General features: G+C 41.6%; 2 protein-coding genes and 1 long non-coding RNA gene across 6 annotated transcripts; 2 read left to right on the top strand and 1 right to left on the bottom strand.

Annotated features, from left to right (window-relative positions):
• Nucleotides 1-4,477: 4,477 nt before the first annotated feature.
• LOC140202765 (uncharacterized) lies at nt 4,478-131,397 on the bottom strand. Of its 3 annotated transcripts, XM_072268074.1 has the most exons (24): nt 131,073-131,397; nt 130,507-130,624; nt 127,221-127,256; nt 120,320-120,355; nt 104,232-104,267; nt 98,892-98,927; nt 97,932-97,967; nt 96,824-96,930; nt 79,063-79,249; nt 72,448-72,876; nt 70,935-70,990; nt 63,987-64,120; nt 62,578-62,887; nt 61,448-61,472; nt 58,059-58,093; nt 57,274-57,292; nt 49,357-49,463; nt 45,164-45,350; nt 29,600-30,097; nt 26,082-26,131; nt 24,935-25,050; nt 23,027-23,186; nt 19,815-19,839; nt 4,478-11,287 (listed from the first exon to the last, which is right to left on the bottom strand). In XM_072268074.1, exons 2-24 carry the CDS (start codon nt 130,523-130,525, stop codon nt 11,259-11,261), a joined length of 2,673 nt encoding a protein of 890 aa, XP_072124175.1. In that variant the 5' UTR covers nt 130,526-130,624; nt 131,073-131,397; the 3' UTR covers nt 4,478-11,258. The 3 variants fall into 3 exon arrangements, with proteins under 3 accessions (XP_072124175.1, XP_072124176.1, XP_072124177.1); XM_072268075.1 differs by lacking the exon at nt 104,232-104,267; XM_072268076.1 differs by lacking the exons at nt 104,232-104,267; nt 127,221-127,256.
• Nucleotides 131,398-151,903: 20,506 nt separating this feature from the next.
• Nucleotides 151,904-157,458, top strand: LOC140202764 (uncharacterized). Its single transcript, XR_011887182.1, has 3 exons — nt 151,904-154,680; nt 154,787-154,937; nt 156,654-157,458. It is a non-coding gene; the product is annotated as an uncharacterized lncRNA (long non-coding RNA).
• Nucleotides 157,459-166,507: 9,049 nt separating this feature from the next.
• LOC140202763 (WD repeat-containing protein 91-like) lies at nt 166,508-216,946 on the top strand. Of its 2 annotated transcripts, none has more exons than XM_072268071.1 (15): nt 166,508-166,799; nt 170,042-170,221; nt 171,354-171,561; nt 179,273-179,355; nt 180,132-180,238; nt 181,158-181,341; nt 181,449-181,649; nt 183,254-183,444; nt 185,171-185,321; nt 195,176-195,270; nt 200,935-201,094; nt 205,264-205,372; nt 206,318-206,430; nt 207,434-207,631; nt 215,891-216,946. In XM_072268071.1, exons 1-15 carry the CDS (start codon nt 166,677-166,679, stop codon nt 216,053-216,055), a joined length of 2,268 nt encoding a protein of 755 aa, XP_072124172.1. In that variant the 5' UTR covers nt 166,508-166,676; the 3' UTR covers nt 216,056-216,946. The 2 variants fall into 2 exon arrangements, with proteins under 2 accessions (XP_072124172.1, XP_072124173.1); XM_072268072.1 differs by lacking the exon at nt 166,508-166,799 and adding an exon at nt 166,954-167,123.
• Nucleotides 216,947-240,282: the final 23,336 nt, after the last annotated feature.

Raw genomic sequence — 240,282 nt, 5'->3', positions numbered from 1 at the left:
ACTGTTTCATGAAAATGGGCCCTTTTTCTTTTTTTGTTTTCTTTACTAACCATATCGTCAAATTAAGATTTATAAAGCTCAATTGTTTAATCGCATATTGAGTACTGCTTGTTATTTCATGGTACTAATTTCTAACAGGGGACACATCGCACAGCATCCACCCAAACAAGATTTCTTAAGTTTGGCCAGGCCGGGGGCTATCATCCCCTCTATTAAGCTGCTAGCCAAACCGAGAGTTACAATTGAAATACAGTTGCATCAGCATGAACTAATCAGTCTGGTGGAAGAAGCTGTCCCGGAGCCTGCTGATCCTGGCTTTTATCCTGCAGTACCGTTTCCTGCAGTAGCAGTTGGAACAGTTTGTGGTTGGGGTGACTTGGGTCCCCAGTGATCCTTTGGGCCCTTTATACACACCTGTCTTTGTAAATGTCCTGAATAGTGAGAAGTTCACATCTACAGAAGTGCTGGGCTGTCCGCACCACTCTCTGCAAAGTCCTGCGATTAAGGGAGGTACGGTTCCCATACCAGGCAGTGTTGCAGCCAGTCAGGATGCTCTCAATTGTGCCCCTATAGAAAATTCTTAGGATTTGGGGGCCCATACCAAAATTCTTCAAGTGTTTGAGGTGAACGAGGTGCCGTTGTGCCTTTTTCACCACACAGCTGGTATGTACAGACCATGCGAGATCCTTGGTGATGTTTATGCCGAGGAACTTAAAGCTGTTCACCCTCTCAGCCCCAGATCCCTTGATATCAATAGGGGCTAGCCTGTTTCCATTCATCCTGTAGTTCACAACAATCTCCCAGATGTAATAGTGGCTAGAGGACCTAGGGTAACAGAGGAACTGAAGGAAATTCATATTAGGCAGAAAATGGTGTTGGATAGACTGATGGGACTGAAGGCTGATAAGTCACCAGGATGGTCTGCATCCCAGGGTACTTAAGGAGGTGGCTCTAGAAATCGTGGATGCATTGGTAATCATTTTCCAATGTTCTATAGATTCAGGATCAGTTCCTGTGGATTGGAGGGTGGCTAATGTTATCCCACTTTTTAAGAAAGGAGGGAGAGAGAAAACAGAATTATAGACCAGTTAGCCTGACATCAGTGGTGGGGAAGGTGCTGGAGTCAATTATAAAAGATGAAATAGTGGCACATTTGGATAGCAGTAACAGGATCGGTCTGAGTCAGCATGGAATTACAAAGGGGAAATCAACCTTGAATAATCTCCTGGAATTTTTTGAGAATGTAACTATGAAAATGGACAAGGGAGATCCAGTGGATGTAGTGTACCTGGACTTTCAGAAAGCCTTTGATAAGGTCCCACATAGGAGATTAGTGGGCAAAATTGGAGCACATGGTGTTAGGGGTAGGGAACTGACATGGATAGAAAATTGGTTGACAGACAGGAAACAAAGAGTAGGGATTAATGGGTCCCTTTCAGAATGGCAGGCAGTGATTTGTGGGGTACCGCAAGGCTTGGTGCTGGGACCGCAGCTATTTACAATTTACATTAATGATTTAGATGAAGGGATTAAAAGTAACATTAACAAATTTGCAGATGACACAAAGCTGGGTGGCAGTATGAAATGTGAGGAGGATGTTATGAGAATGCAGGGTGACTTGGACAGGTTGGGTGAGTGGGCAGATGCAGTTTAATGTGGATAAATGTGAGGATATCCACTTTGGTGGCAAGAACAGGAAGGCAGATTACTATCTGAATGGTGTCAAGTTAGGAAAAGGGGAAGTACAACGAGATCTAGGTGTCCTTGTTCATCAGTCACTGAAAGTAAGCATGCAGGTACAGCAGGCAGTGAAGAAAGCTAATATCATGTTGGCCTTCATAACAAGGGGAGTTGAGTATAGGAGCAAAGAAGTCCTTCTGCAGTTGTACAGGGCCCTGGTGAGACGACACCTGGAGTACTGTGTGCAGTTTTTGTCTCCAAATTTGAGGAAGAACATTCTTGTTATTGAGGTAGTGCAGCGTAGGTTCACGAGGTTAATTCCCGGAATGGCGGGACTGTCATATGTTGAAAGATTGGAGCGACTGGGGTTGTACACACTGGAATTTAGAAGGATAAGAGAGGATCTGATTGAAACATATAAGATTATTAAGGGATTGGACACGCTAGAGGCAGGAAACATGTTCCCGCTGATGGGTGGGTCCAGAACCAGAGGCTACAGTTTAAGAATAAGGTGTGGGCCATTTAGAACGGAGTTGAGGAAAAACTTTTTCACCCAGAGAGTTGTGGATCTGTGGAATGCTCTGTCTCAGAAGGCAGTGGAGGCCAATTCTCTGGATGCTTTCAAGAAAGAGTTAGATAGAGCTCTTAAAGATAGTGGAGTCAAGGGATATGGGGAGAAGGCAGGAAGGGGGTACTGATTGTGGATGATCAGCCATGATCACAGTGAGTGATGGTGCTGGCTTGAAGGGCTGAATGGCCAACTCCTGCACCTATTGTCTATTGTTTTTGCGATATTGAGGGAGAGGTTGTTTTCTTGACACCACTGTGTCAGGGTGGTGACTTCTTCTCTGTAGGTTGCCTCATTATTACTTGAGATTAAACAATCAGTGTAGTGTTGTCAGCAAATTTAATTAGCAGATTGGAGCTGTGGGTGGCAACACATGCATGAATATACAGAGAGTAAAGGTGGGGACTTAGTACACAGCCCTGAGGGACACCTGTGTTACGGGTCACTGTAGTCCAAGAACAGCATTCTCAAATAAGCATCTTTCTTCTCCAGATGTGAAAGGACAGTGTGTACAGCAGTGGCTATTCTGCCACCTGTTCATCGGTTTTGTCGGTAGGCGAATTGTAGGGGGTCCAGTGTGGATGTAGTCCTTAACCAGTGTCTGCAGATGTAGTCCTTAACCAGTGTCTCAAAGAATTTGCTTATTATTGAGGTGAGCATGACGGGATGCCAGTCATTCAGTAATCCTATCCCTTCAAACAGACTCCAATTTGAAGAGGTGAATAGTCAGCAACCATAAATTTCTCAGCGTTATCAGTTTAGAGGTTCTGTCCTGGGCCCAGCACACAAATGCAATTATGAAGAAAGCACGGCAGCATCTCTACTTCCTTGGGAGTTTGCAAAGACTCAGAATGACATCTAAAACATTGACAAACTTCTAAAGATCTATGGTGGAGAGTGTATTGACTGGCTGCATCCCCTGGTATGGAAACACCAATGCCCCCGAATGGAAAATCCTAATGGCTACAGCCCAGTCCATCACAAATAAAGCCCTCCCCACTATTGGGCACATTTACATGAAGCATTGTCACAGGAAAGCGACATTCATCATTAGGAATCCTCAATACCAAGGTCAAGCTCTCTTCTTGCTGCTGCTATCAGGAAGAAGGTACAGGAGCCTCAGGACTCACACCACCAGGTTCAGGAACTGACTAACTCATCAGGGGTGATTGATAAGTTCGTGGCCTAAGGTAGAAGGAGAAGAGTTATTAACTTCAAACTTTCTGCATAATCACTCAAAGAGTTGAACTGCATGTGCACGAAATGAGAGCTGTATAACTCATCTCCTTCTACCTTAGGCCACGAACTTATCAATCACCCCTTGTATACCTTATTTATTTATTAGTATTATTTCTTTCTTTTGTATTTGCACAGTTTGTGGTCTTTTGCACGCCACTTGAATCCCCAAGTTGGTGTGGTCATTCATTGATTCTATCATGGTTATTATTCTGTCATGAAAACATATCTCAGGGTTGTATATGGTGACAGATATGTACTATGATAAATTTACTTTGAACTTCCAACAAAAACTTGCCTACCACAAAAGTTGATTACTTAGTTTGTCTCCTTTTTAAGCATTAGTGCAACATAGGGAATATTTCAACATCTATAGCCAGGAATGATTAAGAGTGATGGCAGGAGCCTACGGAAATTCCTTCCTTGCTTAATCTGATATCCAGACCTGTCATTTATCAGGTGACCCAAAATTCCTCAATATTTCTTCTATCCCTTCCAATACTTAAGTGCAAAGTCTTTAAATAAATTGTAGAATATTCCTTAATAACCCTGTCCACATCCTCCCTCTCCATACATGGGTCACTCTTTTGTTTCCTCTCCCAGTTTCTGTCCTGATGAAACATCTCTAGTTTTTCTTCAGTTTTAATTGCTAGTACTTTCCATGTTTTTGATTTCCTAATTTGCTTACCCGTTGTATTCCTATATTTTCCATACCCTTACAGCTTTTTCTTTCCTGAACTCGGTGTTATTCAGTATTATCCGATGACCTACATTATCAATAATTGTGATTTCCTTGCAACATATGTTATATTTTATATCAAACTGGGCTCTCCCATTGGTTAAATTAGAGCAAGGTGATACAAATCCATCCTACAAGGTGGACTTCAATAATACTTTTGCTTCTAGCTTAAGGAGCCTTCCAATAATTTTAGAAAGGACCAACATTTGAAAGAAAAGACACTTAAGAAGATTTTTACTCACACCGAGCCACTCATTTAACTTATCAAAGTACTTCATACTCACTCAACTATTTGGTCATTGAAGGTAATGGTTTTAATGGTTTTTGTTTATTAAACAGAGAATTTTCCTCATAAATGTAAATCGTTATCACAGATTTTAATTGCCATTGAAGCATAAATTTTAAATCAGCTGGAATAAAATTTTGATTAGAAATAACACATTTTTTTCAATCATTGGCTTATTATACATTATGTGACATTGATTTAGCTTGTTTAGAATGAAGTAATTTTTGTCCTTTTATGCTCTAACCATATCTGATGAACTAAGTACTGTCAGATACAGTGCCTTGAAAAAGTATTCAGCCCCAACTATTTTTACATTTTACTGTCTTATTTTCTAAATCTGAAATACACTGAAGTAGGATTTTTGAGCTAATCTCAAAACATCATTCAAATCAAAGGAAAAATTCCAAAACCTGTCAACAATTTACTAAAAAACAAAAAAAAATTGTGAAGCTGAAAAGTATTCATGCCCTTTGTAATTACTATACTAACTTTCCTCAGGTGCAATACTGTATATCATTGGTCCCCAACCACCAGGCCACGGACCAGTACTGGGCCGCGAGGAAATGATATGATTTGGCGATATGAAACGATATAAGTCAGCTGCACCTTTCCTCATTCCCTGTCATGCCCACTGTTGGCACTTGAACGCACATGAGGTCCTTACATAAGGAACCCCCTTCGAGTATCGCTGTCTCCCATCACCCCTCGATGGGACCATCTTGTTGCAGGGAAACAAGCCCAGGGCTCCCATTGATTCAGCTATATTGGTGTGTTGCAATGATTTTATACGTTCATACGGGGAAAATATGCGCTGTGTGTTTAATAGCCAAATGTTACTTAAAATGTTATGATGCTATTGACTTACATAAGTGACTTATAATTGACTTATCACTATATTCATGCAAGGAAAAATATGCACTGTGTTTAATATTAAATTCGTTAGATAAACCCTTTCAGAAACAAACTCGAGTGTATTAGCCACTTATAAGTGACTTATAGTTGACTTATCACCTATATTCTGGTCGTGATTAACACCGACGCCCCCCCCCCCCCCAACCCCGGTCAGCCGGTCCGCAAGAATATTGTCAATATTAAACCGGTCTGCGGTGCAAAAAAGTTTGGGGACGCCTGCTGTATTTTACCTTACCAACTTAAACAACTTGTTGATGTAGAAAGTTGGAGGATCACATGTTTTCAATGAATTCATAAGAATAAATACACCATCTCTCTGTAAGGTCTGTAATCCATCTCTGTAAGGGCACGTGGCCAAGTGGTTAAGGCGTTCATCTACTGATCTGAAGGTCGCTAGTTCGAGCCTCAGCTGTGGCAGCATGTTTGTGTCCTTGAGCAAAGCACTTAACCACACATTGCTCTAGTGTCTGTGCGAGGAGTGGCGCCCCACACAGGCTTCCAACCTGCGCCTTGTAAGGCATGAAAATACCAGACGCAGGCCCCTGAGCATGGTCTGAGTTGACGTTCCCCCCCACCCCCCGTAAGGTCCAGCAGTATGGCAGATTTCCAATAGACCAAACCAAAATGAATATAAAAGAGTATTTAAGACAAGTCAGAGAAATGATAACAGAGAAGGTTTCCTGACACAATATTTAGATAAGCCTACAAGAGGAGAGGCTGTACTTGATCTGGTATTGGGAAATGAAGCTGGTCAGGTGTCAGGTCTTTCAGTGGGAGATCATGTTGGAGATAGTGATCACAATTCTATCTCCTTTACCATAGCATTGGAGAGGGATAGGAACAGACAAGTTAGAAAAGCACTTAATTGGAGTAAGGGGAAATATGAAGCTATCAGGCAGGAACTTGGAGGCATAAATTGGGAACAGATGTTCTCAGGGAAATGTACAGCAGAAATGTTGCAAATGTTCAGGGGATGTTTGCGTGATGTTTTGCATAGGTACATTCCAATGAGACAGGGAAAGGGTGGTAGGGTAGAATGGTGTACAAAGGCTGTTGAAAATCTAGTCAAGAAGAAAAGAAAAGCATATAAAAGGTTCAAGAAACTAGGTAAGGATAGAGATCTAGAAAATTATAAGGCTAGCAGGAAGGGGCTTAAGAACGCAATTAGGACAGCCAGAAGGGGCCATGAGAAGGTCTTGACAAGCAGGATTAAGGAAAGCCCAAGGAATCCTACAAGTATGTGAAGAGCAAGGGGATAAGATGTGAGAGAATAAGACCAATCAAGTCTGACAGTGGAAAAGTGTGTATGGAACTGGCAGAGATAGCGAAGGTACTTAATGAATACTTTACTTCAGTATTCCCTATGGAAAAAGACCTTGGTAATTGTGAGGATGACTTACAGCAGACTGAAAAGCTTGAGCATATAGACATTAAGAAAGAGGATATGCTGGAGCTTTTGGAAAGCATCAAGTTGGATAAGTCACTGGGACCAGACAAGATATATCCTAGGCTACTGTTGGAGGTGAGGGAGGAGATTGCTGAGCCTCTGGTGATGATCTTTGCGTCATCAATGGGGACAGGAGAGGTTCCAGAGGATTGGAGGGTTGCGGATGTTGTTCCCTTATTCAAGAAAGGGAGTAAAGATAGCCCAGGAAATTATAGATAAGTGAGTCTTACTTCAGTAGTTGGTAAGTTGATGGAGAAGATCCTGAGGGGCAGGATTTATGAACATTTGGAGAGGCATAATATGATTAGGAATAATCAGCATGGCTTTGTCAAAGGCAGGTAGTGCCTTACGAGCTTGATTGAATTTTTTGAGGATGTGACTAAACACATTGATGAAGATAGAGTCGTAGATATAGTGTATATGGATTTTAACAAGGCATTTGATAAGGTACCCCATGCAAGGCTTATTGAGAAAGTAAGGAGATGGGATCCAAGGGGACATTGCTTTGTGGATCCACTTGCTCCATTGGCTTGCTCACAGAAGGCAAAAAGTGTTTGTAAATGGGTCATATTCTGCATGAAGGTTGGTGACCAGTGGTATGCCTCAGGGATCTGTTCTGGGACCCCTTTTTGTGATTTTTATAAATGACCTGGATGAGGAAGTGGAGTGATGGGTTAGTAAATTTGCTGACGACACAAAGATTGGGGGTGTAGTGGATAGTGTGGAGGGCTGTCAGAGGTTACAGTAGGACATCGAAAGGATGCAAAACTGGGCTGAGAAGTGGCAGACGGAGTTCAACTCAGATAAGTGTGAGGTGGGTCACTTTGGTAGGTCAAATATGATGACAGAATATAGCATTAATGGTAAGACTCTTGGCAGTGTGAAGGATCAGAGGGATCTTGGGGTCTGAGTCCATAGACACTCGAAGCTGCTGTGCAGGTTGACTCTGTGGTTAAGAAGGCATATGGTGTATTGGCCTTCATCAACTGTGGGATTGAGTTCAAGAGCCAAGAGGTAATGTTACAGCTATATAGGACCCTGGTCAGACCCCACTTGGAATACTGTGATCAGTTCTGGTCGCCTCACTACAGGAAGGATGTGGAAACTATAGAAAGGGTGCAGAGGAAATTTACAAGGATATTGCCTGGATTGAGGAACATGCCTTATGAGAATAGGTTTAATGAATTTGGCCTTGGAGCGACGGAGGATTGGAGGTGACCTGATAGAAGTGCATAAGATGATGAGAGGCATTGATCATGTGGATAGTCAGAGGCTTTTTCCCAGGGCTGAAATGGCTAGCATGAGAGGGCACAGATTTAAGGTGCTTGGAAGTAGGTACAGAGGAGATGTCAGGAGTAAGTTTTTTACGCAGAGACTGGTGAATGTGTGGAATGGGCTGCTTGTGACTGTGGTGGAGACGGATGCAATAGGGTCTTTTAAGAGACTCCTGGATAAGTATATGGAGCTTAGAAAAATAGAGAGCTATGGGTAACCCTAGGTAATTTCTAAAGTAAGCACACGTTTGGTGCAGCATTATGGGCCGAAGGGCCTATATTGTGCTGTAGATTTTCTATGTTTCTAAGATTTTGTGGTTGGATGAGGCTAAAGTGGAACTTTTTGGCCTCAATACTGAGTAATACGTGTGGCATAAATTAAATACTGCGCATCAGCTGGGTAACATGTAAAATATAGTGCAAGTAGCATTATGCTATGAGAAGATGTTCAGCAGCAGGGACTGGAAATCTGGTCAGAATTGATGGGAAGATGAATGCTGCTAAACAGAGAGATCCTGGATAAAAACAAGCTAGCCTTTGCCAGAAAGCTTAAACTGAGGAGGAAGTTATTCTTTCAGCAGACAACGACCCAAAGCACACTGCCAGAGCAACCACAGAGTGGCTTCAAATGAAGAAAATTGATGTTCTTGAGTGGCCTGACTGAAAATCTTTGCCAAGACCACAAGATTGCTCTCCACCGCTACTCCCCAACTAACCAGGCACAGCTTGAGCAGTTTTACAAGGAGGGCTGGGCAAAATTTGCTCTATCACTTTGTGCAAAGCTAATAGAGACTTATCCAACACTACTGGCTGTAATAGCTGTGAGAGGTGGTTCAACTAACTACCGAACAAAGGGGGATGAATACTTTTGAACTGCTGATATTTCGGTTCTTAATTTTTAGTTTTTCATTCTTTACAATTTTCTGTATTTTTTGGCCTCTGTTGTGAAAAAGGAGCATGTGATTCACAAATAAAAATTCTCAGTTAAATTGAACAAAATCTCTGGTTGTAGTGTGAACAAAGGGTAAGGGCTGAATACTTTTACAAGGCACAGTACAAGTGCTGCTAATCACACAAAGCTAACCCAACTGACATCCCATTATGAATCCTGGGCACACATGTTGGGTCCACTTATGTTCTCATATTACTTACGTACATAATTACCAATGCCATGTTTTTCCCCTTACATCACCTAATACAGTGATTGCAATATATTAAGTTAAAGAGCTTTTAGTTTCATCTTAGTCACGGTGTAAGTTTTTGCAAATAAAATGAAGTGAGCTGTTTTATGTTTAATGAAACATGTAACACATTTTACTGTATTCCAAAACCCTAAACACAAAAGTTTGTGTTAAAAATCCTTACGTAACATCATCACGTCAGACCAGTCTCTTAAAGCGAAACCCCAACTCAATGCTGGTGGTTGTGAATTATGTAAATCACATTACCCTACACAGCCCACCCCCCGCCCCACAGAATTCACTAAAACCAGCACTGTGAGCCTGTCTGGAGCCCTGATGAGCCGCCTAGTTCGGATCCTGTGTGCCATGGGCGGAGGAACCGCAGGTGCCTCTGGCTCATCCAGAGGTGCATTGACACACTTATGGTCACATTGTGATGCCAGGGGTACGGCAGCAGAACACTCCAAATCTTGGTGGGCCGGTTTAGGATGATCTACCAAAGTACGTTCAGGTTTATCTCTCCTATCTACAATAGAGTCTTTTCTCCCCACTCCAAATTGCGGAATTGCCATCGCAAGGAGGCCTAAAGGAATGTTGGTGTGCGCCATGGTGGATGAAAACAAACAAGGCGGGATGTAGGTCAACAGGAACCCAAGAGTGCTGTACACCATGAAAGGAGGTAGAGTTAGGTGAAAAGGAATCGAATTTACTGGGGGGGGGGGGGGGGGGAACGCTGCTGAGAGGCTGACCAGGTGGTCATGGGATCATGAATGAAATCACCTGGCACTTGTAATGGATGCCTGTATACCAACTCAGCCACGGAAGACCACAGGTCCTTTTTCTGAACAGTTGAGTCCCAGTCAGACCCATGGGAGATGATCATGCCAAAACTCATCAGTCAGGGAAGCCCTCAGAGCAACATTTAAGGAGCAGTAAAACCGCTTGCATAGGCTATTGGATTGCAGGTGATACGCCATTGTGTGATGTATCCTAATGCTGAGGTCCTGAATCATTGCAGTTTGGAGGTCTGAAGTGAATTGGGGTCAGAGGAAATATCATTGATGCTAGAGGGACGGCCTCTGGCCACCTGGTGCTACAGTCCACCATGGTAAGAATGTGCGTGAAATTGCGGGGGGTGGGGAGGACTAACCTGTCATAGTCTATACTGATTACCAACCACCCACCTACAATAATCATATGTTAATCCCATTTTTTATTATTCCCACATACCACAACACACAACATATTCCACCTCTCACCTACACATTAGGAATAATTTACAAGTCACCAATTAACCCACTGACCTGCATGTCTTCAGGATGTAGGAGGAAACTGGAACACCCAGAAGAAACCCACACAATTGGGATTGAACCCAGGTCTCTGGTGCTCTGAGGTAATGGTTCTACCCACTGTATCACTGTGCTGCCCTTGAAAATCAGGTATTCTTTAACTACTTGCTCTGTATGAGTATTGTGTAAAATAAGCTGTAACTAGAATTATAGCTATTGCAAAGGAATTACTACAATAACCAGGTTGGATTCAGATGGACAGTTAGCTACTTTCCTTAACTGCCACCTATTTCCCAGATCTGTTTTCTAACCAGTAAGCATTGGAGCCGAATTAGAACACTTTGATCTGCTTTCTCCCATAACATTTCCTTAATCTCTGTTTTGCATCTCACTGGCTTTTCATATTTCCTACTTTCTTTATTTTCTAAAAATATATTATTCAGTCTAAAATTTTAAAGAGGTTATATCATTGAATTGGAAAGCTTACAGGGGATTGCGGAGGAAGTTCCTTGACTGATGTTGGGTTTGAATGGTTGTCCTTTGCCTTCAACAGAGCCATGCTTGCATGCACAGTAGCAGTAAGATCTAACACCGCCCAGCATCAGTCATTGAACGCCACTCTATTCCTCATGAAGTAGGGTCCTGTTCAGAATTGGTGGCGCTTGATTGTGGCATCTGCAAAAATGAGAGGGTCCCGTAGTTATGCATTTCATTGTGCATATTGCAAAAATAAAATTTACAGTTTAAAAAGCTATTCCCAACACATACTCAGATTACGGTGCCTTAAGGCCATTACAATGGTCAGCCTCTCACAGCAAGTTTATACTAGGTGAGCACTGCCTCCTCAGGATCTCTGTATAACAAAAATCACAGAGTGTGTGGGGAGATGTAGAAGTTGAGGGGTATGGTTTGTGATCAAAGGTTAGAAAATAGATCAAATAAAGAATCCAACTGCGCCTTGTGGTATCTACTAAAATGCAAGGAGAATAATCAGAATCAGGTTTATTATCAATGACATTGCCATGAAATTTGTTATTTTGTGATAGCAGTACAGTGCAAGACATAAATGTACAAGCTACAATAAGAAAATTAAAATTTAAAAAAAATGAATAAATATTGCAATAGTGAGGTAGTGTGCACGAACTGTTCAGAAATCTGATGGTGGAGGGAAGAAGCTGTTCATAAAATGCTGAGTGTGTGTCTCAATGAATAAGGCAGATGAGCCATGATACATTAAATCTCACTTAAAGAGGTAAGAGGCAGCAGCTTCGAAGTGGTAACAGCTTTCAGTGGAGCCAGATAAGGATGGAGGGAATATTTGCTAAACAATTAGATTTGCACAAAGAGAAGGTTTTGGATCAGCAAGTGAGGCTGCATGGCTTGAACCAAAATCAAAAAGGTGCAATCACACTCATGAAAGCACTACAGACCCCCAAAGCAAATCCATAGACAATTTTTTTGGAAAATGAAAATCCCCTGAAGATGTTAACAGTGGAAGATTTCAGTCACCCAAACATTAACTGGGATTAAGTCCGTGCATGGGACATGGAATTCCCCAAAAACCTCTGAAGGCAAATAGACTGGGAATTTCTCCTCTAGAGCGGTCCCAACACCAACCCCTGTGGAACACCACTAGTCACTGGCAGCCAATCAGAAAGGTCTCCTTTTATTCCCACTCTTTACCTCCTGTCAACCAGTCAATGCTTTATCCATGCTAATATCTTTCCTGTAATACCATGGGCTCATATCTTGTTGGACAGCCTCATGTGTGGCACCTTGTCAAAGGCCTTCTGAAAATTCAAGTACACAACATCCACTGATTCTTTTTTGTGTATCCTGCTTGTTATTTCCTCAAAGGATTCCAACAGATTTGTCAGGCCAGATTTCTGTCAAGGAAACCATGCTGCCTTTGGTCTATTTAACCATGCGCTGTCAAGTTTCCCAAAAACCACATCCTTAACAATTGACTCCAACATCTTCCCCACCACTGAGGTCTGGAAAACTGGCCTATAATTTCTTCTTCTGCCTCCCTCCCTTCTTGAAGAGTAGAGTGAAATTTGTAATTTTTCAGTACTCTGGAACTATGCAAAAATCTATCGCTTCCTAAAATATCATTACTGATGCCTGCATAATCTTTTTAGCTACCTCTTTCAGAAGCCTGGGCCATCTGATCCAGGTAACTTATCTACCTTCAAACCTTTCTGATTCCCAAACAACTTCTCCCTACTAACAGAAACTGCATTCACTTCTGCCCCAACACTCTCAAACTTCTGGCATACTACTAGTGCCTACCACAGTGAAGACAGATACAAAATACTTATTCAGTTTGTACACCATTTCCTTGTCTTTCATTTCTACCTCTCCAGCATCATTTTCCAGCTGTTCAATACCTACTCTCACCTCTTTATCAGTCTTGACAGAGCTGAAGAAATATTTTGTATCTCCTTTGATTTTGTTGGCTAGTTAGCATTCATATTTCATCTTTATCTCCTTTGTGGCTTTTTTTTAGTTGCCTTCTGTGGATTTTTAAAAGTTTCCCGGTCCCTGTGAATTTTTGCTCTGTTGTATGCCCCCTCTACTGCTTTTATGTTGCTTTGTCTTTGCTTGTCACCCAAGATTGCATCATTCTGCCTTTAAAATGCTTCTTTTTTGAGATGTATCTATCCAGTGCTTTTGGAATTGCTCCCCAAAACTCCAGCCATTGCTGTTCTGCTGTCATTCCAGCTGATTTCCTCTTTCAATAAACTTTGGCCAGCTCCTCTCTCATGTCTTTTTAATTCCCTTTACTCTGTAATACTAATACATCTGACTTTAGCTTCTCCCTCTCAAATTGCAGGGTGAATTCTATCATATTATGATCACTGTCTCCTGAGGATTCCTTTAACTTAAGCTCCCTAATCAAATCTGGTTCATTACACAACACTCAATCCAGAATAGCTGATCCCCTAGTGGGTTCAACCACAAACTGCTCTAAATTACATCTTGCAGTCATTCTTCAAATTCTCTCTCTTGGGATCCAACACCAACCTGATTTTCCCCAATCTACCTGCATATTGAAATCCCCCATGACTATCGTAACATTGCCCATTTGATATGCCTTTTCTATCTCCCATTGTAATTTGCACTTCTACATCCTGGCTCTGATTTGGAGGCTTGTGTACAACTCCTATCAGGGTCTTTTTACCCTTGCAGTTTCTTAACTCTACCCACAAGGATTCTCACTTTCTAATTCTATGTCACCTCTTTCTAATGATTTGATTTCATTTTTTTTTTACCAACAGAGCTACACCGCCCCCTCTGCCTACCTGCCTGAACTCTCAATACAATGTGTATCCTTGATGTTAAGCTTACAACTATAATTTTCTTTCAGCCATGACTCAGTGATGCCCACAACATTATACCTCCCAATCTCTAAATACACGATAGGATCATCTACATATACTGTGTGCATTCAAGTATAACATCTTCAGTCCTGTGTCTGTTACCCTTTTGCACTGCAACTCACCTCACCAACTGCAATTTTGCCTTATCATCTCCCTGTCCTTCCTGACAGTCTCATTGCACAGTACTTCTGAATTCGCTGTTTGTAGAAACTAAATGCTGGCCCATATAGACTAGAGAAGCTAAGGTCAGATGCATCAGTATTACAGTGGAGCAAAGGGAACTACCGGAGCATAAGAGGGGAGTTGGCCAGAATTGTTTGGATAAGAACACTGGCAGGGATGACAGCAAAGCAGCAATGGCTGGAATTTCAGGAAGCAATTCAGAAGGCACAGGATATATGCATCCCAAAGAGGAAGAAGTATTATAAAGAAAAGATGACGCAACCATGGCTAACAAGAGAAGTCAAAGCCCATATAAAAGCCAAAGAGAGGGCATATAATAAGAGCAAAGATTAGTGGAAAGTTAGAGAAATGGGAAGCCTTTAAAAACCAACAGAAGGCAACTAAAAAAAGTCATTAAGGAAAAGATGGAACATGAAAGTAAGCTAGCCAATAATATTGAAAAAGATACCAAAAGATGCTTCAGATACATGAAGTGTAATAGAGAGGCGAGAGTGTATATCGGACCGCTGGAAAACAATACTGGAGAGATAGTAATAGGGGACAACGTAACAACAGACAAACTGAATAAGTATTTTGCATCAGTCTTCACTGTGGAAGACACTAACAGTATGACGTAAGTTCCAGGGGCATGAAGTGTGTGGAATTACCATAACTAGCGAGGAGGTTCTTTAGAAAGTGAAAGGTCTGAAGGTAGATACTTCACCTGGACCAGATGGTGTGCACCTCAGAATTCCGAAAGACGTGGCTGAAGAGATCATGGAGGCATTAGTAATTACCTTTCAAGAATCACTAGATTCTGGAATGGTTCTAGAAGACTGGAAAATTGCAGATGTCACGCCACTTTCAAGAAGAAAGAGAGGCAGAAGAAAGGAAATTATAGGCCAACTAGTCTACCGTCAGTGGTTGGGACGGTATTGGAGTCGATTATTAAGGATGAGGTCTCAGGGTACTTGGAGGCATATGATAAAGTAAGCTATAGTCAGTATGGTTTCCTCAAGGAAAAACCTTGCCTGACGAATCTGCTGGAATTCTTTGAAGAAGTAACAAGCAGGATAGACAAAGGAGAATTGGTTGATGTTGTGTACTTGGAATTTTAGAAGGCCTTTGACAAGATGCCACACATGAGGCTGCTTAACAAGATACGAGCCTATGATATTACAGAAAAGATTCTAGCATGTATAAAACAGTGGCTGATTGGCAGGAGGCAAAGAGGGAAATAAAGAGAGCCTTTTCTCGCTGGCTGCCAGTGACTAGTGGTGTTCCACCAGGCTCTTTGTTGGGACCGATTTTTTTAATATATGTCAATGATTTGGATGATGGAGTTGATGCCTTCATTGCAAAGTTTGCAGATGATACGAAGAAAGGTGGAGGGGGAGGTAGTTTTGAGGAAGTAGAAAGGCTACAGAAGGACTTAGACAGATTAGGAGAATGGACAAAGAAATGGCAGAAGGAATCCAGTGTTGGGAAGTGTATGGTCATGGAATACGGTATTGGGAAGTGTATGGTCCTGGAATACAGTGTTGGGAAGTGTATGGTCCTGCACTATGGTAGAAGAAATGAAAGGGTTGACTGTTTTCTGAATGGAAAGAAAATACAAAAAACTAAGGTGCAAGGGGACTTGGGAGACCTTGTGCAGGATTCCCTAAAGGTTAATTTGCAGGTTGAGTCTGTGGTGAGTAAGGCAAATGCAATGTTAACATTCTTTTCAAGAGGATTAGAATATAAAAACAAGAATGTAATGTTGAGACTTTATAAAACAACTGGTGAGGCCTCACCTGGAATATTGTGAGCGGGTTTAGGCCCTGTATCTTAGAAAGGATGTGCTGAAACTGGAGAGGGTTTAAAGGAGCTTCACAAAAATGATTTCAGGATTGAATGGCTTGTCATATGAAGAACGTCTGATGGCTCTGGGCCTGTATTTGCTCGACTTAAGAAGAATGAAGGGTAATCTAATTGAAAACTATTGAATGGTGAAAGGCCTTGATAGAGTGGACTTGGAGAGAATGTTTCCTATGTTGGGAAAATCTAAAATCAGATTACACAGCCTCAGAATAGAGGGGTGTTCTTTTAGAACAGAGGTGAGGAGGAATTTCTTTTGCCAGAGAGTGGTAAATCTGTGGAATTCTTTGCCACAGGCCAAGCTTTTACATATATTTAAGGCAGAGGTTGATAGATTCTTGATTGGTCAGCACATGAAGGGATAATGGGGGGGGGGGGCGGTGGTTAGAAGGCAGGAGATTGGGACTGAGCAGAAAATTAGATTATCCATGATGAAATGACCCAATTCTGCTCCTATATCTTATGGTCTTACGGAAAGGAAGGGTGTTGAGAGTCGGGCAAGGTTGGATTACTCTGGGCGACAAGCCGATTTGGAGAGGTCGAGAACAACTCCCTTAGGAGTGAAATCTAGGCCCAGAGCAATCCCCTGGCAGTGGGGCCAGTCCTGGTGAAAGGTTCTGTCAATTTAAACACTGGCCCAAATAGTCTCGGGGCTTCTCTCTCCACGATGCTAAAACTGTGAGACTGCGCTCAGTTGCTGTGCTTTGAGCCTGCGAACTTTGTGGCGATTTTCCTCATTAATGTGATGAACTGAATACTGAGGCTTTTCGCCCACTCCAGGCTGCTCTGGGGATTTGGATCTATGGACTCAGTTTGGTTCAGAATGCTGTTGTTGCTCATTTCTATTGTTTATGTGATTTTTTTTTGTGTTTTTTTTTCCTTTTTCTCTGTGGGCACTGGGGGTTTGGTCTTATTTTTTAAAATTGGGTTATTTCAGGTTCCTTGCTTTGTGACTGCCTGTAAGCAAATAAATCTCAAGGCTGCATACTTTATACATTCTTTAATAATAAATGCACTTTGAAACTCTGCTTGTAAACCAATAGCCCTTTCACTCCAAGTCTCATCCCCCTGCTAAATTAATTTAAATCCTTCTCAACAGCTCTTACAAACCTGCCTGCGAGGATATTGTCTCCCTTGGGTTCAGGTGTAACCCATCCCTTTGTACAGGTCATACCCTTCCCAGCAGTGATCCCAATGATCCGGAAATCTGAAACCGTGCTCCCTATACTAGTTTCTCAGCCACAAATTCATTTGCCAAATCATCCTACTCTTACCTTTCTGGCGTGTGGCACAGGCAGCAATCTAGGGATTGCTACTCTGGAGGTCCTGCTTTTCAGCTTTCTACCTAGCTCTCTAAATTTTCTTGTCAGTACCTCCTCTCTTTTCCTACCAGTGTCATTGGTGTCAATATGTACCTAGACTTCTGGCTGCACATCCTCCCTTGTTAGAATGTCATGGACCTGATTCAGGACGTTCCTGACCGTGGCACCTGGGAGACATCTGTTGTGTCCACAGAATCTTGTGTCTACTCCTCCAACTATGGAATCCCCTATTACTACTGGAGCCCTCTTCTCCCTCTTCCCTTCTGAGCCACAGTGCCAGAGATCTGGTGCATTGGGTTCTTCCCCCACCCTTGGTAGGTCAACCCCCTGAACAGTATTAAAATCAGTATACAGTACTTATTATTGAGGGGAACGGCCATGGGGGTATTCTGCGCTAGCTACTCATTTCCCTTCCCTCTCCTGACATCACCCATATATATACCTGCCTCCTGCAACTCAGGGGTGACTACCTCCCTGTAGTTCCCATCTTTCAAATCCTCAGTTTCTCATGTGAGCCGAAGGTCAATGAGCTGCAGCTCCAGTTCCTTGACACAGTTCTGAGAAGCTGCATTTCGGTGCAAATGTAGTTATCCAGGAAGCTAGAGGTTTCCCAGAATTCCCATATCTCACACAAAGAACACAACTCAGCCCCTGGAGCCATTCTCACTGCTCTATGTACAGTACTAACAGATGAAGAATGAAGAATGAAGAAGGAACTTAGCAGATAAGTACCTTGCCCAAGCCTGTTCTCACTGTAGCCTGATGACCTAAAGCCTCCTCACGCTAACACTGGTCCACTTACCATTTGCTCCATTTGTCCCTGCCTTATTTTTATTTGACTTTGCTAATAAATCACAGTGCCACTGAAAAAGGCCAAAATCCCATGAAAGCTCCTCTTTTAAAAGCTCTTGCTCCCCGACCTGCATGAGGCCTCCTGAATGGTGTCGACTGTGTCACTGGAAAAAGTTGCAGACGAGACAAAAATGAAAAACCCCTGGGATATAATGTGGAGGTTGCTTAGGGAGCACTTACAGGGAATTCTAGACAGATTTATCCTATTGAGGCAGGGAAAGAATGGAAGACTTAAGGAACCAGGGTTGACAAGAGAGTGAAAACAACTAGACAAGAGGAAGAAAGAAGCTGAATTCAGGGTTAGTATGCAATGATCAAACGGGGCTCTAGTGTGTTGCAAGATAGCCAGGAAGGAGCTCAAGAGTGGACTTAGGAGAGCTAGGAGGAAGCAAGAGAAGGCCTTGGTGATAGGTTTACTCCAAGATGTTCTACATGTATGTGAAGGACAGGAGGACGGCCAGACTGAGATCAGGGATATTAAGGAAACACGTGGTTGGAGATGAAGGATGTAGGAAAGGTCCTTAATGAATACTTTGCTTCAGTAGTGACCATTTAGAAGGACTTTGACGTTTGCAAGGACAGCTAAAAGCAGGCTGCTATGCTTGAACATGTCGACACTAAGAAAGGATTTGCTCTAACTTTTGAAAACCATTAGGATAGATAAATTGCCAGGCAAGATAGGACATATTCCAGGTTACTACGGGAAGTGGGGGATGAGACTGCTGCGCCTTTCGTAATAACCTTTTCATCCTCATTGGACAGAGGAGTAGTACTAGATGATTGGTGGGTGGCAAATGTTATTCCTTTGTTCAAGAAAGGGAGTAGAGAAACGTTGACTGCACTTCTTCCTATAGATGCTGCCTGGCCTGCTGCATTCCACCAGCATTTTGTGTGTGAGACTTAGCAGGATGATGGTTTAAAATAATCTCAGTAACGGGTGGAAAAAATGGTGGTTGCTGGGTGCTTTTATGACTGAAACCCAGTTACCACTGTGGTATCTTGGGCCTTACTGTTTGGTCCTGTGCTTAGTGTAATGTTAGTGATTTAGCTCTCAATGTAGGGGGCATAATGAAAGTTTACAGATAATGTAAAAATTATTGGAGTGATTGACAATGAAGAAGGCTGTAGTCACAGGAAGATAAAGCTGGTCTGGTGATTTGGACAGTGGTGGAGTTTAATCCAGAATAATGTGAGGTGATATAATGAAATCTGTGGCGGATTAGACAATGTCAGCATATCTTTAAAGCAGGAACAGTCAATGAAATAGTTAAAAAGGCACATAATTGAAGAGCAGGAACGTGATACTAGAACTGTATACAAAACAAGTTAAGCAGCTTACATAAAAATGTTTGCGCTGGACAGGGTGCAGAAGAACTTTATGCAGATATGCCAGGACCGGAAAACTGTAACTACGAGGAATGGTCAGATAGGGAATGACTGCTTTCTTTAGAACAGGGGAGACTAAGGGAAGATTAAACTGAGGTGCATTTGCTTCACTGGTTTCTGGAGTGCTGATAGCAGGAGGCACAAAAATCACAACCTGGTGCCCCGAGCTGATGGGCTTGGGAGCTATTTCAGAGGTGGTTTGCAGGGGCAAATAGTTTTTTTGTTTGAAGTTCTTACCTGTTATGCCCGTATCTGGTTTCCACTGTTGTAGAAGAAGGAAGGAATAGAGAGGGTCAGTCATAAACACAGAACAATGTACAGAAACACATTAAACAACTATAAGTTAAATTATCTGGCAAATGAATCACTGCTGGATGTCATGGCAGAAGTATCGCCTTATCACTTGTGTGTCACTGCCAGTGCAACAATTACTTCAAAGCATCTGATCTGTTTCTCAGTTGATTAGGACAAAGTTTGATGAACATACTGTAAGTGCAGCTTATGTCTGAGGCATTTGACATACTCCCAGTTCAGATACACAGAGAGCTCTGGGAAAGCATCTGACATACAGGTACACTAATTAGAATATTATTGGAGGAGATATAGAGCTCCCACAATTATAATTTATTAAATTATTCAACCAAATCAAACACACCCTGAGCAGGTGGGCAGCCACAGAAAGGGTGGCACAATGATGCAGCTAGTGATTTTGAGGGATGGGAGAAGGGATAAAGATGATGGAGCAAGGGTGCAGAGGTGAGAAAAAGGATAGGAAGGAAAAGGGCAGTAAAGATGAGAGATAAAGGTTTGTGGAGGGAGCAGGAGGTACAATAGAGGGAAGAGGATAGAGAGGGGGCAGTGGGATGGGAAAGGAGATGGTGAATGTAAGGAGAAGGGTGATCCAGGGAAGGACTGGTGAAAAGGGTTTGGAAGCAGTGTAAGACGGAGAGGGAAAAAGACTGGGTGGGATAGGTGGAGGAGAAGCAGGAGGTTACCCTTTCCCCTGGTTGACCTGAGAGTCCCCTAGATAACAGGAAGCCAGAATCTCCACAATCTTTGGCAGGTCACATGCTTAATAGCAATCTATGGTAGGTATACAAGAATTGGAAGAGAAGTGAAAGATTCCTCCCAGCAGAAAACAAGGTGAAAGCAGCATTGGATGCTTCTTGTCTGACCAACTCAAAGGCCCAGAAAGGATTCCCCAATGAATTTAAGTCATGTTGGGGCTTCTGGACAAGCTGCTGAATCTAGGACAAATGGGCGTAGGCAAAGGAATAGAGTGGAAGCTGCTGTGGAGTTCACAGGCTCTTGTTCCCATGTGATCCAGTGAAGCTGTTGTTGTTGCCCTTCGAAAGTGTCGTCTAACAGTGTTGGTGCAACTGTGACTCATTGTGTGGGTAACTGTTCCTTCAGAGTCTCTTTCTAAATCAGGGCAACATCAATTATAAATCGACAATGTTTAGCTATCATCTTAAAAGTGAAGAAGTTCAATGTGTATGTGTACAGCCAAGACATTATGATTTTGAAGGATTACAAGCCTCCGTGGAGCATTTTTTGGTGAAGGCAGATTGATGCCGCAAATGGCATCAGCCAGAATGTAGAAATAGTTGCTGATGAGCATGCACACAATCAGATCTTTGATACACTGGATTGACAACCAGTTGGTGTCCCTGCATGCGGGACACTAGTGAGTTTGTACACATACACTGTTTCAGTCACATCCCACAGCAAGGTCGAACACTGTCCTCACCTACATACTTGAAGGCATTCTGCATGGACGAAAAGGAGAAAGAAACATATTGTCATCCATAGGAAGCATGGAGTACTACATCAGGGAATCAGACCCTTTGGCCCATCTAGCCTGTACTGGCCAGATCTGTTGCCTAGTCCCACCCACCTACACCCAGACCAGAAGCCCTGCATATTTTTTTCATCCATGTACTCATCTGAACTTCTATAAAATTTTACAACTGGACCTGCATCTACCACTTCCACTGGCAGCTTGTTCCACACTTACATCACCCTTTGCGTGAAGAAGATCCCCCTCAGATTCTCCTTAAATATATTACCTTTCACCCTTAACCTATGAGCTTCAGTTCTAGTCTTGACCAACCAGAGGGGAAAAGCCTGTGTGCATTCAGCCCCTCTATATCCTTAATAATTTTCTATACCTCTACAAGATCTCTCATTCTCTTGCACTCCAGTCCTTCTTTCAGCTGCACTGGGAAGAGCAATGTGTAAGGTGAATATAAGGTGGCTCCTCTACTGTCACAATGAGACCACACTGAGGTTGGAGGAACGACACCTTACATTCCGTCTGGGGAGCCTCCAACCTGATTACATGAACATCGATTTCTCAAAAATCTGGTCATGCCACCTTTTCACTATTCCTGATCCCCCTTTCCCTCTCTCACCTCATCTCCTTGCCTGCCCAGCACCACACTCTGTTGCTTCTCTCCTCTTCTTTTTCCCAAGGTCTTCTGTCCTTTCTGATTAGATTCCCCCTTCTCCAGCCCTGTATCTCTTTTACCAATCAAATTCCCTGCTTTTTACTTCACCCTTCCCTCTTCTGGTTTCTCCTATCACCTTGTGTTTTCCTCTCCCCTCCACCACCTTTTAACTCTACTTCTCATCTCTTTTCTCCAGTCCTGCAAAAGGTCTCAGCCAGCAACGCGTCGATTGTACTCTTTTCCATGGATGCTGCCTGGCCTGCTGAGTTCCTCCAGCATTTTGTGTGTGTTGCTTGAATTTCTAGCATCTACAGATTTTCTCTTGTTTGCCATTGAGACAGAAGTTTTCTATTTCACTCCTGTAATACACCACAGATGACTACAAGGCAAAGCCAAGATCAGCACATATCAGTGAATGCACAAGCGAGTCATTTCAGTATAAACAAACCTGTGTAAACTAGATTCTACCTAAAATAAAATTTCTCTGTGGGGGTAATATTAAGTTTAGCTGTTATTTCTGGTCCCTATCATTTGTGCTTAATGAATGTTTTTATCCAAATTGAAGGGGAAAGTGATGGGACAGCCTTCAGACTCTAGGATTATGGGGAAAAGGCAGGTAAGTGGAGCCAAGTCCACGGCCAGATCAACTGTGATCTTATTAATGCTGGAGCAGACTTGGCAAGCCAGATAGGCTACTCCTGCTCCTGTTTCTTATATTCATATGTGGAAGTATAGTGGCATCAAGACCATTGTTGTACATGAGTGGTCAAAATAAAAACAGCTTTTTTCATGGATTTGCTTGTATTTTCTGCTGAATTATGAATGGTTTTTTGTTACTGAGGACATTGAATGGCGCTGCTTTGTTACAGTGTAAGGATGAAAGTGGAGAGGAGGTAAAGTTTTGGGAGGGGGAAGAAGAGGTGACAGAGGAGGAAGGAGTTATTGAATAAATCAGATTTTTAATGGGAACTTGACTTTCTTGCTCCTATTGGCACTTACCATCCAACATGTTATGTCCTTTGGAGGCAAATGCTCACCATCTTTGGGCTTAACACAAACAATCTTTGTGATGCCTCCAACGTTTTCTATTAACTTCATGCACTTAGGACAGGGGTAGGTGCTGGTATACAGGGTGGCTTCTTGCAGATCCTGTTTATACCTGTCAAACAAACATAGAAAATGTTCTCCCTTCAGGCAGTGTGCATCAACTGCAGGAGAGATACAGGCAGAGACCAAACTGAGTTAAGCACCAGAGCCCTCTGTCAGTCTCGATGTGTAATGCCTCCCTACATGAATAATGAGGTCTCAGCCATTACCCAAATCTCAGGAATCCAATTGTAAAATGAAGAAACAGGCTCTTCTGCCCAACTCACCTATGCTGACCAAGGCGCCTTCCCGAGCAGGTCCCATTTTCTTGCCCTTGACCTTTATCCCCCTAAACCCTTCTGATCAATGAACTTACCCAAATATCTTTTAAATGTAATTGTAGCTGCCTCTACCACTTCCTCTGGCAGCTCATTCATTATATCCACCAATTTCCACGTGAAAAGCTTGCCACTGTGATCTCTTTTAAATCCATCCCTATTCACTTGAAATCTATGCCCTCTAGTTTTAGACCATTGGAAAGAAAGTCTGAGACATCCATCTGCATTGATTATATAAACCTCTATAAGGTCACACCTCAGCCTCCTTCACTCTAGGAAAAGCAGTCTCAGCCTATCCAGTCTCTCCTCATAACTCAAGCCCTCCCATCCACTAAAATCTTAGTGAATCTTGCAAAAGTGCATGCTTTCGATGTTTCTGAGTCACGGGGAGAGTTTCTCCTCCATATTTCTCTCTACCACTTTAGTGAGTTTCTCCATCAGTATGGGGTCCAGCAAGGTCCCTCCTCCACCTTGTTTGGATGTTGCTTTACTGAATCCACTAGGAAGGATGTGGAAATGCAGGGGTGGTGGATGTTGGCAGTTATGATCCCAGGTTACTTGCCCCTCAGTTGAAAGCCTCCTCCGAATGTGCTGTCAGAGCAGGTGGTGGAAGCAGATATGATAGCTACGTTTAATAGGCATTTAGATAGGCACATGAACAAGTTAGGATAGTGAAATATTAACATGTGCAGATAGATGTATGAGTTTACTTTGGCATCATGGTAGATATTGACAATGGGATTGTTTGCAGTACCGTTGAGAAATGATCTGGTAGAGTTCAAAGTTCAATGCTAATTTATTATCAAAGTACATATACACTGAGAGGCCACTTCACACTTCCGTAGGTGAAAATGCCCCGTTAATGAGAGAGGTCAGAGGAGAATGGCTAGATTATTTCAAACAGATGGGAAGGCAATAGTAACTCAAATAACACATTGCAACAGTGGTGTGAAGAAGAACATCTCTGTGGATGGGCTACAGCAGCAGAGGGCCACAAACATACAGTCAGTAGCTATTTCATTAGGTTCAGTAGGTACCTAATAAAGTGGCCCCTTAATATATGTTATCATATATTACTTCGAGATTCATTTTCTTGCATATATTTACAGGGAAAAATACAACAGAATTTTATGAAAAACTATACATAAGCAGACAAAAACCGACAAACAACCAATGTACAAATGAAGACAAGTGGTTCAAGTAAAAGTAATATTGAGTTGTAAAGAGTCCTTGAAAGTGAGTCTGTAGGTCATGGAATCAGTTCAGAACAGGGCCCACATGCCCAAGGACAAATGCTAATGCCAGAGAAATCTTATACCCCTGCACCATTTCTTCCCTTATTTTAGAGGAGCATCTGGAATGGCATTGCAGAGAGGCTAACCGATGAAGTGTTGGGAAAGGGGATAAGTGTGCATGGACACCCAATGACTGGCATAGACACAGTGGGAAAATGTCTGTTCCCCCCCCCCACCTTATGACTCACCTGAAACAAAGAGTGTTAGCCTCTGCGCAGATGAGCAGGCTGGATGTTGAACTTTCGGAACTCAGATAGTCACCACGATGATTTCCTTTTGGAAAACCATTGTAGCCTATTCCCACCTGTAAAACGAACAATGTTTAGAACTGTTATGGGATAAAAGGAGGCCATTTCACTTTCAGTGGACTCATTCAGTTGGTACCATTTGCTACTCCTACTCTGAATCCCTCCAATACTTTCCATGTGGAGGGCCTGATCAACTACACCTCCATCTGTGGTTTGGCTGATGAGACCAAATCCTTTTTGGTAAATAAGTGTAACACCCTAATTAAGATTTTTAGTGCTATACTGTAGGTATTCCATTTTAGCAGTTCTGTAAGAGCAGTCTGATTCAGCTGTCAACATGTTTGGGTTGAGCTAAGATAAGAGGCTTGTTATTCAACAGGAATGTGTTGTCAGTGGAACTGGGAGAAGGTCCTGGAGAATGCTGGGTTGAAAGGCTTTGTGGGTGGGAGCTGGAAGAAGACAGGAGGAAAAGGTGGCTGAGAATGCTGTCCCTGTTGCACAAGGTGCTATGTGCAGATGAATGGATTCAGAAGGAAGAACCAATACTCCTGTGGGAGACCTGTTTGTTTGAGATAGATTTCGAGCGACATTTGTAAGGTGGTGTGTGTTTTCACCCAGACTGAGGGTCCAGCGCGTGAGTAACAGTCAAGTTCAAGATCAGCTCCAACTTAAGAGCACATTGACTGTATATGAGTAAGTGGCCCTTTTTGTTTTTTTCTTTCTTTCATTTAATAACTGTTTGCTTAAATTAACATTCTTGAATATACTTTTGTTTAATTGTATGCGATGTACGATCTGTTATTTCTTGCTGGGGGCAGTAAATCACACAACATTCACACAAACCAGGGTTCGGGTGGGTGAGGCATCCCAACCTCATGGATTTGGCGGGACCAAAGTTGTCAACACCCTATACGTACGAAGCCTTAGTAAGATGGGTTTATCGCCACGGAACCAATGGCTGGTAGTGAGGGGCCACGTTTCCTGAGACGCTCAAGAAGAAAGGGGATTCATAAGGATTTATACCTTGCTCATCAGAGAAAGGAGTAACTTTTCAAATGAGCAAAACTGATTCACATAAAGTACTCACAAAGCAATCCTTCTGGGAGATCAGTGCTCCTGCTCCATTGCCAGGACTATCTGAAACATAGAATTATTGGAGACCATGACTCAAAGCTGTAAAGATGAGTGCCTTTGATGTCACCAGACCACCAGATGCCCAGAAACACAGCTACGCTTGGATCTATAGGAGCCCTGAATTCCCAGGAGGGCTTGCAACCACCAGGGTGCTAGGTAATCCTTTTTACTAGTCAACAAACAACTGGTGCTTACTGGATTCTTGCCTCCAGTTTTCTGCAGGGAGGGCCAGCTTGACAATACAAAAGTCTTTAGTGAGTCACCAATGAGATCATGGATTCCTAGCACAGAGACAGGCCCATCTTCCCACTCTGCCCATGCTGATCCATCTACACCAACTCTAATTCGCCTGCATTTGATCCATAGCCTTCGTTGTCTGGGTAGTGCAAATGCTCGAAGCTCTTAATCTTCCACCTGTGAATCTCTTCCACCACCCACAGGCAGCATGTCAGGCCTTCCAACCTCCCTCTGAATGAAAAGAATCTGATGTTCTGCTGCAAGATGGCGGCGCGATGCAGTGCACAGTGGCCACTCCAGAATGAATATCTGTTATTTGTTAAGTAGGATGCTGTGCACAATCCTGATTTGATGGAGATGGACGTGAGAAGCACGGAGGAACATCTGGTGAAACTTCTGAATGCCTGTTTCACTGCCGCTGCTACTGCGCGATCCAGAATCTCTGGAGGGGAAGGCCCCGAATCCTTGGCTTGATGGCCGGGGCCGGGGTCGAAGCACTCGGCAGAGATGGTGCTCGGTGTTCGGTGTCGGAGGGCTGGTCGGAGGCTCGAAATTTTCGGACGGACTCAGAGTCGGCTGTGGATGGGTGCTTCCAGGTTGCTGCATCGGCAAGTTTGCGGCGCTGGAGGATCATGGCAGCGAGAGTTTTTCTTCCTTCTACCGTCTGCATGAGATGATGGAGCTATCGGGACTTTGAGACTTTTTCTTACCGTGCCCATGGTCTGCTCTTTATCAAATTACAGTATTGCTTTGCACTGTTGTAACTATATGTTATAATTATGTGGTTTTTGTCAGTTTTAGTCTTGGTCTGTCTTGTGTTTCTGTGATATCATACTGGAGGAACATTGTATCATTTCTTAATGCATGCATTACTAAATGACAATAAACGAGGACTGAGTGTCCTCATAATCTAAGACATACTTAGCAGAAATTTCCCAGAGAAAAGGAATAAAAAAAACTGGAGAACATTGGTTTAAGGTAAGAAGGGAAAGATTTAAAATGGACCCGAGGGGCAACTTCTACATGCAGAGGGTGGTGGGGATATGGAATGAGTTGCCAGAGGAAGTGGTTGAGGCAGTACAGTTAAAAAGACATTTGGGCAGTTCCATGGACTGGAAAGGTTTAGAGGAATATGAGTCAAATGCAGGCAAGTGGGATTAGCTCAGGAAGATACTTTGGTCTGCATAGACATGTTCAGCTGAATGGTCTGTTCCTGTACTATATGACTTTTGACTCTATGTCTACCACTGCAGAGCTAGTATTATTGATTATGATCACCATCACTGCATTGTTATGTAACACCAGAGAAAATATACTCAACTAATTATCTCTGTTATTTGGTCAAGCCTTTGGATTGCCATATTATAATATGTATCTGCAGGTACTGAAGAGGAGAAACTGACTTAAAAGATGAGATTTCAAAAAGTCCTGGAAAAGTGGTTAAAAGTCCTCCTATATTAACAAGCATTTGGAAAGATATTAAAAGTCCTTGTAAACAACAAGTTATTTGAGATCTGTTACATCCACATGGAAGTCTTCCATTAAAATCTTCTTCAGTTATTGGGAAGAATTGCATGTACCTCCTCAGCCTGGAAAGTTAATTTTGCAACTAGCGACCAACATAGTTCAGAGCCCTGTTAATCTCAGTGTAGCAACTTCCAGGTTAAACTTCTTTGTATTGAAGTGCCACAACTGCTATAATTTTTAGTGCTATAACAGTAAACACTGTACCAGCAGTTTTTCCATCATCACTACTGCAAGCTTCATACCACTGGTATAGGTAGTTAACAACGTGTGCTGAATTAAATTGGAGAGGAAAGACTTCACTTTTGATTCTTTTATCTTATGGAATTATGAACATTTGTTAGTAGAAATAAGAAAGGACTGAAGATAGATTCAGGCATCCAACTCACTCGGCAACTTCAAAGAAAGTGAACAAGAAAGATCAATATATCACGTGAAATAAAAACAGAAAATGCTGGGGATTCTGAGCAGTTCAAGCAGTATATCTGGATAGAGAAACAGAGTCAACATTTCAGGTCGCTGATCCTTCTTCTCACTGGATGAACTTAAGCCATTAATATACAGTTAAAAGTGGAAGGAGAGGAGAGACCAAAGGACTTGTGAAAGGATATAGTCATAAGGTCAAAGAGTTTTACAGCATGGAAACAGGCCCTTTGGCCCACACATTGGAAGTAGGTACACAGGAGGTGTCAGGGGTAAGTTTTTTTATGCACAGAGTGGTGAGTGCGTGGAATGGGCTGCCAGCGACGGTGATGGAGGCGGATATGATAGGGTCTTTTAAGAGACTCCTGGATAGGTACATAGAGCTTAGAAAAATACAGGGCTATGGGTAACCCTAGGTAATTTCTAAGGCAAGGACATGTTCGGCATGGCTTTGTGGGGCAAAGGGCCTGTATTGTGCTGTAGGTTTTCTATCTTTCTATCCATATCCACTTTTTGCCCATCTACTCTGATCCTACTTGCCCATATTGAGACTGCACCTTTTTGTCTATTGCCTACTTCTGTGTCTTCCTAAATGCTTCTTTAAGATTGTGTTTGTATCTGATTCTACCACTTTTTCTGGTAACAAGTTCCAGACATAATTCACTCCTCATATCCCTTAATTCTAAGCCTTTCTGTTTTTAATTTTCTCTACCATAGAAAAAAGATTTTGGCTGTCTATTTGATCTATATGTCTCATATTCTTATATGCCTCCATCAACCCACCTCTCAGCATCCATGCTCCAGGAAAAATAAGCCTAACCTATCCAATCTGTCCCCATAACTAAAGTCCTTCAATTCATGCAACATCCTTGGGAATACGTCCCGCAGGATAGATGGTAAGAGATGGAGCAAGGTCAATGAGAGTGGTAGGGATACAATAAAGAAACAAAACCAATCTAAGGAAGGTTTAAGTTGGGAGTTAATGGATTTAGTGCCTGAAATTTTGTTTTTTTTTCTCTCTCCCCCTTTACCTTGTCTCTATGCAACAAATTTATCTAAATACTTGACAGAAGGTCATTGAACTGAAACATCAACTCTGTTTTCTCTTCTCCACACCTGCTACCTAACCTGCTGAGAATTTCTGGCAGTTGTTGCTCTTATTGCAGATTTCCAACACATTGGATGTGGACAGCATTTTCAGTCTAAGGACTAGCATCAACCATCCACTCAATAGGCACACACAGAGTTACACAGTCAGGAATGCAGGAGAAGTGAGCTTTTCCTTACCAGTTCTTGCAGCCAGAAGGAAGCACAGCTGCAGGGCGTGTATATGCTTCTCCTTCTCATCTATCTGAAGTTCACCGGGTTGTTCCCTTTCCGCATTATTATCATGTGTCGGTGAAACTTTTGCTTCAAAAGAGCCACAGGAGCTGTTTATAAGTGCTCTATAACAATCATGTGCATTTTTTACCTGGCTCCTGAAGTTAGCTATATAATCTTTGTCTATGAGATGTGATAAACCCAGAGCTTCCATGGTGCCATGTATCATGTCAATCTTGTTGAAAAACGATTCACATATAATGTTGTCTTTTGTTGGTATCACTCTTGCTTTTGGGGAAACCTTTTCCTTAATAGTGCCTAAATGCAGTAATGGAATGTACATATCACAAATTACTCCAGCTTCAGGAAAGAGCTGACTAACACTGGTGTTATCTTTCTGATCTCTTTGATTCTGATTATCCGTTTGTTCCAGTTTGGGCCAATAGCGAATGCGATAAACACCACCTACAGGAAAAGAGATAACTCAGAGTTAAGTGCGAATTCTGGGGCTCAATATGCTTCTGTTGAGAAGTCAATGAACCCAAAAGCCAATAAATACCAATGACCTGATGAGCTGCACCCAATTTTTTGAAACAAGTGCCTTTGGTGACAGTGAATGTATTGGCTGACATATTCCAAAATAAATGACTCCTTTACTTCTTTATGTATTCTTTGTTATGCCTTTTTGGTGGTGGTAATTTTTTTTACTTTGTAAATGGAGCTGCCATCTGGAGACAGGGGTTAAGGGTCAATAGTTTAGCAAGTCATTTGCCTATTGGACGATTTCTGGGCTTTCGGGGGAGGTAGGTGGGTCTAATGGGTTTTTTTTCTGACTGGTCAGTCCTGAGGGGTTTCTCTTTGTCAATCATCTTGCTGCTCTTTCTGATCGAGTCAAGCTTCGACCTTTCTTCCGATTTAGGCTGCGCCTGTGCGTTAGATTACTTTATAGAAATTTAAAATTAAATTTGAAATATGGATCTCAATAAAATCAATATAATATCTTGGAATTTAAACAGTATGAACCAACCTATTAAGGGTAGAAAGATTTTTAAGAAATTAAAAATACTTCATGCAGATATTATTTTTGCGCAGGAGACGCATATTTGTAAACAAGATGAAACTTGCTTTTTTAAATTTTGGAAGAAACCCTTATTCCATTCTTTATCAGTAAATAAAATAAGAGGGGTATCTATTTTTATTAATTCTAAAAACCGTTTTGTTCATTTTAATACTGTTACTGATTTAATTGGAAGATATTTAATTGTTACTGGTTTGCTGTGTGGTCAAAAGGTGGCTTTGGTTTGTGTATATGCACCTAATACGGACAGCCCCGATTTTTTTAAGAAGCTATTTTCTGTATTGCCGAATTTAAATGAATATAAGTTGATTATGGGCAGTGACTCTAACTGTTGTCTTAACCTGTTGATTGACAGATCGTCCACCAATCTGTCACTTCCTAATAAAGCTGCAACTTGTATTAACTCTTTTGTATTAGAATACGGTCTGGTCGATATTTGGAGATTTAAATTTCCTAAAGAAAATGATTTTTCTTTTTTTTCACATGTATATCATAAATATTCAATAATTGATTATTTTTTCTTGGATACGCGATTGGTGCCCTCTGTTGTTGAATGTGCCTATGATGTAATTGTGTTGTCAGATCATGCACCTATGAAACTAACTTTGGAATTTTCTGATAATATTTACAGACCTCAGTCGAGATTTAATATTTCATTGTTCAAAACTTCAACTTTTGTAAATTTTATTAAAGAACAAATTTCTCTATTTTTTGAATTGAATACAACTGAGGGAATATCAAATTTGGTTATTTGGGATATGATGAAATCTTTTCTAGAGGACAGATAATTTCATATTCAGTAGGTTCAAGAAGGAAAACTATGGCGGAACTTTTACTGATTACTAATAGGATTAAAGAAATAGATAAACTCTATTCAGTAATGCCTAGTGAAGATCTCTTTAAGGGTGGAATTCCAAGCACAACATGATTTGCTTTTGACTTTTCCCATTGAACAGCAACTTTTTAAATCCAAAAGCCAATTTTATATACACGGAGACAAATCAGGCAAATTATTAGCTGGTCAGTTAAAAGCAAGTATGGCTAGAAAACAGATCCTGAAAATAAGAAGACCTGATAGAACTACAATGGTAGATCCTTATGAAATTAGTAAGACATTTATGGATTTCTACTCTATGAGACTGAATTTTCAGATAATATTACTTTTATGAATAGTTTTTTGCAAAAAGTGAATATACCTAAAATTTCTATTCAAGATATGAATACATTAGATGCACCTATTAAACAAGTGGAAATAGCAGGGGCTATATCCTCTATTCAATCAGCTAGAGCTCCGGGACCGGCTGGATATACAGTGGAATTTTATAAGACTTTTACTGATATACTTTATTTATGTCAAATTTTCACTGACTCTATATCCTCTGGGACTCTCCTGAAAACTTCCTATGAAGCTTCAATAACTTTAATTCTGAAAAAAGATAAAGATTTATCTGAAAGTGCCTCTTATAGACCAATTTCTCTATTGAATGTGGATTTTAAAATTCTCGGTAAGATTTTGGCTAATAGACTTGAGAATATCTTACCTACAGTTACTTCCAATGACCAAACCGGATTTATTAAAAATAGATATTCACATTTTAATATTTGAAGATTATTAAATATTATCCACTCTTCACCATCTAAAGAATCTGAATGTGTTGTTTCTCTTGATGCAGAGAAAGCTTTTGATAGGGTGGAATGGTCTTACTTATTTGAGGTTTTGGAAAGATTTAATCTTGCCCTGGGATTTATTTCCTGGATCAAATTGATCTATCATGCTCCCATGGCTGCTGTTATCAAACATCTCCCTAGTTTAGATTACATAGGGGTACTCGACAGGGATGTCCTCTCAGCCTTTTATTATTTAATTTGGCCTTAGAACCCCTTGCTATTGCTCTTAGAGATTCTAAAACTGTTCAGGGTATTAAAAGAGGGGACAAAGTACACAAGGTTTTGTTATATGCAGATGACCTGTTAGTTTATATTTCAGATCCTAGGAAATCTATTCCTTCTATGTTATCTATATTTTCTGAATTTAGTAGTTTTTCTGGCTATAAATTAAATTTACATAAAAGTGCGTTACTTCCTATTAGTAATTATTCAGATCCAAATCATCAAATACCTTTTAGTATTGCTAAAAATTACTTTACCTATCTTGGTATTAAAATTACTAAAAAATTTAAGGATCTCTATACATATAATTTTTTTCTATTAATTGGCTACTCCAAACAAATGCTTTCTAAATGGTCACCTATGACATTATCATTAATAGGTCTAATTAATGCTATTAAGATGATAGTTTTACCAAACTTTATCCTAAAAAATTCTTCAACTGAATAGATCCTGTAATTTCATCTTACGTTTGAAACAATAAAAATCCTAGATTGAGTAAACACGTATTGCAGAAATTAAAAAAGGATCGCAGTATGGCTTTGCCTAACTTTAGAATGTACTATTGGGCAATTAATATTCAATATATTACTTTCTGGATTCACTAGTCAGATATACATGAATGTCCTGCATGGTTGGATCTAGAGGTAAACTTGGTGAAAGGTTTCTCTTTGGCCTCTTTACTGGGAGTTCCTCTTCCCTTTTTGTTTTCTAAAATTAGCAGACAAGAGTTTAATCCCGTTATTAAACATACATTAAGAATTTGGTTCCAGTTTCGTAGATTTTTTGAGTTTAATAATTTTATTCTTTCTAGTAATATCTATCTCAATTTTTTTAAGCCATCAATTTTGGATAAGGCCTTTTTAATTTGGAAAACCAAGGGAATAATAACTTTTTCAGATTTGTTTTTAGGGGACTGTTTACTGTCTTTTTCTCAGTTAGCAGATAAATATGATTTATCTAATGTACACTTTTTTAGATATTTACAAATGAGGAATTTTTTACGTGGTTTGTTACCAAATTACCCTTCTGCTTATCCACCTAATATGACAGATGTTCTCTTTCACTTTAAACCATTTCAAAAAGGGTTGATAGCTATAATCTATAAACCGTTATTGAGTTTACGAATGATATCTAATAATAAAATTAAATGCGCTTGGGAATCGGAACTTCAAGAGTGATTTTTAGATATTCAATGGAGTAAAATTTTTTATTCGGTTAACAACTCATCTATTTGTGCCCGTCATTCCTTGATACAGTTCAAGGTAGTGCACCGGTCCATATGTCAAAGGATAAACTAGCGCATATTTTCTCCAGTATTAATCCTATTTGTGGCAGATGTAATACTGAACTGGCCACTTTAACTCATATATATTGGTCTCGTATAAAGCTAGACAACTTTTGGAGAGATGTTTTTAAAACACTATCAAGAGTTTTGGATTTGGATTTACAACCTCATTTGCTTACGGCAATTTTTGGGATTATCCCATCGGAAGCAGGAACTATTCCTGTTTCTGCTCAAAGTATGATAGCCTTTTCGACCTTACTGGCTAGGAGAGCCATTTTATTGAAGTGGAAGGATTCTAATCCACCTACGATCTTTTATTGGCTCTCCTCCATTATGTCCTGTTTAAGTTTAGAGAAAATAAGAAGTCGGACATTTGATACATCCTTTAAATTTGAGCAAATATGGCGACCTTTTATCCAATACTTTCATTTAATTTGATTTATTACTCTTCCAATCTTTTTTTTGGTCGTATCCTCAAATGGACTGTTTTGTTTGTTCTGTTTTTATATATAGTGTAGTGGTTTTTTTTTCCTTTTCATTTAAAACCCAATGTTTTTTTTTCTTTCCTCCTTTTAAACTGGTAAGAGGAGAATTGTTATTTTCTTTTTTTTATTATATATTTTATACTAGTTTAACAATATCTATGATTTTGACAATGTCTATTTTAATCTTGGTTACCAATATATATATATATATATTTGAACTAATTTTCCTTTTGATTGTATTTATGTTTTTTTAAATCAGTAAAAAGATTAATAAATAAAGAAAGAAATGATTCCTGTGGATAGGAGGGGAGTAAATGTGTCCAAAGGATTGAAAAAGAGAGGGAGAGAGGCAACTAGGATCAACTGAGCTGTTAAACTGAAGCAGTGGTGAGGAAGATGTTGGAATTTCAATGAAAGGATGTGTTATTGCTTAGAAAGTAACAGTCTGAGATAAGTGAATTTCTGAAAGGGAAAATCATGTTGATTAATCTGTTAGATATTTTCATGGATGCATCTGGCAGAGTAGATAGTCATAGTCATAGTCATACTTTATTGATCCTGAGGGAAATTGATTTCCGTTACAGTTGCCGCAATCAAGAATAGAGTATAAATATATCAATACAAAACCATAAATAATTAAATAGTAATATGTAAATTATGCCAGGAAATAAGTCCAGGACCAGCCTATTGGCTCAGGGTGTCTGACCCTCCAAGGGAGGAGTTGTAAAGTTTGATGGCCACAGGCAGGAATGACTTCCTATGACGCTCAGTGTTGCATCTTGGTGGAATGAGTCTCTGGCTGAATGTACTCCTGTGCCCAACCAGTACACTATGTAGTGGATGGGAGACATTGTCCAAGATGGCATGCAACTTGGACAGCATCCTTTTTTCAGACACCACCACACTTTTAAGTTCCCGTTGAAGTGGTTTCCACTGTCTTTATTCTAAATCTTTTTCTCTTCCTCGAATACTCTTCCATGCCAAACTGGTGAAGTGCAGAGAGGGAGATGAGGAGAGGCTGGCATTCCTGTTTTGTATACTTGCTTCCTCTTAGTGCTATTGTGTCACACAGAAGCACCAAGACGATATATTTACTCCATCCTTTCCAGTCCTGATGAAGGGTCTCAGCCTAAAAGATGCATCCTTCTGAAAACCTTTAGGGTTTCAGAAAACCTTTGGTAAAGTTTCATGCGTGACATTGGTGAGTAAGATTACAGCATATAGAATTGGGACAGAGAATTGATTCAAAGAAAACAAAGTGTGGGAGTAAAGCTCAGTAAGACAGGCTGTAGCTCATCACGGGAAGGATGTGGAGACTGGGGAGGGTGCAGAAGAGGCTAACTAAGATGTTGCCTGGATTTAAGGGCATGAGCTATAAGGAGAGTTTGGACAAACTTGGGTTGTTCTCCCTAGAGCATTGGAGACTGTGGGGAGACCTGCGTGAGATTTTTTAAATCATAAGAGGTATAGATAGGGTAGACAGAATCTTTTCCCCAGAGCAGAGTTGTAAAACAGCAGGGGTTTGTGGGGGGGGGGGGGAAGAGTTTAATAAAAGAGGCAGTTTTTTAATGCTGAGAGTGGTGGGTACCTGGAATGGGTTACCCGGGTAGTAGTGGAAGCAGGCTTTTTGGTGGATTTTAAGAGGCTTTTAGATAGACGTGAACATGAAGGGAATGAGGGTCTGGATGATTCACAGTTGAACATTTTGTATAAATTATTTCAAGATTGGTGCAACATTATGGCCAAATGGCCTGTCCAGACTACTGTTCTATGCTCAGTGGTTCACCACAGCAATCAGTGTTGGGTCTCAACCATAGTCAATCTTAAGCAATACACACAAAATACTGGAGGAACCCAGCCGGTCAGGCAGCATCTATGGGCAAGAATAAACAGTGGATGTTTTGAGCCAAGACCCTTCTTCAGGACTGAGAAGGAAGGGGGAAGATCCCAGAATAAAAAAGGTGGGAGAGGGGAAACAAGCTATTTGGAAGGTGAGAGGTGAAATCAGGTGGGTGGGAAAGGTCAAGGGCTGGAGAAGAAAGAATCTGATAGGAGGGAACATAAGAAATAGGAGCAGGAGTGGGCCATCTGGTTTGTCAAGCCTGCTCCGCCATTCAATAAGATCATGGCTGATCTGGACATGGACTCATCTCCACCTGCCTGCCTTTCCCCCATAACCCTTAATTCCCCTACTATGCAAAAATCTATCCAACCTGGTTTGAATATATTTACTGAGACAGCCTCCACTGCTTCATTGGGCAAAGAATTCCACAGATTCACCACTCTCTGGGAAAAGCAGTTCCTCCACATCTCCATCTTAAATCTACTCCCCTGAATCTTGAGGCAATGTCCCCTGGTTCTAGTTTCACCTTTCCTACCTCCATCTTATATATCCCTTTCATAATTTTATATGTTTCTACAAGATCTCCTCTCATTCTTCTGAATTCCAGTGTGTACAGTTCCAGGGGACTCAATTTCTCCTCATGGTCTAACCCCATCAAATCTGGAATCAAACTGGTGAGCCTCCTCTGCACTGCTCCAAAGCCAGTATATCCTTCCTCAAGTAAGGAGACCAGAACTGAACACAGTACTCCAGGTGTGGCCTCACCAGTACCCTGTACAGTTGCAGTATAACCTCCCTGCTATTAAATTCAATCCCTCTGCACAAGCACTTCCAAGTCCCTCTGCACAGCAGCATGCTGCAGTTTTTTTTTACTATTTAAATAATAATCTGCTCTTTCACTTTTCCTTCCAAAGTGGATGACCTGGCATTTACCAGCATTGTACTCCATCTGCCAGACTCTTGCCCACTTGCTTAACCTATCTATATCTCTCTGCAGACTCTCTGTATCTTCTGCACAATTTGCCTCTCCACTCAATTTAGTATCATCAGCAAACTTAGATACACTACACTTGGTCCCCTCTTCCAGATCGTTAATGTATATCGTGAACAGTTGCAGGCCCAGCATCGATCCCTGCGGCACTTCTCTCACCACTGATTGCCAATCAGAATAACACCCATGTATCCCAACTTGCTGCTTTCTATTAGTTAACCCAACTTCTATCCATGCTAGTACATCACCCCAAGTCTATGCATCTTTATCTTATGGATAAGTCTTTTATGTGACACCTTATCGAATGTCTTTTAGAAATCCAAGTAAATAACATCCATCTCTTCCCCTCTATCCACTGCGCTCATTATATCCTCAAAGAACTTCAGAAAGTTTGTCAAATGGGACCTGCCTTTGCTGAACCCATGCTGCATCTGCCTGATGGATCCATTTCTTTCCAGGTGCCTCACTACTTCTTCTTAATGATAGTTTCAAGCATTTTCCCAACTACAGATGTTAAACTAACTGGCTTATAGTTACGTGCCTTTTGCCTACATCCTTTATTGAACAGTGGCATGACATTTGCCGTCTTCCAATCTGCCAGAACCTGCCCAGAGTCCAGAGAATTTTGGTAAATTATCACCAAAGTTGCTACTATAACTTCCGCCATTTTTTTAGTGCCCTGGGATGCATTCCATCAGGACCAGGAGACTTATCTATCTTCAGGCTTACAAGTTTGCTCAGTACTACCTCTTTAGTGATAGTTATTGTATCGAGGTCCTCACCTCCCATCGCATTCTTAACATTTCTCTTTGGCATATTAGGCGTGACCTCCACCGTGAAGACCAATACAGAATAGTCATTCAAAGCCTCTGCCATTTCCTCATTACTCGATATCAATTCCCCCTTCTCGTCCTCCAAGTGACCTATGATTACTTTAGCCACTCTTTTCCACTTTACATAACTATAGAAACTTTTACTATCCATTTTTATATTTTGTGCTAGTTTATTTTCATAATCTTGCTTCCCTTTCTTTATTGCCCGCTTAGTGGTTCTTTGTTGCTTTCTAAATTTTTCCCAACCTTCCAGGTTCCCACCACTCTTGGCAACTTTGTATGCACAAGCTTTTAGTTTGGTGCCTTCTTTTATTTCCTTAGTTATGCAAGGCTGGTTCTCTCCACCCTTACTGTCCTTACATTTAACTGGAATAACCTTTTGTTGGGCACCGTGTAAAATCTCTTTGAAAGTCTTCCACTGTTCCTCAACTGTTCCACCATATAGCCAAAAGTGTTCCCAGTCTACACTAGCCAAATCCTCCCTCATCCCGTTGTAGTCTCCATTGTTTAGGCATAATACACTGGTTTTCGATTGAACTATTGCACCCTCCATTTGTATGAGAAACTCAATCATACTTTGATCACTCTTTCCAAGAGGATCCCTAACGACAAGATCACTAATTTTACCTGTCTCATTGCACAGGACCAGATCTAAGGTAGCACATTCCCTTCTAGGTTCAGTGACATGCTGTTCAAGAAAGCCATCACGGATGCATTCTACGAAGTCCTCCTCAAGAGTGCCTCGACAAACTTGATTCACCCAGTCTATGTGCAAGTTAAAGTTCCGCATGATAACTGCTGTTCCAATATTCAGGTATTTCTCTTATTTCCTGTGCCACTGTAATGTTATTATTCGGTGGCCAATAGACAACTCCCACCAGCGATTTTTTTCCCCTTAACTATTCCTAATCTTTACCCAGATGGATTCAACATACTGCTCCTTAGATCTTAGATCGTCTGTCTCTGACTATCGCCCTGATCTCATCTTTAGTAAAGAGCGCTACCCCACCTCCCTTACCTTCCTGCCTATCCTTCTGTATTACCTGATATCCTTGGATATTTAATTCCCAATCCTCTCCACCCTGCAACTACGTCTCTGTAAATCATACCCCTTTGTACTGATTTATGCCACAAGTTCACTGACCTTGTTTTGAATATGACGGGCATTCAAATAAAGTGCCCTTACACTCATTGTGCTTTTAAAATCCTATAATCTTTTGCTCTTTTCCACTTGATTTTTCTACACTCCACTCTTACTTTTCTCTTTTTCTTTATCTTTATCCACACTTCTCTTTTTTACTTTATCCATACTTCTTCAATCTGTTGAAGCCACCTGTCTACTATTTAGTTTAAAGCCCTATCCATAGCCCTAGTTATGCAATTCGCTAGGATCCAGGTCCCACAGGGTTCAGGTGGAGCCCGTCCCATTGGTGCAGCTCCCTCTTTCCCCAATACTGGTGCCAATTTTCCATGAATTCAAACCCACTTCTCCCACACCAATCCTTGAGCCGCACATTTAACTCTCTAATCTTCTTGACCCTATGCCAATTTGTGCGTGGCTCAGGTAGTAATCCAGACATTACCACATTTTTGTTTCTGCTTTTTAATATAGTCCATAGCTGCTTAAATTCCCTCAGCAAAACTTCTTTCCTCATTCTACTTATGTTGTTGGTACACAACAACTGGATCTTTCTCCTCCCCCTGCAAATTTCTCTGCAGGTCAGTTAAGATGTCCCAAACCCAGGCACCAGGCAGGCAACACAGCCTTCAGGACACTCTATCCTCATTACAGAGAACTCTCTCTATTATTCTGATTATACTATCCCTAAATACCACTACATTTCTCTTTCTTCCCCCCTCTTGAAAGGATCCCTGAACTACTGTGCCACAGTAAGGTTGCTTATCCTTCCTAAGTCCCCACTCTAATCCACACAGGGAACAAGAATCTCAGACTTGTTGGACAAGCTCAAGGGCTGAGGCTCCTCCAGTACTGTCTCTTGGATCCCACTACCTGCCTCATTTGCAGTCACACCCTCTTGTCCCTGACCACAGACCGAACTTGAGGAGAGTGAACCACAGGAGAAAGGGACCCAAGGGGAATTCAATCTTGACTGATGGGACCAATGTAACATTATTAGTTTACTAGTAACACAAGTCTCAGTGAGGATGTGGGTTGTGATGTTGATGCAAAGCTTGAAATGAATACATGGATTTCCTGGGTGATGAAGACCTGACTGATGAATATCTGACTTTACACAAATTCTCCCATATACTTAAAGACTTTTCTAAGCTAGTAATGATAGTAGAAAAGTTAAGTGAAAAAGGGTTTTTCCTTTTGGAGCAATGGAGGAGGAGAAACGACGATACAGGTGTATAAGATTATGAGAGGCATAGATAGGGTGAAGAACCTATCTTTTTCGCAGGCCAGCAATGGCTAATAACAGAGGGCATCCATTTACTAGAGGTTTCAGAGGTAGTTTTTTTTTTAAAACATAGAGTGCTAAGTACTTGGAATGCATTAGAACATAGAACATAGAAATTTACAGCACATTACAGGCCCTTCGGCCCACAATGTTGTGCCGACCATGTAAATTTCCCTACCACATAGCCCTCTATTTTTCTAAGCTCCATGTACTTATCTAAGAGTCTCTTAAAAGACCCTATTGTATCTGCTTTTACCACTGTCATTGGCAGTGCATTCCATGCACCCACTATTCTCTGTGTGAAAAATTGTACCCACTTCGAAGCACCTTAAAAATATGACTTGTATTAGCCATTTCAGCCCTGGAAAAAAGCCTCTGGCTATCTACACAATCAATGCCTCTCATCACCTTATACTCCTTTATCAGGGCATCTCTCATCCTCTGTCGATTCAAGGAGAAAAGGCCAAGTTCGCTCAACCTATTCTCCTAAGGCGTGCTCTCCAATCCAGGTAACATCCTTGTAAATCTCCTCTGCACTCGTTCTATAGTATCCACATCCTTCCTGCGCATTGCTGCGGGTGGTGGTATATTAATCTAAATCACTGATATGCAGCATAAAAAGAAGTGGTCCCAACACCGACCCCTGTGGAACACCAGGAGTCATAACAGCCAACCAGAAAAGGATCCTCTAATTCCCACTTGTTGCCTCTTACCAATCAGCCAATGCTCTAACCATGATAGTAACTTTACTGCAATATCATGGGCTCTTAACTTGGTAAGCAGTCTCAGGTGTGGGAACTTGTCAAAGGCCTTCTGGAAATCCAAATATACAATATCCACTGCTTCCCCTCTATCTATCCTACTTGTAATCTCCTCAAAGAATTCCAACAGGTTTGTCAGGGAGGATTTTTCCTTAAGGAAACCATGCTGACTTTTATCTATCTTGTCCTGTGTCACCAAGAACTCCATAAACTTATCCTTAACAATTGGCTGCAACATCTTCTCAACCACTGAGGTCAGGCTAACCAGTCTATAATTTCCTTTCTGCTGCCTCCCTCCTTTCCTGAAGAGTGGAGCGACATTCGCAAATTTCCAGTCCTCTGGAACCATGAAAGAGTCCAATGATTCTTGAAAGATCATTTCTAATGCTGCCACAAACCTTACTGCTACCTCTTTCAGAACTTTTGGGTGCAGTTCACCTGGTCCGGGTGACTTATATCACATTTTTCTAATGATTTAATGCCATTCTTTACCAGCAGAGACACACTACCCACTGTGCCTACCTTCCTATCCCTCCAACACAATGTGTAACCTTGGACATTCAGCTCCCATCTACAACCATCCTTCAGTCATGATTCAGTGATGACCACAACATCATACTCAACAATTTGTATAAGTGCAACAAGATCATTCACCTTATTTCTTATACTCATGCACTGAGATATAATACTTTGACTACTGTATTTGCTACCCTTTTTAATTTTGCATCCCTAGTGCACTGATACTCACCCTGCTGGCTGCAATTTTGTCCTATCATCTGCCTGCCCTTCTTGACAGCTGGATTGCATGCTAACTTTGCCTTCTTACCATCCATTCTGTTGAGCCCCTTCACTCCAGTTCCCATCCCCTACCAAATTAGTTTAAGCAACTCTAACAAACCTGCCTGCGAGAGCATTGTCTCAATCGGGTTCAGGTACAACCCGTCCCTTTTGTACACGTCATACCTCTCTCAGAAGAGATACTAATGATTCACAAAACTGAAGTCCTGCCCCCTGTACCAGCTTCTCACCCAGGCTTTTAACTGCCAAATAATTCTGTTTCTACCCTCACTGGCGTGTGGCACAGGTAACAATCTAGAAATTACTACCCTGGAGGTCCTGCCTCTCAGCTTTCTGCCTAGCTCTCTAAATTCTCTCTTCCGGACCTCTTTGCTTTTCCTTCCTATGTCGTTGGTACCAATATGTACCAAGACATCCGGCTGCACCACCTCTGCCTCCAAAATGCTGTGGACGTGATCCGAGACATCCCTGACCATGGCACCTGGAAGGCAATATACCATCTGGGTATCCTATTCACATCCACAGAATCTCCTGGCTGTTCCGCTGATGATAGAGTCCCCTTTCACTATGCCTCCCCTCTTCTACTCTTCTATCCCTTTCCCTTCTGCACCACGGACCCATACCTGGTCTCCGTGGCATTTCCCTGGGAGGTCATCCTCCACAACAGTATCCAAAATGGTATATTTATTATTGAGAGACTCTTTGATGGGCACATGGATGAAAGAAAGCTGGAGGGCTTTGAGCTGTGTTGGAGGGAAGTGTTAGATTGATCATGGAGTAGGTTAAAAGGTCAATAAAACTTTATGGGCCAAAGGGTGTTGTACTGTTCTATGTTCTCCGCTAATTCAGTATGTATTTCATTAGTTAAATAATGGGTAGTGTTAGGGTAATTATTTGATGAAATGGAAGCTTATCGTAGGTGTATGCTGACATGATACATACAGTAGTTTTGGAGAATGGAACTTCTGACCAATGGACTTCAGGACTTACTGCTTGTGTAGGCAAACTGTGTGAGTGGGTAACAAGTTGGTAGATGGGGCACAATGGGGACAAGGGTGTGGGATCCACTTTAGTGGAGAAAGCAGATATGGAGACAGAAGGGAATGCAAATGCTAGAATCTGGAGCAACACACAACCTGTCAGAGGAACTCAGCAGTCCAAGCAGCAACAATGAGAGGAAAAGATCTGTTTATGTTTCAAGTCAAAACTGTGCATAAGGACTGAGTGTAGGGAGGTATGATAGCTGGTGTAAAGAGGAGAAGGGGAGTGGTGAGAGAAAGGAGTCCAAGGTGACTGGTTGAGTGAGGAGGGGTGTAAGGTGACAGGTGGGTAGGGACAGGTTAGGGAGGTGAGGGGTGTAGAGTTGGGAGACAGTGGCAGATAGATGATAGATGAAGGCAGACAAAGGGTAAGAGATCAAAAAGGGTAAAGGAAGTAAAAACATGGAGTAAGGTTGGCAGAGGGGAGTGTGAAGATAAGAAGCAGCTGCTCGTGTGAGGGAAGCAGGAATGCATATCTGTTCCACAGATGGACTCTGGTACAAAAAAGAGGTGAGAATGGAAAACATTAGGGGAGAGGAGAATGGCAGTTGGAACCAGGTGGGGGTACCTATGAGTTAACTGTGCATGTATCATAGGTGGATAGAACCAGATGGGGAGGGAGATGTAGATGGGTGAAGGGAGATAGGGGGTGATATTTAAGGGGAATGGGACAAAAATGGCTATAGGAGGATTAGAGGGGGTGGGGTGGGGGAAGGGTGAGGGGAAAGCAAAAAAAAGGGATTATCTAAACTTGGAAAACTCAATGTACTTGCTATTTTGTTGTATCCTCTCCAGGCACCAATATGGTGTGGAGTCTACTTGCACCACAAGGATTCACCTGTGACCCGCTGATAAGCATTTGTTTATGCCAATGACAGCATTTGCCCCTCCAAACAAATGTGCGGAAGAGTATTCTCAGCAGTTTCCTTCCTCGTGGACCAGATCAGTCACTCAAATAAACACTTCCTTATGATTACGTCGCACAGAATTTATCTTGTAATCATAATTCACTAAACTTCATCCCAGATATGCCAGACTCAGAAAGTGGTTAAAGATTGCTGCAAGGCAGTTCAGCTGAAATTGTAAGATTATCTTGGCTGCGTGTGTAATTCAAGAGAGACATAGAAAAGCAACAGGTCCTACAGTTCAGCAAGTCTGTACTGTCCATTAACCATCCATTTACACTCCATGAGCAGTAATGCCCTGTTTTTCATTCTCCCTACATTCCCATCAACCCTGCTCAGATCCTGCCTCTCACCTACACACTTAGAGACATGCTGATTAATTGCAAAATGTATCCATAGCACCTGCATCTTGAAGTGGAACAATATGTTTGGTGCCGGAGGTGGTATTCTCCTCTGATACTGTGAATACTACTTCCCCTCATCCCCACATGTTAGAGTGAATATTGGATAATTTCAGCTACTACAATTACACAGAAAAATTGGAGAAGCTGAGATGATTTTCAGACTAAAGAAGTGATTTGGGAGAAGTGTGCACAATCCACAGTGCTCAGGACCAAGTGAATAAAGAGGAACGGTTTCCATGAACAGAAGAGCCAAGGACCAGGTATGAGGTGATTTGCAAAAGAACACAAAGAGAAACCAGTGATGCTGATCTACACCTTGCTGTCTGAAAGGGTGGCAGGAGTACATTTAATCCTGGATTTCAGTGCACTTACATTATAACATTCACCCAACTCAATTATTTCTCTCACATTGTCCCTGGGTACTAACTCATTGCACCTACCTCCTCTTCTCAATCTATTGTAGTCTGAGTATATTTCCCCTCAAAAGTATGCTCTAGTGCTTTCATTGTCTACTCCAACCTTACTACCATAGATTCTAATCCTTTGACTGGTTCCTTTTTTGCCAGCTCTGACCTCTCGGCCATCTGTTCTGTCCCTCTACTCTTTTGTAGTGTCTCTCACTGTGTCTGCCCACTTTCGCATTGTTTCAACGCTTTTCCCATGGGCATTAACCCTTTGTTCATGTTTCCAATTCCCTCTGTATGCATCCTATGATTATACCATATCAAGAAAGTCTCTAACTGGCTTCCTCATCACTATAGGAAAACACCAGATATCCCATTACCCCAGACATACCTTGAATGAGTAGTTTTGCACAGATGATGCAGGGGTACCTAGACAAGTAGACTGTACATCCCTGCAGAGACCTTGGAGAGGATAGGAGCACCTGCTCCACAGCATGAAGCCCATTCCTGGAGCACTCAATGGTAAGTATACGATTGCTTTCTGTGGTGTTCAGGATAGCAATCCCTGTTTTCGAAAACTGAAATTAAAACAAAAGTTGAGAGGATTTATCGTCTTCAGCTGAGCTTTATTTACATCTTCTTCTTAAGAATATAAGGAGGTTGTTTTTAGCCCATCTGGTCTAGGCATGTACACACTAAAAGCCAAGCCATAGAAGGCTATGGAAATTTGGCATGCCCCCATTGACCTGCACCAACTTTTACAGAAAGAGCATAGAAAGTATCCTGTCTGAATGCATCATAGCTTGGTACAGCAACTGCCCTGCCTATGGTTGCAAGAGTTATGGACACAGCTCAGCACATCATGGAAATCAGCCTACCCTCAATGGACTCTATCTGCACTTTCTGATGCCTTGGGAAAGCAGCCAACATAATCAAAACCCTTTCCACTGCAGATATTCTCACTTTTCCTACCCCTCTCATCAAGCAGAAGATACAAAAACCTGAGAACACAAACAACTAGACTCAAGCAAAGTTATAATCCTAGTGTTATAAGCTCTTGAATAGACCTGTTATGATAATGATGACCTTTTGATTTCTCTTCACGTCCCTCGCACCTTATTACCTGTCTGCAATGCATTTTCTTTGTAACAACCTGAAATGAATCTGCCTGGATGGTAAGCAAAATGTTTTACTCTATCTCACTCCATGTGACAAAAATAAACCAATTACCATTTGGTTTATCCTGGCTCACAGAATGATCTTATTCCCAACTCCACCCCTTTAACTGTCACTTTGGAACTCAAGAGTCAGCGCAGGACCTTCATTCTGTACTGACTAGCAGGAGGGGACATAGGATAGCTGTATTGTCCCAGGGCAGGTCTCAGTACAGGTGATCTGTGGTATAAAGGAGGGGTGGGGGAGTCTTGTTGCTTGAAAAAGGTCCATATCATCATTTTCTATAACTTGAGACCACACCATTTGGGCATGTATCATGACTTGTGAGTTGAAAACAAATTATTTTATGTTAATTTATTTACTTCTGTGCACAAAGATTATGTAAAAATAAATTTTATTCCATACGTCAAGTTTGTGAATTCTATAAGGGCAGATTTCCGCAACCTGAATTGTGGTGATACGACGATGGGACCTGTATAATGAACCTTGAGGTCTGCCCAGATCTGAGTGTTTGACAATGTAGAGAGAGTTTTGCTCTGAGTCTGAACTGTTGCCAGATAACTTGTAGCAGAGTTCTATCTCAGAGCCCTACAGGTAGTGCTCACCAGCCTTGGCCCACCATTGACCCAGGACTTAAGAACATTGTTGGATTGAGTATGTGTCTTGATCCAAGACAATATCTAGCTGTGGACCTGGTGCCCTGTACTGGAGTGGCAATGGGTGGCAGTGGATCAGAACAGAAACAGGCCCTTCATCCCCTTTAGTCTATGCTGGCCTGGTATTCTGCCTAGTCTCATCTACCTGCACAAAGACCATAGCCCTCCAAGCCTCCCTCATCCATGTACCTACCCAAACTTCTCTAATGTTACAATTTAACCAAGTCTACATCTTCTGCTGACAGCTTAACTTCACGGCTCTATCTACCTGTGATGCCACTTTCCGGAGATTATGGATCTGAACTCTCAGGTCCCTTTGTTCTACCTCACATCTCAATGCCCTACTGTTCACTGTACAAGTCTTACCCTGGTTGTCATCCCAAAATGAAAAATGTCACGTGTTTACATTAAATTCCATCTGCTATTTTTCAGCCCATTTAGACCATAAGACCACAAGACATATGAGCAGAATTAGGCCACTCAGCCCATCAAGTCTGCTCCACCATTCCATCATGACTGATTTATAATATTCCCCTCAACTACATTCTCCTGCCTTCTCCCTGTAACTTTGATGCCCTGACTAAACAAGAACCTATCAACCTTTGCTTTAAATATACTCAAATGACTTGGCCTCCACAGCTGTCCGTGGTAACAAATTTTATAGATTCACCATGCTCTGGCTGATGAAATTCCTCCTCATCTCTGTTCTAAAGGGATAAATCCTTGTACTTTGAAGCAGTGCTCTCAGGTCCTAGACTCACCCACTATAGGAAACATCCTCTCCACATCCACTCTATCTAGGCCTTTCAATATTCGATAGATTTCGATGAGATCCCTGCTCATTCTTCTAAATTCCAATGAGTTCAGGCTCAGAGCCATTAAATGCTCCTCATATTAACCCTTCCATTCCCAGAATAATTCTCTGGAACCTTCTCTGGATCCTCTTTTACCTGGCTAGCACTTCTTTTACCCAGCTGATCCAGATCATTTTGCAAGTTTTGGGAGCTTTCCTCATGTGTAAAGTGACTCATTTGATTCTAAATGCCTATACCTGATATGTGCCTCCTTTTTCTTTATCAGGGCCTCAATATTTCTCAATAACCAAAGCTTCTTAAACCTGTTAGCCTGTCTTTTATACTAACAGGAACATACAGATTCTGTACTCTCAATCTTTCCCCATCGAAAGCCTCTCATTTGTCAAGCATCCCTTTGATGGAAAACAGCTTATCCGAATCTCTGCCTGCCATGTCCCTTCACATGCAAACAAAATTCGCATTCCTCCAGTTTATAATTTCAACCCGAGAACCATTCCTATCCTCCATGATTATCTTCAAACTAATGGAATTTTGATCACTAAATCCACAGTTTTCCCCTACACTCACTTGTGTCACCTCCTCTGTCTCGTTCTATAAGTGCTCTCTCTAGTTAGTACCTGGAAAAGAACAGGGCCGTGAAAGTCACCTCTGTACATGTCTAACATTTCTTATTCCCACATTCATATCTCGTGTTCAAAGACTCATCTCCCATTACTTGGAAAAGTGATGGTGGACACAGGTCTGTCAATGTGGCAAATGGAAGAAGGGGAGTGAGTGGGGAGCAAAGGGGTGGGGGAGGGAAGGTCAGTGACTGAGAATCATACACATGCTGCAATTAATAAACTTTGGGTTCTTGACCTTTCCACCTTTGTTGGGCCATTCAGGAATTTATCACTAGCATGAAAAGATGAATGTGTGGGATGTTATAAAGGAAGAGAGCCATGGTCAGCTAGTCAGTGCTGTTGTATTTTGCCTCAACGGCAACAGTTTAAAAGGAACTGGGTAGAATAACCACTGAAGTAGGTAATATGATTACTTGAATAAAGTTAAACAGATTGAGTAAAATCTGTAACACATGAACTACACGGCACAAGGGATACGGAGATGTTGGTCACGTGTACAGCTGGTCGGAGCTAGGAGAGACCCTCTGAGCATCAGTATCTGCACTGGGGTTCTGTACATCAAGCTGTAGGTCCAACTGGTGAGTTCAGCTGATGAGCGGATCCTGGGGTGAAAGGCTTCAGCCCTCTGCATGACTGGGACCGCTCTCAGACCACTTGGGTCTGACAGGAAAATTTAGTGGGCGTTCTGAAATTCCTGAATGGTCCAACAAAGAATTCCCTTTGGTGGAAAGGCCAAGAACCCAAAGTTTATTAATTGTGGCATGTGTATGACTTGGAAGTCACTGCTTAACCTGAAAATGCATAAACAGTTGTTGAAGAGAAATATAACTCACAAGGGAAAAAGCCAGAGGAAGAGACCAAATGGATTGTGATTACATTATGATGGTATAGAACCAAAAAGCCAGTGCTCTCAAATGAGGACTTGGAGGCTTACGACATTTCCATTTTAGTGTGAGGCCTAAGAGCCTAAGGGAGAAATTAGGCCACAGTGATGACGAATGGTCAGGGTGGTGGAATGTGTAAGTTTCCCAAGATTCCAGGTTTGTCCCAGTCATTTGGGAGGGTTGACATGCAACATTGTTTTTCATTGGGTAAGGTTGTGTAAACATGGGAAACAACCAATCAGCTGTTGGGAAATGGCTGGAGTTCACTGTTAAGAAAGTGGTATCTGTGTACCCAAAACACTCAGACAGAGGGAATCTGGTGTTTTGAAGAATGTATAGAAAGAAAAATGAAACCAGTAGACATGGCGTATCAGACTGTCATGGTATGAACCACTTCTGCTCCTATCCCTTGTATTATCAAAGTACTTACTTTAATGTTGCCATTTCCTTTTGGCACCTCACACAAAGGAGATCTTTCCATATGTAAAGCCAGAAATGTCATCAGGTCATCCTTCTTTGGCAAGCGGCAAATGGCACCTACATCCAACCAAACAGACAGAGTAAAATCTCATTCTGAGAGGCCACAGTCACCTCTCTGACCACCTATTTATTCCTCAAAAAATATTACAGTAACAGTTGTGACAAATGACATAAACTGATGAGAGTCCAAGGCAAAGGGTGCTGAGATCAGTCATTCTGTCAGTCACTCGACAAAGCCAAAAAAAAGGTCTGTCCTTGAATACACCGATTGAGGTTATATTTCCTTTAAATGCAACATTGTATTTACTGTTCTAATTTTATTTTGAGGAAGGGAGGAGACGATAGCGAAGCGACGCAGCGCGCACGGCCATTCTGAATTGATATCGATATGTGTTAACTAGAGGGCCATGCACAACCTGGATTTGATGGAGACAGCCGTGAGGAACACCTGGAGTAACTTCTGAAATGCCTGCTTCGCTGCCGCTGCTACTGTGTGATCGAGAATCTCCGGAGGGGAAGGCCCAAACTCTCGGCTTTACCTATTGCCTGTTGCCGGGGCTGGGGTTGAAGCGCTTGGCAGAGATGGTGCTCGGTACTCGGTGTCGGAGAGCTGGTTGGAGGCTAGGAGTTTTCAGACGGACTCGGAGTTGGACTGTGGTCGGATGCTTCCAGTATGCTGCATCGGCAAGTTGGCAGCGCTGGAGGTTCACCGTCTGCGTGAGATGATGGGACTTTCGAGAGACTTTGAGACTTTTACCGTGCTATGGTCTGCTCTTACCAAATTGCGGTATTGCTTTGTACTGTTGTAACTATATGTTATAATTATGTGGTTTTTCTTAGTTTTTAAGTCAGTTTGTTATGTTTTTCTGTGATATCATTCTGGAAAAACATTGTATCATTTCTTAATGCATGCATTACTAAGTGATGATAAAAGAGGACTGTGTGTCTTCATAATCATAATGATAATAATTCAGATAATTTGTCTTAAAATGAACTGAAATAGAAATTTCTGAACATATTCAGCAGGTTAGGTAGAGTTGTTGGAGAAAGGAGCAGTTAGCCTCTGGGGCTGATGACTTTGCAATAGTACTGTCTCACACAGAGCTTATCTTGAAACCTGCGATCTGCTCTATTTCCCTACTTGGTCTCTACTTTGCACAACCTTTCTTCAGCCCCATCAAGAAAACATGCTCACTGAACCACTTAAAGCAGCAGCTTGATGAGTGCAATTAGGTTGAATATATTGTGAGTATTTGTGTAAGACTGAATATCAGGTACTGAACACGGGACCAGCATGAAGCCCATTTTCTCTTCAGCTGAAGAATCATAATATATTAATTTACAGATAACTTACTGAAATGTTTCACTGCAAAATCATTTGAATGATAAAATCCAAAATATGCATTCATGTGAATCAGGGAGAGGGTTATTATTCTTTCTTATGAAATGCTTATGAAAAATTCAGAATAACTTTATTATTCCTTCTTCTCCTACCCCAAACATCAGCACTGTGAGCAGGCAGAAGAGCAACCTTCTGATGAAATTAAATGATCATCTTAAGAATTGACATTAACTTGGGATGCTGCAGTTCACTCGTCACCTCAGTTTCATTTATCAGCTCCTTGGCTTCGCTTGATTCAGTGACTCTCTGCCATTGCTCGCAGTGATTGGGTCAGTACTCAGATCTTTAAAACCAGCAGGGAAAAATCTTTGTTCTCGTGCACAAGGATTGGCAAGGCAATTATTCCTTGGAGCATTGGAGATTGAGGAGTGCTCTTATAGAAATGTTTAAAATTATGAGAGGCTATAATCCTGTAGAGCAGTTAGAAATTGAAATATATGGGCATTACAGAATCATGGTGGAAAGATCACAGTTGGAAGCTTAACACTGAAGGATACACATCTTATTGAAAGGACAGACAGGTGGGCAGAGGGGTTGGGGTGGATTTGTTGGTAAAAAAAAAATGAAATCAAATCCTCAGGAAGAAGTGACATAGGATTAGAAGATGTAGAATTAAAAAACTGCAGGTGTAAAAAAGGCCCTAATGGGAGTTATATACAGGTCACTGAGCCAGGAAGTGGGGTGCAAATTACAACAGGAGATAGAAAATACATGTAAAAAGGGCAGTGTTACAATGGTCACAGGGATTTCAATATGCAGATAGATTGTGTAAAACAGGTTAGTGTTTGATCCTAAGAAAATGGATTTTTATGATGCTTATGAGATGGCTTTTTTGAGCAGCTTGTGGCTGTGCCCACTGGAAAAAAAAAAGGCAATTGTGAATTAGGTGTTATATAATGAACCAGATTTGATTATGATTATGATTATGAGGACACATGGTCCCCTTTTATTGTCATTTAGTAATGCATGCATTAAGAAATGATAAAAATGTTTTTCCAGAATGATATCACAAAAACACGTGACAAACCGACTTGAAAACTAACAAAAACCACATAATTATAACATATAGTTACAACTGTGCAAAGCAATACCGTAATTTGATAAGAACAGACCATGACACAGTAAAAGTCTCAGAGTCTCTTGAAAGTCCCATCACCTCATGCAGACGGTAAACCTCCAGCGCAGTCAACTTGCCGATGCAGCATCCCGGAAGCATCCGACCACAGTCCGACTCCGAGTCCGTCCGAAAAATTCCGAGCCTCCGACCACCTATTTGACACCAAGCACCGAGCACCATCTCTGCTGAGCGTTTTGACCCCGGCCCCGGCAACAGGCGATACGCAAAGCCGAGGATTTGAGGCCTTTGTCTCCGGAGATTCTCAATCGCACAGTAGCAGCGACAGCGAAGCAGGCATTTCAGAAGTTTCTCCAGATGTTCCTCTGTGCTTCTTCATGTCTGTCTCCATCAAATCCAGATTGTGCACGGCACCCTTAGTTACACATATCGATATTCATTCGGAACGGCCGCGCGCGCTCCATCGCACTGCCATCTTCTCCCTCCCTCTCCTTTATCTTAAGATAAAGGAACCTCAGGAGATATTGATCAAAATATGATAGAATTCACCCTACAGTTTGAGAGGAAAAGCTAAATTCAAGTGTATCAATATTTAAGTGAAGGGAGTTCCAGAGGGATGACAGAAGCGCAGGCTAAAGGTGTTTGCAAGGGGACATTAGCAGAAGTGAGTGCAGTTGCTCTTACTAAAGAGGTGTATGGAAAGCTGAAAGATCTGAAGGCAGATAAGCCACATGGACCAGACAGACTACACCCCAGGATGCTGAAGGAGGTAGTGGAAGAGATTGTGGGGGCATTAGTAGTGATCTCTCAAGAATCACTAGATTCTGGAATAATTCCACAGTACTGGAAAATTGCAAATGTCTCTCCACTCTTTAAGAAGGAAGGAAGGTAGGTAACAAGCCAGTTATCCTGACTTCAGTGGGTGGCAAGACATTAGACTTCATTGTTAAGAAAGAGGTTTCAGGATACTTGGAGGCACATGATAGAATAGGCCGAAGTCAGTATAGTTTCCTTAAGGAGCAATCTTGTCTAACAAATCTGTTGGAATTCTTTAAAGAAATAACAGGCATGATTATCAAATCAGTGGACGTAGTTGAACTTAGATTTTCACAAGGCCTTCAAAAAGCCTCATGAAGCTGCTAAACACGATAGAAGAATGGAGAGATGATTAACTGACTGGCAGGTGGCAAGGAGTGAGAATAAAGAGGGCCTTTTCTGGTTGGCTGCCAGTGACCAGTGGTGCTTCGCAGGGGTCGGCATTGGGACCATTTCTTTTCATGTTGTGTGTCAATGATCTGGATGATTGGATTGATGACTTGGTGTGGCCAAGTTTGTGTTTGATGTAAAGGTGGATGGATGGGCAGGCAGTATTGAGGAAGCAGGGAATCTGCAGAGGGACTTGGACAGATTAGGAGAATATGCAAAGAAGTGGCAGATGGAATACAGTGTAGGGAGGTGTATGATTATGAATTTTAGACTATTTTCTAAACTAGGAACAAATTCAACAATTGGCAGAGCGAAAGGACTTGTGAGTCCTTGTGCAGGATTCACTAAAACTTGCAGGTTGAGTTGGTAGTGAGGAAGGGAAATTTCGTTTCGAGAGGTCAAGCATATAAAAGCAATAATGCAATGCTGAAGCTTTATAAGGCATTGATAAGACCGCGCTTGGAGTATTGTACGCAGTTTTGGGGCTCCTTCTCTAAGAAAGGATGTGCTGCCAGTGGAGAGGATCCAGAAGACGTTCATGAGAATAATCCCAGGAATGAAATGAGGACTGTTTGATGGCTCTGGCCTGTACTCATTGAAGTTTAAAAGAATAAGCCGGGATCTCACTGAAACCTATTGAATACTGAAAGGCCTAGTTAGTCTAGATGTAGAGAGGACATTTCCAGTAGTGGGAGAGTCCAAGAGCAGAGGGCACAACTTCAGAATAGAAGGATGTCCTTTTAGAGATGAGGATGAATTTCTTTAGGGAAGAGAGTGGTGAATCTGTGGAATTCATTACTACAGACAGCTGTTGAGGCCAACTCATTGGGTATATTTAAAGTGCAGGTTGATACGTTCTTGATTACTTAGGGTGTCTAAGGTTAATGGGGAGAAGACAGAAGAATGGGATTGAGAAGGATAATAAATCAGCCATGATCGAATGCTGAAAGCAGACTTGATGGGCCAAATATGAGGAAATCTGCAGATGCTGGAAATTCAAGCAACACACACAAAATGCTGTTGGAACACAGCAGGCCAGGCAGCATCTATAGGAAGAAGTCAGTCGACGTATCGGGCCGAGACCTTTCATCAGGACTAACTGAAAGAAGAGACAGTAACAGATTTGAAAGTGGGAGGGGAAGGGGGAGATCCGAAATGATAGGAGAAGACAGGAGGGGGAGGAATGGAGCTAAGAGCCGGAAAGTTGATTGGCAAAAGGGATACAAGGCTGGAGAAGGGAGAGGATCATGGGATGGTAGGCCTAGGGAGAAAAAAAGGGGGAGGGGAGCACCAGAGGAAGGTGGAGAGCAAGCAAGGAGTTATTGTGAGAGGAACAGAGAGAAAAAAAAGAGAGAGAAAAAAAGGAAAAAAAGATAAGGGATGGGGTAAGAAGGGGAGGAGGGGCATTAACAGAAATTAGAGAAATCAATGTTCATGCCATCAGGTTGGAGGCTACTCAGACAGAATATAAGGTGTTGTTCCTCCATCCTGACTTTGGCTCCTCCCACTTCCTCCAAACTAAAGGTGTAGCCATGGGCACCCGTATGGGTCTCAGCTATGCCTGCCTTTTTGTTGGCTTTGTGGAACAATCAATGTTCCAAGCCTATACTGGTATCGGTCCCCCACTTTTCCTTCGCTACATTGACGACTGCATTGGTGCTGCATTCTGCACGCATGCTGAGCTCGTTGACTTCATTAACTTTGCCTCCAACTTTCACTCTGCCCTCAAATTTACCTGGTCCATTTCTGACACTTCCCTCCCCTTTCTTGATCTTTCTGTCTCTACCTCTGGAGACAGCTTATCTACTAATGTCTACTATAAGCCTACAGACTCTCACAGCTACCTGGACTATTCCTTTTCCCACCCGGTCTCTTGCAAAAATGACATCCCCTTTTCGCAATTCCTCCGTCTCCGCCGCATCTGCTCTCAGGATGAGGCTTTTCATTCCAGGACGAAGGAGATGTCTTCCTTTTTTAAAGGAAGGGGCTTCCCTTCCTCCACCATCAACTCTGCTCTTAAACACATCTCCCCCATTTCATGCACATCTGCTCTCACCCCATCCTCCCGCCACCCCACTAGGGATAGGGTTCCCCTTGTCCTCACCTACCACCCCACCAGCCTCCGGGTCCAACATATAATTCTCCGTAACTTCTGCCATCTCCAACGGGATCCAACCACCAAGCTTATCTTTCCCTCCCCTGCCTTTCTGCTTTCTGCAGGGATCGCTCCCTACGTGACTCACTTGTCCATTCGTCCCCCCCCAATCCCTTCCCACCGATCTCCCTCCCGGCACTTATCCTTGTAAGCGGAACAAGTGCTACACCTGCCCTTACACTTCCTCCCTCACCACCATTCAGGGCCCCAGACAGTCCTTCCAGGTGAGGCGACACTTCACCTGTGAATCGGCTGGGGTGATATACTGCGTCCGGTGCTCCCGGTGTGGCCTTCTATATATTGGTGAGACCCGACACAGACAGGGAGACCGTTTCGCTGAATACCTACGCTCTGTCCGCCAGAGAAAACAAGATCTCCCAGTGGCCACACATTTTAATTCCATGTCCCATTCTCATTCTGATATGTCTATCCATGGCCTCCTCTACAGTCAAGATGAAGCCACACTCAGGCTGGAGGAACAACACCTTATATTCTGTCTGGATAGCCTCCAACCTGATGGCATGAACATTGACTTCTCTAACTTTCGTTAATGCCCCTCCTCCCCTTTTTACCCCATCCCTTATTTATTTATGTATGTATGTATGTATGTATGTATTTATTTATTTATTTATTTATTTTCCCTTTTTTTTTCTCTCTCTCTGTTCCTCTCACAATAACTCCTTGCTTGCTCTCTATCTTCCTCTGGTGCTCCCCTCCCCCTTTCTTTCTCCCTAGACCTAGCATCCCACGATCCTCTCCCTTCTCCAGCCTTGTATCCCTTTTGCCAATCAACTTTCCAGCTCTAAGCTTCATCCCCCCCGCCTTGTCTTCTCCTACCATTTCAGATCTCCCCCTCCCCCTTTCAAATTTCTTACTATCTCTTCTTTCAGTTAGTCCTGACGAAGGGTCTCAGCCCGAAACGTCGACTGTACTTCTTCCTATAGATGCTGCCTGGCCTGCTGCGTTCCACCAGCATTTTGTGTGTGTTGATGGGCCAAATGGTCTAATTCTGCTCCTATCCCTTATGAACATGGCATCTAATGTCAAAGAAGAAGGCAAACACTGCCAATACTACCATCTGACTGTAATTTGATTTTCTATCCTGATCTACACTGTTCTAGCCAGTTGCGAAGCTAGCAAAGTTGCTGCCTCACAGTGCCAGAGACCAGAGTTCAATCCTGACCTTGGGTACCGCTGATGTGGAGTTTGCACATTTTACTTGTAACTGCTTGGGTTTCCTCTGGATGCACTGGTGTCCTCCCACATCTCAAACATTCAGATAGATTAATTGTCTGCTGTAAATTTTTCATAGGGTATAGGTGAGAGGTAGTATCAAGGTGTGGAGAATGATGGGAATGTGGGAAGAATAAATAAAATGGAATTGGTGTAGAGGTAGTTAAAATGGGTGGTTGAGAGTTGGCATGAAATTGATGAGCCAAGAGGCTTGTTTCTGTCCTGAACCACTTGATTGTCTCATCTTCCAGCAAGGCTCTGTGACTTCAATAATTTCAGATTAGCAAATCATGTTCTTAAATTTCAATTTTTCCTCTTCTTAGTTCTATATTTGATTTGTCTTCTTCTATTTACAACTCTTCCAGAAATTCCTCCTGTAATCTCTCTCATCTTGCTCCACTATTCCCTCGCTCTCCTCCTCTCCCCATGTTCTCCACATCAAAAGACTTGTTTGATTTCTAACTTCTCTCCTGTTCTGATGAAAGTTCATCAGTCTGAAAGATGAATTTTGTTTCTCTCTCCACAGATGCTGCCTGACCATTTGCGAGTTTATCTCCAGAACCATTAGCATTGGGAATAACTGCTTGGTGGTAATAGCATTGGGGATAAACATTCAATAGGCCAGGCAGCTTCTGTGGAGAGAGAAACAGTGTTAGCGTTTCTGGTTGATGACCTTAAGGATACAAAAATATAAGAAAAAAAATCAAAGGATAATACAAAGGGATGATTATTTAAAGTTATATGTCAGTGAATGAGCATGTTACAATATCCATTAACATTGCATATTTTTACTCACCAGGTGATTCACTCTGTGGCTATAATAAAAAATGATAGAGGTATTAATTCTACAAAAGTAAACTGGAGAAGAATTACCAATTATTTGTGCACATGATAAATCACAGTTATTAACAGGTTCATTCATAATTTATCTTGAACAAATGAACTCTGCAGAGTGTGCAGTGAAAATATGGCCCAAGGACACAAAGATGGAGACCAAGCAAATTCCCAACAAATAGCTACCACACACTCGTTTTTCCAATGGAAAGGAGCTTTCATACTTCCATATTAACTCTTGGCCTAGAAAGAGGCTGTCTGGCCCATCAGGCCTATACTAGCTCTCAGAATGTTGATACCAGCCGGTCACTTATTTCCGGGTCACCCATTCTCCCGACCTTCACATCAATTCCTCTTGGATTGTACCACTCACCCATACCCCAGGGAAATTTACTGTAGCCAATTAAACAGGAACTTCTATATCTTTGGGTCTTTGGGATGATGGCGGGGAGGGGAACTGGAGCACCCAGAGGAAAACCATGCAGGCACAGAGAGAACACGCAAAAGCACTCTCTCCTGCCATCACATACAGATGGCACCTGAGGGTGAGGATTGAACCCAATTCACTGGAGTTTGGAAGCAGAAGTTCTAACAGCTGACGGCTCTGCCACCTTAGCTTGAGTTTCAGCTGATGATTGATGATCCAAAATCCCTTGCAACTTTGCCTGATGCCAGCTTCACTCCAATGCTGAGGATGGTACACACAGTAACTATGGTTCAGCACGAGCAGCAAGGACTGGACTTTACCTGAGTATTGAGCTGTCTGGGAAATTGCTCAGCAACTGAAAGTTAACAAAATAGGTGTTAGAAGCAGCTCTGGTCCAAGTTAGAATTTGGCTACATGGAATATTTAAAATGGATAACAAATCAATGTTTTTGGAGTTATTACAATATTGACAACAAGATTAATGTTGGAATGTGCTGGGGAAAGGAAATTTATGGCAGTGTGGTGACTGAGAGGTAGGGGGAGGATCAAGGTGTTGGGGAATATAGGTGGCGATGCAAGGAAGGGATAACAGTTAAAGGAATGTGAGGGTTGGGGGGTTAGAAAAATGGAAGAAGGTGAAAGGAAAAGGTGGCAAATTGGAGGAGACAAGGATAGGGGACAGGTGGGTAGAGGGTGAGGGCATTTCAGTTTCTAAATAGGATTGTTTTATTTCTCAAAATTCATTCATGTATTGTAGGACTGGCAACAACTTAATGAAAGCTAAATGACAGAGTTACGGAATGTTGAAACTTTTCTTCTGAAATTTTACCACATTAGTTGTAGGAACAGGCACTAAGAGTTCAATTTGAAGAAGTTTAGTCAAAAGACTTTCATAATTTGACCTCACAGTGTGAGGTGCTATGGATGAAGAGAGCCAGTGAGGTCTGCAGTAATCCAAAGTGCTGAGGTTGGAGAAGTCCAGTCCCATCCTATCAAACTGTTTGAAGATGACCTGACTAATTCCAATAGCAAAAAGCCTGGTGGAAAGATCAAGCCAAGACTACTGGACTCAACCTGGAGCCAATAAAGGCAGCAGAGGAAAGACTGCCAGGATAAGAAAGCTTGTGCCACAAATCCAATGAGAATAGCTAGATAGATACTTTACTGATCGAAAGGAAATTACAGTGTCACAGTAGCATTAAAATTGCACAGATATACAAATATTAGAAGAGAAGTAAGAAAGAATTAAAAACAAATAAGTTACTTCAAACAATCTAACAGGAGGAGGGGTCATCACTTCCCCGGCTATAGGTTGACTTATTATAGAACCTAATGGCCGAGTGTGACCTCATATGACTCTCTTTGGAGCAGCGCAGTTTGCCTTCATCCATTACTAAGAGTGCTCCTCTGTTCAGCCAAAGTGACATGCAGAGGGAGAATAAGAGCAGTAGTAGGCCACTGGGCTCCTCAAGCTGGTCCCACCATTCAATATTATTGTGTATTTAATACTTAAGTAATGTCTGAGTAATCTTGTACATATGTTGGTTGATTAAGCAATCTTGTTTGTTTAAATAATTAATTATGGATTATATGTATAAATATGAGAATTGCAATAGTCATCATAATATCACATGATAGGTCACGCCTTGCTTAAACACAAAGTTAGACCCAAATTCCCAGCCTCCCGTGTTTTCCTTTAAATTAGTTTAATATTTTGAAGTTCTAAAACAGAACACCTAGTGACAAGGTATTTTTAAAATGAACCTGAGATGACAGTGACCTGTTGAAGCGCAGTGAAACAGTTGAGATTTTAAAAATTAGTGCAGCAAGGAACTGCGCATAAAAAAGAAACAGCCCAGCACATGCAGACTGTCCAGCTGGAAAAAAAAGCAGCAAATGGAGGAATACATGTGTTCATAAAGAGTGAATACTGGGTGATAATAAACATAAAAAAGCAGAAATGGCTGGCTATGTCAGAACAATTGATGTTTGATTATACAAAAGATATCTAAAATAGGTATACTGAGCTAATTCAACAATATTTTGAAGCAAATTAAACAGCCAATGAGAAACAAATACCAATACCAATATTGCTGAGTGCATTGGGCTTAAAGTCACGCTTTGAAGTTTGACTGTTCCAACCAAATCAGTGGAAATTACCTTGGCTGATACTGTCAAAGTAATGCAGGAACATTTAGAACCAAAGCGATTGTTGATCAAGAACTTAAACTGGAGAAAAGATGACTCCTGTGGAAATTACATTCGTAACATGAAATATAACAGCCAACAAACAGCATTGAGCTTGTATGTGGTAAAAACAGGAGGACCAGCATTATAGGGCCAAGATCGGCTGAAATAATTACAATTTATGGAGATCCATCCACTGTTTGCAGGCCACATCCCCTGCAATGAAGCCAACTGAAAGTGAATTAAGAATGGCACTGGAACATGCCACAACTGTCACTATGCTGAACACCATGAACCATTGCCAAACAGAGGACAAACAGGCATTGGTGCCAGCCTCTGTGCCTCTGCTTGGAAAGCACATTGGACCAAGGAAGGACCATGCTACTCAGAGGAGCGTGCATGCGACAAAAGCACTGGTTCGACTACAACAGTGTTGTAGGCAACGTATCTGAGAAAGCTTCTGATATGTTAATCAGGCAGTTGTTGGTGAAATGTGTCTGAGTTTTAAGCTGGAAGAGAGTTCAGTGAGCTTCAGAAAAATTGCAAGCATTTGGCTTTTGTGAGTATAAAGAACCAGAATCTATCCTGATTAAGGTTATTGCATGAACTTCAAGTGGGAGACAAGAAGCTGCTTGTAAAAGTAGTTGCAAAAACCAAAAAGCCCGGCTGGATGAATGGAAAGCGAAAAAGAATAGAGTCAATGGAGATACGAAAACAGAGGATTTGTCAGATAATGTTGTGGATCTGGAAACCAAGAGGAGAGATCAGATCATAAAGGGAGCAAAAGAAGTATTAAATAAGAGAATACTCCAGTGAACTAAATGGACCTTCCCAAGATCAAGATGCACACACTAGAAGAGATGGAAAGAAAGAATGTGAACGAGGAAGAGAAAGGTATGAAAGGGAGAAAGAATGTGAGAGAGCATTCTTGTTTGTTTAAGTAATTCATTATAGGGTATATGTATAAATATGTGAATTGCATACGTCATCACACTACCATGTGATTCGCGCGTGCCTGGCTTAAAGTAAACATGAAGTTAGACTCGTATTCCCTGACTCTCGTGTATTCCTTTGAATTAGCTCAATATTTCGAGGTTACAAAACATAACAAATATGCTTATAGTTGATCTGTCCCATGCCTCAGCTCAACTTCTGTATGTGATCCCCACAGTCATCAATTCCCCGATCTTTTAAAAATGTATCTTCCTCCTCTTTAAGTACCCTAATAATCTAATTAGGGCAGAGAGCTCTAGAGATTAGCCACCCCCTACAGAATGAAATTTTGATACTTCTCACTTTTAAATCACCACTTCCTAATTTTGTAATTATGTCACCTTTGTAGAAACTCTCTCACAAGTAGAAGCATCTGGACTTTCACTCTGTCGAGCCCCCATGTTTAAAAAGATTACCTTCTAAACTCGCAAGAATAAGATCTATTTTCTAGAAATTTCTTTAACTTCTGGCAAAGAATGAATATTAACTCGATGTTCCAGATTACAATATTTGAAAGGATGTGCCTTACCTTGCTGGTCACTGGGAATTTCCCACTGCAAAAAAAGAATTGGAAATAGACTCATAGATTAATGTAGCACAAAATCAGGCCATTCAACCTAATTGACCTCTGCAGACCAAGATGCCACATCCAAGCTAGTCCTATTTACCAGCATTTGGGCCGTAATCTTCTAAAACTTCCTATTCTATGTACCTGCTCAACTGTCTTTTAGAAGTTGTTACTGCATCTGTCTCAATCATCCACTCTGCTAGTTCATTCCACATACATAGAGTAGGACAGCAAAGGAACAGGACCCCAGCCCACAATGTGGTACTGAACTATTTAAACTAGTAATTAAATGCCAAACCTATACTAATTTGTTTGAATTAATTAAAATAGTTTTATTACTCCCTAATGAGTAGTAAATTGAACAGAGCAATAAAGAAATGTGAGTCACTCACATTTCAGAATGCAACATTTCAAATAGAGAAGTGACATTTTATTCAATTTTCGGGATCTAGTTGCATGGTTTCAGAGGACAGTTATGAGCTATCCACACTATTGTGTTTGGAAACTAGGAAAGACAGCAGATTTTTTCCCCATCAGTTGATGTTAGTGGACTAGTTAGATTGTATACTCATTTTACTAATGACTATATTGGGGGAAAATTCAGAATACTGACCTGAATGTATGGTATATTCCACAGCTGCTGTGATGGGATTTGAAGCTGAATTCACTGGAGTATCAGTCCAGCCTGGTAAATTACTTGTTTGGTAATGTAACCAATCCACTACATTGGGAAAACAGACCGGGCCACTTTCATAGTGACATGCGACTTCAAGTGATAGATCTTAACTGGGTCTTGAATGCTTTGTTTTTAATTTTTGGTTCATTCTGGGAATCTTTTCAGTTTTCAACTGAAAGTAGTGCTTTGTAAATCAACATTCACAAGATCTTTACAATGTGGGAGGAAATGGGTGCACCTGGAGGAAACAAACATGGTCCAAGCCCTGATCATAAAGCTGCTCTAACTTTACAAATGAAACACTTCAATGAACATGAATAGTGAATCTTCATAAGTCAAAACTAAATTAAAGGTGATGAAATATATACTAACCACCTGACACTAGTGATAAAAATGCAATGTATTTCCAGCTTACCAACATAATTTCAACGTCTGATTCTTTGTTAACTGCCAACAATTGCTGCATATTTTCTGATGTCATATCTTCCTCTTCTAAGGTCTCAGGTTCTCCTTCTGAATCCTTAGCACACTTTCCCAATCCTTTGCCTTCTGAAATGCCAGTATTGCATCCAAGTTTATCAGCTCCTTCCACATGCTTTACTTCTTTCTTGGTTTCTTTGACGGAAACCACAGTCTTAATGCCAGATGCGATGATCATTTTTTCACATTGACTGCAAGGTATTTTTGAAGAAAATAGCATGGCAGAATCTAAATCTTCGGCTGACCTATAACAGCAGAAACAGCAAATGCTCAGTTGCAGTTTCCCTAGTGTTGCTGAAATAGATTTTTGACTTCAATAAGGACAAGGAGAAATGGAGTGCTATAGAGAGCGTGCAGAGGAGGTTTACAACAATGTTGCCTGGATTGGAGAGCATGCCTTATGAGAACAGGTTGAGTGAGCTTGGCCTTTTCTCCTTGGAGCGACGGAGGATGAGAGGTGATCTGATAGAGGTGTATAAGATGATGAGAGGCATTGATCATGTGGATAGCCAGAGGCTTTTTCCCAAGGCAAAATTTAACACGAAGGTGCATAGTTTTAAGGTCCTTGGAAGTAGGTACAAGAGGGATGTCAGAGGTAAGTTTCTTTACACAGGGAATGGGGGGTACATGGAATGTACTGCCAGCAACGGTGGTAGAGACAGATCCAATAAGGTCTTTTAAGAGCCTTTTAGATCGGTACATGGGGCTTAGAAAAATAGAGGGCTATCTGGTAGGGAAATTCTAGGCAGTTTCTAGAGTAGGTTAGGGGGAGGGAAGGGAGAGGGAGGGAGAGGGGGAGGAGGGAGGGGGAGGGGGAGGAAGAGAGAGAGAGAGAGACAGACAGACAGACACACACACATTTAGTGTCTGTCAAGTTTTTTTCTGGGTTCTTTTGGGTTTCTTGTTTTGTGGCTGCCTGTAAGGAGATAAATCTTAAGGTTGTATCATGCAGCACACACAAAATGCTGGAGAACTCAGCAGGTCAGGCAACATCTACGAAAAGAATACAGTCGATGTTCTACCCTTTGGCAGGATCAAACATCAAGTGTACTCTTTTCGTAGATGCTGCCTGGCCTGAGTTCCTCCAGCATTTTGTGTGTATTGCTTGGATTTCCAGCACTGCAGATTTCTCTTGTTTGTGGTCATATAATGTATACATACTTTGATAATAAATGTACTTTGAACTTTGATGTAATGAAATGATCTGTAGGGATAGAATGTAAATAAAGTTATTCACTGTATCTCTGTACAAGGGATAATAAATCAACTAATTTAATCAACAGAGTATTCAGTGTCACAACCATACACAAACATTATATCCAAAAGTCCAGCAGAAAGCCTAACCTGAAGAGAATGGCATTCACTTCTGCATGGACCAGGAATTTGCCCTTGGCCACTTTCTGTTTATTGCGTCTTCCTCTGTGAGGGAAGTTTCCATATGATGCTTGCTTGATATAGCCATTGTAGCCAGCTCCAACCTTCAAAGAACAGGTGAATGATTAAACTGGTACCAGCATGCGGTTAAAACTCCAATTGTACTGTACAGCCTACATTATAATAAAGGACTATTTTATGTTTTAGTAACATGCTGTTGCATGTGCTATTAGGTGCATATTGATCTGTAGGTGTGTGCAAAGTTCAGACTCTACCAGTAAAGAACCATGAAATTTAGTTCCCGTCTCCAGCGTTGTTATTAATAACATAGTTGTGTAGACAGGCCACATACACAACAAATTGGCGAAGAGAATTATGAACCTACATCCTATCGGAAAGCCGTGTTTTAGTTGATAACGACACACGACACTTGGAGGAGAAGAGAGAGAAGGGAGATGAAAAGGAGCAACACACGCATCTAGACGGAGTGCGCTCGTGGCGCTATAAAAAAGGACACGTGAGCCAAGTGGATCGTGCAGCGACTGCAAGGAGCTAGTTGAAAAGAAAATAAAGGAAAAAATGGGACCAAATTAACATAACAAAGATGACAATGGTTGGAACCATTACAGCATTTGATAGTAGCATTGAAAACTGGGTAATTTACATTGAAAAAGTGGAGTTATATTGTGATGCTAATGGTGTTAATGATGAAAAGAAAGCCAGCATCTTACTCAGTATTATGGGAGCAAAAACATACGGGCAGCTATGGAGCTTGTTAACCCCTGAGAAGCCAGCTGACAAAATGTTCAAGCAAATAGCAGACATTCTCCAACAACATTTAAACCCCAAACCACTAGTCATTGCAGAAAGACTGAAATTTCACAAACGGAATCAGAGCAAAAATGAAAGCATTTCTGAATATTGTGCTGAATTGTGAAAACTATCAGAACATTGTCAATTTGGAGCTCGTCTATCAATCATAGTCATAGTCATAGTCATACTTTACTGATCCCAAGGGAAATTGGGTTTCGTTACAGTTGCACCAACCAAGAATAGAGTATAGATACAGCAATATAAAACCATAAATAATTAAATAACAATATGTAAATTATGCCAGGAAATAAGTCCAGGACCAGCCTATTGGCCCAGGGTGTCTGACCCTCCAAGGGAGGAGTTGTAAAGTTTGATGGCCACAGGCAGGAATGACATCCTGTGACGCTCAGTGTTGCACCTCGGTGGAATGAGTCTCTGGCTGAATGTACTCCTGTGCCCAACTAGTACATTATGTAGTGGATGGGAGACATTGTCCAAGATGGCATGCAACTTGGACAGCATCCTCTTTTCAGACACCACCATCAGACACATTGAGGGACACTCAACTGACATGCACTGTGAAACCACACAGAAGAAGCTCCTGTGTGAAAAAGACCTTACATTAGAGAAGGCACTGAACATTGCAATATCATTGGAAATAGCAGCACAGGGTGCTTCAGAGATACAACAAAAATCTCTGGAATATGTTACAAATAAAATATCACTGAACAGAAATGAAGGAAAGAAATGTTACCGTTGTGGGAACATTTCACATGACCCTGACGACTGTTGGTTTAAAGACCAAGAATGCAGAAACTGTGGCAAACAGGGCCACATTGGCAGAGTGTGCAAAGCTAGTAAACAGCAGAAAAAGGACAAAATACAGAGAAACAGGAAACCCCAGAAAGGAAAATACAACAATGTACACAAAATAAAAGAAAGCAGTTCTGATGAAAATGACTCAGACAAAAGTGAATTGTCTTGTCTGCAACTTCATAGCGTGAAAGAGACAGATGATCAAAGAGTAATATGGATCACTCCACAAGTGGCAGGCGTGAGACTGAAGATGGAGTTGGACACAGGCTCAGCTTTAACAGTGATCTCTGTGTAACGCTCAGTTATATTGGCTCATATATGTCTAAAGGAAATCCCACCCAGCACCCGCCTCAACGCTTCCCACGGAGTCGGTTGCCGCCCGAATCAATCCCAAGCATCGATCATTAGCCAGCACACCCAGTACGTTTTACCAAGTACACTTTACAGATATTACTAAGTCTATGACATTACTATAAATTCGATACAGAAAAGGAAGTAATGAAAAAAAAGGCGCCAAGACTTATCAAATTCCAAGTTCTTTGTGCGCAACCGTTGGAGCTCAATCAATTCCTGACGACCACCCGGATCCTGTCGACTCACGGCTCGGGACCACCCAAAGTGATCGACCGGAGCCTTTCCGTACATCCGCCGTCCCCTCCGTTTCTCCTCCGACTCCCCGCCAAAAACCCCGTCCCCAGTCATATGAGACAGCATTATCATTCGAAAAAAAAACGATACATGAACACCCATTGGCTAATAGCACTCTGCTATCTGTATTAACCCAAGCAAATGTCTAGTTAGAGATTTTCTCAGCATTTAACATAACAAAGAAGCATTCCCAAGTATAACATAACAAAGAAGCCATTTTAAATTTAACATACAAAAAAGAAAGACCCGTACATCCGTATACAACTACAAATGACTGTTTTCTCACATACCTCTGAAATGAACTAAACTACTGCTAAAGACTTACACAGGACAGCCAGTGCATCCCAAAGGTAAAATTAAAGTGACAGTGACCTACAGAGACAAAACACAGCAGCTGAATCTCTATGTACTGAAAAATGGAGGACCACCATTGCTGGGACGTGAATGGCTCAAGAAAATTCAGTTGGATTGGCACACCATCAAGGCACTAGTTGTATCAGCAAAGGAGGGCAGCAAGGCTACATCTGAGAGACTGTCATAAATACTTGCTGACTCTGAGGAAGTGCTCATGAAAGGAGGAGGAATACTTCAGGTCATGAAGGCAAAGATTGAGATTGAGGAAAATGCATGTCCAAAATTTCACAAAGCCAGACTAGTGCCATATGCAATCCGTCCTACAATAGAAGCTGAGCTGAAAAATCTGCAGCAGACTGGGGCCTGTCAAAGGTGGATTGGAGTGAATGGTCCTTGCCTATTGTTCCAGTGATGAAGAAAACCTCCAGCACAAAACCAGGAAAACCAAGCAAGGTGCGCATATGTGGAGACTTTAAAGTGACTGTTAACCCAGTTCTCCACACAGTACAGTATCCTCTACCTCATATTGAGGACATCTTTGCTTCCCTGTCAGGAAGGGAACACTTCACAAAAATCAATTTCGCCCAGGCTTATCTCCAAATGGAAATCGATGATGCAGCCAAGAAATACCTGACAATAAATACACACAAAGGACTTTACCAGTACAATAGGTTGGTGTTTGGGATAGCATCAGCTCCTGAAATCTGGCAAAGGGCAATGGACCAGGTCCTGCAGGGGATTCCAGGGACTCAGTGTTACCTGAATGACATCATTGTCACCAGCAAAGATGACGATGAACATCTTTCTAACCTTGAACCAGGTTACAAGAATATGGGCTCAGAGCTAATCGACAGAAATGTGAGTTTTTCAAAAAAGAAATCTTATACTGTGGGCATGTGATCAACAAGGATGGCTTACACATGTCTCAAGACAAGATAGAAGAGGTGCTTAAGGCACCATCACCTGAAAATATGTCTCAGCTGAGAGCATATCTTGGACTAGCGAACTATTACCACAAGTTCTTGCCTAACCTATCCACAGACCTACACCCACTAAATGCGCTATTACAGACAGGGACACAATGGAAGTGGACTGAGAGCTGTGAGAAAGCATTTCAAGAAACTATAAGACTCTATAAGACTCATAACTTCAGAAGCGGTGCTCGCGCACTTTGACCCCTCCTTACCAATCCGACTGACTTGTGATGCTTCACCCCATGGGATAGGAACTGTGTTATTGCACAAGTTTCCAGATGGCTCAGAAAGACCAATAGCCTTTGCCTCAAGAAACGCTAACTTCAGCTGAATGCAACTACGCACAGATTGACGGAGAGGCCCAAAGCCTCGTGTGGGGAGTCAAGAAATTCAGTCTCTACCTGCATGGTCAAAAGTTTACCCTGTTGACTGATCATCAGCCTCTCGTGTCAATCTTCAACCCAAGGAAAGGCGTTCCAGTGATGACAGCACAAGGGTTGCAGTGATGGTCTCTTTTCTTAGGAGGTCACATGTATGACACTGTACACAAGGGGACCAAGCTACATGGCAACGCAAATGGTTTGTCACATTTACCACTGCCGACTTCAGAGATAACTACACAAATGGAATCAGCAGAGGTCTTTCACACAGCAATAGTTGAACAATTACCAGTGACAAACAGCCTCATTGAAAGAGAAACACATAATGACACTATGTTGTCAAAAGTGTATGACATTACGGTAAAGGGATGGCCAGGGCATGGTAACACACTGTTTCCAGCCTTCTCAGCGAGGAAGGAGCAGTTGTCAGTGTGTCGGGGAACACTAATGTGTGGTTCACGAGTTGTGATTCCTCCCAAGCTACGCACCAGAGTGCTGGAGGAACTGCACGAGGGGTACCTGGGTACCGTGAAGATGAAAAATCTTGCCCATGCCTATGTGTGGTGGCCAGGCATTGATAAACAGATTGAGGACTTGACCAAGAACTGCTCTGGATGTCAAAAGATCCAGAACACATCACCACAAGCCCCTCTCCATCCATGGGACTGGCCCTCATCACCATGGCAATGAGTGCACATCGACTTTGTTGGACCATTCATGGACTCTATCTTTTAAATCGCCATCGATGCACATTCCAAATGGCCAGGGGTGATCAAAATGAAGATAACTGCATCGGAAAAGACCATTACAGTTCTGAGGGCCATGTTCGCCAGGAATGGAATACCAGAACAACTCTGCACAGACAATGGATGACAATTTGTCTCTGAAGAATTCCAAAGTTTTGTGAAGAACAATGGAATCAAGCACTTTACATTTGCCCCTTACCACCCATCCACAAGTGACTTGGCAGAAAGATTTGAGCAGACATTCAAGAAAGCCATCAAGGCAATGGACAGTGAAAATCGACCACTGAAACACAAGATAGACAACTTCCTCCTTGCCTATCGTAATACAGTACATGTAACCACTAATCAGATCCCAGCGATGATGTTTCCGAACAGGAACCTGAGGTCCCACATGGATCTCCTCAAACCATATGTACGGCAAAATTTGCAGAGCAGACAGTTCAAACACTGGAATGCTAAGTCAACACGGAGCTTCAGTGTTGGACAGTCAGTTCTTGCACGTGATTACCAGACTGAAAAGTGGCAGCCAGGTACAATTTCCGCCATAGACGGGCCACTGATGTATACAGTGGAGATGGGAGAGAACATATGGAGACGTCGTGTGGACCAAATCCTGGATGCTCAGGTGAAAAACACAACAACACCTTGCCTGGACTCCCCTGACATAGAAGCAAACACTCCTGATGTGACCACATCAGCCTCATCTACAGATAAGCCTGTCATCAGTGCTGAGGACCCACCTGATGTACCTGTGGAGACTCATTCCCCAAAGCAAACGTTTCAGGACAGACATTACCTGCAGAGGCAGAGAAGACCCCCCCCCCCCCCAGAGACTTGAGTTCTAATGAAAGGAGGGGCACCAGAGGGAAGTGATAAGCAGATGAGAAGAGAAGGGTAAGAGGGGCGTCAGAATTTGGAATGGAAAAAGAGAGAAGGGGGAGGGGAGAAATTACTGGAAGTTAGAGAAATCAATGTTCATGTCATCAGATTGGAAGATACAGAGTCAGAATCTGGGGGTGTTAGTCCTCCAACCTGAGAGTGGCCTCATTGTGGCAGTAGAGGAGGCCATGGACCAATATGTTGGAATGGGAATGGGATTGGAATTAAAATGGTTGGCTACAGGGAAATTCTGTTTGTTGTGGATAGAACGAAATTGCTCAAAAAAGTGGTCCCCCAATCTATATTGGGTCTCACAATGCAGAAGAGGCTGCACCTGGAACACTGGATACAGTAGATGATCCCGACAGACTCACAGGTGGAGTGTTGCCTCACCTGTTTCAGTCAGGGAGGAGGTGAATGGACAGGTGTACAATTCCTCTTCTTGTAGGGGTTGTGTCAGGAGAGAGATCAATGGGGAGGGACGAATTGACAAGGCAATCATGGAGAGAGCGATCCTTGCAGAGACTGGAGTCGAATAAAAATGTGTTTGGTGGCAAGATCCTGTTGAAGCTGGTGGAAGTCGCAGAGAATGACATACTGGATGCGAAGGTTCATGGCGTGGTAGTTAAGGATAAGTCCTTCCTCCAGAGTGAGGGAATCTAAAACTAATGGAAATAGGTAAAAGGTGGGAAGGGGAAAAATTTTAAGGGGAACCTGAAAGGGAACATTTTACATCGAGGGTGGCAGGTATGTGGAATGTGGAATGAGCTATCAGAGGAAGTGGGATAGCAGGTACAATAAGAACAATTAAATGTCACTCAGATAGGATAATGGACAGGAAACGTTTAGGGGGATACAAGCCAAATGCAGGCAAATGGGATTACTTTAGGTCAGTAATTTAGCCAGCATGCATGAGTTCGGCTGAAGGGTCTGTTTTAATGCTGTATAAATTTGTGACTCTTTGGCCAATACATGCTACACCTCCTAGATGGACAAGGGCAGCAGGAAGATGGGAACACGTCAGCTTCAAGAACTCCTACCCCACCTCATCCTTCACCCTTACTCCACACCCCCTGCCCCCCCCCAATACCAACTTGACTTGAAAATCTGTCACCGGTCACTGTGTCTGGGCCAAAATGCTGGAATTTCCAACTGAAAAGTACCACAGTTACCTCTTTACCAGGTGATCAGCACGAGTCCAAAGAGAGGCTTGCCCTCACTTTCTCAAGTGTTGTTTGGAAGGGAAAGAAACACAAGCTTTGCCCATATCCCAAGAGTTAATAAACCAAGGTGTTAAGTTTTACTCACAATGTACTGCTTCTGCTTGTTGTAGATTATGGCTCCAACACCATTTGCTGGATCATCTAGATAAGAAGTTTAAAATTGTTAGAGTTGGTGCCAGATGTTCTTACTCTGTTTTTGTTTTTTTTCCTCTGATTTTAACAATGCTAGTGGCCTGTATGTGGTCCTGAGAGAGTCATGAAGCATAGAACCAGGCCCTTCAGCTCTTCAAGTTCATACTGATTTCTTCACATTCATCCTCCTCACTTTGCTCAACCAGTCAGAAAAGTTCCTGAGCAGAATTATTGCAGTAATTCATCCAACTAAATTGAGAGCTAAAAACTTTACAGGCTAAGTTTAAAATTCATGATGGAAGGATATGGAAAGTAAAATTGAAATGATCTCTGGATCTAAAATGCAGGTCCATAACCCAGCTTTAGGTAAGTGATGGAGACACAAGAGACAGTCGATGCTGGAATCTGAAGCAACAATTAAACTGCTGGAGGAACGCAGCAGGTGGAGCAGCAACAATGGAGGGAAATGGACAGCCATGTTTTGGGTAGAGACCCTTCATCTGGACTGAAAGACAGTACGGAGATAGCTAGTATAAAAAGGTCCATTGAAGTGGAGTGGAAGGGTAGCAAGAGCTGAACTGGAATAGGTGGATCCAAATGAGGAGGGGTGATTTTCTGATGGAGCAGGGGAGGGTGGAAATGGGGTTAGAGGTGGGGTGGTGATTAATGGATGTGACAAAGAGCCACAAATGACAGGAGAGGAAGGTGAGAATGGAACCAAGTGTGGGAGGTGGGAAAGGGCAGATGGGAGTATCTGGTAAGGCTCTGAATACTTGTGCCAACCAACTAGCGGGAGTATTCAGGGACATTTTCAATCTATCACTGCTGTGGGCGGAAGTTCCCACTTGCTCCAAAGAGGCAACAATTATACCAGAAGAATACTGTGAGTTGTCTTAATGACTATTGCCCAGTAGCACTCACATCTACAGTGATGAAATGCTTGAGAGGTTGGTCATGACTAGATCAAACTTCTGCCTCAGCAAGGATCTGGACCCACTGCAATTTGTCTATCACCACAATAGGTCAACAGCAGATGCAAACTCAGTGGCTCTTCACACGGCCTTAGACCATGTGGACAATACAAACACCTATGTCAGGATGCTGTTCATCAACTATAGCTCAGCATTTAACACCATCATTCCCACAATCCTGACTGAAAAGTTACAGAACCTGGGCTTCTGTACCTCCCTCTGCAATTGGATCCTCGACCTCCTAACCAGAAGACCACAATCTGTGCGGATTGGTGATAATATCTCCTCCTCGCTGACAATCAACTCAGTTATTGCTTTATCTTCTACTATCTCAATGGACTGTGAAATGATTTAATCATTATGAACAATATATAAGACAAGTTTTTCACTTTATCTTGGTACATGTGACAATAATAAACCAATTCCAATACCAATATCAAGATACTTTATGCTGATGCCAATAATACTATATCGAATTTTGACTCAGTAACAAACCTGATCGAGCAGCCAGGAGGAAGCAAAGTTGCAATGAGTGAGTAACATGGTCCAGGGACAATTCCTTGGTTTCAGTGAAAGTGCCATGGTTACAGTTCAGGAGTGCATTATAGCCCCGGAGTGTAGAGGCTATTTTGCTTTCCATTGTTGATGAGACAGGCAAGTCACAGTCACTACAATATTCTACCATCTCGTTTTGCAAGCTGGTCTTTGGAATGGAACGCGGACATTGTTTACATTTCTGTCTGCGAGTACGCTGGCAGAGTATGAATTCAGCTAGCTTGTCATCAATGGCCGGCACATAGGGCAGCACAAAGGTGCTGCTGCTTCGGAAGATTTGGTTGACGTTTTTAAGGTCTTCCTTATAATTTTTGTTCATGCGCTTAAATTCAGGCTCCTTGGGCCAGAAAAATACGGAATGAACCCCTCCTAGAATGAATGAGCAAACAGCAGTTCTTAAGGTTAGATGGTTTAATAAATTAAACTAAAAATGAATCCATAGTTTGAAAATAAACAAACAAGCACATGAATGATAAGTACTTGGAATCAAAGCAAATCAATTTATTAACTACAATGTAAATCCCAGGAGTTTCCATTTGTTTTAGAAATTAACTGCTGCTAGAAAGGAAACAAAAGGGGAGTTGATGGGGGTGTGGGAGAGAATAAGTTGCAAGGCCACAGGGAGAAGGGATAAGATATGGGATTGCTCTTATGGAAGTCAGCATGGACACACTGGGCTGAATCTTCCCAGTTGGTACTGAAATAGGTAAGAAATCTGTTAAGCCTCCACTCAATGGACCTTGTTTACACTTATCATTGTCTTGTTAGAGCGGGCAACATAATCATAGACCCGCACCCAGCCCAGACATCATCCCTTCTCCTTGCCATTGGGCAGAAGATACAAGAGACTGAAAGCACGAACCACCAGGATCAAAAACAGATTCTATATCGCTGTTTTAAGATTATTGGACGGTTTCCTATTATGATAAGATGGACCTTTGACCTCACAATTTACCTCATTATGACCTTGCACCTTATCCATTGTTGGCAATGCACTTTATCTGTAACCATTAGCAAATTTATTCTGCATTGTTACTGTTTTTCCTTGTACTGATGTAATGAAATAAACTGCATGGATGGTATGCAAAACAAAGTTTTTCACTGTACCGGTGCATGTGACAATATAAACTAATTTACCAATTTACCAGTTGTAAGTCTGCCCTTTGAAAGGAAGGATCAGTGAGAAAGATGGGCAGACTGAAGGTATGATGTGGCAAAGGTTGAATACATTGAAAGCTGCAGATCTGGGAGCAAGGAACACTTCAAGCTCAGAAGCCAGCGGCTTGATGGTGGAAAAATGAAATTCCACTTTCAATCTTTTTTTATTGATTTAAAAGAATAAGGGTAAATACAAACCAGAGGAGAGGTTATCTCAAATATATAATTCCATAATAATACAAACAGAGAAAGGAGCATACACTGTCAAAATCATGTATAGTATTAAGCTAATATAAAGAGAAAAGAGAACCAGCTCTCCTCTTAACAGTTCATGAAAAAAAATTCATATTTTTCTATTATTGGAGAAAAAAACCACTAAACTAACCTAAAACAAAAAAACAAGCCAAAAAAGGGGGACTGGGCAATCCATTTTGAGGATACAGTTAAAAAAAAGGGGAAATCCTTCTGATCAAATCTAAAAATTCGCGGAGAAAAAAGAATAATTAACTATAAAAGTAATAAAAATTAGATCATATGAAAATATTGAATAAAAGGTCACCAAGTTTGCTCAAATTTAAAAGATGTATCAAACGTCCGCCTTCTTATTTTCTCCAAACTTAAACAAGACATAATGGAGGAGAGCCAAAAAAAAATACAGTAGGTGGATTGGGATCCTTCCAGTACAACAGAATAGTTCTCCTAGCCAATAAAGTTGAGAAAGCTATCATACGTTGAGCGGAAGCAGGAACGTTTCCTGCTTCCGTTGGAATAACCCCAGAGGTTGAAATAAGTGAATTAGGTTGTAGGTCCAGACCTATGACTTTTGATAATGTTCTAAAAACATCTCTCCAAAAGTTATTTCACTTTATGCAGGACCAAAATATATGAGTTAAAGTGGCTACCTCAGTGTTACATCTATCACACGTAGGATTTATATTAGAAAAAATATGCGCTAGTTTATCTTTTGACATATGTGCCCTGTGCACTACCTTGAACTGAATCAAGAAGTGACGGGCACAAATAGATGAATTGTTAACTAAATGACAAATTTTATTCCATTGATTATCTGAAAATGGTTCTTGAAGTTCCAATTCCCAAGCACGTTTAACCTTATCATTAGACATTATTTGTAAATTCAATAGCCGTTTATATATGATGGCTATCAATTCTTTTTGGAATGGTTTAAGCTGAAAGATAACATCTATCATATTTAGTAAATGAGCAAATGGGTAATTTGGTAACAAATCACATAAAAATTCCTAATTTGTAAATATCTAAAAAATTGTGCATTAGATAAATCATATGTGTCCATTAGCTGAGAAAAAGACATTAAACAATCCTCTAAAATCAAATCTAGAGAAGTTATTATTCCCTTAGTTTTCTATGTTAAAAAGGCCTTGTCTAAAATTGATGGTTTAAAAATATAATTAAAATGGATATTACTAGAAAGAACAAAGTTATTTAAGTCAAAAGATCTGCGAAACTGTAACCACATTTTTAATGTATGTCTAACAATGGAACTAAGATTTTGTCTACCAATCTTAGAAAACAAAAAGGGAAGAGGAGCTCCCAGTAAAGAAGCCAAAGAGAACCCCTTTACTGAGTTCTCCTCCAAGTCTAACCATGAAGGACAGTCCTGTATAGCTCCAGAGTGAGTAAACCTTTACCGCAAAAATTAAAAAAAGGTGGTGGCTTGGCTTTACCAAACTTTAGGCTCTATTACTGGGCAATCAATACTCGTTATATTACTTTTTGGATTCACTGTATAGATATACAGGACTGTCCTTCATGGTTAGACTTGGAGGAGAACTCGGTAAAGGGGTTCTCTTTGGCTTCTTTACTCCTTACTCATAGATTTTAAGGTGGGTAAGTCACCTGGGCCATATGGACTACATCCCAGAGTCCTAAGGGAGGTTACTGAAGAGATAACGGATGCATTGGTCATGATCTTTCAAGAATCACTTGATTCTGGCATGGTCCCGGAGGACTGGAACACTGCAAATATCACTCCACTCTTTAAGAAGGGAGGAAGGCAAACAAAAGGAAATTATAGGCCAGTTAGCTTAACCTTTGTGGTTGAGAAAGTGTTGGAGTCTATTATTAAGGATGAGATTTCAAGGTGCTTTAGAGATTAATGACAAAATAGTCAAAATCAGCATGGTTTCTATAAAGGGAAATCTTGCCTGACAAATCTGTTAAGAGTTTTTCAAGGAAGTAACAAGCAGGCTGGGCAAAGGAGAGGCAGTGGATGCCATTTACTTGGATTTTCAGAAGGCATTTGATAAGGTACCACACATGAGGCTGCTAACAAGTTAAAATCCTATGGAGTTACAGGAAAGATAGTGGAATGGCTGACAGGCAGGATGCAGAGAGTGGGAATAAAAGGGGGCTTTTCTGATTGGCTGCCGGTGACTTGTGGGTCAGGGATCAGTATTAGGACCCTGCTGCTTTTCACATTGTTTGTCAATGATTTAGATAGTGGAATTGATGGCTTTGTGCAAAGTTTGCAGATGATACAAAGATAGGTGGAGGGGTAGGTACTGCTGAGGAAGCAATGCGATTGCAGCAGGACTTCAAATTGGAAGAATGGGCAAAAAAGTGGCAGATGGAATACAGTGTTAGGAAATGTATGATAATGCATTTTGGTAAAAGGAACAGTAGTGTGGATTATTATCTAAATGGGGAGAAGGTTCAAACATCAGAGGTGCAGAGGGACATCAGAGGCCTCGTGCAAGACTCCCAAAAGATTAATTTACAGGTTGAGTGTGTGGCAAAGAAGACAAATGCAATGTTGGCATTTATTTCAAGGGGAGTAGAATATAAAAGCAAGGAGATAATGCTGAGGCTTTATAAGACAATAGTCAGGCCACACTTGGAGTATTATCAACAGTTTTAGGTCTCATATCTCAGAAAGGATGTGTTGTCATTGGAGAGAGTCCAGAGGAGGTTCACGAGGATAATTCCAGGAAAGGAATGAAGGGGTTAACATATGAGCATTTGTCAGCTTTGAGCCTGTACTCACTGGAATTTAAAAGAATGTGTGGGAACTCATTGAAACCTACTGAATGTTGAAAGGACTAGATAAAGTGGATGTGGAGAGGATATGTCCTATGGTGGGAGTATCCACAACTAGAGGGCATAGCCACAAAATTGAGGGTTGACATTATAGACTTAAGGTGAGGAGGTAATTTATTTTCTTTCAGCCAGTGAGTAGTAAATCTGTGGAATACTCTGCCACAGACTGCGGTGGAGCCCAAGTTCGTATATTTAAGATGGAAGTTGATCATTTCCTCATTGGTAGGGCATCAAAGGATATGGCGAGAAGACAGGTGTACGGGGTTGAGTGGGATCCGGGATCAGTCATGATGGAGTGGCAGGGCAGACTCGATGCGCTGAATGGCCTAATTCTAATCCTATGTTTTATGGACTTATGGACCCTGGTGGATGAGCTTTTAGGTGAGTCAACATTAAGAGTGCAGAACGGACAAGGAAGGTGTTCAAGTGACGAGGGTTGTTTTGATGATGGATGTGTTTAAAGAGCGTGGGGTAGTGAAATTGTAGCTGAGGGGTTGACCATGAAGCCACAAGACCATAAGACATAGGAGCAGAATTAGGCCATTCAGCCCATTGAGTCTGCTTTGCCATTCCATCATGTCTGATCCCAGATCCCACTCAGTCCCATATACCCGTCTTCTCGCTAGTCCAGTACCAGATGGAGAAAGAGACTATTAACACAGGTGTAATGCAAGGATACATGCTTATAGCAGTGAGATAGATTGGCTGGCTGAGTGGTACCACAACAACCTCACAGTCAGCATCAACAAGACCAAAGAATTAATTGTGGACTTCAGGAAGGGGAATCAGAGAACACACGCCAGTCCTTATTGAGGGGTCAGTGCCGGGAAGAGTAAGCGGCTTCAAGTTCCTTGGTTTCAACATCTCAGAGGAACTATTCTGGGCCCAACCCATTGATGCAATCATAATGAAGACACAACATCAGCTTCATTAGGAGTTTCAGGAGATTTGGTATGTCACCAGAGACTCTTACCATAGAGAGCATTCTGACAGTTGCATGCACAGGATTGTGAGGCTGCAGAGGGTTGTAGACTTAGCCTTCTCCATTACTAGTGCAACCTTCCCCTCCATTGAGGATATCCTCAAGAGGAGCTACCTCAAGAAGGTGGCATACATCATTAAGGACCCTCACCATTCAGGACATGTCCTCTTCTCATTAATACTATTGGAGAGGACATATAGGAGCCTGATGACCCAAGCTCAACATTTCTTGAACAGCTTCTTCCCCTCTGCCATCAGGTTTCTGAACAATTGATGAACCATTATTCCTCATTATTCCTTTTTATTTGTGCTACTTATTTACATTTGTGATTTATAGATTTTTGCATTGTATTGCTGCTGCAAAACAACAAATTTCATGTCACATGTCAGTGACAGTAAATCATATTGTGATTCTGAACAAGAGCACAATGAACAATGTTATATAAACATTGAGGTGTTGAGGGAGTGGGGACATAGACACCAGGAGGAAGGATAAAGGAAAAGCACTAGAGTGCAGTGATGATTTGAAACAGCCTCAGGAAAGCTTGCCAGAATAGATAAAAGATGTGTTTGTATAAAAGTTTGGAACTTTTAGTGATGGACTTGTGAAGGTAAGAAATCTGCAACAATCCTTTGAGATGCTATGATGGTGAATTAGCTTTTTATTCAAGAATGGCAAAAAATTGTATCAACTGCTTCAGCCTTAAGAACTTAAGAATTGTCTCACAATTCTCATCCCCAATCATACTGGCTTATTATTATTGACACAGTTAAAAGCTTTTGTTTGTGTGTGTGCCATTTATAGATCATTCCATTTATAGGAATATCAAGATAGTAAAAATGAAATGGGAATATGGAATATTGTGTTTAAATTGCACTGAAAGTGTGGTCTAGGTAGACAATTAAAGTGCTGGGACCACAACGAGCTAGGCTGGGAGATCAAGAGTTCATCTTTTTGTGTGTCAGAGGTCCGTTCAAGGCTCATAATGGTGGGATGGAAACTGTCCTTGAGCCTGGTGAAGTGAACTCTCAGGCTTTTGAATCTTTTACATGATGGTAGAGGGAGAAGAATGAATGACCACGGAGAGGGAGTGAGGAGATCTTTGATTACGTTGGCGGTTTTCTTGAGGCAGCAGGAAGTGTTGACAAATTCAGTGAAGGGGAGTCTGGTTTTCGTGTTGGACTGGGTTGCGTTCACAATTCCTATAAAAGAAATATGGCACCTGATAGTGATATGAAGGCTATCTCCTCCCAGGCATCCAGCACCCAGAGCTTTGGGAGAGGAGAACATTGGGAAAGAACTGCACTGGGGTTAATGATTTAGTGAAGTTAAGAGCTTGCCTTGAACGAGACACTTTGCACACTCTGTGCAGGGTTTCCTGGACAGGTACACATTACATTCTGTGATTGCCTTGGACAGGTGCATGGTGACGAGCTGGGCAGCATGTAACTTTTTCCGGGAGCAATCCATCGCCACAATCCTCTGCACGGAACTAGACTCACACACGACAATTCCAGTTTTGTTAACCTGTGGGGACAGCCATGAGTTAAAACAAAAAATGAGAAAGGTTACTATAAAATGCACAGTAAACGTAGTCTGGGCCAACAGCAGCCATGCATCACATAGATGGAAACTGATCATTGTTCTTGGTGTAGTCAGGCTCAGAGTGAAAACAATCCAATAATGCCCTCTGTTGCCTCAGGAAATGCTACACCAGAATCCCTGTGAGTTATAAAAGCAGAACTGTATCACGTTGATCCTGAACCAAAGGTCCTGTAAACCTGATTTAGAAAACATCCATCAACCACTAATGTACCAATTACATATTCACAGCCTTCTCTCTCCTAATTCCATGGGCTTCCAAAGAAGGGAGGTTGGTGTTTGTCTTCCAGATGCCCAATCTCTACAACAATACTTTCATCAACCTCTCAAAAACTTCAAAGAAATCAGTTATAAGGACTTTAGAATCAGGAACAGGCCATTTGGCCTCTCCCATCTACTCAGCTCAACACCTGTGGGAAGTTTGTTGGAAATGAGGGGCAGCATTGCAGTAAGATAGATGATTATGTTGGGATAATGTTGCATTGCAGTGTTCTTGGCACTGGTCTGCCCTGACTAGAACTGTTGTTGTTAAGATCATGATATGCATGTCATCATGAAGCAAGTAGAATGAAGGTGAGTCTTTGTAGGCAGCTGAATCTGAGGGAAGTTCAGCGTTCACCCCAACTCATATTCTCAGCATCTAATCCTCCACAGCCCTGATGGTTATACAATTCCGTATATTCACCGTCTGGTTACTTGAGACTATTTTGCTGAGCCAGGAAAAACATCAACTTTGCATCTTTCCTGTCAAATCCCATAAGAACTTAAAACATTTCAATGCCCACTTACCTTGATAACCTCTGGAGGTTATAGGCCCAGGCTGCTTAATTTTGTTTTATGAGATAATACCTCCACCACATTCCCCATTCCCCATTGCCACCTGCCCAATGATTTCAAAGAGAATGTGCATACCCCACACAGACAACACCAGACTTGGGTCACTTGAGTTAAGAGGCAGCAACTCTATTAATTCTGTAAAATAGCATATGGATATTTTATATGAGGGATGAACTCTGATCTACTATAATGGGAAGAAGAATATCAATATCTATCCACAATAGGATTGAAGTCATCCAAGTGTGCTCAGTTTGGGACCAGGGATTTCTTTCATTTCAACTTGGAAAGTACACTTGAAAATTTCCAGATTCATAAGTTGGTGCCAAAGCGTGGTGACTCATTGCAAGCTGCTCCTTGCAGATCCATTCATTACTTCTATTATAGTACTGCAATGCATTGTGTAATTATCTGATCTGTGTGAACAGTCTGCAAGACAAGCTTTTCTCTATCTCTCAGGACATGTGATAATAATAAACCAATTCCAATCCCAAGAGTCAAATTTGTTAAATCTTCATTGCACTCTGTTGGACAGAAGAAACTTCAGTCTGATCAAGGACAGGGGAAGCAGACAAGCCAGTTGTCTCCCCCCCCCCCCAACCAAATTTTGTGGACTCCAAACAGTTTCTCTGAACACGTAAGGAACAACATAATCTATCTGCAAATTAGTCCAAGCCCCTTCCACTGGTCTGATGTGTCGAAGGGCTCCTTTCTTTACATTTCTATCAGGATTATATTGTGCACAAATCAAGCAATTTTTGACATAATGCTCCACATCATCCTTCTTCAGGCCACCAGCCCACTTCCTTGATCTTTTCCAGGGTGCTTTCGCACCCCTGGTGTCCCAATAGATCATGGTACCAATGGATCATCTGATTTCTTCCTCCCTCTGGAACCACAAACTTTCCTTCATGAAGGACAACCCCATCTTTGACAAACACTCCCTTGTGCTCTTTGTATATTTCAGACCTTGCAACTTCTATCAATTTTTAAAATTCTTTATCTTTCTTTTGCTCCTTTGTTAAATCCATAACTTTAATCTGTTGTCCTTTCTGCCTCCCAATCTCCCCAATCTGTGGCTGCCTCTTCAAATATATATTGTAATAAAGCAGCAGATGGGAGAGGCTTCCCATCAGCTGAAACAAACCCTCTGGCTTCCCACAGAGGCAAATGTTCTGTAAGGCTGTTACAAACATACATACTATCAGAGTGTATGACTGACCCGGGCGGAAAACATTCTGGGTGGCTAATCACATATGCTACAGCTGCCAATTCTGCTGCCTGTGCACTCATGGTTTTGGGTAACTTTAAAGCCATACTATACCTTTTCTGGCCATGTTCATTACATATATGCCACATGCAGTTCTCCTCTCACCATCCTGTACTGATGAGGAGCCATCTATGAAAATTTTAAAGTAGGGTTTTTCTTTTTCCTTTGTTTCTTTGTTCTCAGTCATTACTTTATCTGATTTGCTTCCACTCCCTCCTTTTTGTTTTGATACAAATGGACTCTTGGGACCATTTGCTATCACAACTTGTCACTCGTGTTCATTTCCTTGGTACACCAGGTTATCAGCTAACATAGAGGTAGTGCTTACTGGCTTTACACTAATGTTTCTTCCTTGCAACAGCAATGTCCATCTAGCAATTCTGTTTTGGCTTACTGAACCATCTTTAATCCTTCCATCTAACAGTAATTGTATGGGGATATGTACTGTCAGTATTGTAAGTCCCTATGTAGGCGAAATGTTGTACCGCCCAAAAAACTACTAACAAGTGTTTTTCACCTGTTCTACTGGTGAGAGCATGCGTGATGCATACGCTACTGATCTTAACTTCCCATGCGTCTCCAGTAATAGCACTGCTGAGAGGGTGGTATCAGTTGTTGCCATCTCCAATGAGAATGGCTCATTTGGATTTGGTTTTTTTAGAGCAGGTGCAGTGGCCAACGCTTGCTTCAAAGCTGTGATGGCCCGGGTGTATTTTGATTTCCATCCCCACGTCACATTCTTTTTCAGTAACTCCACTAAAGGAGCTGCCTTAGTGGGAAACCCATCAATGTGATCTCTACAGTATCCTACCAGCCCCAGAAAGGACCACAGCCCTTTCAGGTCTCGGGGAATAGGCGGTTTCATAACTGATTCTACTCTTCGCTTATCAGTTTCTCTTTTCCCCAATGTCAAGATCATTCCCAAATAACTAACTTCTTGTTTCATTACCTGTGCTTTTTTAGGGTTTAACTTTAGTCCCAATGCAAGTAATAATTGCAACAGTTCTGTCAAGAGCTGATAATGTTCCTGCTTGGTTTCGGTCAGCAGGAGCAGGTCATCTACATATTGGACCAAGCACTTGGGTTCTGAAAACCGTTTTAACCCTTCACCTAAGCGTTGGTGAAATATAGACAGAGAATTATGGAAACCCTGTGGTAGGGCATTCCATGTATACTGCTGTCCCTGAAAGGTAAATGCAAACTTGTATCGGCACTCTCTTTCTAGTGGGATAGACCAAAATCTATTATTTATGTCTAAAACTGTGAACCCTTGCGCTCTTTCATTCTGTTTGATCACTGTCTCCGGGTTAGTTGCTATAGTTGGGGCTGTTAACAGAGTTACTTTATTCAGCCCTCGATAGTCTATTGTCAACCTCCAAATACCATCTGGTTTCCTCATTGGCCATATGGGTGTTGTTAGTGGAGGCTACTGGCCTCAGTACCCCACGTTGTACCAAACTCTGTATTACCTTACCGACATCTTCCCCTGCTTTTTTGGGAAACCTATATTGCTTCTGTGGTTTGTGGTCTGGACCTTGTATGCACACACTGCCAGCCATCTTTCCGCAGACATGCTTGTGCCTTGCAAATGCCCCCGAGTTCTGTGCAATAATTTGCTGCACCACCTGATCACTGCTCAGCTCCCCTGGTTTTATCCACATTTCACCCATTGTATATATCCTGTCCTGATACTCTCCAACTGAGATCTGCATGTGGTGTATGTTATTCATGCCAGTTGGCATTTGCCAAATCATACAGTTAACTGGGTCATAAAAAAACCCTGCTTGGCATGTAAACATTCCCCCGTATATGTTCCTGCTCCCTGGTGTTCTAGTAGGGAGCACACAGGTAGATAAGAGTGTGAACCCACCTGCTTTTTTAGTTGAAGTAATATAAGTTACTTTGTCTGTATATACAGATTTTCTGTGCCTCACTGATCATTATTACAAGGGGTGATTCTTGTAACAGAATTGGCGTCCCTAGGTAATTTCACCAACACTACTGAATGTTCCAATGGTATGTCTCCTGTTCTAACTTCCAATGGTACACTCACATTTCCCACTTGTGAATGTCCTGTGAATCTACGTAGGATAATTTTACCTTGTATCTCCCAATTCATGCTATTTATATTAGTGGTGTTGATGGTGGTTCAGGATCCTCCAGTGTCCCATAAGAAGGTACCAGGGTGGCCTCTGACCCTTCCACTCACTAGAGGTCTTCCGGTTTCATCCCACCTTGCGTCACACACCCATGTTGGTGAGGCCTGACACTGTCATTGAAACACAGGGTACAATTCCGTGGATGGTAATGTCTCCACCATGTTATTTTGTGGGCTCTGTCTTTCTGGCCCCTCCAAGGGCAAACTGTATTGCTCTGCTCTTTCTCGTTTTAGGTTTGGACATTCTCTCTTAACGTGCCCCTCTTGACCACAGTTATAGCATTTAATTTAATTACTCCACCTTCAGTTCTCCCCGTTCCTGGCCCTGTTCCATTTCCTCTGCCCTTCCTTGCCCCTTGATGGTGTGGCAGGGAGACCCTCGGGGTGGGTCACCTACCCTCATTTCTCGAGGCAGGTGCGTGACTTTTAACAGGCATCCCCTTCCTATTAGAGAGTTTAGATAGTCTTTGTGTCTCCTTTTGCCATGCTCTACACATTTCCCTCAGTCCCCATGCCTCAGTATGTGTGGGTTCAGAAGGATCAAACATTTCCAGTGCCTTTTTAGATTCATCGGTACAGTGAGAGACCAGTGTCCTCAAACATCTGTTTGATGCCTCTGGTCCTAAATGGTCCCGCTGTAACGCTGTCCCATAAACCCCTTGGAACACAGTCCATAAATGGGATGCAAATGCAGTGGGATGTTCACCTCTCCCTCGGTAACATTTGCCTAGCGCGTCTACCGGGTCCCCTCTGTTAAATACTATAACAGTCATTATTGCGTTTTTCAGTTTCTCACTTGTTCCCCCACCATGTCATTGTATATCTGGCAAAGCTGAGTGTATATTTGGGTGTAAACACATTATAATCAGTTTGCTTTCCTCAGAGTCGTTTAGGCCATATATTATTCTCTGATGACTAGTTGCTTGGAAAAGCTCTCGAGGATCGTCTCTGAGCACACGTCCCGATATCTTTAGTAATATCTCTAAGCTGCTGTACCCGGAACGGTGTGGTGTGTGTTATATTCTGGTTTTGATTTGCCCCCCCCCCCCCCCGCTTCCCCCTCTCCGATAGTCACTAGGTGCCAATCATGCAGACGGTAACACCGGCTGTCGTTGGTAGGGTGTCGGTGGGAGTTCCTCGGGAAATGGTGCTTCGTAATTATTGTACCGTATCTCGTAACTCCATTTGCTAAATCATGCCAATCAATGTCTCCATATTCACCTATTCAGATCCAAAAGCACATATTATTCCTCACTGTGCCACAAGTTGGTCCTGCAGCTTTTGAATATGCTTTAAACACTTTGCATGATCTCCAGTGTTACTCGTCCTTTCCTGTGCTGATTTCTGAATCACATTCATAGCTGTCTTTAAATCACTGCACTGTTTCCTTAACCCTTCCACTTCATCCTTCACCAGTGCAGCTGCTTCCTCTTTACTTGTTTTCTGTTTGCTTTTCTCTTTATGTTATTTCTCACACTTCAACCAAAACTGGTTCATATGCATCAGGTCCATACCTCTCTGACCCCGTAAATCAGTAACCCTTTCTCTAAAGGTTTCTACCTCCTTTTGGAGCTTTTTATGTTCTCCTTCTAACCTATCTCGCTCGGCTTCTGCTTTATGCTGATATTCTAGAATTTCCTGTCATAACCTATCTCGTTCAGCTTTAGCTTTATGCCGACCTTCGTTTTCCAATTCTAATCTATGCCGTTCTGCTTTAGCATTTTGTCGTAATTCTATCAAATCGTCAATTAAACAACCAACCGCTACTGGTATTTGTAATTGTCTAAACTTCCTGCTCGACAGCTTCCCTTGGGCGATTTTCCATATAGCATCACCAGCAGTTTCCCTTCACAACCAGGCTGACCGACAAACTTCCCACATTGTAGCCACTTAACCAACACGTATTTCTGGAGGTATTCCCTTCAATCAAAACAATCCAAGTCCTGTGGACTTGCAGAATTTCCTGAATTCTTCATCCTGAGTCAGTAACCGCTAACTACCCAGTCCCAGATCTCTGTACCTCACTCACGTGGTCCGACTCAAGTCTCCCGCTGAACAAAGAGATTTATCCTCGAGCCCATCTAGGGACGCCAATTCTGTTACAAGAATCACCCATTGTAATAATGATCATTGAGGCACAGAGAATCTGTACATACAGACAAGTAACTTTTATTATTTCAACTAAAAAAGGTGGTGGGTTCATACTCTTATCTACCTGTGTGCTCCCTACTAGAACCCTGACACTCCATGAACAGTCAATGAAGAGAAAAGATATTACCTGGGAAAGGAGTCTACGCTGGCCAGGCATTCCTTGTGGTCCCAATCTGCAGTTTCTAATTTGCAGATAGATTACGTGGGTACCAATATATTCCAGTAGTAATAGATACCTTTACCAAGTGGGTGGAAGCTTTCCCGGCTAAGACAAACACAGCAAAGGCTACTGCAAAAATCCTGTTGGAAAGGATATTCACTCACTGGGGACTACCCTGGAGTACCGAATCAGATCAAGGCACACATTTCACGGCCCAGATAATGCAAGATGTCATCGCACTTTTAAGGATCAAGCAGAGATTTCATATACCTTATAGACCACAAGCCAGTGGAATTGTGGAAAGGATGAATCGAACACTAAAAAATAAGATTGCACAAATGGTACATCAACATGAAACAACATGGCAAGTAGTTTTGGCTTATGCCTTGATGATAATAAGGAATACAGTGGTATCTTCAACTGGTTACACCCTGTACAAACTCATGACTGGAAGGGACATGAGAGGATGGGAGTAGTTGTTAGGATTAGATATCTCAGAACCCGAAATCAATGGGATTGTGTCAGGAAAGTGGGCACAACAATTGGCAGAGACAGTGAAATAGGCCAATTATGTGGCAGCCCACCAAATAGGAAAGAAAAAGCAACAGAGTAAAGCCTACTTTGACTCAAAAGTCAGTCCCATAGAATTAAGCCCAGGACAAAGAGTGATGATTAGAATACACCAACCCACCTCATTTTTAAATCCAAGGTTTGCAGGGTCCTGTGAAATTATAGATAAAGCAAGCCCTTCAGTGTACAAAGTGCTGACTTCTCCAGATAAAAGTGGGTGGTACCATATCAACCAGCTAAAATTAGTGGGGGAGAAACAGCAATGTTATCGCCATCAGCACATAACAATTGATGTGCATGATAGCCCTGATTTGGGAGACCTGAGGATGGAACACCTATTCCAAGAAGATGGGAACAGGCCCTATCAAGGGGCTGATTTTCAGTCCTCTCATCCTGAGAATCAGGGAAGCTTTGTCAAAAAATCAAAGGAAAAGGAAGATAAGCCAGTGCTTGTCCCTCCTATCCTGAAACGAAACTGGGTGAGAAAACATGGACAGCTTGAGTCCAAAGACAATTGGGAACCTAGATTGGATGGGTTAGAAAAACAAAATATGGACTTAAAATAATTTAAGATTTAAGCTGGAAATAAGAGCAGCTATTACTCTTGTGTGTTACAGGTTTAATTCAACATGAAGAGAATAATGAATTTTGTTGCAATGGCATTAATCATGACTGGGGCCATGGTTAGTCTTGTTCCAGAGCCAGTACAGTGGACAAATGTGTCACAGTGATGTCGTTGCTTGGAAAACACTCAGTGAACAGAAACAAATCATCTCAATGGGGAATACAGTCTAACAAAGGAGAAATGGAGGATGTAAATTTGTATTATACTGGGGTAGATGGCTTAACATGTGTGGACAAAACCCTAGGTATTCCAGAAGGTACAAAGGTACAGTTTCTATGCCATAAAATTCTAGAGGTGACATTATCCAGCATCCCAGAGGGGATAATCATAAGTTGGTCTGTAGGTCCAATTATTGAGCACCCTTCAGGTAATGATGACCATGGTAAGATTACAGTTCTGTGGGATCACACTCATGTGAATATTGAGTGGGGCAGTGATCTACACCAGAGGTATATCGATTGGGGTAGTCACCCCAAACGTTTCTCAAAGGTTGCTTCAATCATTATAAACTGTCCACAGGGGAATGTAGTACACAGGGAAAGTAGAATGGGGAAGGCACTAAAGGACACGGAGAAGAGTTTTTGTCAGGGGCCAGGCCCTTTCCAGATTTTCAAAACTGTTAGAAAAAACACTACTCCACACTCACAAGTGACGGAAACTATACCAGAGCCTAAATGTAGTGAGAGCCAGCGTAATACAAACGACTGGGAGATCGTTTCGCTACCTGATGCAGACTGGGAGATCATTTCGCTGAACACCTACGCTCTGTCCGCCAGAGAAAGCAGGATCTCCCAGTGGCCACACATTATAATTCCACGTCCCATTCCCATTCTGATATGTCTATCCATGGCCTCCTCTACTGTAAAGATGAAGCCACACTCAGTTGGAGGAACAACACCTTATATTCCGTCTGGGTAGCCTCCAACCTGATGGCATGAATATTGACTTCTCAAACTTCCGCTAATGCCCCACCTCCCCCTTGTACCCCATCCATTATCCTTGCCCATCCTCTGGGTTTTTCCCCCCCTTCCCCCTTTTTTTCTCCCTGGGCCTCCTGTCCCATGATCCTCTCATATCCCTTTTGCCAATCAACTGTCCAGCTCTTGGCTCCATCCCTCCCCCTCCTGTCTTCTTCTATCGTTTTGGATCTCCCCCTCCCCCTCCCACTTTCAAATCTCTTACTAGCTCTTCTTTCAGTTAGTCCTGACGAAGGGTCTCGGCCCGAAATGTCGACTGTACCTCTTCCTAGAGATGCTGCCTGGCCTGCTGCATTCACCAGCAACTTTGATGTGTGTTGCCGTAATACAAACGGGGTAGGATTAGTGTTAGAGGATACAGGAGAATTTGTCACTTTGGTATCAGGGTACCAGCATGTGCAGGTAATTTTTAATCTAACTGAAATAACAGTGCCTGAATGATGCTCACCTGCAACAAAACAATTATTTACTCACCTTCTTGGAAGACAATTAAGCAGGACTGAGTTTAAGCCAGTCAAAAATAGAAGGAAAAGAGTACTATTGGAACTAGTGGGAGCAGGTTATGCATCAGGGGTAGCAATGGTCAACACCCTAGATATAGCAAAATTAGAAAACCAGATACAGTCTCTCCAGCAGAAAATAAGGGATATTACTGGAGAAAATTACTAAGATCGGGTACAAACTAATCAGATTGGTTGAGATGCATCCCAGGTAACTCTGGATGCAGTTAAATTTCTGAAGCCCCTTCAAGATACAACAGATTTGATTATTGACTGCATGGATCTCATGTCTAAGGAAATGCATGTTACTGAGATCTGTGGTACATATGCTAGTTGGTTGCTTACCATAATTGGGTCTCAGATGAGCAGCTAAAAGAATGGGTTGGAGAAAGGGTGCCATTGTGTCATATTAGAAGCCTTACAATAACCGATGGAGTACTGAGTACCTGTGATGATGGTAAAGGAAGGTTTTATGCCAGAGCAGTATTCCACATTCCCCAACATGGAAATAATTCAACCTACCCTTTGAAAAGGGTTCACAGTGTTGGCAAATATCATGAGGATACATGGATATCCTTAAGTAACCCACCAACATATGCTATTGTTATGACTGGTATTGGGAAAGGGATAGACTTATCATGATACCGTCAAGGGGGAGACCACCGGTCTTGTTCAGAAGAAATGACAAAGCAGAAGCTTACAAATTGTGGTTTCAGTACTTAAGAAAATTGTTCTTTCTTACAACATGCATTGGTGGGACAGACATATTATACAGCAACAGGGTTCACAAGTTATACCAAGGGATGGAAGCATTCCCTATGTCGCCAAAGGGAATGTGAATTTAGATCTGACCATTGGAGGATGAACCTTGCCTCAGCCAGCAGGAGACACAGTAATAAAGGAGAACTTCAAGATCCAACGAAGTGACACAGATGACTATCTGTGGGACTATGTTGTTACTGAATTGCCACCAATTCCTCACTTGACTGCAGACTGGATACGCGTTGTGGAGGAGGCAAGAGAGATAATCCATCAATGGACTAAACACACTAAATTAATTAAAACACATGTTGGTAAGGCAAATGAATTATTGAGTAACCCAGGCTTTTGGAGTAAATTTTGGAATTGGGGGACAAATGATACATTCATGGGTAAGAATAGTATCACATGCTGCTGTAATACTAATTTTATGTACCCTGATAATTGTATTGCTCAATGTATATCAACTGAGAAGATGGAAGGCTGAAATAATGGGAGAAATCGAGGATAATGCTTTCAGGAAACAGCAGAAATGATTGTCAGTATAAAGTGGGTGAATTTAGTTAGTAAATGTTAACTCTTTTATAGAATGTAAGTGTTGCACACCTTCTGGAGTTCCATGGCAGTCCTGTGGGCAGTCAACTGAATGAGAGGAGCATAATGATCCTAAGATAAATATCTTTGGATCAAGAGGAGGGAGATGTAGGCCAGAAGAAACTTCAGTCTGATCAAGGACAGAGGAAGCAGACAAGCCAGTTGTCTTTGTTTCCCTCCTCCATTTTGTGGACTCTGAACAGTTTCTTGCTCTTGGATAATCTAATCAGAGCAACTGAATGTGGACACAAGGAGCTTCAGCTAATGATCTGCTAAACCTGAGACCATTCTCAAACAAGCAGCCATTTGTTATGTAAATGAAATGGACTCCGAACTGATTCTTGCTCTGGGACAATCTAATCAAAGCAATATACCTGAGACCGGAGTAGCTACTTGTTATGTAAAATGCCAGACCTGCAATCGGTAATCTCGTTAGACTCTGTCTGGGTTGCCTCATTTAACTGGTTTGGACCAGTCAGAGTGTAAAGACACAAATACACAAGGCTGGGGTGGGCAGAGCCATGAAACAATGTTGGCTGTAGCTCTGGACCAGTAACCAGTAAGAAGGTGACCCAGGTAGGTCAGGTGACCTTGAGCCAATGTGATGGAGATCCAATGGTTCAGTTGATGAGACTCAGGAGCTCCAAATACGCAGGGGTGATAACTCTCCAGCAGTCAGAGACCAACTATCGCGGATAAGGAGGACCCCATGGACACATGGAGATCTGGATCACGAGGAATGCAAATCCAGTGTAGACTCCTTTCCCGGGTAATATTTTTTTCTCTTTATTGACTGTTCATGGAGTGGCAAGGGTTCTAGTAGGGAGCACACAGGTAGATAAGAGTGTGAATCCACCTGCTTTTTTAGTTGAAATAAGAAAAGTTACTTGTCGGTATATATAGATTCTCTGTGCCTCACTGATCATTATTACAAAGGTTGATTCTTGTAACAACTCTCTCTCTTACATATACTATATATCCTTCCATGGTACATAGTGGTTAGCACAATGCTATTGCAGTTCTGGACACTGACATTTGGAGTTCAATTCCAATGTCATCTGCAAGGAGTTCATACACCCTCCCCATAAAATGCATGGGATTTCCTCCAGGTGCTTCAGTTTCCTTCTACAGTCGAAAAATGCATTGGTTAGTAGGCTAATTGGTTATTGCAAGTTGTCCTGTGATTAGGCTAGAGTTAATTAGGGGTTACTGCGCAGCGTGGCTTGAAGGGCCAGAAGGGTCTATTCCAAGCTTTATCTCAATAAATAAATACATACACACATACATAAACAGGGAGACATTAGGTAGACATAAGAGGACCTTTAACTAGTCTTCTTTTGCAATAGCACAAACCTATTCAAATGAACATTTATTTGTCTCCACCATCAATGCTAGTCTGCATAGATTACAAGTTCATTCTCTTTCCTTGCTTGGAGAGTGACATGATTTTATCAGGTGCCACTGGCATAGTCCCATATCCAACAAAGATTCAATGAGTGGAATTAATACTTTCTGTATCAGCATTTTTAACCCCAATTCCATCTGAACCAGGTTGTCCCCATACATTACTCCCACTGGTTCCCATCTCCACCTCCTTCCTTTTATTCCATGGTCCACTGTCCCTTTTTTAAAATCAAATTCCAACCCTTCTCAACCCTTTAACACTTCTACCTATCACCTCCCAGCCTCTTGCATCATTCCCACTCTACTCTCTCCCTCACCTGCCTATCACCCTCCTCATTTAGATCCACCTATCAGCTGCCAGCTTCCGCTCCAGCCCTTCCCCACCCTGCCCCATGATTTTATACTGGCTGTCTCCCCACAATCCCATCAGTGCTGATGAAGGGGCTCAACCCAAAATGTCGATAGTAAATATCCCTCCACTGATGGTGCCTGACTTGCTGAGTTCCTTCACTCTTTTGTGTTTTGCTCCAGATTTCCAGCACCTGCAGTCTCTTGCATCATCATTATCAATAGCGTTGACCTTTCATCTGACAGAATTGTAGATCCATACAGCACAGAATAAGGCCCTTTGGCTCAAATGGTCCATATTGACCAAGATTCCTATCTAAGCCATTCTCATTTGCTGGTGTTTTCCCCATATCCCTCTAAACCTTTTCTATCCATATAAGTATCCCAGTGTCTTCTGAATGCTGTTATTGTACCTGCCTCAACCACTTCTTCTGGCAGCTTTTTCCACGTCTATCTGTTTTATTCTGTTCAATATTGGCTTATCACAGAATCATAAAAAGCAAAGAATGAATGTCAAGTTGTTGCTCTAAGAATTGTAGACTACTCAATGAGAGATACACAAGAGGTGATAAATAGGTGACTCTCTAAATCGGTGATAAAGGATCAGTATAAAATGAAGATCCATAAATTTAGAGATAAGACAAAGCCAGTGGGTGTATGAGGTATGATTGATTCTGAAGAGATGGTTGATGGGAGACATGCAAAAATGGGTGTGCGAGGCAATTGTCAAACATTACACATCTTCTTGGGCTAATGGAATAGTGGTAGCAAGTACTAATACACATAAGAGTCCACCAGCCCTCAAAAAATCCTGTTGAAATGTAAAGTACAAGCAGTAATCAGTTTTTGAGTTGTATCTACAGAGCATAGGCTACAGACCCACAGCAGTGCAACACACACAAAATCCTGGAGGAAATCAGCAGGTCAGGCAGCACCTATGGATAGAAATGAACAGTTGACTTTTTGGGCTGAAACCCGTCTTCAGAACTGAAAAGGAAGGAGGCTGACGCCAAAAGCCTTTTCCACCTATTGACTCCCAGGCCCTTACCTTATCCCCCCTCCCCCAATGACACATTCTCCCCCTCACTCGTTCTCTCCTATCATTTGCCAGTTTGTACTCATCCTACTCCCCTCACCTTATTCTGTAAAGACAGGAAGATACACAGCAGCAGAAGGGAGATATGTAAGTGATACAGGTACTAGAACTGTAATAAATATGTGGAATGGTGCACAGCTAGATTGTATTTAGGAGATCCACAAGGGTAAAGGAGTTATTAAAAATGATTGACTTAAGGAAGCCCTTTTCATTCTCTTCCTGGGTCACTTCTTGGCAGTAAACTGGTCATAATTCTGGATGATTCTGTGCTGCCGGGATATTCCAGTTGCAGAGATCCCTACCCCATATACTCTCCTCCATTCCTACCATTGAAATTAATGAGTTAATTACACGTGCTGAATCTCCACCTTTAAGAGAACTATCCAAGTTCCTCTCCATAGATGATAAGAGCAAAGAGATTGGGAGAGGGACAAATCCAAGGTGTGCACCATCGTAATAGTGAAACTGGTCCAAAAGATGGATTCACCCTACAAACCACATTCCTTCAAAAAAGGATCTGGAGTTTGTAAGGTAAGTGAAAAATGATCTGGTGCTTTCCCAGTGTATATGACAAATAAACTCTGAAGAAGATGTCAGAGTTTGTCATTGAAATAACGATTATATTGGATATCTGTACCTGGGTGGAAGCCCGAGAAGAGTTTATTCATACATTCCTTCAGTTGCGAACTGCAAATCAAGCAGAGTAAATCTATTATTCAATTCAACCACTGTGTATCCCTGCACTTGTTCTGCTAGTCAACAAGTCCAAACTGCTGACCACTCACAACCTCTTGTTCTCTTTGTCAGTCTCTATGTCAGCTCCAACCCCTCATTCTGCCCGATTCTCATGCACATTAACAGTCCAGGTTGGTAGGTTCCACTCTGCCGATCAAATGCAATGTGATATCCTGCTCTTGTCTGGTACAGATGTCTCCACACTGAAATATATGACATGATATGAAGCAAGTATCTCTTGAACACACTATTGAACTTCCTGTGCACCTGAGTCACCAGCCAAGACCTGTCAGGTATCATATAGGTCAGGTGTCAGAAGATGAAGATAGAAGAATATGGAGGATGCTTGCTCTATCAAATGATACCTGAAGACCTAAGCAGGAAAAATCCTTAGATAAGAGGTTCCCAACATGGGGTTCACGGCCCCTCAGTCAATGGTGGGAGTCCATAACATAAAAAGGTTGGGAAACCCTGCCTTAGATGCTTAAAGTCATCATCCTTCAGTGTATGGGTATCAAAACTACCAGAACGGCACTAAAGTAATGAGAAGGAACAGAAAAGGCAGGCTGCCAGATAAGCCTAAGCCTGTTATCCCCCATTGTTTTATAACATCAACCCAACAATTCTCCTCAATATCCTAAATGGATATGACAGAGAAGTGAAGTTAAACAGTCTGTGATGTGGCAACAACTCTTCCCTTACTTTCCTGCTGCAGGGATCATTTAGCCTGTGGGTTCATGCTAGCTCCTAGCAGAGCCATCCCATCAGTCCCTTTCCCATCTTGCTTGTCTCCCTGCAGTCCTGCAACTTATTTTCTTTTGGAACCAGAGCAATCTGGAGCAAACCCCCCCATGTAGGTAGTCATAGGGAGAATGAGCAAACTACATGCAGACTCTTTTACCATATCCCCGACATGTTCCTGTGTTGACGTGATATCCACCAAACCAAAATCAGTTGTCACCTCCAGTCTTCACAAATGCTCAGTTAGGTTAGATAGAAAACAATTATTGGGCAATAGATAAGGCTGCAGAAAGTAGTGAACACAGCGCAATGCAATACTGGCACATCTGTCCCAACCACTGACATTATCTACAGGAGGTTCAAGTTCAAGGTACTTTTATTATCAAAATATGTATGCTTTATACACCTTGAGATTCATTTTCTTACAGGCAGCTAAAAAACAAAGAACCCCAATAGAATCCATTTATAAAAAAGACCGTCAAACACCCAAAGTGCAGGAAAAAAGTGCAAACAACAAAAGTAAGCAAATAGCATTCAGAACTGAAGTTCATAAAAGTGAGTCCACACTATGATAGTTGCAAGCCACAGCCACAGTTCGGTGCAGGGTCGAATAAACCTCGCAAAGCAGCGAGTCGAAGTTCAACGCAGAGTCAAGTAAACCTCGAAAAGCAATGAGTTGAAGTTCAGCGCAGAGTCGGGTAAACCTCACAGAGCAGCGATTGAAACGGTCCATCCCTCGTCTCTGGCCCGGACACTCTGACCTTCTTCAATTTGGCCCAACGCTTAAATTGTTCAAACCTCAGGTCATTCCTTGCTCTCCGAGCCAGGCCCTGCCACTTTCACATGCTCTCGGGTCGGTGCCCTACCACCATAATTCAGCCTGTACCCAAATTTTCCAATTCGGCTCAGCACTTAAATCGATCAAACCTCGGGTCGTCCTCTCTTCTTGCCTCGGTCCTGCTGAATCGAATTGCCTTCAAGTCCCTACCAGCCATTTCCTGCTCTCTGGCACGGACTCCACCACCTCGATTCAGCCCGCACACACCATCCCACAACTGGTCTGCAACCTTGAGACTTCAGTTCCCACCACAAAAATGCCACGTTGCGTTGGGGAAGTTACAGTCTATTGTTTGCAGTGATCGTTTACCAGAAAAAGTGTGATTAATAAAGTATTTAGTTGTTTTCTTTGTTTTATTTGCCACCAGCAAGTAGTCGCTGAGCTTCATCAGCGCCATCTTAAACTGTTAAGAAGGCAACATCAATTGGTCAAAGATTCCCACCATCTGGATCATGCCCTATTCTTGCTGCTACCATCAGGCAGCAGATACAAAAGAATGAAGTCCTACACCACTACCTTTAGCAATAGTTACTTTCTTGAACAGAACTGCACAACCCTATCCCTATCTCAGTAATGAAACACTACGGACCATCTCTTGCACAACCATGGACTCATCTCTGATTGGATTTTTACCCCCCCCCCCACAGTTTTTTTCAATGTATGGTATAATTTATATCTGTGTGTTGTCTGTACCAGTGTGCTGTGTGCTGCTGCCGCTCCTGCCTAGTACAGGTGTTTTCACTGTACCTGTGCCTCACTAGGCTTGAGCACCTGACAATAAACTTAACTTCAAGTACCATCCAATGACTCACACATCTTGATGCTAGCACTGGACATCACACTGAGGGAGAAGACTCTTTAAAATTGAAAATCTCATTTAGTTTTACTCCATTTCCTGATCTCCAGTTTACACACACTTCTTCATATTTTACGCAAATATTTTTGGAAGAACTAACCAAGTTTACTCCAATAACAAGCTGGATACAGAGTGGCTTGCATACAAATGCTCTACACTGCTTGGTCTCAACTAGTAGAAATTCTCACATCTTGGCCAACCTCATCATTCAGCCTTGATTTTCCAGATGTGACTGAACAAGGTGCTTTTAAACATGGAGACACAAGAGACTGCAGTTATTGGGATCTTGAAAACAAGCTGCTGGAGGAACTTAGTACAAAGGTGAGTCTTCTGCTGAGAATAGATCATTCTACATTGGAGAAGGGGATGTCAGAGGGGAGGTGAAGTCCCAGCAGGGGTTTGGTTCCTCCAGTAACTTGCTTTTGGCCTTCATATGCAGTCAAGAATGAGGCAGCTATTTTGAACAACTGCTGTAATTTCTCAGTGGCTTGGCCACTTTGAAGAGAACTTGTTTCATAATTGGCTAATACTGAAATGGATCAGAGAAAAGATTTAATCTAAATTGGGATAGATCTGGTAAAACCCTGCCATGAAATAACCAGTTGTTTCAGATAAATAATGTTCTGATGAGAGATCTCCCTGGATTGCAGACCGATAGTACCTACAGCCACTTGCAATAGTTTATATCCAACTTAAGACCAGTGTTTTGGGCTCTACATAGAGATGAGATGCATGGACACCAACCTTTCGTGTTAGTTTTCTACTCTTTACTGTTTGGAGTGAGCAAGCTTCCTTTGCTTCTCTGAATCTGCTGTGATAGTGATTAAGCAAATTTAATACAAATGATTAGTTTTATACTGTGTTATTTTTGTACTCTGATTACCTCACATTTGACTGGTTCCTCACAGAATGGAGACTCCTCCATGTGCAGAGCGAGTAACATAAAGAGAGTCTCTTTCGTATCCAGCCGCTTGACGGGGTCACCAGAATCTAGAACAAAAGTCACAACAACCTGCTTATATTCCACTATAAAAAGATTTAATCTGATCAAGCGTAGTTTGCATGAGACACAGAAACACTTAATCTCTGATTTATTAGTCACCCGGTGACCAGAGGCTAACCCACTGATTACATTCAGTAACGTAAACCAAGCCAAGGTGAAATGGAAGGGAGAAGGAAGACATTCAGAGATTTCCTCCGGGTAAACAGCAGGTAAGGGCATGAAGTGTGGATGTCACCAGGTGACTGTTGGAGATGTTGTGATGCCAATTGCCTGGTACAGGCTGGATGGACAGTGAGTCTTTTCCTTTCATTTATGGATGGAGTTATAGAATCATAGAGCAAGGAGACAGCCCTTCGACTCACTGAGTGAATGCCAGCATCAAGCATTCATTTACACAAATTCTACACTAATCTCATTTTACTTATTATTATTTAAATCCACCTTCATTATTTTAAATCCAGACGCAGGGCATCAAATCAAAATGTTAACTGCTCATATTTCTCCACAGACGCTGCCTGACCCACTGAGTTCCTTCAGCATTTTATTTGTAGCTACAGATTCCAGCATTAGCAGTCTCATCCGTTCCCATTTAATTCTCCCTGTATTCCCATCAACTGCCCCTGATTCTACCCCTCACTCACAGAAGAGAAATTTCACCTCAGCAAATTAACGCATCAGACCACACATCTTTGAGATATGGGAGGAACTTGCAGCACCTGGAAGGTACTCATAAGGTCACAAGGAGAAGATTCAGTCTTTACAGAAACAGAACATGCATCGGGATTGAACCTGAGTCTCAAGAGGTTCTACAATCCACAACACTGTCCAGGCCTGCATTCCCATGGCTCAGCACAGAGACAGCTGGAGTTCCAGGGAAATCAGGGAAAGGGGAAAGTTTGATCCAGGAGAGAAAATGATAAGCATTCATCTAGCTGTGTTGGCACAATGTGACTCCCCAATAAAGCAGGAAAATGCAAACCATCATTACCTTCAGGCGGCTTCTTATCCGACTGTTGGCTGGTACCTGGGGAAGAAAGGCATTGCTGAAATCTATTTCTCAACCTCAGTTCTTCTCTGTCAAGTGCATGGAAATTTTAGTAATGGACTCACCAAACTAAACTTATTTTGCACTATTTATTTAACTTACGTCCAATATATATTGTGAGGTCTCAGTTGGTCAGGGTTGACCATGGATGTTGTGTTCTAGCTGTCTAGATACACAAGCCTGGGCAATGCGATATGAAGAGCAAACTGCTGCCCTTGTGGCCAGCTTCCCCTCTCTGTGCATCTGATGAACTCAAAGGAACGGCAGAGACTGATACAGTTTGGCACCAACAGCATCAGAGTAGTTCCCAGTCAGCATTGAACTCAAAGTAGGACTGCTTTAGGGACTTCAGCTCCAGGTTCTTCCGTCTAAGTATACTGTACTCCCAAAGCCTTCCCTATGAGTGGATATAGCCACAAGGCAGCAGAGGTTTGAGATCAGAGTTACTTCTTGTAAATGAGCAGCCAACCACAGGTGATGAGCCCCATCTGCCTGCAGTGATTGCTTTTAAGGCACCAGTAACCCACCTTTGCCCTTCTCCTGTCAGTAGAAATAGCTCTGCCTGGCTTAGTAAGGACCGGAGCTGGACAACTGTCAGAGGTTATTTGAGGTGTATGCCATAGGGAGCATTTAATTGATAGTGGGAGCTTGTCCCCATTACCAACCCTGTCTATAAAAATCTTAAGAAACCACAATACATATATATCTCTGTACTGGCAAAACCATATTTCACACCATACTCCTGGCCTGCATTCTCATGGCTCAGCAGAGAGGCAGCTGAAAATCCAAGGAAACCAGTGAAAGGGGAAAGTTTGATCCAGGAGTGGAAATGATTTTCATTCATCCAACTAGTCAAGACAATGTGACTCCCTAATAAAGCAGGAAAATGCAAACCATCATTACCTTCAGGCGGCCTTTCATCTGACTGTTGGCTGATACCTAGGGAAGAAAGGTATTGCTGAAATCTATTTCTCAACCTCAGTTTTTCTCTGTCAAGTACATGGAAATTTTAGTAATGTACTCACCAAACTAAACTTCAGCCTGACGTTTGGCAGGTGGAGTTTAAGAAATTATTATGATTGTATTTCATACATAGGAATGCCTTAAAGAATCTCATGCACCAGATTCTTTTCACCCATCCTGCTCATGATATCCCCTTTGCCCATTTCAGATAACCTGTCTGTTGATTAGATGCTCATTGATTCCTGCCTCAAACACATGGCTGGGAGCGAGGAAAGTCTGTAGACTAAATTGTGTTCATTTCAATGCAAGAGGCCTGACAGGTACGGTGGATTAATAGAAGACGTAGACAGTCATTGTGGAAACATGGCTAAGGGAGGGACAGGACTGAGAGCTTAAGTGTTTCAGGCCACAGATCCATTAGGCAGTATGAAGGTGGGGAAAAGAGAGGAGGGTAAATTGTATTTCTGGTTAAGGACACTGTCACAGCAGCAGTCAGAGATGAAATTACTGATGGGTCGTCCAATGAGTGTTTTTGGGTAGAGCTCAGAAATGAGATGGAGATGATTACATTGTTGGGTTTGTACTTGAGGTCCCCAGGCAGTCAAAAGGAATTAAAATAACAAATAAGCAAGTAGGTTATGCAGAGCTGCAAGAATAATAGGGTTGTGAAGGTACAGGATTATAACTTTCCTAATGGAGACTGGCACTATCATACTGTTAAGAGCTTAGACTTGTTGAAATTTGTTAACTGTGTTCAGAAAACTTTCCTTGGGCAATATAAAAAGTGCCCTGCAAAAGAGAGGGCAAAGATTGAGCCACACTGGGGTAATAGGGCAGGGCAAGTGACAGAAGGGCAACACTTTCGGAGTAATTACCATAGTTCTATTAGTTATAAAATAGATTAGTTAGGGGATAGAACTCATCCAATTTCTAAATAGGAGCAAGGTAAATTTTGATGATATGTGACAGGGGCTTGCAAAGGTTGATTAGAGCAGGGATTGTTTTGTCAAAGGGACCATTGGCAAGTGGGAGGCTGTTAAAGGTGAGGCAGCTTTAATGTTCCTGTTACAGTGAAGAGCAAGGTTGGAGGGAATAGATAAAGAGATATTGAAGCCTATGCCAGGAAATAGGAAGAGATGTGGGTCACGTACAGACAGCTGGGATCAACTGCATCCTTGAAGCGATATGTGGGATACAGAAGTCTAATGGAGGGCGAAAAAGAAACATGAGATAACATTGTTAAAACAGATTAAGAAAAAATCCAAAGAAATTTTATAAATATATTAAGGAAAAAATAGTAAGTTTAGAGAGAATAGGACCTTTCAAAGTCTAGAGAACATCCTTGAGTGCAGCCAGAGGAGATGGGCTAGGTTCTTAATGAATATTTCTCCTCTGTTTTTGCCATGGAAAAAGGCATGAAGACTTTGGAGCTAGAAAAAGTAAATGGGGAGTCTTTGGTGTAAGTCTACACTACCTTATGGATGTCTTAAAAGCTATGAAGGCAGACAAGTCTCCAAGGCCTGACCAGTATAATCCAAGAACATTGTTGGAAGCTAGAGAAGAAATTGCGGGAACCCTGGCTGAGATATTCAGATCAACTTTAACCATGGGCTAGTAGACTGAAGGGCAGTGAACATTGTAACTTTATTTAAGGAGGTGTCAAGAAAGAAAACTGGATACAATACACAAACAAGTCTTACACCTGTGATGTACTTGTGGGTCACCTGTGGTTACTGGAGAAGATTTTGAGGGATAAATACTTCTGGAAAGACAGGAATTGATTAAAAGTTGTTGGCATGGCCTACAAACTTGATTGAGTTTATGATGTGGTGACCAAGAAAGTTGATAAGGGGAGGTTGGTTAATGAAGTTTCTGTGGACTTCACTAAGATCTTCGATAAGATTTCACATGGAGACGAGCTCTGGAATGTTAGATAGCATCGGATCCAGAGAGAACTGTCTGATTGGATACAGAATTAGCTGGATGGTAGGAAGCTGAAGGTGATGGCAGAAGGATGTTTCTTGTACTAGAGGCTTGTGACTAGTAGTGTGTCTCAGTGGTCAGTGCCGGACCCATTATTGCTTGTCATCCATATCAATGACTTAGTAAATTTGCAGGTGACACTAAGTTACGTGGGACAGTGGACAATGGAGATGTTTATCAAAAAAAACATGAAGAACAGGTTGAAAACGTTGGTTTCAGATTGAACAATGTGAAATTCAATTACATTATGGCTACTTCCTTATGGGCTTCTTTACAATTAGATTATTATTTCATGCATTCTTCTTGCACATAACTAGATCTATTCTCTAACTGGTTTCTCAACAGTCTGATCTACAAATTCACCTTGTATACATTCCAGGAATTCATTCTGTGCTTTGTAATTGCAAATTTCCTGGTTTATTTGTAGTTAAAAATCTTCATTGATTACTCTGTTATCCCATTACACACACCTCCTATTTTCCTTTAATTTCTCTGCCCTAAATCATAATACCTTGGTATTATAATGCCTTGTACTTTGGTAGTTGTTTCAGACACTTAGTTCAGAGTTCCTGCCTTTGATAAATATCATTGTATTTTTAGCTCAAACTTTGCTTCCAGAAACAGTGATACAAAGGAAGTCAGAAGTGGCAAAGAACAGCACAGAACTGATTTTCAGGATCTGTCATTTTGAGTAACAGTCATTTAACAGGTCATCAAACTCCATGTTACTCTTAATTTTGCAAATGCTACAAGTAAAATGTGCTAAAACAAGCAATCCTAGGGCATTAACAATAACAATAATGCTTTTTATAATAAAAAATCTGGTTATGTTGCATGTTATATTTACAAGGCTATACAGAGCATGGAAGTGTGTGCAGTTTAAACCTTTCTGCTAACTCAGCATGATAACTTGTGCAGTTATAACAGGAAGATGGAGATAGGGTGCTTCATCCAGTAAGGAAATGTTTTATGACTCAGAGAATTTTAGGAACCATATTTGCTAAGATTTATTCTGCTTTAGTCTATAGACATCATCTCTTCTATTTTCCTTTTGTCTGGATCTGTGCTGGTGCTGCTGAACAACATCTGGCTGGTCCATCAGAATATCCCCAAGAAGACTAAAAGAACAAAAGCACCATTTATATTTGTAAGGATAAGTTGTTTTTTTGTTTTTACTTCTGTTTCATGACTGTATTTAATTGATTTTAATTTTTAAGTGTTATTATTTTTAAATATTTTTACTGATTTAATTAGTTTTTATGGTTGGATTACTTGTTAAATTGTGAGACAATCACAAACAGTACGTGTGCTTGCAACACTGTGTGTCCGACAGAGTGATCAGCAGCACTGGGGCTCCACAGGGGACTGTCTCGTCTCCCTTTCTCTTCACCATTTATACCTCGGACTTCAATTACTGCACAGAGTCTTGTCATCTTCAGAAGTTTTCTGATGACTCTGCCGTAGTTGGATGCATAAGCAAGGGAGATGAGGCTGAGTACAGGGCTACGGTAGGAAACTTTGTCACATGGTGTGAGCAGAATTATCTGCAGCTTAATGTGAAAAAGACTAAGGAGCTGGTGGTAGACCTGAGGAGAGCTAAGGTATCGGTGACCCCTGTTTCCATCCGGGTGGTCAGTGTGGACATGGTGGAGGATTACAAATACCTGGGGATACAAATTGACAATAAACTGGACTGGTCAAAGAACACTGATGCTGTCTACAAGAAGGTCCAGAGCCGTCTCTATTTCCTGAGGAGACTGAGGTCCTTTAACATCTGCCGGACGATGCTGAGGATGTTCTAAGAGTCTGTGGTGGCCAGTGCTATCATGTTTGCTGTTGTGTGCTGGGGCAGCAGGCTGAGGGTAGCAGACACCAACAGAATCAACAAACTCATGGGTAAGGCCAGTGATGTTGTGGGGATAGAACTGAACTCTCTCACTGTGTTGTCTGAAAAGAGGGTGCTGTCTAAGTTGCCTGCCATCTTGGTCAATGTCTCCCATCCACTAAATAATGTACTGGGTGGGCACAGGAGTACATTCAGCCAGAGACTCATTCCACCAAGATGCAGCACAGTGCGTCATAGGAAGTCATTCCTGCCTGTGGCCATCAAACTTTACAACTCCTCCCTTGGAGGGTCAGCCACCCTGAGCCAATAGGCTGGTCCTGGACCTATTTCATAATTTACTGGCATAATTTACATACTACTATTTAACTATTTATGGTTCTATTACTATTTATTATTTATGGTGCAACTGTAACGAAAACCAATTTCCCCCGGGATCAATAAAGTATGACTATGACTATGACTAAACTTTCAAACCCTGACAACTTTGACAGATGACACATAAAAGCCTGAGAGCACATACCACCAGGGTCAAGGATAACTTCCATCCCCCTGTTATCAGACCCTTGAATTGACCTTTCATATGTTGCCAATGAATTCTTGATCTCGATGAAGTATTTTTGCTATTATTTTGCACTATTTATTTAACTTATGTACAATATATCTTGTGAGGCCTCAGTTGGTCAGGGTTGACCATGGATGTTGTGTTCTAGCTGTCTAGATACACAAGCCTGGGCAGTGCGATATGGAGAGCAAACTACTGCCCTTGTGGCCAGCTTCCCATCTCCGCGCATCTGATGAACTCAAAGGAACGGCAGAGACTGATACAGTTTGGCACCAGCAGCATCAGAGTAGTTCCCAGTCAGCATTGAACTCAAGGTAGGATTGCCTTAGGGACTTCAGTTCCAGATTCTTCCCTCTAAGTTTACTGTACTCCCAAAGCCTTCCCTATGAGTGGATATAGCCACAAGGCAGCAGAGGTTTGAGATCAGAGTTACTTCTTGTAAATGAGCAGCCAACCACAGGTGATGAGCCCCATCTGCCTGCAGTGATTGCTTTTAAGGCACCAGTAACCCACCTTTGCCCTTCTCCTGTCAGTAGAAATAGCTCTGCCTGGCTTAGTAAGGACCGGAGCTGGACAACTGTCAGAGGTTATTTGAGATGTATGCCATAGGGAGCATTTAATAGGTAGTGGGAGCTTGTCCCCATTACCAACCCTGTCTATAAAAATCTTAAGAAACCACAATACATATATATCTCTGTAGTGGCAAAACCATATTTCGCACCATACTCCTGGCCTGCATTCTCATGGCTCAGCAGAGAGGCAGCTGAAAATCCAAGGAAACCAGTGAAAAGGGAAAGTTTGATCCAGGAGTGGAAATGATTTTCATTCATCCAACTAGTCAAGACAATGTGACTCCCTAATAAAGCAGGAAAATGCAAACCATCATTACCTTCAGGCGGCCTTTCATCTGACTGTTGGCTGATACCTAGGGAAGAAAGGTATTGCTGAAATCTATTTCTCAACCTCAGTTTTTCTCTGTCAAGTACATGGAAATTTTAGTAATGTACTCACCAAACTAAACTTCAGCCTGACGTTTGGCAGGTGGAGTTTAAGAAATTATTATGATTGTATTTCATACATAGGAATGCCTTAAAGAATCTCATGCACCAGATTCTTCTCACCCATCCTGCACATGATATCCCCTTTTCCCATTTCAGATAACCTGTCTGTTGATTAGATGCTCATTGATTCCTGCCTCAAACACATGGCTGGGAGCGAGGAAAGTCTGTAGACTAAATTGTGTTCATTTCAATGCAAGAGGCCTGACAGGTACGGTGGATTAATAGAAGACGTAGACAGTCATTGTGGAAACATGGCTAAGGGAGGGACAGGACTGAGAGCTTAAGTGTTTCAGGCCACAGATCCATTAGGCAGTATGAAGGTGGGGAAAAGAGAGGAGGGTAAATTGTATTTCTGGTTAAGGACACTGTCACAGCAGCAGTCAGAGATGAAATTACTGATGGGTCATCCAATGAGGGTTTTTGGGTGGAGCTCAGAAATGAGATGGAGATGATCACATTGTTGGGTTTGTACTTGAGGTCTCCAGGCAGTCAAAAGGAATTAAAATAACAAATATGCAAGGAGATTGTGCAGAGCTGCAAGAATAATTGGATTGTGAAGGTACGGGATTTTAACTTTCCTAATGGAGACTGGCACAATCATACTGTTAAGAGCTTAGACTTATTGAAATTTGTTAACTGTGTTGAAGAAACTTACCTTGGGCAATATAAAAAGTGCCCCGCAAACGAGAGGGCAAAGATCGAGCCACACTGGGGTAATAGGGCAGGGCAAGTGACAGAAGGGCAACACTTTCGGAGTAATTACCATAGTTCTATTAGCTATAAAATAGATTAGTTAGGAGATGGAACTCATCCAATTTCTAAATAGGAGCAAGGTAAATTTTGATGGTGTGTGACAGGGGCTTGCAAAGGTTGGTTAGAGCAGGGATTGTTTTGTCAAAGGGACCATTGGCAAGTGGGAGGCTGTTAAAGGTGAGGCAGTTTTAATGTTCCTGTTACAGTGAAGAGCAAGGTTGGAAGGCATAGATAAAGAGATATTGAAGCCTATGCCAGGAAATAGGAGGAGATGTGGGTCACATATGGACAGCTGGGATCAACTGCATCCTTGAAGCGATATGTGGGATACAGAAGTATAATCAAGAAAGAAAACAGGAGGGCGGAAAAGAAACATGAAATAACATTGTTATAACAGATTAAGAAAAAGTCCGAAGAAATTTTATAAATATATTAAGGAAAAAAGAGTAACTTTAGAGAGAATAGGACTTTTCAAAGTCTAGAGAACATCCTTGAGCGCAGCCAGAGGAGATGGGCTAGGTTCTTAATGAATACTTCTCCTCTGTTTTTGCCATGGAAAAAGGCATGAAGACTTTGGAGCTAGAAAAAGTAAATGGGGAGTCTTTGGTTTAAGTCTACACTACCTTATGGATGTCTTAAATGCTATGAAGGCAGACAAGTCTCCAAGGCCTGACCAGTTTAATCCAAGAACATTGTTGGAAGCTAGGAAAGAAATTGTGGGAACCCTGGCTGAGATATTCAGATCAACATTAACCATGGGCTAGTAGACTGAAGGGCAGCAAACATTGTACCCTTATTTAAGGAGGTGTCAAGAAAAAAAACTGGAAACAATAGACAAACAAGTCTTACACCTGTGGTTACTGGAGAAGATTTTGAGGGATAAATACTTCTTGAAAGAGAGGGATTGATTAAAGGTTGTTGGCATGGCCTACAAACTTGATTGAGTTTATGACGACGTGACCAAGAAAGTTGATAAGGGGAGGTTGGTTAATGAAGTTTCTGTGGACTTCACTAAGATCTTCGATAAGATTTCACATGGAGACGAGCTCTGGAATGTTAGATAGCATCGGATCCAGAGAGAACTGTCTGATTGGATACAGAATTAGCTGGATGGTAGGAAGCTGAAGGTGATGGCAGAAGGATGTTTCTTGTACTAGAGGCTTGTGACTAGTAGTGTGTCTCAGTGGTCAGTGCCGGACCCATTATTGCTTGTCATCCATATCAATGACTTAGTAAATTTGCAGGTGACACTAAGTTACGTGGGACAGTGGACAATGGAGATGTTTATCAAAAAAAACATGAAGAACAGGTTGAAAACGTCAGTTTCAGATTGAACAATGTGAAATTCAATTACATTATGGCTACTTCCTTATGGGCTTCTTTACAATTAGATTATTATTTCATGCATTCTTCTTGCACATAACTAGATCTATTCTCTAACTGGTTTCTCAACAGTCTGATCTACAAATTCACCTTGTATACATTCCAGGAATTCATTCTGTGCTTTGTAATTGCAAATTTCCTGGTTTATTTGTAGTTAAAAATCTTCATTGATTACTCTGTTATCCCATTACACACACCTCCTATTTTCCTTTAATTTCTCTGCCCTAAATCATAATACCTTGGTATTATAATGCCTTGTACTTTGGTAGTTGTTTCAGACACTTAGTTCAGAGTTCCTGCCTTTGATAAATATCATTGTATTTTTAGCTCAAACTTTGCTTCCAGAAACAGTGATACAAAGGAAGTCAGAAGTGGCAAAGAACAGCACAGAACTGATTTTCAGGATCTGTCATTTTGAGTAACAGTCATTTAACAGGTCATCAAACTCCATGTTACTCTTAATTTTGCAAATGCTACAAGTAAAATGTGCTAAAACAAGCAATCCTAGGGCATTAACAATAACAATAATGCTTTTTATAATAAAAAATCTGGTTATGTTGCATGTTATATTTACAAGGCTATACAGAGCATGGAAGTGTGTGCAGTTTAAACCTTTCTGCTAACTCAGCATGATAACTTGTGCAGTTATAACAGGAAGATGGAGATAGGGTGCTTCATCCAGTAAGGAAATGTTTTATGACTCAGAGAATTTTAGGAACCATATTTGCTAAGATTTATTCTGCTTTAGTCTATAGACATCATCTCTTCTATTTTCCTTTTGTCTGGATCTGTGCTGGTGCTGCTGAACAACATCTGGCTGGTCCATCAGAATATCCCCAAGAAGACTAAAAGAACAAAAGCACCATTTATATTTGTAAGGATAAGTTGTTTTTTTGTTTTTACTTCTGTTTCATGACTGTATTTAATTGATTTTAATTTTTAAGTGTTATTATTTTTAAATATTTTTACTGATTTAATTAGTTTTTATGGTTGGATTACTTGTTAAATTGTGAGACAATCACAAACAGTACGTGTGCTTGCAACACTGTGTGTCCGACAGAGTGATCAGCAGCACTGGGGCTCCACAGGGGACTGTCTCGTCTCCCTTTCTCTTCACCATTTATACCTCGGACTTCAATTACTGCACAGAGTCTTGTCATCTTCAGAAGTTTTCTGATGACTCTGCCGTAGTTGGATGCATAAGCAAGGGAGATGAGGCTGAGTACAGGGCTACGGTAGGAAACTTTGTCACATGGTGTGAGCAGAATTATCTGCAGCTTAATGTGAAAAAGACTAAGGAGCTGGTGGTAGACCTGAGGAGAGCTAAGGTATCGGTGACCCCTGTTTCCATCCGGGTGGTCAGTGTGGACATGGTGGAGGATTACAAATACCTGGGGATACAAATTGACAATAAACTGGACTGGTCAAAGAACACTGATGCTGTCTACAAGAAGGTCCAGAGCCGTCTCTATTTCCTGAGGAGACTGAGGTCCTTTAACATCTGCCGGACGATGCTGAGGATGTTCTAAGAGTCTGTGGTGGCCAGTGCTATCATGTTTGCTGTTGTGTGCTGGGGCAGCAGGCTGAGGGTAGCAGACACCAACAGAATCAACAAACTCATGGGTAAGGCCAGTGATGTTGTGGGGATAGAACTGAACTCTCTCACTGTGTTGTCTGAAAAGAGGGTGCTGTCTAAGTTGCCTGCCATCTTGGTCAATGTCTCCCATCCACTAAATAATGTACTGGGTGGGCACAGGAGTACATTCAGCCAGAGACTCATTCCACCAAGATGCAGCACAGTGCGTCATAGGAAGTCATTCCTGCCTGTGGCCATCAAACTTTACAACTCCTCCCTTGGAGGGTCAGCCACCCTGAGCCAATAGGCTGGTCCTGGACCTATTTCATAATTTACTGGCATAATTTACATACTACTATTTAACTATTTATGGTTCTATTACTATTTATTATTTATGGTGCAACTGTAACGAAAACCAATTTCCCCCGGGATCAATAAAGTATGACTATGACTATGACTAAACTTTCAAACCCTGACAACTTTGACAGATGACACATAAAAGCCTGAGAGCACATACCACCAGGGTCAAGGATAACTTCCATCCCCCTGTTATCAGACCCTTGAATTGACCTTTCATATGTTGCCAATGAATTCTTGATCTCGATGAAGTATTTTTGCTATTATTTTGCACTATTTATTTAACTTATGTACAATATATCTTGTGAGGCCTCAGTTGGTCAGGGTTGACCATGGATGTTGTGTTCTAGCTGTCTAGATACACAAGCCTGGGCAGTGCGATATGGAGAGCAAACTACTGCCCTTGTGGCCAGCTTCCCATCTCCGCGCATCTGATGAACTCAAAGGAACGGCAGAGACTGATACAGTTTGGCACCAGCAGCATCAGAGTAGTTCCCAGTCAGCATTGAACTCAAGTAGGATTGCCTTAGGGACTTCAGTTCCAGATTCTTCCCTCTAAGTTTACTGTACTCCCAAAGCCTTCCCTATGAGTGGATATAGCCACAAGGCAGCAGAGGTTTGAGATCAGAGTTACTTCTTGTAAATGAGCAGCCAACCACAGGTGATGAGCCCCATCTGCCTGCAGTGATTGCTTTTAAGGCACCAGTAACCCACCTTTGCCCTTCTCCTGTCAGTAGAAATAGCTCTGCCTGGCTTAGTAAGGACCGGAGCTGGACAACTGTCAGAGGTTATTTGAGATGTATGCCATAGGGAGCATTTAATAGGTAGTGGGAGCTTGTCCCCATTACCAACCCTGTCTATAAAAATCTTAAGAAACCACAATACATATATATCTCTGTAGTGGCAAAACCATATTTCGCACCATACTCCTGGCCTGCATTCTCATGGCTCAGCAGAGAGGCAGCTGAAAATCCAAGGAAACCAGTGAAAAGGGAAAGTTTGATCCAGGAGTGGAAATGATTTTCATTCATCCAACTAGTCAAGACAATGTGACTCCCTAATAAAGCAGGAAAATGCAAACCATCATTACCTTCAGGCGGCCTTTCATCTGACTGTTGGCTGATACCTAGGGAAGAAAGGTATTGCTGAAATCTATTTCTCAACCTCAGTTTTTCTCTGTCAAGTACATGGAAATTTTAGTAATGTACTCACCAAACTAAACTTCAGCCTGACGTTTGGCAGGTGGAGTTTAAGAAATTATTATGATTGTATTTCATACATAGGAATGCCTTAAAGAATCTCATGCACCAGATTCTTCTCACCCATCCTGCACATGATATCCCCTTTTCCCATTTCAGATAACCTGTCTGTTGATTAGATGCTCATTGATTCCTGCCTCAAACACATGGCTGGGAGCGAGGAAAGTCTGTAGACTAAATTGTGTTCATTTCAATGCAAGAGGCCTGACAGGTACGGTGGATTAATAGAAGACGTAGACAGTCATTGTGGAAACATGGCTAAGGGAGGGACAGGACTGAGAGCTTAAGTGTTTCAGGCCACAGATCCATTAGGCAGTATGAAGGTGGGGAAAAGAGAGGAGGGTAAATTGTATTTCTGGTTAAGGACACTGTCACAGCAGCAGTCAGAGATGAAATTACTGATGGGTCATCCAATGAGGGTTTTTGGGTGGAGCTCAGAAATGAGATGGAGATGATCACATTGTTGGGTTTGTACTTGAGGTCTCCAGGCAGTCAAAAGGAATTAAAATAACAAATATGCAAGGAGATTGTGCAGAGCTGCAAGAATAATTGGATTGTGAAGGTACGGGATTTTAACTTTCCTAATGGAGACTGGCACAATCATACTGTTAAGAGCTTAGACTTATTGAAATTTGTTAACTGTGTTGAAGAAACTTACCTTGGGCAATATAAAAAGTGCCCCGCAAACGAGAGGGCAAAGATCGAGCCACACTGGGGTAATAGGGCAGGGCAAGTGACAGAAGGGCAACACTTTCGGAGTAATTACCATAGTTCTATTAGCTATAAAATAGATTAGTTAGGAGATGGAACTCATCCAATTTCTAAATAGGAGCAAGGTAAATTTTGATGGTGTGTGACAGGGGCTTGCAAAGGTTGGTTAGAGCAGGGATTGTTTTGTCAAAGGGACCATTGGCAAGTGGGAGGCTGTTAAAGGTGAGGCAGTTTTAATGTTCCTGTTACAGTGAAGAGCAAGGTTGGAAGGCATAGATAAAGAGATATTGAAGCCTATGCCAGGAAATAGGAGGAGATGTGGGTCACATATGGACAGCTGGGATCAACTGCATCCTTGAAGCGATATGTGGGATACAGAAGTATAATCAAGAAAGAAAACAGGAGGGCGGAAAAGAAACATGAAATAACATTGTTATAACAGATTAAGAAAAAGTCCGAAGAAATTTTATAAATATATTAAGGAAAAAAGAGTAACTTTAGAGAGAATAGGACTTTTCAAAGTCTAGAGAACATCCTTGAGCGCAGCCAGAGGAGATGGGCTAGGTTCTTAATGAATACTTCTCCTCTGTTTTTGCCATGGAAAAAGGCATGAAGACTTTGGAGCTAGAAAAAGTAAATGGGGAGTCTTTGGTTTAAGTCTACACTACCTTATGGATGTCTTAAATGCTATGAAGGCAGACAAGTCTCCAAGGCCTGACCAGTTTAATCCAAGAACATTGTTGGAAGCTAGGAAAGAAATTGTGGGAACCCTGGCTGAGATATTCAGATCAACATTAACCATGGGCTAGTAGACTGAAGGGCAGCAAACATTGTACCCTTATTTAAGGAGGTGTCAAGAAAAAAAACTGGAAACAATAGACAAACAAGTCTTACACCTGTGGTTACTGGAGAAGATTTTGAGGGATAAATACTTCTTGAAAGAGAGGGATTGATTAAAGGTTGTTGGCATGGCCTACAAACTTGATTGAGTTTATGACGACGTGACCAAGAAAGTTGATAAGGGGAGGTTGGTTAATGAAGTTTCTGTGGACTTCACTAAGATCTTTGATAAGATTTCACATAGAGACGAGCCCTGGAATGTTAGATCGCATAAGATCCGGAGAGAACTGTCTAATTGGATACAGAATTAGCTGGATGGTAGGAAGCTGAAGGTGATGGTAGAAGGATGTTTCATGTACTAGAGGCTTGTGACTAGTAGTGTGTCTCAGTAGTCAGTGCCGGACCCATTATTGCTTGTCATCTATATCAATGACTTAGTAAATTTGCAGGTGACATTAAGTTACGTGGGACAGTGGACAATGGAGATGTTTATCAATAAAAACATGAAGAACAGGTTGAAAACGTCAGTTTCAGATTGAACAATGTGAAATTCAATTACATTATGGCTACTTTCTTATGTGCTTCTTTACAATTAGATTATTAGTACATGCATTCTCCTTGCACATAACTAGATCTATTCTCTAACTGGTTTCTCAACAGTCTGATCTACAAATTCACCTTGTATACATTCCAGGAATTCATTCTGTGCTTTGTAATTGCAAATTTCCTGGTTTATTTGTAGTTTGAAATCTTCATTTATTACTCTGTTACCCCATTACACACGCCTCCTATTTTCCTTTAATTTCTGCGCCTTAAATCATAATACCTTGGTATCATAATGCCTTGTACTTTGGTAGTTGTTTCAGACATTTAGTTCAGAGTTCCTGCCTTTGATAAATATCATTGTATTTTTAGCTCAAACTTTGCTTCCAGAAACAGTGATACAAAGGAAGTCAGAAGCGGCAAAGAACAGCACAGAACTGATTTTCAGGATCTGTCATTTTGAGTAACAGTCATCTAACAGGTCATCAAACTCCATGTTACTCTTAACTTTGCAAATGCTACAAGTAAAATGTGCTAAAACAAGCAACCCTAGGGCATTAACAATAACAATAATAATAATGCTTTTTACAATAAAACATCTGGTTATGTTGTATGATATATTTACAAGGCTATGCAGAGCACGGAAGCGTGTGCAGTTTAAACCTTTCTGCTAACACGGCATGATACGTTGTGCAACCATAACAGGAAGATAGAGATAGGGTGCTTCACCCAATAAGGAAATGTTTTATGACTCAGAGAATTTTAGCAATGATATTTGCTAAGATTTATTCTGCTTTAGTCTATAGACATCATCTCTTCTATTTGCCTTTTGTCTGGATCTGTGCTGGTGCTGCTGAACAACATCTGGCTGCTCCATCAGAATATCCCCAAGAAGGCTAAAAGACCAAAAGCACCATTTAGGATAGACAAAGGATAGATCGTTTTTTCCCCATTACTTCTGTTTCATGAATGTATTTAATTGATTTTAATTTTTAAGTGTTTTTATTTTTAAATATTTTTACTGATTTAATTAATTTTTAAGGTTGGATTACAGGGCTACGGTAGGAAACTTTGTCACATGGTGTGAGCAGAATTATCTGCAGCTTAATGTGAAAAAGACTAAGGAGCTGGTGGTAGACCTGAGGAGACCAAAGGTACCGGTGACCCCTGTTTCCATTCAGGGGGTCAGTGTGGACATGGTGGAGGATGACAAGTACCTGGGGATATGAATTGACAATAAAAAAAGGATGACAGGAGTGAAGGTAGGACCGATTAGAGGTAAAGGTGGGAAGATGTGCCTGGAGGCTGTGGAAGTGAGCGAGGTCCTCAATGAATACTTCTCTTCGGTATTCACCAATGAGGGGGAACTTGATGATGGTGAGGACAATATGAGTGAGGTTGATGTTCTGGAGCATGTTGATATTAAGGGAGAGGAGGTGTTGGAGTTGTTAAAATACATTAGGACAGATAAGTCCCCGGGGCCTGACGGAATATTCCCCAGGCTGCTCCACGAGGCGAGGGAAGAGATTGCTGAGCCTCTGGCTAGGATCTTTATGTCCTCGTTGTCCACGGGAATGGTACCGGAGGATTGGAGGGAGGCGAATGTTGTCCCCTTGTTCAAAAAAGGTAGTAGGGATAGTCCGGGTAATTACAGACCAGTGAGTCTTATGTCTGTGGCGGGAAAGCTGTTGGAAAAGATTTTTAGAGATAGGATCTACGGACATTTAGAGAATCATGTTCTGATCAGGGACAGTCAGCATGGCTTTGTGAAGGGCAGATCGTGTCTAACAAGCCTGATAGAGTTCTTTGAGGAGGTGACCAGGCATATAGATGAGGGTAATGCAGTGGATATGATCTATATGGATTTTAGTAAGGTATTTGACAAGGTTCCACACGGTAGGCTTATTCAGAAAGTTAGAAGGCATGGGATCCAGGGAAGTTTGGCCAGGTGGATTCAGAATTGGCTTGCCTGCAGAAGGCAGAGGATGGTGGTGGAGGGAGTACATTCAGATTGGAGGATTGTGACTAGTGGTGTCCCACAAGGATCTGCTCTGGGACCTCTACTTTTCGTGATTTTTATTAATGACCTGGATGTGGGGGTAGAAGGGTGGGTTGGCAAGTTTGCAGACGACACAAAGGTTGGTGGTGTTGTAGATAGTGTAGAGGATTGTCAAAGATTGCAGAGAGACATTGATAGGATGCAGAAGTGGGCTGAGAAGTGGCAGATGGAGTTCAACCCAGAGAAGTGTGAGGTGGTACACTTTGGAAGGACAAACTCCAAGGCAGAGTACAAAGTAAATGGCAGGATACTTGGTAGTGTGGAGGAGCAGAGGGATCTCGGGGTACATGTCCACAGATCCCTGAAAGTTGTCTCACAGTTGGATAGGGTAGTTAAGAAAGCTTATGGGGTGTTAGCTTTCATAAGTCGAGGGATAGAGTTTAAGAGTCGCGATGTAATGATGCAGCTCTATAAAACTCTGGTTAGGCCACACTTGGAGTACTGTGTCCAGTTCTGGTCACCTCACTATAGGAAGGATGTGGAAGCATTGGAAAGGGTACAGAAGAGATTTACCAGGATGCTGCCTGGTTTAGAGAGTGTGCATTATGATCAGAGATTAAGGGAGCGAGGGCTTTACTCTTTGGAGAGAAGGAGGATGAGAGGAGACATGATAGAGGTGTACAAGATAATAAGAAGAATAGATAGAGTGGATAGCCGGCGCCTCTTCCCTGGGGCACCACTGCTCAATACAAGAGGACATGGCTTTAAGGTAAGGGGTGGGAAGTTCAAGGGGGATATTAGAGGAAGGTTTTTTACTCAGAGAGTGGTTGGTGCGTGGAATGCACTGCCTGAGTCAGTGGTGGAGGCAGATACACTAGTGAAGTTTAAGAGACTACTAGACAGATATATGGAGGAATTTAAGGTGGGGGCTTATATGGGAGGCAGGGTTTGAGGGTCGGCACAACATTGTGGGCCGAAGGGCCTGTACTGTGCTGAACTATTCTATGTTCTGTGTTAAACTGGACTGGTCAAAGAACACTGAGGCTGTCTACAAGACGGGCCAGAGCCGTCTCTATTTCCTGAGGAGACTGAGATCCTTTAACATCTACCGGACAATGTTGAGGATGTTCTACGAGTCTGTGGTGGCCAGTGCTATCATGTTTGCTATTGTGTGCTGGGGCAGCAGGCTGAGGGTAGCAGACATCAACAGAATCAACAAACTCATGGGTAAGGCCAGAGATGTTGTGGGGATAGAACTGGACTCTCTCACGGTGGTACCTGAAAAGAGGATGCTGTCTAAGTTGCATGCCATCTTGGTCAATGTCTCCCATCCACTAAATAATGTACTGGGTGGGCACAGGAGTACATTCAGCCAGAGACTCATTCCACCGAGATGCAGCACAGAGCGTCACAGGAAGTCATTCCTGCCTGTGGCCATCAAACTTTACAACTCCTCCCTTGGAGGGTCAGCCACCCTGAGCCAATAGGATGGTCCTGGACCTATTTCATAATTTACTGGCATAATTTACATACTACTATTTAACTATTTATGGTTCTATTACTATTTATTATTTATGGTGCAACTGTAACGAAAACCAATTTCCCCCGGGATCAATAAAGTATGACTATGACTATGACTAAACTTTCAAACCCTGACAACTTTGACAGATGACACATAAAAGCCTGAGAGCACTGTCACAGCAGCAGTCAGAGATGAAATTACTGATGGGTCGTCCAATGAGTGTTTTTGGGTAGAGCTCAGAAATGAGATGGAGATGATTACATTGTTGGGTTTGTACTTGAGGTCCCCAGGCAGTCAAAAGGAATTAAAATAACAAATAAGCAAGTAGGTTATGCAGAGCTGCAAGAATAATAGGGTTGTGAAGGTACAGGATTATAACTTTCCTAATGGAGACTGGCACTATCATACTGTTAAGAGCTTAGACTTGTTGAAATTTGTTAACTGTGTTCAGAAAACTTTCCTTGGGCAATATAAAAAGTGCCCTGCAAAAGAGAGGGCAAAGATTGAGCCACACTGGGGTAATAGGGCAGGGCAAGTGACAGAAGGGCAACACTTTCGGAGTAATTACCATAGTTCTATTAGTTATAAAATAGATTAGTTAGGGGATAGAACTCATCCAATTTCTAAATAGGAGCAAGGTAAATTTTGATGATATGTGACAGGGGCTTGCAAAGGTTGATTAGAGCAGGGATTGTTTTGTCAAAGGGACCATTGGCAAGTGGGAGGCTGTTAAAGGTGAGGCAGCTTTAATGTTCCTGTTACAGTGAAGAGCAAGGTTGGAGGGAATAGATAAAGAGATATTGAAGCCTATGCCAGGAAATAGGAAGAGATGTGGGTCACGTACAGACAGCTGGGATCAACTGCATCCTTGAAGCGATATGTGGGATACAGAAGTCTAATGGAGGGCGAAAAAGAAACATGAGATAACATTGTTAAAACAGATTAAGAAAAAATCCAAAGAAATTTTATAAATATATTAAGGAAAAAATAGTAAGTTTAGAGAGAATAGGACCTTTCAAAGTCTAGAGAACATCCTTGAGTGCAGCCAGAGGAGATGGGCTAGGTTCTTAATGAATATTTCTCCTCTGTTTTTGCCATGGAAAAAGGCATGAAGACTTTGGAGCTAGAAAAAGTAAATGGGGAGTCTTTGGTGTAAGTCTACACTACCTTATGGATGTCTTAAAAGCTATGAAGGCAGACAAGTCTCCAAGGCCTGACCAGTATAATCCAAGGACATTGTTGGAAGCTAGAGAAGAAATTGCGGGAACCCTGGCTGAGATATTCAGATCAACTTTAACCATGGGCTAGTAGACTGAAGGGCAGTGAACATTGTAACTTTATTTAAGGAGGTGTCAAGAAAGAAAACTGGATACAATACACAAACAAGTCTTACACCTGTGATGTACTTGTGGGTCACCTGTGGTTACTGGAGAAGATTTTGAGGGATAAATACTTCTGGAAAGACAGGAATTGATTAAAAGTTGTTGGCATGGCCTACAAACTTGATTGAGTTTATGATGTGGTGACCAAGAAAGTTGATAAGGGGAGGTTGGTTAATGAAGTTTCTGTGGACTTCACTAAGATCTTCGATAAGATTTCACATGGAGACGAGCTCTGGAATGTTAGATAGCATCGGATCCAGAGAGAACTGTCTGATTGGATACAGAATTAGCTGGATGGTAGGAAGCTGAAGGTGATGGCAGAAGGATGTTTCTTGTACTAGAGGCTTGTGACTAGTAGTGTGTCTCAGTGGTCAGTGCCGGACCCATTATTGCTTGTCATCCATATCAATGACTTAGTAAATTTGCAGGTGACACTAAGTTACGTGGGACAGTGGACAATGGAGATGTTTATCAAAAAAAACATGAAGAACAGGTTGAAAACGTTGGTTTCAGATTGAACAATGTGAAATTCAATTACATTATGGCTACTTCCTTATGGGCTTCTTTACAATTAGATTATTATTTCATGCATTCTTCTTGCACATAACTAGATCTATTCTCTAACTGGTTTCTCAACAGTCTGATCTACAAATTCACCTTGTATACATTCCAGGAATTCATTCTGTGCTTTGTAATTGCAAATTTCCTGGTTTATTTGTAGTTAAAAATCTTCATTGATTACTCTGTTATCCCGTTACACACACCTCCTATTTTCCTTTAATTTCTCTGCCCTAAATCATAATACCTTGGTATTATAATGCCTTGTACTTTGGTAGTTGTTTCAGACACTTAGTTCAGAGTTCCTGCCTTTGATAAATATCATTGTATTTTTAGCTCAAACTTTGCTTCCAGAAACAGTGATACAAAGGAAGTCAGAAGTGGCAAAGAACAGCACAGAACTGATTTTCAGGATCTGTCATTTTGAGTAACAGTCATTTAACAGGTCATCAAACTCCATGTTACTCTTAATTTTGCAAATGCTACAAGTAAAATGTGCTAAAACAAGCAATCCTAGGGCATTAACAATAACAATAATGCTTTTTATAATAAAAAATCTGGTTATGTTGCATGTTATATTTACAAGGCTATACAGAGCATGGAAGTGTGTGCAGTTTAAACCTTTCTGCTAACTCAGCATGATAACTTGTGCAGTTATAACAGGAAGATGGAGATAGGGTGCTTCATCCAGTAAGGAAATGTTTTATGACTCAGAGAATTTTAGGAACCATATTTGCTAAGATTTATTCTGCTTTAGTCTATAGACATCATCTCTTCTATTTTCCTTTTGTCTGGATCTGTGCTGGTGCTGCTGAACAACATCTGGCTGGTCCATCAGAATATCCCCAAGAAGACTAAAAGAACAAAAGCACCATTTATATTTGTAAGGATAAGTTGTTTTTTTGTTTTTACTTCTGTTTCATGACTGTATTTAATTGATTTTAATTTTTAAGTGTTATTATTTTTAAATATTTTTACTGATTTAATTAGTTTTTATGGTTGGATTACTTGTTAAATTGTGAGACAATCACAAACAGTACGTGTGCTTGCAACACTGTGTGTCCGACAGAGTGATCAGCAGCACTGGGGCTCCACAGGGGACTGTCTCGTCTCCCTTTCTCTTCACCATTTATACCTCGGACTTCAATTACTGCACAGAGTCTTGTCATCTTCAGAAGTTTTCTGATGACTCTGCCGTAGTTGGATGCATAAGCAAGGGAGATGAGGCTGAGTACAGGGCTACGGTAGGAAACTTTGTCACATGGTGTGAGCAGAATTATCTGCAGCTTAATGTGAAAAAGACTAAGGAGCTGGTGGTAGACCTGAGGAGAGCTAAGGTATCGGTGACCCCTGTTTCCATCCGGGTGGTCAGTGTGGACATGGTGGAGGATTACAAATACCTGGGGATACAAATTGACAATAAACTGGACTGGTCAAAGAACACTGATGCTGTCTACAAGAAGGTCCAGAGCCGTCTCTATTTCCTGAGGAGACTGAGGTCCTTTAACATCTGCCGGACGATGCTGAGGATGTTCTAAGAGTCTGTGGTGGCCAGTGCTATCATGTTTGCTGTTGTGTGCTGGGGCAGCAGGCTGAGGGTAGCAGACACCAACAGAATCAACAAACTCATGGGTAAGGCCAGTGATGTTGTGGGGATAGAACTGAACTCTCTCACTGTGTTGTCTGAAAAGAGGGTGCTGTCTAAGTTGCCTGCCATCTTGGTCAATGTCTCCCATCCACTAAATAATGTACTGGGTGGGCACAGGAGTACATTCAGCCAGAGACTCATTCCACCAAGATGCAGCACAGTGCGTCATAGGAAGTCATTCCTGCCTGTGGCCATCAAACTTTACAACTCCTCCCTTGGAGGGTCAGCCACCCTGAGCCAATAGGCTGGTCCTGGACCTATTTCATAATTTACTGGCATAATTTACATACTACTATTTAACTATTTATGGTTCTATTACTATTTATTATTTATGGTGCAACTGTAACGAAAACCAATTTCCCCCGGGATCAATAAAGTATGACTATGACTATGACTAAACTTTCAAACCCTGACAACTTTGACAGATGACACATAAAAGCCTGAGAGCACATACCACCAGGGTCAAGGATAACTTCCATCCCCCTGTTATCAGACCCTTGAATTGACCTTTCATATGTTGCCAATGAATTCTTGATCTCGATGAAGTATTTTTGCTATTATTTTGCACTATTTATTTAACTTATGTACAATATATCTTGAGAGGCCTCAGTTGGTCAGGGTTGACCATGGATGTTGTGTTCTAGCTGTCTAGATACACAAGCCTGGGCAGTGCGATATGGAGAGCAAACTGCTGCCCTTGTGGCCAGCTTCCCATCTCCGCGCATCTGATGAACTCAAAGGAACGGCAGAGACTGATACAGTTTGGCACCAGCAGCATCAGAGTAGTTCCCAGTCAGCATTGAACTCAAGGTAGGATTGCCTTAGGGACTTCAGTTCCAGATTCTTCCCTCTAAGTTTACTGTACTCCCAAAGCCTTCCCTATGAGTGGATATAGCCACAAGGCAGCAGAGGTTTGAGATCAGAGTTACTTCTTGTAAATGAGCAGCCAACCACAGGTGATGAGCCCCATCTGCCTGCAGTGATTGCTTTTAAGGCACCAGTAACCCACCTTTGCCCTTCTCCTGTCAGTAGAAATAGCTCTGCCTGGCTTAGTAAGGACCGGAGCTGGACAACTGTCAGAGGTTATTTGAGGTGTATGCCATAGGGAGCATTTAATAGGTAGTGGGAGCTTGTCCCCATTACCAACCCTGTCTATAAAAATCTTAAGAAACCACAATACATATATATCTCTGTAGTGGCAAAACCATATTTCGCACCATACTCCTGGCCTGCATTCTCATGGCTCAGCAGAGAGGCAGCTGAAAATCCAAGGAAACCAGTGAAAAGGGAAAGTTTGATCCAGGAGTGGAAATGATTTTCATTCATCCAACTAGTCAAGACAATGTGACTCCCTAATAAAGCAGGAAAATGCAAACCATCATTACCTTCAGGCGGCCTTTCATCTGACTGTTGGCTGATACCTAGGGAAGAAAGGTATTGCTGAAATCTATTTCTCAACCTCAGTTTTTCTCTGTCAAGTACATGGAAATTTTAGTAATGTACTCACCAAACTAAACTTCAGCCTGACGTTTGGCAGGTGGAGTTTAAGAAATTATTATGATTGTATTTCATACATAGGAATGCCTTAAAGAATCTCATGCACCAGATTCTTCTCACCCATCCTGCACATGATATCCCCTTTTCCCATTTCAGATAACCTGTCTGTTGATTAGATGCTCATTGATTCCTGCCTCAAACACATGGCTGGGAGCGAGGAAAGTCTGTAGACTAAATTGTGTTCATTTCAATGCAAGAGGCCTGACAGGTACGGTGGATTAATAGAAGACGTAGACAGTCATTGTGGAAACATGGCTAAGGGAGGGACAGGACTGAGAGCTTAAGTGTTTCAGGCCACAGATCCATTAGGCAGTATGAAGGTGGGGAAAAGAGAGGAGGGTAAATTGTATTTCTGGTTAAGGACACTGTCACAGCAGCAGTCAGAGATGAAATTACTGATGGGTCATCCAATGAGGGTTTTTGGGTGGAGCTCAGAAATGAGATGGAGATGATCACATTGTTGGGTTTGTACTTGAGGTCTCCAGGCAGTCAAAAGGAATTAAAATAACAAATATGCAAGGAGATTGTGCAGAGCTGCAAGAATAATTGGATTGTGAAGGTACGGGATTTTAACTTTCCTAATGGAGACTGGCACAATCATACTGTTAAGAGCTTAGACTTGTTGAAATTTGTTAACTGTGTTGAAGAAACTTACCTTGGGCAATATAAAAAGTGCCCCGCAAACGAGAGGGCAAAGATCGAGCCACACTGGGGTAATAGGGCAGGGCAAGTGACAGAAGGGCAACACTTTCGGAGTAATTACCATAGTTCTATTAGCTATAAAATAGATTAGTTAGGAGATGGAACTCATCCAATTTCTAAATAGGAGCAAGGTAAATTTTGATGGTGTGTGACAGGGGCTTGCAAAGGTTGGTTAGAGCAGGGATTGTTTTGTCAAAGGGACCATTGGCAAGTGGGAGGCTGTTAAAGGTGAGGCAGTTTTAATGTTCCTGTTACAGTGAAGAGCAAGGTTGGAAGGCATAGATAAAGAGATATTGAAGCCTATGCCAGGAAATAGGAGGAGATGTGGGTCACATATGGACAGCTGGGATCAACTGCATCCTTGAAGCGATATGTGGGATACAGAAGTATAATCAAGAAAGAAAACAGGAGGGCGGAAAAGAAACATGAAATAACATTGTTATAACAGATTAAGAAAAAGTCCGAAGAAATTTTATAAATATATTAAGGAAAAAAGAGTAACTTTAGAGAGAATAGGACTTTTCAAAGTCTAGAGAACATCCTTGAGCGCAGCCAGAGGAGATGGGCTAGGTTCTTAATGAATACTTCTCCTCTGTTTTTGCCATGGAAAAAGGCATGAAGACTTTGGAGCTAGAAAAAGTAAATGGGGAGTCTTTGGTTTAAGTCTACACTACCTTATGGATGTCTTAAATGCTATGAAGGCAGACAAGTCTCCAAGGCCTGACCAGTTTAATCCAAGAACATTGTTGGAAGCTAGGAAAGAAATTGTGGGAACCCTGGCTGAGATATTCAGATCAACATTAACCATGGGCTAGTAGACTGAAGGGCAGCAAACATTGTACCCTTATTTAAGGAGGTGTCAAGAAAAAAAACTGGAAACAATAGACAAACAAGTCTTACACCTGTGGTTACTGGAGAAGATTTTGAGGGATAAATACTTGTTGAAAGAGAGGGATTGATTAAAGGTTGTTGGCATGGCCTACAAACTTGATTGAGTTTATGACGACGTGACCAAGAAAGTTGATAAGGGGAGGTTGGTTAATGAAGTTTCTGTGGACTTCACTAAGATCTTTGATAAGATTTCACATGGAGACGAGCCCTGGAATGTTAGATCGCATAGGATCCAGAGAGAACTGTCTAATTGGATACAGAATTAGCTGGATGGTAGGAAGCTGAAGGTGATGGTAGAAGGATGTTTCATGTACTAGAGGCTTGTGACTAGTAGTGTGTCTCAGTAGTCAGTGCCGGACCCATTATTGCTTGTCATCTATATCAATGACTTAGTAAATTTGCAGGTGACATTAAGTTACGTGGGACAGTGGACAATGGAGATGTTTATCAATAAAAACATGAAGAACAGGTTGAAAACGTCAGTTTCAGATTGAACAATGTGAAATTCAATTACATTATGGCTACTTTCTTATGTGCTTCTTTACAATTAGATTATTAGTACATGCATTCTCCTTGCACATAACTAGATCTATTCTCTAACTGGTTTCTCAACAGTCTGATCTACAAATTCACCTTGTATACATTCCAGGAATTCATTCTGTGCTTTGTAATTGCAAATTTCCTGGTTTATTTGTAGTTTGAAATCTTCATTTATTACTCTGTTACCCCATTACACACGCCTCCTATTTTCCTTTAATTTCTGCGCCTTAAATCATAATACCTTGTATCATAATGCCTTGTACTTTGGTAGTTGTTTCAGACATTTAGTTCAGAGTTCCTGCCTTTGATAAATATCATTGTATTTTTAGCTCAAACTTTGCTTCCAGAAACAGTGATACAAAGGAAGTCAGAAGCGGCAAAGAACAGCACAGAACTGATTTTCAGGATCTGTCATTTTGAGTAACAGTCATCTAACAGGTCATCAAACTCCATGTTACTCTTAACTTTGCAAATGCTACAAGTAAAATGTGCTAAAACAAGCAACCCTAGGGCATTAACAATAACAATAATAATAATGCTTTTTACAATAAAACATCTGGTTATGTTGTATGATATATTTACAAGGCTATGCAGAGCACGGAAGCGTGTGCAGTTTAAACCTTTCTGCTAACACGGCATGATACGTTGTGCAACCATAACAGGAAGATAGAGATAGGGTGCTTCACCCAATAAGGAAATGTTTTATGACTCAGAGAATTTTAGCAATGATATTTGCTAAGATTTATTCTGCTTTAGTCTATGGACATCATCTCTTCTATTTGCCTTTTGTCTGGATCTGTGCTGGTGCTGCTGAACAACATCTGGCTGCTCCATCAGAATATCCCCAAGAAGGCTAAAAGACCAAAAGCACCATTTAGGATAGACAAAGGATAGATCGTTTTTTCCCCATTACTTCTGTTTCATGAATGTATTTAATTGATTTTAATTTTTAAGTGTTTTTATTTTTAAATATTTTTACTGATTTAATTAATTTTTAAGGTTGGATTACAGGGCTACGGTAGGAAACTTTGTCACATGGTGTGAGCAGAATTATCTGCAGCTTAATGTGAAAAAGACTAAGGAGCTGGTGGTAGACCTGAGGAGACCAAAGGTACCGGTGACCCCTGTTTCCATTCAGGGGGTCAGTGTGGACATGGTGGAGGATGACAAGTACCTGGGGATATGAATTGACAATAAAAAAAGGATGACAGGAGTGAAGGTAGGACCGATTAGAGGTAAAGGTGGGAAGATGTGCCTGGAGGCTGTGGAAGTGAGCGAGGTCCTCAATGAATACTTCTCTTCGGTATTCACCAATGAGGGGGAACTTGATGATGGTGAGGACAATATGAGTGAGGTTGATGTTCTGGAGCATGTTGATATTAAGGGAGAGGAGGTGTTGGAGTTGTTAAAATACATTAGGACAGATAAGTCCCCGGGGCCTGACGGAATATTCCCCAGGCTGCTCCACGAGGCGAGGGAAGAGATTGCTGAGCCTCTGGCTAGGATCTTTATGTCCTCGTTGTCCACGGGAATGGTACCGGAGGATTGGAGGGAGGCGAATGTTGTCCCCTTGTTCAAAAAAGGTAGTAGGGATAGTCCGGGTAATTACAGACCAGTGAGTCTTATGTCTGTGGCGGGAAAGCTGTTGGAAAAGATTTTTAGAGATAGGATCTACGGACATTTAGAGAATCATGTTCTGATCAGGGACAGTCAGCATGGCTTTGTGAAGGGCAGATCGTGTCTAACAAGCCTGATAGAGTTCTTTGAGGAGGTGACCAGGCATATAGATGAGGGTAATGCAGTGGATATGATCTATATGGATTTTAGTAAGGTATTTGACAAGGTTCCACACGGTAGGCTTATTCAGAAAGTTAGAAGGCATGGGATCCAGGGAAGTTTGGCCAGGTGGATTCAGAATTGGCTTGCCTGCAGAAGGCAGAGGATGGTGGTGGAGGGAGTACATTCAGATTGGAGGATTGTGACTAGTGGTGTCCCACAAGGATCTGCTCTGGGACCTCTACTTTTCGTGATTTTTATTAATGACCTGGATGTGGGGGTAGAAGGGTGGGTTGGCAAGTTTGCAGACGACACAAAGGTTGGTGGTGTTGTAGATAGTGTAGAGGATTGTCAAAGATTGCAGAGAGACATTGATAGGATGCAGAAGTGGGCTGAGAAGTGGCAGATGGAGTTCAACCCAGAGAAGTGTGAGGTGGTACACTTTGGAAGGACAAACTCCAAGGCAGAGTACAAAGTAAATGGCAGGATACTTGGTAGTGTGGAGGAGCAGAGGGATCTCGGGGTACATGTCCACAGATCCCTGAAAGTTGTCTCACAGTTGGATAGGGTAGTTAAGAAAGCTTATGGGGTGTTAGCTTTCATAAGTCGAGGGATAGAGTTTAAGAGTCGCGATGTAATGATGCAGCTCTATAAAACTCTGGTTAGGCCACACTTGGAGTACTGTGTCCAGTTCTGGTCACCTCACTATAGGAAGGATGTGGAAGCATTGGAAAGGGTACAGAAGAGATTTACCAGGATGCTGCCTGGTTTAGAGAGTGTGCATTATGATCAGAGATTAAGGGAGCGAGGGCTTTACTCTTTGGAGAGAAGGAGGATGAGAGGAGACATGATAGAGGTGTACAAGATAATAAGAAGAATAGATAGAGTGGATAGCCGGCGCCTCTTCCCTGGGGCACCACTGCTCAATACAAGAGGACATGGCTTTAAGGTAAGGGGTGGGAAGTTCAAGGGGGATATTAGAGGAAGGTTTTTTACTCAGAGAGTGGTTGGTGCGTGGAATGCACTGCCTGAGTCAGTGGTGGAGGCAGATACACTAGTGAAGTTTAAGAGACTACTAGACAGATATATGGAGGAATTTAAGGTGGGGGCTTATATGGGAGGCAGGGTTTGAGGGTCGGCACAACATTGTGGGCCGAAGGGCCTGTACTGTGCTGAACTATTCTATGTTCTGTGTTAAACTGGACTGGTCAAAGAACACTGAGGCTGTCTACAAGACGGGCCAGAGCCGTCTCTATTTCCTGAGGAGACTGAGATCCTTTAACATCTACCGGACAATGTTGAGGATGTTCTACGAGTCTGTGGTGGCCAGTGCTATCATGTTTGCTATTGTGTGCTGGGGCAGCAGGCTGAGGGTAGCAGACATCAACAGAATCAACAAACTCATGGGTAAGGCCAGAGATGTTGTGGGGATAGAACTGGACTCTCTCACGGTGGTACCTGAAAAGAGGATGCTGTCTAAGTTGCATGCCATCTTGGTCAATGTCTCCCATCCACTAAATAATGTACTGGGTGGGCACAGGAGTACATTCAGCCAGAGACTCATTCCACCGAGATGCAGCACAGAGCGTCACAGGAAGTCATTCCTGTCTGTGGCCATCAAACTTTACAACTCCTCCCTTGGAGGGTCAGCCACCCTGAGCCAATAGGATGGTCCTGGACCTATTTCATAATTTACTGGCATAATTTACATACTACTATTTAACTATTTATGGTTCTATTACTATTCATTATTTATGGTGCAACTGTAACGAAAACCAATTTCCCCCGGGATCAATAAAGTATGACTATGACTATGACTATGACTATGACTAAACTTTCAAACCCTGACAACTTTGACAGCTAACGCATAAAAGCCTGAGAGCACATACCACCAGAGTCAAGGATAACTTCCATCCCCCTGTTATCAGACCCTTGAATTGACTTTTCATATGTTGCCAATGAATTCTTGATCTCGATGAAGTGTTTTTGCTATTATTTTGCACTATTTATTTAACTTACGTCCAATATATATTGTGAGGCCTCAGTTGGTCAGGGTTGACCATGGATGTTGTGTTCTAGCTGTCTAGATACACAAGCCTGGGCAGTGCGATATGGAGAGCAAACTGCTGCCCTTGTGGCCAGCTTCCCGTCTCCGCGCATCTGATGAACTCAAAGGAACAGCAGAGACTGATACAGTTTGGCACCAGCAGCATCAGAGTAGTTCCCAGTCAGCATTGAACTCAAGGTAGGACTGCCTTAGGGACTTCAGTTCCAGATTCTTCCCTCTAAGTTTACTGTACTCCCAAAGCCTTCCCTATGAGTGGATATAGCCACAAGGCAGCAGAGGTTTGAGATCAGAGTTACTTCTTGTAAATGAGCAGCCAACCACAGGTGATGAGCCCCATCTGCCTGCAGTGATTGCTTTTAAGGCACCAGTAACCCACCTTTGCCCTTCTCCTGTCAGTAGAAATAGCTCTGCCTGGCTTAGTAAGGACTGGAGCTGGACAACTGTCAGAGGTTATTTGAGGTGTATGCCATAGGGAGCATTTAATTGGTAGTGGGAGCTTGTCCCCATTACCAACCCTGTCTATAAAAATCTTAAGAAACCACAATACATATATATCTCTGTACTGGCAAAACCATATTTCACACGATACTCCTGGCCTGCATTCTCATGGCTCAGCAGAGAGGCAGCTGAAAATCCAAGGAAACCAGTGAAAGGAGAAAGTTTGATCCAGGAGTGGAAATGATTTTCATTCATCCAACTAGTCAAGACAACGTGACTCCCTAATAAAGCAGGAAAATGCAAACCGTCATTACCTTCAGGTGGCCTTTCATCTGACTGTTGGACGGCACCTAGGGAAGAAAGGCATTGCTGAAATCTATTTCTCAATCTCAGTTCTCCTCTATCAAGTGCATGGAAATTTTAGTAATGTACTCACCAAACTAAACTTCAGCCTGACGTTTGACAGGTGGAGTTTAAGAAATTATTATGATTGTATTTGATACGTAGGAATGCCTTAAAGAATCTCATGCACCAGATACTCTTCACCCATCCTGAACACGAGATCCCCTTTGCCCATTTCAGATAACCTGTCTGTTGATTAGATGCTCATTGATTCCTGTCTCAAACATATGGTTGGGAGCAAGGAAAATGTGTTGGACCAAAATGTGTTCATTTTGATGCAAGAGGCTTGGTAGGTAAGGTAGATTAACTTAAGATGTAGGTACCATTGTGGAAATGTGGCTAAGGGAGGAACAGGACTGGCAGCTTAGTTTTGAAGTTTACTGGTGCTTTAGGCCGTATAAAGGCAGAGGAAAAAGAGGAGGGTAAGGTGTGTTTCTGATTAAGGACAATATCACAGTAGCCGTCAGAGATGAAATTACTGATAGGTCATCCAATGAGGCTTTATAGGTGGAGCTCAGAATTAAAATAAAGATGAACATGTTGTTCATGAGGTCCCCAAGCAGTCAAAAAAGTTTAAATAAGAAATATGCAAGGAGATTGAGCAGAGCTGCAAGAATAATAGGGTTCTGACAGTATGGGATTTTAACTTTCCTAACAGAGGCTGGGACTATTGTACTGTTAAGAGCTTAGATTTGGTCAAATTTGTTAACTGTGTTCAGGAAACTTTCCTTGGGCAATATAAAAAAGTGCCCTGCAAAGGACAGGGCAAAGATCGAGCCACATTGGTGTAATAGGGCAGGGCAAGTGACTGAGGTGACAGTAGGGCAACACTTTGAGAGTAATTACCATAGTTCTATTAGTTTTAAAACAGATAAGTAATGGGACAGTCTGGTCCAAATTCTAAATAGGAATAAGGAGAACTTTGACAGTGTGTGACAGGTGCTTGCAAAAGTTGATTGGAGCAGAAATAAAAGATTTTCACTGTATGTGTTTTGATACCTGTGGCAATAATAAATTGATTACCGATATTCGGGATTCTTGGCATTGTGGTTCTCTAGCCTTTGCTCATCCTTGTCAGCTATGAAGCAACAAATCTTCCTCACTGTAGTTTTGGACAGGTGATGACAGAGGACTCTCACCCATCACAGTTGGGAAAACAGCAAGAACATCTGTCAACCAGCAGGCAGTTCTGGCCTTTGATGTCCTGTGCCCAGATCAGTGCCAGCCACTCTGTGGAGTGCTTCCAACCTCTCTCTAAACAACAGGGTTCATAATTGCAGCACCAGCACCTTGGCAGTGCCCCCACCTCCAGGCCAGACTGCTGCACACGGTGGGATGTGGTGGTGGTGGTGGTGGGGGGAAGCAGAGAAGCAGCCCCTTGGTCCAGAATTAAAAGCTCCTCCCATCCTCCACTGCAGGAGAGAAACTTGGGGACACAATACAGAAGCACTTGGTAGAAGATGCAAGGTAGGGAGGAATGCTGGGAAGGCAAGATTTCACATGTTTAAATGAGCATGTTTTCATTTCCTGCACAAAGATCTTGATTGAAGTTCAAGTTCCATCCCTGCTCTCCTGGCTGGTGCTACAGAGTCAAAAGAAGGGGGCTATCAACTCGGGGATCTGGAGGAACTACATGGGTCTTCATTCATTGACACTGGCCGTCACTGACTTCCCATGAGTTTGAAAAGGGGCTTCCATCCACACCTACTGAAGTGTGTGGACTTCATCTACCTGCACCTTGTACCATACAGACACTGAGGTAACAATGAAAGGAAGGTACAGTTTCTAGTGAACAAGCTGCATGATTTGGAGTGTATGTTAGCAAATAGTGAACCCTGTTAGGGTGACAATGTTTGAGGAAATGTAATGGGAAATATGGCTCCCCGGTGTAACAGTGCAGAAGTCAAAACACCAATGGGGTAAATGCCAATCCAAACTATCCTTGGACGCCTACTCACACTTAACAGAACAGGCAATGATTCGTGGCATTTTGGCAGAACTCAAAGGGCAAGTACATGCAGGGTTCCCTCTGGTCCAGGGATGATTGAGGGGCAAGTATAGAACTTTCAGCTGCCCTGGGCTTCATACAGTCATCAGTTAAATCCCAGACATTAGCCTCAATTACAGGAGAGGGGAATAACAACATTTATATGGCTGCAGCAATTCTACTCAGAGAACCCCTGGCCACAACCACAAGATCAGCAAGTCATAGTTATCCCTTTTCTGTAATTGATCTATGGTCACTATTTCCTAAAGATTTCCCTGCTTAACCTCATTCCCAATAAGTGATCTCTTAATGACACTCTGCTCCTTGGACTGGGAAGATAATAATGCAGTAATTTCTCCTGAGCACACTTCAGTAATTCTCACTCCTCTTGCCCTACTGTTGTCCAAATCAATATTCAGGCAGTGACATCCCTCATTTCTTGTTACTCATTGTTCTTAAATATCTTTGTAAATTTCTGTACACATTTTCTATTTCTTTCCGCTTGTTGGCCAATAGAATACACTCAAAAATGTAACAGGACTTGTTTAACTCTAGTTATTCGAATTGTGTCTTTACCCCTCAAGACTGCCCTCTCTTTTCTGTACCCCAATATCTGCTTAAATAATTTTTCCAGTCTCTCCTATTCCTTATCTGTCTTTCCCAAACACTGAGAGTAAGTCTAGCCTTTAATCTTGTTCTGAGTCAGATCCCTGTGTCACAGTATCACAACTCCAGCTGATTATTTATGCCTGCAGTCCACCAACTTAATGACTTTGACTACACAGATTAGATGAAAACTGGACTCCTGCCCTATCTGCTTACTGTGTCCATGGTCAACTACTCCCTCTGCCTGAAAGCAGACATGAGTTAGTGAAAGAGGCAAAGCAAGACAAAGCTTGGTGACAAAGGTAGCATTTCCAAGAGCTCGACCAGGTTTCTGAAACATAATCAGACTCACTCTGGTGCCTGGGAAGAAGAAACCATTCTGCATCTAAATCCTAGAAAAGCCAACTTTAAATAGCAGAGTCGAAAACATGTTACCACAGCTGTGTCAGTGAGTGACTCATGCAGCTGTTTTGTTGCTAAGCTATGAGCGAGAACTTCAGCAAACAAGGAGAAGTTCTTTTCTTACATTTTACATTTAAGTTCTGTCTTAGTTTCAGAGAGCACTTACCAGATCTTATGTGGTCTTAGTTTCAGAGAACACTTACCAGATGTATTGTCCGCCATAATCGCCTCTTTAAGGGCTCACTGCCAGTTAAACTGTCAGCCAGATCTAGCTGCTGTGGTCTCACTGAGCAAGTCCAACACTGAGCAGGGCCAGCTTTGCTGTGAATGAGAAAAGCCCTTGAAATGAGACAGTGTGAAGGAGAAGAGAGTGACCATATAAAGATACTCAGCCACTATTCAATCTGCTTCACTATATTCAGAAAGAGATGAAGTTAATCTTCTTCCAACAGTTTTAATGGAATCTGCATCTACCTTAGATTTTTCAGCAAGTCAATTTAAAAGGCTGAGTTAAAGGTCTACTGCACGCATCATCAGAAGAACTCTTCCTGGCAGTGTATTCCTACCTGTTTACCTATTTAAAAGCTTTCACTTTCCAAAATTTTTAGTTTCATTTTCTATTGAGTTCTCCACCCAAGCCAAGGAATTGAGAAACCATAACAAATTGTCTGAAGAGATACAGCAATCAAAACATATTTTAAGAACAATAACTATAATGTTTTTATGGCATGGTTATATATTACTTTAGATGTGCTAAATGACGTTCTACCTTAAGCTGGTCTGTGGAGACAACAGGCTGTTGCGTTGTTGAGCTAATGTGCAGCAGGCAAACTCTCAAAAGGAAATGAGGCTGCAGAAAGTGGAAGGGACATCTGAATTTAAAAACGCAAACACAAGGAAATCTGCAGATGCTGGAAATTCAAGCAACACACATCAAAGTTTCTGGTGAACGCAGCAGGCCAGGCAGCATCTCTAGGAAGAGGTACAGTCGATGTTTCGGGCCAAGACCCTTCGTCAGGGCTAACTGAAAGAAGAGCTAGTAAGAGATTTGAGAGTGGGAGGGGGAGGGGAGATCCAAAATGATAGGAGAAGACAGGAGGGGGAGGGATGGAGCCAAGAGCTGGACAGTTGATTGGCAAAAGGGATATGAAAGGATCATGGGACAGGAGGCCCAGGGAGAAAGAAAAGGGGGAGGGGGGGAAAAACCCAGAGGATGGGCAAGGGGTATAGTGAGAGGGACAGAGGGAGAAAAAGGAGAGAGAGAAAAAGAATGTGTGTATATAAATTGTTACATGCCTCAAGGAGATCTGTGTTTTTTTTTGTGTGAGAATGATGTAATGGTCTTTTGGAGGTCATCTGATGTAATTTTCCCGCTGATGTGAAGTCATGTGATGACATGTGCACCATGGGTATATAAGGGTAGACCTCAGATGACGCAGTTAGTTTTTTAGTTTGTAGATTTCCAGGTAGAACGTGCTGTGTCTCCATTTCTGTTGCATATTTGTTTTAATGACGTAGTTTCATTTTTAAAACGGTTGTACGTTCTGTTGCAAGATAATATTATTGGACTGGGGTGTATGGGGTGTCAGGGAGGGGTAGCACCTCTGGTGGGGGAACATGTCGCGTCCTTTTCAGGGTGGTTAGTCCACCTTTGGTCCCCACCTGGCACTCAGCTCTCACCTGTGGCTCCCCGTAGCTGTTTGCACGCGACAGCGGCCACACCCCAGGCAACGGCTTCGACAAGCCGGCTAAACCAGGTGAGGGTAGCCGACAGGCCTCAAACCCTCGGTGAGATAGGGAGTTGTCTATCCCAGCATGTGAAGATAGACTCTGGCGGATTGAGCGGACGAGACCAGTGGAAGGTCCAACGGTCAAGAAGGCAGTCTCTGCAAGCGTCGTGGAACATGTAGAGCAGGACAAGACACAGAAGACATCCTGGTCATCCACTGCGCCTAGTCCCATCTCCAGCCATCTAGACTCTGTTTTGCCACTGGATCCAGATGGGAATTGGGAAGAGAGAGTGAGGCTGACGCTGTGCAACTCTCCCTCACTTAAATCCAAATCACAGCGCTAGTCTCGACACCATCATAATGGTGTTGAGGTCCTCATCGACGTCAATGATGGATGAACAACAATTATTGGACTGGAAATTTTTGGTGAGATGTGCTGATTTACCCTATTCCAGCAGCAGAAGGGAGAGTGAAGATTTTATCGAAGTACAGGACCGAAGGACCGAGAGGAGTTGGCATCGTTCGGCAGTTTAACAAAGGATCGACCTTATTGAGTCTTCATTGAAGGAGTATCTGCATCGAGATAACTCTTGCCAAAAGAGCAAAGAGTCCATGCAAAGGTTTGCTCTCTAGAAACCAAGGTCAGTTGTTTTAAACTGTTTTATTTACTGCATCGTGAATCCTTCGGACAGAACCAGCAAGAAAGTTGCGTCTATGAAGAAATCCTTCTCCAGAGAAGTCTCTCCCAATTGAACGTATAAATCTGTTGGACTTTCGAATTTACCATTTTAAGAACTATATCTGACTTTATCGCTTTAAGAACTGTTTTTGCATTTAACGCTTTAAGAACCAGTGCCGAGTGACGATTTGTTGAACGGCTGCATAATGGTTAACTTCCGGTTAAAGTTTTTGTTTGTTTTTTTCCTTATCGTTTATCCGTGTTTAATAAATGTTTGGTTGTTTTTATATAACCTGTCTTGATTGATATTCATTGTTGCCAGTTACGTAACATAATCTGTGGGGGCTCGTCTGGGATGTGTTCCGATTTTGAGTTTAAGTGCTGGTAATTGCCATTTTGATTTGGAAAAGGGAAATATCCAATTTTTTTTTGGTTTGATTGGTGTGAGTAGTATTCGGCAACAATGGATATTGATGGGTTTTTGGACACGCCTAACTTGGGGTCTTTAGAGAATGCGAGAAAAACTGTATTGAAGATTGCTAGGAAGTTGGATATTAAAGGAATTACGAAAAATTCCACCAAGGTTTTTATACAATGCAAAATCACTGAGTATTATATTAATTTGAAATGATTTGATGAGGAGGTGTTAGATAAGTTTCCAATCAGCAATCTGGAAATGCAGTTACATCCTGAACAGTTAAAGTTTGAAAGATTTAAAGCGGAAATGGAAGAAAGCGAGGCTAATAAAATAAGGGAATTTAAAGAAAGAGAAGCTGAAAACAAGAGGAAATTTGAGCTAGAGATGCGGAAATTAAAGTCCGGGAACCATTCTTCTGGTTCTATGAAACAGTTTATTGCTAGTCGTGAGGTTATTTTGGCTCCTCCATTTAATGAAGCTGAAGTAGACAAATACTTCCAGCATTTTGAAACTGTTGCTCTGAGTTTAAAGTGGCCAAAAGACCAATGGCCAGTGATGTTACAAAGTGTAATTAAAGGCAAGGCACAACAAGTTTATACAGCTTTAAATGCTGATCAGGCACTGAATTATGATATTGTTAAGCAGCATATATTATGCATTATGATATTGTTAAGCAGTACGTTCTGTTGGAAGATAATATTATTGGACTGGAAATTTTTGGTGAGATGTGCTGATTTACCCTATTCCAGCAGTAGAAGGGAGAGTGAAGACTTTATCGAAGTACAGGACCGAAGGATCAAGAGGAGTCAGCATCATTCGGCAGTTTAACAAAGGATTGACCTTATTGAGTCTTCGTTGAAGGAGTAGTGACCTGCATCGAGATAACTCTTGCCAAAAGAGAAAAGAGTTCATGCAAAGGTTTGCTCTCTAGAAACCAAGGTCAGTTGTTTTAAACCGTTTTATTTACTGCATTGTGAATACTTCGGACAGAACCAGTAGGAAAGTCGCGTCTATGAAGAAATCCTTCTCCAGAGAAGTCTCTCCCATTTGAACGTATAAATCTGTTGGACTTTCGAATTTACCATTTTAAGAACTATATCTGATTTTATCGCTTTAAGAACTGTTTTCACATTTAACACTTTAAGAACCAGTGCCGAGTGACGATTTGTTGAACGGCTGCATAACGGTTAACTTCTGGTTAAAGTTTTCGTTTGTTTTTTCCTTATCCGTGTTTAATAAATGTTTGGTTGTTTTTATATAACCTGTCTCGATTGATATTAATTGTTGCCGGTTACGTAACAAAATAAATAACAGATGGGGTATGAGGGGGAGGTGGGGCATTAGCGGAAGTTTGAGAAGTCAATGTTCATGCCATCAGGTTGGAGGCTACCCAGATGGAATATAAGGTGTTGTTCCTCCAACCTGAGTGTGGCTTCATCTGAAAGTTTTTGTTGTACTGTGTCTCTCTAGGTAACACTGCATTTCTTATGACCTCAGTGCCCATTCTAACCTTTAATGTTTGTGCTATTCCTTGTCCTGGGTATCAGGATGTTGAAGACCTTCCAACATATACAAAATGAGCTGCCAGCAGAAATGATTGGGCCAGGTACAATAACAACATTCGAAAGGCACTTGGACAGGTATGTGGATAGGAAAGGTTGAGAGCAAAATGGACCAAATGCAGGTAAATGGGACTACCATCGATGAGTTGGGCTGAAGGATCTGTTTTTGTGCTGTGTTACGCTATGACTCTAAAACTCCTAGCAAGACAAGTAAGCAATTATCACCATAAGACCCCAGGTTAGCAGATCAAACAGCAGGCTTCACCCATTACAAAGCCACTGACATTAAGCAGGAATGTAGAGAAAGAGTCAGAGTACGTGTTTTGTCTAACATTTGGAAAGCCATGTTACCTGGTCTTGATCAACAGACTGATATGGGAAAGAGTTTGGAAGGTAGCTACCTGGTCAAGAAGGGAATTGTGAGTGCACAGGGATCTCACCGAGGTAGACTGGGGATGCCAGCAATGGAAACAAGAGCTAGAATGCCAATTGTAAAACAAGGAATGGGTGCTCCACAGCTGGGTAGGGGAATGGTAGGTCTGCAACAGGACAGGGAGGTAGGTTGCCATTCTTTGGGCAAGCAGTATATATACCACCTTCGGAACAGAAATTGGGGATTCTAGCGGTGGTTTGGGGTGCCTTTTGAAATCTCATCCTTGTAAACAGTTTGGAATCTTCAAGCATGATGGGCAAATCCTGGTAGACGGCATGGCAGCACTGGAGCTGCGTATGGACTCACTTTGGAGCATCTGAGATGCTGAGAATGTTGTGGATAGCACATTTAGTGAGTTGGTCACACCTCAGTTTAAGGATCTAAGGAAAGATAGGGAATGGGTGACCAACAGGAAGAGTAGTAGCAAGAAGATAGTACAGGAGTCTCCTGTGGTCATATAGATATACTACTCTGGAGTCTGTTGGGGGAGATGGCTCAAAAGGTGAAGGCAGCAGTAGCCAGGATCATGGCACCGTGGGTGGCTCTGCTGCGCATGAGGGCAAGAAAAAGAGTGGCAGAGCTGTTGTGGTAGGGAATTCCATGGTAAGTGGAATAGAGGGGAGCCTCTGTGGCCGCAAACAGGACTCCCGTATGGTATGTTGCCTCCCGGGTGCAAGGGTCAGGGATGTCTCGGAGAGGCTGCAGGGCATTCTGAAAGGGGAGGGTGAGCAGCCAGCTGTTGTCATGCATGTAGTTACTAACGATATAGGAAGAAAGCAGGATGAGGTCCTACAAGCCGAATTTAGGGAGCTAGGAGGTAAATTAAAGAGTAGGACCTCAAAGGTAATAATCTCAGGATTATTACCGGTGCCATGTCCTAGCCAGAGTTGGAATGGCAGGATAGCTAGAATGAATATGTGGCTTGAGTGGTGGTGCAAGAGGGAAGGTTTCAGATTCTTGGGGCATTGGCACTGCTTCTGGGGGAGGTGGGACAAGTACCGTCCGGACGGTCTACATCTGGGCAGGGTCGGTCCTAGGGAGATTGTTTGCTAGTGCTGTTGGGGAGGTTTTAAACTAATATGGTAGGGGGATGGGAACCCACACAGAAAAGAAGAGGGAAGTGATACAGAGACCAAAGCTACCTTCACCTGATGAGCCATCTGCCCCAACAAACTCCAGAGTAGTATATCTATATGACCACAGGAGACTCCTGTACTATCTTCCTGCTACTACCCTAGATTCTAAAAGGACAATGAGTATAAGGGCACTTTATCTAAATGCCCGTAGTATTAGAAACAAGGTTAGTGAACTTGTGGCACAGATCAGTACTAAGGCATATGGTTTAGTGGCTATTACAGAAACCTGGTTGCAAGGTGGAGATGACTGGGAATTAAATATTCAAGGGTATCAGGTAATACGGAAAGATAGGCCGGAAGGCAAAGGAGGTGGGGTGGCGCTCCTAATTAAGGATGAGGTCAGGGCGATTGTGAGAGACGATATAGGATCTACGGAGCAGAATGTTGAGTCCATCTGGGTAGAGATTAAGAATAGTAAAGGGAAAAAAATTACTGGTGGGAGTTATCTATAGACCACCTAATAAAAATATTGCAGTGGCAGAGGTGATTAACCAAGAAACAACTGAGGCTTGTAAGAATGGAACGACAGTTGTCATGGGGGATTTTAACTTCCACATAGATTGGGTGAATCAGATTGGTCAAGGAAGTCTTGAGGAGGACTTCATAGAATGCATCCGTGATGGCTTTCTTGAGCAGCATGTTCCCTACAAGGGAAAATGCTATTTTAGGTCTAGTCCTGTGCAATGAGACAGGTAAGATTAACAATCTTGTCATCAGAGATCTTCTTGGAAAGAGTGATCATAGTATGATTGAATTTTGCATACAGATGGAGGATGAAATAGGTAGATCTAAAACTAATGTATTATGCTTGAACAAGGGAGACTACAACGGGATGAGGGAGGAGTTGGCTAATGTGGATTGGGAGCACAGGCTATTTGGTCGGACAGTTGAGGAATAGTGGAATATTTTCAAAGAGATTTTTCACAGTGCTCAAAAGTATATTCTAGTCAAAAGTAAGGACAATAAGTGTGGGGAGAGCCAGCCTTGGATAACTAAGGAAATAAAAGATAGTATCAAATTAAAAGCTCATTTGTACAAAGTTGCAAAGAGTAGTGGGAAACTGGAGGATTGGGAAAACTTTAAAAAACAACAAAGAACAACTAAACAAGAAATAAGGAAAGGGAGGATAGAGTATGAAAGTAAATTAGCACAATACATAAAATCAGATAGCAAAAGTTTTTATAAATATAAAAAGCGGAAGAGTGTGGCTAAAGTCAATGTAGGTCCCTTGTAAGATGAGAAGGGGAAATTGATATTGGGTGATAAGGAAATAGTTGAGGCATTGAACAACTATTTGTGTCGATCTTTACGTCTAATATGCCAAAGAATGATGTTATGGACGAAATGGGAGGTGAGGACCGAGATAAAATCACTGTCACTAAAGCGATAGTAATGAGCAAACTAGAGGACCTGAAGGTATTTAAGTCCCCTGGTCCTGATGGGATGCATCCCAGGGTGCTGAGGGAATTGTTGGAGGTTATAGTAGACGCATTGGTAATCGTTTACCAAAACTCTCTAGACTCTGGGCAGGTCCTGGCGGATTGGAAGACAACAAATGTCATGCCATTTTTTAAAAAAAGGATGAGGGCAAAAGACGGGCAACTATAGGCCAGTTAGCTTAACATCTGTAGTCGGAAAGATGCTTGAAGCTGTCATTAAGGAAGAAACAGCGAAACATTTAGAAAGGAGGGGTTCCATTAGACAGACACAGCATGGATTCAGAAAGGGCAGGTCCTGTTTGACAAACTTAATGGAGTTCTTTGAGGACATAATGAGAGCAGTGGATAGAGGGGAACAGGTGGATGTCGTATACTTGAATTTCCAGAAGGCGTTCGATAAGGTGCCGCACAAGAGACTTATAAATAAGATATGGATGCATGGAGTTGGAGGAAGTGTATTGGCATGGATAGTGGATTGGTTAACCAACAGAAGGTAGAGAGTTGGTATAAATGGGTGTTTCTCCCATTGGCAGTTGGTGGTGAGTGGGGTGCCGCAGGGGTCGGTTCTGGGCCTGCAGCTGTTTACCATTTACATTGATGATTTGGAAGAGGGTACAGAGTGTAGCGTAGCAAAATTTGCTGATGGCACTAAACTGAGTAGAAAAGCAAATTGTACAGAGGATGCAGAGGGTATGCAGAGGGATATAGATAGGTTAAGTGAGTAGGCCAAGGTCTGGCTGAAGGAATACAACATTGGTAAATGTCACATCATCCACTTTGGAAGGAATAATAGAAGAGCAGATTTTTATTTAAGTGGTGAAAGATTGCAGCATGCTGTTGTGCAGAGGGACTTGGGAGTGCTTGTTCATGAATCGCAAAAAGTTGGCTTGCAGGTACAACAGGTTATTAAGAAGGCAAATGGAATGTTGGCCTTTATTGCTACAGGGATTGAATTCAAGAACAGGGAAGTCATGCTGCAACTATACAGGGTACTGGTGAGGCTGCACCTGGAGAACTGTGTGCAGTTCTGGCTCCATACTTAAGGAAGGATATACTGACTTTGGAGGTAGTGCAGAGGAGTTTCACCAGGTTGATTCCAGAGATGAAGGGGTTAACCTTCTAGAATTCAGAAGAATGAGAGGGGATCTTACAGAAACATACAAAATTTTGAAAGGGATAGATAAGATAGAAGTAGCAAAGAAGGGGACATTGCCTCAAGATTCAGGACGGAGATGAGGAGAAATTGTTTTTCCCAGAGAGTGGTGAATCAGTGGAATTCTCTGCCCAGGGAAGCAGTTAAGGCTTCTTCACTAAATATACTTAAGATACAGTTAGATGGATTTTCCATAGTAGGGGAATTAAAGGTTATGGGGAAAAGGCAGGTAGATGGAGCTGAGTTTATGGACAGATCAGCCATGATCTTATTGAATGGCAGGGTAGGCTCGATGGGCCGGATGGCCTACACCTGCTCCTATTTCTTATTTCTTATGTAAATTGGGGTGGGGGGGGGGATGTGAAGAAAGGAAGTGGCACTGCAAGATTGATTAAAGAGTTCATTGTTGCAGCGATGGATAGGATATCCTGGAAGGCTCTTCAAATGAGGCATACGAGTTGAGTTTAGGAATTAAAAAGTAAGTGATTACATTGTTGAAAGTATATTACAGGCCTCAATGGTCAGCTGGAGATGGAACAGCAGATATATAGGCAATTCACAGTGGAATATAAGAGTAATGGGATCACAGCAGGAAGGAATTTCAACTTCTCCATGATTAACTGGGATTACCTTACAGAGATTCATGGAGTTATGAGCATGGAACCAGGTCCTTTAGCCCAACCTATCGATGCCGGCCAAGGTACCCATCTAAACTAGTCCATTTGTGTGTGTTTGGCCAATGTTTCTTAAATCTTTCCTACTCACCTACTTATCCAAATGTCTTTTAAATGTTGAATTGTACCTATCTTTACCACTTCATCTGGAAGCTTGTTCTTTATACCCACTACCCCCAGAATGGAAGAATGTTGTCCTGTAGAGGGGAGAGGTGCCTTATTCTGATTTCTAAAGTCACTTCTGTTGTAATTCTGATTTCTAAAGTCGCTTCTGTCGTAATTGGTTAGTTGAGAAACTGCAGCTGCTTTTCCCATTGGTTATTTGCCTAGTGTACAGTTTCAAATATTCTGGGTGTATTCAGAGCATGTGTAGAAGGTTTTCTCTCTCTCCTTTTGTTCCTTTGTTTAAGGCAAGCAGTGGATATGCAGATATGCTCTGCATGCACTTTTAACTAAATATGTTTGTTGAATATTCAGCTTTGTAGTGTCTATAACTTGGGGAACATGAATGTTTGGTCAAATTTTACTTTTTTTAAATAAATGATTAATATACTTATACGAAGACACTGCACTTTCTGTCTCACTTGCCAGATTCACGAACCTAATTCAACATTACATTTTGCTGCTGCGAGCAGGGTATGGGTTTTTGAGAAACATAGAAAACCTACAGCACAATACAGACCCTTCAGTCCACAAAGCTGTGCCAAACATGTCCTTACCTGAGAAATTACCTAGGGTTACCCATAGCCCTTCTAAGCTCCATATACCTGTCCAGGAGTCTTTTAAAAGACCCTACAATATCCACTCACCACCATCGCCAGCAGCCCATTACACGCACTCACCACCCTCTGCATAAAAAACCTACCCCTGACATCACCTCTGTACCTGCTTCCAAGCACCTTAAAACTGTGTCCTCTCATGCTAGCCATTTCAGCCCTGGGAAAAGCCTCTATCGACACAATCAATGCCTCTCATCATCTTATACACCTCTATCAGGTCACCTCTCATCCTCTGTCGCTCGAAGGAAAAAAGGCCAAGTTCACTCAACCTATTCTCATAAGGCATGCTCCCCAATCTAGGCAACGTCCTTGTTAATCTCCTCTGCACCCTTTCTATGGTTTCCACATCCTTCCTATAGTGAGGTGACCAGATCTGAGCACAGTACTCCAAGTGGGGTCTGACCAGGGTCCTATACAACTGCAACATTACCTCTCGGCTCCTAAACTCAATCCCACAATTGATGAAGGCCAATGAACCGTATGTTTTCTTAACTACAGAGTCAATCTAGGCAGCAGCCTTGAGTGTCCTATTGACCCAAGATCCCTCTGATCCTCCACACTGCTAAGAGTCTTACCATTAATACCATATTCTGTCATCATATTTGACCTACCAAAATGAACCACCTCACACTTATCTGGGTTGAACTCCATCTGCCACTTCTCAGCCCATTTTTGCATCCTATCAATGTCCTGCTGTAACCTCTGACAGCCCTCCACACTCTTCACAACACCTCCAACCTTTGTGTCATCAGCAAATTTACTAAACCACCCCTCCACTTCTTCATCCAGGTCATTTATAAAAATCACGTTATTATGTATCTCGTCAGGCTCAAAGATGGATAAGTCCTCAGCGCCTGGTGAGATCTATCCCTGGTTGTTATGCAAAGGGGGAGAATGCTGGGGCCTTACAAATTCTTAAATCTTCCCTGGTCACAGTAGACTGGAGAACAGCTCATGTGGCTTCAAAAAGTTGTTAGGGATATACCTGGTAATTATAGGCCTGTGAGTCAAATATCAGCTGTGAGAAAGTGATCAGAAAAAATAGTGAGGGTAGATTTGAAAACGTGAGAATTCATCATGGCTTTGTTATGGGAGTGGCAGGCAGAGATGGTGGAGGTTTGCTTTTGAGATGAGAAGCTTGTGGCCAATGAATCATCCCAAGAATTATATACTTTAATAATTTGTGTAATAATGCAGAAAATATGACTAGTGAGTTTGCATATGGCATTATTTACATTCTTAAGCCTTGGACTCCCTTGGATTCCTCTGCTCCAAGGAAAACAAGCTGAGCACATCTGGTTTCTCCTACTAAATGGTCCATCCCAGGCAACGTCCTGGTGAACCTCATCTGCACCCTCTCCAGTGCAAGAACGTCCTTCCTGTAGTGTGGTGACCAGAACAGTATACAATACTTTGGCTGTGGCTTAACCGATGTTTGATAGTGTTGTACAATAACCTCCCTACTTGTATAATTTATACCCTGACAAATGAAGGCAGGTACAACACAGAACTTCATGACTGCTGAGTAAGATTCAGGGCTGGGGTTTCACCATTACTGGACCATGCTCCCCATTGTTTTCCTGCTTATGACATCCCTGCTTCCCCTCCCCTACACTTTTGTCTTTCAAATTACTGGTCTTTCAATTGAACATACAAGCATTCTTCAAATCCTTCCCCCTCCTTCTTTGTTCAGTCCTGACGAAGGATTCCGGCCCGAAACATCGATTCATCGTTTCCACTGATGCTGTCCGACCTGCTGAGTTCCTCCAGCGTGCTGTGAGTGTTGCCATGCTCCCCATTATTTGTTTTCTATTGCTGTGAGACACTGCTGGTCACACCTTCCTGTTACTGGTTACCAACCAGACCTTTACTACTGCTTACCACAAGGGGTATGACTGTCTGCCAGATCAATGTGTCCCTTGTGATTGCATTTACGTGCTGGGCACGGACATGTCATCCAATATGTTAACCATGTAATACTTTAAAGCTGCTGATACTCTCCACCACTAATCTCTCAATGTAGGCTGGTGCATGTTCACTCTCCTTCTCCTTCCTGAAGTCAAGTCAGTTCCTTAGCCTTACTGATGTTGAGTGAGAGGTTGTTGCTGTGGCAACACTCAAACCAGATGTCCTCATCCATTCCATGTACCTGTCTAATAAAGCTTTCCTAAATTCACCCATTGTAATGTACCTGTCATAGCTAAAATGACTAATACAGTAAACAGTATTCCAGGTATGAACTTGCCAGTACACTATATAATTGAAGGTTAACCACTCTACTTTAGATGTAGTTTGGATGTTAAGGCTTAACACAAAATATTGACCATTCCTTTTCCTCCACAGATACTGTCTTATTCTTTGAGCTCCTCTAGCAGTGTTTTGTCATCAACTTTCAGCTTTTGCAGTCTGTGTGCCTCCCTATGTTTGTATTCAATTGCCCTTGCAACAAGCAATAATATTCTGTTAGCTATCCTATTATTTGGAGTAGCTTTTCACTGGCTTCTGAAAACCATTCATTCAGATCTCTCTGCATCTCATAGTTCCTTAACTCCCATTATTTCAAATTTCAAAGTAAATTTATTATCAAAGTATGTGTACATCACCATGTACTACCTTGAGATTCATTTTCCTGCGGCGTGTCACGGTAGAACAAAGAAATACAATAAAATCAATGAAAAACTATACAGAAAGACTGACAAGCAACATTGTGCAAAAGAAAACAAATGGTGCAAATAAATAAATGAATAAATAAATAAATGGGGGAAAATAAATAATCAATAATAATTAATTAATTAATACTGAGAACATGAATTGTAGAGTTCTTGATGAGTCCATAGGTTGTGGAATCAGGTCAGAGTTGAGATGAGTGAAGTTATCCACACTGGTACAGCAGTCTGATGGTTTCAGAGAAATAATTGATTCTGAACCTGGTGGTGTGGGACCCAAGGATCCTGTATTTGCTTCCCAATGGTGACGGCGAGAGCAGAGCATGACCTGAATGGTAGAGGTCCTTGATGATGGATGCTACTTTCTTGTGGTAGCACTCCTTGTAGATGTACTCAGTGATGGGGAGGGCTTTGCCTGTGATGGACTGGGCTGCATAAACCACTTTTTGTGGCATTTCCATTCTTGGGCATTGATGTTTCTATGCCACGCTGTGATGCAACTAGTCCACTGTGCATCTATAGAAGTTTGTTAAAGATTTAAATGGTATGTCAAATCAGCACAAACTTCTAAGAAAGTAGAGGTGCTGTTGTGCCTTCTTTATGATGGGACAGATCTTCTGATATGATAATGCCAAACAATCTAAAGTTACTAACTCTTTCCACCTCCAATCCCCTCATAAGGACTGGCTCATGGTTTCTTCCTTATGTAGCCAATAATCAGCTTTTTGCTTTACTAACGTTGACTGAGGGGTTGTTGTTGTGGATTCAATGAGATTTCCAGTCTCCCTCCTATCTTGTAGTTCTTCTCCACCTTTGGTTCAGCCAACAGTGGTGACATCAGCAAACTTAAGTACCATATGGGAGCTATACAGTCATAGGTATAAAAGCAAGTAGAGCAGTAGGGCTAAGCACACAGCATTGTGGTGCATCTGTGCTTATGGTGATTGTGGAGGAGATATTATATTATTTTAATTTTTTTTATTTAGCAAATCAACGCGAAGTAGGCTCTTCTGGCCCTTCAAGCCATACTGGCCCAGCAACCCCCAACAAATCTGATTAACCCTAACCTAATCACATAACAATTTACAAAGACCAATTAACCTACTAGGTACATCTCTGGACTGCCAGGGGGAAACTGGAGGACCCAAAGAAAACCCACACACTCGACCGAGAGGACGTACAGAGATTCCTTACAGAACGGCGCCAGAAATGAACTCTGAACTCTGTAATAGTGTTGCGCTAACCCTTAGGCTACAGTGGCACCCAATCCATACTGCTTGGGGTGTGAAAATTGAGGATCAAGTTGCACAGGGAGGTATTCAACCGAGGTCTTGGAGCTTAATGACTAGCTTTGAGGGGATGAAAGTGTTAAATGCTGAGCTTTAGTTAATAAAGAGCATTCTGATGTATGAATTTTCATTTTCCAGGTATTCCAGAGATAGGTGAAGAGCCAGTGAAATTGCATCTGCTGTTGATTTGTTGGGGTGGTAGGCAAACTGAAGCAAATCCAAGTCATTCTTCAGGCAAGACTTGGTATGCTTCATGACCAACCTCTCAAAGCACTTCATCACAGTGGATATAACTGCTACTGGACAAAAGTCATTGAGGCAGGTTACTACGCCCTTCTTTGGCACCAGTATGATTGAAATCTGCTTGAAGCAGGTGAATACCTCAGATTGCCAAAGTGACAGGTTGAAGATGTCAATAAACACTACTCTAGCCAGTTGATTAATACAAGTCTTTAGAACTCAGCTAGTTACACCATCTGGGCCAGATACTTTCCATGGGTTCACCCTCCTGAAGGATACACTCACATTGGACTCAGAGTATGAAATCACATGTTTGTCGGGGGCTGTGGGAGTGTGTGAAGGTGCCTCCATGTTCTGTCAATCAAAGTGAGCATAAAAGGCATTGAGCTCAACTGAGAGTGAAACGTTGTCATTTATGTTGCTTGTTTTTGCTTTGAAGGAACTGATGGTATTCAAGCCCTGCCTCAGCTGTTGAGCATCCTCTGTGATTCAGGTTTAGTCTGGAATTGCTACTTCCCATGTGAGATGTGAGATTTAGATAATATGCTCCAGTTTTTTTTATTGTAAGGGGCCCTTATCTGCCCTCACATTTTTTTCTTAATATTTATAAAAGCTCTTTCAGGCAGTTTTTACCTTTCTTGCTAGACTTTAATAGGCATTTGAGAAGATCCCTCAGGTTAGATTGATCCAGAAGATAAAGATGCATGGGATCCAGGGTGAATTGTAAGTTTGGATATAGAACTGGCTTACTCATAGAAGAGAGTAGGATGGAAGGCTGTTATTCTGGCTGGAGGTCCGTGAGCCATTGGTGTTCCACAAGTATCGGTGCTACAACCTGTTGGTCAGAATCAGAATCAGGTTTAGTATCACCGGCATGTGATGCGAAATTTGTTAACTTAGCAGCAGCGGTTCAATGCAATACATAATCTAGCAGAGAGGGAAAAAAAAATAAAATAAAACATAATAATAAACATGTAAATCAATCATGTATATTGAATAGATTTTTTAAAATGTGCAAAAACAGGAGTACTGTATATTAAAAAAGTGAGGTAGTGTCCAAAGCTTCAATGTCAATTTAGGAATTGGATAGCAGAGGGGAAGAAGCTGTTCCTGAATCATTGAGTTTGTGCTTTCAGGCTTCTGTATCTCCTACCTCATGGTAACTGTGAGAAAAGGGCATGCCCTTGGTGCTGGAGGTCCTTAATAATGAACGCTGTCTTTCTGAGACACTGCTCCCTAAAGATGTCCTGGGTACTTTGTAGACTAGTACCCAAGATGGAGCTGACTAGATTTACAACCTTCTGCAGCTTCTTTCGGTCCTGTGCAGTAGCCCCTCCATTTCAGACAGTGATGCAGCCTGTCAGAATGCTCTCCACGGTATAACTATAGAAATTTTTGAGAGTATTTGTTGACATGCCAAATCTCTTCAAACTCCTAATGAAGTATAGCCGCTGTCTTGCCTTCTTTATAACTACATCGATACGTTAGGACCAGGTTAGATCCTCAGAGATCTTGACACCCAGGAACTTGAAGCTGCTCACTCTCTCCACTTCTGATCCCTCTATAAGGATTGGCATGTGCTCCTTCATCTTACCCTTCCTGAAGTCCATAATCAGCTCTTTCGTCTTACTGACGTTGAGTGCCAGGTAGTTGCTGCGGCACCATTCCACTAGTTGGCATATCTCAGTCCTGTACACCTTCTTGTCACCACCTGAGATTCTATCAACAATGGTTGTATCGTCAGCAAATTTGTAGATGGTATTTGAGCTATGCCTAGCCACACAGTCATGTGTGACATATGTCAATGATTTGAATGAAAATGTTGATTAGCAAGTTTACTGATATCATCAAGGTTGTTGGAATTGTGGACCATGTAAGGTACTGTCAAGAATAAGATAGGATATAGATCAGTTACAGATATAGGTGAAGAAGTGGCAAAGTGTGTTTAATCTAGGCAAGTGTGAGGTGTTGCAATTTGGGAGGTCAAATGAAAGGAAAAGTTATATAGTTAGTGGTAGACCCCTTTAAAAGCACTGAAGTACAGAGTCATCCTGAAGCCACTGCCAACTCCGGTGTCCCCTTCCCCTATGCCCACAACAAGCAACCATAAGGCATGAGGGACTAGTCTGCAACAATCGAGGCCATGCAGCTCACCCACATCAGCCTTGCCAATGAACCATTGAATTGGACTCATAGTATTCAACATTATCAATGTTCAACAGAGTCATGATTACAATAAAAATGTCCAAGGTAATCACCTGCACCATACATTGGACCACACACTGCCTCTGATGCCTTCTTCCCAGGGTGGCTGAAGCAGGCTGCAACATAGTGCACACGTTCAGCTCCACTGCTATCAAACAACTCACTAGTGGAGTAGACCGACAGTACTTGATGTACGTAATATCCAGCAGTAACTTACAATAATAAAAAAGACAACGGATGAACAATTATACCTTTGTATGGACCCAAAGAGGCCGCTGCATCTGAACGTGCTGCCATCTTACTAGAAAACCTTACCTTGAGTCAGATAAGACTTGGAGTATTGCATATAGTTGTGGTTGCCCCATTATAGGAAGGATGTCGAGACAGTGGAGAGGCTGCAGAAGAGCTTTACCAGGATGTTGCCTCGATTAGAAGGTATGACCTGTAAGGAACGTTTGGACAAACTTGGTTTGTGCTCTCTAGAGCATCGGAGGCTGAGGGGAGACCTGATAGAGGCTTTTAAAATTATGAGAGGCATAGATAGGGTAGACAGTCAGAATCTTTTCCCCAGGGTAAAAATGTCAAACACCGGAGCATATGCTTTTAAGGTTAGAGTGTGGGAAGTTTAAAGATGGCGTGAGGGGCAAGTTTTCGATGCAGCGATTGGTAGATGTCTGGAATGGGTTACCAAAGTTAGTCGTGGAGACAGGCAGTTTTTGTGGAGCTTAAGAGGCTTCTGTATATGAATAAGAGGGCAATTGAAGGACATAGATGATATACAGGAGGAGGACATTTAGTTAAATTGTATCAAGATTAGTACAATGTAGTGTGCCGAATGATCTGTCCAGTCCCATACTGTTTTATGTTCTGTGTTTACTTTAGATGACACACAATCTAAATCTTCATCAATTTCTCAATCCCCCTCTGCTGGATTTCTTTCTTCTCTTCCACCTTTAGTCCCCTTATATGAGCTCATTATGTAATCTATGTTGTGGCACTCATAACACCTTACCCCCTAGAGAAAAATCCATTTAACCTGATGGTGGAAAATGAAACCTCCTGGTGCCTTATCAAATACCTACTGAAAATCTATGCATAATACCTCAACCTGTTCTTTATCTATGAAATGTATTCACACAAAGATGTACAGCTCAGAAACAGGCATTTTGGACTACTGTGTCTATTCTGAACATAGTACCTATCTGCACTAATCTCACTTGTTGAAAAGGGTGCAAATACAGAAATTGGAGGTGCAAAGGATGTCTGAGTCCTAGCGCAGGATTTCCTAAAGATTTACTTGCATGTTGACTCAGTGAAAGAAAGGCAAAGGCAGTGTTAGCATTCATTTGAAGAGAACTAGAATATAGAAGGATGTGATACTGGGGCTTCATAACAGATTGGACAGACCACATTTAGAGTATTCTGAGCAGTTTTGGGCCACATATGTGCTAGCATTAGAGGATCCAGAGGAGGTTTATGAGAATGATCCCAGAAATAAAAGGGTTAACACATGGTGAGTAATGGGCCTGTTTTCACTGGAGTCTAGAAGAATGAGGGAGGATCTAATTGAAACCTAGTGAATATTGAAATCCCGAGATAGTAGATGTAGAGAGGATATTTCCAATAATGGGAGAGTCTAAGACCAGAGATCACAACCTCAGAATACAAGGATGTCCCTTTAAAACAGAGATGAGGAATTTCTTTAGCCAGAAGATCGTGAATTAGTGGTATTTATTGCCACATACTGCCGTGGAGGCCAAGTCACCAGGTACATTTAAAGCAGAGGTTGATAGGTTCTTGATTAGTAAGGACGTCAAAGATTACTGGGAGAAATCAGGATATGGGGTTAAAAGGGAAAATAAATCAGCCATTATCAAATGGTAGAGCAGAATCGATGGTCTGAATGGCCTAATTCTACCCCTTATTACAATGGCAGACATCAGGAAGATTAGGGTTACAGCCACAGATTGAATACAGGAGCTCCACTAGGTGGTCATCCAATCTGCATATAGTTTCTCCAGTGTAGAGGTGACCACACTGTGAACATTAAATGCAGTGCACCAGATTGTAAGTGTTGGGGAATTGCTGTTTCATCTGGAAATACTGTCAGTGTCCTTGGACAGTGGGAATGGAAGAAGTGAAAGGACACGGGTTACATGGGAAAGTGCCAGATGAATAGAGTAGTTGGCTGGAATGGAAGAGAAGCTGTGAAGGCAAGGGTTCCTGTGGAGTGCTAAAAGGGAGGAAAAGGAGATATGCCTGGCAGTACAATCACTTTGAAGGTGGTGGAAACTATCATCTGATGAATTCAGAGGCTGTTGGGGTGTTAGGTGAGGACCAGGAAAACTCTATCCTTTTTCTGTCCAGGAGATGGGGTGAGAGTAGAGGTGAGGGAAATGAATGAGATGCAGTCAAAGGCTTTATTAATAATGGTAGAGAAAAAGCCATGGTTCAGGAAGAGGGAGGACATTTCAGAGGCACCTTTATGAATGCTTCATCATTGGAGCAAATATGATGGGGGATGGAGGCTAAATGTTATACGGTTCTTACAGGAGACAGGATAGGATGACGTGTGTCCTTTTAATATCTTCATCCTCGGTTAATTTATTGAGTCATCTCATACTGCAAAAGTAAAATAGCAGAACCACATCTCTACACTTTATTCACTGAAATCCCAAGCTATATACTCTGGATATGAAGGACTTCAGGCTACTCCATTTGATGTAGCTACAAGATAAGAAGCTGGTCATTTAAAACTGAGATGCTTAGAACTTTCCTATCACCAAGGGTGGTGAATACCCGGAATTCCCTGTCCTGGAGGGTAGTGAAGTCTCATTCATGAGAAGTATTTAAGGAGGAGGTAGATAACTTTTAGAAAGATCGTGGGATTGAGGGCTGAAGGAACTGGCTCAGAAGGGAAGAGGTCTGGGGAAGATCAGGCACAATCACATTGGGTGATAGGGCAGGTTTGAGAGACCTACTCCTGTTCCTATTTTTCTTAAAAATCAGAAACTACAGATACTAGAATTCTGAAATAAAAACAAAAATTACTGGGAACACTGAACAGGTTAGGTAGCAGCTGTGGAGAGAGAAGCATCAGTTGTTAAAGATGAGGAACCCTTCATCAGTCCTGAGAAAAAGAGAAGCAACAAAAAGCAAAAAGTAAAAGGAGAAAGGTAGCAGTAGTGGGTGGAACAAAGGAAATTTCTGACTGAGTGAAGATATGTGGCAGGTAGGATCAGGTAAGCTCACCAAGGCTGTGAAATTTGTTACTGGTGTGGGTACTGACAAACTGGAACATGGTTACCTAGTTAACAATCATCTTCATAATGTATCATGTCATATGACATTGGCGATCATAGTCTTCCATCTCTCTTTAAGACCCCCTTCACTCTGTTGTTCTTATTATTATCTCTATCTATTACTATGATCGTTCTTGGCAAATTTTTCTACAGAAGTGGTTTGCCATTGCCTTCTTCTGAGCAAAGTCCTTACAGGACAGTAACCCCATTATCAATACTCTTAAATTAAGGAGTTGAAGCTGGATCTGGATGACGTCAGATCATTTGGAAGACTGAAGGGATGATAAATAGGACATGCAGAGAGGTAGTTACATCAATGGTTCAGAAAACAGGAGAATGGGTGACAGTCAGGAAGGGGAAAGGGGTTAAACAGCCAGTGCAAAGTACCCCTGTGGCCTTCCCCCTCAGCAACAGGTATATCAGTTTGGATACTGTTGGAGAGCATGACCCAGCAGCGGAAAGTCAGAGTGGTTAGGTTGTAGGCACTGAATCTGACTGTGATTCAGAAGGGGAGGGGAGAGAGGAGGCAAGCAGTGGTGATAGGGGTTTCATTAGGTGGGGTAACAGAAAGGAGGTTCTATGGAGGAGAAGGAGATTCCTGGATGGTATGTTGCATTCTAGCTGTCAGGGTCCAGGACATCTCGAATCGAGTCCTCAGCAGTCTTAAGTGGGAGGAGGAACAGTCAGAGGTCATGGTCCATATAGGGACCAATAACATAGGTAGGAAGTGTGGTGAGGTTCTGCAAAGGGAGTTCAGGGAGTTTGGTGCTAAAGGGCAAGACCTCCACTGTTGTGATCTCAGGATTGCTATCCATGGCATTTTCTAGTGAGGACAGAAATAAGAAGATTATACAGTTTAACACATGCCTAAGGAGTTGGGGTAGGAGGGAAGACATAAGATTTTTGGATCATTGGACTCTCTTCCGAGGAATGTGGGACCAGTATGGAGGAGACGATTTGCACCTGAACTGAAAGGAGACAAATATCCTAGTAGGAAAGTTTGCTCGTGCTGTACGGTGGGATTTAAACTAGAGTTGCAGGGGGATGCAAACCAGAGTGCCAGAACAGTTGGTGAAGAGGTTGTGGAGACAGATGTTGATAAGACCTCAGGAATCAAAAGGTTGAGCATTGCGTGACTAGTGTCCCAAGCTGCATATATTTCAATGTAAGAAGTATCTTAGGAAATACAGATGAGCTCAGGGCATGGATCAACACCTGGAATTATGATATTGTAGCCATTAATGAGATTTAGCTGAAGAAGGAGCAGGACTGGAAGCTCAATATTCCAGGGGTCCATTGTTTTAGACGCGACAGAGTGGGAGGGATTTTAGGAGGAGGGGTGGTTCTTACTAGTCAGGGAAAATGTCACGGCAATGCTCAGTTAGGACAGAAAGGAGAACTCAACGAGTGAGGCTTTATGGGACTGTTTGGGGCCCTAAATGGTATTGAAGGAGGAGGTGTAGGGGCAGGTGTAGCATTTGTTCTGCTTGCAATTCTCAATGTAGCATAGGAAAATTTAGGGAGTGTCCCCAGTGTAGGCTTGAAACATAGACTGTTCCACATAGCTGACAAAAAGGCAGGCATAGCTGGGCCCTGTGTGAGTACCCACAGCTACACCTTTTGTTTGAAGGAAGTGGGAGGAGCCAAAAGGGATATTATTGAAAGTGAAGACAAGTCCTGCCAGATGGAGGAGAGTGGTGGTGGAGGGGAACTGGATGGGTCTGATGTCCAGAAAGAAACGGAGAGCTTTGAAGCCTTCCTGGTGGGGGATGGAGGTGTATAGGGACTCGACATCCATAGTGAAAATAAGATGCTCAGGGCCTGGGAACTTGAAATAATTGAAAAGATCAAGAGCATGTCATGGATGTAGGTAGGAAGGAAGTGAACCAGGAAAAGTTTCCTTAATCAGTACGTTAAAGTCCCCACAAGAGAGTGCATGATACTTGATCTGCTATTAGGGAATGAGACAGGGCAGGTGACAGAAATTTGTGTAGGGGAACACTTTGCATCTAGTGATCACAATGCTGTTCATTTCAAACTAAATATGCAAAAAGATAGATCTGGTCTGCTGGTTGAGATTCTAAATTGGAGAAAGCCAATTTTGATGACATCAGAAATGATCTCTCAAGTGTGCACTGGAACTGGCTGTTTCCTGACAAAGATGTACTTGGTAAATGGGAAGTCTTCAAAAGCAAGATTTTGACAGTACAAACCTTACATGTGCCTGTCAGAATAAAAGGCAAAGATAACAGGTATAGGGGACCTTGGTTTTCAAGACATATTGAGGCCATGGTTAAGAACAAAAGAAGGAGGTGCATAGCAAGCAAAGGCAGGTAGGAACAAATGAGGTGCTTATGGAGTACAAGAAATGCAAGAGAACACTTAAGAAAGAAACCAGGAGGGCTAAAAGAAGGCATGAGGTTGTCCTAGCAGACAAGGTGAAGCAGAATCCTAAGGGATTCTACAGGTATGTTGAAAGCAAAAGGATTGGAAGTGACAAAATTGATCCTCTAGAAGATCAGAATGGTAATCCATGTGTAGAGCCAAAAGAGATGGAGGATTATTTTTAAATGAATTATTTTGCATCTGTATTTACTCAGGAGATTGACACAGAGTCTTTAAGACCATAAAGACCACAAGACATAGGAGCAGAATTAGGCCATCTGGCCCATTGAGTCTGCTCCACCATTCAATCATGGCTGATCCTTTTTTTTCCTCCTCCTCAACCTCATTTCCCGGCCTTCTCTCCATAACCTTTGATACCATGTCCAATCAAGAATCTATCAATCTCAGTTTTGAATACACCCAATGACCTGGCCACCACAGCTGCACGTGGCAAGAAATTCCACAATTTCACCACCCTTTGGTTAAAGAAATCTCTCCACATCTCTGTTTTGAAAGGGTGCCCCTCTGTCCCGAGGCTGTGCCCTCTTGTCCTAGACTCACCCATCATGGGAAACATCTTTTCCATATCTACTGTCTAGGCCTTTCAACATCCGATAGGTTTCAATGAGATTCCCCTCTCATCCTTCTGAATTCCAGCAAGTACAGACCCAGAGCCATCAAATGTCCCTCATATGATAATCCTTTCATTCCTGGAATCATCCTTGTGAACCTCCTCTGTACCCTCTCCAATGCCAGCACATCTTTTCGAAGATGAGGGGCCCAAATCTGTTCACAATAGATAGAAGTGAGGCAAAAAGGCATCAACTTCATGGACCCTATATGGACTACAGAAGAGGAGGTGTTTGCTGTCCTTTGGCAGATCAGGGTGGATAAATCCCCAGGACCCTACAGACCCTACGGGAGGCAAGTGCAGAAATTGCAGGGCTCCTAGCAGAGATATTTAAATCATCCTTAGCAACAGGGGAGGTACCAGAGGATTGAAGGATAGTTAATGTTGTTCAACCAGTTAAGAAAGGCTCTAGATATAAACCAGGAAATTATAGGGCAGTGATTCCGACATCAGTAGTAGGAAGTTATTGGAAGTTATTCTAAGGGACCAGATATATAAATATTTGGAAAGACACAGACTGATTAAGGATAGTCAGCATGGCTTCATACATGGTAGGTCATGTCTAACCAATCTTATAGAGTTTTTTGAGGAAGTTACCAGGAAATTGGATGAAAGAAAAGCAGTGTATGTTGCGAACATAGGCCTTAGCAAGGCATTTGACAAGGTCCCGAATGGGAGTTTTTTTGTCAAGAAGTTTCAGTCACTCGGCATTCAAGTTGAGGTAGTAAATTGGATTAGATTTGGTTTTGTGGGAGAAGGCAGAGAGTGGTAATAAATGGTTGCCTCTCTGACTGGAGGCCTGTGACTAGTGGAGTACCGCAGGGATTGATGTCCATTGTTGTTTGTCATCTATATCAACGAACTGGATGACGATGTGGTTAACTGGATCAGCAAATTTGCGGATGACACCCAGATTGAGGGTGTAGTGGACAGCGAAGGAGGCTATCATGGACCAGCCGGAAAAATAGGCTGAAAAATGGCAGATGGAATTTAATGTAGACAAATGTGAGGTGTAGCACTTTGGTAGGACCCACCAGGGTAGATCTTACACAGTGAACGGTAGATCACAGAGGAGTGCGGTAGAGCAAAGGGATCTGGAAATATAAGTTCACAATTCATTGAATGTGGTGTCACAGGTAGATAGTGCCGTAAAGAAAACTTTCGGCACATTGGTCTTCATAAATCGAAAAATTGAGTTCAGTAGATGGGATGTTATGCCAAAGTTGTAAAAGACGCTGGTGAGGCCTAATTTGGAATATTGTGTGCAGTTTTGGTCACCTAAGAAACAGCCAACTTCAGAGTTTCAGTTAACTGATGCAGACCAGACAAAACATGAAAATAACAACGAAACACAAGGACTGTGTGAACCACTTAGAAGGTCTACTTGTGTTCGTAAACCCCCAGAGAGACTGATAGAGACATGTTAAATTATGTATTTGTTCTGATCAATGTTGCTAATTGTTTTTCTTTTCTGTTAGCTCCCTCAATGGAGCAAGCTGTTCCGAAAGATTGGGTATGAATTTTCCCATGTAGTTGACCATTCCCATAAACCTTTGAACATCCTTTTTACGTTGCGGTCTTGGCATGTTCTCAATAGCAGAAACCTTCAATGGATCAGGATGCACACCCTCTTTGCTGAAGATATCACCCACAAAGGTAAGTTCAGTCACTCCTAGCTGACGTTTGCCTTTATTCAACTTCAGGTTTGCCTTGTGTGTTGCCTCTAAGATTTGTCCAAGTCTGGTGTCATGTTCTTGTTTAGATGATCCCCAAACAATAATATCATCCATGGAAGTATCTACGCCCTCAATGTGCTCATATAGCATGTGAATGGTTTTATGGTACACCTCAGGAGCTGATACAATTCCAAATGGAAGCCTAAGAAAACGGTATCTGGGAAAAGAGTGTTAAAGGTACATAACTTTGAACTCGGTTCATCTAGTTTAAGTTGCCAGAATCCAGAGGATGTATCTAATTTACTAAAGTACTTTGCATTAGCAAACTGTGACATAATTTCTTCATGAGTAGGCTATTTGTAATGCTCTCTTTTAATGGCTCAATTCAAGACTCTTGGATCTAAGCAAATCCTCAGTTTTCCATTTTTCTTATCAACAATAACAAGCGAATTGACCCATTCAGTTGGTTCATCAATTTTTTTTATAACTCCTAACCGTTCCATTCTGTCAAGCTCTGTTTTCAGTTGATCACGTAATGCAAAAGGTACTTTTCTACATGGATATACTATGGGTGGCACTGTGTTGTCAATTTTAATCGTGCGCTCTTCTGGAAGACAACCAAGCCCTTTGAACAAGTCCTCATTCTCTTTCATCAAATCACTGTATTCTGACTCTGTGTCACTGTCCAGGACTAAAACTCTATTCACCAAATTCAGTCTCTCACAGGCAGATAAACCCAATATTGACTGTACATTCTTAGGCACGACCACAAATGAAAGCATGTGCACCATATTTTCGTGTAATACTTTCGCCACATGTTCCTTTAACTGGAATATCTGCACCTGAATACCCAGTCACTTTTATATTTGTCTGATATAACTTTGGTCTTGGCTTTAATGCATTAAACTCAGATTCTGCAAGAACATTTACTTGCGCTCCAGTATCCAATTGAAACAAAATAATGTTTTGATTCACTTGAAATGGCATAGTCCAGTCATTCTTACTTTGTTTGTTTTCACAAAGCACACCTATATAAAACTCCTCGTGTTCATTTTCAAGCACAGCATTTATGTGTTTTATTTCCTTTCTACTTCTGCAACAGCGTGAAAAATGATTACTCTTACCGCAGTCATTGCACATTTTCCCATACGCTGGACACTGTTTAGGTCGGTGCTCCCGCCCACAGCGATCACATAGCCTTTTTCATTCAGGTGACGTCTTGTTCTCTGTCGGTTCCATTGTCGTTTTATTATTTTTTCTAATATGTTCGCGCACAGCGTGTACGCTGCAGTTCTCAATAAAAAGCTCTTTAGCCTGTGACATCACGGATTCAGAAGCTTTGTAGAGTGCCACAGCTTTTTCCAAATTCAAATCTTGTTCTAACAGTCTTTCTGTCAGACCATTATCCAGAATGTCACAAACAATTCTGTCTTTAATGAGAGAGTCTGGCAGCTCTTCTTCTTCTATTTCCAGCTGTTTAGACGCATCTAGGCGTATTACAGCCCTCCGCAGGATGTATAATTAATTATAGAACTTCAAGGAACTCAAATTCTCGAATACAACCTAGACTCATGTATAAACTGAATGACAGATTCTTCAATCAGATGTTGATTCTCTTGATGGCCAAACAAAGATTGAATAGAAAACCAAAATAAATTTAAGCCAGATAGCCTCTTGAACAGCATGCTTCTTTCAATTTTGTATTGATTACAGCTCAGCAAAACATGCTGGATTGTCTCTGGACTACCACAGTCACATAATCCAGTAGGATGTTTTCCTATTATCTTTAAATAATAGTTTAGCCCACAATGCCCCAAACCAAGTCTTGTAAATTTCACCATATCTCTATGACTTAAAAGGTAACAGTCTGAGACCGTTTTAACTAGTGGGTGACTAGAAAAATAATGCCTGCCCCTTAATTCATTTTTTCAATCCTCCTGCCACTTCAACAAGGGAGATGAGGCTGAGTACAGGGCTACGGTAGGAAACTTTGTCACATGGTGTGAGCAGAATTATCTGCAGCTTAATGTGAAAAAGACTAAGGAGCTGGTGGTAGACCTGAGGAGACCAAAGGTACCGGTGACCCCTGTTTCCATTCAGGGGGTCAGTGTGGACATGGTGGAGGATGACAAGTACCTGGGGATACGAATTGACAATAAACTGGACTGGTCAAAGAACACTGAGGCTGTCTACAAGAAGGGTCAGAGCTGTCTCTATTTCCTGCGGAGACTGATGTCCTTTAACATCTGTCGGACGATGCTGAGGATGTTCTACGAGTCTGTGGTGGCCAGTGCAATCATGTTTGCTGTTGTGTGCTGGGGCAGCAGGCTGAGGGTAGCAGATACCAACAGAATCAACAGACTCATTCGTAAGGCCAGTGATGTTGTGGGGATGGAACTGGACTCTCTGACGGTGGTGTCTGAAAAGAGGATGCTGTCCAAGTTGCATGCCATCTTGGACAATGTCTCCCATCCACTACATAATGGACTGGTTGGGCACAGGAGTACATTCAGCCAGAGGCTCAGTCCACCGAGATGCAACACTGAGCATCATAGGAAGTCATTCCTGCCTGTGGCCATCAAACTTTACAACTCCTCCCTTGGAGGGTCAGACACCCTGAGCCAATAGGCTGGTCCTGGACTTATTTCCTGGCATAATTTACATATTACTATTTAATTATTTATGGTTTTATTACTATTTAATTATTTATGGTGCAACTGTAACGAAAACCAATTTCCCTTGGGATCAATAAAGTATGACTCCGACTATGACTATGTCTTCTCTATGCGTTTTTTAATCCTACTTCTCAATTCTGCTCTGCCTAGGGGAACTCTAATTTCTACTTGCCTGCTCTGTAAGGAAGACTTTGCAATGCCATCTACAATTTCATTTCCCTCCACCCCAGCATGCCCAGGTATTAAGGAAAATCTAACTGCACAACCCATCTTCCCTACTCTAAACAACACTAAGAGGATCTCAGTAACTATGTCAGGATGAGCTTTTGATTTACTCCCTTTTATAGCCTCTAAGGCAGCAACAGAATCCAAACAGATGATAACCCTACGTGGTTGAGAGCCTTCTATCCATCACAAGGCCCAGAGGATTGCTAATAATTCTGTTGCAAAGACAGAAACACCATCTGAAACCCGGTGACCAATCTTAACTCCAAGTTGAGACACATACATCCCAAATCCTGCCCTACTGCTCTCTGGGTCCACTGAGCCATCAGTAAAAATCTTCAGATAAGATCCCCATTTATTATTTAAATATTCATTTGTGATCAACGCTGATGAAATTGCACTGCTTCCTTTAAGCTGAAAAAGGAGGAATAGGTCTACTTCTGGTTCTGGAAAGAGCCAAAAAGGGATGGGTGGCAAGCAAATTTGGCCAACTACGTCTTCCTCAGTCAGTTTCAATTTCACAGCCCAGTTATTAACCAAATCTAAAAATGGGTATCTTTTAATTTTACTTTGGTGCTCTGACTTCCCCTGCAAAAGACACTTTGATGGACAGCTGTGATTGAATCCATTTAGTTTTACCCAATACTGCAGACCCAACTGAATTCGTCTTAAATGCAGAGGCACTTCTCCCATCTCCACACATAATGCCGGGACTGATGTTGTTCTAAAAGCTCCACAACACAGTCTAAGTGCTTTGGACTGCACAGTGTCTAATCTTCCAAGCACTGCCATAGCAGCGGAACCATAATGCAATCATAATCTATAACTAATCTAATCATAGCTAGATATATTAAGTACATAGTTTCCCGCCCTGCTCCCCAGTCGCATCCAGCAATACTTCTCATAACATTTAAAACTTTCTTACACTTTCCAATTGTTTTATCTATATGAACCCTCAAAGTAAGTCTTTCATCAAACCAGACACCTAAAAACTTGAATACCTTGACTCTTTCTAGTGGAGAATCATATAGACACAATTCACAATCAGGAATCTTTCTTCTAAACGCAAAAATCATGTATTTGGACTTAGAAGCAGAAATCCTGAAACCCCATTTATTAGCCCAGTTTTCAACTGATCTTAAAGCCTTTTGTACCTGCCTTAATATATACCTGATGTTTCTTCCTCTTTTCCAGATTGCACCATCGTCTGCAAACAATGATTTGCCAAATCCTGTCCCTACCTGATCAAAAATATCATTTATCATTGCATTAAAAAGAACTGGACTAATGACACTTCCTTGAGGGGTACCATTACCTATTCTAACTGACTTGGAGCTTGTTCCACCTAATCTTACTTGAATTGTCCTTTCCTTAAGGAAATCTTTGATCCAATTAAACATTCTATCTCTAATTCCCGCATCATAGAGTTTAATTAATAAGCCATCCTTCCACAGTGAGTCATATGCTCTTTCAATATCTAGAAATACACTTACCATTACTTCTCTATTTTGAAACGCTTTTTTAATATCATGATCTAAAAGGGCAACAGATTCTATTGTTGATCTTCCAGTTCTAAAACCATTTTGATAGGCAGCAAGATGTCCTTTATTTTCCAAAAAATAAACAAGTCTGTTGGTGACCATTCGTTCCATAGTTTTACAAAGCACTGACGTTAAAGCTATAGGCCGATACGAACTAGGACTAGACGCATCCCTACCTGGCTTTAAAACTGGAACTACCACCGCATGCTTCCACTCTACTGGTAATTTTCCTTCTTTCCACACTGAATTAAACAATGCTAGAATTTCTATTAATACAGAGTCATCTAAATGCTTAAGCAATTCATAACACAGTCCATCCCTACCAGAAGTGTTTGAACCTGATTGGACAGCTTCCTACAATTCCTGAAGGGAGAAAAACAAATTTATGGAGCTATTATCATCCAAACTCCTGTCCAATTTCCAACTTTCCTTTAACATAATTTCCTTTCTCAAATCACCTAACTCTCCAGAACTGTGTAACACTTGGAACACCTCTACAAACATATCAGCCTTTTCCTTATTGGTTACAGCTTCAATATCTCTATCCAGCAAAACTGGGATAGATGGTTTCCTATATATCCCTGACATTCTGTGAATGATCGTCCATAGCTGCTTTATAGGTGTCTCAGGGCCCAGGGTTCCACAAAATCTTCTCCAACTATCCCTCTTTGCATTTTTAATTACTCTCCTTGCTACTGCTCTTTCCTTTTTATACTCCACAACATTATCTAACATGGGGTACTTTCTTAACTTCCTGTAAACTCTATTTCTGTTTCTTACTGCTATATCACAATTTTTATTCCACCATGGAACTAATGCTCAAGCCTCAAGTACATTCCATAGCGCAGCGGTCCCCAACAAGGCATGCGCTACCGGGCCGCAAGGAAACGATATGATTTGGCGATATGAGTCAGCTGCACCTTTCCTCATTCCCTGTCACGCCCACTGTTGAACTTGAACGCACGCGAGGTCATTACCCGCACATCATCCATGTCAGCGCAGGAAGGAGATCAACTCCTCGAGCTTGCAAATGACGGCGGGCTGAAAAGTATGTTTGACATAACACCTCTGCTGGCATTCTGGATCAAAGTCAAGGCTGACTATCCTGAGATAGCCACGAAAGCACTGAAAACGTTGCTTCCATTTCCAACATATCTCTGCAATGAATGCAACGAAAACTAAATTGCGGAATAGACTGGACATAAGGAACCCCCTTCGAGTATCGCTGTCTCCCATCACCTCTCGATGGGACCGTCTTGTTGCAGGGAAACAAGCCCAGGGCTCCCACTGATTCAGCGATATTGGTGTGTTGCAATGATTTTATATGTTCATACAGGGAAAATATGTGCTGTGTGTTTAATATCCAAATGTTACTTAAAATGTTATGATGCTATTGACTTATATAACCATATAACAATTACAGCACGGAAACAGGCGATCTCAGCCCTTCTAGTCCGTGCCGAATGTTACTCTCACCTAGTCCCACCGACCTGCACTCAGCTCATAACCCTCCATTTCTTTCCTATCCATATACCTACCCAATTTTTCATTAAATGATAATATCGAACCTGCCTCTACCACTTCTACCGGAAGTGCGTTCAACACTTACTTCAAGCTCCCCTGATAATTGACTTATCACTATATTCATGCGAGAAAAATATGCATTGTGTGCTTAATATTAAATTCGTTAGATAAACCCTTTTAGAAACGGAATTGAGTGTATTAGCCACTTATCACCTATATTCCGGTCGTGATTAACACTCCCCCCCGAACAGAATCACCAATAATGACTTGCAGGAAAAAAAACCGCACGAATACACATGCGCACTGGTGCCCGCGCAAGACTTCAAGCTCATTGCAGTCTTTCTTGGGGTAAACCCAACGTTTTGACTGCTACTCTTGTCCGTTGGCAACCATACCCCCGCCCCCCCCACCCCAGGTCGGTCGGTCCGCAAGAATATTATCAATATTAAACCGGTCCGCAGTGCAAAAAAGGTTGGAGACCCCTGCCGTAGCAGAATATTTAACTGAGCAATTTTATGAATTATAGAACAGAGGGATTCATTCCAATCATCTATGGAGCCCTCGCTATTAACCTCTTCTATTATATCCACAGCTTTCTCCTGGTACTCATCCCAATGGGCCAAAGAAAAATTATACCTAGCAGACCTCTCCTCAACTTCTACTATCAAATTTCTACCAAATCGACATAATATAGGATAGTGATCACTTCCTAGTGTGTATCTGTCCATAACATCCCATTCCCCAACCCTAGATAAATTTGAGGAAGTGATAGATAAGTCTAAGTGACAACACGTATTCTTTACAATATTGAATCTTGTAGGCCTTCCGTCATTTAGCAGTACCATGTTGTATTTATCTAGAAACTCCTCTATTACCACTCCATTACTATCTATACTTTCACTACCCCATATAGGATTATGGGCATTGAAATCTCCAACCCAGATTACTGGGGATCTTACCTTATTCATAATTTCATCCAAATCTGATAACATCATATTACCTGGATTATAAAAGTTAATCAAAGTTATTTGACCACGAGAGCTCCAAACCTCCACAGCCACAATTTCAAGATTAGATTTAATATCAAGTCTTCTAAACTGGAGTCCTGTTTTTATGAAAGTTGTACACTCTCCACCAGATTTACCTGTTCTGTCAGCTCTGAAACTATCATATCCAGGGATCACAAGATCTAAGTGAGGCTTTAACCATGTCTCCTGTATATAGATCAAATCAGGCTTGTCTCTAAAAGTTCCAACAAATCTTTTTAATTCTTGACCATTTGCAGATAAATTTCTTGCATTCCATTGTAATATTAAAAACATTGAAATACTAATTATTGGCCTCTTCATCCACATAAAGCTCCTCCATACTCTCTGATCCCAACAACTGGGAAGTATTCAGTGATTGTTTGTCTATCATATACTCATGTAACTTTTCCGATGAAATCTGTTTTATATCAAGGAATCTCTCTGCAGCTCCAACAACTACTTTTATCATATCCGATCTCTTGGCTGTAGTTTTAGCCTCGAACAGTACATCAACAACGAACGCCAAAAAAGACTCTTTAGTCATCAACAACATGCCTGAAGGAACCAGAGTTGGAGGACTCGGAATCAACTGACTCCCCATCATTCCAATCTTTTCTTTACTTATCCTTTGCTCTCTATCAACTTTCTTTACTGCTTCAGCATATGATATTTTTTGTTGGATACTAACATCCTGAATCTGCTTTGCCTTACTAAAATACTCACATCCTCTGAACGCCGCTATATGGCCCCCTCCACAGTTACTGCATTTAGGCACCGCTGCCTTATATGCTTTAATATCATGATCCTCTCCACATTTCATACATCTTCTTTTACCTTGACATGAACCAGCAACATGTCCAAATCTCTGGCAATTATAACAGCGTAAGGGAGGCCTAATGTATTCTCTCACTTGATAAGGCATGCACCCAAGATAGACTCTAGTTGGAAGAATATCACCTGCAAAAACCAGAAGAACAGGGGAATCCCAATTACCACCTTTTCTCAATTTTAATCGTTTGGCTTCAATCACTCGACCATCTTTAATATTTAATTAAATTTATTTTTCAGTTATGCCAGACCAAATACCATACGCTACCCCCTTAACTCCCTTCCTTTCTTTCGGAGTAATACACTCCACTTTCACAACCAATTTTCCCACCATTTTAGCACTGTTATATTGGTCAATGTCTTTACAACAAATTTTCAGCAATTTATTAGATAAAATCTTGGCCTGGAATCCTTTACCTATTTGGTTCTCTAATACTGCTGCCACTTTCAAAGGATTAAGGGCTCTAAATCCTCCTTCTCCTTCCTTCTGACCTTTAATTTTATACAGAACTATAAATTCCTCCAACTGACCCATTTTCCTCAATTTGTTGTCCCCCATTACTTCAGGTCTTTCACCTGATGCACCCCTTTTTTGGCTACCCTAACTTCTGGAGTATTCCACAGTCTCCCACCCTCCCCCTTCAATCTCAACCCCCCCCCCTCCCTTTTGCAGCCATAGGCTACAAGCTAACCTTTTCCAAATTACTAGGCTCCTCCACACCAAAGTCTCCACCCACTCAATCCCGTCACAGCCAAGTATGTCTGACAGCTCTGTGAACTGGCATGTTTTACTGCAGTTTCTCAACTTAGTAACAAATTGATCAATCACTTCACCAGCTTTCTGCTTACATGCGTCATAGTCCTGATGATTAATTTCCCTAATTGCTTCCACTTCTCTTTAATGATGGCACACCTGGTTTCCATCAAAGACTCAGTATAAGAACCCCTACATCACAACCACTAGTTGCCAGTTTGTTGGTCTTTTTTCTTTCCTATGAGTAAACTATGTTTCCTGACTGCTTAGAACTGTTTATTCTAAATTTAGCTCCAGTTTCAAGGGTTACCTATGAGACTCCGTTTCTCTGAGTCAAGGCTCCGTGTCGAGTCTCTGAGTCAAAAGATCTGTGTCAAGATCCCTCCTGCTTGCTGTTCGGTGTTTACATCCAAAACATGTAAAACATCCAAACTCAATCTCCGTGCCTGCGTCCTGCACTTGGATTCGCTTCAGCTGCTCGTTGCAACAACATGAAGAATTTCTATCTTTCATGTTACACTTCGGTATACAAAATGATTCAAACTTGTTGATTAGGTCAAAGAACACGGAGGCTGTCTACAAGAAGGGTCAGAGCCATCTCTATTTTCTGAGGAGACTGAGGTCCTTTAACATCTGCCGGACAATGCTGAGGATGTTCTACGAGTCTGTGGTGACCAGTGCAATCATGTTTGCTGTTCTGTGCTAGGGCAGCAGGCTGAGGGTAGCAGATACCAACAGAACCAACAAACTCATTCGTAAGGCCAGTGATGTTGTGGGGATGGAACTGGACTCTCTGACGGTGGTGTCTGAAAAGAGGATGCTGTCCAAGTTGCATGCCATCTTGGATAATGTCTCCCATCCACTACATAATGTACTGGTTGGGCACAGGAGTACATTCAGCCAGAGACTCATTCCACCGAGATGCAACACAGAGCGTCATAGAAGTCATTCCTGCCTGTGGCCATCAAACTTTATAACTCCTCCCTTGGAGGGTCAGACACCCTGTGCCGATAGGCTGGTCCTGGACTTATTTCCTGGCATAATTTACATATTACTATTTAACTATTTATGGTTTTATTATTATTTATAGTGCGACTGTAACCAGTTTCCCCCGGGATCAATAAAGTATGACTGTGACTATGACTATCGCTTTTAGATTCAAATTATCTCCAATTTCAAAAGTAAAATGGTTATATACCTCAATTGCGTCATCCCCTATCACCTGGAGTATGATCGCTGCTTTCGTTTTTTCTGTTTTATTTTCTGCTCCGATCACCAATAAATAAATTTCCAAACGCTGTTTGAATCTTCTCCAGTTTTCTGTTACGATACCAGTCAGCTGAAGCATTGATGGGGGTTGCAAAACTTCCATTTTCAAAGCTGTTAGCAAACAATGAAAAAGTATGCTTTTTTTTCCCATTATCTTCGCTTCTCCCATAGTAGCGAAACGAATTATTCTTCCAGACTGACTTCTGACACCATGTTGCATTCTTAATATGTACCGTGGGTTACTAAGAACAAACTACGTTCTGTAAGAATTAAAAGTAGAACTTTTATTTACCAGCAACCACGTTTCACCATACAGTTTCTAGATCATTCATTTCTGCGCATGCTCCCGACTCTGTCCAATCACGTTCTTACATGTGATATCCTTACACTACCTACAAGTAAGATGTAAATAAGATTGAAAGAGTACAAAGAAAATTTATAAGGATATTGCTGGGTCTGGAGGACCTGAGTTGTAAGGAAAGATTGAATTGGTTAGGACTTTATTCTTTAGAATGTAGAAGATTGAGAGGAGATTTTATAGAGGTATGCAAAATTATGAGGGGTGTAGTGCAAATGCAAGAAGGCTTTTTCCAGTGAGGATGTCAGGGTTAAGGGTGAAAGATGAAAAGTTTTAGGGAACATGAGGGGAACTTCTTCACCTGAGGGTCGTGAGAGTGTGGAATGAGCTGCCAGTACAAGTGATGCAGGTGAGCTCAATTTCAATGTTTAAGAGAAGTTTGGATAGGTACATGGATGGCAAGAGTATGGAGGTCTATAGCCCTGGTGCAGGTTGATGAGAGTAGGCAGTTTAAATGGTTTGGCATGGACTAGATAGGATGAAGGGCCTGTTTCAGTGCTGTGTTTTCCTATGACCCTTCAGAGTTTGTCCGTCTGGCAACCGTTGTCACCCAACAAGGACTTGTGATATGGACCAGCTGCTCGTATGACCATCAACCACCTGCTCCCAATGCTTCACGTGACCCTGATCGGGGGCTAAGCAGGTGCTAAACCTTGCCCAAGAGTGACCTGCTGGCTAGCGGAGAGGAAGAGTGACTTACACCTCCTTTGGAAGAGAATTAGCTCCACTCTGCCACCGAAGTTAACATATTTGTTAAACCAGTTCTTTATTTTGGATCAGTGTGGCCATCTATATGTAGAACCATGGGAAATTAGTGAGGTCTTAAATTAATACTTCCTACCTTTATTTACCATGGAGAAGCACAAAGTTAGCCAGTTCAGAGAGGGTGATGGTGACATCTTGGAGCTATCAGCATTACAATGGAGGAGGTCTCGAAATACAAAATGTTGGATGCCCTGGGGCCTGCCCTACGATATTATAGAAAATAGGGAGGAGATTGCTGGGCTCTGGTGGAGATTTTCCTATCTCTGTTACCCACAGGGTACTCGTGGCCCATAAGGGGCTGTTGGGTGAGGATGTCCAGTTGCAGGATTTTGACCCATTCATTAACTCACACAGGTGCTGATTGACCTGCTGAGTTCTTCCAGCAAATTGCTCCATTGCCTACCTTGGGTATTCAGGTGAGCATCTGGAGTGGGGGGAGGGGGTTGGTCTGGTAATGGGTGCGGGGGCGGGGTTGATATGGGGCAAAAGGCTTGGTGATAGAATGTGAGTGGATGAGGTAGAAGGGAAAGGGTGTGGTAATGTGGATTGATGATATCATGGATGTGGGAGGTTGATAAAGAGGGTCGGGTGGGATGTGTAGGTGTAATGAGGGGATGATGGGGTAAGAAGGGCTGTGAGCAGGTGTGATGTGGTGAGGGGGAGGTTGGTGAAGGGATGAGGGGGCAATGGTAAGGTGTAAAGGAAGATAAGTGAGGTGTAAGCGACAGCGGTGACGTGAGGAGTTTCTGATCGGTTTGGCGGGACGTGCAATCGATGAGACGTCCACTGAGCAAGCGAAATTTGATTGGCCAACTCCTCACGTGACACGGGTGTACGTACTGGTCAGCTGATTGGGGGAGGGATGAGGCCTGCGGAGAGTGATCGGCGTCGGAGGGGAAGATTGTGAGTGGTGTACTGTGGCCTTTAGTGTGCCAGTCGCGGCAGGGAACGTTCGTCTGGTGTTTGTCCCGTTCCGTACAGAGGGAGCCCGCACCCGGGTCCGGCAGCTATGGCCTCGGCGGTGGAGCGCATGGACAAGCTGGTCCGCGAGTACCTTCTGTACAGGGAGTTCAGCAGTACCCTGAAGGTGCTGGATGCAGAGATGAAGGCCGACAAGGAGAAGGGATGCAGAGTGAGTGTGTACAAGTCAATCCTGGCGTTGGTGGCCCTGACGGGATCTGTTCCTCCCCATCACCCCTTTCTGAACCTGCAGCAGCGAGAACCAACATCGACATTGTCATTAACCAGTGAGTAAGGACAGTGTTGTTTGGAGAACTCTCGCTTACGGAGACTGAATGTCACTCCTTCCTCCACCACTGTCAAACCCCAGGCCGTCCTTTCACTATCTGAACTTGTGGGGAACTTTTTCACCCAATGGGTGGTCAGTATGTGGAACGAGCTTCCAGAGGACGTTGAGGCAGTTACTTTTAACAGTATTTGGAAGATACTTGGACAGGTACACCGATAGGAAAGGTTTGTTGGATGGGCTAATAGTAGGTAAATGGACTGAGGATCATGGTTGGATTGTATTGTATTTTTTATTTAACGATATAGCGCGGAGTAGGCCCTTCGAGCCGCACCGTCCCGGCAACCCCCAGTAAATCCAATTAACCCTAACACGAGAAAATCTGCAGATGCTGGATATCCAAAGCAACACACACAGAATGCTGGAGGAACTCAGCAGGCAAGGCAGCATCTATAGAAAAGAGTGAGCAGTCGACGTTTCGGGCCGAGACCCTTCATCAGGACTGGAAAGGAACAGAAGTCAGAGTGAGAAGGTGGGGAAGGTGAGGAAGAAGTACGAAGTGATGGGTGAAACCAGGGAGGAAGTGAAGTAAAGAGCTGGGAATTTGATTGCTGAAAGTGATAAAGGGCCGGAGAAGGGGGAACCTGCTAGGAGAGGACAGAGACCATGGAAGAAAGTGAAGGGAGAGGAGCATCAGAGGGAGGTAATGGGCAGGTAAGGTGGGTGAGATAGGGAAACTGGAATAGGGAATGGTGTGGGGGGGGGGTGTCAATTACCGGAGGTTAGGGAAATTGATGTTCATGCCATCAGGTTGGAAGCTACCTGGACAGACTATAAGGTGTTGCTCCTCCAACTTGAGCGTAGCCTCATTGCTACAGTAGAAGTCATGGACTGTCATGTCAGATTGGGAATGGGAATTAGAATTGAAATGGGTGGGTGGCACCAGAAAAAGTGGGATCTGTTCTTCAACTGGTATTATTTCTGTTCAGGAATGAAATTGGGAAACTGTGTCCTTGTTAGGTGATAGTGGAAATCATAAGCTAGCTTTTTTTTTTAAAAGACTATTTAACACATTTTTGCCATGCAAATATGTGATGGAATATGGCAGGTCAGATGAGTTGAAATATAAATCAGTCATAACTGTGCTTCCTACAAATGTTTACCCAGTTCATGATTAACATGAAGATGCATCTGTTATAAAGTATTGCACATTTCACTAAGTCGCCTTGATAAAGCTTTCTTTAAACTTGTTCTTGAGATATTTCTGTGTGGGGCTTGTCTTAGTAATACAGCAATCATAAAAATCATTTCCATTATAGAAAGCAATCATCTAGTTAGGTGTCAGAAAAATTGAAAAAGTAGCCCACTCTTACTCTGTTCGGAGCCCTGTATTTTTCCCTGGTGCAGGGAGAGAGCTGCAAGACCATCAAGTTACAATCATTAATCTATAATAAGTGGAGTGACAAGAGAATGCACATGTTGGAACCTGGAGTGAGAATCTGCTGGAGGAACTTGGTGCGCCAAGCAGCATCTATGGAAGGGAAGGAATTGTTACAGTTTCAACTCAAATCCCAGGAACAATTCCCTGCATCCAAAGTGTGTACCTCAAGAATAAGACTGACATAATAAAGGGATTGTTGGGAAGCGGGGTTTAGTTGTGAATGAGATAAAGGATCAGCTTATCGCCACGTAGGTCAATGGCAGATGCAATCTCAATGGCTCTCCTCACAGCTTTAAACCATTTGGACAACACAGACTCCTACATCAGGATGCTGTTTATCGACTATAGCTCAGCATTTAACACCATCATTCCCACAATTCTGATTGAGAAGTTGCAGAACGTTGGCCTCTGTACTTCCCGCTGCAATTGAATCCCTGACTTCCTAAAATGAAGACCACAATCTGTGAGGATTGGTATAACGTATCCTCCTCACTGATGATCAACACTGGTGCACATCAGGGGTGTGTGCTTAGCTCACTGCTCTACTCTCTATATACACATGACTGTGGGGCTAGGCATAGCTCAAATACTGTGTATAAATTTGCTGATGATACAGCCATTGTTGGTAGAATCTCAGATGGAGATGAGGGTGTGTACAGGAGCGAGATATGCTAACTAGTGGAGTGGTGCCGCAGCACCAACCTGGTACTCATTGTCAGTAAGACAAAAGAGCTGATTGTGGACTTCAAGAAGGGTAAGATGAAGGAACACATACCAATCCTCATAGAAGGATCAGAAGTGGAGAGGGTGAGCAGTTTAGGTTCCTGGGTGTCAAGATCTCTGAGGATCTAACCTGGTTCCAATATATCGATGTAGCTATAAAGAAGGAGTTTATATTAGGAGCTTGAAGAGATTTAGCATGTCAACAAATACACTCAAAAAGTTCCATAGTTGCACCGTGGAGAGCATTCCGACAGGCTGCATCACTGCCTGCACAGGACCAAAAGAAGCTGCAGAGATTTGTAAATCTGGTCAGCTCCATCTTGGGTACTAGCCTACAAAGTACCGAGGACATCTTCAGGGAGCGGTGTCTCAGAAAGGCTGCATCATTATTAAGAACCTCCAGCACCCAGGGCATGCCCTTTTCTCACTGTTGCCATCAGGTAGGAGGTACAGAAGTCTGAAGCGCACTCAGTGATTCAGGATCAGCCTCTTCTCCTCTGCCGTCTGATTCCTAAATGGGCATTGAATCTTTGGACACTACCTCACTTTTTTAATGTACAGTATTTCTGTTTTTGCACTTTTAAAAAATCTATTCAATATACATAATTGGTTTACTTGTCTATTTATTATTTTATTATTATTTTTATTTTATTTATTATTATTTATTCTCTGCTAGATTATGTATTGCATTGAACTGCTTCTGCTAAGTTAACAAATTTCACGTCACATGTCAGTGATAATAATCCTGATTCTGATGTTAAAATAACTGAGTAAACTCAACAGGTTATATGGCTTACATCTTTAAGCCTGCCTTTATATTATTGCAAGGCAAATCACTGTTGACCACCGACATTGCTGTTGCCACTTTTATATTTAAAATGTTAAGTGCTTCAGTAAGAATGTATCAATGCAAATAAAATTAAACTTAAAGATTATGCTCAAAATAATCTGTTTTATCTCGTAGGTAGATAAAATTGTAGAGCACTTGCAGCATTTGGTTCAGGGATATGATCTCAGTGGACTACGTGAATACTGGAACTACCTTGATCGTCGTTTGTTCAGAAGGCTGGAAGATGCGTATCGACACACTGTTAACAAGCTGAGAACCAGCCTGAACCGTTACTACCTGGTGCATACTGTTCAGGTAACTGCCTAGCTGTCCTTGCAGCAGTCTGATCCATGTTGCCAGGGTATGTGATTACAAGGTACTGTGTCTCACTATTTGGCTGATGTGTTACATTTACTGGGAATGTTTGCTAGGACAGAATAGAAGCAAATTTACTCTTTGTGTATTCTTGGTCAACAAGTTCCTGTTACTGAGAGGGAAAAAGAAGTGAGATTGACAGTTTTTCCAGCTCTGATAATCACTTGTGAGATTGGGGTGGGGGGGGGTAACGTTGCTGATGGTGAGCTGTTGTTTTCACTATGATCCTGCCTCTAGTATTTCCTCTTCTGCAAGAAATGGCAACGCCACTCTCCAGCCTTGCTCTGGAGCTCCTGCCTCAGACTCATTTCTCTGGATGCCGCATTCCTCTGGTACCCGCACAGTCTTTCTTTCAAATGGTTCTTGAATTATGATTGAGAATATTTTCATATCTTTACGCAGGACTTTGAATGTTGCAGGGATCTTTTAATTTGCACATTTAATGTGTCCACACGTGTGCAACGTTACTGTCAAAGGTTTATGAAGAATAGTTGTTTGGAATTTATGATGCACGTACCTTGGATATTTGATAGCTGGTTGGTAACATAAGGATTGACACCCTAATCCAAAGTTGGTTTTGACGATCTCCGGCCACCATATGCCACCCCCCTCCCACCTTGGAATTGGCTATAAAGGGCTATCCCACCCTGTACCTCCAGAGATGGCCCCTGGGTTAATAATTGCAGACTAGTTCTAGAGCAGGGGTGTGATGTTTGGCTTTGGATCTAGTTGGCATGGTGGGACCGCAACACGTTTTGCCCCCTATAGACTTAGAATTAATTTTCTGAGACACCCCACTAGCTCACCCTCCTACTTTCTGCCTTTGAGCATACACCTCCTGTAGGTTCCCTAGACAATCCATGTTGGCTACTTTGGCCAAACTGTAAACAGGAACACTTGTCTTTGTGCTATGTAAGGTGTTTGCAAAATGGGTGGGGGAGGCGAAGGGTGGTAGGGTTGGATTCTTTGTTAATGATGGTAATGTGTCTGAATAATACTTCCATATGGCAGTGCACACTTGAGAGCTGGGGACTAAGGCAAAGTAATTTTCTTTCCTCTTATTTTATTGTAGTCCAACAGGATTGATAAAACCCAAGAATTCTTCCAGAAATACTCCCTGGAACTGCAGAACCAACCCGAATGGAAGGAGTGGTTCATTCTTCCCTTCATTCCAAATCCAGAGCAAAACCAGGTGTTTGCCACGTATTTCTCCAAGCAGTGGGCAGAAACGTTCCTGGTGTCACTGCACAATTTCCTAAGTGTGCTGTTTCAGTGCATGCATATCCTTTTGTTGTAAATGAAAGATCAACTTTTTTCTACTTGTCAGTCATTTGAGGAGGGAGCCAGTGCCACTGGCAGCAGACTGAAATCCAGACAGCTTGAAAAGTGCAGGTGACTGCTACGTACCAGCAATTTGGGTGACGGAAATTTATCCTTACAAATTTCACAGTCGCCTGAGATGTGGAATAAAATTTGCTGTCTTAAGTAATTTTCTTTCAGATTTGCGCAGAAGATGTGACTTTGCCTTATGGAAAATCACAATGTGTCCAGTCTTCTAGGATGACAACCCTTTTCCTGGTAATGCAAGGAATCCACTTAACAGCTTAGTTGTCCTCCTTGTTATTTCTCACAATCACACTTGTTTCACATATCAAACTGTCAGTTCTTAGACCTTTTCAGGCTCTCTTCTACCAGTGAATGCTTGACGAAACAAGTGAAAGGTTGGTTCTGCAATGAATTATCCTTTTCCACATTCCAAGCTGGCAACATTTTGTCTTATGATAAAACACTTCTAAACATACTAAGGAGGAACCTCTAACATCTGGCAAATTTAACTCTTCCTTGCAATATAGCAGCTCCATGACCACTTTGCCCTACATTGGACTCTTTTTAATTTTATTGTGTACACTTTTCCCCTTCGGAAGGTCATGCGGTTACAGTTAGGTTGGAAAGAATGTTTATCATGAAGCATTAGTGTTGGTTTGTAGCGGGCAGGTTGGTGGTCCAGCGGTTCCACCCATCATTCTTTATTCAGTAAGTGCTGACCACGTTGCAGGTAATCAGAATAACCATGTACATCCAGGTGGAGAGTCTTTGAGATCATTGAGGCATGAATCAGGGTGGCATGCACTGCACAGCCACTTTCCAGCAGGGATCACAGTAGCAGCTGCACCATTTGGTTCGACCCTGCTTAGATCACACTTGGAATATTGTTTTCAGTTCTGGTGGCCTCATTTTCGGAAGCTTTAGAAAGGATGTAAAGGAGGTTTACCAGGATGCTGCCTGGATTAGAGAGCATGACCTGTGAGAATAAGTTGAGTGAGCTAGGGCTTTTTTCTTGGAGCAAAGGAGGATAAGAAGCATGGATTGCAAGGATAACCAGACATCTTTTCCCAGAGCAGAAATAGCATACAAAGGGGTATAATTTTAAGGTGTTCGGAGGAAAGCATGCGCAGAGTGCCTGAAATAAAATTTTTACAGAGAGTGGTGGGTCTGTGGACCACCCTGCTGCTGGTGGTGGTGGTGGTGGTAGCAGTTACATTAGGGACATTTAAGAAACTCTTACTTAGATAGTCATATGGATGATAGAAAAATGGAGAGCTACATAGAAGGAAGGTTTAAATTGATCTTAGAATAAGTAAAGGTTGCCACAAGATTGAAGACCGAATGGTTCTATGTTCACTTGATTTGTTTTCCTCCCCTCTCCTGCTTTGTGGTTTGTGGCTTAAATTGAGATGTTGCCTTCCAGTGGAACTGCTAACTAAAAGAGTGACAAAGCAACTGGTCAGGGAATGGGAACATTTTACAACCAGTACCAAGATAAACACAACTTTTATAATTGTATAAGGAAGAAAGTGGCCAGGGGTGACATGGGAAGCATATTGGTATTAGTTCATGATTGTCACATGTATTGACATACAGGTACAGTGAAAAGCTTGTATTCTGGTTATACAAATCAGATCATTATACAGTGCATTGCTGTAGAATAAGTTAAAGAAATAATATTGCAGAATAAACTGTAAAAGCTGCCAAAAGGGTCCAGTGCAGGTAAACAATAAAATGCAATATCATAAGGTAGTTTGTGAGGCCAAGAGTCCATCTTGTGGCACAAGAAGACCATTCAAGACTGATAATGGTGGGATTGTAGCTCTCTTTGAGCCTGGTGGTATGCACTTTCTGGCGTTTGTATCTTCTGCCTGATGGCAGGGGAGAAGAAAATGCACAAGATGTTTATGCTGACTGCTTTACTGAGGAAGCAAAAAGTATAGGCAGGTCGAAGAGGGGAGGCTGGTTCTTGTGATGTGCTGAGCTGTGTCCACAACTGCAGATTCTTGAGGTCATGTGCAGAGCAGTTGCCATAACAAGCCTTCTTGTGTCCAGAAAGAATGCATCAATAAAAATTTGTAAGAGTCAAAAGGAATATTCCAAATGTCTTTAGTCTATAAGGAAATTGAGGCAATGGTGAGCTTTCTTGGCTTTGTGGATTTTCATTGTGGATGGACCAGGACAGGCTATTGTTGTTCACCTTTCGGGACCTGAAGCTCTCAACCTTGACACTGTTGAAGTAGACAGGAGCGTGTGCACTTCTCCCTCCCACCCCTTTCTGAAGGTAATAGCTAGCTGTTTTGTTGATTTTGGACAATTGGACATGTTGAGGATGATATTACAGAATATGTTTGCCTCATTATTTTCATTTGAGGATCAGAATAAGATGCAAAAAATTAAAAGAAAAATAATAGTTGAATAATTAGGGCCCTGAACTTGGAGAGACTAATGGTAGCAAATTCACATGAAATAATGGCATCAAAGAGCAACCAGTCACTACAAATAAATAGTTTCCTTTCCATTATTTTAAATAAAGTGAGAAAATTGCTGATATCCTAACTATGATCTTCCAGCACTTGTTTGATTTTTAAAATCTTTCCTTCATGTTAGAAATCTGCATGCTCATGTTAACATGAGAGAAGGAAGTAAGGAAATTAAACTCAGTCACATTTTTGTCAAATGTATGTGCATGTAGGCACAGGTGCAAAGAAAAATGCAGCAGTATCACAGGCACAATAGCAACATAAATTATACAAGAAAGAACACAAGAAGGAACTAAATCTGTTGTAGGGCAAAGTGGTCAGGAAGGTGCTCCATTGTAAGAAGAGAGTTAAATTGTTCAAAAGTTGCGGAGGTTCCATATTAGTACATTTAAAAGTGTTAACACAAAATGGTGATTTTAGGCAAAATGGTGTCAGCTTGGAATGTGGGAAATGTTTTCAGAACATAGCGGAGAACTGATACAAAGCCTTGTGAGTGGATAATCATGGCAGTTTTTTTTCCTGCAGAACTTGCAGTTTCTATCTTTATGTACCTAAATGAGAAAGAGAAGGAGGGACAGTAACTGGTACAATGGAAAAATACTGAACTAGGGGTCCTGAAGGAGATAAAAAGTGGTGATTTTCAGTAAAGTATTTAAATAATCTTAAAAGTGGTCTTTGTAACCTTTAACACATGAATATCGCCCCCTATGTGATCACCTTTTGCTGCTGAAGCAAAGAACAAGAAATGACTTTTTATAACTTTTTGTTATAGGTACTGAAGTAATGATTAAGGATGGTGTAGGTTGAGGAACCAAATGATTGAAGGGAAGTAGCTGTTCTTGAACCTGGTGTGGTGTTTGATTTCAGACTTCTGTACCCACCAGGCCGATAGTAACTGTGAAAAGATGGTGTGGCCTAGATGGTGAGGGTCTTTGATAGGCATTGCCTTCTTGAGGCAGTTTGCTGAAAAGGACGGTTGTGCTGGGTCCACTATTATCTGCAGCTTCTTGCATTCCTGTGCGTTTGAATTTTCGTACCAAACCATACTTTCAACAATACATCTGTAGAAGTTTGTTAGAATTTTTGGTGACATGCTGAACCTCCTTAACCTTCTAAGAAAGTAAAGATGCTAGCATGCCTTCTTTGTGATGGTACCGAGCTCAGGGCTGGTCAGGTGATATGCTAACACCCAGGGAATTTAAAGCTGCTGATTCTCTCAACCGCCAATCCCCTAATGTAGACTGGCGTATGTTAGCTCTCCTCCTTCCTGTAGTCAATGATCAGCTCTTTAGTTTTACTGACACTGCATGAGAAATTGTTGTTGAGGCACCATTCAATCAGGTGTCCTATTTCAGTCCTGTATGGTGACTCATTTGTATAAAGTTAGACTTGTATAAGTTAGATTTATATAAAGACTAATTAATCTAAAGCTAGAATGAGTTTGCATATTTCTGGATGTTATTTGTGTGGATGTCCAGAAAACTTTATGAAGTTCCTCATGTGAGATTGGCATCTGAAATTAAAATTCATGGATTTAAATTATTCATCTGATTAGGAAACTTGTTGAATTTTAAGATGGTACATGTATTAACATTTATTCCTGGGACATGTATTGGGGCTCTTGACTTGGGTGTGGAATGGAAAACCAGATTTTCATGTTTGCTGCTGTCTTACCCGGCAAAGCCAGAAAGCCTTCAGCTGGGGATTTGATACTTGTCATGCAAGGCAAGTTTATTTGTATAGCACTTTTCAAACACAAGGTAGTTCAAAGTGCTTTATAAAGAACAAGATAAAAAAAAATCAAACATCAAATTTCAGACAATATAAAAGAATAAAGTCACACAAGAAATAGATTAAAAAAGGAATAAAAGTTACAGTGCAGGGGATTCTACTTCAAAGTTACAGCGAAAAGAAAAATTTTAATCCTCAATTTAAAAGAGCTTAAAGTTGGGGCAGACTTCAGATCCTCTGGAAGGTTATTCCAGATACAGTGGCATGCAAAAGTTTGGGCACCCCGGTCAAAATTTCTGTTACTGTGAATAGTTAAGTGAGCAGAAGATGAATTGATCTCCAAAAGTCATAAAGTTAAAGATGAAACATTCTTTTCAACATCTTAAGCAAGATTAGTGTATTAATTTTGTTTTGTACAGTTTTAGAGTGGGGGGGAAAAAGGAAAGGAGCACCATGCAAAAGTTTGGGAACCCTAAGAGATTTGAGCTCTCAGATAACTTTTACCAAGGTCTCAGACCTTAACTAGCTTGTTCGGGCTATGGCTTGTTCAGTCATTGTTAGGAAAGGCCAGGTGATGCAAACTTCAAAGCTTTATAAATACCCTGACTCCTCAAACCTTGTCCCAACAATTAGCAGCCATGGGCTCCTCTAAGCAGCTGCCTAGCACTCTGAAAATTAAAATAAATGATGCCCACAAAGCAGGAGAAGGCTATAAGATAGCAAAGTGTTTTCAGGTAGCCGTTTCCTCAGTTCGTAACGTAATTAAGAAATGGCAGTGAACAGGAACAGTGGAGGTCAAGTTGAGGTCTGGAAGACCGAGAAAACTTTCCGAGAGAACTGCTCGTAGGATTGCTGGAAAGATAAATCAAAACCCCCGTTTGACTGCAAAAGACCTTAAGGAAGATTTAGCAGACTCTGGAGTGGTGGTGCACTGTTCTACTGTGCAGTGACACCTGCACAAATATGACCTTCATGGAAGAGTCATCAGAAGAAAACCTTTCCTGCGTTCTCACCACAAAATTCAGCGTCAGAAGTTGCCAGAGGTACATCCCGACATGCGGGACAGAAGCAAGGTCGCATTGTGTATTCCACGGAACAGCAAATACTGGCCGGTTTAGCGAACAGAGCGGCGGACACCCCTGCTGAAATCTGGAGGAAAACACACAGAGGATGCAGGGGGGATCACAAAGCCGAGGAAAGAGGACTGGGTCGAGACAACAGAGACTTTTGGAGAAAAGGAGTTCGGTGGGTAATACCATTCCGGCTGACCGGAAGCGCACTGCGAGCGGTAAGCGTAAAGGAGTTGGGTGCTTACTGATCTGGTTAACAACAGATGGTGCAATCCGGGGCATATTACGATTGAGGAACGTGTTTGCAGACTGGATATTGAACTTTTTACTGTTGGACTTCGGCCACATTCCACCGTGATACAACACTTGGCTGCACGGGAGGTGGTTCCTGCCTGTGGCCATCGAACGTGCAGCTCCTCCCGTGGAGGGTCAGACACCCTGAGCCAATAGACTGGTCCTGGACTTATTTTCCATCTGGCATAGCTTGCATTTTGTTGTTTGATTGTTGGGGGTTTTGTATTGCTATATTTACGCTCTATTCTTGGTTGGTGCGGCTGTAACGAAACCATGTTTCCCTCGGGATTAATAAAGTATATCTATCTATCTATCTAAACAAGCCTGATGCATTTTGGAAACAAGTCCTGTGGACTGATGAAGTTAAAATAGAACTTTTTGGCTGCAATGAGCAAAGGTATGTTTGAAGAAAAAAGGGTACAGAATTTCATGAAAAGAACACCTCTCCAACCGTTAAGCACGGGGGTGGATCGATCATGCTTTGGGCTTGTGTTGCAGCCAGTGGCACGGGGAACATTTCACTGGTAGAGAGAAGAATGAATTCAATTAAATACCAGCAAATTCTGGAAGCAAACATCACACCGTGTGTTTTTTTTAAAAAAAAAAGCTGAAGATGAAAAGAGGATGACTTCTACAACAGGATAATGATCCTAAACACACCTCAAAGTCCACAATGGACTACCTCAAGAGGTGTAAGCTGAAGATTTTGCCATGGCCCTCACAGACCCCTGACCTAAACATCATCAAAAATCTGTGGATAGACCTCAAAAGAGCAGTGCATGCAAGATGGCTCAAGAATCTCACGGAACTAGAAGCCTTTTGCAAGGAAGAATGGGCAAAAATCCCCCCCAAACAAGAATTGAAAGACTCTTAGCTGGCTACAGAAAGCATGTACAAGCTGTGATACTTGCCAAAGGGGGTGTTACTAAGTACTGACCATGCAGGGTGCCCAAACTTTTGCTTCAGGCCCTTTTTCTTTTTTGTTATTTTGAAACTGTAAAAGATGGAAATAAAAAAAAGTAATCTTGCTTAAAATATTAAAAAAATGTGTCATCTTTAACTTTATGCCTTTTGGAAATCAGGTCATCTTTTACTTGCTTAGCTATTCACAGTAACAGTAATTTTGACCAGAGGTGCCCAAACTTTTGCATGCCACTATGTGGAGAATAGTAACTAAAAGTTGCTTCACCATGTTTAGTTTTCAACCTGGGGACAGTAAGCAGACTCGCCCAAGATGACCTGAGAGCTCAGGAAGGTTCATGATGCCATAAGAGATCAGAGATGTATTTTGGACCTAGAACATTCAGTACTTTATAAACCACTAGTAATATTTTAAAGTCAGTCCTCTGGTCAGGAAGCCAGTGTAGTGATCTGAGAACTGGGGTGATGCGTTCTACTTTCTTGGTCTCTAGCAGCAGTGTTCTGAATAAGTTGCAGCTGTCTGAGGGATTTTTTTTTTTTTTACAGAGACCTGTGAAAATGCCATTACAGTTGCCAAACCTACTAAAAATAGATGCATGGGTGAGTGTAATGTAAAATGACAGGACATAATTAAAACCAATTAAGAAAATAATTAAACTTGCAACAGGATAGGAATAAAATCAAAATACCAAACATGTTAAGAAGCTTCTGTGGAGGAAGCCAGTTAATTTTTCCTCAAAATTGGAAAGTTAAAGATAAAGACTTAGTTAAGAGCAGTGAATGGGAAAAGATAACATCTGTGACAAAGAAATTAAATGGCAAGAGTGAATGGTAATTGTCCAAATAAAGCCAGAAAAGTGCCTCAAGATGAGGTAAAAGTATAGATAGCAGAGTTATTGTTACTGAATTCTGTATGCTCTGAGATGATATGCTTGTTTAGAGGTGTGCTGATCTGAATTTTTCTTTACTGCGCTTGATTGAGACTGAGGTCAGAGAGGTAGTAGAATGGTCTTAATGTAGGACTGTTCCATGGTGACATTTGGTGTGAGAATGAGGTGATTCTTAAAGGGGTAAAAATGCTTACCGTATCAATAAGTGAGATCCCTCTTCAATCTTAAACATGAGAATTGACATGTTGTTCAAGTTTTTACTTTAACTTATGTCACCTGTTCCTGTGTTGCTGAGCTTTGATGAAGAGGTGCAGAGACGCCACCAGCTGCAAGAAGAAAATGAAGCTTTGTGGCAGAAGGTACTGCTTTATTCTGCTGAGATCCGGGGGCTGGAGAACTAGGGATGGGCTTTTTTTTTTTTTTTTTTTTTTATATAGGGTTTTGGGAGGGGCTGAGGACCTGGAAGCTGAACACCAATGTGCAGTGTTCCAGAGATGGGCTATGGATGGCTGGAGCAGTCCCAGTGATCCCAAGACGGTTGCATGCTGACTGGAGCTGTCTATCCTGCACTGATGACAGGTTTTGCACCTTGGCCCCAGGTGAATGCTGTTTTGTTTGGCTGTGTTCATGTATAGTTGATAATTAAACTTGAGTTGGGTGGGTGATGATGAAGATGTGAGAGCCTGATGTGTAAGAATGGGTGAATTGGAAATAGGTTGCCGAGGACAAGAAAGGCAAGTCCAAGTGCGAGAATCACATTTCTTCATTCCTTTTTCCTTTTAGCTTTCTTACCTGGTGCGTAACAGTCTTGCGCTTAAATTACAGAAATACTACTGCACAGAATGGTAAACCTATATACCATTTGCCCTGTAGAGTGCACCTGTTGTCCCGGCAGTATTAGAACAGTTGAGCTTGTTTTTTGACCTGTTCGTACCTTACCAACCAGTATGGGTATGTTTGATTTTCAACACGAGTTTTATTGTAGATTTTGACCAGTCAGTTTCAGGGATGTCATTTGTCACATGATCAAGGGTAAAAGAGGTGGGCAATAAATACCAGTGGAGTCTACGCCTTGATAAATTAATATATTTGAAAAATTATATTAGTTTATTGAATGTTTCATGTTGTACCCTAGTTGTTTGCACTTCAAGCAGAAGCAAAAATGAAGAAAGAGGAGGAGGTGATTCACCATAAGTTACCCTATTATGTACAGAATATGGACCGGTTGGGAGATTCTGAATTGTGAGTATTGCACCCAAACAGTAGTGATGTCTGTTTTTAATAAACTTTATACTTTTTTCCATGTTGCTCCAGGACTGACTATTATATAGGATTGAATCTGTTGCTCATAGGGACTGAGGGCAGCTTGCTCTGTATGCTGCTTTATAGAGTAATATGGAATCTGGCCTTTTAACCCAACTCATTCACTCTAAACAAGTCGGCCACCTGAGCTTCTCCCATTTGCTCATACTTGGCCTGTATCACTCAATCTTTCTGACCCTTGTACATCCAAATGCCTTTTTGATATAATTGTTGTCTACATTCTCTGCCAGTTTGTTCCATAATTGAACTTGTTGCTATGACTATCACCATCTGGGTGAATGTCTACCTTCTATATTGTAAGGAAATATGGAAATTGAGGTGGTGGGCCTTGGCAGGCTACTTGTTTACGGCAGGTTTCATTGGAAAGGCTATCCCAGTTTTCCAGAGCACAGAACCCCTAAAAACTTTTAACCTTTAGTACAGACCACGCGTATACATTTAACCTGACAACTCGGTCTAGGTTGAGAATCATACCTGGGCTCACTTGGACTTTCCATATTTCCTTACTATGTCAAAGGGAGCCATCCACCCACCGAGCCTATGGCAGCTCAAAATCAATCCCATTCCTGTTGTGCCTATTGTTTTTCCCCACCCTTTACGCCTTAAGCTGGAAGTCATCTTGCTTCTGCAGTGTCTGTGTTTTCACAGTATCAGTGTTTTCTACTGATACTGTGTCCTTATGGTAATGTCTTCACCATTTATAACACATTTGTTTACATGGAGATCTGATGGAACATGGTCTGATATGGGAAGTCAGGCGTCATGCTGTGAGCTGACTTGGAAGTCAGTGACTGTGATAATACCTTCTGTCAGCTTAACTTGTGCTGTTTATATGCAGAGATTTGATGTCGAGTCAAAGGACCTCATCTCCAATGCCATCTCAGACTAAAGCTGGTTCGTTTCTGTCAATGTTACTGCCGCAAAGCAAGAAACCCCCTGTGAAAGGTTCCGTGCACTTGGCACCTCCCCAGCAGTCTCAGTCACCTGTATCCACTGGGAAAAAAGATGTTATCAATAACCAGGTATTTGTTGTTGACAGTGAATCCATTTGATATTTCGCTGTTCTCGCTTCCAATAATTGGCACTGCTTTAGGAAGCTGGCTGGCTTTTTCTCGTTCATGATATTCAGGCTGCCAAGAACAAAGATGGCTCAGCTGCCAGAGAAGGGAAAATGTTAGCAAGCACGACTGCTGACCTCAGCACTGTCCAGCAGCGTCAGAAGAGGGTGCAAGACCTTGAGAGGGAGCCAAGTACGCTACAACAACGACAGAGAAAAGTGCTGGACTACGGGAAAGAACGAAAGGAGCTCTTGTCCAAACAGACTGGCCAGGTAATGACCAGTTTGATCAGTACGTCAAAGTTCAAAGTACATTTATTATCAAAGTATGTATATTGCAGTCTATACAACCTTGAGATTTGTCTCCTTAAAGACAGCTACAAAGCAAAGAAATCAATACAACTGATTAAAAAAGAATGTCAAGCACCCAATGTACAAAAAAAAGAAAAAGTCATGCAAACAATAAAAAGTAAGCAAATAGCATTCAGAACTAAACTTCATGAAAGTGAGTTTGCAGCCATCAAGCCAGTCTAGGAGCCCATTTGTTGCAGGCCAGAGCCTCAGTTCGGCGCAGAGATGAGTAAACTTCGGTGGGCGGCAATCTGAATGCAGGCCTATCCCTTGCCTCCAGCTCCAGCACTCTGACCTTTTCAATCTGGCCCAGCACTTAAATTAGGTCAAACATCAGCTCGTTCCTCACTCTTGAGCCCGGGCCTTGTCGCCTCAACTCTTACCTTGCATCACCTCAGATCTCCTGCTTCAAATCGGCTGCAAGTCTGCTCCAGCAATGGTCAGACATCAGCTCATTCCTCCGTCAGGCCTGGGCCCTGCTGCCCCGATTCAGCTCTTGCACGCCACGCGCAACTGTCCTGTACCTTTGGGTCTTCAGTTCACACTGCTAAAATGCCAGGTTGTACAGGTGGTTCAAAAGCTCATATCTGAAAGGAAAATTGCAGGCTATTGATTGCAGTGATTGTTATCCAGCAGAAGTGTGATTAATAGTTAGTAGATCTGTTTGCTGGCAGTAATGTGTCATTGTGTTTCACCAGCGCCATCTTAAACTGGAAGCTCTGGATGTCTGTAATTTCTCAATAATACCAATTGCAAATGAGCTCATCAGATTTAGCTCTGGTGACATGGCTTTTGTGTACTGTAGTCAGCTGGCAACATGGTGCAATATCTTTACAGTAAAAAAAAATTACTGTTGCAGTTATGGTAAATTGGACTGTCATTGTTAGCCTGCCATTCTCAGGCTTACTTTCCAAGCTTCCTGAACCGAACTGAAAATGCACTCAACAGCCGCAGTCTCAGTCTCAACCTTTGCTGAACATCCCACCATCCAAAAATACTTAGCAAGATTTGCTGTTTTCCATTGACGTATAAAAGTAATTTCATCACTGATCTTTAATTTCATGTAGTTAATATATCAGCCAGTTATTATGTAAAATAGTACAATTTATAATTTATTTTACTTCCTTTGACATTTTATAGTAAATCCTAACTGTCTTGAATCCTGTGAGGTGCAGTTCAATGACCTTAGGACTCTACTGCTACCTCTTGTAAACCTAGATAGAGCGAAACAGAATTTGTTCATTGCAGAATACATCAAAGTCGAACCAGATTCTACTTTGTAAATACAATGTGTTCGGGCAGCCCCGATTCATCGCATCTACTGCTATAAATGAAAAGGGCTACTTTGCTCAAAGATGAAATCTAGGACCCTTGGTCTGTTATTATTGTCCCTGTTGTAAAGAGTTGCATCAGATTTTTTATGGATGGTTTCAAGATTATGTTAATAAGGCAACCTATATAAATTTCATAGATATTTGCTTGTTGAAGTTACAAAGTCACTGTGAATATACTTTTGCTACGTGTAGGGTACGGAGAAAAAGCTTGACTGCAGTAATGCAGAGATTGACATTCCTAGTAGTCCTGAATTGTCAGCAGATCAGCTGGATTCCTCTTCCAAACTGAAGAAGAGCAGCCTGGATGGAGGGAATGAGCAGCCTTTCATTGTCTTGAGTCAGGAGGAATATGCAGAGCATCACTCTTCAATCATGCATTGCAGGTGAGCAGCTCTGGATATATTGTGAACAATTAATAGCTTGGATGTTAATTCCCTTATAAGTTATTCTGTGACTGTATGCTAAAGTTATAAACAAGTTGGAGGAATATGATGGCCTTAGTTTATTGGAGGGTAAATTTCATTAAATGTATGTTCTGGAAGTGCATTCTCTCTGTCTCTCTGGGCATGATAACTCTCAGCAACACTTCTAGTGGGAATGTATTCCAGGGGTTACCTCTCCTTCCAGGAGTATAACTAGCTTGTTTTGAATCTAATGTACACGGTGGACATCAGAATCTAAATAACACAAGATTGGTGGAGTTGTGCATTATGTAAAAGGTAGTTTTAGGTTACAATGGACCATTAACAGGATGAGAGCTAGGCTGCAAAATGGCAGATGGAGTTCTACCCTGAAAAGTGTTAAGTAATTCTCCTTGAAAGGTCGAATTTGAAGACAGAGTACATAGTTCTTAGCAGTGAGGAGGCACAGGGATCCCGGGGTTCGCGTCCATAGGTCCCTTAAAGTTACAGTTGTGTATGGTGCCTGAACCTTCATTAGTCAGGAGACTGAGTTCAAGAGCCGCAAGGTGATGTTGCAGCTTTGTAAAACCCTGGTCAGACTAGACTTGGAATATTGTTCAGTTCTGGTTGCCTCATTATAGGAAGGAAGAAACTTTAGAGAGAGTGCAGAGGAGATTTAACAGGATGCTGCCTGGGGTAGAGAGCATGTCTTGTGAGAATAAGTTAAGTGAGCTAGGGCTTTTCTCTTTGGAGCAAAGGAGGATGAGAGTCAATTTGATAGCAGTACACAAAATGTAAAGAGGCATAGATTGAGTAGATAACTAGAGTTTTCTTCCCAGGGCAGAAATAGCAAGTACCAGAGGGTTATAATTTAAGGTGATTGGCAGAAAGTACAGGGGGATGTCAGAGCTAATTTTTTTACATAGTGGTGGGTGAATTGGTATGGTTGGTAGTAGAGGCAGATACATTAGAGATATTTAACAGATTCTTAAATAGGCACATGAATGATAGAAAAATGGAGGACTGTGTTGGGAAGAATTGGATTGATCTTGGAGTAGGTTAAAAGGATGCTGTAATGTAGTGGGCTGAAAGGCCTGTTCTGTGCTGTTATGTTCTATGATTGGTGTTCTGAATCAAATTAACTTGCAGTACACTAAGTAAGTGTTTTTCCTTTCCTGTGCTGCAGAATTCTTGACTGGTGATGAATGCTGTGTCAAGTTTAGTCTTTCAAGCTACCTTTGACAGGCTTCAATGCTGTAGCTGTTCATAGTTCTAAAAGCGCCCATTGGATCAACTTAATTCAGTAAACATCAGGGTGCTTAAAGATGCCATAAACTGCAGATGCAATTGGTATCTGGAATCCCACCAAAAAATGCTGAAAATACTCAGCAGATCAAGCAGTATCTATATAAATGACAAATGGTTAACAGTATGGATTGAAGACCCTTCATCAGAGCTTGTTTCAACAGTTAACTGAACTTTGTTACACAGCTGTATCCTTTTCAAGTGCTCTGAGTTAGCATTTTTGTACTGAAGTAGGAGGCAATGTTGGTGTCCATGGCGGACCTTCTCCATGTAAAGGGGATTTGAAATGTTTGTAAAGGGAAGGTTGATTATGGTGGATGGGAAAAGGAGATTTAATACCAGTCTGCTTAGGTCTCTGAAGATATTATGCTGGTTTTGAAAATACTTTTTGTGATTGGTTTAGGGTGGATTGCTCTGGTAGGAGAGTCGCTAGTCTGGATGTGGATGGAGTGGTTAAAGTATGGACATTCAATCCCACCATGCAGACGAAGGCCACCATAATGTCCAAGTCACAGTTACTCTCCCTGGAGTGGGCCACGAAACCGGATCGATTGGTGAGAAATAATCTCTTTCCACCTGCAATGCTTACAGGACAGTGTATTTTAGCTGGGTAACATATTATGTATTTAACTGAACAAATACCGAACAAATTATAACACTGTCAATGCCACTATTAAGACTATAAAACTGTTGGTTTCTAATAGCTATGGATGGAGGAATTCATCCAGTGTATGCTGTCGTGTTCTTTGACTGTAAATGAACAAAATCAGCACAGACATCTAGTGTGGATGATGGATTGCTTCCATATAATACTTTCAATGATTGCACCCTCCAAGTCTTCATTTTCATTGTAACATTCGAGGTGATTGTCGATACCTTCAAATTCTTCATCGTTCCTAACCTGCTGAAGTAGTGAAATCATTTCATTTTCACTCCTGGCTGTTTCTCCCATCTCTAAGCCTGAATGCTTCAAACCACAGTGAGCAAAACAGTTCTGAATTGTCTTACTGCTTATTTCCCACAAACTATCAGTGACAAAAGTCAATGTATTTTGAACACAAATACATGCAAATGATGCTGTTTAAAAACTTCACTTTAAGCACAGTGACCACACAAGTCCATGCAGCTGATGTTGGTTAGAAACTCTTTGCAACAGTCTCCTGTCCCATTTAAGTGGCATAGTATCTTAATAGAGACACTCATATTTCCTTCACCTTGACTTGAATTCCACATGGCCAGAGCGGAATCCAGGTCTCTTTCTCTCCAAAACCAATTTCAAAGCAAAGAAATAAAAAGACACAAACTTAAAACACAGATAAAACAACATATACTTTTCTTCCTTCTGAAGATTCACCAATAAACTGATAAAAAACATGAAACGTACATTTAATGCGTAATAAACACATATTCCAAAAACAAAGGAAAAGCCTCGCATCAGTTGTGGGAAAATTACTGGAAGGTACTCCATAAGTATTTGGATAGACGGGGACTGATTAGGGATAGTCAGCATGGCTTTGTGTGTGATAGTTTGTGTCTAACCAAGCTTATAGTTTTTCGAGGAAGTTACCGGGAAAGTTGATGAAGGCAAGGCAATGGATAGTGTTTACGTGGACTTTAGCAAAGTATTTGACAAGGTCCTGCATGGGAGGTTGGTCAGGAAGGTTCCGTTGTTTGGCATTCAAAATTAGCTAGTAAATTGGATTTGACTTGGCTTTGTGGGAAAAGCCAGAGGGTGGTGGTAGACTGTTGCCTCTCTGACTGGAGGCCTGTGACTGGTGGAGTGCAACAGAGATCGGTGCTGGATATATCATCTATATCAATGATCTGGATGATGATGTTAACTGGATCAGTAAATTTTGGAAGACTATCATGGCTTGCAGCAGGATATGAGCACATTGGAAAAATGGGCTGCAAAATGGCAGATGGAATTTAATGCAGATGACAGCGAGATGTTGCACTTCAGTAGGACCAACCAGGGTAGATCTTGCCCAGTGAATAGTAGGGCATTGAGGAGTGCAGTAGAATAAAGGGATCTGGGAATACAGGTCCATAATCCATTGAAAGTGACATCACAGTTAGATAAGGTAGCATATGGCCTTCATAAATCAAAATATTGAGTACAGGAGATGGAATGTTGAAATTGTATAAGACATGGGTGAGGCTTAATTCAGAGTATTGTGTGCAGTTTTGGTCACCTGCCTACAGGGAAGATGTAAATAAGGTTGAAAGAGAACAGAGAAAATTTGCAAGGATGTTTTCTGGGACTGGAGGATCTGAGTTATAAGGAAAGATTGAATAGGTTAGGACTTTATTCCTTGGAATGTAGAAGATTAAGGGGAGATTTGACGAGGTATGTAAAATTGAGGGACGTAGGTTAAATGCAAGCAAGTTTTTTCTACTGAGGTTGGGTGATACTACAACTGGAGGTCATGGGTTAAGGAGGGCATGAGGAGAAAGTTCTTCACTCAGAGGATTGTGAGAGAGTGGAACGAGCTCCCAGCGCAAGCCGTGTATGCGAGCTCGATTACAATGTTTGAGAAGTTTGGAGAGGTACTTGGATGGCAGGGGTATGGAGGGCTGTGGTCCTGGTGCAGTTCAATGGGATTAGGCAGTGGTTTGGTTTGGCATGGGCTGAAGAGCCTGCTGTACTTTTCTCTGACTCTAAAAGGTAGATACTCAAGACATCGTGCAAATTCTGTTACACATCAAGTTACAGAATCTTCCTCTTGTATTAATTGAAATAATTAAACACATGAGAAATTTAACAAATACACGATGGGCTTTGCACTCATTCATGCTGTATTCTCTCGAGGGAGAGGGAGCAAGAGAACTTGTGTGTGGCCACACTGCATGTGACATTTTTTTAATAAACCATTATTCATGCTTCATTTGCTCACTGGTTAAACATTCAGCATGCATTTATAACCATCTTCCAAAATCTTGGCCCTTAAGCGGTTGAAATAAAGAATGCTGGGAATTATTGGTCATAGACAAACATTCCACATCAACTAAAATTGTAACATCTGAGTTTTCCCAGATTCAAGTCTCTAATCTACAAAATTCTGATTATATGACCTGTTAGTATTGGTCTTGGGCAATTTAATCTACTTTAGAACAACTCATCCTTTAGTTCAAACCCATATTTCCACTTGTGTTTGGGATTTTTGTGTGTGGGTTTATATAACTCTATTCCAGTTGGGTATGTTCTGATTGGTTCACAATCTTGTTTGTGTTCAGCCTGTACCCCTTGGACTGTTTGACATAATCCCGATACACCATCCTGGCTCCAGTCCCTATTTATCAGAGCTGCTGTGGTCATGTTGTCGACTGTGTGACTCTTGTTTGCTGACCCTGACTTGTCCATGTAATCTGTCCCTTCCCTGAGTCTGTAACAGCACCTGCTTTACTAAGTGCATCTATCCCCAGAACTGTGTCCACATTGTTTGGCACATCCAGAAGTCCACCAGAAAATGCATTCTCTCTATCTCAAGTACTTGAGGCTCACTTTTTTCTGCCCTCATTGTTTTGCCCCCTACACCTGTGAGATAAATAGCCTCTCCAGGTATGGGCAAAGAAAGATGAGTTATAGATACTGAAGCTCCTTTGTCCATGACATACTGCATTGCTGGTCTCCTATTAAATCTCTTGTGTACATTGAGAGTGACCAGTACCGGCAATGGGGGCTATTGAGAGCTGTTGTGTCTGACTGGATGCTGCCTTTACTCATTCTATAATCTGGTCAACTCAACAGCGGCATACAACACTGTGAATCACAGAGGCCTTCTACTGAAATTATCTAAAATGTTAAAGAATGAAACCACAGTCAAAGTAATAAGAAGCCTCCTAGAAAATCGCAGATTTTATGTAGAAATGAATGGAATTAAGAGTAGGTGGCACCCACAAAAGAATGGACTACCACAGGGATCAGTCCTGGCACCTCTACTATTTAATGTTTACACAACCGACCAACCAACCTTTCATAACACATGCAGGTTTATCTATGCAGACGACCTTATGCATAGCAACACAAGCCAATTCCTTCCAAGAAGTTGAAGTACGACTTACAGCAGTTCTCGAAGCAATGAAGCAGTATTATGAAAAATAGTCTCTGAACCCAAATCCATCAAAAACTCAAGTATGTGCATTCCACCTGAGGAATCGAGAAGCAGCTTGGAAACTCAAGATCTTCTGGTGTGGGAAGGAGCTCAAATTTACCTGGGTGTAACACTGGATAGGACGCTCTCATTTGCCACCCACGTCCAAAAACTCCAAGGGAAAGTTGGCTCTTGCAATTCTCTCCTGAAAAAATTAGCAGGCACGAAATAGGGAACTAATGCTTACACACTTAGATCAACTGCCCTAGCACTCTGCTATGCACCTGCAGAATACTGTGCACCTGTGTGGGGCAGATCAGCTCATACGAAGAAAATAGACCCATTGCTTAATGAGCCCTGCCGAATAATCACGGGCACACTGCGCCCCACACCCACTAACATCATTTACAGACTTGCAGGCATTGCTCCCCCAGAGATCCGAAGAACACACTACAACAAAAATTGAAAAAGGTAAACAGAACTCGGATCCATGGCACCCACTACATCATCATGTGTCAGTTTCAACTGCCTAAAGTCGAGGAAAAGCTTTGCTACAGTGGAGGAACTACCGCACTGAACATCCCCCCCAAACATACAAGATTGACCTCTGGCAACAAACAGAAGCCAGAATCCCATCAAACAATACAGTGCAAGACCCCACAGAAACGTTACCAGACGGGGTACTGCTTGACAGACGGAAGTGGTGCACTCTCAACAGATCGGGAGTGGGAGTTTGTAGGACGGGAGACAATATGGTGAAGTGGAGTTTAAAGACCAGCGAATCCTGTGAGTGTGGCAAAAGGGTGCAGAACATTGAACATGTTCTGCGCAACTGTCCACTCTCACCTGATTTAGCTGACACTGACCTGCTCAACATCAACCAAACAACACTAGAGTGGCTGCTGTCTGGTGTGACAAGCCATGATGATGATCTGGTCAACAGTCACTGCCTCACTTCTTACTTAAAATTCCGATACCTCCCCTCATTACTGGCATTCCCGTTAGTTGCTCATGTTCCATTCTGCACCCTTAGGGTCATACTGATCCACATATTTTCAGGCATTTAGCTTTAACCAATACACGTTTGTCTTTGTATCTGGTGGGTTTCTAATTTAATAACATTTCTTCTAACTTGTGCTAAAATTCTGCTTTGTCATTGGCAACTTTGTGTGGTTTGGATAAAATGCTCTGCTTTTCTCCTGGGATGAAAGGCTTGTCATGAGTCTGAGTGGCTGCTTGGGATCATTAGGATTCTGAGCCTGCCGTTGGCTTGGTCTCTAAGTGTGCCATACCATTGTGACAGGCAGTACTGGCAATAATCTCTTCTGTTTGTGGGCACTTACCCACTTGTCAAATTCCTGGTCTAACACTTCCCAATTTATCTCATTATCTTCCTCAGCTATCATTTCGATGGCTGCTACCCAGCGAACCCCATTCGCTGGGCCTTATACCATTTACCTGTCTGTCCAGATCCCTGACTAATTTATTCTTGTATTGTTCTACCTGTTTCTCACCCATGTCTCTCTCTCTAAATATTCTAACTGTTCCTTCAATCTGCCCAGCTCTATTTGTCTTGCTGTTCTCTGTATTCATCCATTTCCTCTTGTAGCCCTGTGATTTGTTCACTGCAATTTCTGACACTTTGTTTTCTCTTGTAGATACGCAGGTTTATGAAGCATACACTTTGGGAGTTTTCCCCTCATCACAATTAAACCCATGACATCGCTGTATCCCTTTTACATAGAAAGTTAAATATTCTTGCACTATCATCCCTTTAGGGCCTTGATTCTAAGGACAGTAAAGCTTATTTGCAAAGGTTGTTTTAAACTTCAATTTACTGCCTGTAATTTACATTAAGAATAAAGACCAGTTCGTGATTTACTATCTGCTGTATTCACCTGAATCCAGAGTACTCCCTAACACTCATTCTTCCTCTGTATCTAAATATTCTTTACAGTTTCTTTCTGAGCTTGGAATATTTAGTCTGGTTCTCACTTGAACTATTCACCAACTTTTTAAAATTTCATTGTCACCTGTCTCCTTTGTCTTTCATTAGACTCTGGTTATCCTACCTTTCCTTAACATCAGTGGTAGAGCACAGGAGCAGATCCTTCAGCCTTCCAGATCTACGCAGGTTAAGTTAAAACTATCAAAAACCAGAAAATCTGTAGATGTTGGAAATCCAAGCAACACACACAAAATGCTGGAGGAACTCAGCAAGCCAAGCAGCATCTATGGAAAACGGGTCTGAAATGCCAACACTACTTTTTCCCATAAATGCTACTGAGTTCCTCCAGCATTTTGTGTATGTGTGTGTGTTAAGTTAAACCTATTTGCCTGCATGTGATTCACATCCTTTTATTCCTTGCATGTTTGTGCTCCTGCCTAAATCCCTGTAAAATACCACAATCTCGTCTGCTTCCACTACCACGTTCCAAGCACGCATATCTATGTCACACATCTCCTTTAAACTTTCCCTCTGAACTTTAATCCTTCTCTGGGAAACAGATTCTTACTCTATGCTCTATTTATGCCACTGATTATATTATAAAACTCTAGCAGATCTCCAGCAAAAACAGCCTAGGTTTGTTCTATCTCCCTTTATTGTCTGTAATGGAGCATTGGCTGGTCGGCAGAAAACAGCGAGTGGGAATAAAGGGATCCTATTCTGGCTGGCTGCTGGTTACTAGTGGAGTTCCACAGGGGTCAGTGTTAGGACTGCTGCTTTTTACAATGTATGTCAATGATTTGGACTACAGTATTAATGGATTTCTGGCTCCAGGTTGAGTCGGTTGTGAAGAAGGTGAATGCAATGTTGGCATTCATTTCTAGAGGTATAGAATATAAGTGCAGGGATGTGATGTTGAGGCTCTAAGGCATTCGTGAGAGAACACTTGGAGTATTGTGTGCAGTTTTGGGCTCCTTATTTTGGAAAGGATATACTGACATTGGAGAGGGTTCAGGGAAGACTGACAAGAATGATTCTAGGAATGAAAGGATCACCATATGAGGAACGTCTGGCAGCTCTTGGGCTGTATTCCCTGGAGTTCAGGAGAAGGGGTGGGGGGGGGGTGTTCATAGAAACATTCAGAATTTTAAAAGGCCTAAACAGATTAGATATGGCAAAGTTATTTCCCATGGTAGGGGATTCTAGGACAAGAGGGCACAATGTCAGGATTGAAGGACGTCCGTTTAGAACAGAGATGCGGAGAAATTACTTTAGTCAGGGAGTGGTAAATCTGTGGAATTTGTTGCCATGAGCGGCTGTGGAGGCCAAGCCGTTTGGTGTATTTAAGGCAAAGATAAATAAGTTCTTGATTAGCCGGGGATCAAAAGGTGTGGGGTGAAGACAGGGGAGTGGGGATGGTTGGAAGAATTGGATCAGCCCATGATTGAATGGCAGAACAAGCTCAATGGGCTGAATGGCTGACTTCTGCTCCTATATCTTATGGTCTTATAATCCTGATGAACCTCTTCTGCATCTTCCAGACCTTCCACATCTTCCTCGTAATGGGATGACCAGAAATGCACAGGTCATTTTGGTTATTGGGGAGGGGGCGCTGGGCCAGGGTTAGAAACAAATTTGGACCTGGAAAGAAATACTTCAAATGGGGCAAAAACTGAAGAGAAGACAAGCTGAATTAACATTACAGTTTGTACAGGATGAACTATTCCCAGTACTAGAGACCTCTAATGTCTGTTTCTCATTGCTTTATTATTATGTGTACCGAGATTCAGTGGAAAAACTACTCTCTTGCATACCGTCCAGATGCCTTATGCCTTACATAGTTACATTGGAATTCCATAGAACATGGAATTGCAGCTAAAGAAAATTACAGTGTGGGTAGACAAGTGTAAGGGCTACAGAGAAGTAAATTGTGAGTACCAGGAGTTTACCCTTTAGTTGTTGAATTCAGTTTTGAGACCCGGAGGTTGTAACCACTCTAATAGGATGATAAAGTTATGTTTCTCAAGCTTGTTTTGGGCTTTGTTGAAACAGTGCAGAGACCAAGGACGTGTCAGAGTAGAATGGAGGTAGCGGGAAGCTCAGGACCACCCTTGTAATCTGGAACTGTTGTGACATCTGAATATTTTCTCCAATCCAAAGAAGGCCACATTGTGAACACAGAATGTATGTATTGGATTGGGGGAGGGGGGAAGAAGGACAATAGGTTGTTAGTTCATTTGGAAAGCGTATTTGGGTTCCTGATGGTGGAAAAGGAAGAGGTATAAGGGCAAATGTTAGGGCCTCTGTTGCATGGATTGTTCCTTGAGAGTGGGGTGGTGGTGGGACTAGAAAAATAAAGCGGAGGAATTGTTCCTTGGGAACTGTGGAGGGAAGATGACTCCAGTGATGGTATCATATTAAAGTAGATTAAATTAAGTTGCATAACATTTGAGAGGTATAGATATTTGGAAAAGGAAAAACAATCTTGGTAGAGAATTTAATAACAATGAAGCATAGATTAGGATTAAAGGAGTTGAAAGGGGAGAAATGCACCCCTAGAGTCATGAAAGGGGGTGCTGGTGGAAATGCTCAGTCTACATTTTCAAGATAGCTACATAGGCGTTTGAAGAGCTCTACAGATAAGGCCACAGAGAGACAGAGATGGGAAGTGGGGTACATCTAAACAGCTCCTTTCATTGGACATCATTGATGTGGTGACCTCAGTGGCTGCTTTTGAGCTGCAAATATCATTACGAAGACAAAAGATTGCAGGTGTAAAACAGAATTTATTTGTCTGTGCTTTTGGGGTTTCACTAATGTGTCCATCATTTACTACCCATCTGTAATTCCCTTGATCAGATGAAGATCTCACACTGGCAAGACTTGGTGAGGCTACAGAGTTCTTTCCCTCAGAAACATTTATGAAACTGGTTTTAACAACAAAACCTGAGAGTTGAGGATGTGTCTTTATTGTTCGTAACCTTTACTTTTCTTCAATGATGAGCTTCTAATAAGCACAGTTGGAGAGTTGCTCTTATCACTATAGCATCACTGCTTGAACAACGGCTTCAGGCCCTTTGCTGTTCTTTTAAAACATCTCAGCTACAAGGTTTCTGCTTCCTCTCCAGTCTGGTCACCCTCTCATTCTCCATGTCGTGAACTCAAATTCAAAATGCCATTCTCCTGTTGAGACAAACCTGTAACCCTTCAATCACCCTGTGCACTCCGCATCTTTTTGCTCAATCCGCGGAATCTTCATCCACACTTGACAAACATTCCAGAATTAACTCCATAAATCTCCATTGCTCTTCAAGTTCAAAGTATGTAGATGTCACCATACACCACCCCAAGATTCAGTTTCTTGCAGGCATTCACAGTAGGATAAGGAGATACAATAGAATCAATGAAAAACTATACACAAATACTGACAAACCAATATGCACAAGATGACAAACTAAGCAAATACAAAAATTCCAGAATTCCCTCTGCTCTTTTCCCTATTCCTTTAAGATCTCTTTTTTGCCAAAGTTTGTGCATGTTTCTTGCAGCACATGTATTTACCTGTTTGCATCTTTACAGTATTATGTTTATTTTCTTGAGGTTAACTAATTGCCCTATGATTTTATGTAACATTGAAAACTGAATGCCTTCCTTAATTGCCTCAGGTTTTCAATATCCCCTCATCCCTTCTTTATACTTGGTTGCCCATTTCTGACCAATTCATTTTGTCTGCAGTATGAATCCTCTTGGTTTCTTTCATCTGAAATCTTGTATTGTCATAGATTGTCAGCTACTCTGGTGCTTGGGGACTAGACCTGATGGGGAGGCAGTTGTAGGTGTTTCTGTGTGTTAGTCCCAAGTGACAGATAATCTCCACAAGCATCCAAGAGCTGCACATAAATAGTGTTAGCTGTTCCTCAAATCCCTCCTCCAGTCCTCCCTCTCCTGTCTCCCTCCATCCCCTCACTCTCCAAAGTGGGGGATCTTGATCTACTTTTGGCCTAAATTGACTAAATCAATGATTGGTGACTTATTGTTAAAATATGTTTTGCGCCAGCTGCATGTCATGGTGGGATTTGTGATGCTGACAGAAAAATTTGCCTCCTTTCTGTTGTAATTGGAAGGTGCTTATTTTTAAGCAGTCATCCCTACCTCTAGTTTCTCCCCAGGGGTAAATATCATCTCCACATCCACAAGGTCAGTAGCAGTTCTGTGAGTGATGCCAGATTCCTATGAACTTTAGAGATCATCTGTTGCATTTCATCTACACAAGAGTACAATTAAGAATAAAGTGTATAATGTCAACTCATCTTCCCCAGGGTTTGAGAAAGTATGTGTAGTAAATTGTTGATTACATCTCCTGCAGCTGTTGCTTGGCAGCGGAGTTGGGACAGTCCGACTTTATGACACTGATGCCAAGAAGAATTTGTATGAGTTAATAATTGATGAATCGTATCCCCGGTAAGTTTTAGAGTTATTGTGGCATGAAAAGTACATGAAATACTGTAGATTTGCAAGATTGCAAATTTAAGATGCATCTTAAAATTGCTTGGGGCTGTAAATGAAATATTTGTATGTAGAAATGGCTCATTTTGCTTGCATTGCAATTGTCTGCAGGAGCAATTAATCTTTTACCATAAGACCATAATGTATAGGAGCAGAATTGGCCATAAAGTCTGCTCTACCATTTCATCATGGCTGATCCAGTTTTCCTCTCTGTCTCAATCTCCTGCCTTCCACCACCTCCATCCCCGTATTCCTTCATGTGCTGACCAATCAAGAATCAGTCAACGTCAGCCTTAAATATATGTGAAGACTTGGCCTTAACAGCTGCCTGTGGCAAAGAATTCCACAGATTCACCACTGTCTAGCTAAAGAAATTCCTCCTTATCTCTGTTCTAAAAGTACACCCCTCTATTCAGAGTCTGTGTCCTCTAGCTCTTAAACTCCCAGATTATAGGAAGCATCCTCTCCACATTCACGCTATCAAACTTTTTCACCAGTTGATAGGTTTCAGTGAGGTGGCCCCTCGCTCTCCTGAATTCTAGTGAATACAGGCCCAGAGCCATCAAACGCTCTTGTATGACAAGCCATTCAATCCTGGAAACATTTTCGTGAACTTCCTTTGAGCTTTCTCCAGGTTCAGCACATCATTTCAAAGATAAGGGGCCCAAACCTGTTCACAGTATTCCACGTGAGACCTCACCAGTGGTTATAAAGTTTCAGCATTAAATTCTATTCCTCTTGAAATGAATGCTAGCATTGCATTTGCCTTCCTCACCACAGACTCAACCTGCAAATTAACCTTTAAGAAATCCTACACAAGGACTTCCAGGTCCCTCTACACCTCAGTTTTTTTGTAGTTTCTCTCTATTTAGAGAATAGTCAACCCTTTTATTGCTTCTATCAAAGTGTATGACCATACACTTTAACACTGTACCATCTGCCGTTTCTTTGCCCATTCTCCTTCTGTAGCCTCTCTACTTCCTCAAAGCTACCTGCCTCTCCACCTCTATTCATATTGTCTGCAAACTTTGCAACAAAGCCATCAATTCCATCATTCAAATCATTAACATATAACATAAAAAGAATCAGTCCCAATACAGTCCACTGTGGAACACCACTAGGCACCAGCAGCCAGCCAGAAAAGGCTCCCTTTATTCCCATTCTTTGCCTCCTGCTAATCAGTCACTGCTTTATCCTTGCTAGAATCTTTCCTGTGATACCATAGGCTTGTAGCTTGTTAAGCAGCCTCATAGAAAATAGGTGCAGGAGTAGGCCATTCGGCCCTTTGAGCCTGCACCGCCATTTATTATGATCATGGCTGATCATCCAATTCAGAACCCTGCACCAGCCTTCCCTCCATACCCTCTGATCCCCCTAGTCACAAGGGCTGTATCTAACTCCCTCTTAAATATAGCCAATGAACTGGCCTCAACTGTTTCCTGTGGCAGAGAATTCCACAGATTCACCACTCTCTGTGTGAAGAAGTTTTTCCTAATCTCAGTCCTAAAAGACTTCGCCTTTATCCTCAAACCGTGACCCCTCGTTCTGGACTTCCCCAACATCGGGAACAACCTTCCTGCATCTAGCCTGTCCAATCCATTTAGGATTTTATACGTTTCAATCAGATCCCCCCCCCCCCCTCAATCTTCTAAATTCCAATGAGTACAAGCCTAGTTCATCCAGTCTTTCTTCATATGAAAGTCCTGCCATCCCAGGAATCAATCTGGTGAACCTTCTTTGTACTCCCTCTATGGCAAGGATGTCTTTCCTGAGATTAGGGGACCAAAACTGCACACAATACTCCAGGTGTGGTCTCACCAAGGCCTTGTACAACTGCAGTAGTACCTCCCTGCTTCTGTACTCGAATCCTCTTGCTATAAATGCCAGCATACCATTCGCCTTTTTCACCGCCTGCTGTACCTGCATGCCCACTTTCAATGACTGGTGTATAATGACACCCAGGTCTCGTTGCACCTCCCCTTTTCCTAATCAGCCACCATTCAGATAATCTGTTTTCCTATTTTTGCCACCAAAGTGGATAACTTCACATTTATCCACATTAAATTGCACCTGCCATGAATTTGTCCACTCACCCAACCTATCCAAGTCACCCTGCATCCTCTTAGCATCCTCCTCACAGTTGACACTGCCGCCCAGCTTCGTGTCATCCGCAAACTTGGAGATGCTGCATTTAATTCCCTCATCCAAGTCATTAATATATATTGTAAACAACTGGGGTCCCAGCACTGAGCCTTGCGGTACCCCACTAGTCACTGCCTGCCATTCTGAAAAGGCCCCGTTTATTCCCGCTCTTTGCTTCCTGTCTGCCAACCAAGTCTCTATCCACATCAATACCTTACCCCCAATACCATGTGCTTTAAGTTTGCACACTGATCTCCTGTGTGGGACCTTATCAAAAGCCTTTTGAAAATCCAAATATACCACATCCACTGGTTCTCCCCTATCCACTCTACTGGTTGCATCCTCAAAAAATTCTGTGAGATTCGTCAGACATGATTTTCCTTTCACAAATCCATGCTGACTTTGTCCGATGATTTCACCACTTTCCAAATGTGCTGTTATCACATCTTTGATAACTGACTCCAGCAGTTTCCCCACCACCGACGTTAGGCTAACCGGTCTATAATTCCCTGGTTTCTCTCTCCCTCCTTTTTTTAAAAAGTGGGGTTACATTAGCCACCCTCCAATCCTCAGGAACTAGTCCAGAATCTAACGAGTTTTGAAAAATTATCACTAGTGCATCCACTATTTTTTGGGCTACTTCCTTAAGCACTCTGGGATGCAGACCATCTGGCCCTGGGGATTTATCTGCTTTTAATCCCTTCAATTTACCTAACACCACTTCCCTACTAACATGTATTTCGCTTAGTTCCTCCATCTCACTGGACCCTCTGTCCTCCTTAGTGAAGACAGAACCAAAGTAATTATTCAATTGGTCTGCCATGACCCTTCCTCATTGCTCAAAACCCAGTCTAGAATAGTCTGCTGTCTAGTTGGTTCCTCGACATGTTGGTTCAAAAAACCATCCCGCATACATTCCAAGACATCCTCTTCCTCAGCACCTTTACCAATTTGGTTCACCCAATCTACATGTAGATTGAAGTCACCCATTATAACTGCTGTTTCTTTATTGCACACATTTCTAATTTCCTGTTTAATACCATCCCCGTCCTCACTACTACTGTTAGGTGGCCTGTACACAACTCCCACCAGCGTTTTCTGCCCCTTAGTGTTACGCAGCTCTACCCATATCGATTCCACATCTTCCCGGCTTATGTCCTTCCTTTCTATTGCGTTAATCTCCTCTTTAACCAGCAACGCCACCCCACCTCCTTTTCTTTCATGTCTATCCCTCCTGAATATTGAATATCCCTGAACGTTGAGCTCCCATCCTTGGTCACCCTGGAGCCATGTCTCTGTGATCCCAACTATATCATAATCATTAATAACACTCATGTGTGGCACCTTCTCAAAAGCCTTCTGAAAATCCAAGTGCGCATCAACCGATTCTCTTGTTTAAACTGCTTGTTGCTAATTCAAAGAATTCCAACAGACTTGTTAGGCAAGATTACCTGTTTATTCAATCACTTTCTGGTCTTACCTCAATTATCTGCTACCCTCACCATCTGTTGTATCTCTGTTCATTTCTTCTAAACCTGTGTAGTTAAGTGCCTCTTCCCCTTGACCAGTCCCCCTCAGTTACGAGAAATGGTCATTTTCTGATGACCACATTTCTAATCAGTCCTGAAGAAGGGTGTTGACCCGAAATGTCGACTGTTTACACTTTTCCATAGAAACTGCCTGACCTGATGAGTTCCTCCAGTGTCTTGTGTGTGTTACTTCCTAATCACTTACTATATTAAATAAACCATTTTTTCAAATGTCCCATTTGGTTCTTTTGCTGATCAGGGATGGCACAGTAGTGTAGCACTTAGTGTTAATGCTTCACAGCAGCAACGATCAGGTTTCAATTCTCTCCACTGTCTGTAAGCTTGTAAGCCCAGTGACTGTGTAAGTTTCCTCCAAGAGCTTCAGTTTCTGCCCACATAACAGTATGGAGTAGTAAGTGTTAGTAAGTTTCAGGCATCCTATTTTGCATGGTGACATTTTTGGGTCGCATCCAGCACATCCTCATAATGTGGTTGTTGACATAAACCACGCAATTCACTGTTTGTTTCGACATACATTTAACAAAGCTGATCTGTAATCTCTAATCTCACTTTCATTTTGTACTCTGGTTCTTGGCTCTGCTGTCAGTGGGAAGTTTCTCACTCCTCTAGACCCTAATGTTAACGTGAAATGTTTCCAAGAACGTCATGGTATCGTTTATAGAACAAATACTTGGGCTCTGGATCACAAAAAAACAACAACTTCCATATTACTCCCTCAGTACTGCTCTTCACCACCACCCTGGAACAACATTCCTTCGGAGCTGCTGTGTTGGTCTGAAATTTCTGCTAAATTCTTTGGAGCTGGAACCAGTGACCTTCTGAGCATGAGTGTGCTACCACTGAGCCATAGCTCAGTGTTGCCACAGGTTCAATGTTCTGAAAGTTTTCTTTTTTTTAAAAATTTTTATTTTTATTTGGATAAGGAATTCACAAGTATCATGAACTTTTTTCACATGTATAACCTTTTCCATTTTTTTTATATATGTATAAAACTATAATTACTTATACAATCCTAAGTACACATTAAGATATAATAAGAAATTAGACACTTAAATAGATAATTATGTGCAGTTGAAATTCTAATCTATTAGGCTAAATAATGATATTAGTTGTTAAAGATAGTAATAATAGTGGATTAATAATAATTTCCATATATCTCTTCTGGACCATTTCTTCTGGTCCAAAATGTTGTATGTAAGCATATGTAACTACCATTGTAGATGTTTATATCCTAACTTGTTCATGTTTGCTCCTACCCCCAAACATAATTATCCAATCCCTATGTACTTATTTACTTAATTTTATCATTTTTTATCCCTTTCCCAAATCTTTTCCTTTACTTGTGTTAATTCTCCATTTTCCAAAAAAAAAGAAAACAAAAACAGTAAACATTTAGACCAGGGGTGCTTACGTTAGCAATATTACTGTGTTGATGAGAAGAGCAGTATAAATCATTAGGAGAGTCATCTAAAGTCTGCTCGCTTTGGGGTTATATATTCAATCCATTTATTCCAAATTTGATAAAATTTTTCTTTTTGAATTCTCAGAGTAAGTCATTTTTTCCATTTTAAATATTTCCAAGATAATTTCGTGCTAATCTTCTAATGTAGGTGGTATTGGATTTAGCCACTTTCTAGTAATTGATTTCTTACTTGCCGCTAAAAGGGCCTGCAGCAACTTTATATCTTTCTTCTGTTCAAGAAACAATACATGCCCCCAATAGAGCGTGTTCTGAAAGTTTTCACCGGTAGAAAATTACCAAGAATTTTTGGTGGTTGGTAGAAAAATACATGAAAGAACAGGGAAGAAATTGATGATTGTAACTACAAACTGAGCTGTATCAGATGGCTTTCTAAACTGTCTAGAGTCAGTATGAAATATTCAATGTTTAAATTTTTAACTTAAGAATACTGCTTTTGTGCACCAGAATCTTGTCTCTAGCTTGCAGTCCAAGTGGCACCTCATTTGTTTGCTCCTCAGCTGCTCCAAGCATCAAACTCGTGGCTGTGCCGGATACTGGAGAGAAAGGAGTGAACCTGGTTCCAGGCAATCTCCTGCTCTGGGACACAAAGACCATGAAGCAACAGGTAATACACCAGCAGCTTCTCAGAGAGAAGCTAGTGCCAAGTGTAATAGAAGATAGAACATTACAGCACAGTACAGGCCTTTCAACACACAATGTTGTACCAATCTTTTAACCTACTTAAAGATCAATATAAACCTACCCTCCTATATAGCCCTCCATTTTTTAAAATCATTCATGTACCTATCTAAGAGTTTTCTAAATGTCCCTAATGTATCTTCCACTACCACCACCTCTGGCAGGGTGTTCCATGCACACACTACTGTCTTTTTAAAATAAATAAATTACCTCTAACTACCCTGTTACTTTCCTCCAGTCACATTAAAATTATGTCCTCTGGTATTAGCTATTTCTGCCCTGGGAATAAGGTAGCCACTCAATCTTATGCCTCTTGTACTCCTCTGTCTGTCACTTCTCATCTGTCTTTGTATCAAAGAATAAAGCCCTAGCTCATAAGATATGCTCTCTAATCTAAGCATTATCCTTGGAAATCTCATCTGCACTCTCTTAAGATGTCTACATCCTTCCTATAATGAGACAATTAGATCTGAACAGAATATTCCAAATGTGGTCTAACCAGGGTTTTATAGAGCTGCAGCATAACTTGAGGCTCTGGAGCTGAATGCCAATGAAGGCCAACATACCATGTGGCTCCTTAAGCCTTGGGGCTGTAAATAAAATATGCCTTGAATGCAGAAATGGCTCATTTTGCATCTACAAGAGCAGTTAATTAATCTTTTACCTGTCTATATAATCAATTTCTGATCTTGCCTCAACAGTATGCCACCATCCCCACCTTCTGTTATATCTCCTGTTCATTTCTTCTAAACCTGTTTAATTTTGTTTCTCTTCCCCTCGACCAGTACCCCTCAATTACTAGAAATGGTCATTTTCTGACAACTGCACCCCAAACCACTTACTGTGTTAAATAAATCTTTTCAAATGACCCATTGGTTCTTTTGCCAATCAGCGGCAGCACAGTAGTGTAGCGGTTAGCGCGAATGCTTCACGGTACCACTGATTGGCGTTCAATTCCCACTGCTATCTGTAATGAATTTGGTAAGTTCTCCCTGTGACTGTGTGAGTTTGCTTCAGGTGCTCAAAAAGTTCAATCAATTTGCATGGCAACTTTGAGAGATCTGTCAACATGGACACCAAGATCTCACTTTCTCGACACTGCTAAGAATTCTACCATTAACTCTGTATTTCTGTCTTCAAATTTTACCTTCTAAAGTGAATCACCAGACATTTTTCTGCATTAAATTCCATCTGCCACTTCTCAGTCCAGTAATGTTACTGGCTGGGCAACCTGGAGGTCATAAATTCTGTTGCTACATGGGAAATCTATGAGATTTATTAATTTAATCTGGTAACAGTGGTTGATTGTAGGACCATTGTATAAACCCAACTGATAAACTAGATATGGTAGGACTTGTCCATAACCTCCAGAGTTGTCCATTATGTCTCGGTGGAAATGAGATTTATTCCATGCAGACTGGGAGACCGCTTTGCTGAACACCCACGCTTTGTCTGCCAGAGAAAGCAGGATCTCCCAGTGGCCACACATTTTAATTCCACATCCCATTCCCATTCTGACATGTCTATCCACGGCCTCCTCTACTGTAAAGATGAAGCCACACTCAGGTTGGAGGAACAACACCTTATATTCCGTCTGGGTAGCCTCCAACCTGATGGCATGAACATCGACTTCTCTAACTTCCGCTAAGGCCCCACCTCCCCCTCGTACCCCATCTGTTACTTATTTTTATGCACACATTCTTTCTCTCACTCTCCTTTTTCTCTCCTCTGTCCCTCTGAATATACCTCTTGCCCATCCTCTGGGTCCCCCCCCCCTTGTCTTTCTTCCCGGACCTCCTGTCCCATGATCCCCTCATATCCCCTTTTGCCTGTCACCTGTCCAGCTCTTGGCTCTATCCCTCCCCCTCCTGTCTTCTCCTATCATTTTTGATCTCCCCCTCCCCCTCCAACTTTCAAATCCCTTACTCACTCTTCCTTCAGTAAGTCTTGACGAAGGGTCTCGGCCTGAAACGTTGACTGCACCTCTTCCTACAGATGCTGCCTGGCCTGCTGCATTCACCAGCAACTTTGATGTGTGTTGCTTGAATTTCCAGCATCTGCAGAATTCCTGTTGTTTTTATTCCATGTATATTCTGTTTTAGAAAAAAATTCTTCTACTTCTATACAAAGTTTTGTATTTTTTTTAAAAGAAAGCCTGTGACCACTCTAAATGCACTGATACAACTGCAAATGCCTGCAGCCGCTCATTCGAGACGTTCAAAAGCATGTTAAAACTTCTGCCATCACTGTATCATACAAACCTAATTCTACTAAAATTAATATTGGAGCAATTGATATCCCCCTGAGGTTTAACTGCTGTTTTTGCTGTCAGAAATTTCCCTGTACTTGTGAATTTACCCTGCATTCCTTGCAGTGTCATCATGACTTTGTTTTGTTTAAACACACCTTGCTATTCTGGCATGTTGGTTCTTTATTTTTTGGTTTACTCTATATTTTGAAACACTATTACCAGGAATTTTGAGCCACTCTTTGCCCATCTTCTTCCTATTTTAGAGGCATCGACTTGTACAGCTTGGAAACAAGCCATATGGCCCACCACCTCCATGCCAACTAATGGCAATTACCAATCCTAAATACAAGCTCTTGGTCCATTGACTCAGGTGCTTGTTCAGACACATCTTGAATGCTGTTAGTGACTCTGCTTCTGCTGTACTCTCTCCGGCAGTGTGTTCTATGTATTTGCCACTTTCTGTGTGGAAAATGTCCCCTTTGAATCTCCCATTTTGTAAGCCTATGTCCTCTAGTTTTATCTACCTCTGACAGGGGGAGAAAGATTCCTGATCAACATACACAAAATGCTGGAGGAGCTCAGCAGGTCAGGCAACATCCATGGAAGTGAATAGTAGTTGACATTTTAAGCCGAGACCCTTCTTCAGACTGAAAAGGAAGTGAGAAGATGTCAGAATAAAAAGGTGGGGGGAGGGGAAGGAGACCTGCTCGAAGATGATAGGTGAAACGAGGTGGGTTGGAAAGATTCGTGCCTTTCACTTTCTATGCCCCTCATTATTGTATAGATTTCAAACATATCTGCATTTGGCCTCCTCCATTCCGGGGAGCAACGGATTTTGCGCTTCTGGTCTCTCCTCATAGCTGAAACATTACATCCTAGGTAATTTCCTAGTGAATCCCATGTGCACCTTCTCCAGTACAATCACATCCTGGAGCAAGTTTGCCTACTCTTGTATATAATCTCCTGGCTAATGAAACCTTGTATCCTTCATACCTTATTAACCACATTGACCTTCCTGCATTGCCTCCTTCAAGGACCTTTGGATTTGTATCTCAAGTTCTCTATTCTTCAGTACTCCCAAGGATTCAGCCATTCATGTATGTTCAACCTTCATTAGTACTCCCAAAATGTATCACCTCACATCTACCTGAATTAAACACCATCTGCCATTTCTTGCCCGTTTTACAAACCCATCAATATCATCCTGTAACCCAATACTTCCCTCCACACTATCAACATCACCACCAATCTTCATGTGAAGCCACGACATCCAAATAATTTATCCACACAGTGGATTCCGGTTAATTGGGCCATCGGTTCATCAAGGCAGCCACTTATTTATGACTACTCATAAAGAACAAAAACTAATCGAGAAGATAGCTAAGATTCCCTTCATCTTTTTGGGACAGTATGCTGCTTAATTGGGATAGGACACTGTTACCAAACATTTTCTAACTAGAGTCAGTAACTTGGACTTGTGTGACCATTAGACTCTACACTGCGCTGACAGCAAACAGCTTTTAAATGGTGTTAGTTGCATGTGTTTGTATTTAAAAAGCAGTGAGTTTTGTTACTGTTAGTTGGGAAATAAACAGTAAGGCAATTGAAAACTTGCTCACTATTGTTTCAAGCATTCAGGCTTGGAGGTGTCAGAACAGTCGGGAGTAAGTTATTTTGTTCAGTCCCTTCACCAGACTAAGGAGTAAATGTTGGATTCAGATCGGGTTTGAGGAGTACTGTGCTGATGTAGATCAATAGGATTGTGTATGTATTGAAGGATGTCAGTTTGTAAATTCTTACTGTTGAGGGTTTAAAGTTTCAACATTTTGACTTGTTTTCTGCAGCATCAGTTTTCCTTGGATCCTGAGCCCATTGCCATTAACTGTACAGCTTTCAGTCATAATGGAAATCTGCTGGTGTCTGGAGCAGCTGATGGCATCATCCGACTCTTTGGTAAGGTTGACCTTTCCACGGATTTAGGCTTTGAATGCTTGGTTCCAAATGTTTTTGCTCTAATTACTTGATTCTTTATTTGGTTAGATCTGAAAATAACACTGAAACTACAATGTCTGAACACCCAATTGTCTGCTTTTCAGCTGGGTGAAGGTCTACTGGGGTCCAGATTTATAGACACTGCTTCACTCTAGTATTTTGTGAACTGCTTGCACATTGATAGCTCAGCAGGGTTAAATGCTGATGATCTGTGTAGAACCCATCTATTCCAATGCCCAAGATTCAAGTTCCCAAAACCAGTTACATCACCTCAGCTTGCTTGAATTGAGTAAGTACAGAGCAGACTCAAACTGCAAGATGCTGGAGAACCTCGGTGGGTCAGGTAGCATTTATGGATGAAAATGTACAATTAATGTACAAGGATGAGACTCTTCATCTGGGCAGCTAAACACGAGCATCTTGTGTGGTGCTTCAGATTCCAGCATCTGCAGTCTGTGGTGTCTCAGGGGTGAGAAGCCTGCAGCTTAAAGAGCCTGAGTATGAGGGAGGGAGTTGAGTATTGAGGAATGCCTGACTTTGGTTTGAATTTTGTTTCCTCTAACTGATCTGAGCAGAAAATTAGGTGGAGGCACCTGACTCAAGCAATCAGCTCTACCTTGGTGTACATGGAGCTCTCCGTTTAGTCACTGCTTGAGTTGCCATTCCCCAAAGTCAGGTACTACTTTAAAACTTTTTCAATGTGAGAAGATTTCTGAAAAGCAAAAAAAAAACTGTGGAGGCTGGAACCTGAAATGAGGACAGAAAATATTGATGAGACTCAGCAGGTCAGGTAGCATCTTCAGGGGGTGGGGTGTGGTGGGGGGGGGAGTGGCGAGAGAGAGAAAGACTGTTCCAGGTTGATGACCTCACATCAAATCTGAGCATGTGTCTACTTGTATATTTCAGACATGCAGCGGTATGACTGTGCTATGAGCTGGCATGCACATTCTGGTGAAGTTTATTCCGTGGAGTTCAGCTACGATGAAAACTCTGTTTACAGCATTGGTGAAGATGGAAAGGTATTGGAAGTATTATTAAATACAGTACTACACAGTGTTGGAGAGAAGGCACCAGTGACTATACCCACAGGGATCATGAGAGGGGGAGGAGCTTCCTTGGAATGTTTAATGGCAATGGGGTTGGAACTGTTCCCCCGTAGTAATGTTCTCATCACAAGGAAAAGTGCCGTGAAGCTAAAAATCTGTTGACCTGTATCAGAGCAAAACTTTCCTTGCATCTTGGTGCCTGACAGGAAATTTGTTGAAAATAATTTACGCAAAGTAAACAGCTTTAACCAATGCTGTTTCCCCTGAAATGTTATTGTTTAAAGAGACAATTGTAAGTAAAATGGGGAGTACACCAATTTAACATCTTCCTTCCTCTTATCTAAATCTTTTTCCATAACTTTCTTAAATCTAGACAAATTGTACTCACTACCATAAAACTCTTGTCCCACTAGTTAGTCCTTTTGCTTGCTCAGCTTAATTTCCAAAATTTAAATTTAAGTATTACAGCCTGGTTGTTTGGCTTGCTGTGTGTAAGCAAAACAAATGTCTTGAATAGAATTTTGGAATTGTGTACTGAATGTATTCAAGTTCCTAGTGTGAAATCCTCTATGATTGCCCTCATTTTTCCGTGTCCTTTGAAGTTTAATGTACACGTGAAAATATGATTGACCATCATTTTGGTCTTCACCCTTATAGCGTCAATCAATAGCCATCACTTGGATCTTCCCTCCTTATAGTTGTGATTCTTTAATTGATGTCAGTTCTGGTTCTCGGCTGGCATTTTGCTGAGCCTCCCATTTTATGAAAGGTCCCTGCCTGTGAAACCAAGGTTTACACACTCTTCCGCATCCCCCCACTCCCACAACCTAACCTACACACAACTATTTTGTTTTTACAATTTCAACTAGTAAATGTTCAGTTTTATTTTGCAGTGTGAAGATGTATATACCAGCTGAAGAAAGTGCAGCTATTAACATCTCTGACTGATTTATTTTGATTTCTTGGGCCAATCCAGTTGATACAGTGGAATATTCATAAGAGTGGAGTCAAGGTTTCAGAGTGTGGGGTACAGCCGGATGCTATTGGCCCGTTTGTGCTGTCTGGTTACAGCGGGTACAAGCAAGTGCAGGTGCCGCATGGAAGACTGTTTGCCTTTGACTCAGAGGGACACTATGTGTTGACCTGTTCATCCACTGGTGGAATTATTCACAAGGTAAGACGTGGGCCTCAAGCATTTATTATGGAAGAAGCTGGTGCATTTTCACACCCTCTGCTTTCTCCCTCCTATAGGAAGTGCTATTTATCTTGAAGTTAAACACTGCTGTCATTTTTTTTTTAATAAGTCAGTGTGTTAAGAGTGACATTAACAATAGAATTTTAAGCTAACAATTTGATAGTGTTTCTTTTATAGTAGGGTTTGAACAAGGAGTTGAGCCTTCAGGAGTGAGGTTCTTCCTCAGGATAGAAGTTGAAACTCCCCTAGAATCGTGCAGCTGCCAGGAATTCACCGTGTGATTGATGGATATTTACTGACAAACGCCCTGGAGGTGGAATTTATTCACAGAATAGTCATGCTCCAATTCCACAATGGAACAGGCTTGGGGAACTGGTTTGCTTGCTTCACTGTTCCATCCCTTTGTGACGTCCCTTTGTAGCATTGGTGAACATTCACATTGTCCAGGGTGAATATTACTGGCCACTCTCAGGGGAAACCCTAGTAATGCCATAGTGCTGGTCCAGGATTCTGGTTCGTACCTTTTCTTTTTCCCTATCCTCACCCCATTTATTTCTTCTGACTTGAGAGGAGGCCATTGAGCCCATGGTATACTGGCTGCCAGTGTAATCACATACACCACTTCCCCCACCCCACTCCCTACTGGTTCTAATAAACAACCAAGTTGGGACCAATGATTTATAAGAACCTACTACCACTTATCTTTGGGATGTAGGAAGGAACTGGAGCACCTGGGGTAAATCCCATGTGGTTGTGAAGAGCTTGCAAACTGCACACAGACAGCATTGGTCAGGATTGACCCTGGGTCACTGAAGCAGTACCATCTGCTGAGCTTGTATCCACACACGCACCACCCAAATATCCAGCTGTTCTGCTGAGCCCATGACCCTGTGATGCCATAAGCTGTAATTCTACATCAGAGTCCTTCCTCTGATCTTTCTGTCAAAACCTCAAATTGCCCCCTTCTTGTCAGAGCAGCCCCCCGCCCCAGCTCAGCATGCACTCTTTCACAAACTCTTGATATAGTTCCCACTCAACTATATTTGCCTAAAGTTTATAGGGTGGATAAGAAGGCATATGGCGTGTTGGAGATGGGAGATTGAGTTCAAGAGCCATGAGGTAATGTGCAGCTCTACAAAGCTGGTTAGATCACAATTGTAGTGTAGTATTCAGTTCTGGTCACCTCTTTATTGGAAAGGCGTGGACGCATTAGAGAGGGTGCAGAGGAGATTTATCAGGATGCTGCCAGAATTAGTCCTCTGAGGATAGGTTTCTCTTTGGAGCAAAGGAGGATGAGTTATGGCTTGATTGAAGTGTACAAGATGATTAGAAACATTGATCGTGGATAGCCAGAGACTTTCCCAGGGTAGAAGAGGCTAACACCAGGGGTATAATTTTAAAGTAATTTAAGAAATGTATAGAGGAATGTCAGAGATCAGTTTTTTTTTACACAGTGGTGAATGTGTGGAAAGCCCTGCTGTGGGGTGTGTTAAAGTCAGATAGGTTTGTAATATTTAAGAGATCTAGATACGGTGCATGGATAAAAGAAAAATGTGGGGCTATTTGGGAGGGAAGGGTTAGATTGGTTTTAAAGTAGGTTACAAGGTCAACACAGTATTGTGGGCTGAAGGGCCTGAACAGTGCTGTGCTATTCTCTATTCTGCTCTTTAAATTCCACCTCCACCAGTCTAACACTTTGATTTGTTCCCTCCCTATCATTTAACTATGATTGGTCTGTGAGCTCTACCTCACTATTCCTCTTTTTCACTACTTATTCAATTTTAATGTAACAGTTCTTTTTTTAATGTCTCGTACTCTACTGCTGCCACAAAACAACAGATTTCACAATGCCTGTCAATAATATAAAACTTGATTCTGGGGGGACGTCACGTGATGACGTGGGATTGAGACGTGTAAATCCAACTCTCCCGTAAAAAATCAGCAAAGTACCGTTTAAACAAAGCAAAGTTAATAAATACTTTCTGAAAACTAATAAACTTCTCAAGACTATTTTACAATATGCCTCGTAAATTGCAACAGAAGAAGTCTGTTGTTGTGAAGTCGTCGCGAGATGGGAAGATAAAAGGGCCTACTGCGGTGATGGAACCTCGGACTCAGGTTGGATCTCCTTCGGAGGAGACACATTTTATCTCTGGCATAGAAGAACAGGGAGCAATGGCAGCGGTAGCGGTCCCTGGGAAGAAGATGCTGGAATTGCGCATGCGCAAAGAAGTAGGCATGCGCAAATCGATACAACTCAAACTACAAGAACCGCCGGCCACTGCAAGCGAAAGTGACTCAGAGTCAGAATTGGATTCAGCAGAGAACACAGACGAAGAGGAGGAGGAAGAACTGGAAGAGACTGAAAGTAAAGGATATCATGGAGACATAAAAGAGACTTCATTGCAAGTAATGATTGAAATGAAAGGATTAAAAATAGAGCTTAGAAACATGAAGATGAGCTATGATAAAGCTATGAAAAGACAGGAGAAAGTGGATAAGAAACTTCAAAAGTTGGAAAGAACAATGGAGCATATTAACGATAGAGTGGAAAAAACAGAAAATGATATGCTTGTCTGGAAAATGGAAAGAAAGCGACTGTTGGAAAAAGTGGATGTGCTGGAAAATTTTAGTAGAGGAAGTAATATTAAGATTGTTGGTCTTAAAGAAGGTATAGAGGGAAACAATCCAATAGAATTTTTTCAAAGATGGATCCTGGAAACTTTGCAAATGAAAGAGGGGGACCGATCAATTGAAATTGAGCGGGCACATAGAGCTCTAAGACTAAAACCACAAGATGACCAATATCCACGATCAATTTTAATAAAATGTTTAAGATTTCAAGACAAAGAAAGGATTCTACAGGCGGCTGCTCAAGCTGCTAAGAATAGAAAAGGACCATTGATGATAGAAGGGAACAAAATTTTTTTCTACCCTGACATAAGTTATGAACTTTTGAAGAGAAGGAAGAAATTTAATCCAGTGAAAAAAGTCCTATGGGATCACGGTTATCAATTTATATTGCGTTATCCTGCAACCTTGAAGACTTTTTTGGCTAACGGAGAAAAAAGATTTATTGGCGATTACTAGAAAGCGGAGGAGTTTGTGCGAGATTCTTTGAAGATACAAGAACAAACTCAGGGGTGTGAGATGGATTAAAAATGACGATTGGGTCAAGGAATAGACTTGGTGGATTTTTAAAGGCGGAAGAATATAGAGTTACAGAATACACGTGGACTAAGATGTTAACTGTCCTGTGCTATCACCAGTGGGATCATCAGTTGATCTGCCACCTGTCTTCAGGAGTTTCGGCTCGCTAATTATATAATAGAGGGGAGGAAAGGTTAAAGTTTGAGGAATATTAGTTGGGAATAGTGACATTAATTTTTTTATATATATACACACAATTTTTTTGTTACGGGGGAGCTGGAAGAAATACTGACCAATCGCTATGGAATTCATGTGTGCAAGCGTGGCAATAGCCAAGACCCGCAGAATGGAGGGGATAGTGTTTTTTTTCATTCACAACATTAGTAGGGGGGTATTCTGTTATTTTTCTTTTTGTATCATATCTATCTTTTATTTCTTTCTTTTTGACTGGATGATTGGGAAGGAAACACATAGCAACATGGTGAAGTTTAAAGAGATTCCCCAAGGAACTATGAGAGTTGAGATGTTAAGTAATGTTTTAGATTGGAGTAACTTTGTTAAGAATAATGACTAATTTATTGAATTTTTTGAGTTTTAATGTTAATAGGCTTAATGGACCAGTGAAAGAAAAAGAATCTTAACACATATTAAGAAAATGAAGGTAGATTTAGCCTTCTTGCAGGAAACGCATCTAATAGAAACAGAACATCAGAAATTAAAGAGAGATTGGGTGGGTAGTGTTGTTGCAGCTTCATTTAATTCAAAAGCGAGGGGAGTAGCAATTTTGATCAATAAAACGTCACCAATTAGAATACAAAATGTAATAACCAATTCTGCGGGGAGATATGTGATTATACACTGTCAACTTTTTTCTGAATTATGGACTCATGAATATTTATGCACCAAATGAAAATGATGCAAAATTTATACAAGAAGCTTTTTTGAATTTGGCTGATGCACATGAAAAAATATTAATAGGAGGAGATTTTAGTTTTTGCCTGGACCCAGTCTTAGATCAACTAAGGCTGTTACAAAATCGAAGGTAGTAAAACTAACTTTTATCATTGATGAAAGACTTAAATTTTGATTGATATATGGAGAAGAATCAATCCCAAAGAAAGAGACTATTTGTTCTATTCTAATAGACACAAATCTTACTCAAGGATAGATTTTTTCCTATTATCAATGAATATTCAACACAGAGTGAAAAATATGGAATAAAAAGCAAGAATATTGTCAGATCACTCTCCTTTATTAATGACAATAATAATGACTGATTAGGAAGAAGTGACTTATAGATGGAGATTTAATTCAACATTATTAAAACGTCAAGATTTTTGTGATTTTATGAAAAAACAGATCCAATTTTTTTGGATACAAACTCTCAGTGGATGATAAATTTATACTATAGGATGCGATGAAAGCATATTTGAGGGGTCAGATAATAAGTTGTACATCTAAAATTAAGAAAGAATATATGGCAGAACTAGATCAATTGGAAAAAGATTACAAAATTAGAAAAAGAATCTCAAAGACATATGACAGAAGAAAAACAAAGACAACTTGTCAATAAGAAGTTACAATATAATACGCTTCAGACATATGGAATGGAAAAAGCAATCATGAGAACTAAGCAAAGGTATTATGAGTTAGGTGAGAGAGCACACAAAATTCTTGCTTGGCAGTTGAAAACAGAACAGGCTTCTAAAACGATAAATGCAATTAGAACAAGTACAAATAAAATTACTTATAAACCTTTAGAAATTAATGAAACCTTCAAAAGTTTCTATTCTGAATTATATCAATTGGAATCACAAAATGATGTTAATGAGATAGAAAGATTTTTATCACAAATAACTCTCCCAAAATTGAATTTGGAGGAAACGAAGGGATTAGATATGCCTTTTACATTAAAAGAGGTTGAAGAAGCTTTGGGATCACTTCAAAGTAATAAATCTCCAGGAGAGGATGGTTTTCCACCTGAATTTTATAAAAAGTTTAAGATTTATTATTTCCTCCTTTTATGGAGTTAATACATCAAGCGGAAAAAATACATAAACTCCCAGAATCTTTCTCAACAGCGATTGTAATAGTATTGCCAAAAAAAAGATAGAGATGCTTTAAAACCAGCATCATATAGGCCTATTTCTTTGCTGAACACGGGTTATAAAATAATAGCAAAAATTTTATCGAATAGATTATCTAAATATTTACCAAAATTTATACAGATGGATTAAACAGGATTTATTAAAAATAGACAATTGGCAGATAATGTAACTCTGCTACTCCGTATAATTCATTTGGCACAAAAAAGGGAGGAGATGAGTATAGTAGTAGCCTTGGATGCAGAAAAAGCATTTGATAGATTGGAATGGGATTTTTCATTTAAAGTATATGAAAAATATGGGTTAGGAACACCTTTTATAAACTGGATTAAAACTTTAAATACTAACCCTAATGCTAAAGTAGTGACAAATAGTCAAATTTCAACACCATTCCAGTTAAAAAGGGTCAACTAGACAAGGTTGTCCATTATCACCTGCTTTATTTGTATCGACGATAGAACCATTAGCAGAACTAATTAGAATTGATTCGGATACTAAGGGTTTTAGAGTTAATCAGGAGGAATATAAAATTAATCTATTTGCTGATGATGTTTTGATTTACTTAACAAACCCACAGCATTCATTTTGTAAATTATCTTCTAGATTGGATGAATATGGGAAAGTATCAGGGTATAAAATAAATTGGGGAAAAAAGTAAAATTTTACCTCTTACTAAAGGAGACTATTAGCTAGTGTCGATTAGCAACCCAATTTAGATGGCCGGTAAATGGTATAAAGTATTTAGGTATAAGACTTGATGATGATGTAAAGAATTTATATAAATTTAATTATTTACCACTATTGAAAAAAATTCATGAAGATCTTGACAATGTTGTAAAAATGAATATATTTCCTAGGTTGCAGTATTTGTTTCAAACATTACCAATACAATTGCCACAGAAATTTTTTCAAGAGTTAAATAAATGTGTGAGAAAATTTCTTTGGAAAGGTAAGATGTCAAGAATATCATTGGAAAAGTTGACATGGAAATTTGAGTTAGGAGGGTTACAACTTCCAAACTTTAAGAATTATTATAAAGCAAATCAACTTAGATTTATTGCATCTTTCCTTGACGAACGAAAACCGGCATGGATTAGAATAGAATTAGATAAGATAGGAGAAAATACACCCGAAGGTTTTATATATAAATGGGAATCTAAATGGATACGGGAAAAGAAAGAATCTCCTATATTAAAGCATTTGATTGATCTATGGAATAAGATAAACGTTGATAATGAAATAAAGAAATCTTTATTAGCAAGGAGACCTTTGATCCAAAATAGACTTATTCCTTTTACAATGGATAATCAACTTTTATATAATTGGTACCAAAAAGGGATTAGATCTATAGGAGACTGTTGTGAATGAGGTATATTGATGTCATTTGAACAACTAAAGAATAAATATAAAATATCAAATAACACTTTCTTTTGTTACCTTCAATTAAGGGCTTATTTAAAAGACAAACTGGGTCAAACAATGTTTTTGCCAAAACCCAATGAAATTGAAATTTTAATTCAAAAAGGAAAAATTAAAAGATTTATTTCTTTTATGTATAATTTGATTCAAAAACAGACAATTAAACAAGGAATCCACAAGTCAAAACAAAAATGGGAAACGGATCTGAATATTAATATTGATGAAACAAATTGGTCAAGACTGTGTCTTGACAGTATGACAAATACAATAAACGTTCGACTTAGGTTAGTACAATATAATTTTTTACACCAATTATATATTACACCGCAAAAAATAAATAGATTAAATTCAAACTTATCTGATCAATGTTTTCGGTGTAATCAAGAAGTTGGTACTTTCTTACATTCTACTTGGTCTTGTTCCAAAATTCAACCTTTTTGGATAAATTTAAAAGTTTTATTGGAACAAATTACTGGGAGTCAACTTCCACATAACCCTATATTATTTCTATTAGGTGATATTGAAGGGATAAAACTGAAACTTAAACTGAATAAATATCAGAAAGAATTTATAAAAATTGTATTGGCAGTAGCCAAGAAGGCTATAGCAGTTACTTGGAAATTGGATTCGTATTTAAGTATGAATCGTTGAAATAATGAAATTTCTAGTTGTATTCCACTTGAAAAAATTACTTATAATTTAAGAGATGAATATGAAACATTTTTGAATATTTGGCACCCACATTTACAAAGGATAGGATGGCATATTTAGTTGCTCCGATGATAAGATGTTGGTCCCTTGGGGAAAGTAATAAATAAATATACTAAATTTATTTTGAATCCCATGGAGCATGTGGAAACCTTCCAATATCCAGGCAGTTCTTTGTTCTTCTTGCTTTTTCTTTTTTTTTCCCTTTTTTTTTCAGGTAGGGGTACATATCGGGGGGGGGAGGGTTAAGGGGAGAGGGGAGGGGGGAGGATAGATATTAACATTATATGTAATCACTTCGAAAACTCAATAAAAATTATATTAAAAAAAAACAACCTGATTCTGATTGAGTAGCAGTCTCTTCAGTCCTTCTCGTGGCACCCCTCCCACTCCACATCCCAAACACAAGATGTCTCCAGGTCCATCTGTCCCACATACCCACTGTTCTCCCTCCCCTCAATTCACACCCCTATTCCCCTGCGGTCCCCAAGAAGGCAGCATCAGAGGATTGCCGGTCCAACAAGTGATGCCTCTTGGAAAGGGGAGAGCTGCCCACATTACAGATGTGTGATACTTGGTAAATTCTGCAGGGGCTTCATACTTTGATTGCAGTAGACGAAACAGTTGTCGTTCCAGCACACCCTGTGGGAATTCAGTACAAACGGTTTGTCTGCTTTTGTGTACCCAGTTCATTGAAAGCAACAGAATAGGTTGAGTAAGTAGTTTTGTGAAAGTATGCTGGAATTTGTAAGAGTGAAGGGCCAGGAAGTGATGGTAAACCTGTAAGAAGTTGATCCAGGAGTAGGTGATGTTCCGGACAGCACTTGTTGATTCCATTAACTTTGGTGTCTTGCAGCTGACCAACACGGACCGAGCCATGGAGCCCTGCCTATCACTTGGAGGTCATCGAGCTCCTGTAGTCACTGTTGATTGGTGCACCGCAATGGACTGTGGGACTTGCTTGACAGCATCAATGGATGGAAGAATAAAGCTGACCACTCTGCTGGCACACAAGCCATAAGGCTATGGCCCATCTGGACAGGAAACACTGGTGTGCCTCCCTAAGAGAGATTGCTTCAGAACCTGTGGGCGTTACAACACTTCAATTTGTATTTGAGGGTTCCACTCATGAAATGGTTCCAAGTATTGTGCTAAACTCTCTCTAGCCATATGGATTAATGCTGTATTTAACAAGTTTTTTAATGAAAAAACATTCCTGCTATTGTTTCATGTCTTAACAACATTGCATTTAAATCAATTTTAAAATGGTAGCTAATTCTGGGAATCCTAAGCATGTGGGCCTTTTGCCCTTGTTTGTACAGTGTAATTGCCTTCTGCGTGAGCAGGGTATTCTACATTCTGGATTTCCCTCTCACTTACAACTTAAGGTACAACTTGTGCCTGAGGATTATGCAGCAGTTGTTCCTTTTCTTCATGCTCCAGGGGTGTGATCGCTGATGGGTCTGAGCCCCAAGTTCATGGTCATTGTTTGACCTTCGTAACTGTTAGGTGCTGCACTTCTCTGCCCAGCTTCTGGAAGGGTGCAAGTTAAACTGCTGTGGCAGACACCTGGTTTGTAGCTTCACATGTAATGGTGGGCAGCTAACGTGTATGAAAGCAGGGAATTGTTAAGAATGGTCAAACAAGCCACTTGTATTAGCATCATGTTAAATGCCCTTGAATGCAGAGATGTAAACTGGAAGAATCTGTCAATAGCTTTATCTGGCTCATTTAGTAACAGTTTGAACTAAAATGGTTGTCTCAAGTTTGGACAAGTTGGTGCTTTATGCAAAGGATCCAGGAAACTGATGCATATCCCAACTCCAGATGTACCAAGCTTCAGGTCAGATATTTTCCTTTCTAAGGAGTTGATTTGTATTCTTGTGTCACAGTAAACATTTGGAATACTCGACTTGGCTCAGGCTCTGAGATCCATGATTATTGAGTTCTGAATCTGCTTTAGCTGTTCTCTTGGGTGTAGTAGTAATACTTTTGTTAAATGCTTTGTATTCCATGATATAGCTGAATTGCATTACTGTGCATTCAGGTAACTTCAAGTAATATTGTGATCAGAGTTGGAAATCCAAATGATTCATGCACCTATTTAACATTATTTCCACATTTAACTTTCTCTCCCTCAACTTTTACAATTTTATATTTCTATCACTGCCTCCTGCTAACATTTCCAGTGAACTTGGCTGTTTCTCTCTTGGACCTTTTTCCAGCCTGTCTTTCCGCCAGCACCACCAGCACTTGTCTCAATCAGCCTACTGCTTTCCAGCCAGTCTCAAATGTTCCTCTCCTTCCACTGTCTCCCCTTTCCCTGCAATTTTTATTTCACTTAAAACATCTTCCAGTTCTGAAAATTATCAGCTGGAAATATTTACTATTGCAACGAGGTATTGTAAGATTTCTCAAACAATAGGAATTCTGCAGATGCTGGAAATTCAAGCAACACACATAAAAGTTGCTGGTAAACGCAGCAGGCCAGGCAGCATCTCTAGGAAGAGGTGCAGTCGACGTTTCAGGCCGAGACGCTTCGTCAGGACTTACTGAAGGAAGAAATTGATATTCATGCCATCATGTTGGAGGCTAGCCAGACAGAATGTTGTTGTTCCTCCACCCTGAGGGTGACTTCATCGTGACACAAGAGGAGGCCATGGACTGACATGTCAGAACAGGAATGGGAAATGGAATTAAAATGTTTGGCCACCAGGAAGTTCCACTTTTGGCGGATGAAGCACGGGTACCTGACAGAGCGTTCTCCCAATTTACGATGGTTCTCATCAGTGTAGAGAAGGTGGCATTATATCGTACAAGAGTTCTAAATAATTGTATTATCTAAATGGGGAGAAGGTTCAAACATCAGAGATGCAGAGGGACTTCAGAGTCCTCATGCAGGACTCCCAGAAGGTTAATTTACAGGTTGACTCTGTGGTAAAGAAGGCAAATGCAATGTTGACATTTACTTCAAGGGGAATAGAATATAAAAGCAAGGAGATAATGCTGAGGCTTTATAAGAGACAAGTCAGGGCCCACTTGGAGTATTATCAACAGTTTAGGGCCTCATATCTCAGAAAGGATATGTTGTCATTGGAGAGAGTCCAGAGGAGGTTCACAAGAATAATTCCAGGAATGAAGGGCTTGACCTATGAGGAACGCTTGGCAGCTTTGTGCCTGTACTCACTGGAATTTTGAAGAATGTGGGGGGAACTCATTGAAACATACCGAATGTTGAAAGGACTAGATAAGGTGGATGGGGAGAGGACATTTCCTATGATGGTAGTATCCAGAAATAAAGGGCACAGCCAAAAAATTGAGGGGTGACCTTTTAGAACAAGGGTGTTGAGGTTGTTTTATAGCCAGAGAGTAGTAAATCTGTGGAATGCTCTGCCACAGACTGCGGTGGGGGTCTGGTATGTCGGTATATTTAAGGCAGAAGTTGCTAGTTTCCTGATCAGTCAGGGCATCGAAGGATATGGCAAGAAGGCAGGTGTATGGGGTTGAGTGGAATCCAGGATCAGCCATGATGGAATGGCAGAGCAGACTCGACGGGCTGAATGGCCTGATTCTGCTCCTATGTCTTATGGTCTTCTTACAGAACTGTCTGCATCCATTCAACCAAATTCTATCATAGAAAGATAGAAAACCTAGAGCATAATACAGGCCCTTCAGCCCACAAAGCTGTGCTGCACGGCCTTACCTTAGAACCACCTAGGCTTACCCACAGCCCTCTATTTTTCTAAGCTTCATGTACCTATCCAGGAGTCTCTTAAAAGACCCTATCGTTTCCGCCTCCACCACCGCCGCCAGCAGCCCATTCCACGCACTCACCGCTCTCTGCGTAAAATACTTAGCCCTGACATCTCCTCTGTACGTACTTCCAAGCACCTTAAAACTATGCCTTCTCATGCCAGCCATTTCAGCCCTGGGGAAAAAGCCTCTGACTATCCACATGATCAATTCCTCTCATTATCTTGTACTCCTCTATCAGGTCACCTCTCATCCTCCATCGTTCCAAGGAGAAAAGGCCGAGTTCACTCAACCTATTCTCCTAAGGCATGCTCCCCAATCCAGGCAACATCCTTGTAAATCTCCTCTGCACCCTTTCTATGGTTTCCATGTCCTTCCTGTAGTGCAGCGACCAGAATCGAGCACAGTACTCCAAGTGGGGTCTGACCAGGGTCTTATATTGTCATGGCCTGATCCGTTGACTTCTCATTTCAGTTCATTTCCTTTTCCCTGTGTTCCACTGGGCTCCTTGATTAGGGCACCTGATCCTCATTCGAACCGGCAGCATAAAAACTCCAGCTTACATCTACTCGCTGCTGGTTCATCACCGTAGCCAGTGCGGCTATGCTCATCCCGGAGCCGCCAAGAATCATGGACTTTTAAGTTGCTTCACTGCCTGTGGCTGCTTAGTGAATTCAGTTGTTTTCATGTCCAGCTGATTGCCGGCTGTTTGGCGCTTCATGAGCTACTCCGTGTCAAGATTCGTATTGTCTGTTAGTTGGTTTAGTCGTCTCGTTTCCAGCTGAGTAGGTTCGGCCATTTGCTGCTACTCCGAGTTGGGTATTCTGTCTCTCCATGTCCGAGGCCAAGTTCAAGTCCAAGTCCAGGCTTGGGGCCAGGTCCAAGTCACTTTAAAACTTTTTTTATTGATTTAAAAGAATAAGGATAAATTACCTCCTCAGGCGGGAGGAGAAGATGGCGGCGCGACGCAGCGCACGCAGCTCTCCGGTGAAATGATATCGTATTTGTAAGTAGGAGGCCGTGCACAATTCTGATCTGATGGAGACAGACGTGAGAAGCAGAGGAACATCTGGAGAAATTTCTGAAATGTCCGGTTTGCTGCTGCTGCTGCTACTGTGTGATCGAGAATCTCCGGAGGGAAAGCCCCAAAATCCCCGGCTTTGCCTGCTGCTGGCGACCGAGGCTGAGGTCGAAGTGTTCGGCAGAGATGGTGCTCAGTACTCGGTGTCGGAGGGCTGATCAGAGCTCGAAGTTTTCGGATGACTCAGTGTCAGACTGTGGTTGGGCATGGCAAGGAGAGTTTTCTTCCTTCTCCCATCTGAGTGAGATATGGGACTTTCGAGAGACTTTGAACTTTTTTACTGTGCCATGGTCTGTTCTTCATCAAGTTATGGTATTGTTGCACTGTTGTAACTATATGTTATAATTATGTGGTTTTTGTTAGTTTTTCAGTCTTGGTCTGTCCTGTGTTTCTGTGATATCACACCGGAGGAATATTGTATCATTTCTTAATGCGTGCATTACTAAATGACAATAAAAGAGGACTGTGTGTCCTCATAACCTAAAAAATACAAACCAGAGGAGAGATTATCTCAAATACATATTTCAATAATAGTACAAAGGAATATACACTGTCAAAATCATATATAGTATTAAGCTAATCTAAAGAGAGAAAAGAACTACTTCTCCTCTTAACAGTTCATAGAAAAAAAAGACTTAAGATTTCTGTTATTGAGGGAAAAAAAATCCCCACTAAGCCAGCCTAAAACAAAAAAAAGGGACTGGGCAGTCCATTTTGAGGATACAGTTTTAAAAAAAAGGAAAAATCCTTCTGGTCAAATCTAAAACTCTGCGGAGAAGAAAAAAAAATTAACTGAAAAAGTAAAAAGAATTAGATCATATGAAAGTGTTGAATAGAAGGTCGCCAAGTTTGCTCAAATTTAAAAGATGTATCAAACGTCTGACTCCTTATTTTCTCTAAACTTAAAGAAGACATAATGGAGGAGAGCCAAAAAAAAACAGTAAGTGGATTGGGATCCTTCCAGTACAATAGAATAGTTCTCCTAGCCAATAAAGTTGAGAAAGCTATCATGCGTTGAGCGGAAGCAGGAACGTTTCCTGCTTCCTTTAGAAGAACCCGAAAATTGCCATAAATGAATCAGGTTGTAGGTCCAAACCTATGACTTCTGATAACGTTCTAAAAACATCTCTCCAAAAGTTATTTAACTTTATACAGGACCAAAACATATGAGTTAAGGTAGCCACCGCAGCGATGCACCTATCACACGTAGGATTTATATTAGAAAAAATATGCGCTAGTTTATCTTTTGACATATGCTCCCTGTGCACTACCTTGAACTGAATCAAGGAGTGACAGGCACAGATAGATGAATTGTTAGCTAAATGACAAATTTTATTCCATTGGTTATCTGAAAGTGACTCCTGAAGTTCCAATTCCCAAGCACGTTTAACCTTATCATTAGACATCATTTGTAAATTCAATAGCCATTTATATATAACGGCTATCAATCCTTTTTGAAATGGTTTAAGCTGAAAGATAACATCTATCATATTTGGTAAATGAGCAAATGGGTAATTCAGTAACAAATTGCATAAAAAATTCCTGACTTGTAAATATCTAAAAAATTGTGCATTAGCTAAATCATATTTGTCCACTAGCTGCGAAAAAGACATTAAGCAATCCTCTAAAAACAAATCTAGGAAAGTTTTTGTTCCCTTAGTTTTCCATGTTAAAAAGGCCTTATCTAAAATTGATGGTTTAAAAAAGTAGTTAAAATGGATATTACTAGAAAGAACAGAGTTATTTAAGTCAAAAGATCTGAGAAACTGAAACCAAATTTTTAATGTATGTCTAACAATGGGACTAAGATCTTGTCTACCAATCTTAGAAAACAAAAAAGGGAGAGGAGCTCCCAGTAAAGAAGCCAAAGAGAACCCCTTTACTGAGTTCTCCTCCAAGTCCAACCATGAAGGACAGTCCTGGTTATCTATATAGTGAATCCAAAAAGTAATATAACGATTATTGATTGCCCAGTAATAGAGCCTAAAGTTTGGTAAGGCCAAGCCACCATCTTTTTTTTAAATTTTTGCAGTAAAGGTTTACTTACTCTAGAGCTTTTATTATTCCAGATATAGAATAATCAATTCACAAGACAAGCCAAAGGAGCAGAAGTAGGCCATTCGGCCCATCGAGTTTGCTCTGCAGCTCCCCCATGAGCTAAACTATTCACCCATCTAGTTCCAATTTCTGGCTTTTTCCCCGTATCCCTTGATACCCTGACTAATTAGATACCTGTCAATCTCCTCCTTAAACACCCTCAATGATCGGGCCTCCACAGCTGTATGTGGCAACGAATTCCACAAATCCACGACCCTCTGGCTAAAAAAATTTCTCCTCATCTCTGTTTTAACTGGGTACCCTCTAATTCTAAGACTATGGCCTCTTGTCCTGGACTCACCCACCAAGGGAAACAACCTTTCCACATCTACTCTGTCCAACCCTTTCAACATTCGAAATGTTTCTATGAGATCCCTTCTCATTCTTCTATACTCTAATGAATACAGTCCAAGAGCCAACAAAGGCTCCTCATATGTTAGCCCCTGCATTCCAGGAATCATTCTCATAAATCTTCTCTGAACTCTCTCCAACATCAGTACATCCTTTCTAAGATAGGGGGCCCAAAACTGCACACAGTATTCCAAATGAGGTCTCACTAATGCCCCATAGAGCCTCATCAACACCTCCTTACTCTTATACACTATTCTTCTTGAAATGAATGCCAACATAGCATTTGCTTTCCTTACCGCCGATCCAACTTGGTGGTTAACCTTTAAGGTATCCTGCACGAGGACTCCCAAGTCCTTTTGCACTTCCGATTTTTGAATTTTCTCCCCATCTAAATAATAATCTGCCTGATTATTTCTTCTTCCAAAATGTACAACTGTACATTTGTCAACGTTGTATCTCATCTGCCATTTCTTTGCCCACTCTCCTAAACTGACTAAGTCTCTCTGCAACCTTTCCGTTTCTTCAACATTTCCTGCTCCTCCACCTATCTTGGTGTCATCCGCAAACTTAGCCACAAAACCATTTAATCCATAATCCAAATCATCAATATACATCGTAAAAAGAAGCGGCCCCAACACCGACCCCTGCGGAACACCACTAGTAACCGGCAACCAATCAGAATAGGATCCCTTTATTCCCACCCTTTGCTTTCTGCCTATCAGCCAATGCTCCACCCATTTCAATATCTTTCCTATAATTCCATGGGCTCTCATCTTATTAAGCAGCCTCATATGCGGCACCTTATCGAAGGCCTTTTGAAAATCCAAATACACAACATCCAGAGCCTCTCCCTTGTCAATCTTATTCGAGATTACCTCAAAAAATTCCAATAGGTTGGTGAGGCAGGATCTTCCCTTCATGAAACCATGCTGGCTTCGGCCTATCTTGTCATGCACCTCGAGGTATTTCATAACCTCGTCCTTGAGGATTGACTCCAATATCTTTCCAACTACCAATGTCAGACTAATAGGTCTGTAATTTTCTTTTTGCTGCCTCCTTCCTTTCGTAAATAGCGGAACTACATTTGCGACCTTCCAGTCCTCTGGAACCATGCCAGAGTCTATTGATTCCTGGAAGATCATCTCCAACGCTTCCACAATCTCCAAAGCCACCTCCTTCGGAACCCTTGGGTGCACCTCATCCGGACCGGGAGACTTATCTATTCTTAGTCCACTTAGCTTCCCAAACACTTTTTCTCTAGTAATCTTGACTGTACCTAATTCTATTCCCTGATACCTCTGGCTATCAGGTATATTTCTCATGTCTTCCACTGTGAAGACTGATGCAAAATACTCATTTAGTTCCTCCGCCATCTTTTTTTTATCCATTATAATTTCTCCAGCATCATTTTCAATCGGTCCCGTATCTACCCTTGTCACTCTTTTACTCTTCACATATTTAAAAAAAACTCTTAGTATCCTTTTTTATGTTAATCACCAACTTCCTTTCATAATTCATCTTTTCTTTCCTAATGACTTCCTTAGTTTCCTTCTGTAAGTTTTTAAGTCTTCCGGTACTCATTTTTCCCACTAATTTTTGCTTCCTTGTACACCGTTCCTTTTGCTTTTATTTTTGCCTGAACCTCTCCCGTCATCCACTTTATTTCTAATGCTGCGTGCATTTAATTCCCTCATCACAAGATCATAGAATCTATTCTATCAAAAAACGTTTTCGGGACAAAGGATGGAACAGCTTGAAATGTGCATAAAATTTTGGTAAAATTGTCATTTTTATAACATTTATTCGATCAATTAACAACAACGTCATTAGCGACCATTTGGAAAGTGTTTGTTGTGTATATTCAATTAAAAGAAGAAAATTATATTTATATAAGTCTTTAAAATTTTTAGTAATCTTAATACCAAAATAGGTAAAATAATTTTTAGCAATATTGCCGGCCGTTTGCCGCTTCATAAGCTACTCCGTGTCAAGATTCATATTGTCTGTCGTTGGTTGGTTTAGTCGTCTCGTTTCCAGCTGAGTAGGTCTGGCCTTTTGCGGCTACTCTGAGTTGTGTATTCTGTCTCTCCGTGTCCGAGTACATGTCCAAGTCCAAGTCCAAGTCCAAGTCCAAATCCAGGCTTCAGGTCCAACTCCAGATTCTGCAGGGAGCGCTCATGGAGTGAGGTCGTCTCTCTGGCTTCGCTCCATTCCCGTTATCCTTTTTAACCTATGATCTCCTTGATCTAATCAACTTTAAGTACACCAGAAGACTTACTTTATCTCTCTGAATTATCGATTAATTGACTTCCTTTTGTCAATCGCAACTTTTGAGCTTAAAGAAATGAGTACGAGATCTAAAACCAAAGATGGGAAAGACGCTGATGGGAACGGAGGAAAGAAGAAAGGTGACTCTAAACCAACGGAATTAACTTACGAAGTTATGGTGAAGTGTGTGGAGGAAATGTTTGAGCAGCATCGGATAAAATTATCTTAAAGTTTAACTGCTCAATTTGAACAACATCGTCAAAGCCTTAATGAAGATTTAAAATCAATCACGGAATCTTTGAAATTCCTGAATGCTGATGTTCAAAAACACGATGCAAAAATTTCTGAGCTGGATACTAAATCTCAGAAGACGGATACAAAAGTTGAGATCTTAGAGAAGAATCTAGCTTCGACTACTAAACAGCTCCAACAACTTAAATCCAAAGTTATTGATCTTGAGAATCGATCGAGAAGACAAAATTTACGTTTAATTGGCCTACCCGAGGATGTTGAGGTTGGAGATCCTGTAATATTCTTTGCTAAACTTTTAAAGGATTCGTTCGGTTCAGTTTTTCCCAACGATCCTCCATTACTCGATCGCGCCCATCGTATACCGTGGGTAAAGTCGGCAGCGGCTGTTTCCAAACCCAGACCAGTTATTCTTCGTTTCCATTATGTTAATGTTAAAGAACAACTTCTCCAGATCGCTCGTCGACAAGGGATGATCAAGTATCACTAGCATTCCTTCAGAATAGTTCAAGACTACAGTCCTGAAGTGATGAAGGAACGACTGACTTTTAAACCTTTAATGTCGGAATGCTATCAAAAAAATCTCAAACCGGCACTACTGTATCCTGCACGACTCAGAATCTCTCTTCCCGATGGAAATCGTCGTGTTTTCCACTCTACAACTGCCGCTCGGAGCTTTTTGGATGATAATTTCCCATCTGATACAGACACCCTTTCTTAATCTGTGTCGGGTGCTTCCAGCACCAATTTTTTTTTTCTCTCTGGTGTTTTTCTTCAAAATAAACCTTCTACTACTGTGCGATGAAGGTTTTTTATAAGTTTAAGATTTTTGTTCTTTGTTTTTTACTATAGTGATTATTCTATAACTTATATAGAATATTTATCTTCTGTGAATAACATCACTTTCCCTTAGTTAACCTTTTGTTTTAATCTATCCTTTTTTGTTATTACTAATGATCCGATCTGACGGTCATTTGTACTTATATGCTTCCTATTTTTGATTTTCGCATAATTAAAATGGCGACTTGTCTTTCTTTTTCTATAATTTTTATTTTTTTTTCGGGACGCCATGTTCTTATGCTTCTTCTTCCCATAATCCATTTTTCTTATTTTGGAAGCGTTTTTTTTATTTACTCGTTTATAATTAACTAATTATATGCACTGATACTGGTTTCTTTTATTTTATATATTTTAGTAATTTTTACTATGGAGACTAATTTACAATACTGTTTATTTTTCACATATTAGTCTTTGGGAGGTCACTTATCTAACATATTTTTGGAGTTGCCCCCTGCAGAAATGGGGTTAAAGTTAGTATTAGTTAGCGCTTTCTTCAGCCTTCTCTGGCTCAGTTCGGGTTTCTATTTGGGGTTGGGGGAGGGGGTGGTCTTTTTCTTTTTTAATTTTTTCTATTGGGCTGATTCAGAACTACAAAGATGTCCCCAGTGTCGAAATTTCCGGTTCCTCTCTAATCATGTATTCCTCTTCCGATTTCATGAGCTCACATTATGGTTAACCCCTTACTCACCAAAGGGTTAATTTTTAGTTATGGCTCATTCTATTAATTTTGTCTCTTGGAATACAAATGGTTTAAACCATCCAATAAAACAGAAAAAGATTTTCAAAATATTCCAAAGACTGAATGCTCATATTATCTTTGCTCAAGAGACTCATGTAAGGAAAGAGGACAGTCAACGCTTCTTTAAGTTTTGGAAAGAATAACAATACCACTCAAATGCTCAAGCCAAAATTAAAGGCGTTTCAATTTTTATTGATCCCTCAATTACATTCATTCATCAAGACATCATTTCAGATCCTAATGGCAGATTTCTGTTAATTACGGGGGTACTTTTGAATAAAAAGGTCGCTATGGTTAATGTTTACGCTCCGAATGTGGATTATCCTGAATTCTTTAAACATTTACTTACTTCCCTTCCTAATTTAAACGAGTATATGTTGATAATGGGCGGTGATTTTAATTTATGTTTGAATCCCATGTTGGATAGATCCACAAGTAGTCCGGCTTTACCGAATAAGTTGGCTACTATTATCAACTCTTTTATGTTGGATGCTGGGATTTCAGAAATTTGGAGATTTCTAAAATGATAAGGAATTCTCCTTTTTTTCACATGTTCACCGTTCTTTTTCCCGAATTGATTATTTCCTGATTGACTCTCGTTTGATTCCATATGTAGTTGATTGTAATTATGATATTATTGCTATTTCAGATCATGCTCCATTGAAACTTTCCATCAAGTTAATGGATACCTTTTGTACTACCAGACAATGGCGATTTAACCCTATTTTGCTTCAAGATCAGGACTTTGTCAAATTTATAAAGGAGCAGATTGATTTCTTCTTTTCAACTAATACTACGGATGAAGTTTCCAACGGAACTGTTTGGGACGCCTTTAAAGCTTATATCCGTGGTCAGATTATTTCCTATTCAGCCGGTTTGAAAAGACGTATTAACAATGAAATACTTCTACTGGTTGATAAAATTAAAGAAGTTGATAAAAAATATGCTATTTCTCCTAGCAAGGAGCTGTATATACACAGAGTTGAACTCCAATTGGAACATAACTTATTATTAACATCCTTGATTGAAAATCAATTAATGAGAACTAGAAGTGATTTTTATATTCATAGTGATAAATCGGGTAAATTACTGGCTAACCAATTGAAATTTGATTTGGTTAAACGTCAAATTACTAAGATCCGCAAACAGGATGATACTTTCACAGTTGATCATGTTGGGATAAACCAAACCTTTCAAGAATTTTATACCTCTTTATATCATTCTGATTTTCCTCATGATTCTAATTTCATGCATGATTTTTTAAGTAAATTGAGTTTTCCGAAACTATCTCCCGAAGATTGCCTATCATTAGAAACTTCCATTTCAGAGGAAGAAATAATAACTGCAATCTCTTCATTAAATTCCGGTAAAGTACCCGGTCCCGATGGGTTTACAGTGGAATTTTTAAAATTTTTTTCCTCCATTCTTTCTTCTAAGTTGTCTAGAATATTTAAGGAAGCAATTAGTTTAGGTAAATTACCACAATCGTTTTATGAAGCCTCTATTTCCTTAATTCTTAAAAAGAATAAAGATCCTACGGATTGTGCATCCTACAGACCGATATCTCTTCTGAATGTAGATTCAAAAGTTTTTTCAAAAATTCTAGCTACTAGACTGGAGAAGGTGTTACCTCAAATTATTTCCATGGATCAAACCGGATTCATTAAAAATCGCTATTCATCTTTTAATATTAGGAGGTTAATGAATATTGTTTATATCCCCTCACTTACTACCCCGGAATGTATTATCTCATTAGATGCTGAGAAAGCCTTTGACAGAGTTGAATGGCCTTATTTATTTAATGTTCTTGAGAAATTTAATTTTAATTTGACATTTATATCTTGGATTAAATTGTTATATTACTCCCCGGTAGCCTCGGTCTGTACAAATAATTATAGATCTCCTTTTTTTCGTCTTTTTCGCGGTACTAGGCAAGGTTGCCCTCTTAGTCCTTTACTATTTAATATTGCTCTTGAACCTTTAGCAATTGCTATCCGTGACTCGCCAAATATTGTTGGTATTACCCGTGGAAATGAAATACATAAACTATCATTATATGCAGATGATTTGTTGTTATATATCTCTAAGCCGGAGAAGTCAATTCCTGCTATCTTAGATCTGTTAGCTCAATTTAGTAACTTTTCTGGTTACAAATTGAATCTTAGTAAGAGTGAATTATTCCCTTTAAATAAGCATGTACCTATTTATGGATGTTTACCATTTAAATTGGTTACTGATTCATTTATATACTTAGGGATAACAATTACCAAAAAATATAAAGATTTACTTAAAACTAATTTTTTACCTTTAATTGATCAGATTAAACTTTTATTTACCAAATGGTCCCCAATCTCTTTGTCTTTGATTGGTCAGATTAATGCTATTAAGATGATCATTTTGCCTAAATTTTTGTATATATTTCAATCGGTTCCAATTTTTATCCCAAAATCTTTTTTTGATAACGTAGATTCAAAAATTTCCTCATATATTTGGCAGAATAAAAATCCTAGGTTAGGTAAGAGATATTTACAGAAATCCAAGAAGGAGGGGGGACTTGCCCTCCCAAATTTTAGATTCTATTATTGGGCAATTAATATTCGATATTTAAAATTTTGGCTACAAGATTTGGACGCATCTTTAAACCCTCATTGGGTAAATCTTGAATCTAATTCATTACAAGGGTTTTCCTTGGGTTCGGTTTTAGAAACTTTACTTCCTTTTACTTCTTTTAAATCATATAAACAAATGAATAACCCAATAGTTAAACATACTTTACGTATATGGTTTCAATTCCGAAGATTTTTTGGGTTTAATCAATTCATTCTAGCAAGTCCCATTATATCAAATTTTCTTTTTCAACCTTCCATGATGGATCAAGCTTACTTTGATTGGAAAACCAAAGGTATAGTATCTTTTCGCGATTTATTCTTGGATAACTGTTTTATGTCTTTTGATCAACTCTCTAATAAATATAACTTACCCAGATCTCACTTTTTTAGATATTTACAGATTAGAAACTTTTTAATTACTGTCTCTCCTAATTTTCCACACCCATATCCAATGGACACTTTGGAAAAAATCTTAGACTTAAATCTTTCTCAGAAAGGTGTAATAGCAATTGTATATAATATAATTATGAATTTATGTCCTGATGCCTCTAATAAAATTAAAGCTGACTGGGAAAGAGAACTTGAGATTAATATACCGACTGAAAAATGGGAAAAAATTCTTCAGTTGGTGAATTCATCCTCTGTATGTGCTAAGCATAGGTTGATACAGTTTAAAGTAGTTCACAGGGCTCATATGTCCAAAGATAAACTATCTCGTTATTACTCTTATATTAATCCAATATGTGACAGATGCCAGTCTGAGATTGCTTCTTTAACTCACATGTTTTGGTCATGTCCCTTGTTGGAGAAATATTGGAAAGATATTTTTGATATTATTTCAACGGTCCTAAATATAGACTTACAACCTCATCCAATTACTGCTATCTTTGGACTACCAATGATAGACTCAAATAATTTAACCTCTTCATCACGAAGGATGATTGCATTTCTTACTTTAATAGCTAGTAGGTCCATCTTGTTGAATTGGAAAGAGATCAACCCTCCTACAGTATTTCATTGGTTTTCACAAACTATGGTGTGTCTGAATTTGGAGAAAATTAGAAGTGCAGTTTATGACCCTTCTATTAAGTTTGAAAAAATTTGGAGGCCATTTATTCAGCATTTTCATTTGATGTAATTTGATCATTTCCAAACTGGTTTTATTTCTCTATACTGTTGTTGGAGGGGAGTGGAGGCGTCGACGCTGAGGTTTTCTTCTTTTCCATTTTTAAGTTGTTAGTTTTGCCCAAGTCTTTTAGTTTAGTTTAGTTGTTTTTTTTTTCTTTTGGGATGGGTTTTTTTTTTCTTTTTCCCTTTTTTTTTGCTTTATATTATCCGTGATCAGTTCTACATGTATGGGAGTTTTGGTAATTTCCACTATTTGGTTTTGCAATTACTCTTTTTTTAAATGTAACAATACATCTCATATTATCTGTATTATTGCTATGTTTTGTTTCTATATTTTGAAATTAATAAAAAGATTGAAAAAGAAAGGTCCAACTCCAAGTCCACGTTCTGGATCTGAGTCCAAGTCCACTCTGGATCCAAGTCCAGGCTCTGTGTGCAAGTCCAAGTCCAAATTCAAATCCAGTCTCCATGTCCAACTCCAGGTTTCAGGTCCAAGTCCGAGTCTGAGTCCGAGTCCAGGCTCCGGGTCCGAGACCGAGCCCAAGTCCAAACTCCGGGTCTGAGTCCGAGTCTGAGTCCAGGCTCCGGGTCCGAGTCCGAGTCCGAGTCCAGGCTCCGGGTCCGAGTCTGAGTCCAGGCTCCAGGCCCAATTCCAGACTTCGGGTCCAAGTCCTAGTCCAAGTCCAAGTCCAGGCTCTGGGTCCAAGTCTGAGTCCAACTCCATGCTCTGTGTTCAAGTCCGAGTCCAGGTTCCAGGTCCGAGTCCGAGTCCAGACTCCGTGTCCGAGTCCGAGTCCGAGTCCGGGTCCAGACTCCGGGTCCAAGTCCAAGCTCTGACCCTAAGTCCAGGTCCAGGTTCCGCGTCCGAGTCCGAGTCCAATTCCAGGTTCCGCATCTGAATCCGAGTCCAAGTCCAGGTTCCGTGTTCGAGTCCAGGCTCCGTGGCCAAGTCCAAGTCCAGGTTCCTCCGGTTTGTTGTCCAACATTTATGTCCATGTAAGCATCTAATCCTCGCTCTCTGGCCTTCCTGGCATCTATTAATAAACACATTTCTGTTATTGTTACCACCGTGTTTGTGTCCTGCTCTTGGGTCCGCTCCCCATCGCCCTATTGTAACAGAATGGACCAGCCATACGCAGACCTAGCGGACACAGACACTGTCTTACAATCTCTCGCTAACCAGAGTCCCCTTCTGCCAAACACCGCCGCCACCCCCCCCCCCACACGCCCGGGTCGTCGATAATCCGAGCAAGCCTGTTAGGTTGCTTGGAGGCTCCCGCTAGGGGGTGGTACTGTCATGGTCCAGTCCATTGACTCCTCATTTCAGTTAATTTCTTTTTCCCCATGTTCCACTGGGCTCCTTGATTAGGGCATCTGATCCTCATTCAAACCAGCAGCATAAAAATTCTGTCTTACATCTACTTGCAGCTGGTTTGTCACCGTAGCCAGTGCAGCTATGCTCGTCCCAGAGCCGCCGAGAATCACGGACTCTAAGTTGCTTCGGTGTCTGTGGCTGCTTAGTGAATTCGGTCGTTTTCGTGTCCAGCTGATTGCCGGCCGTTTGTCGCTTCATGTCGGTCATTTGTTGGGTTAGTCGTCTCGTTTCCAGCTGAGTAGGTCCAGCCATTTGCCGCTACTTTGAGTTACAAATTCTGTCTTTTTGTGTCTAGCTGAGTGATTGCTGGCCGTTTGCCACTTCATGAGCTACTCTGTGTTAAGATATGGATTGTCTGTTGTTGTTTGGTTTGGTCGCCTCGCTTCCAGCTGAGCAGGTCCGGCCATTTGCTGCTACTCCGAGTTGAATATTCTGTCTCTCCGTGTCCGAGTCCAAGTTCAAGTCCAGGCTCTGTGCCCAAGTCCATGTCCAAGTCCAGGCTCGCTGTCCAAGTCCAGCCTTCCTGGCAACTATTAATAAAATACACATCTGTTATTGTTACCACTGTGTCGGTGTCCTGCTCTTGGGTCCACTCCCCATTGCCTTATTGCAACATATATAGATGCAACATTACCTCTCGGCTCTTAAACTCAATCCCAAGGTTGATGAAGGCCAATGCACCATAAGCTTTCTTAACCACAGAGTCAACCTGCGCAGCCGCTTTGAGTGTCCTGTGGACTCAGACCCCAAGATCCCTCTGATCCTCCACACTGCCAAGAGTCTTGCCATTAGTGCTATATTCTGCCACCATATTTGACCTACCAAGATGAACCACCTCACACTTATCTGGGTTGAACTCCATCTGCCATTTCTCAGCCCAGTTTTGCATCCTATCAATGTCCCACTGTAACCTCTGACAGCCCACCACACTATCCACAACATCCCCAACCTTTGTGTCATCAGCAAATTTACTAACCTATCCCTCCACTTCCTCATCCAGGTCATTTATAAAAATCGCTAAGAGTAGGACTCCTAGAACAGATCCCTGAGGCACACCACTGGTTACCGACCTCCATGCAGAATATGACCCATCTACGATCACTCTTTGCCTTCTGTGGGCAGGCCAGTTCTGGATCCACAAAGCAATGTCCCCTTGGATCCCATGCCTCCTTACTTTCTCAATAAGGCTTGCATGGGGTACCTTATCAAATGCCTTGCTGAAATCCATATACACTACATCTATGGCTCTACCTTCATCAATGTGTTTATTCACATCCTCAAAAAATTCAATCAGGCTCGTAAGGCATGACCTGCCTTTCACAAAGCCATGCTGACTATTCCTAATCATACTATGCCTCTCCAAATGTTCATAAATCCTTCCTCTCAGGATTTTCTCCATCAATTTACCAACAACTGAAGTAAGACTCACTGGTCTTTAATTTCCTGGGATATATCTACACCCTATCTTGAATAAGGGAACAACATCCGCAACCCCCCAATCCTCTGGAACCTCTCCCATCCTCATTGATAATGCAAAGATCATTGCCAGAGGCTCGGCAATCTCCTACCTCACTTCCCACAGTAACCTGGGATACATACCATCCGTTCCTGGTGACCTATCCAACTTGGTGCTTTCCAAAAGCTCCAACACATCTTCTTCCTTAATATCTACATGCTCAAGCTTTTCAGTCCGCTGTAAGTCATTCCTTTTCCGTAGTGAATACTGAAACACAGTATTAAGTAGCTCCGCTATCTCCTCTGGTTCCATACACACTTTTGCACTGTCACACTTGATTGGCCCTATTCTCTCACATCTTATCCTCTTGCTCTTCACATACTTGTAGAATGCCTTGGGGTTTTCCTTAATCCTGTCTGCCAAGGCCTTTTCATGGCCCCTTCTGGCTCTCCTAATTTCATTCTTAGCTCCTTCCTGCTAGCCTTATAATCTTCTAGATCTCTATCATTACCTAGTTCTTTGAATGTTTCATAAGCTCTTCTTTTCTTCTTGACTAGATTTACAACAGCCTTTGTACACTATGGTTCCTATATACTACCATTCTTTCCCTGTCTCATTGGAACGTACCTATGCAGAATGCCAGACAAATATCCACCTAACATTTGCCATATTTCTGCCATACATTTCCCTGAGGACATCTGTTCCCAATTTATGCTTCCAAGTTCCTGCCTGATAGCTTCATATTTCCCCTTACTCCAATTAAACGTTTCCCTAACTTGTTTGTTCCTATCCCTCTCCAGTACTATGGTAAAGGAGATAGAATTGTGATCACTATTTCCAAATTGCTCTCCCACTGAGAGACCTGACACCTGACCAGGTTCATTTCCCTATACCAGATCAAGTACAGCCTCTCCTCTTGTAGGCTTATCTACATATTGTGTCAAGAAACCTTCCTGAACACACCTAACAAACTCTACCCCATCTAAGGCACTCGCTCCAGGGAGATGCCAATGAATATTTGGGAAATTAAAATCTCCCAGCACAACAACCCTGTTATTATTACACCTTTGCAGAATCTGTCTCCCTATCTGCTCCTCGATGTCCCTGTTACTATTGGGTGGTCTATAAAAAAATAACCAGTAGAGTTATTGACCCCTTCCTGTTCCTAACTTCCACTCACAGAGACTCCGTAGACAATCCCTCCATGACTTCCTCCTTTTCTGCAGCCGTGACACTATCCCTGATCAATAGTGCCATGCCCCCACCTCTTTTGCCTCCCTCCCTGCCCTTTCTGAAACATCTAAAGCCTGGCACTTGAAGTAGCCATTCCTGCCTCTGCACCATCCAAGTCTCTGTAATGGCCACAACGTCATAGCTCCAAGTGCTGATCCACGCTCTAAGCTCATCCACTTTATTCACAATACTCCTCGCATTAAAATAGACACATCTCAAACCACCTGTCTGAGTGCATCCCTTCTCTATCACCTGCCTATCCTCCCTTTCACACTGTCTCCAAGCTTTCTCTATGAGCCAACCTCCCCTTCCTCCGTCACTTCAGTTCCTTTCCCACCCCACTGCAATTCTAGTTTAAACTCTCCTCAATAGCCTTAGCAAACCTCCCTGCCAGCATATTGGTCCCCCTGGGATTCAAGTGCAACCCATCCTCTTTGTACAGAGTCATAGAGTTTATACCGTCCAAATACAGGCCCTTCAATACTTCATGTCTGTGTCAATCTTTTTACCCACCTACACTGATTCCGTTTGCCTGTATCGAGTCTATGAGTTTACTGGAAGCTGCAGTCCTAAAGATGGCCTGTCCTGGGGTTGGAGTAGTGTGTGTATATATATATAAAGTGGATGGGAGGAGAAACAGGGCTTGTTTTGCTGTTCTATTTTGTTGTGTTCTGTGAACTTAATGGGCATGCTATGCTAGTGCTGGAATATGTGGCGACATTTGAGGGTTATCCCTAGCACATCCTTCCAGGCCTGAATCTGTATCTTCCTTGCCTGCTCAAAGGTTGGTTTAAATGTCTCTCAACTGTTGTGATTGTATCTGATTCCACCAGCTCCTCTGGCAGATATCAATTCATCTCTGTGTAAAATACTTACCCTTAGCACCCCTTTTAAACACCTTTCTCTCATTTTAAACCTATGCCCTCTTGCTTGTGCTACCCCTACCATAGGAAAAGTAGTCTGACTATCTGTCCATCTACTCCTCCTATAATTTTATCTATCTCTGCCAGATCATCCCTCAGCCTCTTGTGTTCCAGTATTTAGACCATAAGACAAAGGAGCAGAAGTAGGCCATTTGGCCCATCGAGTCTGCTCCGCCATTTTATCATGAGCTGATCCATTCTCCTATTTAGTCCCACTCCCCCGCCTTTTCACTATAACCCTTGATGCCCTGGCTACTCAGATACCTATCAATCTCTGCCTTAAATATACCCAATGACTTGGCCTCCGCTGTTGCCTGTGGCAACAAATTCCATAGATTCACCACCCTCTGACTAAAAAAATTTCTTCGGATTTCTGTTCTGAATGGGCGCCCTTCAATCCTTAAGTCATGCCCATTTATAAGACTATTACTCCACATCTTCTGAATTTCATTGACCTAGATGAATGGGTAGGAATTTTCCCTTTCCCCACTGATTCCATCTGCCCACCACCCAAGCTGTCTTCCTGTTGGAACCCTTTTCTCTACTGTTCCCATCTGCCCTTCCCCACCTCCCACACTTGGTTCCATTCTCATCTTCCTCTCTTGTCATTTGTGGCTCTTTGTCACATCCATTAATCACCACCCCACCTCTGACCCCATTTCCACCCTCCCCTGCTCCATCAGAAAATCACCCCTCCTCATTTGGATCCACCTATTCCAGTTCAGCTCTTGCTACCCTTCCACTCCACTTCAATGGACCTTTTTATACTGGCTATCTCCGTTCTGTCTTTCAGTCCAGATGAAGGGTCTCTACCCAAAACATGGCTGTCCATTTCCCTCCATTGTTGCTGCTCCACCTGCTGCATTCCTCCAGCAGTTTAATTGTTGCTTCAGATTCCAGCATCGACTGTCTCTTGTGTCTCCATCACTTACCTAAAGCTGGGTTACGGACCTGCATTTTAGATCCAGAGATCATTTCAATTTTACTTTCCATATCCTTCCATCATGAATTTTAAACTTAGCCTGTAAAGTTTTTAGCTCTAAATTTAGTTGGATGAATTACTGCAATAACTCTGCTCAGGAACTTTTCTGACTGGTTGAGCAAAGTGTGGAGGATGAATGTGAAGAAATCAGTATGAACTTGAAGAGCTGAAGGGCCTGGTTCTATGCTTCATGACTCTCTCAGGACCACATACAGGCCACTGGCATTGTTAAAATCAGAGAAATAAAACAAAAACAGAGTAAGAACATCTGGCACCAACTCTAACAATTTTAAACTTCTTATCTAGATGATCCAGCAAACGGTATTGGAGCCATAATCTACAACAAGCAGAAGCGGTACATTGTGAGTAAAACTTAACACCTTGGTTTATTAACTTTTGGGACCTCGGTGATATGGGCAAAGTTTGTGCTTCTTTCCCTTCCAAACAACACTTGAGAAAGTGAGGGCAAGCCTCTCCTTGGACTCGTGCTGATCACCTGGTAAAGAGGTAATTGTGGTACTTTTGGGTTGGGAATTCCAGCATTTTGGCCCAGACACAGTGACCAGTGACAGAGTTCAAAGTCAAGTTGATAGCTGGGCAGGGGGAGGTGGGGTATGAGTTCTTGGAGCTGACATATTCCCATCTTCCTGCTGCTCTTGTCCATCTATCCAGGTGGTGCAGCACATATTGGCCAAAGTCACAAATTTACACCGCATCAGCTAAATCACTGATCTGAGATAATCCCGCCTGCCTGCATTTGGCTCGTATCCCTCTAAATATTTCCTGTCCATTATCCTATCTAAGTGCCATTTAATTGTTCTTATTGTACCTGCTCTCCCACCTCCTCTGACAGCTCATCCTACACACCCAGCACCCTCGATGTAAAATCTTCCCCTTCAGGTCCCTTTAAAATGTTCCTCCCTTCCACCTTATACATCTAACCTTTAGTTTTAGACTTGCCTCCTCTGGGGGGAAAAGACTTGTCATTACATACCACCCCATAAGCCTCTGCATCCAGCTTGTCATTCGCCGTGACTTCCACACGATCCCACCACCAAACACATCTTTTTGTCCACTCCACTCTACAAGGATCACTCTCTCCTTGATTGCCTTCATTTGTCCCTTCCCACTGATCTCTCTCCTGGCACTATCCTTGCGAGAGGAAGAAGTGCTACAATTGTCCATTCACCTCCTGTCTCAGCACGAAACAGGTAAGGCAACACTTCACCTCCAAGTCTGTCGGGATCATCTACTGTATCTGGTGTTCCCGTTGCGGCCTCCTCTACATCAGTGAGACCTCATGTAGATTGGTGGACCACTTTGTCGAGGACCTTCACTCTGTCCACAAGAAGCAGGATTTCCCAGTAGCTAACCATTTTAATTCCAGTCCCCATTTGCATTCCAACAGGTTGGTCCATTGCCTTCTCTACTGCCATGATGAGGCCGCTGTCAGGTTGGAGGAGCAACACTTCGTTTTCCATCTGGGTAGTCCCCGACCTGATGACATGAACATCAATTTCTCTAACTTCCAGTAATTTCTTCTCCCGCCCTTTTTCTCTTATTTTATTTCGGACTCCCTTCTTACCCCTTCTCTTCTCCTCATCTAAGTATCAACTCCCTCTGGAGCCCTTCCTCCATTCCTTTCTCCAGTGGTCACACTCCTCCTTCTTCAGCCCTTTACCTTTCCCACCCATCTCCTCTCAGCTTCTCACTTCATCCCCCATCCACCTACCATCCTCCTAGCCTGGCTTTACCTTTCACCTTCTAGCCTGTAGAGAAGGTGAAGCAGCAAATCAAATCATGAAATCAAGAGATTCTGCTGAGGTTGGAAATCTAGAGCAACACAAGTTGGAGGAATTCAGCAGGTCAGGCAGCATCTATGGAGGGGAATAAACAGTCAACATTTTGGACAGAGAGCCTTCAGCAGGTCTGTGGAGGGGATGAAACTGGTGTTTCTAGTATGGAAGGGAATAAACAGTTGACGTTTCTTCGCTACATATTTTTGGTATGGGTACATCAGCTCAGAATTATGCCCTCTCCAATGGGATCACAGATAGGCACCAAAACAAACATTGGAATGGGAAACAAAACCATAGATACATCACCATGAAAACATTGCCTTTACAACCACCCTGTAAATGCTCTGCTCAATGAGGTCATCTCTCCTCCTAAACTCTACAGCCTCCTGTGGTCCTGTGCGTTGGAGTATACTGGTTAAATGATAATTCACCATTTTAGATTAATCCTGCTTTTAGTGAATAGACATAACTGGAATTTCCATATTGTTGGTTAGATAACAAACTTATATCTGTACTAAAAACAGCTTGGTTAGATGTGAGGTTAGTCCATGAATACAGCTGTTCAGATCTACAGCTGGATTGCAACTGGATCTTGCCTTCCACACCAATAGACCACAAGCAATCAGGGTAGGCAGTAAGAGAGGAGGCACAAGAGAGTGCAGATGCTGGAATCTGGAGCAACCAACAATTTCCTGGAGGAACTTAATGGGTCAGTCAAGCAGCATCTGTGGGAGGAAAGGAATTGTCAATGTTTTGGGTCGAAACCCCACATAAAGGTATACAGCAACACCCCTGCCTCCATTATCCTCAACAATGGTGCTCCACAAGATTGCATCCTGAGTGCCCTACTCAACTCCTTATACACTCATGACTGTGTTGACAGAATCTACTCTAATTCCATCTACAAGTTTGCAGCTGACACCAGAGTATTGGGTCTTATCTCAAATAACAATGAGTGGGAGTACAGAAAGGAGGTGGAGAGCTTAGTGTCATGACAACAACCTTTCCCTCAATGCCAACAAAAGAGCTGGTCATTGACTTCAGAAAGAGGGGTAGTGCACATGCTCTTGCCTACATCAACAGTGCTGAGGTTGAGAGCTTCAGGTTCCTAGCAGTGAACATCATCAATATCCTGTTTGAGTCCAACCATCTGGATGCCATGGCCAAGAAAGCTCACTAATTCCTTTACTTCTTCAAGGGGTTAAAGAAATTTGTAATGACCCTGTCGACCCTTATCAATTTGTATAAATGTACCTCAGAAAGCATCCTAACTGGGTGCACCATGGCTTGGTTTGGCAGCTGCTCTGTTCAAGACTGAAAGAAACTATGGAGAGTTATGGACGCAGTTCAGCACATCACAGAAACCAGACTCACCTCCACAGGCTCTGTCTGGACTTCTTGCTACCTCCATAAAGCAGCCAACACAAAGACCACCATCCACCCCGGATATTCTCTCTTCAGCACTCTCCGAAGATACAAAAGTACATACAACCAGATTTAAGGATAGCTTCTGCCCCACTATCATAAGACTATTAAATGGTACCCTTGTAGAACAAGATGGACTCCACTTCCCAATATACCTTATCGTGATCTTCAACATTGTCTACCTGCACTGTACTTTCTCTGTAACAGTAACACTTTATTCTGCATTCTATTAACGCTTTTCCCTTGTTTACCTTGATGTACTGATGCAATGAAATGATCTGTATGGATGGCAAGAAGAAGTTTTTTTTAAACTGACAGGCAACATCAGATCGATGTATGATGGTACCAAGAAGGCCCTTGGCCCATCACAGAGCAAGACAGCACCCCTGAAGTCATCCAGCGGTGAAATAATCGCTGATAAAATTAAGCAGATGGAACACTGGGTAGTACACTACTCTGAGCTCTACTCGAGGGAAAATGTTGTTGTTAGCTCAGCCATTGATGCTATCGATTGTCTACCAGTCATGGATGAACTCGACCCCGAACCAACCACTGAGGACGAGGACCTCAGCAAGGCAATTGACAGTCTGGCCCCAGGGAAAGCTCCTGGCAATGATGGGATTCTTCCAGACCTGATCAAACACTGCAAAAGCTCACTCCTCCAACCTTTACATGAGGTCGTCTGTCAGTGCTGGGAGGAAGGAGCAGTACCACAGGATATGTGCAACTCCAAAATCATCACTTTGTACAAGAGCAAGGGTGACAGGAGTGACTGCAACAATTACAGGGGTATCTCCCTCCTGAGTATTGTCGGCAAAGTCTTTGCTCGAGTAACTCTGGCACGTTTACAAACTCTGGCAGAGTGGGTCTACCCTGAGTCCCAATGTGGTTTTCGTGCAAGGAGGTCAGCTGTCGACATGATTTTCTCACTCCATCAACT

The sequence above is a fragment of the Mobula birostris genome, chromosome 9 (assembly GCF_030028105.1).
Source record: "Mobula birostris isolate sMobBir1 chromosome 9, sMobBir1.hap1, whole genome shotgun sequence".
Classification (NCBI taxonomy): Eukaryota; Metazoa; Chordata; class Chondrichthyes; order Myliobatiformes; family Myliobatidae; genus Mobula; species Mobula birostris.
Note: the sequence above shows the minus strand (reverse complement) of the source record. Positions and strands in the feature narration are given on the sequence as shown.

Bases quoted from the DNA above. Each gene is read 5' to 3' on its own strand.
- LOC140202763 (XM_072268071.1), top strand. From the start codon at position 166,677: ATGGCCTCGGCGGTGGAGCGCATGGACAAGCTGGTCCGCGAGTACCTT. The intron at 166,800-170,041 runs GTGAGTGTGTAC...TTTATCTCGTAG, and splicing joins ACAAGGAGAAGGGATGCAGA to GTAGATAAAATTGTAGAGCA. The intron at 206,431-207,433 runs GTATTGGAAGTA...GGGCCAATCCAG, and splicing joins GCATTGGTGAAGATGGAAAG to TTGATACAGTGGAATATTCA.
- LOC140202765 (XM_072268074.1), bottom strand. The intron at 26,132-29,599 runs GTAAGGAAAAGC...TCTATGTTTCAG, and splicing joins CCTTCTGGCTGCAAGAACTG to ATAGTCCTGGCAATGGAGCA. The intron at 25,051-26,081 runs GTGAGTACTTTA...TTCGTTTTACAG, and splicing joins TCTCCCAGAAGGATTGCTTT to GTGGGAATAGGCTACAATGG.